The sequence below is a fragment of the Chelonia mydas genome, chromosome 11 (genome assembly GCF_015237465.2).
Source record: "Chelonia mydas isolate rCheMyd1 chromosome 11, rCheMyd1.pri.v2, whole genome shotgun sequence".
NCBI lineage: Eukaryota > Metazoa > Chordata > Testudines > Cheloniidae > Chelonia > Chelonia mydas.
In genome coordinates, this window is record NC_051251.2 from 68,640,530 (window position 1) to 68,928,887 (window position 288,358).

At 46.4% G+C, this 288,358-nt stretch overlaps 4 protein-coding genes across 24 annotated transcripts in view; 2 read left to right on the forward strand and 2 right to left on the reverse strand.

Annotated features, from left to right (window-relative positions):
* The first annotated feature begins 1,657 nt into the window (after nt 1-1,657).
* RAB17 (RAB17, member RAS oncogene family) lies at nt 1,658-28,256 on the forward strand. Its single transcript, XM_027831272.3, has 6 exons — nt 1,658-2,177; nt 15,097-15,259; nt 19,309-19,460; nt 20,691-20,816; nt 25,059-25,152; nt 27,813-28,256. Exons 1-6 carry the CDS (start codon nt 2,166-2,168, stop codon nt 27,932-27,934), a joined length of 669 nt encoding a protein of 222 aa, XP_027687073.2. The 5' UTR covers nt 1,658-2,165; the 3' UTR covers nt 27,935-28,256.
* A 7,381-nt stretch (nt 28,257-35,637) lies between these two features.
* Nucleotides 35,638-56,005, reverse strand: PRLH (prolactin releasing hormone). Of its 2 annotated transcripts, none has more exons than XM_007069142.3 (3): nt 55,731-56,005; nt 39,044-39,204; nt 35,638-36,161 (listed from the first exon to the last, which is right to left on the reverse strand). In XM_007069142.3, exons 2-3 carry the CDS (start codon nt 39,141-39,143, stop codon nt 35,998-36,000), a joined length of 264 nt encoding a protein of 87 aa, XP_007069204.1. In that variant the 5' UTR covers nt 39,144-39,204; nt 55,731-56,005; the 3' UTR covers nt 35,638-35,997. The 2 variants fall into 2 exon arrangements, with proteins under 2 accessions (XP_007069204.1, XP_043381130.1); XM_043525195.1 differs by lacking the exon at nt 55,731-56,005 and adding an exon at nt 48,794-48,848.
* Nucleotides 56,006-59,131: 3,126 nt separating this feature from the next.
* On the reverse strand, nt 59,132-142,781 carry MLPH (melanophilin). Of its 9 annotated transcripts, none has more exons than XM_027831271.3 (17): nt 142,531-142,781; nt 123,961-124,096; nt 111,136-111,357; nt 109,391-109,527; nt 104,844-104,882; nt 102,768-102,862; nt 99,964-100,092; nt 97,403-97,604; nt 94,917-95,080; nt 85,794-85,877; nt 82,995-83,183; nt 71,295-71,450; nt 70,243-70,335; nt 67,923-68,015; nt 66,209-66,266; nt 62,007-62,104; nt 59,132-61,194 (listed from the first exon to the last, which is right to left on the reverse strand). In XM_027831271.3, the coding sequence occupies exons 2-17, from the start codon at nt 124,068-124,070 to the stop codon at nt 61,168-61,170; spliced, it is 1,896 nt and encodes a 631-aa protein (XP_027687072.2). In that variant the 5' UTR covers nt 124,071-124,096; nt 142,531-142,781; the 3' UTR covers nt 59,132-61,167. The 9 variants fall into 9 exon arrangements, with proteins under 9 accessions (XP_027687072.2, XP_037768610.1, XP_043381250.1 ...); XM_037912682.2 differs by having other exon boundaries at nt 94,917-95,134; XM_043525315.1 differs by lacking the exon at nt 142,531-142,781 and adding an exon at nt 142,334-142,357 and having other exon boundaries at nt 94,917-95,134.
* A 62,261-nt stretch (nt 142,782-205,042) lies between these two features.
* COL6A3 (collagen type VI alpha 3 chain) overlaps nt 205,043-288,358 on the forward strand; it is a 113,912-nt gene continuing 30,596 nt past the window's right edge. For 2 of the 12 annotated variants that reach the window (XM_043525223.1, XM_043525224.1), the window contains exons 1-38: nt 205,043-205,503; nt 231,560-231,683; nt 233,754-234,371; nt 238,883-239,485; nt 245,165-245,767; nt 249,126-249,722; nt 250,666-251,232; nt 252,978-253,601; nt 254,963-255,562; nt 256,250-256,852; nt 258,941-259,540; nt 261,989-262,335; nt 263,085-263,163; nt 264,563-264,708; nt 266,550-266,642; nt 267,283-267,336; nt 268,452-268,523; nt 270,215-270,241; nt 270,366-270,410; nt 270,506-270,559; nt 271,295-271,357; nt 272,579-272,644; nt 273,355-273,408; nt 275,139-275,174; nt 276,801-276,863; nt 277,272-277,334; nt 278,060-278,122; nt 278,830-278,892; nt 279,963-280,013; nt 280,538-280,573; nt 280,680-280,742; nt 281,453-281,515; nt 283,557-283,589; nt 283,693-283,729; nt 283,830-283,841; nt 284,037-284,530; nt 285,412-285,511; nt 286,375-287,079. In XM_043525223.1, the coding sequence (XP_043381158.1) occupies nt 231,596-231,683; nt 233,754-234,371; nt 238,883-239,485; nt 245,165-245,767; nt 249,126-249,722; nt 250,666-251,232; nt 252,978-253,601; nt 254,963-255,562; nt 256,250-256,852; nt 258,941-259,540; nt 261,989-262,335; nt 263,085-263,163; nt 264,563-264,708; nt 266,550-266,642; nt 267,283-267,336; nt 268,452-268,523; nt 270,215-270,241; nt 270,366-270,410; nt 270,506-270,559; nt 271,295-271,357; nt 272,579-272,644; nt 273,355-273,408; nt 275,139-275,174; nt 276,801-276,863; nt 277,272-277,334; nt 278,060-278,122; nt 278,830-278,892; nt 279,963-280,013; nt 280,538-280,573; nt 280,680-280,742; nt 281,453-281,515; nt 283,557-283,589; nt 283,693-283,729; nt 283,830-283,841; nt 284,037-284,530; nt 285,412-285,511; nt 286,375-287,079 (8,485 nt within the window). In that variant the 5' untranslated portion in view covers nt 205,043-205,503; nt 231,560-231,595. Of the gene's footprint in view, nt 205,504-231,558; nt 231,684-233,753; nt 234,372-238,882; nt 239,486-245,164; nt 245,768-249,125; nt 249,723-250,665; nt 251,233-252,977; nt 253,602-254,962; nt 255,563-256,249; nt 256,853-258,940; nt 259,541-261,988; nt 262,336-263,084; nt 263,164-264,562; nt 264,709-266,549; nt 266,643-267,282; nt 267,337-268,451; nt 268,524-270,214; nt 270,242-270,365; nt 270,411-270,505; nt 270,560-271,294; nt 271,358-272,578; nt 272,645-273,354; nt 273,409-275,138; nt 275,175-276,800; nt 276,864-277,271; nt 277,335-278,059; nt 278,123-278,829; nt 278,893-279,962; nt 280,014-280,537; nt 280,574-280,679; nt 280,743-281,452; nt 281,516-283,556; nt 283,590-283,692; nt 283,730-283,829; nt 283,842-284,036; nt 284,531-285,411; nt 285,512-286,374; nt 287,080-288,358 lie in introns of all 12 variants that reach the window. The other 10 variants (XM_043525222.1, XM_043525221.1, XM_043525225.1 and 7 more) reach the window with 10 other exon arrangements.

Below are 288,358 nucleotides of genomic sequence, written 5' to 3' on the forward strand. Positions count from 1 at the left end.
CTCTCTCTCTCCTAACGCTCTTTCCTCCTTTCACTGCCGGCCCCACCAAATTCCCCCACCTGTTGATGCAGGGAGGTGGCATCTTTAAGTTCTGAAATGATGGTCAGAACTGAAAGCCCGAGTGCTGTGAAAGTGCCACAGTGCGCCCACAATTTGGGCTCTCATTTCCACTTGGAGGTATTTCGCTTTCATTGCCTCAAGCCACAAGGCTGCAATGGTGCCTCTTCTATGCAGAGGGGTCAGAGTCGGCTCTCAGGGCCCATCTACGCACAGACTCGCATCAAAACAATATTAATTTGAGCCAGTTCAGTTATTTTGGGACCAAACTGTGTGTAGACACACTTGTTGTTAGAAAAAAATAAAAAATAGAAAGAGCTAAGTCACTTTAGCTAAGTTGGTAAAAATTTGACATTAGTCACTTTGATTCAGAAATAAGAGTGGCCAGGCAATGATTTGTGTCAAAATAACCCACTCTGTTATAGGAAACACATTTAGTTATATTGGTGCAAGTTGGTATACAGACCATCTCTGAATTACATTGGTGTAATTCTTCAGCACCCACAATAGCATTACTCTGCATTTCTTTCACTATATCAGAGATCCAACTAATCAGGCCCCCCAAAAATCACGAGATTGGCTTTAAAATGTTGAGATTTTAATTTGTTTTTCCTCCAGGTCTTAGGGCTCATGTTTTCAAATTTTTATCCATAACCACAAGGGTTAGAAACTTACTTAGAAACAAAATCAATTAGATGATCACGTTATTACATGATTCCGAGAGGTGAGGGTTTAAGGCAAGACACCAAAAGTCATCATGAGACTTGTGCTAAAATTGCAAGAGTTGTCCAAACTGGCAGATGCTTGTTTACACCCGCTGCAATCCTTGCTGTCTCTTCTCATTCTCGATGCAGGATGTACCATTACATTAATGGGCAGTGGTTTCCTCAATATTGCTATATTACGGTTCCTGAGAGAGACAAGAGCCTTCTTTCTCTATGAACAAGCAGGCTCCAGTTGCCTGGAGTAACTAGTCATTCCTTTAATTAAAAAGGAAGCAAGAAAGTCCAAGTTTTAGAGTCTGTCTCCACCTCCCTTCTACCCTCTCTGGTTCTTTGCGAGAGTTGATTTGCTATTCACAACTACGTAGCAAGCAGAAAATACATCCCTGCAAATTGGAAGTGCTCTGCAAATCGGCCCAAACAAAGTAATCTGAGCTCATCTCCTGGCGCAAGGCCACGAACAGAGCATCCTGGCCCTCCCAGGCGCAGAGGTGCTGGAATAATTTATATAGTGGGGGTGCTGAGAGTCTTTGAACCAAATTGTAAGCCCTGTATATGATGGAAACCACTTCAAGCCAGGGGGTGCTGCAGCACCCCCCGTATCCCTAGTTCCAGCACCTATGCCCGGGGTGGCGAGAATAAAGGTGTTATAGTGATCTCGGGCTCTGGAGTGGACCAAGGGGACCTGTTCCAGCATTTCTGAAGCTGAGACTGTAACACTTCCCCCTCCCCTACCTTGCACTGAGCACAGCTCAGCAGGGCCAAGGATCAGGCCCAGAGATTTTTAGGAATATTAACAACTTCCTGAATTCCCAGTGCTGCTGCCCTCAACTAGTGAGTCATTCTTTAGTATAAACAGGATGTGACATGCTACATGGTCGTGAATCACAATGGAAACAAGAAATCTAGGGGCGGACACAACGTTTGCAGGACCTAGCAGAAAGACAGAAAGGAATAGGATTATGAAACTGTAGAAAGGAAGGGAACCAGGGACAGCAGAATCACTCTCCTTAGCATTTCACTGGAGTGCGCAGGGCCCCGCCCTTCGGAACAAGAGGCCAGCTCCACTCAAATCACCTTGATTACAGGTTTTATGGCTCTGCATTCCTAAAGGCAGATCAACTAGCTGCAGAATCAGTGGACCTTAAACTTTACCAAGCACTGTTGTGTTCGTGTGTTGATCTTTAGGAGCAACCAGCGTGCGGGTGAAAGTACCTGGCTCTCTGTGGGGAGGTTCAAGGGGTGCGCCTTTTGCTTTCTAGTTTGCCTGGATTTAACTTGTTTGAGCACCTGCACAACCCAGCTGCGACAGCTGCTTCCCAGCCAGCATTGTTTCAAACTTTCAATGGATTGAAGACTCCCCCCCGCCCGCCTAGAAGAAAAGCAATGTTTAAAAAGGTGAGCTCTTCCTCTATCAATACCCTGTAAGAGCAGAGGGTGGGCGGATGGGAAAACCAAACCTGCAACAGGCTGAGAAGGTGGTGTGGCTTGCACACATTTAATGTTTAAAGCCATTTCAAAGCACTTTTGGGTATGTTATCAATGTGGGCACTGTAGGTCAAGGTGTGTGTAACCGGCCGCCACTGCGCCTGACGGAGATGGCAGTGCATCTTTGGTTAATTTCAGGGGGAAGCTCTTTTGGATTATTCATTGCCTACGGTGAGCTGAGCGCTGAGCACTGCACAGAGGAGACCCAGGCCCTGTCTCAAGGACCCTAGGGTTGAAAGAGGCCAAAAACTCCATTGAGCCCCAAAGCACTGCTTGACCAGGAGCTGGGTTTACCCTGGAGAAAGGCAGCTTCCTTCTTTCAGCTTCCCAAAGTTGAGGCCAGAGTTTGGGTGTTGGGGGAGGAGGGACTTGCCCCTCCCAGCAGGGCTTGAAAGAATGACGAGGGAGGGTTTATCAGAATGCAGGGATCTATCACAGATGAGACTCAAACCTCAGGAGTCCCAAGATAATCCTGCAATAAAGAGAGACTATAGCTATAACTCATTTGGGTTAGGCATTTTCTTTCAAGAATAAGGGCCCAGTCCTACTTCCAGTGGCTTTGGTGAGAATGGATCAGGCCCTACATTGGCACAATATCATCCAAGAATGTCTTTAAGCCTTGAAATGTCCCCTTCCCATTTAAACCCTCAGATCCCAAGCTGATCTTTAGTTAAAGTAAGCTTTAGCCATGACCATTTGTGGACACTCAGCATCAGCATCAGCTTCAGCACTTCCTAGGAGACTTCTGTCCCTGCAGTTTAAGGAGGAAGATTTCCAAAGGCACCAATAGCAGACAGGTGCCTGACTCCCAGTGAAAGTCCATGAGAGTTAGGCACCTCCCTGCCATCAGTTCATTTTAAACTCTCGCTGAACCTAAAGATGACCTAAACCACCTCAGCTAAAATGTTCAAAAATAGGCACCTAAAATTAGCCTCCCATGCCTGTACTGAGGCATCTAAATCCAGGGGCCGGGATTTCTACAGCGCGGAGCCACCATGGGAGTGGCTGGGTGCTCAGCGCTTTCAAACATCGGGCAGGTGCCTAAAGATGGATTTTAGGAGTTTAACTTTAGGCTCCTATTTTCAAAGGCTTGGCCATAGGTACAAATGGGCTTTTAAATGAAATGGTATCTTAAAGAAACCGTTCAGAGCCAGCGTCATCACAAGAGCCCATTTTTACTGGTGTTCTTTAAAGACAAAAGAGTCAACTCTCCGAGTAGGTAAAATCCAATTCTCTTTTATCATTACCAGGTCAGCAGTAAGAAAAACTCCCCCTCCCCGCAACCCCCTCACATCACCACAGTGAAGTGGTTGAAACCACCACTCACCACATTGCATTCCAGGATAGCCAACCACTCCATTTCTCACAGGCTTTCATCAAAAGCCGTAAAACACTTGTTCAGACCCTTCAAGCTGCAGCATCCCTGCTCAGGGGCTTGAATACAGTCTGTTCCTTCAGCAGCTGAATGATCGGATCAATGGTGATTGAATTTAAGACAAGCAAACACCCTGCATGCAGAAAGAGTAGTGCAAGGTTGGTCCAGCCCAAGTTACTGGGCTCTGTACAGTGGTAAGTGGGTGAGGTTTAATGGCCTGTGATAGGATCTAAGGGTCTCTTCTAGCCTTAAACCCCTGCAAACCTATGAATTAATCCTCTTAACTTCAGTATGTAGGCAGGCGCATTTCTCTAACAGGAATCAAATGACAGCAGCCTCAGGGCTAAGGGTTTAGCTGAGTCAGAGCTGCAGCTGAGCCTGTCTGTTGGGGTCTGTTGACAGGCGTGTGTCAGAAAACACTCCAAGTCATTATTGTTAACACACAGGATTGTGCAGTGGAGGAAGGGGTCATCAGCTGGCCTTCTTTTCTCCCTAGTCTCTGAGGCTGCTCAGCCTGGCTTCAGTCCGGCCATGGTCTCTGCTTGCTCTCTTATGGAATCTGTCCACGCGTCTCATCTCAGGAATCAACCGGCAGCCCCTTTCCTCCTGTTTGGGGTGCTTGTACGTTCAGGGACAGTTCCCCCAACACTGCCACTCTTCCCTAACCCGCTCCCTAAATTAGTGAGCTAAGCCAGTTGCAGAGACTTTCTGTAAAGCCTGAGGCAGCTCTGTAGTTTCTCCCGGCATCTAACCCCTCTTTCTTTTTAGGCTTTTGTCTGTATTAGAAAACTTGCTGCATTAGTGCGGCTGGTATAGCTAAAATCCTTCTGCATGGGGCTAAATGAGTTCAAGTGCATCTACATTTGGGTTTCTTGTGAGGTAACCTGATTGATTTTAGTCAGACCGGTGCAAGCTTTCTAATGTGGACATGGCCTAAGTGTAGCTTAAGTAATGGGAGTTAGCAGGGGTAACTTTGCTGTTTCCTCTCAGATGCCCTGTCACACTGGACCAACATTTTGTCAGAGTTTCCCTGCTCTGCTGTCAGGTGGGCTGGTGTTTGACTCTCTGGGTTCTTTAGAAGTGCTCCTGTCAGAGTGCGAGGGAGGGGAGGGGAGGGGAATACTTCTGCAATTCATGTAAAATACAGAATGAGAAATACATACAGAAAACCGGGAGGCAGGAGCCGTCTCTCATGCCTTGGAACGTGAACAGTAGTATTTACATCCACCATCTCTCTCTTAGAAGGGGGCCTTTAAAATATTCAGCATGTCACTTGGTGCTAGTAAGCTTAACCCCTACTGTTATTTCCATAAGAAAATGGCCAGATTTTTTGGGGGTTGCACCATTCTCTGATCTTTAGTCAACTCTTAATTGGCCTAGTGGACAGAACCCAGTGCTGGCACTCAGGACACCTGGGCCAGCTTGGCTACTGGGTTCTATTCCGCTGGCCTGCTGGGTGACCCTGGGCAAATCACTTCCCTCTGTGCCTCAGTTTCCCCATCTGTAAAGTGGGGATAATGATACTCCTTTGTAAAGTGCTTGGAGATCTACTGATGAAAAGCTCTGTGTAAGAGCCAGGTGTCGTTATTAATTCTGCTCCATCAGAGTTTAAACCTCAGTCATTTAGCACAGAAAGAAACAGACTAGCAGGGTGGTGAGAACAAGGGGGGGAGGGATAGTTCAGTCGTTTGAGCATTGGCCTGCTACACCCAGGGTTGTGAGTTCAATCCTTGAGGGGGCCAGTTAGGGATCTGGGGCAAAAATTGGGGATTGGTCCTGCTTTGAGCAGGGGGTTGGACTAGATGACCTCCTGAGGTCCCTTGCAACCCTGATATCCTATGAAGGGATGATAGTATGAGCCTGGTTCTGGCTAGACAAAGCTGTGTGCACAATCCATAGGTTTAATGAGCTCTTCTGTGACAGTAAGCAAGGAGCCACTTGCCTAGCCTTCGTACGGGCACAGCTCGCGTTAGGTTCAGTCTGTCCCCTGCCCCACGCTGATCACTAATGGGGAAGTGAGGGCCCAGATACCATGTCCATATTAGATCCTCCTCCTAGGGATGGGAACAGTGAGGGAATTCAGGAAGTGCAACATGCTAGCACAAGCAAAGGACCCAGCTCTCCCCAAATTGAGTGACCAAGAGTGGAAGAGGCAGAGTGCATGGGGCACCAGATGCATCCCTTCAGTGCTTGTTCCACAGAGAGAGACCAGGCCACCAGACTCTGGGTAAATTCATGACTGTCTGTCTGCCTGTATTTCCATTTTGCATTCCCCTTATCTCCTGGCTACATACCCCTGCTGGCCACCTTGAATAGTGGCTCTAACTTAAATGTTCTCATCCAACACCACACTCCAAGAGATGGTGTGTATCTCTATAGAAGGACAACCCTATAAACTCCTCCTGGGAGGCACTTGCATCCTCCCCACCCCATATGGTACCCAAACCTGAGTTTGTAATATTAATCAGCAAGGTCGGAGGGGAGGGAAGGTAAATTTTCAGTGAAAAATTTCCAGAGAAACCCCCCCAGAATTTTCTCAGAAATACGATTTTTCATTGAATCGGGGGGGGGGGGAGGGTGAGGGGGGGGATCCTTTCTCCCCACCATTCCCTTTTTCTTTTCCACAGAGAGGGGGAGGGAATGGAAAGGGGAAAGAAAGAAAGGAAAAAGCCTGGAAGTCAGAAGTTTTTCCATTTAAAATAAATCCACTTTCCCTTTGTTTTGGCAAAACATTTCAAACAATATGAACATTTTCCGCAGATGTAGTGTATTGTTTGAAAAACCACTTTTCTTCATGAAAGATTTTTCCTTTCAGCGCTATTGACAAGTTAGTCCTGCCTGTGAGGTTTCGTGTAATATCTCACTAACAAAGGTTTTGCATTTATTATTTTGTAATAAATAGGACAATGAGCAAAATAGCAATGGAACCAGACTAAAAACCAGACCCAGTTAAGCCGCTTTCGGGGCAGATACTTTTCATGCAGACTCTTGACTTGGTGCTTTAGCTGCAGTAGCACATTTTGCCTAACTGGAAGAAGAAGGGGGAGGGATAGCTCAGTGGTTTGCGCATTGATCTGCTAAACCCAAGGTTGTAAGTTCAATTCTTGAGGGGGCCATTTAGGGATCTGGGGCAAAAATTGGGGATTGGTCCTGCTTTGAGCAGGGGGTTGGACTAGATGACCTCCTGAGGTCCCTTCCAACCCTAACCTATGATTCTAAGAGCTTTTTGTGGTCAAAAATGGGCCCATAACAATGGCCATACAGGGTCCATCTAGCCCAATATCCTGTCTCTGACAAAAAGAAAAGGAGTACTTGTGGCACCTTAGAGACTAACCAATTTATTTGAGCATAAGCTTTCATGAGCTACAGCTCACTTCATCGGATGCATACTGTGGAAAGTGTAGAAGATCTTTTTATATACACACAAAGCATGAAAAAATACCTCCTCCCACCCCACTCTCCTGCTGGTAATAGCTTATCTAAAGTGATCACTCTCCTTACAATGTGTATGAAAATCAAGTTGGGCCATTTCCAGCACAAATCCAGGGTTTAACAAGAACGTCTGGGGGTTGGGGAGAGGAAACAACAAGGGGAAATAGGTTACTTTGCATAACGACTTAGCCACTCCATTTCCCCTTGTTTTTTCCTACCCCCCCTCCCCCAAGACGTTCTTGTTAAACCCTGGATTTGTGCTGGAATTGGCCCAACTTGATTATCATACACATTGTAAGGAGAGTGATCACTTTTAGATAAGCTATTACCAGCAGGAGAGTGGGGTGGGAGGAGGTATTTTTTCATGCTTTGTGTGTATATAAAAAGATCTTCTACACTTTCCACAGTATGCATCCGATGAAGTGAGCTGTAGTTCACGAAAGCTCATGCTCAAATAAATTGGTTAGTCTCTAAGGTGCCACAAGTCCTCCTTTTCTTTTTGCGAATACAGACTAACACGACTGTTACTCTGAAACCTGTCTCTGACAGTGGCCACTGCCAGATGCATCAGATGGAATGAACAGAACAGGGCAATTTTGGGTGATCTGTCCCCGTCATCCAGTCCCACAGCTTCTGGACACCCAGAGCATGGGGCTATATCCCTGACCATTTGGAGGATACCCACTGATGGATCTATCCTCCGTGAATTATCTAATTCATAAACCAGTTATGCTTTTGGCCTTCACAACATCCCATGGCAACAAGTCCCACAGGTTGACTGTTTGTTGTGTGAGAGTTATGCAAGGCACATCACTGCATAGTTAAACCATCTATGCTGCCAGGCATGTTGGTGCCTGAGATAGGTGTGAGTGGTTTTGATTTCAGTTATACATGTTGGGGCGAGATCCCCAGCTGCCAAAATTAACTGTAGATCCACTGAGGTGACTAGGGCTATACCAGTTTACACCAGCTGAGGATCTAACCCTGGTGTTCTTAATCAGGTGGCTGGGAGAAATGGTTTTGATTCGAAGGCATTTAGACAAAAGCCCAGGTGCTGACACAAGTATAACAAACCTGTAACTGCAGTTATAATCATGGGCCCTGATCCTGCAAATACTTCAGAACGTGGTTATATGGGAGAAGCTGTGCCCGGTCTTGCATGATTGTGCACTTGGACTATGCAGGCAGGCGTGATTCTGCATGCAAATAATTCCGTACGCAATTACATTTTTCCCTCCCGCCCCAATTGGATTTTATGTATTTTTAAACACACCTCGGGAACAGTCAGCGCTTTGAAAACAAACCACTAATTAAGTGTTATTGTCATCAAAAATATATTCAAGCATCTCCTCAGTTATTCCGGCTTGCATGCTGTACTCCCCCAGTACCTGATGTTGGCTTATCTATCTTCAGGGCTTCTGGTTTTCAGGGCTTATTTTTAGAAATTTGAGGTCTATGTACATGTCCTCAAAGCAGGGTTTTTCAGGGCGTTCTTTGATACTGTCATGGGAAGATTTTTTTCAGGTACTTCCCAAAATTCTTGTCTTAATAGGATCTACAGTAGAACCTCAGAGTTACAAATACCAGAGTTATGAACTGACCAGTCAACCACACACCTCATTTGCAACCGGAAGTATGTAATCAGGCAGCAGCAGAGAAGAAAAAAGCAAAAAGCAAATACAGTACAGGACTGTGTTAACCGTAAACTACTAAAAAAATAAAGGGAAAGCAGCATTTTTCTTCTGCATAGTAAAGTTTCAAAGCTGTATTAAATCAATGTTCAGTTGTACATTTGTGAAAGAACAATGTTTTGTTCAGAGTTACAAACAACCATTTCCGAGGTGTTTGTAACTATGAGGTTCTACTGTACTTTAATTTTTATCATGTGTATAAAAGATGACGCGCATGTTTGGTTAACCTTTGTATCCTTGTTATTAAATTCCTGGGTTAGCATTTAGTGCGTTTGTTCCCGAGTGTGCTTTAATGAAGTACTGTTTCAAACAGCACTAAGTTAAAGCACACTAGGGAACTTTTAGTGTGCACCAGCAGGGTCTACACAGATCAATTAACGCACGCTTTAGAAATCACACCTCCAGAGCCTGCATTACTGCTCCGTGTAGATAAGCCCTTAGATACCAGCCCAGAAGCAGGGCCATTTTGCCTACGTAAACAAACCACACTGGGAAAGGGATGAAGTCAACACAAACGGAGTGTTTTTGTGATAAACACTGATTTCATTTTTTTCTTTTTATTGGGGGTGTTTCATTGGTGTTTGTTGGTTAACACCTAAAATCAGAAGCCTTGACTTGTCGAGGATCATGCCTTTTTACCCAACCGAAGTGCCTTGCACACTCTAGGTGCTAGGAGAATAAATACTTAATTTTTCTGGAATTACCAAAATACTTAGAGAATTGAAAGCCACTTCCCTCCTCCTAGCATAATGACAGGTTTCAGAGTAGCAGCCGTGTTAGTCTGTATCTGCAAAAAGAACAGGAGTACTTGTGGCACCTTAAAGACTAACAAATTTATTTGACCATAAGCTTTCATGAGCTACAGCTCACTTCATCAGATGAATTCAGTGGAAAATACAGTGGGGTGATTTATATACACAGAGAACATGAAACAATGGGTGTTACCATACAGACTGTAATGAGAGTGATCAGGGAAGATGAGCTACTACCAGCAGGAGAGCTGGGGGGGAAAAAACCTTTTGTAGTGATAATCAAGGTGGGCCATTTCCAGCAGTTGACAAGAACATCTGAGGAACAATGGGGAGGAGGGGAATAAACATGGGGAAATAGTTTTACTTTGTGTAATGACCCATCCACTCCCAGTCTCTATTCAAGCCTAAGTTAATCGTATCCAGTTTGCAAATTCATTCCAATTCAGCAGTCTCTCGTTGGCGTCTGTTTTTGAAGTTTTTTTGTTGAAGAATTGCCACTTTTAAGTCTGTAATCGAGTGACCAAAGAGATTGAAGTGTTCTCCACCCTATCAGAGGCTCATTCACCTGCACATCTACCAATGTGATATGTGCCAGCAATGCCCCTCTGCCATGTACATTGGCCAAACTGGACAGTCTCTACGTAAACAAGAGATCCACTTCCTGGACACTACGGTGCTAATAAGCGAAGGTCACATAAACACCACCTATACCAGAAACCTACTGACCGCTATGCCTACCTACATGCCTCCAGCTTTCACCCTGACCACACCACACGATCCATCGTCTACAGCCAAGCTCTACAGTACAACCGCATTTCCTCCAACCCCTCAGAGACAAACACCTACAAGATCTCGATCAAGCGTTCTTACAGCTACAATACCCACCTGCTGAAGTGAAGAAACAGATTGACAGAGCCAGAAGAGTACCCAGAAGTCACCTACTACAGGACAGGCCCAACAAAGAAAAAAACAGAACGCCACTAGCCATCACCTTCAGCCCCCAACTAAAACCTCTCCAACGCATCATCAAGGATCTACAACCTATCCTGAAGGACAACCCATCACTCTCACAGATCTTGGGAGACAGGCCAGTCCTTGCTTACAGACAGCCCCCCAACCTGAAGCAAATACTCATCAGCAACCACACACCACACAACAGAACCACTAACCCAGGAACCTATCCTTGCAACAAAGCCCATTGCTAACTTTGTCCACATATCTATTCAGGGGACACCATCATAGGCCCTAATCACATCAGCCACACTATCAGAGGCTCGTTCACCTGCACATCTACCAATGTGATATATGCCATCATGTACCAGCAATGCCCCTCTGCCATGTACATTGGCCAAACTGGACAGTCTCTATGTAAAAGAATAAACGGACACAAACCAGATGTCAAAGAATTATAACATTCAAAAACCAGTTGGAGAACACTTCAATCTCTTTGGTCACTCGATTACAGACCTAAAAGTGGCAATTGTTCAACAAGAAAAACTTCAAAAACAGACTCCAACGAGAGATTGCTAAATTGGAATTAATTTGCAAACTGGATACAATTAACTTAGGCTTGAATAAAGACTGGGAGTGGATGGGTCATTACACAAAGTAAAACTATTTCCCCATGTTTATTCCCCTCCTCCCCATTGTTCCTCAGACGTTCTTGTCAACTGCTGGAAATGGCCCACGTTGATTATCACTACAAAAGGTTCCCCCCGCCCCTCCCCTCTCCTGCTGGTAATAGCTCACCTTCCCTGATCACTCTCATTACAGTGTGTATGATAACACCCATTGTTTGTTTCATGTTCTCTGTGTATATAAATCTCCCCACTGTATTTTCCACCAAATGCATCCGATGAAGTGGGCTGTAGCCCATGAAAGCTTATGCTCAAATAAATTTGTTAGCCTCTAAGGTGCCACAAGTCCTCCTTTTCTTTTTCCCTCCTCCTAGTCTCACTCATCTAGTTAAAACATGGCTGTGTGGTTCTTGGTCAAACTTTCCAAAGGGGCAGGGTGAAAACACAAGATACCCACATGCATCTTACACAAATCTTTAGGACAATACCAAGCATAGGAAGTGTCAAGACCAGAGGGAATTTGAGAGAGTTCTCAGTGAGGGACGATGTCCTTTGAAAGGACACATGTGCCTTTTCAGCCTACTAAAGCAATCACTACACGCAAAGTATTTGGTGCCAAGGGTTAGAACTAGGGGGAACAGCAGGGATAGCAGGACCATTTGCTTTGCAAAAAGCAGGAAACCTCCTTGTCCTTTCCCTCCCGCCTTGGGGGAGCCCAGCTTCCTTTCCTTGTGTCCCTACCACTGGCTGAGGAAGTGAAGACTTGCCAGACATGGGGGATAAGAGATCCTTATACCTAGATGGAAAGTTTCTGGGGCTCCTAGCCAGAAGGTTGAGCAGCAGTGCCCCAGCCTGGAGTGTCCTACGGTCTCTCCGCCCCAGGGAAATTCCCCACCCATGGCTTTGGTATCCACAGCTGCTGCATCATCAAGAGTCCTATATTTCCTGAGGGCCTAAGAAATCCCCCTAAGCCTGAGTCTAGGGCCTAAGGTTTAGCAGATCTGGGCTGGCTCCAGGTGAACAACTGGGGGAGCTCAAGATGAGCTTGGACAGAGGGGGAATGGAAGAGAAAGCTAACGGCGTAGACTGTGTGGTCCAGCGGATCAGGCGTTGGCCTGGGAGTCAGGAGACCTGGGTTCTATTGCTGGCTGGCTCTGGGCTGCTGTGTGACATGGAACCAGTCACTTCCCCTCCGTTACCCCAGCTGGGTAATAACTCCTTTGTAAAGGGATTTGCGGTCTGTGGAGTGAGTGCTGTGTAAGAGCTAAGCATGGCTTTGTGCAAGGTGCTCAGATACCATGGTGATGGACACCTTCACAAAAACCTAAATTGATAGGGAGAGGAGGCCGCTTAGATGGAGGAAGGGAGAAATAAATAAGTCAGAGGGATAAACATGGAAAGAGCGAGGAAGTGACCTAGGCAGATGAAGGAGAAAGAAGAGCATAGCCAATTAAGGGAAAAGGATGAAAACAGAAACCGCTCTGTGGAAAGTCTGGTGCCAGGGAGACTCGAGGAGGTGGGTCTTTAGAGATGTGATTGGGTTAAAATAATTTAGATGGAGAGAAACTCATGGTTCAGGCCACAAACTAACCGCTAACTTAGATTTGGAAGAAACCCGCCCTGTGGGAAAGTTTGGCCATGGTCACCCCCCTTGGAGCAACTAGCAACGCCGACTGTTGGAGACAGGCTACTGTTCTAGATGGACCAGTGGTCCCATGCCGTGCAGTTATGTTCCTGTGGACTTATGCACTGGTGTCCTGTATCCGGTGTAGGGGAGGGGATAATGGAGTCTGGTTCTACATGGCATTTTACATTGCTAATGCAGTGCCACCCTCTGAGGTGGTTTTGTTTTACATTCATGGCTGATTGAAAGGGGAGCAAATTCATTGGATTTGATGCATGTTTATGGATTTCCTAAGATAACTTACCACTGGCAAGTTCTATTAAACAGCTGCAATTGACAACAACATTTTGGCAGAAAGTTTCTCTTCAGCGTTGTCTTGCAATTTCCTGCATTATAGGAGAATTCATTGGGCATTTCAGAAACGTTCAGAGGAAGAAGCTAACAGTTTTCCAATGTCTATTCTCTTTTTATGTCAAAGACTCGCCCGTCTGGTGTAGTCTGAATAATGATCGAGGGAGAGAGAAGGGGAAACCCCAGGAAATGCCCCTACAAAGTGGGGTGTCATGTTGGAGAGTTGTATGTGATCAGAAGATTCTACGTGGTGAGACTTCTGGGGATGGTGTTTTGTTTCTTGCGTTTTCTCAGGACGGAGATGTCTCTGTGAAGTTTTGCTTCTTTTTTCTTCATGGTGCGAAGTTTGGCTGGCTTGAGATTGCTTTCAGATTCACTTTCCCTCATTTTCCTTCTCTGCATCCATTCTCCATCTCCACAGGATGATGCAAGGAATACTGCCTCACTGCCTGACAGATATCTGTCAGCCCAGCACTTAATTTGGTGAACTCCTTTTCTTTTGTTCTGCTTTAATCACTCTCTGTCTAGGAAGATTAAATCTTTCATTTTGGGAACCACACAGGCTGCTTCTAAATGTGTCTAAACTTGATAATGGCTTATACAATCCTGGGCTTTGTCACTGAGCCCCACAGTAACCCATGGGAGGAGGTGTAAATGGATGGAAGATCAGGGCACACAATTCTGATGTTTGTGTGGGCAGGTTGTCAGCTACAGGTGGAACCTAGCTCTGTGTCTAGGATCAGCCATCTTCAAAGTGATGTAACAATAACTCAGCAGTAATAAGGAGTCTTTTATCCAAGGATCTCAAAGCACTCTACAAAGGCAGATATATATGGAGGAGCAAAGATACAGAGATTTGACAATCAAAGTTTACAAAAGGAGCCATTTAAAAAAAATCACTGTTTCTGATAGGCATTTGTTTTCATGGGTTGCTTGTCTTTAGGGGTTCATGGATCTGTCTCTGTCATTATTACAGCTGGAGTTGGGGGCCTGTGAAACCATGGACATAGGTCTCCTTATTTTTTTAAACTATTGCTAAGGCTGAATATAGCCTTGAAAATGTGGCCCATCTTCATAACACCAAGCACTAGAAACAGACTTCAAGACAAGTTATTTTCTAGGATTAAAAGTTCAGCCACTGATTCGTTTTTTTTTCCCCCTAGTCTCCCGCCATAGCCAGCCTCACCTGGCCTTGGAGACTCCTGAGAACCACAGGTATAAGGCCAGAGAGGTTTTTTGGTGAGGAAAAAGTCCAGCTGATTCATGGCTGTACATCTGGACTGCCACTTGTGAGCCTAGCGATGGAAGCTTTGGGACCACCTGTATCAAGTTTGTTCCAAGAGCCCAAGGCAGTGTATTGACAGAAGAGATGACTCAGGAGGTCAGGTATCAGTGGGGGGGGAACAGGTTGGAGCGCTATGAACAGTATTTGGGATGGGGATGATGGAGTTCACAGTGCTGCTACGAGAGTCCACCTGACAGTGTGGCTGTGGCCACAGCAGCTCAGGCTGGTTATGATTCTATGGATTAGACTTGGTCTACAGGTAAGTGAGGTCAGCACGTTGCCCTGTGGTTGGCCACGCTCCTGCCTGACATTGCCATGCCAACCGAACCCTCACGGCGGATGCAGCTACGTTGACAGAAGAATGCTGCCATCGCTGAAGCGCCTGTCGTTCGGGGAAGCAGTGTCCTGCACCAAAGGAAAACCCCGCTTCTGTTGGCGTTGGCTGCGTCCACACCACTGCATTATACTGGCCTATACAGGGACATAGCTATGCTGGTACAGCCCCCGTACTGTACAGGGACCCTTAGGGTTAAACTCCCATTATGATTCCTTTAAGCATGTTAAGCTTGATTGACTGGAACAGGGGGTGCAGGAAGAATTAAACTGGAGCCACGTCTCCCACTGTGCTGAGTGGGAAATCAAGGCACAGGGCCTAACCTTTTAGAGTGTACGCAGCTAATCAGCCCGGGTCCCTGAGCTCATTGCCAATGCCTTTTGAATAGGGGTTTTTTCTTCTTTGCAGAATATGGCTCCGAGAAGAAAGCAGCAGGTGGGGGCGGGGCCTTCCACGGAGCAATCCTACGTCTACAAGGTGGTTCTGCTGGGGAGCACGGCCGTGGGAAAGTCAAGCATAGCCTTCCGCTATGTGAAAAATGACTTCAGGGAATCCATGCCCACTGTGGGATGTGAGTGAGTGGCAGCAATGAACTAATCCTTTGGTGCAATATAAAGGGCCTGACCTGCGTCTCTCTTATAGCCGGCGTACCTCTGCTGAAGTCAGTGGCGCTATGCTGGTGTGAAGTTTGGTTTTGTTGATGCTAGCAGGCCCAGCAGAGCACCTACAGGCCATCACTCAGGAAGCAGGCTCCTGTTGGAACTTCCCGGGCAGCTGTGGCGGCTCGCTAACGGGATGCGATCCAACAGAACCCCAGGTTACAGCCAGGGAGTGCGTGGTTCGTTTGGTTTCTCAGCTCAGGCACAGGATGGACGACCGAGAGATAAGGAAAAGTCTGGTTAAGGTAGCGCAAGCTGTGCAGGCGACGGTGCCCGTTTGAAAAGCTGGGCCTTTTCTGATGCTGCTCTTTACAGCTGGGTCTTTAGGTCTCCTTTACAGCTGGGTCTCCTACTTAAGAAGCACTTCTGAAAAAAGCCAGGCCTGAGCATCGACTACTCCCCTGACGCCAGTGGCCAAGTGCCTTTTGAGTTCAATGGCAGGGAGGATGAGGCCACATGCAAGACACATTTCTCCACTGGGGTAGATTGGAGACGCAGGGACCAAGAACAGGTTTCAGAGTCGCAGCCGCGTTAGTCCGCAAAATGAACAGACTTTATTGAATTGAATTGAATCTATTCCCTTAAATTAAGTATTCTCACACCTTCTTGTCAACTGTCTAAATGGGCCATCTTGATTATCCCTACAAAAGTTTTTTTTTTTTTTCCCTCCTGTTGATAATAGCTCATCTTAACTAATTAGCCTCTCACAGTTTGTATGGTAACGTCCAACTTATCTGTATGTATCTATCTATCTGTCTTACTATATGTTCCATTCTATGCATCCGATGAAGTGAGCTGTAGCCCACGAAAGCTTATGCTCTAATAAATTTGTTAATCTCTAAGGTGTCACAAGTCCTCCTGTTCTTTTTAGGGACCAAGAAATCATGAATAGGGAAACAGCATCGCAGCTGTATTCATTGTGCAGTTAGAGTGACATCTAGTGTTTCATTGCAGGTAATGTAGCATTTAAATAGGTCTCAGCAAGGGTCATATTATTACAAAGCTCATGTCAGCAGTGGGTTTTGGTGGCATTTGAACTGAGCCTGCAGTTCTGACTAACCCAAGAGAGAGTTTATAGCATTTAATAGTAAATGGTAGACTTTCCCCTTTGCAATCCCTCCCCCCACACCCCAGCTTTGCCAACTGCCCCCACAGAAATACTATGTTATCTATGGATGTGTGCCAGTCCCATTCTCAGCGCTCACTGCAAAATTGCACCAAGTTCTTACTCTCACTGCAGAAACTGACACAGGTGTGCCCTTGAATCCTAGGAACTGCACTTCAGAGTCTGATCTTCTGGCGTTAGGTCGGAACCACCCCCCAGTATAATTCCTGGGTGTCAGAAAAACAGACGTAACGCTCTGTTCCGTGCTGTTTGTGTCAGAGGACTTAACAAGTCTGCTTCCTGGATTCCCTCTGATGGCTGACAGCAAGGCCTCCAACAGATGACATTTAAAGTCTGTCTTCCCAGACTCCCAGTAGCTCTGCCCATTAGATAGCTCTGGTCAGCAATCTAGTCCAAGCACCCCACCTAGCCTCCCCCCGATGTCATCGGCATACCTGCCTTTGACATCATTTTCATGGTGTTTAAACAGAAACCCACTCACATGAGAACTAGGTGAAATTTCAGCCAAAGATTTTTTTCTGAAAAAGCTGCAGATCCGTGTTATGAGTTCATGGTTGCAGTAAGAAAAGGAGGACTTGTGGCACCTTAGAGACTAACAAATTTATTTCAGCATAAGCTTTCATGAGCTACAGCTCACTTCATCGGTGTTAGTGTAGCCATGTTGGGCCCAGAATATTGGAGAAACAAGTAGGTGTTTTATTGGACCAATTTCTGTTGGCGGAGGGGACTAGGGTGACCAGATATCCCAATTTTATAGGGACAGTCCCGATATTTGGGGTTTTATCTTATATAGGCGCCTGTTACCCTCCACCCCGTCCTGATTTTTCACAATTGCTGTCTGGTCACCCGAGAGGGGACAAGCTTTTGAGCTTTACAAAGCTCTTCAAGGTCTGGGTAGGATGCTGAGTATTTAGCTGAAACACTCTGGTTCCTTCCTCGGACCTGAAGAAGAGCTCTGTGTAGCACGGAAGCGTGTCCCTTCTCCCCAACAGAGGTTGGTCCAAGATAAGATCTTATCTCACCCACCTTATGAGTTCATGGTAGTTTCACTAAATTGTTTGTTTAAAAAAAACCACCTGAACAAAATATCACATTTCAATTTTCTGGTTTGAAATTACTTTCAAAAATTCCTTTAGTCTTATTTTAAAAAATTATTTAGAATGGTCAAAGTCAAAATAAATGTTTAATTTGACCCAGAATGAAATTTCTCTTGACTTAAAGTCAAAAACTTTGAAACATTTCATGTGGTGTTGCAATTAATTTTTTTTGACTTTTCAAATTGCCACCAACAAAACCAAACCACCATTATTCACACAGTTCTGCTACACGCTCCCATCATCAGATGCAAAAAGGTTCACCTCAGTAGGCAACATTGATGGAAAACATGGCTTCAGTTTTTATTGGAGATGTCAACACAAGGTCAGTTAAGTCTCTTTCGGAAGTTTTACAAGCTTACAGACCCTGGTATGAGCTAGAGAGGCCATTGATATTCATGGGACTGATCCCCATCTGTTCTATGTTGACTTCAATGGAGGTAAGGCCAGTTTACATAAGCAGGGATCTGGCTCTGTGTCTTTATGTCAGAAATAGGCAGAAAGACACTTTTCTTCCTGTTTTACAGAAGGACCCTGACCTTTGTCAGGAGAATGGGGATGGAGGATGGAGGGCCCAGGGGGGTCTCCCACTCTTCCACACAATCCAGGCAGTCCCAGTGCCTATACCAAGGAGCGTGGTGTCATTTGCCTACATTAACTGGCACTCAGAGAAGGCTTCTGTCCCTCCCAGAGCTCTCTGGAGAGCTTTGGCTCTGTACTGCCCCCTCTACCTCAAGCCCATGTATGTGTTCGACAATCTGGCCCTTAACAGATGGCTTCTGCCTATCTACTGTGCACAGCCGCACATTGAGCTGCTATAGCATTTTCAGTCCAAGGATCTTCAAACATTTTGCAGATATTTGCTGGCTTTCACAGCACTCCAGGGAGGTGGATTTTAATTAGACCCATTTTCCATCTGGGCTAGCTGAGACAGAAAGGTTAAGGGCTAGCCTGGGACTTTGCCCACACATTTACCTGGGGGAGTATGGGAAAGCAAAGGCCTCTCCTCCCACCTTTACACCCCTGGGCCAGGTGTGCAGGAGTAAGCATGCACCTGTCACTTTCCTAGAGCAGGGAGAGAGGGCGAGCAGGCATGGCCTGGGTGCCACCCCCGCCCACTGGCCAGCCTAGCCCTGCCCGTTTGGGGGTGGGGCAGGTTTGCTGACATGGGCTAAGAGCAAGAAAAAGCAGTGATAGAGTTGTAGCTCAGAAGCATCTGAGCACCTCCCCGGGACTACTCGTGGGACAGCGCTGCTTATGTATAATCAGGGCCCACTCGAGACTTAAGTGACTTGCCCAAGGTCATACAAATCAGTGTCAGGGAGATTGCAGTATTTCTGTTATAGCAGCACCCAACAGGGGCCAGCCACCATACAGCTGGATTAGAACTCAAGACTCCTAATTCCCACCCTGCCATCACATTTCCTCCAACTAGACAGCTGCAAAACCAAAGCTTGCTAATGCCACTAATATTGACGGTCTGTCAGCCCTGCTGAAGCGCATTGGTGTAGTACAGTGCCGTTATTGGGGAGTACCAGTTCACCAGCATGTTGGTTACATTGCTTTTGGTGGGGGAGGAGGTGTTTTTATTCTCTCTCTCGCGCGCACCCCCCCCCCAAACCCTTTCCAACTGAATCTTGACACCCATCTTTCACACAGCTTACCGAGATAAAGGTTAACATCTAATAAAGGGGCATGCTATGACTTTCTCAATGAGCTGTCCCATCTCTGTTGCTTCCAGGTTCTTTCTTCACCCAGCTGGTATGTTTAGAGACTGCCACGATTAAGCTTGAGATCTGGGACACTGCAGGACAAGAGAAGTACCATAGCGTTTGCCGTCTTTATTACAGGGGAGCTAATGCCGCCCTTCTTGTATATGACATTGCCAGAAAGGTAAGACAAGTGATGGCTTGTTCCTCTGCCTCTCTCCTCCGGAAGCCTTTCCAAAATATCCAGACTGAATCTTGATAATGCACCCACGCCGCTGGTACATTGCAATAGTTCTAGGGTAGGGTAGCTTCCCAATACTTCTCCAAACATTTCAACCAAGACGACTTTTCCCTGCACACGTCATGTAAGGCCTACTTTGTGGGCAGGCTGATCCTTCATCTTCTGGTAAAGATGGTTGAAGACATGCATGGAACTGGTACAGACATTTCGCTTACAGTGGACAATAAATGCTCATGCTTTCCCCCTAAAACCCAAGGTTTCTCTATCTACCCCCACCTCCCAGCCCAATCCACCCCAACAGCCAAGTAGGTGATGGAGGAGCATCACTGAGTGCTCTTTGCCCCCCTACCCTCATGTAACCCCCACGCCTCCTGGGTGCGGTGTTCTGTCCCATCTAGTGGCACCGAGCCCACTTGGCGAGATAAAATGAGTCTGGCTCTACAGCCCTGGCTAAGAGTCAGTTGGCTTTTAGCTCAGGAGGTAGAGGCTCATGCACTAAGCACCAGGTTCAATCCCACCCGCCAACGGCCGGGGTCTGTCGTCGTTACACTCACACCCTGGACTTTAAGGATGATATAGTGACAAAGATTAAACGCATCTGTTAGTTGGCTTACACTAATGTCCATTTTTGATGGACTGTTCCAGGGGGACATGTTGCCTGATCTCCCACTACATTATGCATGTCTTTTCCCTTTTACTTTACTTTTACGCAACACACAGGAACCGCAACGCCAAGGGCCACATGCCTGTATTACTGCCATGGTAGTTACAGAAGGAGCAGACCATAGGCTGCTGTAGAGTAATGTCGCACAGAAACAGAACTTTATGGAAGAGATAGGCCAAGTTTTTAAGAATCCTTGCCCCATCGCGAAAGAGCCAAATCACCTCAGCCCATCACCTGTAAGCTGGGTCTATGACCCACTGGAGATCCATGGTGGTTTGGTCATGTCTGATGGAGTAGGAGAAGTCATCCTCCTTGGCTCTGGGGAAGGAAGTACATTTAGAGCCGGTTCCATGCTGAGTAGCCCTCCTAGCATCGCTACCTGTGACAAGCACATAACCCATTTGTTTCTACAATTTTTAGCCCTCACTTGCCAATCTCCTTTGGGCCACGTGACAGCTCATGGGTATCTGTCGGTTTATTGTCTGTGCGTCTCTCTCTCACCTTTCCAGGCAACTTTTGCGAGAGCAAAGCTGTGGTTGAGGGAATTAGAGAAGGAATTTCTTCACGATGAGATTGTGATTGTTTTAGTCGGCAATAAGACAGATCTTGCCGCTCAGCGGGAAGTCACCTTTGAGGTAAGTGGCGTCACTGCAGGAAGATCTCAGCACTTGGTAGACTACCTCCTTCAAAAACATCACGGCAGCATGTGCACCGAGTGCTGCCCTTCAGGCTTTCAGACTGAACAGTTCGTAAGTAAATGTTTAGGTGAACGCGATTCTCCTAGCAGCGAGCAATATAGTGAGACCCCACTGGGTGCCAGGGATGTTAAGAGGTCATTAATTCCATTTTGCCCTCTGTTTCAGCTGCTAACTTTTTTGGATCTTAGAGACTTTCCTGAGCTATGCTGGGTTTGTTCAGAGTGTGCCATAGGTAGATGTCTATTGTCCCTTTTTGTAGCTTCACATTAAGATGTACAGTGGATGCATCCAGAAAGATTCTACTGTCCTCAGCAATATCCCCTCTCGGCGTAATGGGCAAAGTCTATCAGAAATGGTAGAATCTTTTCAAGCACATTGAGACAGCCCTTTCTAGCACTATAGATCAGCTCATTTATCTCTAGATATATCTCTGATGAAGTGGGTTCTAGCCCACGAAAGCTTATGCCCAAATAAACTTGTTAGTCTCTAAGGTGCCACAAGGACTCCTCGTTTTTTTAAGATATACATAAATCACAGTGGAACTGCACTAAGAACCACCTCAACACAAGAAACCCTCTGTTTTAAGAGCCAACTTTAAAGTGTTTTCATGATTCTTGTGCAATTGTATGACCTGTCATTAAGTGCCATCTCAACTACGCAGCCAACTTTCGCTAGTCCCCTTGTGACTTAAAGGTAAATCAAAGCCAGCACTGGGCTGCTTTAGAGTAAAAGGTAAAACAGGTTTATTAACAAAAGGAGAAAGGATTTGAAGTGAGTTTAAGTATAAAGGCTAGAGTTAGAAATAGTTATAAACAAAAGTGAAAAATGCTTTCTAGGGACTAAGACTTAACAAAGCTACAGTCTTGGTTCAGGGTAAGATTGGCACATGACCTTCCAACAAGATGGCTGACCAACCCCTCTGGTCAGGATCTCCCACAAAGTCCAAAGTGCCTGGTGCCTTTGTCGTCTTAGGTGAAAGATCTTTGCCTAAGCAGGTTTCTCACCTCTATTCAATTCCCAGAGACTTCAACCCCCCTTTGGCTGAAGGACCCATCCTTCTCAGCTTGCAAGAGCTCCGGCCCCTTGTGTCTGTCTAGTGATGGATAACGTAGGGGTTCTCTGCCCCTCTGTTTATAGTCCAGTAAGCCATTGAAAAGCATCTCCCCCAAAGTTCATTGTGCTTGCTTGCAGTGGCAGGAGAGCTTTCTAGGGATGTATCTCTATTCCCCCTTTGAGACTGGTAAGTGGTTATCTTTCCCCACTTGCTGTCCTGATAGCTTGGTTTACCTTGCCCATAAATAGACCTTTGTTGCCTCTTCCTGAAGGTTGGTCAGACCAGCAAAGACACAGTTCTGTGTGATCCGGACATGCTGACTCCCCAGCTAGCTTGTGAGCTTTGATAGTTCTGTTTACTGCCTAGGTAAACTGCAATCCCCCTGTCACGGGCCAACCCTGCTTCACTGGTACTAGAGACCTTGGCAGACCCATTTTCTACTTTGCTGAAAGACAGATTTTAAAATATAAGATCAGAACATCCAGAACTCCATGTATAGTATCAATACACACATTCCACAAAGCTCTGAACCACAAGTGTCATTACTTTTTCAGTGAGATATTACATGATGCCTGTTAGATACAGATCATGACACCAAGGAATTGGGGTACATTGGTCAAGCCAGCTGAAACGCACTGCTTGATGCCATGGAGCCCTTGGCCTTTGGGATGCTGTTAGGGTCACACCTTCCCCCTTATAAAGCAGGAGGGTTAGCCACTGGCTGGCCCGGAGGCAGCAGGTCAGAACCCTCTTTGCTGGATGGGGTGTCTACCCCCATGTTTTCTTTCCCCTTTACATAAAGGAGACAAAACAGGTTCCTGCTGTCTGTTTACAGTCTCTGGGGATGTGGTATTGGGGAATATCTGTGATTTCACCTACAGAGTTGTTATAAACATTTCACAGTGACATTACTGACCAGTGCGGTGTTAGATTTCAAACAACATAGTATACCTCACCTTTTAAATAAGTATCACGACACCAGCGAGTGAGGTGTGGTGAGAATGTCACGCCTGACAAGAGTCACTGACCCAGAGTAACAAACCACCAGTGGGCCTCTGTGTCACACTACTAAACACAGGTAGGTCTTCAGTGCGGTTAACCCCCCACCCATCCACACAAAACGGCACCCACTTTGCAGTGAGGGCGCAGAACAAACCATTCCAGTGCCGATAGGCCTCCAGTGCCTTCCCACAATTCCCCTCGTGCACCCAGAAGGAGAGTGGCGTTCTCCCACAATGCCCCGGGAAAGAATCAGAGGGGTTCAGCGTACTGCAGCGGACAGAACCATGGGCTAGGCCTCCAGAAGCCAGAGCGACACATTCGGGAGAGCGCAGCACCAGTGGGGACACAATAATTTGGGGAGGGAGTTGCCATGTGGCTGCTCACCGCCAGGCTAGGCCAACTTGGGTGCCAGACACCTGAGTTAGCTGCTGTGAAGACATACCAAGTGAAATACAGCTATAACTGCAGGCTGTGTGTCGTCTGGACACTCGCTCCATCGCATGTGCCCTTGCCTAGTGTCATTTGATCATGCAGGCTGTTGTGATGCCTTTCCTCCAGGACTCTGATCGAGATGGTGGGGATTAGGGCTGGCTGGAAAACAAGACTTCCGTTGTGTGAGAAATGGAGGCACCAGGCAGAGCAGAGATTCAAACCTGGGCTTCCCAAGCGATCGCCCTACACACAGGGCTGCTGGCTAGTCTGGGTCGGGGGCTCTCTCACCAGAACACCAGCCTGGACTTGAAAAACCTTCCTGAGGAAAGTTTAAGCTAAACCCACATTTCTACAAAACACATTTTGTTATCCACACCGGCATTTTCCAATAGAAATAGGTTGGCAAAGAATTCCTGACCAGCTGTAGCAGAGATAAGGGTAGGGTGAGAAGGGGGCAGGGAGGCTGAGCGTAGTAGCCTTATCTGCCAACTTCCTGGCTTGTTGGCTTTAAATCTTAGCACAGGATAGCCTGTTATTACATGTATGGTTGCAGTTATGCTCCTGCTTTGACCCCGTAGTATTTATGAGTTGACTCCTTTCTCCTCACACGCCCCCCCACGCCCCACTTTGGACAAGATCTTGCTCTGAATATGTCCTGTAGAAACCAGGCCCTCTGCAAGGCTAGTGCATCAAAACCCGGTGAGCCAGCGAGTTTTAACACGGTTATGTCAATGAGTGGTTCCCACCACACCACACTCTGATTCCAGTCAGAGAGCTGCTGCAATGCCTTGAGCGGCGCAAGAGAGAAAACAAGCGGGGCCTAAACAGTTAGGCGGCAACCGCGTGAACGGAACGGAAGGCGCCTGAGCTGGGGCAATAGGAAGCTTTAGGCTTTGCAGCAGAATCTGCGGGAATGCAATGGTGGCTGTATCACCGGACACCCCGCTCTTCAGAAAGATGGGGAACTAAAGTCAGCGTCTGCATGGGCAGGGTGCAGGATCTACTGTGCACTTGTGTGTTGTGGACTAACTGGCCCATAAGGACCTGCTGGCACCACGGAGAGTTCCCTAGTGTGTGTCACTGTAGCCCGCACACGCCTGTTAGTGCTCAACACACTGGAATGCCCCCCCCCCGCCCCCAGTGCAGACTAATGCACCATGCAGATGAGGTCTAAGCAGGAAGACTCCCTTGTCCGTCATTACTTTGACCGTGCAAGTGTTGGAGCTAATGACGGGGGTGCGAGGCCCTAAGGCAGTTTGCAGCATCCAGCGTAGAGACTTGTTCCAGAGCCACCTTTGCGAATAGCTGGAGATTGCGGCGTGCTCCCCTTCCTACTTCTCATCCACTAGTCAGCCAGGGCAAGTTGCGGTACTCCTGCTACACCAGTGTGTGTGTCTGTTCTGAGCTCAGTCTGTTCTCTTCTCCGGGTTGGTTCCATGTAGCCCCGTCCACACTGGGCAGGGCTTGGTCATGCCTGCGGTGACTAATCATACAGGGAGGAGCTGTGTCTCCCTGTCAGGCCTAAGGACAAGATCCAATACCTCCTAAATGGAGCCCTTATTTCCACCACCTTCCAGGATGGTTACAGGGGGACATTTACCAGGCTGGATGTGATTACAGTGCAGAACACACCAAAGTCTACTTTGAAATAACCCTGTTTTTGTACTTCCACCCCTCCCCCCCACAACTAGGAGGCGGAGGAGTTTGCAAAGAGCAGAAGCTTAATCTACATGGAAACGTCGGCAAAATCCAACCACCACGTGACCGAGGTCTTTATGGCCGTAGGTAAGTTCCAAGTGAGAAGCTGCTGTACAGGTAACAGCACGAGAGAGATGCTGAGGTCTGTGCCAGCTCTTTGCCTTCTGAGCCGTAGCACAGCACTGCTTATCTCCTCCCAGTTGCTCAGGGGCAATTAGGGTTGAGTCACTTGACCTGAGGAGATCCAGGAACTGGAAAGTCTTTACCATGAATGCAGCAGTGCATTGCCTCTAGGCATAGACAAGAGGTGACTGTGTACTCTCTGGCCTGTCAAGCCTGACAGCTGCCAACAGCGAGTGAGACAGACCCAGAGCAGCTGCTTCCCCATTCCAAACACAGACAGGCTGCCCCCCTGTTGCGCCCAACTTCTGAGACAAGCAAACTTCTGGAGTGGTTCTGCTTTTGCTGGAGGGGTGAGGGTGGAACCTGCTGAACGTGGAGGAGGTTCCCCCACCCAACCACCCTTGGGAACACCAGTCACTGGCCCTAGCAGTGGGAAGGTAGGAATTTCTCCCCACCTACCAGATTCCTCACTGCTACTCCAAGAGGATCTCTTCTCTCCGAGACCCATTCCCTTTGGCCCCAGTTATGATCTCCAAACAAGACAAGCCCATGTTTCTTTCATCCCTCAGGACAGCGATCAGAGGCCTCACCCAGGCAGGAAAACAAGATCCCTGGATCCTTCTTCCTTAGGATCCTTCTTCCTTAGCCCTCCAACTGTCTAGGACCGTGGCTCTCAACCTTTCCAGACTACTGTACCCTTTTCAGGAGACTGATTTGTCTTGTGTACCCCCAAGTTTCTCCTCACTTAAAAACTACTTGCTTACAAAATCAGACACACATACAGAAGTGTCGCAGCTCACTATTACTGAAAAATTGCTTACTTTCTCATTTTTACCATAATCAATTAGAATATAAATATTGTACTAACATTTCAGTGTGTAGTACACGGAGCAGCATAAACAAGTCATTGTTTGTGTGAAATTTTAGTTTGTACTGACTTAGCTACTGCTTTTTAATGTAGCTTGTTGTAAAACTAAGTAAATATCTAGATGAGGTGATGTATGCCCTGGAAGACCTCTGCGTACCCCTGGTTGAGAACCACTGTGCTAGGAAACAGAGCCAGAGGCTCAGCTAGACCCTGGCGCAGAGAGTCTTTGAGGTTTCTTCTTAGGACAAGCACATCCAGCCCCGTCCCAAGAACCAGTTATGCCCAGAGATAATCCCAAGTTGTCAGTCCTCCCTTCACATGAATGTCTGACCACTGCCAAGCCACCAACGACGCTGGTTTCATGGGAGACTGACCAGAGCCAGCGGTTTGTAGACTCTTCTGGCGAGCCGTTTCTTCCCCACATGCAGGCCTGGAACCCTGGAGCTCTGTCCCACCTATCCTACTTAGCCTCCTGGCCCTCCGATGCATTGCTTACCCCAGAGATGTTAGCCAGATGACCCTGTTTTACCATATGGGGATTCAGACATGGGATATGCCTCCAGCTTGACCCTGCACTAGTGCACATATGGCAAACGGCGTTACCTTGGCAGCCAGTGAGATGGCACTAGGGTCTGCTCGTGTTTGTTCCTGTTAATGAGACCGTTCGGAGAAAGCTCTAGAATAATAGGGTACAACAGCGGCAACAGATTCCCCCTACAACGTATCATGAACCAATAATAAGCGTTTACTACCCAATAGATATTCTTGCTCCTTAAGAATGCCAGCAGTTTGATAGTGGCAATTCATGAGACTCCTAGCACCCATCTTATGCCAACTTCAAGTGAGGGGCTCCTACTTCTAGTTCCTTTTTAAAAGAATTTCACTAAAGCGTATAGAGATGCGATTTGCACATCATCACCTTTCTATTTTATCATGGGATTTCCTACAGATAACTTGGTGCAATACAACATTTGCTGTACCGGGATGTTTTTAGGGGTATGTCCATGATGCAGGTGCAGGGGAATCTGTAGATGTTCTAGGGCGGGGAATGAAGAGGAGTATGGGAGAGTCCTGAGGGAGGGACCATTTTCCAGAAAGAACGAAAGACCATGAGGAAAATTGTGAATGGGAGTTTGTTAAATAGTAAGTGCAGGAGCCAAGAACCATGTGGGTTTCAAGGTAAAAAAAATAGGAAGTTAAAATGTAAACTTAACTTAAAGAACATAAGGATGGCCAGACTGGGTCAGATCAAAGGTCCATCTAGCTCAGTATCCTGTCTGCCGACAGTGGCCACTGCCAGGTGTCCCAGAGGGAATGAACAGAACAGATCATCATCAAATGATCTATCCCCTGTTGCTCATATTTAGATATTTTAAATCTTAATAAATTTAAAGGGACAGATCCCCAGGCCTAGCCAAATAGCTCATGAGGGAAGCAGAAAGTGGCTTTAAGCCTCCTTTTCCTCTCTCTATTGCTTATCGTGGGTCAGTCCTTGGTATAAATTGAAACAGCCCTGGGGCTGCTCTAAGTTTCACCACCAGGAACCATTCTGCTGGTTGGGGATTGGGGTGCTCTGGCCACACCCCAGCCCACTGCTGATGGGAGGGGAACACAGCAGAGGAACCCCTCGCTGCTCCCTTAGCAGCTGGAAAGTTGTCCTAACAAAGTCAGAGCAGGGTCTGAGGATGTAGCACAAAATGTTACAAAAGCTCAGCAGAGAAGGACCGAGAATTTCTTATTCTGAGTTTCTTCACAGCTCACAAGCTATTGAAACAGGAACAACAGAAGGAATCAGCCCTTCAGCATCAGCCCTGGAAGAAGTCACGTGTGGATCTGCGAGAGCCAAGCAATCAGACTAAGAAGTGTTGCATGAACTAAAGGAAATGGCAGACTGACCTAGGTTTACCATCAAATGCGTTTTTATTGTGGGGGAGGGAAGGAATGCTGGCCCTATGTATTGTGTGAAGTGCTGTTTTTGCCAAGGCAGCATAGTTCTCGGGGGCAGCTTGTGTGTCACTGTGATTATTGCTTTTTAAAAAAATTATTATTGTCAGTGTTCGATTGAAGAATTGGATGAGAGGAGATATTGCCGAGTGCAAGGGACCTGAAAAGCCCTGCAAATCTCCTCTCGCTTGTATTTGTTCAGTGTTATCATAATACAAGAATACATTGTAAAGTATCTTCACAAATAAAAACAGCAAAAAAGGAGGAGTAGTTTCTCTCCCCCCCCCCACCTTTGCAAATTCTATAAAACTTTTACAGAGGCTGTTAACATTAAGGTCACCCAGTCATTAAATGCAAGACATGGAATAGCCAGAATATGCAGATCAAGTTTAATATTGCTGTAAGAACTCATGATTTTCATAGAATCATAGAAGATCAGGGGTGGAAGGGACCTCAGGAGGTCATCTAGTCCAACCCCCTGCTCAATTCAGGACCAATCCCCAACTGAATCATGCCAGCCAGGGCTTTGTCAAGCCAGGCCTTAAAAACCTCAAAGGAAGGAGATTCCACCACCTCACTAGGTAACCCATTCCAGTGTTTCACCACCCTCCTAGTGAAAAAGTTTTACCTAATATTCAGTCTAAACCTCCCCCACTGCAACTTGAGACCATTACTCCTTGTTCTGTCATCTGCTACCAATCAGAACAGTCTAGATCCATCCTCTTTGGAACCCCCTTTCAGGTAGTTGAAAGCAGCTATCAAATCCCCCCTCATTCTTCTCTTCCGCAGACTAAACAATCCCAGTTCCCTCAGCCTCTCCTCATAAGTCATGTGTTCCAGCCCCCTAATCATTTTTGTTGCCCTCTGCTGGACGCTTTCCAGTTTTTCCACATCCTTCTTGTAGTGTGGGGCCCAAAACTGGACACAGTACTCCAGATGAGGCCTCACCAATGTCGAATAGAGGGGAACAATCACGTCCCTCAATCTGCTGCAATGTCCCTACTTATACAGTCCAAAATGCTATCATGAGTCTTGTGATTTTTGGGGCGTTTCTTAAAGTCCCAGCTGCTGGAGTCAAACGATCACTTGAGAAACTTTTAAAAAAACCAGCTCCAAAGCTAACACTTTCTGGCCCTCATGGTTGTGGAGAAAACTGAGAACATGAAACAAGCACACCCTGAAGGTCCAGAAACCAGACTGTAAATAAGGAGACCCTAAACATTATTTAAAATCTCATGAATTTTTTGGGGAGAGGTGAGGGCTGGTTTGTCATTTGGGTACCCGGGATTGGCAATACTGCAGTAGTATAGATTTAATCAAGAAATAAATCGGGGCCTGGTTCTCCCCAGACTTACACAATTGCAACACTAAAGCGAGTGGAGTTACACTGGAGTAAGTGAGAGAATCAGACCGTCTGACTTAGGCCAGGTCCACACTAGAAACTGCAGCTGGCACAGTAATGCTGCATCTACACAAGAAGCGCCTGCCAGGATGCTACCCCAGCAAACTGTTTCTGTTGTAGACTAGGCGATAATCAAGATTTGTCTTCCACTTGTCCGGTAAGCAGTTTACTAACCTATCTAACCTTGTTAATTTCAACACACTTATTTGTGAACTGATCACAGATGCCTCAATGCTAAGAGCGTGTCAAGATTCAAAGATCATCTACTTGTGAATTGTCCCTCTGAAGAGAGGCAGTAGTTTTAATGTGGGGGGCAGGGATGCCAAGTGGATTCTCTTATGTCTGAGGAGCACAAAACAGCTGAAGGGACTTTGCTCAGGTTTACTGAAATTTTTTCCTAAGTTCCAGTGGAGACCAAGCACGGAAACTTTGATCTGAAAAGGCACAGAATCAGGAGCTTGTGAAAACGGACTTTAACTGAAGCTATTTTACCACCTGAACTACAGAATTGACACTGAAGCCAACGCTGCAAGATAAAGCCAGTATGAGACGCACTGTTGGTAGGAGTGCTGCACCTGCATCGAGAAAACCCCCCTGGAAGGGATCATAGCTGAGGGTCGACAGGGCATTTGCTATAACCCTTGCTCAAGACTCAGTGCACTGGTTCCATAAAAAGTAACAACACATTTGGAAAGTGCAGTGGCTCATTTCACTGCAGCTGCAGCAGAAACCAGCCAGCCCCTGCTATTTTAGGAGGGTGAAGCCATCCTCTTGTGCACATACGCTTACAACACGTCATATGATCTCACCTCTAGACTCATCCTGTTGCTTATATACACAGTCCCACACCAGACAGACTCATCCTGGGGGAACCTTCATAGAGTTCTATGGCTGACGTGTGCCACATTTACTAGGTTCAGCCCCAGCTGAGTCACTTTGCTTCCATGGTGGTGGGTGTCCTACAATTAGTTCCTGACAAAAGGCAGCACTCCCACACTGAGGTGCTGCATCTTGCAGCTGGGTTTAAGCTTCATTACTTTGCAAAGATGTCAATTGTATATGAGCTTCTCTTCTACATGGAGAGCAGGGAAAGCTTTCCAGCTTGCTTCCCTATGTCAGGGTGTAATGAATTCAGAGGCCATCACTGGCATCTGTTGAGATACAGCAAGGTGGGCCACCTTGCTATTAGCATCAGACATAAACTCGAGTACTACAGAAAGTGCTCTTCGCGCCACACGGAGAAAGGAGAACCTCCCATGTCACCTGTGTTGAGGCCAGGGCAGCTACGAGCAGGTTTGGTTCTGGATGTGTCTGTTCATTTTATTTGAGCAGCACAACCAGGCATGTCTGGAGCCCCCATCCCACTGGTGACAGGTTTCAGAGTGGCAGCCGTGTTAGTCTGTATCAGCAAAAAGAATGAGGAGTACTTGTGGCACCTTAGAGACTAACAAATTTATTTGAGCATAAGCTTTTGTGGGCTAAAACCCACTTCATCGGATCATGCAGTGGAAAATACAGTAGGAAGATATATATATATACACAGAGAACATGAAACATGCATGTTGCTATACCCACTATAATGAGAGTGATCAGGTGAGGTGAGCTATTATCAGCAGGAGAAAAAAAAACCTTTTGTAGTGATAATAAGGATGGCCCATTTCCAGCAGATGACAAGAAGGTGTGAGTAACAGTAGGGGAAAAATAAACATGGGGAAATAGTTTTACTTTGTGTAATGACCCATCCACTCCCAGTCTTTATTCAAGCCTAATTTAATGGTGTCCAGTTTTCAAATTAATTCCAATTCTGCAGTTTCTCATTGGAGTCTGTTTTTGAAGTTTTTTTGTTGAAGAATTGCCACTTTTAGGTCTGTAATCGAGTGACCAAAGAGATTGAAGTGTTCTCCAACCGGTTTTTGAATGTTATAATTCTTGACGTCTGATTTTTGCCCATTTATTCTTTTACATAGAGACTGTCCAGTTTGGCCAATGTACATGGGCATGTACATTTGCTGGCACATGATGGCATATATCACATTGGTAGATGTGCAGGTGAACGAGCCTCTGATAGTGTGGCTGATGTGATTAGGCCCTATGATGGTGTCCCCTGAATAGATATGTGGACACAGTTGGCAACGGGCTTTGTTGCAAGGATAGGTTCCTGGGTTAGTGGTTCTGTTGTGCCGTGTGTGGTTGCTGATGAGTATTTGCTTCAGGTTGGGGGGCTGTCTGTAAGCGAGGACTGGCCTGTCTCCCAAGATCTGTGAAAGTGATGGGTCGTCCTTCAGGATAGGTTGTAGATCCTTGATGATGCGTTGGAGAGGTTTTAGTTGGGGGCTGAAGGTGATGGCTAGTGGCGTTCTGTTACTTTCTTTGTTGGGCCTGTCCTGTAGTAGGTGACTGCTGGGTACTCTTCTGGCTCTGTCAGTCTGTTTCTCCACTTCAGCAGGTGGGTATTGTAGTTGTAAGAATGCTTGATAGAGATCTTGTAGGTGTTTGTCTGTGTCTGAGGGGTTGGAGCAAATGCGGTTCTATCTTAGAGCCTGGCTGTAGACAATGGATCGTATGGTGTAGCCTGGATGGAAGCTGGAGGCATGTAAGTAAGTATAGTGGTCAGTAGGTTTCCGGTATAGGTGGTGTTTATGTGACCATCGCTTGTTAGCACTGTAGTGTCCAGGAAGTGGATCTCTTGTGTGGACTGGTCCAGGCTGAGGTTGATGGTGGGACGGAAATTGTTGAAATCATGGTGGAATTCCTCAAGGGCTTCTTTTCCATGGGTCCAGATGAGGAAGATGTCACCAATGTAGTGCAAGTAGAGTAGGGGCACTAGAGGAAGCGTTGTTCTAAGTCAGCCATAAAAATGTTGGCATACTGTGGGGCCATGCGGGTACCACAAGAGGCAAGGGGATAACTGTTTTGATGGTGGGCTAAGCATGCTGCTCTCTTCCCCTCCTGCTTGGATGGCATATTAGCGCTGCTCCCCCCTGCAGTGGGTTTTGTTGTGAATACACATTTAGAGGCATGGGGCAGTTGACACCTCTCAGGGTGGTTGTTTCTGGCCATCTGCTGGCTCGAGCCAGGTCTATACTATGGCCTTCTACCAGCATGGCTGGATCAGGGGAGTGACCCCTGTGTAACACACCTGTGCGTGCACCAAGCCTGGAGTGCCAATACACCGCAGAACTGCACTTTTACTGGGACGGCTTGTTTCCCCTGTAGTGGTGGGGAGAGTCTGGAATAATCCATGTGGACAAAGCCTTCCAAGGGCGGGCCAGACCCCAGGCAGACATCGTCACATTGGTTAGTCTCAGTTCACATTTTCCACCCACTCCCCTGCAGCCAAGAGGGTCAGAAGTGGGGACCCCGGGAGCTGAAACCTTGGGCTTGGGTCTATAGTTTGCCTATGCACTGATCTGGCTCTGGGAAGTGAATCAGCCCTCCCTCCAGCATAGATCTGTCAGGCAGAATCCATCATCAACATCCCAGGCAGCTCAAAAACAAACGGGAATGTAGAGGGGTTATCTGAGAGGCTTCTCAGGAGATAGGCCACCCTCTAGCAGGAGCAGATCACTGGCTGGGAATCAGAGAATCCAGGTCGTTTTCTAAGAGGCTTTCCTCTTAGGAACTCCTAGGCTACTTCCTCTTCCTGCTTAAATACCTGCCCTGTTAAGCCCAGGTGGAAGCTGGCTGCCTGTAATTGGCAGGCTGAACGGGGCCTGGCTCCCTTTGCAGAAAATTAACCCTTTTCCTCTCTGATTGAATGTGGGGCACATTCACCCCACCACCGGCACAGCGCTGCAGAGTGCAGCGCCCCATAAGCCTTCTCAGACCCTGTGCTGTCGTTCCATTTGCTTCATGCCCAGCAGCGTCACGGTGTGCAAGGCTGTCTGTCGCTTTTGGAGGCGGAGAATTGCCCCCCCCCGCTTCAGTGGGGAGACTCCTGAATTACACCAGGTGGAGACAGGAGAATCGGGCCCCTAATCTGCCCTTATGCCCCAGGTAATCCCAATAAACTCAGTGCAATTGCATGGGGGTGCAACAGGGCAGAACTGGGCCCGGAGTCCTTGCCTTTCCTTTCCACGCCCTGGCCCGGCACTGTTCATTAGGTCGTAGTTGCTGCTTTCCCCAGCAGCGGCTGTTCCTGCTGCAGGAGCTCAGGGCTGTTGGGCTTTCTCCCCGGGCTGCGTGGTGGGGCTTTCCATGGTCATTAGAAGCAGAGGCCTGTGGGACAGCTATCAGCACCCACGTTGCTCCCCCCTCCTACCTGCTTCACCCAGAGGATGGAGCAGCCCGATGTCTTTACACTTTTGTTAGCCCGCGAGAGGTTTGAAAGAGGTGTCACACGGTGTGTGCTCTTGGTGGGGGGACCTCACGGATGGAAACTCTTCCAGGCCAGTCCCACCAGCCCCTGGGCCAACGGGAGCTAGTATTGAGTCCTGCCCGTCGAGCAGTGCCTCCAGACCCAGCTCCAGGAGTGGCTCCCAAGGTCTTTGGCAGCCCTACGGTTCTGATAGAGTGGCTAAATTGCTAATGTCTGAAAACTGGACCACCTGCCCTGCCTCTTTCCTGAGGCCCCGCCCCTGCCCGGCCTCTTCCTCAAGGCCCCGCCCCCTGCTCCCTCCTCTGCCCCCCAGTCCCCTGTCACTCACTGCTCTCCCCTTTCAACTTCAGCACGAGCAGCCCCAGGGGACTTGAAAGCCCCGCTCCAGCAGGCGGGCTGGGAGTGCAGGTCAGAAGAGCGCTGCGGCCACACGGGAGCAGCCAGGCAGCCCCGCTGGGGAGCTAGGACGCGGCCCTCCTGCACGCCAGCCTCCTGCCTCCCTCTGCGCTGCCTGCCCAGCAGCCCCCTTCCTCGCCCGCTCGCACCCTCCCCGCCCTGGAGCCGCCTGAGAGCTCGGCCAGGGGAAGTGCCGGCTGTCAGGGCAGCTCGAGTTCCTTCCCTCCCGGGGAACGTTCTATGCCTGCTGAGAGCCCTTACCCCGCTCGCCGTGGGTCCCCCACTCTGTCTTCTGCCCCAGCCCCGCAAGCCAGGCTCTGCAAAGGGGCCGCCTGCGGCCCGAGCTGGTGCGCGCATGCTGCTGAGGGAGCCGCCACTTCAGGGCCGGGCAACAGGCTGCCACTTCCCCCCCTGCCTGCCGTAACCAGCCTTTTAGTGTCCGGTCAGTACATCTGACCGGACTCTGCCAGGTTCCCTTTTCGACCGGGCTTTCCGGTCAAAAACCGGGCACCTGGCAACCCTAATTTCTGATTCTGTGCTATTGTTCCCACTGCCAAAGGTGGCGTGCGGCTTGAATCCCGCTTTTCCAGAGGCACTTGTAGCCCCACTGAAGCCAATGGCGCGATGCTGGCCTACTTCGCAGTGTTTCTCAAGTAACGTGGTGTAGTGCAACGCTCCGGGCTGACTGCCGGTGGGCCGCAGACGGCGGGATAGCAGCGGGGCGCTCAGCCCAGCCAGCTCAGTGTGTGCAGCAGCCGAGCGGTGTTTAAAAGGAGAGCAGGAACATTGTACGTGGCACTTTGGTGTAAGTGGGAACTAAGGCCTACATGGATTCAGCATCTTCTAGATTTTAAAGCCAGAAGGGCCCATTAGATCATCTAGTCTTATCTGACTAAGCGAGGCAAATCTGATGCAGAGCGGCATGGCTGGCCCGTAGTGAGTGACTAACAGAGGTGGGAATTAGAGCCGCCACCTCAGGCCTTGGCAGAGCGGTAAGTGTTTGTTGTCCTAGGATGTGGGTGGAACTGCGCAGATGCACAATGGCAAAATGTCGGCCATCTGGACTGCTGCACAGCCAGCTGTGTGGGGCCTGCTGAAATGGTTATCTTCATTCGCCAGTGTATTACTCCTGCTGGCACGACACATTGGTCAGGGGAGGAGGACCAGTTATGATGCCACCTGTTTGCAGATGGAGTCAGCATCCCGACTAAAAAGCTGGCTCCTTTGCCCGGTGATCACATCAAAAAACTTTATTGTGTGGAAGAGAAATTGTTCAGGAAAAGACTGAATGCATCCGATGAAGTGAGCTGTAGCTCACGAAAGCTTATGCTCAAATAAATTTGTTAGTCTCTAAGGTGCCACAAGTACTCCTTTTCTTTTTCAGGAAAAGAGACACAATCTCGTCGGAAAGTGATGCCACTCAGTTCTAAAGATCCTACTGCCCAAGAGAGTTGCGACAAGTCTGGTTCATTTAAAGTCACAGCAGATGTGCAGGGCTCGGTTTCTTGATTTTTTTTTTAATTATTTTGGTTTGTATAAAAGAGCCCATGTTCTAGGAAGAGAATTAACATGGGAATTTGTATTTCTTTCCCCCAGCAACTTTCTGGTGTAAATCATCTTAGACTGAGAGCAAAAGCCAGAAATGGGGGACAAATGGGGAACAGGGGAGAGAAAAAGAAAAAACAGACAAGAGGGAAATTGTCTGCAAAAATACTGGAGTTATCAACTGCTCTTTGGTTTCTATACTTTATAGCCACAAAGATACACTGAAATGAGACCAAACATTTTCATTTGCCTAGAAGAGAGGCTGGGATGTGGAAGGAAGAGAGGAGAAGGGTCTTTTCTTATCATCACTCAAATTCATTCTTTGTCTTAGCCATTTCATTCATCTTGAATGGATTCACTGCTTTCTTCTAGAGGGAAGCAAGCTTGCCTGTGTCCATAGCCCGACTTCCGGGAGCTCTCCACGACTGCTCTCCTCCGGCCAAACCGTCCCACAGGTCTGATCCCACGCCCCGTGTACCAGGAAGGGTCGATATCAGGGTCTAGAAGGCAAAGGCCAGGAAGTATTTAGAACATGAGGCCGAGGAATATTTCTCCTGAGCATGTGTCACAGCCACCTTCTTGGGATTGTGAAGCAGGGACTTCCAGAGCTAAAAGCATGGGCTGGTCTAGCTGGAGTTAAAGCTCCATAGCTATGGGCTGTGATAGAATCATAGAATATCAGAGTTGGAAGGGACCTCAGGAGGTCATCTAGTTCAACCCCCCTGCTCAAAGCAGGACCAATCCCCAATTTTTGCCCCAGATCCCTAAATGGACCCCTCAAGGATTGAACTCACAACCCTGGGTTTCGCAGGCCAATGAACTGTCCCTCATATCTTCTGTGGCTCAGGCCCAGACCTGTAACATACACTTGCCAGTGGGTTGTACCTACCTTGTCATTGCCTGTGGTGAGCAGGTGGTGTGGCCTTTGCTTATTTTAAAATGACAATGTCTTTTGCACAATAATGAAAGAGGAAAGGGGGTAGCTTTGCAGAGGAGGGACTGGGTGACCTAGTTCACTGGGAATGGGCCATGTAGCCTTTCAGCTTGATGTCTCCAGTTCAAACTTTGCCCAGGTCAGTGTGTGATGGTGAACCTGGCTCAACTTTTGAACCACCAATCCCCCAGGTTTACAGGTGGACCTGCCTGTTTGGGAGATGGCCAGTGCTGAGGAAACAGTGCGAGCTCGTGCCCACCGCTCAGGTGTGGCCAGTGCCCCACGCTCATGGGCTTGGCCTCACTGCAGAGTTAACTGGCGTTATAACACACATGTTGCCTCAGCCCAGCTCCCTTGAGCACCGTGGTGCTTTTCATTCATGTTGGCTGGTTGGCTGGTCTGGCAGGGGGTCCAGGCTACAGCTCGAGTTAGCACAACCCAGCGGCTGCTAACACAACCCCTGTGCAGTGTGGCCACGGTGCCACTTGAGTCCCGGGTGCCCAGAAAGGACCGACACGTTACCCTGCAATTCACTGTGAAAGACTCCATAGAGAGGCTCGGAGCGGCGCTAGGAACCTCGAGCGATGCCCCCCCTGAGGTCTGGGTGCCCCCCGTGCATGAATGCAGCGCCAGCGTGGACACAGCAGCTAGCCTGTTATTTGGCAGAGGGGCTGCACTCACTCGCGCTGGGCTCTCTCGCTCGCGGAGTCAGCCGAGTGTGAGTAGCGCGAGTTAACTCTGCAGTGAAGACGGCCCCAGTGGTGTGCGGTGGCGTTTTTGCAGATGTGGCATTTCTGGCCATCCCTGAGTCTTGGGCCGAGGCCTGTCATAGGGAACGTGACGCCGTCTGGTGGCATGTAGGAGATGAGTGTGGTGTCACAGGTCAGGCCCACGGGCCTGATCCTGAGGGTGTTGAGCACCTATTGATGGTAATGGGAGTTGATGCAGCGTCAGCTCCCTAGCGGATAGCAGCGTTCACATCCCCAAAGCACCACAGTTAATGCCTTCCTTGGGACAGGCCCAGGAGTGCAACCAGTCAAGGGCATTGGGGCTGACTTGCCTCCTCCCCACGCTGCAACCCTCTTCCCCTGTCTGGTTCCCATTGTGCCTGGCCTGTGGAGAAGCACAGGACTCGATTCTCCAGGGGCTGCCATCCAGCCCCTTTCACGGCCACTGCTAAAAGCCAACAGCAGGCACCCTGAGCCACGCAGCACAAAGAGGGCCTTGCTGGGGTGACAGGAACCAACGGTCACCTTCTCGGCTTGGAGCAGATCCTTTGAAATCAATGAGGCACCGCTGATTCACAGCCGCTGAGAATCTGGCCCATGTGCTTTGTTCTCTTGCTCTGCGATGACTCACTTGAGCACGTGGGCCCCAGTCATCCTGAGAGTGCCGACAGCATGGTGTGTCCCACCACAAGAGCACCAGGCAAGTCCATTGGATCAAGCTCATTCAGGTGGGCTGGGGAGTCGGGAGAGCTGGGTTCCAATCCTGCCTGTGACCTTGAGAAAGTCACCGCCCCTGTGTCTTGTCTGTTTATATTGCAAACTCATTAGAGAAGGGCTGTCTGTTATTGCCAGGGGTGGGCCTGGTGCTTAGTTGGGTGCCTCAGGGGTGCTGCCGTAACGCACGTGATAGGAAGAGATTTTCTGGACAGGCTGATTAAAAGCTGCAAGTTTTTAAGTTCAGCTGTCTGGAAAGTTCCTTTAGCACTTTCCTGGCTCATTGAACCTGCAACGTGGCTGGGCAAGGAAACTCCGTCTGTTTCATTTTGTAGGCCTTGCTGGGGAGAACAGCCCGGGAGGAAGGGGGTTAAAAGCTGTAAAGATTTGTTTTAGAGTGTCTAAAGTCCACTGCTAATAAATCTAAAAGGACCGTTTTGAAGTCCAGCTCCTGGACTGAGCCAGAGCGGAGTGGCTGGGTGGGGGGGAATGGATTAAGTTGCAGAAGATGAGAGGGAAAATGCAGAGAGGCAGCAGGGGGAAGCTATGGGGATTTTGGAGGGACAGGAACAAAGCCTGGATAATAAAAGGACAGAAAGCTCAGCCATCTCACGCTGCAGCCTTGTAGCCTGGTCGTAACCTGTAATGTTGCACGTTCACAGGCAGAGGGTGCGACTACACAGAACCGAGCACACAGTGGCTAGCAATTATTACAGCTGTAACCTTTTCAAAAACTTTTGTTGCATTTGAACAACTTCATCTGTTTGGGGTCCGGTTGGGACAGGTCCTTACGTGGGCGGGTGCGTGTGTGCAAGGGGACCCTGCTTCTTCCATGCAAGGACCACACCCAGCTGTGGTCAGTGTGCCCGGGGAGGTACAGGGATCCAATTCTCTGGGGGAGGGCAATGATAATGGGGGTGGGCGGCAGCATGGCCATTTGGGGCGGCTCTGCGCCAGTCTGCACCAGCTGCGAGCTGGCCTGGCTGCTGCAGTTCCAGAGACTTACTCCTGATTTCCATGGATCGCTCATGGAGTCGGCATTCGACTTTGGGCAGGGTCAGACAGGCGAGCAGCAGGTACATGAAGCAGGCAGCCAGCAGTTTCATTCCCTTCAGCTCCCCCAAGGCTTGTGGCTGGTGCCGGAATTTAGCAAGGTGTGAGCTCAGCCTGCAGAAACAGAGACCCGGAGAGTTAATCAGACGGTCCTCTTGGGTGGGGGTGGGGGTGGTGTGAGCGAATGAATCCACTCGCCTGAGAGACACCCACTGAATAACAGGAATTACAGCTGTTCCTGGAAAGAAAAGGAGTACTTGTGGCACCTTAGAGACTAACCAATTTATTTGAGCATAAGCTTTCGTGAGCTACAGCTCACTTCATCGGATGCATACTGTGGAAAGTACACAAGATCTTTTTATACACACAAAGCATGAAAAAATGGGTGTTTACCACTACAAAAGGTTTTCTCTCCCCCCACCCCACTCTCCTGCTGGTAATAGCTTATCTAAAGTGATCACTCTCCTTACAATGTGTATGATAATCAAGTTGGGCCATTTCCAGCACAAATCCAGGTTCCCCCCCCCCCGACACACACAGTGTGCCCGGGGAGGTACACTGGAGGGTCTGTTCCATGGAAATGCCAACGTTTTGAAATGGGTTTTTGTTCCAAATCGAACTGAAAAGCTGAAATTTCCCGCAAAATAAAAAATTCCAAGATTTTTTAAAATTTGGAACCATCAAAATGGTTTGTTTAGTTAATGTCAAAACAATATACACTATTAAATCATCAATATTAAATACATTAAAATTAATGGTTTACTGTAAAAGTCAAAACTAAATGAATCAAAATGATGAGATAAAAAACGAAACACTTCAACATTATTGAAACGAAACAAGAAAGTCAAAACGGTTCATTTTGATTTTTTATGCATCGAAAATGTTGTCAGAATTGAGACATTCCCACAAAACAGCTGGACTTTGACAAAACAGCATTTTCCAACGGGAAAAAGGTTCCCCTGAAAGTGTTTTGACCAGCACCAGTGGGAATAGATGCATGATCAGCATTGCCAGCCACACCTTAGTCATCCAAAAGTCATGAATCAGGTCCCCCTAAATCATGAGATCATGATCATAAGATATATATAATTTATATTTATGTTTCTTTTTATTTGCCGGTCTGGTTTCTGAGCTGTTACCGTGAACTTGGGTTATATTTTCAAGCTTTTCCCCTTCAGCCAGTAGGGCGAATAACTATTTTTGATGAAAGCCAAGACTCTCCTGCGATCTCTGGATCCAAATACTGGGGCTTTAAGAAAAACATGAAATCTTGCAAGTCCCACGATAAAAAATCTCGAGAGTTGGCAACACTGTAAGCAGTGAGTGAACAGTTGCCTTTTTGGAGCTGTAACTAAACACGAGACCTGTGAAACCACACACCGGTGCACACACGAGCACCTCCTCTGCGGGCATGTAACAGGCCTGGGTTCTAGAGTCTGGGGCTGAGCCAGCCCTGAGTACAAGAGGAGCCTCACCTGAGTGGATGCAGGTGATTTAATATAAGAGGCAGCAGGACGCGGCAGGTGTGTGGCTGGTTGAGAGGGAGGAAGGAGAAGGAGCAGAAGGGCAAGCAAGGGAGCCAGAGGGCTGAGAACTGACGGCTTTGGGTACAAGACTCTCTGGAGGGCGTAAGGGGCCCATAAGAGGGGGGCTGCTAGAGGTAAGACACTGCAGCGGCATGCCTGGCCAGAAGGGGGCGCTTGCACGGTAGCAACACTATAGGGCAGATAAGGACAGTGAAAGGGCGGCAAGCTGTACCACCAGAGTGCCACATGCACCGATGTCTTGAGCTGGTACCTGCATCTGTGACATGGGTCCAAGGAGCTGGCTGGGGTAGAGGCAGGCCAGAGGGGCAAAGGGGAGCAGTGGGCAGGCCAGCATCGTCCCATCCATTTGCATTGCTCACGGCAGAGATGTAACACAGCCAGGGCTAATAAGTTTCTGTCGCCCATCCGTCGTAAAGCCGCGGAGTAGCTGCTGGTTTTGGAAGGCCTGGCAGTGCAGCCACTGGGGAGAACCATGGCATTTGCTCCCTCCATCAGTGGCGTTTGTGGGAGTGAATGCCCTGCGCGCAGAGTTTTGAGAGTACTCTGCTCTGGAGATGGCTGAGCCCTGCACCAAAAGCACCATAAGGCACCAAAGACCATAAAATCTCAGAGCCCTTGTCATCTCTGACCTCGATCCTGTAACCTCCTTTCCTGGCCTCCCTGACAGCCAGATCAAGCGCCTCCCATCCGAGGGCTGACCTTTTAGCTATGACCACGTCACCCTGCTTCCCTGCAGTCAGTTAAACGTCTTGTTCTCACTGTTAATGTCTTTCATGGCTCGGCTCCTTATCTGCGCTTCTTTTTGTCTAGGTTTGCTGCCTCCACTCTGCCGATGATGACTACCTTGTTGGCCTGTCAGTCCACTTCTCCCATGCTATCCCGATGCCGAGCGCTCTTGTCCCAACTAGCCCTCAGAACCCCCCCCTCAGGCCTCCTTCTCCTCAAGGGCTACTTGTGTGTCACGAAGCCCACTGGGAAGTGACAACTGCTAATAGCTCAGTAATGGACAGTGGGGATCGAACCGAGTATTATGTGCATTTGTTTGCATCTCATAATTTATTTGAACTTATAAGAAGACTCAGACCCATCCACGGTGCATATTCATCAGCTATGCACCCTTCGGTCACCTAATCTGTTGTTCCATTCCCTCATTCCCTCACATTGTTTTCTATGCTTGCTCAATTGTTTTTGACTTTGTCTGGGTGTGTCTTGTTGTAAGTTGGGCCCTTACCCTACGAGCGGCTGTGTGTGACCAGAACCCTGCATCTGTGTGGAGCTGCGGCGAGTTCGCCACGGCATTGCATGGCCAGGGTCAGGACCTCAGACCGAGCTCCTCTGGGCATGGTCTGTCTTTTACTGTGTGTTTGCCACAAAGGGGCTGTGATTTGATTGAGTGCCATGGGCACATAAAGAATCCAAGACACCTCCTCTGAGCACAGCTAGAGTCATCTCAGGATCTTAAGGATCAAGGCACAACTCTCCCTCTCTGTCCATCTCCTGCTGTGCTACCTGGAAAAGCTTGAAGTCAGGGAACAACTGCAGCCAGTATACAGTCCTAAGCTCACTGTCACTTCCCAATGTGTGTAGACTCAGACTTTAAGGCCAGAAGGGGCCATCACAATCATCTAGTCTGACCTCATGCACATTGCAGGCCCCACAGGCTCACCCACCCAATTCCTGTAATATTTATGAAGCACCAACAAAGTGCTTTGCCTATAAAGAAAATACTCCTGCCATCTTCCCCACCCCCTCCTCTGTTTATGTTTCTGCCCTCCTCTCTAGGAGCAAAGGACGAACTCCTGCCCCTCTGGTCATGGTTATTGGAAGTGGGAACAAAATGGTTTCCCCATTCCATAAAAGTATTTCAAGATTTTTTTAAATTTTCCCATCCTGACTCAGGATGAGAAGTCCAAAATCTCAAAAATTTCCTGAACTGAAAATTTGAAAAAAACAAAAAAACCCAAAAACCAGTTTGGGCCAATCAGAATGTTTCACTTTGATCATTTCAGAATGTTTTAGTTCAGTTTTGACCCTTAATTTTTGTAACGATCACTAGCTGAAATTTTGAAATGAAAAGTTGTTTAGGAATCAGAACTTTTCATTTTAAAAAATGTTAAAATGAAACATTTTGAACATTTTCAAATAAATGTCAAGTCAAGAAATTAATCAAAACTGACTCTTTTGCACGATAAATTTTGGTTTTTCACAAATCAGCATGTTCTGATGAAAACCACTGAGTAAAAAACATTCCCGACTAGCTCTGATTGCTATTTCTTTTTGTACAGTCCTTGGTGAATGACAATAAGACATTGTAAGAAAAGAATTGCTTTGAAACGCTTCCTGGTCTATTACTTCTGTTCACTGTTATTTTCTATCCAAGTTACTGACCTGCTTAAAACACTGAAGTGGTTCAGAAATAGACATATGTCTTCATCCTAGGAAATAAATGACCAAGTAATCTGGCTGCGTGAGGAGTCAATGCAAGTTTAAGTGTTCATTGTAACCTACAGTCTCAGTGGAAAGTCCTAATACCTTGTTAATTCTTTCCCTATCACGTTAGAGAGGGCATTTTGGAAGCCATTTCTTATTGATGTTAATAAAAAGGAAACTCGGGCTGTGGGGGCTGGAAGGCAGGCTGTCATTTAATGAAGCAATGGTTAGAAAAATATAGGGAAAAAAGTAGCGGATCCAAGATATGGCTCAATGAGCCCACTGGCATGAATAAGGCAAGCAGAACTTGAAGCTGGGTGGCGTAGTGGTGAAACCATTGGGCTAGGGCACAGAACGGGTCAATTTCTGTTTTTGGTTCTATCACTGACCCTTGCCAGTCCCTTACTCTCTTTAGTCCTTACTTTCCTGTCTGTAAAATAGGCATAACAATACTTCATGATGTCATGTTCTGAATCTTAATGAATGTTTGTTAAGCACGTTGAGATCCTTGGACGATGGGAGGTGCTGTATACCGGCAAACTATGGGCTTGGCTACACTTGCGAGTTAGAGCGCATTAAAGGAGCCCTGGATGCCCTAGCTCACTACCCGTCCACACTGGCAAGGCACGTAGAGCGCTCTGACTCTGCAGCTAGGGCGCTTCAGGTACTCCACCTCTGTGAGAAGATTAACGCTTGTTGCGCCTTGGCTGAAATGCCCCTGCGTCAGTGTGAACGAGGTGTTGCATTACTACGCTCTGATCAGCCTCTGGAAACATCCCATAATCCCCTTAAGTCAAGTGGCCACTCTTGTCATTGTTTTGAACTCGCTGTAGGAATGCGGATATGCCCTTTCAAAGCTCCGTTTCTGACAGCCGGCTGCTTATCTGCTCCGAGACAAAGCAACCATTAGTGTGGAATGCTGTGTGTGTGTGAGAGAGAGGCAGGGGGGTCTGCTGCTGTCTGAACTTACAAGACAGCATGCTGACATGTTCTCAGCCCCCCCAAACCCACTCTCTCTCCCCCCACATTCACACAACACACTCCCTGTCACACACACCCCCACCCTGCCATTTGAAAAGCATGTTGCAGTCACTTGCATGCTGGGATAGCGACCACAATGCACTGCTCTCTGTGGCCATTGCAAGAGCTGCTAATGTGGCCACGCCAGTGCGCTTGTTCCTGTCAGTGTGGACAGACTGCAGCGCTTTCCCTACTGAGTTAAACCAGCCTTCGGAGAGCACAAAGCTCTTTACATCTGCAAGTGTAGCCATGCCCTTTTGTTCTGAACTATGCTTTAAATCCATGTAAATGGACACCATTAAGGTATTCTGTGAGGACGGCTACCTGTTGAAAGCTGTGCATGGGGAAGGAGCCATGCAGTTCCCAGTAACACCAAAGACAACTGTCAGACTGACTCTTCCTACACCCCTACATCTGACACTGCAGACACTGGAGCTCCAGGGCCTAGCCCAAAGCCCAGTGGGAGTCTTTCCAGTGATGTCAGCAGGCTTTGGTTCAGACCCTTAGTGGGCACCCTAAGAATGGTTTCAGGTGCCTTAGTAAAGGGCTAGAAGTATTAACCCTTTCAGTACCTTTTGGTATGGGAGGCCAGAATCGCCAGTACATTCCTGTTGCTTTGTGCTGCAAAGCAGCTGAAAGCCTGTTTAAATGGCCAGCAAAACAGACTTACAGATGCTTCAGTGATACAAAGCAGATGGAGCTTACAGGGGAAACTGGCCACAGTGTCTGTCTGCAGAGAAGGTACAAGTGTTGTCCTATGGATTTACAGGGCGTGGCTACATTGCACATCAAGCCCGGGCACTGACTCTGGTTTGAGCCCAAACCCCCTTCCATCTGCATACAAATCAGTCTGACTTGGGTCAGCAAGCACTCAGGACCTGGGTCCTAGGATCCTGCTAGAGGGAGGTCAGAGCCTGGGACCTGCTGAGATCCAGGTCCAAGCCCGGTCACTTTGCAGTGTGAATGCAGCTCAAGCCACAAACCTGAGTCAGAAACAAGGTCTGTGTAATGCACTCTGGACATGTTAGCATGGTTGTAAGACCCAGGTCCAGCAACTCTAAGCTTAGATTTACAACGCAGTGTAGACACTCCAGTGCGGGCTTGGACACACCAAGTCCACAAGCCCAGGTCTATGACTGTCTATGACCGTGTTGTTAGGGGTGCTTATTCCTTCACCCGCTTACTTCCCTGGTCCTTCTCGCATGAACAGAGAGCAACAATACCCAAAGTCCAAAGGTGCAAACAATTTGATGTTTATTGGGGAGAATTTCCAGCAAGCATGATTCCAGTTTCCTTCCTTAGTGTTCCCCTTTGCAGCTCTGACACTACAGAGCCTTACCTGTGTCCCTGTTCCCATTCCCCCCCTTAAGCAAAACAGGATTCCAATTTCTCCACCCCCATTCCCTGTTCCCATTCCCCACCCCCTTACTTCCTGATTGACTGCAGACTATATAGTAAAACTCGAGTTCTGCTTAGCTATACCTTAACCAATCATTTTCCTGAAATTTAACTAACCAATCCTAACATACTGTAACGTGATTATTTCACCAATTATATCCCACCACCTTAATTAGTTTACACGCAGCAAAACTAATTATCCAGCAGACAGGAACAATCACAGAACCAGACAGAGATTATACAGACAAACAATAGGGAAATGGGGACTCCAATGATAGAACAAACACAGAAATGAGGATTTCACATCCCAGCTATTGATAAGTGAGTTCTTGCCAGACAGGATGCTATCAAACTAAGTTTCCTTTTACATTTTCTAGGCACTTCCCTTTCTCTGGAGGCGATGGGCACTATCAGGACAGGATTGTATTCCTAACAGCCCAATAGCACCTTATTTCAATGAGATTAGTTTGGAATGGGAGGATGTGACCGGTCGCTTCCCAGCTTATGGCTGCCTCTGCTGCTTAGCCAAAGGCCTTAGCCTAAGAACAGGGCCTCAGACTGTCACAGTGAGAAAAGGCCTTATACAGTCAGACAGTGATATTGATTCTCTCTTTTGTACCTCTAGAACTAGCTAAGTGATAGAATACACCTAAATTCTTAGGGTCTAGGCCTTTACCAACAGGCCTGCATGTCTAGATCCTAACACATGTATCCCCTGTAGCACCAGTCTGGTGCCTTAGGACTTGTCTATGCTTGAAATGCTACAGCAGCACAGTCGTTGTACCGCTGTAGCGCTTTGGTGTAGACGGTACCTGTGCTGACAGGAGCGGTTCTCCCATCGGTGTAGTTAATCCACCTCCCTGAGAGGTGGTAGCTAGGTTGATGGTTCCAGCAACCTAGCACTGTCTACACGGGACCTTAGGTCAGCTTAACTACACCATGGAAGGGTGTGAATTTTTCACACCCCTGAGCAACATGAGCTGGGGGTTGGTCTAATTTTCTAGTTTAGACTAGCCCTTAACTGCCACCTCCTTATTTCTCTGAATCACGAACCATTAATTCCTGTGAGCTGCAGGAACACCTCTTTGGGAGAGCAGGATCAGTCCCGTGACAGAGCCCTGACTCTCAGACCTGTAAGTGACAGAGCCATCAGTGGATGCCGAGGCCTAGACTGGATTTGCGTTTACTCCTATGCCTCCCACCACGGAGCTGGTGTGTGGTTTCAATTTCTTAGTGTGATTTACTCTGACCAAGACACACAGCCCTTCCCCTTGCCAGGAATCACCCTGAGATTCCCGGTAGAAAAGAAGTGAATCTGTTTGGAAATCTCTTAACAGAAAGGCCAGCTGATTGCAGTTACAGTGCTAGTAGCAGGCTGCTTAGTTTGAACCTTTTAGCAGCAAATATCCAATGGAAGGAAATGTGCTAATCTCTGTAGACCCTTCTGTCCATCCGCACCTGTTCTTTCCCGCTGGGCTGTATTACCTTTTATCGCCTCCTTTTCAGCTCTCATGGTTTCTCTCCTGCATGCGGTGATAATTGTGCATGAAGTTATGTACCCGCAGCTGTGTGCATTCAATTTTAAAACGTGGAATTCTGTGCTACATAGAACAGATACATTCTGGCATCTTGGGAGAGACGGACTCTGAGCACTGAGGCTTCTTCATATCCCTTATGGCACAATTTATACCGTGCTTCCTACGTTCTCGTTTAAAGCGATGGCATCCATGCAGCCGAACCTACCAGGCATGGGAGTCAAAACTCCTCACCCGTGCTTCTCCGGGCAACTGGCACGCTCTCACTGCATCGCCCTCATCAGTCACGTGGGGTCTGGCCATTTAAAAGGCTGCCACTGGAGCTGATGCACTATGAATGAGAGTTGGACCGGGCTGCAGGTTCTGCTGCATTTGTCCATTGCCCCATTTCGTACAAAGACAGACTTTTGGGCAGTCCGCACCCCACGGCGGCAGGACGTGGCCCAGGGACACCAGTTAACGTGCCACTGTTTAGGTGGTAACTGAGTGTCCGTGGAAGAACAGCATTCCAGCCCAGCCCATTTCTAGTTTCTACCTCTCCTGGGATGCTTAAGAGTCATATATTTGACCTCTCAGTAACAGTGATGCCACCTGTGGCTGTTATAGCTTGAGCAGAGTGCTCAGTTAAATCAAACAGCAAGCTCCCCCTGCAAAGTGCTAGACCTGAAAATCCAAGCCAGGCTCTGAAAATCAAAGGGCTTCTTACATCAGCAATAAAGATTCTGCCATCAGAGTTTGGCAATTCTGCCACGGATGCAACAGACAGAAGAGAATCCACCTTGCTCTTCCAGAGCTGGCTCAATCTGCAGTGGGAACTTCATGCAAAAACTGGGTCAGTGAAGGAAGCAGGTGTGACTTCAGACACATAGGGCACAGTTTTTAAAACTGAGTGCATGCAGAGGCGGGTGCGTAACATCGTGCACAATCACCACCCTTGCGGGTGATCACAAGATCCGAACCGAACACATTTTACTCTTTTCTAGCTTCCCCTTTTTTTCCCCAGTTGGGTTTTACAAGATGTTTCACGGGTCTTAAACAATGAGGTTAATATTGGAGTATAAATGCACAGGCTAGACGCTGACCACGTCCAGTGTTGTTTTCTTCTGCCACCTGGAATTCAGGAGCCAACTGAGCATATACAGCCTACAAGGGACAAGAGGTATTGTTTAAGAAGTTCTTAGCATCAGCTGCAGACTCATCCAAAGTCAGTTTTACTTTGCAGGCCTTTTGAAAATTCTAAAGCGCTAAACTGAATCGACATAAAATACCTGTTTTGCCATGCAAAGCAACATTGTAGTAGTGGTCACAGGTCAGTAATGGGTAAACAGAATTATGAGCCATTTGGATAGACGTTCAAAGGCTCGGACTGTGTATGGACACTTGCCTTTCACTGCACGCTTTATGTACTTTCAGCAAAGAGTACTTTATGCGAAATACTGTTTGCTGAAAGTTTAAGCACTGCTCACATGGATGCATAGTACACAAACATTCATGTGCAGAAACACACACACTAAAAACGTCAAACATGCTAACAAGCACATTTCCACAGCACACAAGGGTCACTGCATGAAAACATCTAGCAGCATCCCTAAGAAAACACATCACACAAGCAAACAATAAATGGATGGAAAAACCAATGGATTCAATAAAGGTGCAGTTCAAACCCCTTCCAGTTTACCTCTGGCTTATTTTGCTCTCTCTCTGCTTTCACCAGGATGCCTTTGCCTCAGCCGTGTGTGTGTGGATGGCACACAGACCTGCTAAAGTACTTACTGTGTGTCAAGTCGGAGTTCGGGAGTGTGATGCTGCTTCCTTCCTCCAGTGATTGGACTCTGTGAGCCAAAGAGCCCCTGTTTGCCTGTTTTATGCCTTGCCTTAGTGCTGATGTCACAGAGGAATCCAGCCCTGGACAAAGCCAGGGCATTTTCACGTCAGCTCCCCTCCCCATAACCCATTATGTTAATTTTTATCAAATCAAGAAAGGGATTTTCATGACTTATGAGGGTGCTTATTTTATCTTGGGGTCTGAATATTTTCTTCATTTGGACAAATCAGATAGCCTGGAAATATGCTAATCTTTCCTCCATATATTCCATTATTTCCTGTGTAAGGAGTTGGACTGTTGGATCATATTAAAGAAGTTCTGTATTAAAATCACAAATGAGTTTGATTCCCCATAGTTTAAATTCCAAGGTATTACTAATTAAGAGGTCTCTTGGTTTTTGGTACTGTTTCTGTCCCTCTCTGTGTGAAACTGGCAAGCTGCTAATTGTGTTAGTATATTCTAAGACCGAGTCTGTTCTCAAAGCAATTCTTTGTAACAACAACTACTCACACAGAGAGAGACTCAAAGCAATACTCTGTAACAACAGAAACAGCACCCAGAGACTCCCCGCCCTTTTGTTGTATTCATCTCGCTTTGTTAACAATTGTGATTAAAATAGAGATAGAGGATGTATGTGGATGGATGCTTGGTGTGGATAATAACTGAATGATCAGGGAGGTGCCAGCCTAAGAATCCAGTGTCCATCGGCTGAAGAAGGCATCAAGTGGAAATAACCAGAGGACCCCCGGAGGGCAGACTGGAATCCACCCAACAGCCTCAAGGATGGGAGAACCAAAGAACAAGATAACATCTGGCAGCACGGAGCCGTCAGGAATGTGCCATCTGCTGATTGATTCAGCAACAGCATGATGAAGCAATTCCCATAGGCTGGCATAGGAAGAAATTCCTATAAAAATGGACTCTAGAAAGTGAGAACTTTGGGGGTCTGATTCTGCAAACCAACATCCAGGAGCATCAGATGAGCATCTGACAAGGCCCTGCTCCCTCCTCATGTCCAGGCCACCTGGCCAGTGGCTTGGAATGAGCAACTCTAAGGCTGGTAACTATGATAACAACCTTGCAGAACCTATGTGTATGTGTATGAATGAATGTGTGAATAAATATGAAATTGAATGGAATGTTATAGCTATAACGAACTGCTTACTATGATTCTTTCTGTAGTCACAATAAGTGTGGCATTTTGCCTTTTCCCCTTTAATAAGATCCTGCTGGTTTTTATTTTATTGGTATACCATTTTGGTGGAGAATTGCAAAAGGGGGAATATTGGTAAAAACCCTCAGTTATTGTAAATATTGGTGTGCACACCACCAGCTCTATTCAGCTAGGCATTTCTATTAGGTTAACCAGACCTGCTGGCCTCCAAGAAGGCAGCAGGGAAAAACAGGTTAACCAGACCTGCTGGCCTCCGGGAAGGTAGTAGGGGAAAGTGTTTAAATTAAGCTATGATTACAGAATCCAAGTCCTATTGTTCACTGAAGTATCAGGGGAACAAGAAGGCCTAAGGGCCAGGCAGTGCTGCTCGCTGGTACAAGAAGCAGCAGGATCAGAGAATCTAGGCTGTGTCACTCGCTGACCTGTGCCAGGTGTGACGAGGAAATTTGATAAGCTATGATTTCAGAATCTAGGCTGTGTCACTCACTGAGTAATACCAGGAGTGACAAAGAGATTGAAATACCCGTGTTAAGATGTTTAAAAGAAAACAGGGTAAGCCAGTACCAGAGGGAGGAATGGAGTCAGAAGGAACTCCAACCTCACCTTTTGTTAAAGAAATTACACCTTTTAAACAAATCCTGCAAAAATGTGGGCACAGTCCTTGGACTAAACAAGCCCTAGCTGCTGTCTGCGCTATTTCGGACCTAGAGGATAGATTGGGTCAGTATATCCTCATATCCAAACCTTCTAGTGCTGCCAAAAGAGATGCAGCAGCAATCTGGTTGTTGTGGGAGGCATGTAAGGATTCTTCCCTCCACTTGTCCTCATGTAAAGAGGAAAAGGCACAAACGGAAAAGGGAGCAGACAATTGGAAGGTGCTGGTACAAATACTCAAAGCCAGCTGAAAATAGTGAAAGAGGTACTCCAGGAATGCAAAAAGAGAGAAAGGTTCCTGGCAGACCAAGCCAAAGCCTCTGAGAAAACTGAAAGAGAGAATCATGTGCTCCAAGGTATGGTAAAGAAATTAACCTTGAAGCAGGGCAGAGCACCTGCAAATCATAGTCGTTGTGAGTCACTAATTAAGAGTCTGAGACAAAATTGGGCTTTGCCTCTAAACAGGTAGCAGCTATTACAGCAGGTGAAGGGGGAGAAGGTCCTATGTACGGCACCCCCAGGCAAAATTACAAAGAGAAAAGACAGTGAAAAAGTTAACTCTGCAGAGGCTGGAGGGAATTAAGCAGCTAAACTTTGTGAAAATGTTAAGAAGAAAAAGTGTTAGAGGAAAATAATTCTTGGTTTCTTTGCAGCCATTCTGAAGGGAAAATGGGCCCTTTTGCAAAGGAATGTCTGTAAATTAGCCAGGCAAAAATAAACTATCTGATTAAAATCATTTGACTGGACAATTTAGTCAAATTTGCTAAAAGACCATAAGGGGGTTCTACTGGAACTTAACTGCCTCAAATGTATAAAGGGAATGTAAGATGTAAAAACAGAGCAGTGTGGAAGGGATGTTAAGGAAAAGAAAATGTGTATGTATCTATCTCTGTGTAAATATGTAAAGTTCTAAGGACCAATTGGTTTTGTTTTTGTTTTAAATAATGCCACTAAAAATCCATTTGAGTCTTTAATTCAAAGTTGCAAAACTGACAGACCTTTTTGCTAGACACAGGTAATTAGTGTTGTTTGGCTTTGGGATTTGGCATTTAACCCTTAAAAGGTAACTCAGTGCTTTACAAAATTTAAAATGTTTTTAAGTTGTGGCTGCAGCAGGGCAGTCAAAATCAGGAGAATAGAAAAAAAAATTCTGGATTCTTTGTTTATTTGGTTGTTTGTTTGTTTTTGTAACAAAATAGCAGATGAGAGCTGTAGAAAAAAAATAAGAAATTTAAAAAGACAGTGCCCCTCTGAAGCAACAGCAGGGATGAGGTGCACAAAACAAAAAGAAGCAATGTTAGAAACACTGAGTCTTAAAATGGCTCTGAGTAATCAGACTGTCACTTTGATAAAGGTACATGAAAACTCTGTAAGCAAAAAAAGAAATAGTGACACCTTATGTAAAACTGGATATGGATAATGTTATAGAAGTTAAACTATGGAAGGAATGTGCATTTGCCCCAGAACATGTGCACGGCATATTGTAGAAGGGGCAAAAGAAATGCAAACATGCCATGCTACTTAATTAAAATGCTATTAGGGCTCCAAAGGGAGCCACAATAGGTTGGGTTTTCTTTTTCAGATTGCTGTGCGTTTTGGAAGCAGAAGTTAAAAAAGTGATCAAAACTCTGGTGAAAGTTGATTGTGTCCCTTTTAAGATAGAGTCTCTGAGCTGCTGATGGCTTTAAATCCAAAAGCAGGAAGCGTCTGTAAAAATGCAAATGACCTAAATGATAAAGGAAGGAAAGAACTAGTGGCACAAAGGAGCTGCAGATAAAGGACACACCTGGTCAGCAAACAAATTTGTCTAAATAAAAGGCATGGGATAACAAGATAATTTTAATAAATGTAATGATAATAAGTACCCCTGTAATAATGTATAGTGGGTATGATTTTTGGAAAAATCCTTTAAGGTCATATGGTAATGATGCTTCTCAGCTATTACCTGCAAATAAACTTTAAAGCTTAACACAGCAGGAAAAACGTTATAAACTTGGTCTGCTGTATAAGAAGGAAAACTGAAGTACCCCACCTAATGGATTTAATGACTAAACAGTGGGATAATTTCCCCATAACCCTTAAAAGATAGAAGCCATTGAAACCTGGCCTGCCTATAGAACAAAAACAGGAACATGTGGGGGAAATTCCTCTGTTTTGCCTGCAATCAGCAAGGGTATTTGTAAAAGAAATATTTTAAGCAATAATCTGCCACCCCAAAAAGGCGTAAAAACATGTTCTTTTGTCTTTCAGAAAATCAGGAAAAACTGATGCCATCTGAAGAGCAACCCAATACCATGAATCTACGGTCACAATAGAAACTGTAAAAAGAAAAGGAGGACTTGTGGCACCTTAGAGACTAACAAATTTATTTGAGCAGAAGCTTTCGTGAGCTACAGCTTGTCTTGTCTTGTTGCTAGCACTGTTGTGTGTTTAAAAAAAATAAAATAAAAAAAAATACTGCAGACCTGCAGGTAATTAAAAATAAATGAAGCTCTCTGTCCCAGCTACAGGACAGCCTGATACAAAAACAAGTACATGCCAATGTAGACTTGGTCCAAATTGGTCTGGGTAACCTAAAAGCCCGATGGAATCTTTGGCAATGGCTTAATACTACCACATGGCTTATGCATAAGAAAAAACTGCCCCCCCCCTCAGTAGTTAGAGGGATAATTCCCTACTCTCACCGAGTCTCTTACAAGTGTAAATATTATAGACAACAGAATAAGCATGTGAAAAAGTTGGTTGGCCGACCCTCTGTGCTAACAATCAATTATTCTACAAATGTTAAACCTGGGTGTGTTCGTATTCCTTAGTGCTATATAATGTCATTGGTTTCAGAGTAACAGCCGTGTTAGTCTGTATTCGCAAAAAGAAAAAGGAGGACTTGTGGCACCTTAGAGACTAACCAATTTATTTGAGCATGAGCTTTCGTGAGCTACAGCTCACTTCATCGGATGCATACTGTGGAATGCTTCCATAATGTTTCCACAGTATGCATCCGATGAAGTGAGCTGTAGCTCACGAAAGCTTATGCTCAAATAAATTGGTTAGTCTCTAAGGTGCCACAAGTACTCCTTTTCTTTTTTTTATAATGTCATTGTAACCCAGAGTTCCCAGCACTCTGATTAAGGCTATGTCAGGGCTTCCAAGGGACTTGAAATTGAACACCTGATTTAGATTGATTAGAACTCAAGAGAAACAGCTGCAAAACTCGGTATTTGAGTCCTCAGCCCATCTGGGAGATTTTCCAACAGTATCGGACAGATAGAATAAACTCCTCCTCTTCCACCCAGAGCTACAGCCACATTGGAGTCCATCAGTACTAGAAATGTCCCAAAAAAGTATGGCTTTCGAATGTGTTTGGATTTGCAGCAACCAGAGCTTTCAGAGGTACAGAAACTCAGGTGGTGTTTGGGGTCTGGTTCTGAGATCTGCCAAGGCCCAGCTCCACAAAGGTATTGACTTCAAAGGGAGTTAGCCACTTCGTGACCTTTGAGGGTATGGGCCCAAGTTCCTGCACTTAACAGGCTCGGGCCCTGAATGCTTAAAGCCTTTTCAAAAGAAGAAACGTGACCAAGAAACAAACTCTGACAAAATGCTGAGTGGGGTTCTGACGCCAGGGAGACAGACTGATCTGGGGTGCTGAATGTTTCCTTGGCACAGCGTCGGCTCACCCTCTCTGTCTGGTCTGGTGCACACTTAGACTAGGGGTTCACAAGCTCACTTCAGCTCACCTAGGTTTCTGACATAGTGCCATGCTCACTGGATCAGCTTGCGTCAAATCCTCACAGTGGCTGGATGTGGCCAGCTTTGATGTCACCAGGTGCTGTGGCAAAGTGAGCGTCCCTGGGAATTAGTGAAGAGCCTTGTGGAAGAAGAGCCAGTGCTTTTTAACAGCCTGGACTTATTTCCCCTGTTTGGGCGTGGAGGCTAAAGCCCTGAAAGATGGGCGGGTCAGGGGCTCCCCTCTGTCTCCAGTGTTACCATGCTGGGGCAGTCTGGTTGCAGGGAAAAAGCTGAGGAAATTAGCCCAGGAGGATGGACTCAGGACTCTGGTACTGACTAGCAGCCTTGCTTCTTTGAAACAATGATGGAAAAGAGGTCTGCCTGTGAATCTTCTTTTAGCAAAGCATGCTGGGAAGGGGAGGATTCTGCGGTCCTATCAAATGCAAACTCTTCTACCTCGCAGCTAGTACTGGCTGCTGCTATGTAATTTCTAATTAAAAAGATTAAACTGGACAGAGAAGAAATTTGGGAGCAATCTCACACCTGTCTCTCCATTTTCACTGTGACCGGATTGCAGTTAGCTCTGAAGTAGCTACTCATATTACAATACAAACTTTCAAGGCTTAAAAAATGCCAACAGAGATTAAAAAACCCAAACCAACCATAGGACGCTTGCAAGAAATGCTGTGTTACGGGGCTGGTGAGCTGGGCAGTGTGTGAGGAATTTGAGGTCAGGACTGAACCTTCATTCTGTCTTAGTGCTGGCCAGTAGAAGCGAGGAATGGATGCTGAATTGGTGGAGAAAATGCAGCCCAACATCCTGTCATGTAGCACCGCCTTCCAGGGGATTGACAGAGATGGCTCAAAGCCGGGAGTAGTAACAAACGAGGTGTTTGGAAAGAACAGCAGAAATGAGCTTGGCATTTAAAATAAGGTGGCAGCTCCAAGACACTGATGCATTCAGATGCACTTGCTGCTCCTGGGATGACTTGGTTCCTTACAAATGCTGGCTTGAAGGGGCTCTGTCTGCTTCTCCCAGAAAGCATGGCTTTGACCCCTTGTGCAATTATGCCTCACGGTCAGCTCGTGGCCTTATGGTTTCTGTTGGTCTAGTCATCGCAGAGGGGGCCCCGGCTGCAGACTCATTACCCCATCCTGCTCCAGTTGCTCCCCCAGAGCTTGGCACAACAAAAGACTGTGTGTGTGTGTGTGTCAGGAGGGGGAAATGGGGAGCCCTAGGCCCACACACTCCATTGGGTCTCAGCCCAGCGCCCTGAGGGCCTCTTAAAGTGTCCAGTTACTGACCAGCCCCAAATTATGTCACTTCCTACCCATCTGGAGCTCCTCAGTTTGGGGCACCGTCGCTGGCTTAGCAGACTTCCCTCTGTCTCTGTGTCCAGTTCAGTCCGTCCATCTCTCTTAGGCTTTCATCTCCCAAAGGGGCAGGGGTGGGGAGGAATCCAAGTCCCTGCGGCTGGAGAAACCCTCGCAAAGCTGTTGCCACTCCTGGGAAAGCTCTCAGCACCAGCCTTGTTGCCTGGTGCCACATGCAGCTCATTCCCCCTTCCCCTGGGCTATCAGTGTCCTTTTAAATTCTTCCTCCACTGGGAGCAGGCTCTGCACCTGTTGCGGGGCAGGTCACCCCTCTTCCAATACTGGATCAGTGAGGGCCATCACAGTGAACACCATATTCCCCCCGCCCCCAAAGCAGCATGGGTTAACAAAAGCCAAAAGAGTAAAATGAAATAAGAACAGCTGCTACAAATATAAATATAGATTTGGGAGGGGAGGGGTGTTGGGAGCAAAAGCTCATTTAGTCCTGCTGGGACTTTTAAGAATCTGTTCTGATAATATTTAACAGCTTAAGTTTAAGTAGAACAATGCATGTGTAAGGAATTGCAGAGTAGTCATGCTTAGTGCTACAGAGCAATCATGTTTGTGAGGCCAATAAAAGATAAAGTAATTACAAAGCTAGAAGACACTGATTTGAACTAACCCCAAACCTGGGAGGGGAGTTAACATGAGAAATGAGAAATGTATAAGAAAAGATAACAAAAAGGTACCAATAAATTTGTGAAACAAATGGAAGCTGAAGCGGTATTGTCCGGTACTGGAGGCATGTGTGATGAAATCATCTTGATGAGCTGCCCACTTGTGAGTAATTGATCGCTGCTTACTGCATGGTTTGTCTTAATCAAGGTCTGTTAGACCTACTGGCTGAGTAAGTGAAATTCTCTATCCAACAAAGGGGAAAAATGCTAGAGAAGGAGGCCTGTTAGTATATGAAGCGGAGGGACAAAATTAAATGGTTGGGATATTGACCTCCTTTGGAAATCTGTCCTCAGCAAGAGAGACAATGAGAAGACATTTGGGCAATTAATAAGAAATGGAGACGTGTTATAAACATAAACAGCAGGTTCTACTTAGTGTCAAAGTACTTCCAAGTAGTTAAAATTGCTCCTTCTAACGAGGCCAGTCCTGCCTTCTGCAATAATGATCTCAGGTCCAGCGTTGCCAACTCTCATGATTTTGTCGTGAGAATCGCAGTATTTGGCTTTGCTCTTAAAGCGTCAGCTGCTGGAATCCAGTGATTGCATGAGAATCTCAGTTTTTACTCATTGTTTGTCACCCTTGTGGTTGTGGGGAAAACCTTGGAAATGTAAGTGTAGTCCTAAAGGGTCAGAAAGGGGAAGGCAACCCACCCCCGTCCCAAACCCCAAGTTGATTTTTAAAGAATCTTGTGGTTTTTGGAGGATCTGACTCAGGATTTTTGAATGTTTCAGGTTGGCAATGCTGCAGGCCTTATTCCTCAATTTCTTGTGGTGGGGTTATGACCCGGCAAATAGACTGTGTTTGTGATGAAGAGCACTATCGGGCAAGTAGAATTGGGTGACATTCTTCATCTGAACATTTTCTTTTTCAGCAAAAACGGCAGCTGCAGGTTAAACAAAACAGTTTGTGAAGTTTGTGCACTGATTTAGCCAAGGGACAAAATAAAATTCCGCAACAATCAAAACCATTTCATTTCACCTTTTTCAAAATGAGATGTTTCGATAAAGTGCAATATTGAAACAAAACCCTTTATTTTGGGATGCACAGAACTTTCCACTTGACCCCAAATTATTTATTTATTTATTTATTTATACTTTTTGGTTTGATTTTTCTTTTTTTTCTTTTTTTTTGCAAAACTGCTAGTAAACCAAAAAGTCAGTTATTTGCACAACGCTAAGTGCAACTGAATAAGCTCCAGTGGTGAGAGTATCAATTTCCAAGGAGCAGTTCCTTTTATTTCATAATAACCATGGATATTCTGGTATGGTCCCTGTCAATACAGGCATGGCTGACATCCATGCATAAGAGCTATTAAATTCGCTAGGCATCTGGATCCTGAATCCCCAGTGCAGCTTGATTGCATTCTCCCTATGGCTCCCTCTACACCAGTGGTTTTCAACCTATTTATCCTTGTGAGCTGCATATGCAGGTCTCTGTGTTGTGTGGGCCAAATCCACCCTGTATACTACCTGTCTGAGGATGTCACATGGGCCGCAGCTGTGTGCTGATTGGGTCGTGGGTTGAGAACCACGGCTCTACACTGAAAGATCTGTCTTGTTTCCAGGCACCATTGCAAAACCCCAGAGTAAACAAGGTAATGCTGCTAATTGTCACCAGTGTAGCTTATCCTGTTTTCATGCAGAGATACGCTACACCAGTTCAGGACACCATTTACCTTGTCTGCAACGGGACTGTATTAGACCAGCTACACTGAAGACTAGAATCAGGGCAAAACCTCAGTATATGCTTTGCTCGGCTCAAAAAGCTGGTTTCTAAAGGTCTTGGCTACAGTGGCATAGCGGGTGGGATATTTCAGCCAACAGAGCCTTGAAGAGGAAATGTTACTTTATGAAAGTGCTTGTCCTGTTCCAGAATTGAAAGCGCACTGAAGTGTTGAGAGGCGAGGATGTTTCTCATGGAAATTACTGTATAACTGTAGTTAAGCTATATAAATCAACTGTTGTATCCTGCAATTTGTAAGGCAATTGTTAAAGAAAAAATAAACCACAGCCCTTCTGCTTTGTGTATCCAGGAATCCTTTAATGTTTTTCAACTTTACAGCTTGCCGTTTTGAACAGTTCACCAGTTCAGCTGATGGGATTCATGATGAAACCTCCCTGCTTGCAAATTGATGAGCCCTAATTAGATCACAGCATCTGAATGTGATTTGTTTGGTCTTTGCAGAGGTGTAGCCATTCAAATAAGTAAAGAACTTAATGCGCCAATAGATAAAACCCTTTTTTGTTGGGGCAGGGGAAGGATTGTCATAAAGAATTTCTCCTGTTCCTATTTCCTTTTATGCATCGATCCCATTTGTTTATCCGTTGATGTTATGGTAATTCCTGTGCTTAAAACACCACAGCATAGGACCCAGGTAACAAAACGCAGTCAACAGGGAATGTACAGCATTATTGTTTGACAAGTCTCCTCTATAGCTCCTGAATGAGTGTGAAAACACAGGCTTGTGATCAATGCCAGGTTAATGAATGTATTCTCTCCCCCCACCTCCCCAATCCTCTCTTTCAATGTCACAGCTTCATTTCCTGTAATTTAACAATTGCATTTTGCAAATATGATGCAGTTGCACTGACTGGTTAAGTGGGGAAAGTCAACGGCGAGACAGACAATTCTGCCAAGATCAAGAGGGAGGAAAGCAGACGCAAAATGGGGTGCTAGGATCTCCTAACACAAAATCGGCTTTATTGTAAGATTTAGCATATGTACAGATTATAGAGACAGAGGAGGATGAAAGCAGATAAATAAAAATGGCCTGAAAGCTACGGTCTGAATAATGCCTTATTTTACATTGCCGAAGTTTGTCATGAAATTCCAATAGACTGGTACTGAACTAAAGGTGGAACTGTGCATAGCAGAGGATGTGTTTATAGTCAAGGTGGTACTGGACTGTGGCTTTAAAAAACACCAGGCCAGGTGCTCAGCTGGTATAAATCTGCATCATTCTATTGACTTCAATTGAGTTGCCTTACACCAATGAGGATCTGGGTCACTGGGTTATGCTTAATGTCAGCTCAGTGGTGAGATATATACAACTGGTCATTTAATTTTTTTGCAGGGTGCTCTGATGACCTGGTCGTGGCTGGAAGTTGGTTTCTAACATAGCGGTAATTATTTACAGTGGGCTATACTTATTTCTTGGAACGGCCTAGCCTTATGCCAACTGAAAGAGAACTCAGGATCTCAACTTGGACTATACTAGTGAGAATGGAAATGATTTCTAAAGGGAGTCTGAGACTGTAAGTAGCTTCCACATGAATTATACTAAAAGTGATAAGCAGCTGCGGAGAAGTCACACTGGTTCATTTCAGCTGTCATGCCCCAGGGTATAAGAACTGTAGGTTGAGGATACAAATACCATTAGTCAGTCACAACTACAGCTAGTTGGGAATTTTTCATCAAAATGTGTTTTTTTTTTTTTACCCCCAAAATGCAATTTTTGTCAAACCAGAATGTCTTGAAAAACAAGTTGATTTTGATGAATTTTCTCCACAATCCAAGAAGCATTTTAATAACGTTGAAACATCCAATTTTGACATATTGGGACTAGAACATTTTGATTTTTCAGTTCAAGATGATTTTTTCAAAAAAAATATTTTTTATATCGAAACATTTGAAAGTTTTGCGGTCGAAATGGGAATTTAATGTTTCCGTGTTATTGAGATGAAACGGTTTGATTGACCCCCAAACCATTTTTGGAATTTGGTTCCGCTGGAGATGTTAAAATATTTTGTTTGCATTCTGTTTCAGAAAGGGAAAAATGCCAAAAAGCACAGAATCTCTTGGGAAGTGGTAACTCTGGGTCCTGCCCACTGCTATTTGCAATTACCATGTTAGGTGGCTGCAGGATGTATCTGCAGAGGTTCGTGCCTCCGCTCATGACCAAAGCCTAATGCAATGACCTGTTACTCACACAAGGATTCACATGGATCATTCTTAAACTAAATGTTTTTATATTAAAATACTGAGGTGGCCTCCAACCCTCTCTTAGGTAGCTTCCGTCGCTCCTGCCCATGGGGGGGAGAGGGGGGAGTGGACAGACCGTGGACAACTGCGGAGTGACCGTTGCAAATGTCCAGCAGCACATTTTCAAAGTGTTGGGCTGGGTTTTAGCCACGTGACCCCCATTCGAGGCAATGGGGAGTGGGCACCCTAAATCCACTGCAAACTCTTGAATACTGATGGGTCCAATCACTGACTTCTCTGCACCACCCCAAGAGGAAAGCGAATGTCAGAGTGGAAACTCACTCCACTGAAGCCACCAGAACTACACCCAGCATGTAGCTGGCCCACTGAGTTAACCCTAACAGCTACCAGCCTTGACAACACTGCTTTCAAATGCAGACAGACGTCCTTGTTTCACAACATCGGAGACTTGCGGAAGAGACGTAGTGGGTGCGTGGTATGACAGCTGGGGCTGCTTTGCCAGACACTGGGGGCTGGAAATCCTGTCAGGAACAGGCAGCAAGTTTCTTATTGGGACTTGGTTGCTTGAGTAGCGAGGTGGAGCCAGAGCTCCGTAAGCACAACTCGGCAGGATTTCCCTGACCCACAGGACTGCCTCCTCCTCTGTACCCAGCCCTTCGGGGGGAGAGGAGGCAGGCAGAAGAAAGAGAATGTGTTGAGGGAAATATAGGTGAAGCTCTGAGCGGAGGCCGGGCATTGTTAGTAAAATTGCAGTGTCGGGAAGCTCCAGCTTCTTCAGGGTCGATGCGTCATCACAGGCTTCTGCAAGGCACCAAGACACTGAACTGAAAACCGGGAGGCTACAGGATCAGACTCATGAATCTCATGAATCTCATTCGCTGTCTGCTTCCAGTTTCCCTTCTCCTGCAATCTCCACTCACTGTGGGCTGCCCTCTCTGCCCCTTCCAGAGCAGGAGATGAAGCCACCAGTATGGCTCCCGGGGGAGACGTACCCCTGGAAGATCCAACTGCCTCCTTTCGTCATGCCCATGTCATAGTCTCCTGTGTGCTGCAGACCTAGTCACATGCCTTGGGATCAGCTCTGCACTCGACAGCTCGATTTCTTGCCTACTGGGCTCTAGTGACTGTACACTGGCTAAGGGCGGGTGGGCTGAACCACACCACAGAGGAGTGGTTGCTGGTCTCTGGGCACCATTGGTGTCTCATAGGTTTCAGCAGTGGACCCCCATGGAGGCACCATGCACATCTTGACCGACATCAGAGGGGTGAAATACTCAGTAATACAGGGTTTGCTAAGACTTCTGTGCTAATTTGTTGATGTAGCGAAATGCCCAGACCCTATATGGCCGATCAGCAAGAACTCTAAGCAACCCTCCGCTCCTTTCAACCCTCAGTGTAAGGGGGTGGGCATCTGGCACTAAGGAGCAGGACGGGACAGGACAGGACCCCCAGCTGCAGGAATGATCGCTTTGCACACCCCTCTCCCACCACTCGGGTGCTGCCCTGAGCTGAGCCAGACCAGAGAATGGCAGCCCTAATCGGCTTCCTGACACTGCAGACTGAAACCCCTCCAATCATGTGTCGGGTCAATAAGTGAGAGTCTGGAAGGTTACCGCGAAGATGCGATCTGCTTTCCTGTTCTTCCCATTGGGGTTCCTTTGTGTCAAAGAGCCTCGGTAAATGGAGTTCCGATCAAAGGATTCGTTGCCGTCTTTACAAAATAAAAGATAAAATAGCTTACATTGGTGGTGTTGATCTAGATCACGCGTGGGTGACTAGGAAATGCACCTGGATCTTTTGAAATAGCTTCCTTACACTGCTCTGGGCCTGAGTCTCCTCTGACCTACAGCAGTTTTACACTGGTGTGTAATCAGCGAGTTACTCCCAATTTACACTACTGTAAACCAGAAGAGAATTAGACCCTTCATATTGGAGGCAAACAGCCCATGAGCCAGGTCATATCCCACATCAGTCAGAGGGGTCAATTACTCACTGAGCTACCATTGTTATTTCCATTCATAATTCAGGATATACATTTCATGAATGTGCCTGGACCATTCAACCAACAGCCGGCTGGTTATTCAGGCAGCAGCTCACCTCAGTGCACTCATTATTCTATCAGTGACTCCTGATTTATATTTGTACATTCCCCCTCTTCCCATTCAGGAAAGCAGTATGACTCCACCTTGCAGACTATCTGAGCTGCAGCTTCACAGACCCTATTACAGTAGAGTGTCCAGCTATCCTGGACGTGGCTTGATAATTTCTCAGAACAGGTTCTTGGCCAGCATAGACAAGAGGCAGCTCAGGGTGTTCAGGGTGCAGGTGAGAGCACCGTGTGGCTGTCTTACAGCAGGACTGTACTGTCTGCATGTGGAAATGTAACTCCCAACGAAAGGCCTGATTCTCCTTGACTTTGCTTCTGTGCAGCCTTTACGCCAGTGGCTTCTCTTCTGACCTGGTGCCATGACTGCGGTGGGACCAGGTCAAACTCAGTGAGACAGTCAGAGAAATAACAGCAACTCTTGACCTGTGCTCAAATATTCCAGGCACCTTCATTACTGCTGTTCAGAGTAGACATGAGAGTGCCGAAGCACCACAGCGGGTGCATTAGAAACATAAGGGGCCAGATCCTCTGTCCCTCCCATGCCCCCTGCAGCACAGAAGGCACTGCTGTAAGGCAGCAGTGGGGGATTCTCCTAGCATAGGGATCCTCAGCTGGCACGCCTGGTCTGGCAAGTGGGGTTGTGCTGGGGCAGGGCTGTGGTTCCTTGGGAGCCACTCTCCACCAGCCCCAGCGTGAGGTGCACATACTGGCCGTAAGAGCACCGCAGATGGGGAAGGAGAATTCCCCTGGCAGAGGAACAGCACCGGGCTGCTGTAGGGGGGGGAGGGATAGCTCAGTGGTTTGAGCATTGGCCTGCTAAACCCAGGGTTGTGAGTTCAACCCTTGAGGGGGCCATTTAGGGATCTGGAGCAAAAATTGGGGATTGGTCCTGCTTTGAGCAGGGGGTTGGACTAGAGGACCTCCTGAGGTCCCTTCCAACCCTGATATTCTATGTGGTTCCTCCCTCAGAGGCCCTGCATAGGTGCTTGCTGGGGCTGGAGGAGAGGTATTGGGCTGGAAGGGGCGTAGGTTAGCTGCTATGGCCATTCTGGGCTGTAAACAGCTCGTAGGCAGCCCTTGGGAGGCTGCTGGAGCTTAGAGCAGGCCCCCTGCAGCAGCCCAGAAATAAGATGGCAGACAAGGGGCTTAGAACCAGCTTTGCCCATCCACTCCCTGGGGTGCATCTTTTGGCATGGTGCTTCCAGGGGCCCTCTGCTCAAAAGAACAAAGGCTCACGTACACACTACAGCTGGGTTCTGCTTCCACCAGGTATTTCCAGGATCGCGCTGGTCAGAGAAAGGGCTGCTCTTTGAAAGCGGGGCTGCGTTTGCTCTCCTGCAACGATCCCACAGCAAATCTAGTCGGTTCACAAGATCAGGCAAGGTCTGCACTGCCAGCTCAACCTGCTGGCTAACTATGGAGCCAAGTCCCCTCGGCCTCATGCCTCCTCATTAACTAGAAAGGTGCTGGACCTAGGAAGTAGCTGATGCTGTAGGAGTGGAATGGAATGCAGCCCGTTCTTCCGCAGCTCGACTGGCGCTGGAGTGCGGCCAGGGATTCAGACTTGTTTCCGTTAAACTAAGTCAGGATTCAAAAGGGATATCCCTGAGGAAACGCAGCCGTTCAGGAACCACTGTTCTGATCCTGACGGCCCACTCACATTTAAGCGATCAAGGGGTTTTCTTTTAAAATCTGTTTGCTGGAGGTCCTTAGCACCCGAGAAAGACAAACACAACATTCTGCATGAAAACCACAGTACCACTGAAACACAGACTCGGGTTCCTACGCTCAAAGCATCAGACAAAGCAGGGGTATCATCTCCATTTCTCCCTTCCTGCACTCAGCTGGTGGGCTCTCTGGTTCTCACGTGGCTTTGCTCTTGGCAGACCTTGCAAACACCTCTAGTGACAGGAAAGTCCTCGGGAGTGCTGGAGCTGTGCAAAATGCGTCGGGGGGAGGGGGGAACAAAGGGAGCCTTACAAGAGCTTTTTGTTGTCCCCCCCCGGCCCAGTTCTGGGAACAGCTCAGCCCGTCTCTGCTGTTACACTGCCTGGAGATGACGGTGCACTCCAGGCATGGCCCCAACCCAGCCCTGTTATGCCTGCCTACACTGGAGGAGCTGGGAGGAATCCTCTGCTGCACAGTTCAGTCACCTTCAGCGACTTTCTGCACCACGGAAGCCTTAGCATGGGCCAGGATCTGGCCCCACATTGGGCACTGAGGCTCCCAATAGCAGGTTAATTACTTCAATTCCTTGGTTAAGGGACACAATGGGCCCAAATCCCCCTTGGGGTAAGCATATGCCACTTCGCTGATTTCCAAAGAGTGGGGCACAGTTACAGCAGGGCTGAGCGTGGCCCATTTTTCTGGTGTATGGCTGCATCCGAAACCCCAGCTACAGGGGTTCGTTCCTCAGCGAGGCACAGACTGGCCGACTGGGCTTCACTGCGGCATACGGGAGCAAAGTGTAAACTCCCACTCGTTAGCCCGCTGCATTGAGGAGGACTGCATGGTACACTGTGTTATGGAAACTTCCTTAGCACGAGCAAGTCCCCCTCTGAACTCCCGACACCCCTACAAACCCGGAAACAGCAGGCTTAACGAGGCAGCTTTTTGAACCTCTACATAATCTCCCATTCACTCTCGCCTCCTTCCAATTTCCCCTATCTGCGTCCTTCCCTGCACAACCTTGCACGTCATTGACCTGTGGGGAGAGTGACAAGGAGATACAGAGTCATTCTGCTTCCCTGTGGGGGCGCCTGGGGGATTAGACTCCTGTCCTGACGTCAGCTGATTGCCCCATCGCTCTATCTGCATGCCAGGAGTGCAGCACCCCGGTTATCTAGCTGCCCTTTCAGGGGAAGAGCCGATGACTCCTCTTCACCAACAAAGAGAAGGGACCTTGCTCCCTGTGAGACTCAGATCAGGAAACGTGCCTTGCAATTCACTTTTAATGCGGGGCGGACGAGAATGATAAATTCATTCTTGGTATTAAATGATTGCTTTTCCCTTTCCTCGCCACTCCTTCTCCTACTCAGCACTTATCTAGAAGGAGAACAGCTCTTTCTTCAATCCCTCCTGCAAGCTTATGATTCAAGATAAGAGAGAAGTGGAAAAATCATTTCCTAATGGCTCTTGCCGCCAGCCGCCAGGGCATAACATATCCAGAGACCTTCCCATCGCACGGCCACGGCTGCTGGATTTCAGGTCTTCGTCTTCTTTCAGACACCTCTAGCTGCGGTAGTGTAGATGGCCCTGGGCTGGGCGAGGCAATGGCTCCTGCCCCCGTAGAAGAGGTCAGAATGGTGACAGTCCGGGGACTGTAAAGACACTCACATAGAGGAAAAACCCACAAGGGGAGTGGCAAATACCATAGACATGAGGAGGTGGGGGAATGCTGACGATCTGTATTTCCTTAGGGGAGTGGAGAGTACAGAATCCCGTTCTCTGCTGGGAGTGCGCCAGGAAGATTTTTTAGCCTTTTGCCTCAATCTGGCTACTGGACTCTACTTCCTTCCCAGATCCCGCAGGCCTATTTCTAAAACCCCATTCCCCTGCCCTTGCCATACCAGCTCTCTGGCTGAAAAACATGGCTGGAGGCCGGACAGACGTGACTTACAGCCCCCACAATGTGGGGCATGAGTCCCCACAAGGTATGACATGACCCCCACCCTTTCCTCAGACACAAGCAGAGAGCACAAGTCTTACCGGCAATTTCAAGTGAACTGTTGAATTTTCTCCTTAACACCTGTGGCATAGACATTACCTAGAAGAGAAAGGAGCAGAGTTGTTAATCCCTGGGACTGTGTCCTTTCTCTCGAAGCACTGTATGAGGGGGCCAGTGGATAGCCTTAAAGCTAGGCTTTCCTTCTGTGTTTAGGAAAGATACCAGTCTCCAGCACGCCTTCACATGTCCATCCCGGTCAGAATCAGTCAGCTGAGCGTGTACCGGTGGGAACGCTGTGTTTACTAGCTGACTGTACCCAGGATACATGGGGACGGGATGCACAAGGGGAAAAAGCAAAGCAAAGATCATTGTTTAATTCTTCCCCAAAGCAAAACTCCATTTGACAAGAGAAATCCTGACAGCCCTCCTGGAACTAATTCCAGTGCTAGGAAGCTGTACCTTAGACGGCACTTTGTTAGCCTTAAGGTGAATGGCTAGGAGGCTGTGCACCATACAGAAGTCTGCATTCTCCAGAGGGTTAAGAGATATTATTGCACTTTCAGAATGAAACTAATGCAGCATTCGTAACAGGTACCAGATCTGTGGCCTATAGTCAGCTACCGAACAGCTAGCGCCAGTGCAAACTTCCCTAAGCGGCTCTGCCGTTAGGTCTCAGCCCTGAGCCGGCGTAATTGCTTTGGCCCCGAACCAACAAAGCATTTACACGTCTGCTTAAGTCGACTCCTATTCAGTCATGCACGTAAGCACATGTTTTGCCGACCAGGGATAATTTGGGTCTGTGGCCCAGTGGCTACCTCACAACCCCCCCTGGTAGCCCCAGAACAGTCCTGCATGCAGTCCCTCTTCTCTGTTTCCCTTCTTGGCTCCCCAAATAAACTCCATGCAGGGTTTTCCCAGCCCTTCTTGGGGTCTGATTTATTAACTCAAAGCTCAGAACTAAACACCCTTCAGCGGGGTATAGGCCAAATGCCCTGGTCTGGTCAGAGCCCTTCCTGCCTTAGCAAGCTACGCCCAGCCCTTCCTAGCTGCAGCCATTCCCCTGGTCTCAGGGTCTGCAGTCTTACTACAGCCCCCAGAGCTTCTGCCTCATAGAATCATAGAATATCAGGGGTGGAAGGGACCTCAGGAGGTCATCTAGTCCCACCCCCTGCTCAGAGCAGGACCAATCCCCAACTAAATCATCCCAGCCAGGGCTTTGTCAAGCCTGACCTTAAAAACCTCAAAGGAAGGAGATTCCACCACCTCCCTAGGTAACGCATTCCAGTGCTTCACCACCCTCTTCACTGCAGCCATCTTCTGCAGGAAATTCCCTGGTTCCCTTCAGGCAAGGCTAATCCTGGTATCGGGGTTGGCTTGGCCCCAGGCTCTCCAGCCCAAGGCAAGCCACCCTCCTGTAGGGCCCTTTATGTATGAGAGGACAGTGTAGTTTCCATGCCGATTACTGGCCTTTCTGCCGAGTCTGCCAACAGCAGCTGCCAATTATTGATGGTGATGAATCTGTGATGTGGACACATGTCCGTTAGGAATTGGCTGAGTCCCCCAAGCCCATTTCACACAGGCTACTTGATGCCTCTTCAAAGGGTAGTGGCCACAATCACTCCAGACTCAGCTTATGTTCAGACAGGTGGCCTAGAGGAGAAAGGCTTTCCAGACCATTCCTGAGCAGACTACTCAAGGTTTCTCTGGTTTGTTTTAATCACATCCTTGACAGCCAGGAGACATCTGTGTACTCACTTTGAAGTCATTTGGTGATGCCATTTCTGAAGAGTCCGTACTTTGATCCCCTTGACTGCTACCTGCGTTCCTGGGAGGCTGGAGCATAAACAGCTTGGAACAGAAGAAATGTAAAAGATTTCTATGACTTCTTCAGTGCCAAAAGACAAGTGAGAGGCACAGCTGTCCATTGGGCTGACCATAGCAGCTGGGACATTTGCAGCACTGGTTCTCCATGGCAGCTCATCCCCCCTGGTGATATCGAGGGACCTAGGAGTTACATTAACTGACTGCTTAAAGAGTGACATTGAGCAAATAGCTGATCCTGTGGGTACGGCACTGGGTTAGAGCTCAGGAGTCCTGGGTTCTTGTCCCAGCCCTGCTACTAACCTGTGAGGTAACTTTGGGCAAATCACGTCACCTCTTTGTTTCCCCTCCCAATGTTTGACTGTCTTGTCTATTTAGATTGGAATAAGTGTGTCCCACGAGCTCTTGATGCCAACTGGCAGAGTGCATAAGGGTTACAGGAAGCTCTGGGGTCTGGCATTTACATTCTGGTTCATCAAAGAGTGTCACGTGAGGTGTCTACAGAAAGCCGGTGTCACACTGGTCATCAATGTCATTGTGAAATGTGTGTGCGTGTGTTGAGGAAGGAGTTACGTACTTACACTGAAAATTATGTTCTTAAGGTCTAGGGACTGGCCACCAGCAAAGGTGAAAAGCAGGTTTTCTCTCAGACAAGAATCATGTATCGGTCTGTTTACATGTAAATTAAGCCTTGCTTGGTTCACACTGGGCCTCCATTTACACGCCTGAGCTGAATGCTAATGAAGGACTGTGGAATCTTCATAGAGAGGAAATTCGCAGGAAGAGGAAAACAGCAAGTTTGTCTGTTGAGGGGCAATACACTGAACTTCTGAAACCATATCTGAGGGACATATGAAATACTGAGCATTCCTTCAGTTTGTGAGGACAACCTATCAGCAGGATTGATCCTATGAGAAGGGATCTCAACCAAACCAGCTGAACACACTAGGGAAAGTACTTGGGGTAAGTATGCTTTCTTGGAGGAGGTAGGGGAATACCTCGTCCGTTACTTTTTGGCTCCAGAAAGCACGTTATGATTTTGTTTTATATGTAACCACTTGTTTCCAATATCCTTTCCCACTCTTGCTTGAATCTCTGTTCTTTGATAATAAACATATCCTTGTTTTCACTATAGAGAGAGAGAGAAGGAGAGAGCTCACAGCTGTGGTGATGCTGAGTTCCATCCTGCACGGGTATGGGCTGTTCCTTTGGGAGCGTTGTGAGAATTCAGTGGAGCAGAGGTGGGGCACTGCAGAGGGGTTGGTGTGTGCCCATTGCTCACCTGCACAGAGACAGCGAGGCCTGCAGAGGCCTGGCAGGCAGCGCTTGTGTTGCCAGAGGTTGGTGGTTTCAGGGAGCTGATCTACAGAAGGTGTAGACAAGACTGCTTCCCACTAAGGGCACGTGGTACCTCCCAACCCTGGCTACTCTGGGGGAGTGTCACAGTGTGGTTTTAGGGGCAGAGCTGGTCTCGTACTGTGTGTATGTGTACAGTGCCTAGCCCAGTGGTGTCCTGCGACCTCTAAGCACCACCACAATTCCAATAACAACAGCCAGGAGATAAAATCTCCTTTTACAATATGGATCTCAGCTGCCCTTGGCCGATTGATCCTAAGAAGGTGGGAAAGTTCCCGTGTCCCAATTTTAAGGGGTGGTATGCCGACATGCCAGCAGTTGCTGCAGATGAGGATCTCATGTCTAAAATGACTGGGGAAAACTGAAGATTTCCTGTGACAGATGGTTGGGATTTTTTTCTTATAAAGAAGGAGACAGCATGCAGTAAACGAGTTCCTTATGGACACAGGGCAAGGGGCACAGGGGATAGCACAGCAGCCCAGAATTATGTAAATATATGTGCAGTGTCTAGAGCACTGGAGTGGGACTCAGGAAACCTGGCTTCTATTCCCTGCCCTGCCACTGCCCTGCTGGGTGACCTTGGGCAAGTCACTTCCCCCCTCTGTGCCTCAGTTTCCCCATGTGTAAGGGGGGGAATGATGCTACTGCCCTCCTTTGCAAAGCACTTTGAGAGACACTGATGGCAAGTGCTGTAAAAGAGCTCGGGACTGTTATCACACAGCTGTTTTGTTTATACTGTATGTAGAACAGCACTTGGGTTAAGGACCTGATGCAGGAACTGGCCGGGGAGGCTTTTAGTGCTGGGTTATGCAGGCGGTCAGACCAGATGGTCATAACCGTCCCTTCTGGCGTTAACATCTGAATGCTGGGTACGTCCTCTGCAGGCAGACACACTCACCTGTGTGCTGTATTTCTTCTTTGGCTTTTCCACTGGTTTCACTGTCAGCCCAGCAGCACTCAGAGCTGCAATTCGAGACTCTATATCGGAAACCTAAGAGACAAAATGCACATAACTTCCCACAGGTGCGCTCCCAGAAATGACCGCGGGAGCTGGGCAGATCCCAATCACCACCAATCCCTCTGGAGCTACCTCCGCTGCAGCCACTGGCCCCAGTGCCTTGCCCGCCAGGTCCATGCCACGCTCAGCCCCCGCTGGGTTGGAGAGTGAGCCCGCCCTGCACTCCTTCCGTACCAGTGCCTCCTGTCCCCCGGGACTGAGTGCAGCTCTCCGCTCTGGATGTTGCAACCTAGTGCATGGCATTGCAGCGCCATTCAGGTTGGCCCAACCACTCCTCTATAGATGGAGACTGTCATAAATATAAAGGGAAGGCTAATCACCTTTAAATCCCTCCTGGCCAGAGGAAAAAACCCTTTCACCTGTAAAGGGTTAAGAAGCTAAAGATAACCTCGCTGGCACCTGACCAAAATGACCAACGAGGAGACAAGATACTTTCAAAGCTGTACCCTAGAGTGGGGAAGGAACCTTGACAGAGACAGAAGGGTGGATGGGCCAAATTTGATTGGAGTTGTGACCTAGAGAATGGGGGTCGTGGCGCCAGTCAGCTTTGGCCCGCCTACCCCTCCAGACAGGCCAAACCTGAATGGCACTGTATCCCCCACCTGCAGGTTGCGATACCACTTGGTTTGGGGGCCCTTGGCAAATTGCCCGCAACTTCCCTGCTGCCAGTGATACACACCGTGCATACGGCTGTGAACACCACTGTAAATATGGCAGTGTAAAGGAAATGCTCATTCAGAGTTTATTTTCTGACTGAGTAAATGATGAAGCATTCAGTGGTTGGCCCAGCGCTGTGTTTGTACAGTGCCTAGCAAGCTGGGGGTCTGGTCTGTGACTCCAGCCCCTAAGCACTACAATCATACAAATAAATAACAATGCAAGAACTAGCCTGACCGTGCTGGATCACCCACTTTGCATAACTGAGCTATTACCTCGCTCTCGGCACGCTGCATCTGCATGGCCGCTGATGCCACTTTGTCCTCCAGCTCTGACAGCTCGGAGTCTGTGGTCCCGCTGTGCTGTGCACGTTCCTCTAGGTCCCTCGGGGTTTGGTCCAGCCCAGATGTCTTTCCAGCAGCCGTGCAGACCTGAAAAAAAGCCATCGTGTGACTCACCTCGCAGTCAGGCATCGTCTGTTCTGCCATCTTCCCATTCTAACCCCCGCTGCGGTGACACTGGCTGCTCTCTTTTGCTAGTTAGACAGTCCTCAGGTTACCATGGACTCAGCCCCAGATGGTCTCCATGACTGGCGAGGTCAGCGCTGTATAACTACAAACTTCTCTTTTGCTGAACAGTCTGTACCTTCGGAGTCCTGCGGGGCTTCCTTCCTCTAAGTGACTGGGCCATTTCCTCCCCTTTGCTATTTTTCAAAAGCAATTATCGCTATGGTGAAGCGGTAAAAGCTCCTTCTGAAATACCAGGACAAAACGCCACGAGCTGAATGTGTGGTGTCAGCGCCCGAACAAGGATCTTCACGTCGTGCATTGAGACTAGGAGATAGGCACTTAGAAACAACCGCAGGCTGCTGTGTCCTGCCGTAGCATGCTTGCAAGGAGAGGAGAGAGGGAACAACACTGCCAGGCTGTGAATGCCTCCTGTCTTCTGTAGCTGTGTCTGGATCTGCCGAAGAGCAATGTGCGGTATAGAGATGCTACACTTTGGGAGCTGGAGGTGTAATTAACTCACCAGTCCCTATCTATAGCATCCTTATGTTCTGAAAATACATTTCTGGGTAGGGATTCCTCCATGTGCCTGCCAACAAGGTGTTGCATTCACGTGCTGACTGGGGTCTATTTGAAGATATGTGTAAACATTTCTTTCTAGATAAAAGGGTTAAAGAAATATTATTACTCATCCTAATACACCATTTGATTACGACTACATTTTCGCTTATTACCACGAATAACGCTTATTCTTGATGACTCCCATCAAATTCTAAAAAGAAAATTGGTTTACTTGATTTTGAGAGATTTTCATTAAAATGTACATTATTTCATTGTTGTAGCTTTTGATATGGTTATAGATCCAGTACAACCAGCTTACAAAATAGTTGTATTCAGAGCCTTTTTTTCCCTTTTTTTTTGTCTAAGCTCCTTGGGGCAGACACTGTCTTTTTGATCTGTGTTTGTACAGTGCCTGGCACAATGATATCCTGATTAGGGCTGGTTGGCACTATTGTAATACACCTAATAAATACAGGACAATGCCCAGCACAGTGGGGTCCTGCTTAAGGCTATGATTTTGGCATGGAAAACTGTTGGTAAATTTCACAGCAGAGGTGCTGGAAACAATCACGGAAAGTTACAGAATAATGTGTTTTTCTCTACGTCAACATACACAAGAGTATAGTGGGTTTTTTTGGAAGATAAGGCCCGTGGGGGGGAGGGGTTGGAGAGCAAGCCTACTCGACACTTACCCCAGAGGGCGGTTCCCGTCCTGCAGGGCTGGGCCCTGCTTCCTGCTCTGGGTGTTCCAACCTAGCACACAGGGTCCCAACGCCACTTAGGTTTGGCCCAGCTGCTCCTCAGTCTCCATTTATGGAGGTGCTACCGGGCCAAACCTGAGTGGTGCTGTGACCCCATGCGCTGGGTTGCAATGCCGCTTGGTTTGGGAGCCTAATCACATGTGTTTTTATAGCTGTTTCCAAGATGTCAATGATTTCATTCAAATTCACGATTTCCATGACAAAACTGTAACCAGGTCTGGTTCATGCCTGGGGTTCCTAGGCACCATTGTAAACCACCTAATAAATAATATACAGGGCCTAACATCATGAGAACGTAAAAACATAAGAACATGGTACTTTCGTACGGATGAATACATGCATCGAACACTTGATTCTAAGTGTTATGTTAAACAGAAGTACCACTACTACCTTCATACCCACAAGGACCGAGTCAACCTAGACGTTTGATTGTACAAGACATTAATAACTAATATGCAAAATAGCCCTATTATAGTAAGAGTGCCAGCATACTGCTTACATGCTTTGCTGAATGGTCCCATTATCTTATTACTGCAAATAGTCTCTCCTCCCCCACCCACAGATCCCTGGCTTGCTGTCCCTGTACTGAGTAATGTGTGAAGTTAGAGAATACACTCTCCAAGGCAGGAGGCCTTGCACTGGGAGGCACCTGGTACAATTGTGGGGCGTGGTAAAATAAAATCAAGTGCTAAGAATCCAACCAGGGAATAGAAAGATGCCATGTGCCTGATGTGTCCAATGAAACCTGAAAAATCAGAGTGTTGTATATTTCTAACTAACTGCAATTATCCACTCCAGCTATTTGTTAAATCATTTCCGTGTGTCACTGACAATCACAATCTGTTGATGGACAATTAAAAAACACTCAGAGAAGTTACTTTACAAACACTAATTAATGCTCGTAATATCCAGGTGATGGAGATGGGAGAGGGGAAATGACTTGCCCAGAGTGGCAATATTACTCTCGAATGGGCAACTCAACTCCCACCCCATTCCTGTTGCTCGTGAACAACCTCGCTGAGCTGAGTACGAGCCCCCCAGTGGTTTTAGAAAGCACCTAAAGTTCATGACTGGATTCTCTCTTTGTGGGGAGGAATTCAAAGACAGAAGCTGATGTGAAGGGTCCCACTGTCACTGGGATGTAGCATTTCATTCGGAAACCAGCAGCACCGCGGTATTTCTGAGAAAGTTTTGCCTTTTGTAGCTGTATTTTTATGACTAAACCCTCTGAAGAATGATTGATACACAGTATAAAAACTATTCCCAAACTCAAAAGCAAAATCCACCAACCCGGACCTCATTTTGCCCACTAAAACTTACAAAACTATCTACCAAGGTCAAAAGAAATGACTTGGAAGTTTAAAAGTTCTACTCCCTTTCCAATACACGATAACAATACTATACAGCATTACTTACTACAAAACACTGCGTGGGAGATGCTACACAATAGTGAAAATACAAACTTACCAGCTCTACCCACACTTGCATAAATCCACACCACCATATTAGCAACAGACTGATCACTCCATTCCTATTCATAGAGACATTCTCCCACTCCACGGACACACCGCACTAGGAGAAATTGTATAGCACTTGAACATAACATACTCCATGAGCCCTCTTCAAGCTTTACGACTCATTGATCCAAACCCCAGTGTAGTTAATGGAAAGACTCAAGTTGACTCCAAAGGGCTTTGGATCAGGCCCTTACAAGTATAATGTCAACAATATCCACCAACAGCACTCTTCCATCCCAGAACGGGGCAGGGGGCAAAGTAAAGTTTGGGTGGTTGGTAAGGGGTGAATGAATGACATTTTAATCCAAACTTTCCCACTACCACAGGATTGATCGAGTGACTAATATTTCAACTGATATGGTGTAAAACGGCCACAGGATAGGAGACTTTGCCAACAGATCAAAGCTGGGCTCCTCTCCTGAGGACTTGGGCACACCCAGAGGAAGAGTGTGTGTGTGTGTGTGTGTGTGTGTGTGTGTGAGAGAGAGAGTTACACCTGGGTGGGATATGAAGTAGTAGGTGGTTGAAGGCCATGACAGGGAGACTTCTCTCCATCTAAAACTGTGGGCCAGATCCTCAGTTGCAGCTGAGAAGTGTGTGGGGCAGCTTTGGGGTGGTGGAGCAAAGATGGCTTACGGGCTGTTCTGACAGCTGGGGATTGCCAGGGTCAATGTGCTCTTTCCCCCGGCACTGGCTGGAGGGGGAGTGTAGGAGCAGCTATGGTGGTTCCATCCCAGCCCAGGAACCTGCTACACTGGGTCATCCTCCTGAGGTTAGCTCAGGAAGCCACACAGCACTGCTGACACCCAGAGGAGCTAACGCTGCACATGCTTTAAGACCTTTTAAACATGTCACTGTCTAGTTATAACATATTAAAGTGGAGAACATACTCTGCCTTTCCCTTACCTCTATGCCCTTTCTCAATGGCCCCGGTCTCCTGTACAATCACCACTCACTCCTCATCATCCTGCCATTCTCCTGAAGGAAACCCTCCTCCCACCTCTCCCAGAGCTCCCCTCCTCCCCGTGTGAGAATGGGCAACTTAGTAAAACATTCACAAGGGGCTACAATATTGGTTGGAGACAGTGGGCCAGTGTGACAGAATGTACCCGTGTCCACACCCTACACACTAGTGTATCAATCTTTGTACAAAGTACGCCTTGTGAGATATCATTTGAAAACTCATAATTTGCTGGTCAATATTGTCCTGATAAAATACATGCAACAACACTGTATGTGACGTTAGAAGTTTCCACTGTATGGCATTCTTAACACATCTTCCAAACTGAGGCAGGCAATCAGATCTGTCTCAATCAAAGGAATATGTTCTCTGCTTCATTTGCATTTAAGCAGTAAACAGAGTCATCAAGCAGGAAGGGAAACAAAAGACGCTCCAACAGGTGAGGAAAAAGCAGCAGGGAACATCCTTCCCTACAAACCTGTCTCCTGAATCTCATCGGGAAATGTTTTCCAAGAGGGGGACTGACACTTTGAAAAGGAAGGAAAAACACCCCCCAGGCACCCTCTCATCTCTCTCCGTCGATTCACTGCACCAGAAGGGACAAAGGAATCAGCATGGAACTGGAGAAGAGATCCTGACCTAAGAAGTTTGGTCAGTAAGACTGCTGAAGGCATGTTGTGAGAAAACCTTGCTTTGAATTTAACATAGTTTGTTAAGTTAGGCACCAGTTGTGTTTAACCTTTATTTTTTGTGTAACCATTTCTGACTGTTGTGTCTCATGACTTGTACTCACTTAACAGCTCTGTCTTTGTAGTTAATAAACTTTTTCTTATTGTTTTATCAAATCCAGTGTGTTTGAACGGAAGTGTCTGGAAAACTCCATTGGGGGGGTATTATTTCTATTAAAGCAATAGTGGACTTTATATGAATTTGTATTGCCCAGGAGAGGGCTGGGCAGTACAGGACATACTGTTCTGGGGGGAAATCTAAGACTTGGAGTGTGCCAGGGTCACCCTGCAGAATAACCCAGAGCCAGAGTGTGACTGGCTGGCCGTAGCCCACACACAGACATAGCTGGGAAACTATGTTAACTTGGGAGTGGCTGGGTCATTAAACTTATTGAATCTATTTCCCTAAGTTAAGTATCCTCACACCTTCTTGTCAACTGTCTAAATGGGCCATCTTGATTATCACTACAAAAGTTGTTTTCTCCTGCTGATAATAGCTCATCTTAAATAATTAGTCTCTCACAGTTTGTATAGCAACTTCCAACTTATCTGTACGTATATCTATATCTATCTATCTATCTTACTACATGTTCCATTCTATGCATCCGATGAAGTGGGCTGTAGCCCACGAAAGCTTGTGCTCTAATAAATTGGTTAGTCTCTAAGGTGCCACAAGTCCTCCTGTTCTTTCTTCTTACAGCTGGGAGTGACTTGCATGCTGGAGGCTGTGAGCAGTCCAGACAGAGGCTACAGCAGCAAAGCGGTGTAAAGGGCACCCCAGGTTAGAGGGCAGGCATGACAAAGCTACTCATTAGCCTGGATTGTACCCCGGGGATGTCACACAAAGATCTAGTTGTACCAGGGAGGAATGGAAAGTGTCAGGGGGACGGGGTGTTGGCTGTAGTCTATCAGAAACACCTTGCTTGGAGACGACTAAGAGTTGAGAGCTCATCACACTGAACTCAATCAACACTCCCTGTAGCCTATAGTAGTGGTCCTCTGCCTTTCTCATACCAGGCTAGAGGGGTGCACCCCCCCTCCCTCTCATATTGTGCAATGCCTGGGTACAGCCAGGAGGTGGGCAGGGGAGCGATTCCCCTGACATCTGATTCTCAAGGTCCCTGGGTCACGACTCTCAGTTTAAAATCTTTGTTTTAATTCTTACGCCTCCAGAGCAAGGGGCTGTAGCCTCCCTGGGCATTCTGCTGTGCCCTGCACACTCAGCGTGAGCCTTGCCTATGAACAACAGGGAGCCTTACAATTTCTTCAGGTTTTTGACAGGCTTCGCCCACCTCCTTCCTGTCTTTCCGCCCTCCAGGGAGGGGAGAAGCATCCTCACCCTGGCCCTCTCATTCAAGGACTCTTGCCTGGCTCTCAGCACTGTGGCTGTGAGGTCACACAAAACCGGACCCGACGACCTCTGTGAACGTCCCAAACAGCCAGGGAAAAAAGTAACGTACGCGCACACACAACAGCCTAAATGGGGTGGGGTGGGGGGGGGTGGCAGAGGATGAGGAGCTGTAATTAAAGGGCTCCCGTTGTTCCTTGAGGGCTCTCAGCTGGAGATGGAAGTGGCTCTTAAGGAGCGCTTTGATCTCGGATCAGACTTCGTGGAGTACAGCTGTGACAAAGGAACCGTCTCAGAACGCCGGTGACGCGCTCCCATTAGCCGGCAGCCTGCACATAACTACAGGCTGCAGGAGAACGCTGCAAGAGGGCGGCTCATGCCCTTGCAGGGTATTTGTACAGCACCTAGCACAAAGGGACTTCAACCTGAGCTGGGATTTCTAGGCGCCGCATACAGCCAATAGTAATGCTATTTGTTTGCTGGCTGTGGTACACAATATTACCGCAATCCCCCCGACCGTCGCAGTTGCCATTCAGCTCAGTTATACACATGCAACCAAGCAGAATTCGGTTCAGGGCTTTGGTGGCTGTTGAACCAAAGGGAAGCTGTTGAACCAGCTTTTCAATCACAGCCACAGCCCTTCCCCCTCTGTTTTCCCTTCCTCACGCCACTGCCTCATTTTGGAAATGCAGACACAGCCGCTGGGAGCTGCTCATGCCCAGCCACCGAGTCTACAAACACCTTCCCCAGAGGTCAACGGTGGTAAAAGCAGCAGCTGAGTTAGGGGCATTAAACGGGGAAGTCCTCATCCACTCAGGTGCCAGTGGGGCCCTGGTGCTAACATAGCTCTGGGAGCGAGGGAAACAGGAAACAGCAGGTGCAGTGCCTCGAAGGCTGGCAAACACAGGTGTGGGTCGTGGGTGGCACTTCATTCCAAATAGCTTAATTGGCACTGCCAGCTGTCCGGCACTGGTTTGGAAAGCGCGGGGTTGGATTAACTGCTGGGCCTTGTGTATTTGTGGGCAGGCCTGTAACTAAACCAGACAACAGCAAAGAGGAAGGATGGGCATTTGGATAAGGCAGTGGGCTGGGACCCAGGAGATCTGGGTTCAATGGCGAACTCTGCCAGAGACTCCCTGGGTGAAGTGTTTAGGGCGGGATTTGAAGGGAGCAGAGTTATGCCAATCTGAAGTGCTTTAGAAAATCTGGCTCATCACTCTCTCTGCTTCAGTTTTCCCATCTGTAAAATGGGGGTAATCCTGCCTTGCTGGCTGATCTATTCAGACTGTACATTCTTTGGGGCTGGGATTTTCTCTCACTATGTGCAAGTCCAGCACCTAGCACAATGGGGCCCCAATCTCAGGCAGGGCCTCTGGGCGCCACCGGAATACAAATAATTCATAACAGAGATGGCTGTGGCGCAGCTCTAGAAGCAAGTCCCAATGCTTTGACTCTCTTCCTTGTGTGGCCTAAGAAGAAAAGTCTTCATTACTTGCATAACCCATGAAATTCGTGCAAACGTGCAGCGGCTGCAGTCCCTTCCCAGCCACCCCAGGGAGCTGACACTTGCATCAGGCTGTTTACTTATCTTGCCTCTACTTTCCATTTGAGACATCTGCTTCTCAACAGGCAGCCCAGGGAAGCGGGTGGCTGTTATTTCCGGGATGGATTCCCGGGGCTGAATGCTCCCTTCCCCTCCTCTAGCCCAGCTGCGTTCCTTGATGCTACACACCACTGATTTATCAGGCCACAGCTGCTCTTGGTGGGCAGCCCTGACAAGCTGCAGAAAATGTTCCTTTTTCTGCCTCTTTCCCTGCGTGGTCCTGGCTGTGTCCTAGGGTAGTGCTGATCTTACTAACTGGTCAGTTCTAATGCTGCACAGAGAGAATGCTTAGTGTCTAATTGCAACACATGGCTTCATGATACAATGGGTCTGATCCTGGATATCAATACTGCCCAGATTCTGTGGGGATACGAAAAGGCATATTATTTCCTCAAAACCTAGGAGCAACCCATCTGAGGAGTATTGTCAGAGCTGTATGATAAAGTTTGTACCGTGTCTACCTGTTTCTGGATTAAGCTTGTCAGCCCTGTATTTTGATACACTTAAAAACAGTAAAAAGAAAGATGCCATCCTACTCCCTACTGATAACTTCCTAGATACCATGGTGATAGACACAATATGAACACCGTGGGCAGAGACAAACAAGTGTGTTTACAGGGTCACACCCTAGACAAGCATGTTTCCTGGCATAGCATTTAGCAAGGAGGTGGCTAACTCTGTCCATTTGGTATTTTGTGGTGTACCCGTGGGTGGAAACAGAAATATGTCTTTTCCAAGTTGCTGTTCACAGAAAAAGGAGTCTGTTTTTATGACATTTCCTTCCTTTTATAAGGCTTTTCCTGAGCAGACGTGGAGTTGAATAAAAAGCCCAAATCCAATCTTTGGGGGTATTTGAAATGCAAACCTTGATCAGAATTTTGCAAGTGGCCGCATTGTCTTTAGCATGGATTGAATCAAAACCGTGACTTAGACCCATCTAGATTTTGGGGTGTTTGGGATGCGCCTGTGTTTGCCAATTCATGACTGGTGTTTGGTCTTATGAGATCGTAGCCAGTTGACATAAAGTTAGAGCAGACCCAAAGTTGCTCTTATTTATGCAAATGGACCCAGGCCAGTGCAGATGCACCATGAGAATCTGGGAGGAGCAACCTGATCCCTGAAGAGAGAATCCGGGACTCTGTTAAGTAGTTTTCTGGCAAAGAGCCGTTCTGCGAGGGTACAGCATATTGCTGGGGAATTGTGAAGAGAACAGCAAGCTGCACCCCAAGGAGTGTATGTGGAATGCCGACTGTCCCTACAATTTAACTTCAGCCCTGGGCTGGGAGAGAGATCTTCTCCCAGCACGCACACACACAAACTCAACCCAGGTGCCCTGTACGGCCGCTCGCCACTGCTCTGAGTCATTCACATCTCTGCAGCCAAGCATCTTCTTTCCGGATTCAGACAAACAAAGAGAAAAAGGCCTCCTGGCAAATAAAAGACTCTCTAATCATGCAGATGAAAGCTGCTTTGCACAAGCAGTTACGTGCAACATGGCCCAGCCTCACTCCTTTGATAGTGAAGCTGCTCATTAAAAGGAGACGTGTCAAAGTGCACAACAACAACAACACAGAGACCCGGACAAAGGAGCCATTAAAACCCAAAGGAATGCTGACCTCTCTGCTTTGTTCTAATGGAACACCTCAGAAGGAAAGAACAACTTGTGCGAGGCCTGCAGAATACACGAGGCACAAGCTCTTTCTTCCTTTAATTAATATTTGACTCACTTCCCATCCTTTATGGGTTGTCATCAACGCCTCATCACCAGAGCTGTCAATACAGAGCGACTGAGTCATACAATTTAGGGATAAAAAAAGACCTGTGAGCTCATTTCTTTGAGAAGGGACGGAGAGGAGAGCTTCTAGTGTGTTAACAGCGCAGAACGGCTCTGTCTGCCAGGGCTTTTCAGCTTAATAAGAACACCAAGTGAATGACCCTCCTCCTGCAGAGCAGGCCTGGAGACCTCTGTCTCCGGTGGGTTAAGTCAGTGAGCGTCTCTGCACTGCCCTGGCTCCGGTGCTGAATGGAACAGCTACTTTCTAGGTGTGAAAAAGTGATTCCAGTCCATAAAAGTTCAATACACTACAAAGGACAAGGAAGGGTTTATTGCAAAACCAGTTGGAGGCTTTTCATCACTGATGTACCCCTGGACCACATACACTGCCGGGCCAACACGGGGGTCTGAGCCCAGCGCAGGGTGGGCTGGACGCTGGTACTTGCCTATGGGGGCTAATAGCTAGAATAGTCTAGGCAGGCCTCCCTGAGGACTGGAGGATCTACTCAGCAGCAGGTCCTCAGGCCCTGCCCAGCCACCAGCCCTTCACCTGCTCTTCAGGAAGCAGATATGGAGCAGGGCTGTCACACACAGGATCCCCGCATCCAGCCCGATTGCCAAGCGGAACCTCTGCTTTAGGAGGGTCCGCGCCACCATGGAGGGGCCTGGATTTGCTCCCAGTAACACTGAGTGTCCCCACTGAGACGGCACCATCCATGCCCGGGGCTCCTGTTCTTTCACTGGCAGCACAGGACACAACACAGCAAGAGATGCCAAACGTCTGGGTCGCCCTGCCCACATTTTCAGTCCGATGGCAAAATCTGCTTGGGACTCAGGGAAGGGCTGCTACAGGAGGAGGGGATGGGAGAAGTGGGTCTATGTCCTGGAGGCTGCTCAGGAGACATCTACACTTCAAAAAAACGTCCCACAGCAGTGAGTCTCAGAGCCCGGGTCAACTGATTTGGACACGCACTATGGGGCTAACCAGAGCAGCGAACACATTCCTGTGCAAGCTGGAGTCTGGGCTCCGAGACCCTCTCCCATCGCAGTTTTCAGCGCCCGGGCTCCAGCCCGAGCGGGATGCCTACACTGCTCTTTTTAGCCCCACAGCCCAAGAGCGAGTCAGTTGACCCAGGCTCTGAGACTCGCTGCTGTGGGTTTTTTTTTTTTGGGGCTGTGCAGCCGTACTCTGAGCCCAGTGGGTTAGCACAGGCCCAGCTGACAGGCACTCCTGAGTTCTAGCCCCATCTCCGCCACTTCCCTGACTTAGCACTGTGCACTTACAGAGCGCCTGACAGCTATTATTGAGCCAGACCTCATAACAGACCCCGCTCCCCAGCCCTTACAGCAACATCACCTCACTGATGCCCAGCCCCCCTTGACAGGGCAGAGCAGGAGCTCATACTGCTGGGATTATCTTACACAGGGAAGCCCCTCTGGGTTTGCATGAGTGGCTGCTGCTGGGGAGAGCAGCTCCCTGCTTCCCAATTCACTATCCCTGATGCTGCAGAACATCATGGGGAGAGGCATCCAATGAACTGAGGTTCCCCACTGAACACAGATACAAAACAGTGAGCAAATCTTCCATATTTTCACCCATCTTCTGCATCAAAGGCAGGGGGCAGGATTTCACCATTATACTTCACCACATTCCCCCCCATGCCCCACCTTCCAAAGAAGTGGGGAGGGCTTTGTACCCTCTCCACTAGCACTTTAGCAAAGCGTTTGCTGTTCTCAGAAGCCCAGATGAATGTCTCTGTTGAGTAGAAAGCATGCACCCTCACTGGTGGCCGATTAGATTTAGGGATGGGAAAAACGCAGGTAGTTTCCCGGCTTCAGTTATGATGTGGGTTGGTTTATGAACCACCCTAAGTCATGGGTTCTCAACTTGGGGCTCATGGATGGGCTGGGGCCACCTTGCACTTCCCCTATTGCTAAATGGGAGAGGGAAGCCGGATGTGTGTGTGTCCCAGTATGGTACAGATTGAGAACAACAGCTCTAGTCCCCAATGTAAGCATCCAGCCAGGGGGAAAAGGCAAAGATCTTAGGTGCCAACACTGAGTGTCCAAGATGGGGTGTAGGAAAAGTCAATAGGTACTTGACCGTGGTGCAGTTATAAGACGTTAAGAGCAGAGGGAAGCGTAGGAACATAAATGGAAACATGGAGAATGGTGTGAGAATGGTACTGAGTTTTAGAGGGTAGGATGCATGCTACCTTCTGAGCATCACGGGGCGGGTCACTGCTGGAGGAGCTCATTTCTGGTTTTGGTTCATCCTTCTTCTTTTCCTCCTCTTCCTCAGAAGAAACTCCTTTGTCACTGATGTTGCTGGCTAACTCTTCCAGCTTCCTCTTCAATTCCTCCTCTTCCACATCAGGATCGGTGTGGGACTCAGGGGCCGGAGACTAGAGGTAGAAAAGCAAGCAATTCTCATTCTGTTGGTGTTCATGCAATTTGAATGTTGTTGGTATTTTAAGGCTTCCTGTGACATGCCTCTGCTAGCAAAAGGATAAAAGAGAGGGTGTATTCGGTCATTTATTTGGGCAAATGTAATGCAATGCTCTTGGGTGGATTGTTGGCAGCAGAATTCAAACCCAGGACCTCCGGATCTAAAGCAATAAGCCTCTACCTGAGATGGCTGTGCAGAGTCATAAATATCGATGAGATCCAACCACTAGCGTGGGAGAGAGAGCCACACTGCGTGATGGTGGGTTACGTAATCACCACTTAGCATCTACTACTCATCTTCTCAAACAACCAGACCCTGGAGTCTTCCAGCCCACAGATCTCCATGAGATTCCATGTGTGGTATGACTCCATGTCAGATTTTACGTGCAATATGGATGACTTAGGGGCCAACTATCTTCATGCAGTTTAAGGCCATCCCTCACATAACAAATACAAGCTGGAGCACACAAGCGGCAGGTTGTATCCCACAATAAGTTAGCTCCATCTGTGAATCCAGGCTAAGAAGCACACAGTGCTATCAGATCCTGAGCTAGATAGGCACCAGCCTAGTAACTTAGAGCAGCCTGTCCTAAAGAACGGACCTCCGAATAAATAGGGCTGGTTGAAAATTTTCCATCAAAACTTTTGACAGAAAATTGAGTTTTTGACTAAACAACATTTTCTTTGCAAAAAAGTCTCTGCTTCCTGCAGAAGATTTTGATTTTTTTTTGTAAAAAAAGCCAAACCAATATTTTGGCTGAAACCCAAATGCTGAAACACAATGCTGTCACTAGATGCAGCATGGCTATAGGCTCCCATGATGCACAGCTTCCCATCTACAAGAGGGAAGAGTGTGGTGCATCATGGGAGATGTAGTCTGGCTGGGGAGCCTGGCCTATTGAGGAGAATAGGAGCATGAGGAACACAAACTGCAACTCCTGTGAGGCACTCTGGCAGCATTCCCAACCAAATCAAAATATTTTAGTTTTTGACCAAAATATGTTGGTATTCAAATTTGTGCTGAAAAAAATCAAAATTTTCCACCAAGCAAAAACAAAAATCAAAAGGCCAACCCAGCAGAGCTAGCTGAAAAATGGTAAGTAAATTTCTTTGATCTAGAGAGGCACCACATTTAAATCTTGGATTCTAACACCCCCAAATTTTGATGTCGTTTGGATATGGAGCAAGCACCAAACTTTTCACTTTGAACCCATCTTTAATTTTAACCAGGGAGAAATTGCCCCCCCATTCAAGCCAGACCTGCATGAATCTTCATAATTGCTTTTGTCCCTTCTACTGAGCTATCAAATGTCATATAAATTAACTGCATGATCGCACGTAAAGGAAGCAAAGTGCCTAAATATCCTAAAATTGGAAACTCAAATTAGCACTAAGTGATCTACCGATGCACCAGCTGATTCAATGTCACAACAGAATTTAAAATTAAATTGATCTTCTTCCTTGATGGCCATCGAAACAAGGGCAATCACATGGAAAAGACAAATGTCCTTCTCAATTAGAATCTGCTACTCACAACACATCGATTATTACATTTAATGTAGCTATGGATTCCTGTGTCGTAACCCCAGCATTCTCATCCATTCTGGAAGCATTTACACACATACAGGAACATTGCTTAGACCAGTATAAATAAAACAAACAGTCTTGTTTGTGCAGAGAAAGGACCGAAGTGGAGCTAATTTGAGGACCTGTCGGAACACCAGTGGCATGTTTGATAACCCTTCATTTTCCATTACATTCAGTTTTCTGATGAGACTTACAACCTGAAAAATGACAAGGGTCTAAAAGGTTAAAATAAATGGTTAAAAAGAAGAATCATCTGCCATTTGAAAATCATATTAGCCTTCATGGAGCTCGAGGACCTTTCTATCAATGGAAAGATGCACACTCACCAGCCAATACTGTATCCTCCTGGGCAGAAAGTTCTGTTCCTCTTTCAGGAAGCTCCAGAGAGACTAAAGCTTGTGGTAGGTGCTGGTGTACGTTTGGGGAGGGACAGAACTAAGCACCTTGGGGAGTTGGGTTATATGTTAGTCTGTCTATTGGTGCAATCAACATCCCAGTATTTAAACAAACGACTTCATCCCTGTCCTTTTAGCCACCACTTCTGTGCCGTGCAGGGCACCCTGACTTCCTGGGTGTGTCTACACTGCAATCAGGAGATGTGACAGCAGTACAGCAGTTAGCTTTAATCAAGCTAGAATGGGAGCATGGCATGGTGGCGCAGCTGCCTCCCTACAAGCCTGCCTGGAACCCTGCGTACGTACCCGGGCGGTAAGCAGTGTAAGGCCTCCTGACTGCAGTGCAGACATACTCACTGATGCAGCCGGCGGCACTATCCACCTCCTACATATACCTTCTGTCTCCAGAAGCACCTCTCCTCCCCAAGTGCTGTGTTGTACAGCAGATTTCTTGTCTACTGCCTGTGTAAGTGGGAGCCACGTCTCCTGACAATGCAACGCAAACTGCTTCAAAGGAGTTTGGGGAGACTGCGAAAGGAAATACTTTCGCCGGTTGTGCATAGCCCCCCAACTTGGCACTGTTACCTCTTCTGAGTGCACCAGGATTCTTTCCTCCAGACGGTTCAGCATGCGTTCAATAGCTGACATGCGTTTGTTGAGTTCAAATATCTATGGGAGAGGAGAGAGAAAGGGATACAGTATAGAACAGACCCCACCACCAGGGCGAGAATATAGTCCAGGGCAGATCTAATCAACAGAATGGAGAATGTGGTATAGAACAGAGCCCACCACCAGTGCCCCTGGCTAAGCATGAAATACAGAACAGATCACTAATAGAAAGACAATGGGTGTGGTTTTCAAAAGGGCCTAAGGGAATCCCGAGTAGAGATTTGGCCAAATTTTTCAGCCAAAACTTTTTTTGGGGAAGAAAAATGCAGATTCGGGTTGACTGAAACATTTCACAAATTCATGTCAATTTCATCATATCCTTTCAGTCAAATAGAAAATTTTTTTTTAGCAAACCCTGAAACGCTTTGTTTTGACATGCTTGGTTTGATTTTTTAGTTTGAAATGACTTCCTTTTTCAAATTTCCATTTTATCTAAATGATTTAAACTGTTAAAAAAACAACACTCCACTTCAAATCAAACCCCAACTTTTCATTGTAAGTTGAACTCAACGTTTTGTTCAATCTGAAATTAATTTTTCTTTCAACTTCTCATTTTGATCAACATTTTTAAAAAAAGTTGTTTTGGGGTTGGCCTAAAACCACTGTCTCCCCCTCAGTTTCCAGAAAATTGCCAGTGAACCAAAACACCAGTTATTTGTATAGCTCTATCTACTCAAGAATACAAGTCAAGGGGCTTGGTGTAGAATGAGGTAGGAAAAATTATATGCCTTTCAGATGCCCTTGGATTTGTTCCACCTGAATTTTCATGGCAAACTTAGACTGGAAATGCCAATATCAGAGAGAGAGAGGATAGGGAGGGAGGGCAGCTTGCCTGATGCAGGGTTTGCCTGTTGGTCAGTCAGGACATTGGATGCTCCATTGTGTTGCTGGTGTTTCCTGAACCCTTTTCCCTGAGCCCTGTAGCAGTAGAGGTGTTGCCCCACCAACTGGATTTCCTGCTGCACAGTGCATTTTTTTAGCTGGCCTTCTGTTTTTATGATGTGGACACCAGCCTGTCATTGACTGAGAGCATCAAACCATTATTATTGCCCCTTGGGCAGTGAATGGTCTCACTGAAATCATTTTATGTTCATTAACAGAAAAGAAAGAAAATCATTTTATGTTCATTAACAGACTCGGTCTGGTTTAAGTCTGGGCCAGGTTCCATGTCCCATTGATACATCTTTCAGCCAGCTAGCACCCCATCAGCCTCTCTCTAATACACCAATGGAAATGCTTGAAAGAAGGTAACTATTCACCATGACACTTTTTGAATGGAAAACCATGCACAGAAGTGTTCCCTTTGAAATTTTCTGATTTTTCCATTAAATGAAAATGTTCATTTTTGGTTTTCAAACCCCAAACGTTTTTCAGTTTTATTTATTTATTTTTGGCTGCTCTGTCCGGTGAAGAAAAGGGGGGGAGGGGAGTGGAGAAAAGAGGACAGAAAACTCAAAAATTGAAAATCAAAGACAAATACTTTTTTGATGTTCAAAGGCCAAAATGAAAATGTTCATTTAATAAAAATAAATAAATAAATAAAAATTGGAACATTTCAAAGGAAACCAATGCTTTCGGTAAATAATTACATTTCCTTCTAAAAGCCTTTTTTTTAGGTAGGAAAAAAAAAGATGAAAACTTGTTCTAAATGGAAATGACAATCTTCTCCACGTCATAACCTGTTCTCATCAGACGCATCCCATTAAAAGATGAATGGCCAGTACATGAAACAAGAGAAATGTGTGTGTTTTTAACACTTCCTTCTTTCTTTTCATGCCACTTTTGTATTTGTTAATAGATGATTAATTAGATCCTCACAAGAACTTGGAGTGGCTGTGTCTGTTTAAAAGAATAACGTAAGCTCAGTAGATGAATGTAAAAATATGGGTACTTCAGAGCAGACTACTGTAATTATCATCCTTAACAGAAAGCACCTTTAGTAGCATTAAATCCACAGAGAGGCAGTAATCCAATAATTTCTAAAGTGAAGTCTCCGTAAACCCTGTTGGATCTGATGTGACCAGCGCTTACATCACACCACGGCCAATAAGCAGGCTGAGCCTTGCAGCTGTGTCACTAATAAATTAATCCATTAAAAGAGATGGATATAAGAGACTTACTTGATAGGTGATAGGTAAAAGATAGCTTAAGGTTTAAAGCTGAAATGCAAGAAACCTACAGGCTAAAATATTTAACTTAGCCAAATTAGGCCTTAGGAGAAATTTGCTATATTATAAAGATAAGCTAGCATAAGTAAATTAATAGTAAACCTGCTAAGCTTGTATCAATGTTTGTGATATGCTGATGTTTTGAAAATAACTGCTGAGTTTGGATAATAATGTCTATGAGAGCTCAGTAGACACCACAAGACGACCCTTAGTAGTTGGGATGAAATGTTAAAAATGGTAACTTGCCTGTGACTATTGTGATAAAGTGACATCAAGGGGAACAAACAAGCTAGCCTTTTGGAAAAGGGGCACCCCAAAAGTACTGGGGTGGGGAAGTTAAAATAAGGAAACGTGGTTAAAACCCTCATAAATACATGCGACCGTCAATGGGCGTCGGTGTAACACATTTTAAAAGCTGTATCCTGGCTTGCCTGCCTGCCTTCGGAGATACCAGGATGGTGACCACTGGTGATGCAGATGATGGTGGTGGTGAGAATGATGCTGAGGATGATGACTAAATCTCGTTTTTTCCGCAAAGGATGGTGTGTGTCGGGAAAATGCTAGATGTTCTGTATTGTACTCGCTCTCCTTTACCAGACTCCAGCATGTGTATTGTTGTTTTCTTGTTTAAGAAAGGCAATTATTAAAGAAAGAGTACCGGTTAATCTCCGTTACGCGTCATTGGTTCCCCATCCATTGATAACCTCTGTACTGTAGTTGATCTGGGGGCTGAACTCTCACAGGTTAAAGTAGGTGTAAGCCCTCACCTTGGGGTGGGTAATTAAAGTAACTCATTACTCTACATAAGGCTACAGCTTGACAATCCGCTTCGAGAAGGGAATCCAGAAGAGAGGGCAAAGCCACACGCCCTTGTTTTAACAGTCCAATTGGGAGTGTTGCCTTGATGAGGCAATACATTGGGTTAGAAAGGTCAGATCACAAAGAACCCCTATATAAATGGATAATGCTATTGAAAGGGCTCCTTGGGGATACCAGAGGCTGTTTGTCCAAGCTCTAAAAGTTTTAGTACAAGCTAGCCACAACGTGAAGTGAGACTGGGTCAGCCTCTAGGTCTGCGCTGATGCACTCTCCCCCTGAGAACCAAACCCTCCCAAGGGCCCAGATTGTGCCCTCAGTTACAGCCACCCCACCCCACGTAGGACACTGAGGTTACAGGAGTATAACTGAGAGCACAATTCAGCCCCAAGGGCTATCGGGGGTCTACTGAGCTATTTCAGCAGTAATATGGTTACCCAGAGCCATGCTGTAAAACTGCAAAGACTCAGTCAGGCAAGTTCAAGGTACAATCAGATTAGTCCTTAGGCTTTGCCCAATTTATTAGAACCTAGTATATGCAACACCAGTTAGACTCAGGCTGGCGCGTCCTCCATAAATCTCCATTAGGAGCTATAATGTTGCTGTATTGGCTGCATGATGAGGGCTGGCAGACAACCTCTCAGCACTAAAGTTTTTTTTAAAAACCACAAACAAACAGTAGAGGACAGCTCCTCAGCTGGTGACTTCAACGGAGCTAGGACAATTTACACCAGCTGAGGCTCTGCTGCCAAAACCTCAATTATCCTATGAAGGTTCAGGAGACATCTGAAACCTTCCAGAATTTGGGGGTTTGGTTAATTCAGGGACCCCTACGTTTCTTGTTTGCTTTGCTTTTGGTTGGCATTTGCACATGGTATCACCTCTCTTCTCTGTATTGGGAACAGGCGACAAGGGTATTCTAAATACAAGTATCCCAGAAGACCGGTTCATCTGTTATGCATTCTGTTCACTTTGGGCCTGATTCAATACCCACTGACTTCCTGGGGGTTTGGACCATCCCTAAGTTGTGTGAACATTCGAAAGATATGAAGAAAGACATCTGAGGAGAAAACCAGGAGCACTTAACTCCATTGAAACATATGGGATTAGGAGAATTTTTGGAGGGAAACAGTGGTAAATATTCTGTTATAAAAATAAATTACAGTAGTGGTTTCTCTTCTTCCTGAAGCCAGTGGGAGTTTTAGCACCATTTTCAATGCGGGAAGGACTGCGCCCTAAACAGAGACCAACTATGTTTATCCATGATTCCAGTGTTGCCAACTCTCATAATCTGCTCACAGGTCTCATGATTGCTAATGTTTTTCCTTAAAGCCCCAGCTCCTGGATTCAGGTGATTATGTGAGAATCTCTATTTTAGTTAAAAAAAAAAAGTTTCTAGTCCTCAGGGATGCAGAAAAAGCCTGAAAAAAAAGAGTTCCTGCCCTCAAAGACTCGAAAAACCAAAGGACTAGTAGGAATCCTCCACCCCAACTTTTATTAAGAATCTCATGATTTTTAAGCCATTGTCATGATTTTGGGTTCCTGACTCATGATTACAATAAGGCATAGTTTTGTTTTGGTTAATTTTACCAGTGAGGGTGATTGACCCCTGGAACGAACTACCCAAAGAAAATTGTGGACTCTCTATCTCTTGAAGATCTCAAATTAAAACTGGATGCTGTTCTAGAAGCAATGCTTTAGTCAGACACAAGTTATTAGGCTCAATACAGGGGTAACTAACGGATTAAATTCTTGGGCCTGTGCTATAAAGGACGTGAGATGGTTCCTTCTGGCGTTACACTCAATGAATCTATGATTTTTTGAACACTTGGGGTTGGCAATACTTTATGATGGTGTTTCATCGAATCATAGGACCGGAAGGGACCTCGAGAGGTCATCTAGTCCAGTCCCCTGCACTTGTGGAAGGACTAAGTAGGATCAACTTTGTAGGATCAACCTAATTATCTGCAAAGGAGTCATCACTACTGTGGGCTTAGGGTTGCCAGGTGTCCGGTTTTTGACCGGAAAGCCTGGTCAAAAAGGGAACCTGGCAGAGTCCGGTCAGATGTACTGACCGGACACTAAAAGGCTGGTTACGGCAGGCAGGGGGGGAAGTGGCAGCCTGTTGCCCGGCCCTGAAGTGGCGGCTCCCTCAGCAGCACGCGCGCACCAGCTCGGGCCGCAGGCGGCCCCTTTGCAGAGCCTGGCTTGCGGGGCTGGGGCAGAAGACAGAGTGGGGGACCCACAGCGAGTGGGGTAAGGGCTCTCAGCAGGCGTAGAACGTTCCCTGGGAGGGAGGGAACTCGAGCTGCCCTGGCAGCCGGCGCCTCCCCTGGCTGAGCTCTCAGGCGGCTCCAGGGCGGGGAGGGTGCGAGCGGGCGAGGAAGGGGGCTGCTGGGCAGGGCAGGCAGGGCTGTCCCTAGCTATTCTGGGGCCCTACGCAGCCCCCCCATGGGGTGCGTGCCTGGGGCCTCAGGCCTCCGCGGGGGGCGCGGCTGGCTTGGGGGGCAGGGCTGCCTTGGGGGGCAGGGGGAAACCACCCCCCTGCACTCACCGTCGGCGAGGCTGGGGCCGGCCCTGCTGCACTTCTCAGGGGAGTGGAGGCGGGGCTGGGGCGGAGCAGGAGTGGGGGTCATGGGGAAGAGGCGGGGCGGGGGCTGGAGCAGCATGCCCCAAATTTCCTGGTGCCTTACGCAGCTGCGTACTTTGCGTATGGGTAAGGACGGCCCTGAGGGCAGGCAGTGCAAAGGGGGGCAGGTGGGGGGCTACTTCCTAGCTCCCCAGCAGGGCTGCCTGGCTGCACCTGCGTGGCCACAGTGCTCTTCTGACCTGCACTCCCAGCCCGCCCGGGAGCTGGGGTTTGCAAGTCCCTTGGGGCTGCTCACGCTGGAGTTGAGGGGGAGAGCAGCAAGCGACAGGGGGAGAGGAGTGAGCGGGAGGGGCGGGGCCTTGGGGGAAGAGGTGGGGCCGGAGGCAGGGCCTCAGAGGCAAGAGGTGAGGCAGGGGCGTCCAGTTTTCGGACATTAGAAAGTTGGCCACTCTATGTTATCATCAGAGCAGTTAGTCTAGGGCATTATGGATAAACGTTAGGACAATGTTGCAAGACTTAGCTGTGCACCTCTTATTGATGGACATGACATTGCTAGATCTCCTGACTGCTACAGGCAGACGAGCTTGACTCCTCTGGCTTAAAGGCTGCTCTGGAGAGCTTTATCAGTGGTGATCCCAGGTGAGCTTTGTGATACCATCTTACCGCTTTTTCAGGCCAGCCCATTTGTTCTCCAGTATGAAAAGTGGTTGTTTCCCATTTTCCCTCAGAGGCTTTTTGGCCTGAAAATAATATTTGGTTGAACAATTCTTCCTCTAAAAAACAGAAAGGTGTATTCAAGCAGGTAATTTTTTCCCTAAGAGTAGAGCTGGTTGAAAAACACGATGTAATTTGAAAATGGTTGCTGAAATTATTAGATCTTTTTTCCCATTGAAATTTGTAGTCATTTTTATGAAGACATGTGCCAAAATTGCAAGTTTTGTCAAAGATTCTTGGCCAGCTGTACCTAAAAACTGATGCTGTGTGTTGGACCCCAGGATCTGCTTTGTTATGGGATGCAGTGTGGCCTAGTAAATAAATCACGTGGCTGGAACTCAGGACGCCTGGGTGCTATTCCCAGTTTTGCCACTGGCCTGCTGAGTGACCCTTTGGGCAAGTCCCTTTGTGCCTCAGTTTCCCATATATAAAATGAGGATCAGGATCCTGCCCTCTTTTTCCAAAGCTGTTTTGAGCTCTGCTGATGAAAAGTGCTAGAGAAGAGCTAGGGATTATTATAATTCACATTTTCTAGTCATTTCCAGAAAAGCTATTTTGTAGTAAGTGTGTGGTTTTTCTCTTTTAGGTTTAAATCTGTCCTTTTTCAATAAACTGTCACACTGATCCAAGTATTGTTTTGAAGTCAATAAGCCAGCGTGGCTGTATACGAAAGCGGAATTTGGCCCTACTTGCCCATGGTAACGTACTGTGTTCATTGCATGTTGATACATATATCCAGTTCATATTTTATCATTTAATCTAAAATGAAGGACAGTCACTACTTACAATAGGCATTGAAGGAACTTAGGAAGAGGAGGGAAAGCACAGTCTTGTTTAAAACTAGCTTTCAACATGTAAGCCTCAGCTTTCATGCTCCTCGGGTCAGAGTGCACATTTGTTGCCCACCCTTAGACACCCACTGAATGCAGCTGATATTTAGGATGTGCAAAGAACCCAGACACGTCCACTTCTTGTAAATGTAGCTTAGAAATTGGCCTGTACGTTAACTGCATGTTTGCTTGTTCAAACACCACCGTGTGCTTTTGTTTAGTGGATGAGCAAAGTTTTCTGCTGAATCAACCTGCGGTTTTGTAATCTGTTTAAAACCTTCAATACAGGGGCAAGAAATCTAACTCCCTTCCCCCCACCCTGAAATAAGCAACATTTGCAGCTTTTCCCCTTGGGATCACTGATCAAAGGTATGAGATGAGTCAGAGTGACTGTTTCCAACTGCCGTTGGAACACTCCAAGAGCGACGAAAGAAGAAGAGGATCACGAAGGTGAGCAGCTATTCCACTCCAAGGCTTCATTGGCTCCTAAAGCACTGATCCATTCACGTGAGTAAAGCCTTTTTCAGGTGCATAGGAAACTACAGGCAGCTTATAGACTAAATGGAACAGGCTGGGCTTTTTATTACAGCTAAATGGAGCGTGAAGTAGAACTCCATTTCCTCTTCTTGTTGAACTAAAAAAACGTGGCGGCGAATAGGACGGAGTGGGGGAACGACGATAGGCCCAGCAATGTTCCGTGTAAAGAAGGGGACAGAGATAGAAGGGCCTGGTCTCTCTCCGCCCAGGCACATAACTCGGGAGCATTGATAGGCTTTAAATGTGCACTTCCAGAACCACACCTGGTTACACTGGTGCAACCCGCAATGGAATCAACCCGCTTCCCTTCTGGATCTGAGAGCAGAACGTGGCCCACAATGTGGCATGGGATATGAATAGTTAGGTGCCAGCCAACCATAAAATGGTACCGGGAAAATATCTTAAGAGACAGATCCTAGACTCTGGGCAGGTCTATACTAGAGCAGGGATTGACGCTCTGAGATCGATCCACTGGCAGTTGATTTAGCGGGTCTAGTAAAGACCCGTCAAATCAACTGCAGATTACTCTCCAGTCGACCCCGGATGAGAAGAGTAAGGTAAGTTGATGGGGAGATTTTTTCCCATCGACCCCCCCCGCAGTGTAGACCCCATGATAACTAGACCTTAGGTACGTTGACTCCAGCTACGTTATTCACGTAGCTGGAGTTGTGTAGCATAGGTCGATCTACCGCGGTAGTGTAGTCATAGCCAAAGTTACAGCTCCTTTCACTACTCTGGCAATGCAAAGGGGCTGCAAAACCAACTTAGCCAGTCTCCTGGGGATTCTCTTTGCAGTGGTGGACTCTCTGGTATATCTACTCCAGGCCACACCGTTCTTGGCCCCTAGCATAGGGCTTGTGAGTGGGATCAGTGGGTATGGCTGGAGTGCCCCTGTGCTGCTGGCCTGATCCCTTGGTTTTACAGGCAGTTGGAGTTGCTTTCTTGATCGCTTTCAGAGTAACAGCCGTGTTAGTCTGTATTCGCAAAAAGAAAAGGAGTACTTGTGGCACCTTAGAGACTAACCAATTTATTTGAGCATAAGCTTTCGTGAGCTACAGCTCACTTCATCGGATGCATACATCCGATGAAGTGAGCTGTAGCTCACGAAAGCTTATGCTCAAATAAATTGGTTAGTCTCTAAGGTGCCACAAGTACTCCTTTTCTTTTCTTGATTGCATACAGTGTGCTCTCTCTGCCCTCTCACCATCCATCAGAGCAGCTAGTCCAGCTCTGGAGAAGATTATTATTTCACTATACCAGAGCCACCATTTATGAGACCCATCTGCCTGAACCATTCTCTTTCAAAGGTGACTTAGGTTGCAGAGTCTCAGCCACGGAACAGATCATACAAGTTACTGGGAATGGTTTAAAATCCCTTTGTTACCTGATTTCCAGAGTGGTTTATATTCTCCTGGGAGGAGGCTCTGTTTCGGCGTTTCATGTGATGGGGCTGGTAAACAGGTATCTTCTGGGCTCCCTTTATGTCCTCATCGGAGGTGTCCATATCCGCCGAGTACTGGGGTTGGTGCTGCTTGTTCCATGGGCTGCCTTTGGGGACAGAACGGGTTCGACTCACTGGAGGCTCAGGGCAGGGATTATCATCTTAGGTTTCAGGAAAAGCCCGCGGAAGGATGGGTGAGGAGAGGTGAAAAAGGAAACAGCAACAATATTAGGAAAAAGCACTAAATAGCTTTACAGAACACCAGTGACTTCAGTGGACTTTGTATCAGTTCCTCAGACCAGACGCTCACAAGCCTGCTAAATAAATCACACTGTGATGCCTCATTAGAAGAGCTGACAAGTTCTTCCCTTTCCAAACTGTAGCAGTGGATACTCTAACAGCAATAGCTTATTCAAAGCAAAAGCGAATGCATCCTCTGCGAGAATACCCATAGTGTCCTATACTCACCACGCCAAGCTTTCAGGTAACAAAGTTAGAGGGCTTTTCACGCCAGCAAAGAGAAAGCTACGAAACGCTTAGATATAAAGCTCCTGAGCTCATTCAAGGCGTGTGTCAAGGTGTGTGTCCCTTACTTTCAGTGAACTGCATCATGTAGGCATGGAAAGACAACTGTTTTCATCGGGGCTACAGGGGGGGTTGTTATCCAGAGGTAACATTTAAGAGAGCAGATCCATCAGTGGGGCTCGAAACCCAGTTTAAAATAATTCGAGTGCTCAGAACAAACAGGATTGACATTACAGTTTCTATGCTACATTGGATGGAGCGTGGTCTAATGATCAGAGCACACAGGAACCGTCTCTTGCTATGTGTATGTACAGTACCGCTCTGTGCCTCTGCTTTCCAGTCAGTTAAACTAGGAATCGTCCCACTTAGGGTTTTTGCAAGACTTAATTAAGAGACCCTCACCCAAAAGGTGCTTTATGGGGGAAAGTATCATCTCACAGTGAAAAGCATCTTACAGGACTTCAGGGAGGCAGCTGGACTACTTAGCGGATTGACAATGGTCTAGGGAACTTTTCACTGCTATATTCACGGGTTCAAATCCAGCCCAGGTAGCTGCTGACTGAGCTCTGTCTAGCAGCTACTTCCCTCATGTATGTGACATTCATTGGTGGTCTCAGCCTGGTTCCTGGTGGAGACAGGTTCACATCCCAAGACCCACTTGCCCAACTGGCACCGTTGCTGGCAGGGTCAGTACCAAGACCAAGGACTGGAATGATTCCCCACAGGCGAACTCTCCAGAACAAGATGTCGGGGCAGTGCAGGGAAGTGTGAATAACCACAGCTGTGGGTGGATCAAGGACTTCACCTACCAGACCGTAAAGAGTCTACATTTTCACTAGTCTTGGGAGCTGAGCTCAGAAAACCTAATCTGAAAACCAATGAAGTCAAAGGGAATTTTTCCATTGATTTCAGTGCACTTTGGATCACGCCTCAAACCTGGGAGAAATGAATAAAAGCCTTTTTAAATGCTTTTTAAGTCAGTTCCAGAGTGTTATTTTTATTCTATATAGTACCTCCATTTTATTTACCTCTAGCTCGGCTAATCTCAGTGGTCACAGTCACCTGGGTGTTAATAAATCCAGCCAATACATTAAAAACACACGGGAGATTATATTTTAGGACAGCCCATGTTTAAGCTATGCACCATGCACATTTTGCTTTGTTACCCTGGTAGGAGAAAGCACATTAGTGAAAGAAGAATTTGTTTTCTTTAATCTCATTCGCTAGAGTACTTATAGTATCCATAAACTCCTGATTCCCTTAGGAGAGGGTTTGATTGCACCAGGCTCCGGAGCCAGGGAAATCTCCCCAAACAGATTTAAGCATGACAGTACACTTTAAATGAGTACATTTGATGCACAACTTGAAAATGAGGACATAAGCTGTCATCTTGCCATACGCAACTGAGCCACTGCTCTGCTACGGTGGCCAAATCCTCATCTGGTGTAGATCAGCAGTGCTCCACTGACTTCATTAGAACTAGGATGATTTACACCAGATGGGAATCTGGCTGAGCAAGTTAAAATGTGGCTGCACTCAGGCCTGAAGCAAGGCTACTTTGGCTTTCAATTTCATCTGACACGCTAAGCAAAGTAGACCTGAGAGACCTCCTAGCACAGCCCAGAGCGCTGCAGGGACTGAGGCTGGTGATTCGGAAGGTGGCATTCCTTGCTTTGGAGCCAGGATGATCGGTTGCTTATGCCCAAATGACCAGCTAGCTACATAAGCTGATTTGCATGTGCAAATCAGATGGACGGTTATGCACCTGAAAGTCAGGCCCTGTGTGTTTTAGTAGTTTAGTTATTTTTTAAGAGTCCGGAACCATGAACATTTCCATTCTGTTAGAACTGCTGGCCCAGCTGCTTTTCCTCAAATGGGACAGGACAGTGGTCAGTGTAGCCTACCAGGTTTGGGATTCCTTTCCAGGCTCTTTCTTTGTGAGTTCACTGTCAGCCGGACCTCAGTGCTAAACTCCTGCTCTGGAGGGGTCATATGTTGTCCCTGCTCCTGAAGGATCTGGTGGAACACTGCAGCCAGGTCTGCTTCAGCAACCATTGTCTCCTTCCGGGAGGTGTCCTCGCCAGCATCAGGGAAATCCGGGAATGACTGAGAAGAGAGGACATGGGTCAGTACCGATAAATAAGCAGTGTGTCCCTTTCCCCATAACCCACTTTCAAGCAAAATATTTTCAGGTTATTTTTCCCCACCAGTGAATTAGTGGATCAACTTTCTAGTTCCAATTCCTGAACCAAGACCTAAAAGTGGATGGGATTTGAAATGCTTGCCTAAGGAATTAGTACACCCCACTGCCATTAGTTTTAGTTGGAATTGGGCATCACAATCCCCTAAGTAGCCTTGAAAATCTCAGCCCATGTGTCTATGTTTTTAAAATGTCAAGTCCTTTTACTGAATAAACAATAATGTGGCTCCCAAAACCCTGGTTATATTCAGATGGTTCTTAAAGAGAGATCATTTTCTCATAGGCTACAAGCACAGTGTCCTTCACAAAGACAGGCTAGAACCAACCTACACGGTTTGCCCCAAAAGCTTTATCAAACTTATTTTGGAGTTTGAAAACTCCAAGGTTTGGTTGACTTTTCAACTAAAAAGTTATTGTTACATTTCTCAGCACTTCCTGGTTCTACCCAGGAGACGGGTTTTAAGTGTTGAGGTAGCAGGAAAAAGAAAAAAAAGGCAACTCAGTATTTCTGACTTAACCAGAAGCAAGAATGGATTATCCAGTCCTACAACTCCATGAAGTCTGCACGGTGTGAATTAAGGCTGAGATCAGCACTCAAACATCTGGGCTCTTGTACAAATTGAACCACTGCTCTTTACTTTTGAGGTTTGCACACCACTAGCCTGTGTGCAAGTCAGTTCGGAACATTTCAGAAAAACTCTGTCTGCCTTTTGGACATCAAGCAAGAGATGCTGCTTTTTTGTGCATCAAGTAGAATACATGGATCTTTTATGACAGGACAAGGTGTGTGAGGTAATATCTTTTATTGGACCAACTTCTGTTGGTGGGAGATAAACCTTTAGAGCTATGCAGAGCTCTTCTTCAGGTCTGGGGAAGGAAGAAGAGTCTCTTATGTTATACATGCTACGTCGAGGTGTGACTTTCACAGTCATTGGGTGTGTTGTTCAACCTAGGAACAGTAGAACCTCAGAATTAGGGACCCCTCACGAATAGAGGTTGTTCGTAACTCCGGAATATTCATAACTCTGAGCAAAACGTTATGGCTGTTCTTTCAAAAGTTTACAACTGAACATCGACTTAGTACAGCTTTGAAACTTTTCTATGCAGAAGAAAAATGCTGCTTTCCCTTTATTTTTGTAGTAGTTTATGTTTAAGGCAGTATTGCACTGTATTTGTTTTTTGTTTGTTTTGGTCTCTGCCGCTGCCTGAATGCATACTTCCCGTTCCAAATGAGGTGTGTGGTTGCCTGGTCTGTTTGTAACTCTGGTGTTCCTAACTCTGAGGTTCTACTGTACTAACATCTCTCAGTTTGCAATGGCTGGTAACAGCCACTGATGACCGGAAGAAGTATCGATGTATTATGAAGCTGGTTTTGTACTCTTCTGCACAACTGTTATGCAATAATTATGCAAAATTGTTGTTTTTCAGCATTGGGAAATCTTCCGCTACCCATACAATTCCCTCTCTTTTTCAGAAGGTCAATCTCCATGTGGCTTGCTGTGACAGGCCAAGCCAATTAGGAGAGCCAGGCCCCAGGAGTTTTGCAAACAATAAGAACAGCTTTGCCTGTCAGGACTTTATGGATCAGTCTTTTTAGATGGCCTCAGCTCTTCCCCAGAGGGGCCTGCCTCAGCATAAACACAGGAACAAAATTACAGAGAAAACAGATGTGGGTTGGTTACATGCCCCTCCTACTTAGAGAAGCACCTCAGCTCCCTTCAGGTTTCCCACAGGACAGGAAGAAAAGAGTCTTCATATTTCCCACTCCTTTCCTCAGCCAACTTTGACAGAACCCAGTACTACAATTGTGGATACAAGGACTACAATTCCCAGCCTGCCTTGCTCTCCATCTCTAGCAAGAGCAGCTGGCTGGAACCACAAGAAGCCAACTTTATCCCTTTCCACTGAGGCTAGAAATGAACTGAGCCCATGTTCATGTGGGATTGCAAAGAAACAGAGACTTATCTGATTCCTGCAGGGGCCAATTTAAAAACAAGTAATTAAGCCCAGAAGAAAATGAGACCAGAGGACACAATCTTTTCCAAATCTCCTGCCATCCTAGCTCACCCGTCCTCACTCCAATTCACTATCCTCATTCTGATTCATGGCCATCAGGGGTAAGGTCTATGTGGCAGAAAAAAAAGCAAGGGGGAAAAGCTAATCAACATCATACCCTTGGAAACTCCAAGCAGCTGGACAGTAGAAGACAAGAAAGGAAGGGAGCAAGGAATGAGAGAACAGCAGTCCTCAACCACCTCCCCATACCTGGTGGCCATCCTGGTTGACCGGAGTCTGAGAAAGCTGCAAAGATTGACGACGTGATTGAGCAGAATATTCTGAGTCCAGTTCAAAATCAAAGGGATGAACAGACAGCAGGCGCTTTGTCTTGCGCATCTTAGAAAGCATAGAAAGTAGAAGAAAGAAAAATTCAGTGTAAACGCAACTGGTCTTTAAAAAGGGGTCTGATGACTCTTTCAGCCCATAATGATCTATCTCTGCCTATGTTACTGGTTGTGTCTTTTCTTCTCTACTGGCTACAGATCTGACATTACTGGTTTGCCTAATTGTATTTATGGATCGAATGTTGCTCTCTCTTTCTGCCATGCAACCCTGCTGACATGTCAGTGGAGCTGTCTGGGTGGTTGAGGGCAGAAAGTGGATCACATTTCTTCCTATTTAAAGAGTAGGTGTGTAAATGAGAATGGGAATGATATCCAATATTGGTGTGGATCCGATGAGCAAGGTCTATTCCAGTGTGCTTTGAAGTGAATGGAAAGAGTCCCTAAGAATTCAATGATCTAGGAGGGTGGTGAAACACTGGAATGCGTTACCTAGGGAGGTGGTAGAATCTCCTTCCTTAGAAGTTTTTAAGGTCAGGCTTGACAAAGCCCTGGCTGGGATGATTTAATTGGGGATTGGTCCTGCTTTGAGCAGGGGGTTGGACTAGATGACCTCCTGAGGTCCCTTCCAACCCTGATATTCTATGATTCTATGATCTTTCGGGCAAGACCATAGTATTCTGGGCTGTTGAGGAGAAACTCAACTGGAGGTTCATTGAGGACTTATGGGGAAGTGAGATTGGCTCAGATTTCACAGAGAATTCCAACAGCTGCTGTGGAATCCTCAAACATGCGTCCCCCTTTTCAGCCAGGGGATCATTCAGAGATAGCCACAGCTAGGAGGCACTGCCATCTCCGCTCCTTAAAATGCTCTTTGCAATTAGATCTAATTTATTTGGCCTGTGTGGAATTTTATACTTCATTGTGTGATGCTTATGCCCCCAAAAGAGATCCTTCACCAAACTAAGACTATGTCTACACTAGCGTTTTTGTCAGTAAAACTTCTGTCCATCGGGGTGTGAAACCTCCCCCCCGACCGACAGAAGTTTCACCGACAGAAGCACCGGTATGAACAGCGCTGTGCTGGAGGGAAATGCTCTGCCGCTGACACAGCTACCACCGCTCATGGAGGGGGGTGTTAATTATGCTGATGAAAGAGCTCTCTCCTACAGGCATAGAACGGCTACACAGGAGACCTTACAGTGGCCCAGCTGCAGCGGGTACAGCCATGCCACTGTAAGGGCCATAGTGCAGGCATAGTTCTGGGGAAGGATAGTTTGTATCTTTAACCGGTTAGATTGAAATGAAGTGACTGCGTTTCCAGGAGACCAACTGAAAGAAACAATTACCTCCCCAGATAATGCCAATGATTTAACAAATGGATGTGGTAATAAAGCTGGCTAAGGGGCTGACCTATAGAAAATGAAATGTGACGTTTAGAATCTATTTAACAATACCTAGCTCGCACTTACAGCTTTTCATCTTAAAAGTGCTGTATAAAGGAGGGTCAATATTATTATCCTCATTTTACAAAGAGAGAAAATGAGGCACAGAGGGCCAAAGTGACTGCAACAGGTCACCCAGCAGGCCCAGGACTAGAACCCAGGTCTCAGTCTAGTGCTCTGCCCTCTAAGCCACACTGTTCCTTCCTATTTAGAAAAAGGTGGTTGGTGTGTGTGACGGGTGCACTCACCCCGCACTGGACGGGGAAGGGTTAACTCCTCAGTGTGGGCTGAGGAAGCCACGCCCCCATGTCCAAACTGGGCATGCTCACAGTGTAGCACCTGTATAAGAGGGAGCAGCCCCCGTCAGTCTGGTCTAGTCGCCAGAGAAGATGGACATATGCTGCAGCCTCCAGCCCGGGAGTGGTGGAAGCCCCAGACTGCGGGAGCCAGAGACACCAAGACTCAGGCAGACAGCCAGGTACCTGAGGACGCCACTTGGAGGTCAGAGCCCCTGGGATTGGTGCATCCAGAGGAGCCCAGAGACCCTGAAGATGTCTACATCAGGACTGCAGAAGTCACGGTAGGAAGTAGCCCCGGGAGGGACTAGCCATTGTCCCTACAGCAGTCAGCGTGATTCTGGCGAATCCCCTCTATGTGGCGAGCTCACTTGCACATTACCAGGGCCCTGGGTTGAGACCCAGTGGAGCAGGGAGGGCCCGGGTCTCCCTACTCTGGCTGCCGCCCCTCTGGGAGGCGGCCCAACCCTGTTGACTCCGGCCACTAAATCTAACTGCCCTGGGAGTCAGGGTATTGTCATTGACTCTGGCCGCTAGGCCTTTCAGCCCTATAGCAAAGAGCCAGTCGGTAAACGGTAAACCGTTAGGCCTCACTGCCTAGAAGCAAAAGGCGGCTTCAGGGATAGGGTGCACTCACCCTGCACTGGATGGGACCCCCAACCCGTCCCAGTGTGTCACTCTGACAGAACCAGGGGAAATCAGGGGAAAGGAAACCTGGTCAAAATGGGCTAGTGATTTTGGGAGCATCAATTTCTGGGAGTTTGACACCACAAAGGGGCCTAATTTCCTGAGGGCGGGTGTCCAGCACTTTCTTTACAGCATTTACATTGGCGACATGGGAAGATAGGTTTGTATCAGAAAACCAAAGCAACAGAAACCCCTGCAGAGAAAGCCCCCCGCAGCTAAGAAAGCCCAGAGCAGGGAAGAGCACAGTCCACACCGAAGCACGTAGAATGAGACATGGCATGTCCACAGAGGTAAATGCTCACCCTAGTATAGTGCTCAGCTTCGGCGCCATCCACGAGGTCATCTTCATCATCGCTGTCGTTGCCCACCCCACTGCCAGCACGCAGCTGGCACTCACCTGGGAAGGAGCACAAGCAAACATTGTGCATCAAGGGCTTGGTAGCCCCAGCACCACTCAGGGACGAGATTTCAGAGCGGCAGGCTGAAGCATTCCAGCCATCATGCGGCTGAAGGAACATTGTCTTTTGGCTACCCTTGGGTTGCCATGTGGCTGGTTTTTAACCAGCCTTGCTGGTTTTCTTACTGCTGCAGCTGCTGGTGAAAAGATTTAATTTTTTTTTTCTACTTGGGACAGTTAAACATAAAAATAAACTTAGTGTTATGGTGTGCGTGCGTGTACAATGGTTCTCTAGCACATTTCAGTAACCGCTAGCCAGGGTTGGCATTGGGACCCTTTTTGTTGGTGGTGGTGTTGGGTGGGGAAGCCAATGTGTCTCAGAGATGGCAACCCAACGGGCCTATACTGGTGTTCCTCTTATAACGCCTCTTGGGGGCAGCTCCTGCTCCTATTGGAATCGTTGGCGTCAACAGGTGCTCATGGGCCCATGCTTTCTTAACACACTGCCTTAGTGTGTGATCATGTCTCACTCTAGTGGCTGATCCAAGGAATATACGCTATGTCACCCTACTACAGCACAGGGAAGTCTCCTTTAGCTCAAGAAATATAGGTCAGCATTCCTGGAGCTGACGGTTCCAGATGCGATGTGTCTTGATGACAGTGGTGTATGTGGCCGTGGTTCACAACCTGTATCTTCTTATAAAAACTTGTATCATCTTATATCCTCTCACTAGTTGCTCTTCCTGCTGCAGACCCATCTTCCAGCTCTTTGATGTAAAAGATTCACCAACATGGACTCACTAGGCCTAATTAAGAGGTGATGGTTAAATTACATGACAGGAGATTGGTGTGAGTCTGAGTCTCGGAGAACCTCAGTGAGTCTAAGCCAGTGATTCTAAAGTTCAGTTTAGATTTGCTTATTCTTACCTCTAACTCCAGCCCAATATAATTTTGCTCCTGATCCTCACCTGCCCCCTTATATAAAGCAGGGACAATCAAGAGAAAATCCAGATCTCTTCACCCTTCTGTGCTAACCCTTCTATATTAATGGATCACAACCCTTGATTTCCAGACCTGATACTACTGTAAGGAGTAGCTCCATTGATCTCAATGGGAGTCAATACTGCTTTGAAAAGCACAGATAATCCACAACCCTAAACAGTAACATTCCCAGAGAAGCAGCTGTGTTAGTCTGTATCCGCAAAAAGAAAAGGAGGACTTGTGGCACCTTAGAGACTAACAAATTTATTTGAGCATACGCTTTCGTGAGCTACAGCTCACTTCATCTGACGCAAGCAGTGGAAAATACAGTGGGGAGATTTTATATACACAGAGAACATAAAACAATGGGTGTTACCATACCTGATCACTCTTGTTACAGTGTGTATGGTAACACCCATTGTTTCATGTTCTCTGTGTATATAAATCTCCCTACTGTATTTTCTACTACATGCATCCGATGAAGTGAGCTGTAGCTCACGAAAGCTTATGCTCAAATAAATTTGTTAGTCTCTAAGGTGCCACAAGTCCTCCTTTTCTTATTCCCAGAGAGCCCTTTAGCCAAACCCGAGATGGACAAAACGCCCATTTATAGGAATTGGGGAAATTTTGATTATCACTGGCAAGAACCCCCAGTTATGACATTATCAAGGCCCAGATTCAGCAAGCTACTGATGTGCTTAAAGATAGGCATGTGATTAAGAGCACTGCTGAATCAGAGCTTAAATCGGAAAAACAGAAGTCTCAGAACAGGCATCAATTTTTAGAGTGAAAAAGGATCAACATTATGGAGGTTCCAATTTATCATCGCCCCTCCTGATATACACTATTCTGAAGTGTACAACAACAGGCTGGGCTCACATGAACCAAGAGGACCTAGAAAGCAGAAGATCTGGGGACCTCCACTAGTACCACACTGAGTGGTCAGAGCAGCCCACTGCTACAATTTCCTTTTAAACGGCATTAAAAAAAGCTGACTTACTGTTGATGTCTGGCAAGCTGTAAACTCGGTCATGAAGACCTAAGTACGAAGAAAAATAAACACTTTTTACAGGTATGTTACACAAAGCAACTTCCAGAACCAAGCTTAGCAGGAGCTCGAGTCTGTTCTCCAGCATTCTCAAGGCACAATCAGAAAAGCAAATTTAAAAAACTGGACCATGAGTTTGGAGTCAAAACTGGACTCAAAATCAGTGAGATTTTGCCACATGCTCCAGAGTCATAAAAAAGGCTTAATGCACCTAGTTCACACTTTATGTATTTGGCACCAACATCTGCACAGTGCTCTCCTGCAACAAACACACAGTTGGTTTTGTTACCTTATTTAATAGCCTGACTAGGGAGTTGTGGGTGATAGGCACTTCTCAGTGTCAGGCCTTAGGATAACGTATGGCAAAGGTCCTGTTCCACTGGAATTCATTCAGCATCACCACAGGACTGAGTCACCTCCCAGTGGAATCCATGGAGACTGTCACTGACTTCAATGGGATTTGGGTCAGGATCCAGGACAGCAGGCATGAATGGGCACTATATCTGCAGATACTCCTGGGTCACATCTGGGATCACTTGAGTGGCTCTGCCACTTCCTTCCAAGAGCTCAGAGAGGGCATAGTTGGATCACTGCTCTTCTGCTCATGCCAAGTTTGCACCAGGCTCCGTTCCATCACCCCTTCCTGTCCAGCATGTCTATGCAGCAGCCATAGCAAGTAGGCATGGAATATAATATGCATGATACCCGCCTAAGCCAGCTGGTTCAGGGTGACTTAGCCAGCACCTAACACACAGTGGGGCACGCATGAGGGTCAGGTAGCAGAGACTCAGCCAGGAAAAGAACAAGAATGCTTAAAACAATGGGAAGTAAAAGATGGAAGTGACCAAGGCTATATTGCTTGACTGCGGGGTATGCCTGCCACTTATTTCTAGGCTCACGGCTAGGGGGTGCTGCTGGCCAGCTGGCCCGTTAGCAGTGGTTGCTAAGAGTGCTACATACCATTGTGTCCTTTTCTTTCGGCTGCTGCCCATGCCCCAGTTATCGCTGCCCTGGCCATCTCCAGGCCGAGTTACAGTAACATGCTCTACCCGAGGCTCTGTCTTATCACCGCTGAGAAACCGCAGCTGGGGCAGAAAGTGGCGGCTTGTTTGTGAAGCGACACTCCACGCAGCGAGCCCACGACACCTGTGCCCTGATCAGTGCTGCCTGCAACGTGATTTCACGGTGAGGCTGCAGGCGCTGGGGGCCAGCGAGGCTCTGAATGGTTTGGGCCTTGCCTGAAAGCCTGAGCGATGCGTGTGCACCTGCCAGGAGCCAAGGCGTGAGAGCTAACCAGGCCATCCACAGCTAGCTGGGGGCGGGAGAGCTCTTAGGGCACAGTACTCATCTGTCCAGTTCACTTCCCCACTGAGGGGTCGGAGGGCTTCTGAAGCTCATGATATGCTGCAAGGCTCATCCGTTTCCCCATGTTTTTCAAGGGATCATGCAGGGATGGAAAAAAGGGCGGATAAATATATTGGGGTGGGTTGTATCGGACTGCATGGCCAAGCACAGCATGGGCACTGTTAGGACGACATTAACAACCCGTTAAGACCTTGATTCCCCAATGTAATTAAGCAAATGCCAAACGTTACGTTTCAATGGGGCTAAACACACGTACTTAACGTTAAATTCCCTGCAGAATCTAGGACTCAGCAGTGTGTCTGGTAGATGACAGGGTGCACAAATCGTAAAGGCCTAGCATTACTCTATCATGTTGCCCATAGTAAATGCTAGCTATTATAAGAAGATTAACTCCGTGAAAGGAGCCTGCCAATTTTACCGGTACTTTAATTGATAAAAAATTACTAGCCCTTCTGTGATGAAAAAAGACTAAGCAAATTACGATCCTTCATTCTCATTTCAGTATTCCCTTTGTTTTGTTTTAAGTTAAACACCTCAATGCTCTTTACTCTTTCGGTGTACTGCTGAGAACGGTGCTCATTAGATCCAGCAATCATTTTAATTTCATACTAAATACTATCTACACCATGGGCTTCTAATTGTATTTCCATGAACTAGTGGACTTCGGAAAAGAATAAGGATATACAGGCTTAATCAATGTACACCCATGGCATCAGTGCAACCTATTTGCTGGGACCTCCCAGTGGGAAAAGAATCCCCCCACCCCGATCTCACCATAGACAACAGAACCAATTCTCAAAGGTGTGCATTCAGAAATAGCAGTAATACTGTATCATGTTGGCAGCAGCTAATTGTTACAGAGTTCTATAGTTAAGTATATGATGCTGATGGTAGCCTTGTTGATAAATCCAGTCCCTGGACTGCCACACTGAAAACGTATGTTTATATGCCATCAGGCCACTCTCTAGAATACCGAAGACCTGTTCCAAAGGCTTTAGCAACAGTGTTGTCAGTCTTTAAAACTGTCCAACGCTGCCACCTACTGGCAAGTCAGTATACAAACATTTATCAGGTTTCAGAGTAGCAGCCGTGTTAGTCTGTATTCGCAAAAAGAAAAGGAGTACTTGTGGCACCTTAGTCTCTAAGGTCTCCTTTTCTTTTTGCAAACATTTATCAGCGTGCAGAAAACGATCAGACGAGAAACCTCTGCGATAAAGGGCCAGCTCTTCGCCTTGTGTAAACTGCCCTCGCTCGGCTGAAGTCAATTATTTAAAAGCAGCCGCGCTCCTTGGGTTTCTTTATGTTAGGAAGCATAAATGTTGGCTTAGGACTAACTCTTCTGCTGCTCTGGAGCAGAGCATGGCACAGAGGAGACTGGGGGGACGGGGAAGGTGAATTCAAACCCCGTCCCTTCCGGCGGTTGCGGGCCAAACTAGAGCGCGTCTGAATTAACTGAGGGTTGTTTTAGCTTCCACTGGCTTGAAATAAGACCCTCAGGGTCATTACACTGACCGGGCTCAACAGATCACAGTGCACTCCAGCCCGGCACCCGACACATCTCTGTCTCGGGTTCAGAGGCGACCACGGGCACCAGGTTTGTATAATTTTTGGTGGTGCCCAGAATGGGTCCAAGCAGAGCCGTCTGTCCATAGGATGGACTGGGGCAGCCGCCCCGGGCCCCACGCTTTGAGGGGTTCCGTGCTTCAGGGGGATACAGGGTCCAGGGCGGCCGGGGGCTTAGCAGCAAGTGACCCGGCCCCAGCCCACCCCGCTCCTCTCCGCTCCATCCCGCCAGCGCCCGGTGTCGCTCGGGGGAGGAACCAAGAAAGAGGCGTGTGGTGGCGAGGGCTTGCGGGAAGGGGTGGAGTGGGGGCGGGGCAGAGAAGGGGCAGGAAGAGGTGGGGCATAGCAGAGCGGGGCAGGCTGGGGCCGGGTCTCTCGCTGCTGCCGGTGCCAGGCCCCCTGCTAACCCCCCAGGGCTCCCTGGACCCTGCATCCCGCTGAAGCGCAGGGGCCCCCAAAGCATGGGCCGAGAGTGGTTGCCCCGGTCCGTCCCATGGACGGGACGGCTCTGAAAATATAAGCCCAAACACTGGTGGAGCTGGGTCCATGTTCCTGAATATTGGTGGAACACGGTCACCACGGGCCCATATAACTCGTTGCCTACGGAGGAGACAGCTCTGGCAGCTGTTCCTACCTAGGAAAATCCTCACCTACCCTTTTAGGGCAGTTTTATTGTCCCTGTGTGCTGCTCTGACAGTGCAAAGAGGCCTCTTAGCATGGGCTGGAATCTGGCCCTCACTTATAGGCTTAGAGATATTTTAAACAACAGTGCGAATACTGATATAAAAGCACCATATTTGTATATTTTTTATATACAGGTGCACAGCATACACACACACACATATATATACACACACACATCCAGATTCATCCCTGGTATCAATGGAGTTACACCAGGGATACATTTTACCTAGTCAGTTTGAGTCTCCATTTGAGACAATCCAAATTTTGTAGCTGGTGAACTGAAGCCCAGAAAGATTAAAAGACTTGCCAGAGGTTACTCAGGAAATCTGTGGCAGAGCAGCTAATTAAGTGAATCCTAATTAACTGAATCTTTGTCTCATTTACTAACAGCAAAAAATACCAATAACTTAGCATTAATTGGTATTATATTATTATAAGTACTAGTTTGTAAGCCTCTGACTGCCAGATGCTGGGACTAGATGATGTTCAGTAATTGCCCTGTTCTGTGCATTTCCTCTAAAGCATCTGGCACTGGCCAGTGTTGGAAGACAGGATATTGGGCTAGATGGATCATTGCTCTGACCCGTATGGCCGTTTTTATGTATCTGTGTCGTATATCTTCAAAGAGTCATGTAACACCAACAGACGCCGCTCATCAGCGTGGGGGATTGAACCTGGGACCTCTAGAGCTAAATGCATGAGCCTCTACTACGTAGCTCTCAACCGAGGCTGTAGAGCAGACTCATTAATCTCTCTCTCTAAGTGGTCTCGGTGCCACTAGATGGGAGAGAACACCGCACCCAGGAGGCGTGTGGGTTACAGTTGCACAACCATTAGTTAAATACGCATGTGAGGCAGACCAAAAGGAGCGCAGCCCTTTGCCATACCTAGCAACGTTGGGTTCATTTTCTGCCCATGCTGTAGCCTGCCGTAGAGAGACCGCATCACTTTAGCACTTCCAAACCGCTTGAAACGGGATCTCACGTGTTCATAATACCAATCCAGGGAGCCAATCTTCACAATCCTGCCCAAAGAGAAAGAGAGAGAGAGAGGCGGTAACTAACAGACATGAGCCAGAGTGGTCGTGCTTTCATTGGCCAATGTCTGATCCGATCCATCCCAGTCAATGCAAGGACTCTCGCTGACCTTAGTTTACTGAGTGTTGGATTGGGCCCCAATGGAAGACACAGAGAAAGGCAAGATGTTGGGTTTATTTCCCTACTGTACTACCATGCACACACACATGTATCCTCCTTTCCACTTAGAGCCAGTAAACAATAATGGACCTGGAGCCTCCGATGTCTCTTTGCTCCCCATCTCTCTGGGGCATCCACAACATAGAAGTGTAAGTGCAAAAGGGATTTTCACATTGGTTAAGTTGCCGTGTTTTCAGGGCGGTGGTATGTCGCCTGGAGTTTCAACCTTAATAAAAATGCTCCCTGCCTGCAGTACAAATATGGCGGGTGTCTGGAGTTGTTTTGGCTTTTGATCACTATTTGCTCCCCCAACGCTAATGGTCTAACCTCTCTATGACTCGTTATCAATGGAAACTCCGGCTGCGTGCAGCGGAAGGATCTGACAGCCTGTTCCAGAAGACAAGATCATGAAGGGGCCCACTCTATGCTCGGTCACACACCCACACAAATCCCAGAGCACAGACTGCTTCAGAGGCTCCACGCCCGGGGTGATAATCCCTTCCACTCAGCTGCTCCGAGACACCGGCGCCTTCGGTTTCAGATTGCGCGCTGAGACTACCAGGAGCCTCCTTGTATAGTGCATCTCAGGCAAGGACGTCACCACCCGAGTCCCTATGCCTGGGGAGTGCAAGGTTCATTCCCTCCCTGCACCCTGGGAGAAGAGGGGCATATTGCTCCAGAAGACGGGGAGGGGAAGAGACAGGGACATAGCACCATCTCCTCCTGGGGGCAGAAAGGCCCTATTTACAGTCCAACTCCAGCCAGCTCCTTTAGGGCCTAACCGAGCTCTCCAATGAATCCTCACCCCTCTTTTCTTTGCCAATACAGCAGTGACAGTTCCCGTGCCCGTATTTAGATGAGAACACGGCCCAGGGCTGCCCTGTTCTCTCCCCCACAGGAGGAAAGGTGCTGAGAGCTGCAGCGGGTCACTGCTCACACCCAAGGAGAGAGGCTGTGCTCTCGGCTACTAGGCACCTAGAAGGTGTAGAGGGGGCCCTGGAAAGTTCAGGAAAATAACCTGAAAATAACAGGAACTGCCCAGCAACTACAACATCAAAACTCTTTGGAGAAGGAACTTGCATGTGAGATCCTTTGTGATCCTTGACCATGGCTTTACTTTGCCTAATCTTTGGGGTTACTCATAATAATAGTGCCTAGCTCTTATGGAGCATCATTCACATGTAGATTTCAAAACACTTCACAAAGGAGGGCAGTATTATGATCCCCATTGTACAGATGGGGAAACTGAGGCACAGAGAGATGAAGCAACTTGCCCCAGGCCAGCAATAGGCTTGTGGCAAAGTTGAAAATAGAACCTAGCTCTCCCGAGTGTCTTGCTTAGGGCCCGCCCACTAGGCCACACTGCCTCTCATCTCCAGCTCCATTGCATTGTGAAACCCCTTCGTCTGCGGGGCTGCTGATCCCTGCCCTTCTACCTGGATAAGCGGCAAGGGTCACAGATCCAGGCTTGCTCCTTTTTGTTGTAGCGGCTGCAGTTCTTGCAGGTGTAGAAGTGGCAGTCCAAGCACTGGCGCTTGCTGTTCACCAGGAACTTGAAGGGCTGTAGGCAGTGGACACAGTGGGTCTCGTTGAGGTGGGACTGATTGGACAAGAGCTCCCTTTTGGTGCTCTCTTTTTCAATCTTGCATTTCAGTTCCCTATAAAAGCCAGACACTGACATCAGGAAACGAGGAACAGACATGGCTACACTACATGGGTTGAATCTGGAAGCAGCCCTGAGGACTCTCAGCTGGGAGACCAGCTGACTCAACAGTAATCATTAAGCACACCAACCCCAGTTCTGCTCTGAATTACGTTGCTGTAAATCTGGAGTGATCATCCCCTGCTATCACACAGCTCTTTTCATCTCTACAACTCAAAGTGCTTTACAAATGGGTCAGAATTGTTATCCTCATTTTACAGATGTGGAAACTGAGGCACAGGGAGAGAGGTGACTTACCCCAAGTCAGCCAGCAGGCCAGTGGAAGAGCCACGAATAGAAAGAACCCAGGTCTCCAGAATCCCAGTGGAGTGCTCTAGCCACTAGGCTATACCTCTCTACTGAAAGCAATGGCGACCCTCTGGATTTCCATCAGTGTATCTGAGCATGGAATTTGGCCCATTAATGGATTTGTTTATCCTGTGTGACTTTGACCAAGTATAATTTCATTTAGCTCTGCATCCTTCCACATGACAAGCTCCATGACATTTAGAAATCACTCTAGTGTTTTCCAAGCCCCATGGCTTGTTGGAACTCTGCTCTGTTATCACTAATGAAACAAGGTATTAGAAACCAGCAGAGCTGGGCCAAAGAGATAGTGTTTGGCTCTGGATCCAGATTAGATTTAGGCTCGGGCCAGGGTTCAAGGCCAAAGGGGCTATATGGGTCAGGTTTGCTGAAATCCATTGCTGACAAGGGTTGTTGGGCATGTTTGGTATTTAACTGAGAGTATAAATGGGCCACTTTTAGCACAGTGACAGAATGCATTACACTCTTTGCCAGCAGATCAAGGGACGTGATCGTTCCCCTCTATTCGACTTTGGTGAGGCCTCATCTGGATTACTGTGTCCAGTTTTGGGCCCCACACTACAAGAAGGATGTGGACAAATTGGAAAGCATCCGGCAGAGGGCAACAAAAATGATTAGAGGAGTGGAACACAGCTTATGAGGAGAGGCTGAGGGAACTGGGATTGTTTAGTCTGCAGAAGAGAAGAATGAGAGGGGATTTGATAGCTGCTTTCCACTACCTGAAAGGGGGTTCCAAAGAGCATGGATCTAGACCAGTGCTACTGAAAGTGGTGGTCCGTGGACCGGTGCCGGTCCGCGAGCCATCGGCTGCCCGTGTGCACGCACATTGGAAAAAAAATTGCCGGTCCCTCAGATCAGATAGCTTGAGAAGCACTGGTCTAGACTGTTCTCAGTGGTAGCAGATGACAGAACAAGGAATAATGGTCTCAAGTTGCAGTGGGGGAGGTTTAGGTTGGACGTTAGGAAAAACTTTTTCACTCGGAGGGTGGTGAAACACTGGAATGCGTTACCTCGGGAGGTGGTGGAATCTCCTTCCTTAGAGGTTTTAAAGATCAGGCTTGACAAAGCCCTGGCTGGGATGATTTAGTTGGTGATTGGTCCTGCTTTGAGCAGGGGGTTGGACTAGATGACCTCCTGAGGTCCCTTCCAACCCTGATATTCTCTGATTCTATGAAATCCTGCCAGGTAGCCCTGGAAGATTTTGGTTGTAAACAGTAGAAACCTCAGTAGATCAGCTGTTCTCGCAAGATTTTGGCTGAATCCAAAACCACAAAACAGACCCATTGGGCTTAGGTTCCACTGTGGAATTAAAAGCCGTAGGACCAGATGCTTAGAACTTCAATGACGCTTACACTAGCAGAGGGTCTGGCCCAATAACTCTAAACCACGGTCTAAACATGCTGATCACTATTGCCACATTGTTTACTTGTTACTTCCACATCTGTCTGTACTATCTGTTGTCTCTTGTCTTATACTTAGATTGTAAGTCTCTGTGGTCTTTTTGCTGGCTATCTATAGAGCATCTAGCACAATGGGGTCCTAGTTCATGAATAGGGAATCTAGGCATGATGATTATACAGATAATACACACAATAATAAATAATAAAATAATCATAATTTATTTCTGCTTTTCAATTCTCCCCACTCCCCTTAGGAGCTTCACGGGTAGGTTATTTTCATAGGAGTTTGGCTGTGAATTGGGGTTTTGGATATCTTCAGTATAGACCTGTTACCTAGAAGAAGAGGAGCTGTTTGAATACATATGTCTTCACTGGAAAGTGCTCTATTTACAATTAACATGGTAGGGAACCGAGATTTCACTATCAGTTCTTACAGTTTTTGGACCCATTCCACAGTCCTGCAGTACTAAAGTCCATGAAACATCTACAGTTTAAAAACCGTAGAAAGGTCTCAGAACACCACGTGTCAGTTACGAAGAAAGCAACCATGTGAGACGTTCATGACAATCCCATGAACGGCTGTCTAATACAGTGTGCGCTTTGAAAGCAATCTTGGCTGGAACTTTGTTAAGAGTCTATTGTGAGGCAAGCATTTCATTTGCTTTTAGGATATGCTACCCAGTCTGGACAACTGGCAATCCTCAATGCAGGAAGCGCTCCACGTAGCCTGCGTTTCAAGCAGCAGCCAAGGTTGGTAACAGGCACATTCCAAATCAGCTGAGTAAGAACAGTGTCCTAATGACGGATCTTTGGCAATACCTGAAGGATTTCTGTTTGTTCGCAGTGCAGTGCGTTAGCTAGTACATACCACAGCTTGTTTGCCTTTTGGGTTATGATTAAGAAGCGTCATGTTTGACTTGTAGGAAGGGTCCTTGAAGGCTTGTTTTCCATCTGGGCAGGGCTGGAAAGCTGCCCCTTCCTGAACACAGTTAACACGGCTATTCCACATGGACTAGAAACCTCAGTAGCTCAGCTGTTCTCACAAGATTTAGTTACGTCCAGGGTAGCCACCCTAGCTGTACACCATTGTAATGCTTTTATCAAGGGGTTAATAAATGGATGTCAGTACGACCCACTAACAGAAAGATTAAAATGCCAGGTCAACAAAGCCAGTTCGGAAGAAAAGAAGAAACCATTCGACTTCATGAACATTTTTCAATATTGGGTGGTCGTGGAACGGATGGGAAGAGCCCAGGGTTGCGCCCGAGGAAGCACGCAGGGCAGGATCTGTGGGAATTCTCCTTAGAGCCCATCGGTAGCCTGTGCATAAGATTTTCCAGGAGGATGGGGTACTAAGTGTCGCCTGGGGCCAGATTCTGACTTAGTGTAAATCAGCACAGCTCCGTTTACTTGAATGGAGCTATGCCGGTTTAGATCAGCTGTGAATCTAGCCCAATATGAGCCTGCTCCATGCAATTCCACTGGTGCTTCTGGCTCTGTGATGTTCACAGTAGCAATAAGTTGTTCATCACTGAGGATGACTTACAGAAGTACCCCAGCAGCCACCTTTTGTCTACGTAATTGAATCCCCAGCGTCGCTTGCTCATTCGGGAAAGCCCTGGCATTCGCTGCTTCCGGGAGCAAAGCACTTTCATACAGAAGTTGCTGTCAGTGGACCAAATCCTGCTCTCAGTTACACACTGACTTTGGTGGAGCTATGCTGTTTGACGCTAGCTGGCACATACAGGAGTAAAAATCAACGTGAGAGTCGACTCAGGCCCAAACCCTTTATATTTAGTAAGCCAAATCTCTCTCAATGGTGTCTCTGTTAAGCAGCAAATTTACCTGTGGTTATGACACAGATCAAGGGCTCTGGCTTTACAAACAACTTTCTAAAAACTGCTTTCGGAAAGGGGGCTGGTTTTTAGCTCTTTCCAAAGGCGGTTTTTGGCAGGGACATCGGTGCCCAAGACAGACCCTCATTCTTCATCCAAGCGGAAGAGCTGCAGGTATGTGTGCGCTCCGGTTGGCGGTTTGGGTTATGGAATGAAAGAACTCATCAGGTGAAGCAGAACAGAAATCTCTGGCTACGTAGCAACACACCGTGCCACCCGGGCAGCCCACCTCCTGCATTCTGAGAGTGGCTCTTCGGAGTAGGGATTGTCCTTTTTTATGTTTGTCCAGCACCTTGCACAAGGGGGGTCCAACCAGCGTGTGGCCTTTGGGTGATACCCCAATAGAAATGTTAACTAATAACTGCTCTGTGTTGTGCCCGATGAACTTTCCCACTGTGTACAGTACTCAAGGATCAGAGGGACCTGAAACTTTTCACTAGACCAGTTTTTCCTGTTTTCAAAGCCTGCCAGCTCCTCCCTACCCCTGCCAAGGAGATAACAGGTCTCAGCTGAACCAATTTAAAACCCGTAAGAACCACGTGGCCTTTGTTTATTCTTTTCAATAGTCAGGATCGCAGCCAGCTGTTTTGTTACTAAATTCCCTGCAGAATGAGTAAGTGAAGGTGTGGCTGGCATGGGCTGTTATGGAATTACCGGGAAAAGCCTCGAGCAGATTGAGGCCCAAGTCCTCAGTGGCATTCCAGAAAACAGCCGGATAGCCCTGTGGTGGAATACCTGTTGCAGAAGGAGGGTTTGCTGGGTGGCATAGGGCTGGCATACCACTCCCCGGTAGAGAAGAATACTGAGGGGATGGCATCAGGGAGAGCGGGGTGAGATCGAGCTATTCTGGATTGCAAATGGTTGCCTTGAGTCTGTTCCAGCCTGGGCATAAAGGAGAACAGTAGCCAAAGAGCAAACCATTCCCTGCTGTCACCAGATGTTCCTAAAAACACCTTTGCCCCCATCTTCCCAGGCTGTGCGTCCGGAGGGGCTCAGATGACAATGCAGGATAGATTCTATGGGCCTGATTGCAATCCCATTAACCCTGGCACAAATCCAGGACAATTCCATTCACCTCAATGGAGGTGCTCTGAATTTACCTGGGTGGTTACGGAGATCAGAATCTGTCCCTTGCTGTCGCTAATGATCGAGGTCTGCAGTCATATGGCTTTCTCCTCGTACAATGACCCGATGTTGAATTAAACTATGTAACTGGTATGAATGAACTGAGCAACCAACTCAAGGTAACATAAGACTGAGAGGACAACATTCATATTCAGTTTGAAAATCTAAACACAATCAAGGGTCTGGATTCTGCTCTGCCTTGTAGATCTGAAGCATTTCCTTTGCAATCTTGAGAGTTACCTGGATTGGCAGCAATGGTGAGGCGAGATTCTGATCCAGTAACAAGCGCACACAGAAGACTTTAGCTGAGAAAAACTGCTCATTCAGGGGAACGGTAGTGAGGGAGATTGGATTTTGCTGTGCACTGAGTAATGGAGTTTGGTGCATGGTGAATTACAAAAAAAATCAGGGGAAAACAACATTTGTTTTAAAAAAATTTAAGCAAATTGAAAAAATGTCGGGTTCAATTAAACCTTTAGATTTTGAGCTCTTAACATTCTTCAAAAAGAACAGGCGGACTTGGGGCACCTTTGAGACCAACACATTTATTTGAGCATCAGCTTTCGTGAGCTGCATGCATCCGATGAAGTGAGCTGTGGCTCACGAAAGCTGATGCTCAAATAAATGTGTTAGTCTCTAAGGTGCCACAAGTCCTCCTTTTCTTTTTGCGGATACAGACTAACCCGACTGCTACTCTGAAATTTAACATTCTTTAATTTTCTAAAAATTAAAGGAAATTTCATCACATAAACTCATTTTGAATAAAAAAAAATCAAAACGTTTCATTTTGAAAGTGTTCAAACAAAATATTTTGGAATTTTTTTTTGACTGAAACTATTTGGCAAATGGACTCACATTGGCAAAGTGGTTTGGGATTACCAAATCTGCATTTTTTGCCTCAAGTTTTGATTGAAAAATTTCACCCATCTCTAAAAGTTAAGGCCCTGAATGAACACAGAAGACCTGGGTTCAATTCCTAACTCACCCACAGGCAGTCTGTGGGTATGTCTACATTGTGATTAAAGTTCATAGTACAGCCCTGGCTGGCTCGGGTATGTGGGGCTTGGGCTGTGGGGATAAAAACTGCACTGTAGGGGTTCTGGCTCAAGCTGGAGCCTGGGCTCTGAGATCCCACAAGGAGGGGTAGGCCCGGGTTCCGGCCTAAACCCAAACATCTCCACTGCAAGTTTTAGGCCTGTGAGCCTAAGTCAGCTGACCGCCAGCTCTGAGACTCGGTGCTGCAGGTTTTTTAATTGCAGTGTAGATATACCTTTAGTGACCTTGGAAAAGTCATTTGATTTCTCCATGCCTCACTTTCCCCTTCTGTAAACTGGGAACGACGACTCTCTCTTTTTCCCACCCTTTGGCCATCTATTTAGATTGTAAGCTCTTCAGGGCAGGGACAGTCACTTGCCATGTGTTTTGTACAGCACCTGCCACAACAGAGCCCTGATCTTGCTTGGAGCCAATTAGGTGCTATTCTAATACTCTGCTGCTGCTCTACAGCCAAGATATGGTGCTAAAAATGAACACTTTTATGAAGAAGAATATGGACTATTAAAAGGGACCACCTTGCACTCTGCCAAGGATTCCTCCCTGTAGGGCATAAAAAGAATAGTGAGACACAGGGGATGGTGCAGCGGTTCTGGGGCGGTTCTTTGAATCCTTTGTGCACGCTCCCTGTGGTGCTCGGGCACATCGTGCTGTTTCCCACTCTTGGACCCCACGGTGATGCTGACAGATCGGCAGAGGAGTACTATGGTCACTGACGGAGGAGGCTGTCCATCCTGCAAGGACATCCGTAGCCATCCCATTGGGGGCAGGCTAGCAGAGAGAGGGGTGGGAGGTTCATGGAGAAGACGTTACTGTCTCTCGAGTTAGGGGTAAAGCTATCATAGAATATCAGGGTTGGAAGGGACCTCAGGAGGTCATCTAGTCCAACCCCTTGCTCAAAGCAGGACCCAACCCCAACTAAATCATCCCAGCCAGGGCTTTGACAAGCCTGACCTTAAAAACCTCAAAGGAAGGAGATTCCACCACCTCTCTAGGTAATGCATTCCAGTGCTTCACCATTCTCCTAGTGAAATAGTGTTTCCTAATAGCCAACCTAAACCTCCCCCACTGCAACTTGAGCAGTGAGCTATCACAGACAGGTCCGTGGTGAAGGCGGCTCTGATGGCGAGAGAAAACAGTGAACTTGCGCCAGCAATAACGCCCGTCACACCACTTCCCCGATTACTGTACGTGGTGCGGCACCAAGTTGCATGGGCGCACTCCTACAGACCAGGGTGAGCAACATGCCCTGAGACGGGCATGCATCAAGTCCACCGTAAGGCAGCCAAGTGCTTCCAACACGGGCGAGGGGTAGTTATTTGAGCTCGGCTTGTTATGACCGTGCTGTGTGTATATGTAAATAGCTAACAGATGTTTGCGTTCAATGTAGCTCAGTTGATGGGTTTGCTGTGCGCTGCAAATGGCTTCTTCTGTGCAGCTCTTTACGTAATTCACCTTACACTTGACTGCACTCCTAGGAACGGATTCCGATCACACTGATGCCCGTGTGGCTGTGTTGACTTAACTAGAGTTCTGTACTGGAAAGGGGCAAAACGCCCCAGGACTGTTTATCCAAGGCACCTGCATGTCGGACAAAACAGACTCCTTTTCTTATGCTCTAATTCGGATCCAAAACACGCCTCAGGTTGGGATTTCACTTTGCAAAACCCAAACCTGAGCGAGGAGGTTCTGAAAAATATCAGAAAGTCAACCCCCTCTTGGCTCTGCCCATTTCTACAGCCTGTCAGATCTGTGGCTGAGACCAGCCCCCGTTATGAACCCTAGTAATAATGGATACAGAGTTCATGTAAAAAGAAAAGGAGTACTTGTGGCACCTTAGAGACTAACCAATTTATTTGAGCATAAGCTTTCGTAAGCTACAGCTCACTTCATCGGATGCATACAGTGGAAAATGCAGTGAGGATGTTTTTATACACACAGACCATGAAAAAATGGGTGTTTACCACTACAAAAGGTTTTCTCTTCCCCCCACCCCACTCTCCTGCTGGTAATAGCTTATCTAAAGTGATCACTCTCCTTACAGTGTGTATGATAATCAAGGTGGGCCATTTCCAACACAAATCCAGGGTTTAACAAGAACGTCTGAGGAACAGTGGGGGGGGGGGGGGGGGGGGGGAGGAAAAAACAAGGGGAAATAGGTTACCTTGCATAATGACTTAGCCACTCCCAGTCTCTATTCAAGCCTAAGTTAATTGTATCCAATTTGCAAATGAATTCCAATTCAGCAGTCTCTCGCTGGAGTCTGGTTTTGAAGTTTTTCTGTTGTAATATCGCAACTTTCATGTCTGTAATCGCATGACCAGAGAGAGAGTGAAGTGTTCTCCGACTGGTTTGTGAAACCTTTATGGCAGGCAGCTTGTTCAATGGAGCCTGACCGAACATTTTAGACACCGCACCATTCTAGCTGCCCCTCCGCGTGTGGCCGGTTTTCAGTCTCCCTGCTCCTTGTCCATACACACGAATGCCTCTGCTGTTCAGACAGATGTTCTACCTCAGTGGTGAAGAATTGTAAATTGCCAGGGGCTAGACCATCACGTGGGCTACATGTCTGCACAGAGGAACGAGAATTACCATTGTACCCCAGAACGGGGTGCACGGACCTTGGGTCTGGGTGCTCAGAGGTAAAGCGGGTCCCTGCACATTTGTTCACTTACCCACCTAAGCAGGGGGGTGGGATATGGGAGGAACTTTGGATGTTCCCAGCCCATGCCCCAGCCAGAATAGCGCAGCCACCAAAGCAGGTGGATGGGCAGGGATGGACAAAGCCTTGGCTCCCATGCACCAGCCAGCACAGCCAGGCTAGTGCACTGCTGTCCTTATCTGCCGCTGGTACAGGCCAACAGCAGATTACAACCCCGCAGCCCCAGCAAGGGAGAAGTAGGGATTGGGCCTTAGAGGGGTGTCTCGGAGGTGCAGTGCCTTGTGGTGCTAGACCTGGGGCGATGCATCTTATACGCCCCACTCCAATCAGGGCTACGCCTCAAGGCACAATCTAGCCCTTGTGATCCCCACAGTTCAGCTTGGAGCGCCAAGGACCTATGCAAGCCAGCCAGGCTCCAGGGCCAGCTAAGCAGATCTGGAGGGCTTTCTCCTGTGGAAGGGTCATGTAGTGGCTGGTACATCCCCTCATGGCCAGGCAAGGTGCAGCAGCCTCTTGATTCTGGGGTCTCCCCCACTGACAGGCCCTCCAAGTGGGAGTGACTTGCCCCTTCTCACGACTCAGCCCTCCAACTAGGTCACTTACAGTCCCCACCTCTTCGGGGGTAGAAGAGTTCAACAAACAAAACAGTCTAATGACCTTCTGGCAGGTCTGCAGCCCACCCTGGATCCACTCAGTGGTCCTTCTCCCCTTGCATCCACAGGGCTTTTCCTGCCCTTCTGCTGGTGGCAGGCAGGGAACCCAGAGCCTCCCTCTGCTCTGGGTTCCAGCCCAGGGACCCCATATGGAGCAGCTAAGGTCTGCTCCCTCAGACTCACTGCCGCTTCCCTGGGCCACCTCCTACCTTCAGGGGCCGCCAGCTGCTTTCGCAGAGTGACTCATTTCAGAGCTTTGTCTCTGGGGGTTCCAGCTGCTTCCTGCCCCCTTGTGTCTGATGCAAAGTCCCCCTCAGACTCCCTGGCCACCCACTCCTGGTCTTCAGGCTCTTAACCCAGCTAGTGCCAATCAGCCACAGTGGAGGAGATCGCTGCGTCTTTTAACCCCTTAGTGGCTGTGGCAGGATAGCGTTTATACACCCATCAAATGCCCATTCTGCAGGATTGCCTGGTACCTTCCACATCAGTGGAGTCCTGGTCCACGACTATGAACAACGACAGGCAGGCTGGACGTTTTTGTAGGGACCACACAGACAAATCTCCAGCAACTCAATGCTGACTATGGAGGACAAATAAGCTTGTTTGTGTGAGCATTTCCCAAGGTCATGATGGAATCAACATGAAGGAAAGAAAGATGGTAATGGCAAGAACTTCATTTTGAGGCCCAACCTTAAACCAGAAACAGAAATGAGCTGTGTGCTAGAGTATAAAGTATTAATTTGTAGCCCTGGCAGGTGCCTTGTCCCTGTCCGCCAGCCCTCAAAACACACTCAACCTCCTGATCTCATCTCCCTGGTGACCAGGCAGCATGAAGGGTTCATTGCATTGGCTGACTCTTTTATGTCTTACATTGTGGAACAGGGTAAAAAAGGGGGCACTGATAAAAAAATATGTTAGCGATAGAAACCAACTGGTTTCTAGGCCCTGCAAGCTTGTGCTCCCAGCCATCAAATGATTTAAAACATTCCTTTCTAGCCTTAGCATTTGGCAAGGTAGCTTCTTTTGAAATCACATGGGAGAGACTTTTGTTTAGCTGGTGAATTGGTACAAAAGTGGTTTTCAGGACCAGTGACCAGAAAGAAAAAACACTGCTCCCTGCCACACTGAATCAAACTCATCGACTCTAAACATTTAAAGGGCCTATTTAAAGGGCCTGGCATAGCAGGATAAAGTTTGTCCAACAGTGTAATTGGCCATTTCTGCTCAGGAGGCACAACAGGGAGTTTGTCAGTCCGGAGGGAGGCCTGTTGGCAGAGCCGCAGGGAAACTTTAAGGTATGTCAGCGTCTAGCAGGCGTTAGTTGTTTCTGGTTGCCATGAGCACTATAAATTCACTCCTCCCTGGCCCTCCTGAACTGCTGGGAAGTCAGCTCACCATGGGCACGGGAACATGTTTTATGGTTATAGACACTATAAAGGAGTCAATGCAAATGGAATCTCCAGGAAGTCACCCACATTTATGATTCACGGTGGAGCTGCTTTGCTCTCTTACCTCAGTGTACAGTACAAACAATTCCCTCTCCAGGACAGAATTAGTCTTTCCTGTCTCTTTTCAGGTAACTGTGTTACTTTAACGCCCTTGTCGTTGCTCGCCAAGCTGCATGATTAACATGGCACAGCCTTTGGGACAACGTAACGCATAGAGGATCTTGTAGGAAAAAAATCATTCAGAGTAACAATCTCTGCCTCCCACACACACGGCATTTCCCTATTCAAACGCCACGTGTTTTGTGAATCTGAGCTCATTCCAGATGTGTGTGGGGTGCATTGGTGCTGCCCATTCACTATTTACTCCCGTTGGTGCATTGGGTTAGAAGGGGGTCTGCTCTTGGTGCATCACAATCTTTAATGTATTTACCCTCACAACACTCCTGAGACACAGGGCAGTGCAATTATCCCCACTCTTCAGGTGGGAAAGAGAGGCACGTAGAGACAGAGACTTGCCCGTGGTCACACAAGAGGTCCGTGCCAGCGCAGGGAACTGAACCCAGGTCTCTAAAGTCCTAGGCTAGTTAAACACTGGACTTTACTTCCTGATCTGCAAGAGTTCAGGTGCTCTGAAGTCCATTCTGAGAAATTCCTTAGCACCCATTTTTCTAGACACTGTCCAGAGGAGGCTGCTGGTAGTGGGGACCCTTCAGTGGCCATGGGTAAGATGCTCTGATATTGGTTCTGAAGATTCCCATTACTGTTAGTGATTATTATTTTTTCCGTTTTAAAATGTCCCCTTTGTCAAAGGGAAACTACAAACCCCAGCAGGTTGCCACAAACGACCAAATTCAGCCCTGGTATAAGTCAATGCAACTCCTTTTTAAAGACATCACAGTTGTATCTAATTATGCAAAAACTGAATTTGGCCCCAGGTTTTTTCGCTGGGGACACCTACCACAAACAAACCAGGGTGGCTCACGCATGCAGTATGCGCATAGGCAGGAGATGGTCACTGTTATTCCATTCTTTTGAGCCAAAGGCCTGAAATCAATCAGTTTCCTACCCCCAGAGCAGGTCAGAGGATAGTGATTTGTCAATTTCAATCTCCTCTGCAGGCTCACCAGTTCAGTGCCAACAAGGTCAGCAGAAGTGCAGCGTCACACAGAGGATGAAATAACGAGTTCACATAAAACTAAGTTTTTAGTCACTCCTCTTTCAAAACAGAACTGGACATTTCTGCTGGTCAAAGCAAGTACAGTGAACTTTTCCCACCATACATACTATAGAACACAGCTGGGCAAAACCTCTCGGATTAGAAATTTCATCCAATTTAAGTGCCAAAGTTCCAATTTTAAATGAAGAAGAGATGAAAACGTTATAAATGTGGACCTATTTTTAGCCAGCTCTTTTGCAAACTGCCCACTCATGAGAACCATGCAGGTATTTGAATTTACTCTGCTGTTAGTTTATAAAAGCCTGCTCTAATAAATTTGCTAGTCTCTAGGGTGCCACAAGTCCTCCTTTTCTTTTTGCCAATAAAAGTAACAGCAATGGAGCCAAATTCCGGACTTCGGTCCATACACTGAAAGCTGGGCATCTTTGAAATCAGACTTTGGCCCACGACATTTCTCGGGGGAGGGTACTGCACTTCTGGTCCGATACTTAGCTGGCAAAAATTGGTGTAGCTCCGCTAATTTAAAATCAGTGATTGATCCTGATGGAGCTATGTTGATTTGCACCGCTGAGTATCTGGAGCCTCCCCTTCAGACTGTAACCAAATGCAGTGGACTACTAGGTTAATACAATGGGCTGCTCCTTTCTCCTGTTGGCTTTGCTGGCAGCAGGGTCAAGCCCAAACTGTTTTTTCTTGCCCAGATTTTCAAACTGTTGGCTTTGTCTGTTCTCATGTTAAAAGAGACCTCAGGGATCTGAGCCTGCTATTTCCTTCTGTAAGTCATCAAAGCCTTGAAGTGTGCATAAAGAATGTACTCACTCCAATCTCTCTTCCTCTTTCTTCCGCAGATCAAAGTCCCGTTGAACCACCTCCCAGACGTGCTTGGCCTCTTCATCTGTTAGCTTGGAAAGATCCAGTTTCCTTCCCATCCTAGCAAGCAGTTGTGTCAGGGGATCTAAACAACAATGGGAACAGGAGGAAATAGGTCAGTAAGGTTATATAAGAGCCAGTCTAGATTCAAAGAGACATTGTCACGTTCTTTGTCAGACAAGGCACATGCTCATGCATCTCCTGGGAGGTATTTCATATTGACAGAGGGAAGGAACTTACTCCACCTCTGTCAATATCTGTATGAGTTGGTTCATTCCAATGGTTTGGAATGTGCGGTGACATTGTGTACAATGGGTGGGCGGTTGTGGCAATGCAAATCACTTGCTGACATAGCCTGCCTTCAAAGAGTAACACTGTAGTGGTCTATAGTCTATGGACAGCTTCCTTGGAGTTAGGGGAAGGCTCTATCCCTTTGCCCAGAGTCATACCGAGAGAGCCTGATACAATTGAGGCCTTCATTTGGAGAGTAAAATGCTTATTAACATTAATAATGCTTATTATACAGGCTGTTTACAAAGTGTACCTGAACTATACAAATCTTAAACATTTCCCAAACAAGTCAAGGCCTGATGTTTGTGAGGGTTTGGGTGACAGGACTTCTAGAATCTTCTCTGCTTGCCATGGCAGCTATAGGATGAAAAAAATGTCATCCCCATGGACTCCAAGGGGAGCAGGGTGGCTTTTGTCAACTTCTTGTCTCTCCTTTTCCTTATTTTCTACACTAAGCTGCAGGGCTAATGGGTATCAAGCCAACCAGTCCTCAGGCCATGTGGTCCTGGATGTGGTCCCTGCCTGCTGATGTCTCCCTACTGGGAGAGGTTTTCCCTGTCAAACTGATGTCAACTGCAGCTCCCCGGTCTTTAGCCTGACCTGAACATCTGTGGACAAGGGTGTTGCTGCCCCTTTGACAGAGGGTGCCGGCTTTGGCCTGATGTAAGCATTCTACAGACACCTACTGCGGCCAATTGTCACAGAACACCTTTTCCCCTCTTCTGGTTCATTGGCTTGTTTCTTTCTCATCTGATTTGGTCCCAGCTTTGTACATAAGCCAAGCATATTTTGGTTGCAACTTATTGAACAGTGTCATCATAACATTAATGTTGTCACCATGAATTCACTGATGTCACCACCATAACTTAAAAGACAAGTCTGGTTTCAGAGCATGCATGTGATTCCTGAAGGCAGAAGGTTTAAATCTCTTGTTATTAACAAGAGCCCTAATACACAGTACAAGCCGCCGGGTGCAGGATAACACCTAAAATAATCTGATTGCCACAACAGGCCTAATTATCACCCTTGCTTCTCATTCACTTAATAAAACATTTCTCTGTCACCGAGTGGGGGGCACTCTCCTTGAATACTCTGGGTATTCAAAGGAATCTATTTTCTTCCTTTGTAGGAGAAAACATTACTTAATATGCTTCCCTCCCCCTGGGTATTTAAGGCAAGAGGAAGACACACTAAAGAAGTACAAAGAACTTCTAATCCTGGCAGAATTATCTGTTGAGACCATGCTCTCAAAATAGACCATCCACCCAAAATGAGTTCTACCCATGCAACCTCCATTTCAGATAGTCTCCTACAGTCCAGGCTGGAAATTCCTTGTTGCAGCTAGTTAGCTGTCAGGCAAGAGGAAGAGTAATTCAGTCTAGCAATTCACTTTGGGCAACAGATAGAAGAACAACAACCGGATTTGGGCCTGAAAAGGACTTTAGGTGAGCTGAATCCAAATTCAAATGAATTTTGTGTAGAAATGGTGTTTTCAGGAGAAGTCAATATCTGAGGTGAGCACATGCCTTTCCTTTGAAGCCATAAATCTATTTCTACCTTGTCCAGCTACATTGCGAGCCCAATAAGAACAATTAGTTAACTGGCAGAAGTGAGCAATGAGTTTATCAGCAAATTATGTAAGCAGATTTGAGAGTGGCTTTGCACCAATAAATCCAAACGGCAGGTCAATAGATGACAATTAGCATCACATCAAGATCCTGTCTAAGGGCTTTTGCTGCAATTATCCCAGGACCTCTCAAGCATTGGTTTGCTCCTGTTCTGTTCTGAATTCATTAATGAGAAGACAAAAAAACAAAAACATTCTAACTATTCATACTGTACTGAGTATCTACATGCCTGTTTGAGGTTTCCAGGCCCTTCACAAACACAACAGCACATATGCTGCTCATACAAGGAAGGAAATATTTTGTTGACAAGACAGTCACAACTTTTGGTCCCACTGGGCAAGAGATCAAGTAGAATGCAATGTTTTTGCTTGAAATTGGCATCTATGACCAACTGCTTGCACAACAGTGATGAAAAGTTTGACATCCTGGTCTTACTTTTGTTGCTATTCAAGTAAATGGCAATGCTCCCTTCTAACTTCAGCAGGAAGAGGATCACTCCTTATTTTACAACGCGGAGCCTCGTCTGAAAATGACTGTGAACATGTCTCAATATCATAGGGTCAGATTCTGCCACCTCCTCTTACCGAGTGGCGCCTTCTACCATGGAAATCAATGGGATTGCTTATGAAGGAAGCTACCACTAAGCCCAAGAGCCAAACACTAAGCATTCAGCATTTGCCCAATTTTCATTCCACTGAAATCAATAAAACTCTCATTGACTTCAAAGGGACCCCAGTTGAGCCAAGAACGTAAGCACAAGGCTTAACTTTAAGAACTGGAGTAGACTCACTAGAATCGATGTTGATTGGAAAATCGACACTCAATGGAAAAAACCTACATGCTCAGGTGGTCTGCTGAACTGAGACAGCAGCAGAGTTGGTCTAACAGTCTGCACTGGTTCTACACTTCTTATTAGCGGGGCCTCAATATTGCGGTTTTCATAAGCAATGTTATTTTTGTCAGCAATGTGCCTGCAGAGAGGTCAGACAGGGCAGCATCACATGAAAATGACATTTGAACTAGAATTCTGGAGCCAAAAAATAAAATCTTCCTTGATACAGTTCTGGTAAGTTAGGTTCATATTTAAAAGTTGCGGCAGCTTTCTCGGAAATCCAATGGGAAAGCTATTGCCTGACAGTGAATAGCGCGTACTAGCTGAAGTTGATATTTTTAATGTTTGTTCACGGAATTTTGCAGCTTTACACAAGAGCATTCATCAGCATGAAAGCCACAGACAAACCTTCTATTTTAAGAAAATGAAATCAATATGACCATCAGCTGATTTCCCCATTCCCTCTCTTACATATTTCCGAATAAAATGCACAAAACTTATTAACTTGAGTCAGCAGATGTTTTACTTATCTGGTGACCATGGATGAGCCAAAGGGAATTAATCTCCATCTCATGTAAATCAATGTAGGGTCATGAAAGGATAAGCTGGTTTACACCAGCTGAAGATCTGGCCCCAAAGGCTTCAGAATGACAGCATTACTGTAAGATCAGTTTATATAAGGCTTTTTTTTTTTGCCGTCTCAGCTAATAGCTATGTCGGGCAGGGGTGTGGATTGTTTCACGCCGGACAGACATAGGTATGGCGGTGTAAGTTTTCCATGTAGACCAAGCCCAAGAACCAACAGGCTTCTCGAACTAAACTGACAGCTTGATTTTCAGAAGAACGGGAGCCCAAGGCTGCACACAAAGCAAGATGTGCAGCTGCATGCCTATTTTACACCCAAGACTCCCACAGCAGTGCACAGATATCAGACACTTGTGCACACAAGTCAGGCCATCACTGGCTGGCTATCGAGGCAATTACCTGACTTGCAAGTGGAAAAAGTAGCAGATACCACTGAGGCTGCTTAAATGAAGCTGACTTCGCCTTCATACTCCCAGCAAAGCTCATGCATTGCAGTGGAGATTTCAGTTCTCCACGTCCTCAGCGTAGTCACTTAAGCAGCCTTAGAGATAGTTCAACAGGAATGAAATAGGAATGAGAGCGCTCATCGTGACAGCAATGAAGGATGAGGTGGTATGTGAGAGTGCTGCTAACTCAAGCCAGGCAGAAAAGGGGGAGCCCCTCTTTGCTTTTAGCTGTATTCCACCACCTCCACATCCACCCTTGAACCCCTGCTTAGTAATAAGTATACATGCATTTTGCACTACAGCTGGGTGAAGTTTTTCAGAATATAAGTGGCAAATTCAGGTCAAATTCGGTGAATAGTTTTGGCTAAAAAAAAAACAAACCCTGAAAAAATTCAAGAAGTTGCAAGGATTCGGTTTGGCCAGTTCCAAATGGAATGTTTCAACTTTTCCATTTTGAAACAGTGAATTTAGCGGAACTCTCAATAAATAAGAGAGAAATACTTGAAAATAACCCAAAATGAAAAAATCAGGGAAAAAATAGTTGTGGGTGTGTGATAGGGACCACTCACCTCTCGTGAGCGCCCCCTTTTGGGTGGGTTCAAACCTGCTCTTTCTTGGGGTGTCCCCTATCAGCTGGTGCCCTCGTCAGCTGGGTCTTGAGTGGCTCAGCCCACTGGCCAAGTCACACCCAGTCAATGTGTATGACCTCACAAACCCCTTCCGGGATAAGAGGTCCAACAGGGCCTCTCCCTATGCCCTTGGTAATGTCTGCAACCCTGTCTCCGGGCTCAGTTCTCAGTCCTTTCTGGGCTAGCTTTAAGTCTGTCCCTGCCCGGGTACAGAGCAGTGACCCAGGGCTTTCTTTGCCTTTAAATTCTAGCCCTGTGCTTGGGCTTCTAAATTAAACTTGTCCCCTTCTTGGGGCTTTGGCCACTTTTCCAGGGTTGGGACTGGGACCCACCCACTACTCTGGGTCCCAACCCACAGAACCTACGAATAGCCGCCACATGCTGCTCCCTTTAATAGTTGCTGCTGCTATTCCCTGGGCAACTTCCCATGGACCCCCTTGCTCTTCACCCTTACCTCAGGGTTCTCTGGTCCATGCTTGAGCAGGGTCTCTCCCAGATCTCGTTACCTGTGGAGTTTCACGGCCTTCCAGTCCTTCTTCCCCCTTCTGGTCCCAGCCAGCAACTGACCTGCTCAGCCCCTGCAGCATCTCTTAATAGAGCCTGATGGGCTCTGATTGGCTGCTTCCCTGCAGCCTTTCTAGGCAGGCCTGGAGGACTCACTTTCACTGCTCCTTTTCTGGGGCAGGATGTGGTAGGACTACAGGGCCTCCAGCAGGGCGCCTCAAAGGCCCTGGTACACCCTGTCACAGGGTCAAACAAAACATTTTGTTCAACCACAAACAATTTCCCCCCCAGTTTTTCCGTTCTGGTGAGAAAAACCAAAATAATTCACTTTTGGTTCGAACTGAACAAATTTATTTTTTTTAAAGATGTTTTGATTTGGTCCCTGAACTGAAAAATCAATTATTTGCTCAACTCTATCATACACGTTTTCCCAGACTTGACTTTCTGAAAATCAAGTCGCCAATGTTAATTCAAAAATCTCAGTGTATCCTCAGCTACTCTTTTTGATATTATGGGCCAGATCTTCAGCTGGTGTAAATCAGTGCAATTCCATGGATTTGGACAGAGCTCTGCTGATTTATACCAGCTGTGAACCTGGTGCTGTAAATCTGTGTTTCCTCACCAGGCCATCAGAGTGCAAGACTCCCTAATGGCCTATGCACTCAGAACCGTGGCAAATCCCTGCAAGTGGCCAGGGAGAAGCAAGAGGTCCCGGTGGTGCTGAAATTGAGATCTGAGTTTTGCAGCTCATGCCCTTCTCTGAGCTGAAAGAAGGCAAGCAAAACTAACACAAAGGATCCAATTCACTGCAGGGTGAAGAGATTACACTGTATCCAAACACGGCAGGCAGAAAGCCCTGCCTGCCAACCCCGAGGAAGCCTCCACTCACGTCAAAGGCAAGTTCACTGGCTCTTGTTCGCTCTTTGGAACGGTCACAAGATTTCTCAGGTCTATAATCCCATTTTTCCCCTTCACCCGTTTGCAGTTTTCTACAGCGCTCCTATCATTTGCACTTTGCATCCCTTCAGAACATTGCAATGACATTCAGTACACAGGGCACTGGGAGAAAACAAGTTCAAACAGCTCTACCTGCAAACTGGATATACACCAGGCATCCTATGGTTTTATGTATTGCTATTTGCAACTTTTATTTAATGGTCCAATTCTCATTTTGGATAGAGTTTAAGGCAAACCTTATCACAGTTATAACTTTAGGCTAAGGAAAAAGGTCTCATTAGTCTTTGATCAATTGCTGGAGCAAAGATCACCAGGACATTAATGAGGGTTAGAAATTGACAGCCCCTGGAAATTAGAAAAGGAAGCTTTGTTTAGCAGTTCCTACTGGGAACTGACAATCCGCTAACACTCACAGCGTAGGCTGTAATTTGTAAAGGCATGTGTTCCAGATTTGACAGCAGTGTGTATGATTGACAGTGGACATTAAGATGGATAATGGGTATAGATTCATAGATTCATAGATATTAAGGTCAGAAGGGACCATTATGATCATCTAGTCTGACCTCCTGCAAAATGCAGGCCACAGAATCTCACCCACCCACTCCTGCGAAAAACCTCTCACCTATGTCTGAGCTATTGAAGTCCTCAAATCGTGGTTTAAAGACTTCAAGGAGCAGAGAATCCTCCAGCAAGTGTCCCGTGCCCCATGCTACAGAGGAAGGCGAAAAACCTCCAGGACCTCTTCCAATCTGCCCTGGAGGAAAATTCCTTCCTGACCCCAAATATGGCGATCAGCCGAACCCTGAGCATGTGGGCAAGATTCACCAGCCAGATACCCAGGAAAGAATTCTCTGTAGTAACTCAGATCCCATCTAACATCCCATCACAGGCCATTGGGCCTATTTACCATGAATATTTAAAGATCAATTAATTGCCAAAATCATGTTATCCCATACTAGATAGACACAGCCTAGATTGGAAACTAGTGAGATTATTCTTAGTCTCCTTCCTCCTCCTTTAAATCCCAACCGTTGTAAAATCCTGCTACTCTCTTTAAGGGGCTACATTGTAGCTTTACCGCTAGCTTTGAAGGAAAAGTTGTGCATTGTTGCACTGCCCCAAGGGGGGACTAGGACCCAAACTCTGGCTCAGTCATGATTCTCCCTTGCTTCATAGGAGAAGTACATAGAATATCAGGGTTGGAAGGGACCTCAGGAGGTCATCTAGTCCAACCCCCTGCTCAAAGCAGGGCCAATCCCCAATTTTTGCCCCAGATCCCTAAATGGCCCCCTCAAGGATTGAACTCACAACCCTGGGTTTAGCAGGCCAATGCTCAAACCACTGAGCTATCCCTCCCCCCTAAACTATGCATGACAGGCCTCTACCTGGTGCAGCTTCCTTCCGTCTCCGTGTAGGCATGGCTGTGCTGGCTGGTGCACTGGGGATGAGGTGGATGGACTCAAAGCTGTGCCTGGCTGCTGTCTCCCTCCCGTACTACAACACGCAGCGAGGGTAGACCAGCTTGCAGCCCCGTACTTCTACCTGTGAGCTCTCAGTGATGTTCTAATCAGCTCGATATCAGAGCAACTGACTGATGCGAAAATACAAGCCCGCCGGTTTTAGGAATACTTATATGACAATAATGCTAAAATCACAGGAGCATTGCTGCTGATTGATGCAGTGATGCTATGCCATGTATTTATTATTCACATACCATTTTTTAAACGAGTATGAGCAAGATTCAGATGTTCTTACTCTGCTTTTGGTGTGTCTTTAACTAGGACCAGATTCTACTCACCCGAAGTTCCACCGGCTTCAACAGGAGTCAGATGCTACTCAATGGGAGAACAATCTGACCCTTAGGAATACACTTACAATGTTTTTCAGTTTGAGAATCAAGGGGCAGAGTCCCATCCCTTTCCTCATGTTGAGTAGTGGCTTACTCCAGAGGTAGCAGTCCCACTGAAATCCGTGGGAGCAACCCCGGAGTAAAGGTGTGAGAAAGGATAGTAGAATCTGGCCCTATGTCAGGAGGACAGGACTTTTTCCTTGAGAAACCGAGCTTGACCATGCCTCAGGGGAGTTAAATTTTGATCTCTGTTATAAACAGTGTAAATCTGATGTACTGTCTCGGGAATTACATTAGTAAAAAGGTTTCAGGGGTCACCGTGTTAGTCTGTATCAGCAAAAAAACCCGAGGAGTCCTTGTGGCACCTCAGAGACTAACAAATTTATTTGGGCATAAGCTTTCGTGGGCTAGAATGAAGTGGGTTCTAGCCCACGAAAGCTCATGCCCAAATAAATTTGTTAGTCTCTAAGGTGCCACAAGGACTCCTCGTTTTTTTTTAGAAAAGAGGTACACTTGCTTTTGTTTTCTGGTACTGTTTGAATGGGTTAAATCAAATGCATGAAAATATACAGAAACAAGACGCTATTGTACCTGCCTCTGTGCAGATGTTTAATACCTAGCGAAGCCAGCTGCACTGTAAACCAATACAAATTAATGGAAACGTGCAAAGTAAACAGTAGCTAAACAAACACAAGTCAATTCCTTTCCTATCTGACATGTGTTCAAGCATACAGCATGCACAGGTGTTTAATGACTTAAATATTCCTATTACAGCTAAGCCGTAATGGATAGGAACATAATGAATTGAATGGCTTGGCTTAAATTGGCCTGTGGGAACAATGCATGAATGCCAGCCACATTCCAGGAGACATGGCTGAGAATCAACAGGAAATTCATCACAGATTTTAACGATACTGACTTAGTGGAGTTACACCAGGGATGAATTTAGTCCAACAAGTCTTGGGCATGAAATGCTATTGTGTGGAGTCTAGAGTAAAAGCATTTCATAGAATCACAGAAGTCAGAGATGGGACCTATTAGTAATTAACCCAGAACTTTTCCCTACTGCCAGTGCAGGAGTGATTCCTCCTGCACATTCCCAATGCTTTACAAATCGATTGCGCCAGAGAGCCAAGCAGCCATTAGGCCAAGGAGTCATTTGGCCTTCAGAGACTATTCCACAGCCTCAGACATCTCACTGGCAGAAGCATTCCCAGATATTCAGCCATAATGTCTTAATTTCATCCCATCAATCCTACTTCTACTCAAATAGTCTACGGTACAACCACAGTGGCTCTGTGATATCATAAACTGGAAACTCTGTGGCAGCTTAATTCAACTCGTTTGCATTTAAATGAGCTATGACAATTGATAACATGTTCATTATGGTAGTCCCAGTGTTATTTCTTTTGCTATTAATTCCATTTGTGCTGGGTCCACATTTTCAGGATTTCAACATGCTGCAGGTTTTTCTAATGATAACTGTGCACTGTAGAAATTGTCATGGGGGAAGCTAGATGTTTCAAGAGCTAAGGAGGAAGCCCTTGGGATTTTTAATAACTAAGAATCATAGAAGATTAAGGTTGGAAGAGACCTCAGGAAGTCATCTAGTGCAACCCCCTGCTTAAAGCAGGACCAACCCCATCTAAATCATCCCAGCCAGGGCTTTGTCAAGCCGGGCCTTAAAAACCTCTAAAGATGGAGATTCCACCACCTCCCTAGGTAACCCATTCCAGTGCTTCACCACCCTCCTACTGAAATAGTTTCCCCTAATATCCAACCTAGACCTCCCTCACTACAACTTGAGACCGTTACTCCTTGTTCTGTCATCTGCCATCACTGAGAACAGCCTAGCTCCATCCTCTTTGGAACCCCCCTTCAGGTACTTGAAGACTGCTATCAAATCCCCCCCATCACTCTTCTCTTCTGAAGACTAAAAAAGCCCAGCTCCCTCAGCCTCTCCTCGTAAGTCATGTGCCCCCTAATTATTTTCATTGCCTTCCGCTGGACTCTCTCCAATTTGTCCACATCCTTTCTGCAGTGGGAGGCCCAAAACTGGACGCAGTACTCCAGATGTGGCCTCATCAATGCCGAATAGAGGGGAATGATCATGTCTCTCGATCTGCTGGCAGTGCTCCTACTTATCCAGCCCAAAATGCCATTAGCCTTCTTGGCAACAAGGGCACATTGCTGACTCATATCCAGCTTTTTGTCCACTGTAATCCCCAGGTCCTTTTCTGCAGAACTGCTGCTTAGCCTGTCGGTCCCCAGGCTATAGCGGTGCATGGGATTCTTCCTTCCTAAGAGCAGGACTCTGCATTTGTCCTTGTTGAACCTCATCAGATTTCATTTGGCACAATCCTCCAATTTGTCTAGGTCACTCTGGACCCTATCCCTATCCTCTCCCCACAGCTTAGTGTCATCTGCGAACTTGCTGAGGGTGCAATCTATCCCATCATCCAGATCATTAACAAAGAAGTTGAACAAAACCGGCCCCAGGACCGACCCCTGGGGCACTCCGCTTGATACTGGTTGCCAACTAGAAATCAAGCCGTTGATCACTACCCGTTGAGCCCAACGATCTAGCCAGCTTTCTATCCAATCCATACTTTTTTAACTTGCTGGCAAGAATACTGTGGAAGACCGTATCAAAAGCTTTGCTAACATCAAGATGTATCACGTCCACCACTTTCCCCATATGCACAGAGCCAGTTATCTCATCATAGAAGGCAATCAGGTTGGTAAGGCATGACTTGCCCTTGGTGAATCCATGCTGACTGTTCCTGATCACCTTCTTCTCCTCCAAGTGCTTCAAAATGGATTCCTTGAGGACGTGCTCCATGATTTTTTCCAGGGACTGAGGTGAGGTTGACCAGTCAGTAGTTCCCTGGATTCTCCTTCTTCCCTTTTTTAAAGATGGGCACTATATTTTCCTTTTTCCAATTGTCCAGGACCTCCCACAATCCACAAGTTTTCAAAGATAACGGCCAATGGCTCTGCAATCACATCACCCAACTCCCTCAGCACCCTTGGATGCATTGCGTCCAGCCCCATGGACTTGCGCATGTCCAGCTTTTCTAAACAGTCCTTAACCTGTTCTTTCACCTCTGAGGGCTGCTCACCGCCTCCCCATACTGTGCTGCCCAGTGCAGCAGTCTGGGAACTGACCTTGTCTGTGAAGACTGAGGCAAAAAAGGCATTGAGTACATCAGCTTTTTCCACATCCTCTGTCACTAGGTTGCCTCCCCCATTCAGTAATGGTCCCACACTTTCCCTGACCTTCTTCTTGTTGCTAACATACCTGTAGAAAACCTTCTTGTAACCCTTCACATCCCTTGCTAGCTGCAACTCCAGGTGTGATTTGGCCTTCCTGATTTCACTCCTGCATGCCTGAGCAATATATTTATACTCCTCCCTAGTCACCTGTCCAAGTTTCCACTTCTTGTAAGCTTCCTTTTTGTGTTTAAGCTCACCAAAGATTTCTCTGTTAAGCCAAGCTGGTCGCCTGCCATATTTGCTATTCTTTCTGCACATCGGGATGGTTTGTTCCTGTGCCCTCAATAAGGCTTCTTTAAAATACAGCTCTCCTGGACTCCTTTCCCCCTCATATTAGACTCCCAGGGGATCCTGGCCATCAGTTCCCCGAGGGAGTCAAAGTCTGTTTTTCTGTAGTCCGGGGTCCGTATTCTGCTGCTCTCCTTTCTTCCTTTTGTCAGGATCCTGAACTCAACCATCTCATGGTCACTGCTGCCCAGGTTGCCACCCATTTATACTTCCCCTACCAATTCTTCCCTGTTTGTGAGCATCAGGTCAAGAGGAGCACGGCCCCTAGTTGGTTCCTCCAGCACTTGCAGATGTGCGAGGTAGCTTGGGATTGTAGGGAAAGGACATTAGCTGGATATTTCTGCTGAAGTGACCCAGCAGGGTCATAGTTAACTATATTAACATTTAAATGGTCAGGTTTAGTTCTCAGATTTAATGCTCTGCTGAGATATATGAGGCAGCTCACACATTGGAGCAATCGTTTCAGGTTGTCTGCAGACCTAGGCAGTTATCACTGCATTGGTTTACACTGGGTTCAAATTCAGAAGGTTTATGTTCACCACCATAAAAACAGAACTGATGAATTAGGAGTGAAGCTATGGTTCCCCAAGGAGCTGACTCTTAACACTAACAATGTTCCAAAATCCCCTAATGCGACAGGGGAAAGGGCCGGATTCTCCTCCAGTGTGCACAGGTGAAAATCAGGAAAATCCACTGAAGTCAATGGAGTTAAACTGGTGTAAATCAGGTGTAAGTGAGAGGAGATTCAGGCCTCAAAGCTGATCATGCTGTATTTGGAAGCCTCACATACTAGCTGGGAGAGGAGAGAACAGACTGATTCCATCTGTGGAAGACACTAGAGTGAAGAACCTGGATCTGGGTGTCATGAAGGATCAGTTTTACACTTCATGATCCCTATGAGGAAACAAAGTAAGAATTCAGTTGGCTTTTCCCCTTTTCAGACATTTGTGATACAGACTGTGGCCAGAGCGAAGGGGTTAGAAGGGATTAATCCACCTCCAGGATGTATGCCCCATGACACAAGATCAGAGGGCACTTAGTGAAATTAGAGGAAGTTTGTTGCCAGACCATGTGCATGCAACCTTACCACTCATATCTGAGCCTTGTACCCTGCACACAGACAAGAAAACATCTATTCTTGGGGCAAAGACCCTAAAGAGTGGAGCAAACACGGGAGGGGGGGATAGCACAGTGGTTTGAGCATTGGCCTGCTTAAACCCAGGGTTGTGAGTTCAATCCTTGAGGAGGCCATTTAGGGATCTGGGGCAAAAATTGGGGACTGGTCCTGCTTTGAGCAGGGGGTTGGAGTAGATGACCTCCTGAGGTCCCTTCCAACCCTGATATTCTGTGAGTCTAAGAGGAAGACCTGGGCAGCTGTGATTAAGCCACCAGAGTTTAATAAGATACATTTTGTTTGCTTCTTTCCTCTTGCTACTTCAACCAGCTCGAGGAAAGGACACATTCCTTGTCACAGAATGTTGGTCCGCTGGTTGTGATGCCTTCTAGCTCTGCAAGCAAGACCGTGTAATCCTTTTGAGGACGAGTTCTGCCCCCACCACGACATAACTGTGTCCTGGGGGAATCTGCAGGGTGGGGTGAGATGAAAACTCTCAGTGGGGGCTCAAGGAGCCTCTGCTCCCACTGGTGCATCATAGCTTGTGGATTTGATTTTCACTAGAGCAATGTCTTTGCTACCCGGCACTGTGAGAGATTTACACTAGCCTCGGATCGGCCCCGAAGGCGGCATGTGAAATAACAATAGGCTAACCTGCTTTAACATGTGAATTTATTTCAAGCACCGACAGTACAGGGGTGCGCAGGTTGTGTCAGCCCCCCCTTCTCAGAGGCAGCCGGGCCAACAGACTCAGGCTCGTGCTGAGGCACTAAAAATAGATGCTGCAGCTCGGACTGGAGCTCAGGGGTCTCTGAAGCTTGGGGAGGGAAGTGGCTTCAGAGCCCAAAGCACAGCTTCAAAGTGCTGTCTACACGGCTAGTTTTAGCGCCAGCCCTGTGAGCCTGAGTCTGCTGACCCAGCTGGGACTGCCGCGGGCTGAGTAAACATACCCTCTGTGCTCTAATTCCCCATCTGTAAAGGAGGAACAACCCTTTCCGACCTCACAGGGGTGTTGTGAGGGTGAATATGTTAAAGACGGCAAGGCACTCAGATGCTACAATAACGGGGGCCATACACATATCTTGGATAGACGGAGGTTTGCCCAAGTTGAGGCCAACAGTGACTGTGTTTACTGAAAAGCTATTTACGGCTAGAAAAGAAAATCTTCAGCTATAGAAAACCATAGCCCTGATCAAAAGGGTACAAATGAATTAAGCTTCTTTTTAAAAAGAAAATATTTCCATTCGTACTGATTTTCATAGCGGGAGGGAGGGATAGCTCCATGGTTTGAGCATTGGCCTGCTAAATGCAGATCTGGGGCAAAAATTGGGGATCGGTCCTGCTTTGAGCAGGGGGTTGGACTAGATGACCTCCTGAGGTCCCTTCCAACCCTGTGATTTTTAATGTATCGGTTTTTAAATCATTTCCATTAAACCAGTTTGTGTTTGCGTTCAATCGCTTCCCTGCAGCATTGGCAACCCTAAGCTCCACAACAAAAGGGAACGGACAATAGGGGCTGGGATGCGTGAAATTGCCTCGCCGCTTTCCCCCTGTTGTCTCAGTTGAGAGAAATGAAAGAAGTAAATTCTAATATTTTAAAGTAGTGGACAGTGAATTTGATTTAAAAAAATCACTCCCTTTAATAACTTAGGTCCTGATTCAGGAAAGCATTCCTATCCAGGACAGCACATAAGCATGTGCTTAAAGTTAAGCATGTGCTTAAATTCTATCCTGAATTTGCATCCTAAAGTATTATTAGCAGCACGGGTATAATTTAAATTTTTTTTTTTTAACCTGACAATGTCCCTTTAAGGAAATGAGCATTGGATCTTAGATGCATGAGATATTTTGGCCAGAAATTCTCATGGTTAGTGCACTTCTCAAATGTATTTCCTTTCAGGAGGCATCACTCATGTTAGGCCCCAACTTACTTCTGTTTCACACAATTTTGGTGTCCTCTTGCTTAAATTACTGAAAATTATTTGTATCAGAAATAAAGACCTATGAAGCTGAGCCTGCAGAAAGAGTTGTCTACACTAAAGGGAGGAATCCCTCAGACTTGTTAAGCGTCCCACATGGCAATTTTTTTACAGCCTTCATTTTTGTCTTTGACACACATTACATCCTACATTTGGGCTTTGGAAGATGCAGCGATATAGCGTCTAAAGAATGCTTAATTTCTAACCTCCAATTATGTTAAGGAAATCAATACACACGTGTTAAGATAAATACTTCAACTCATCAGCTGTCTGTGTGCTACTCACATGCTCGTCTTTGATCTAACATACAGTAACTAATTCAGATATGTACTCAAGTCTTCTGGAATACGTGCATTAAGATTAGACTCGCACAATGATAAGATAATAGGTGCCCGATTCTCGGAAGTGCTGAGCTCCCATTAACTTCAATGTGGGAGGTCAACAATTCTGGAAATGAAACCTCTTTGCGAGACAGTCCAACGGTTTCTGGAAGAAGCAGGTGTAATCAAGGAAAGCCTAATATCAGTGACTTAAAGTTGGTTTGAGTGAAACAAAAGCTTTTCCAACATGTCTCCCCTAAGAGAAGAAACGAATGTTTATTGTACCTAATGATTAATTTAAAAAAAAAAAAGAAAGAAAGAAGAGTAAGCAGCATTACTGTAAAAGTGCAGTGTTTTGAATTATTAAAACTCTAGAACGTCATAGTGTTGTTATATGGTAATAGCTGAACATATACTGTAGTGTCTGTTAACATTTCCATGATAAAATCAGCTATACAGGGTTTAAAACTCAAACACATGGGCTTGTTCATACATGAAAGTTATTCCAGAATAAGGACGGGTATACATTTAAAGTGAACTAGCTCTTCTGGAATAACTCCATGTTTTGACATTTTATTCCAGAAGCTGGTGGTTTGAAATCTGAGCTGTAAGTGTACCTTTTTGGCTCAGCACAGCTTTAAAATAGGAAGGCCTGAAAACGCCACAATTGTTTTGTTTTCATAAGCCTTGCCGAGGAGAGGGGCCTTTTATAATTTGGGGAGAATAATGTAAAGAGTTGTTTTAAAAAGTATATAATGAACAAGGTTCACGGAACATAATTTCCAGGTAATAGCTCTTCTTAACCGTACATGAATTTATAAAATTATAAACGGGGGTGGGGGGAGAATAACTGAGGGGGTGATAGAAAGTGAAGGAGGAAGACACGGCACAGGCAAAGTGGCTTCAGACCTTCGTTGTTCTTTTAAAGACTTTTGAGGTAGAAGAATTGCTCTCTGGAAATCACAGGACACTGGCAGGGTGTCAAGTGGACGTCATAAATACGTACTCAAAACTATTTTTAATGACATCTACTCTCTCACACACCCTCCTCTCCCACATCCACACCCTCCCCTTTAGGAATGTGTTAATATTTGCAATGCATTAGCACTCGGCGGCATACTGTATTTAAGAGCCACAGGGTCAATAAAAATATCAGTGCTTGGAAGCAACATCATTGTTCCCTAGCTGGATGGTTGGGAATGGTTCTCCATTTAAAGACTCAGTAGCAAAAGACAGATAGAAAGTAAAGGAAGGGCCCCGTCTGGCATGGTGCGAAGTGCCTTGTAAGTGTCCTCAATTGCCATGGAAGACAGGAGGATTGTGGGCACCCCGCACCTGCCAGGATCCATTAAATTCAACAATTTTTGATCTCCAAAAATGAAACTAACCTCCCCCTACACAAGGGCCAGGAGTAGGTTTTGTTTGAAATGATAAAACCTAAGATATTGTCAGGTTTCAGAGTAGCAGCTGTGTTAGTCTGTATCCGCAAAAAGAACAGGAGTACTTGTGGCACCTTCGAGACTAACAAATTTATTTGAGCATGAGCTTTTGTGGGCTACAGCCCACTTAGAATATCAGGGTTGGAAGGGACCTCAGGAAGTCATCTAGTCTAACCTCCTGCTCAAAGCAGGACCAATCCCCAATTTTTGCCCCATATCTCTAAAAGGCCCCCTCAAGGATTGAACTCCCAACCTTCAGGTTAGCAGACCAATGCTCAAACCCATGAGCTATCCCTCCCCCATTTCATTAGATGCATGCAGTGAAAAATGCAGTAGGACACAGAGAGCATGAAACAATGGATGTTACCATACACACTGGTTTCAGAGTAACAGCTGTGTTAGTCTGTATTCGCAAAAAGAAAAGGAGTACTTGTGGCACCTTAGAGACTAACCAATTTATTTGAGCATAAGCTTTCGTGAGCTACAGCTCACTTCATCGGATGCATACACCATATACACTGTAACGAGAGTGATCAGGTAAGGTGAGCTATTACCAGCAGGAGAGAAAAAAAACCTTTTGTAGTGATAATCAAGGTGGGCCATTTCTAGCAGTTGACAAGAACGTCTGAGGAACAGTGTTGGGAGGGGGGAATAAACATGGCGAAATAGTTTTACTTTGTGTAATGACCCATCCACTCCCAGTCTTTATTCAAGCCTTAGTTTGCAAATTAATTCCAATTCAGCAGTCTCTGGTTGAAGTCTGTTTTTGAAGTTTTTTTATTGTAATATTGTGACTTTTAGGTCTGTAATCGAGTGACCAGAGAGACTGAAGTGTTCTCCGACTGGTTTTTGAATGTTATAATTCTTGACGTCTGATTTGTGTCCATTTATTCTTTTACGTAGAGACTGTCTGGTTTGGCCAATGTACATGGCAGAGGGGCTTAGGCTTGAATAAAGACTGGGAGTGGATGTGTCATTACACAAAGCAAAACTATTTCCCCATGTTTATTCCCGCCCCTACTGTTCCTCAGTTAGCTCACCTTAACTGATCACTCTGGTTACAGTGTGTAAGGTAACACCCATTGTTTCACATTCTCTGTGTATATAAAATCGTCCTACTGTATTTTCCACTGCATGCATCCGATGAAGTGAGCTGTAGCCCACGAAAGCTTATGCTCAAATAAATTTGTTAGTCTCTAAGGTGCCACAAGTACTCCTGTTCTTTCTAAGATATTGAGAGTCTTAAAACAAAGTTACTTCCTACTGCCACCGTGGTTGTATAGGAGTCAGCCCTACACGGGGCAGATTAGATAGCCTCTCTGTTAACAATAATGGGAGTTGCCCCATTTATTCTGCTTACATGATGCTGAAAATTAACCCCTTGGGGCATGATCCTCGACCCCATTTACACCTTGTAGCTCTATTAAAGTCAACAGGAGTGTGGAGGCAAAAAGTAGGCAGGATTACATCTTGAATGGATTCTAGATATATTCTAGATTCTCGGAGTGGTTTATAGGCTTCCATGAAGATCTATTATTAATACTGCATTGCAAATGAAATTACCACACACACACACACACAAATGGTCCTTACATTTTCAGGGATTGCACTAGATTTACCCACACAGCTTCAGCTGAAATCGACAGGCAATCCAGTATGTGGACAATTCTTCAATTTATAGGTAAGGAAGGCTATGTCTTAAACCCAGGGGAGCCTGGAAATTCAGAGTCAGAGGAAACTGCCCTGTTCCCCAAGGCACGCTCTTCTGAAAGTTCAGCTAAAGAAGGGCGCCTCCAACCATGCAAATGACATGGAGCGCATGTGAAATTTAATGAACGCGCTTTACATTGGCATTTTGCAGCCTCAGGCTGGGTATCTGCCATAACATTGAAGAGTGACATAATTTCCGAGGCCGGCTCGAAGGGCGTTCAATGTCAGGGGAGCATACACCAGTTTCCACTGTTCTTTCCTGCTGATTAAACTAGCATAGGACTTTGAGGGACATTCTTTCAAGGCAGAGCTGCAATAGCTGGGCTGTATTTCTGGACCCAGTTTAGACTCTCTGCTTTACAGGTTAATCCAGAATGTAGCTCTCCTTCTTTCTGGAAGCTGACCTGCTTTGAGCACCACCCCTCAAAACAAAACGGGTATTTCTCTCCCTCCTCTGTCCAGTCATCATTCTTACCTGGGCTGCTGGCAACATCCTTCACTTTCCATATCAAGTGCAGCCTCAGGGCAGGGCTGGTGATTGCAACAGGGCAGGGAAACTCTCAGTTTAAGAAACTTACTGATTAGCAAATAGGCACCCCCAGTCCCTTTCCGACCAGATCCCTTGTTTAAAGCCCCCAGAACGGATCATTAGAAGGTGAAGTTGCACTTTACCTTGTGAAGGGCGGCAGCCGATGTTGCTTTGATCTGTCTCCCTCTCTCCCTGTCTGGCTCGGCGGAAATCCAGTCCAGAGGGTGGAGTAAAAATATGTTTTTGTCACATGCTCCCAGTGCTGGGTTCCCATCCTCTGCCCTGGGGCTGGGCAGAACAAACCACCTAATCGGTGCACAGCGATCACATGGGGGCGATTAGAGCTTCAGAGTCAACTTCCTCCGAGCAAACCAGAGGAGCTACTCTTCGGAGATTGCGGTAAAGCGTCAGGGGAATAGACAGGAAATAGGGGGCCAAATGCAACCCCAGTGTAACTCTGTCGAAGCCGGTGGGGTTACACCAGAGAGGAATTTGGCCCAGGCACTTCAACTAACAGACACTCTTCCTATTGGCAAACTTGGAATGCCTTTGCAGAAAATAAAATAACCCCCCGCCCCAAGGAAATGGGAAATATTTGCCAATTTTTAACGAGCTGAGAAAAGACCCAGGGTTTTCAGTCTTGGAAATCTTGTGACTTGAAAGCAGGTGATTGCATAACAGAACAAAAATATAAAGGAACATACAAAACAACAACAACAACCAGGCCAAAAAACAAATCAGAAAAACCAAACCAAAAACCCAGCATCACTCACACACAGAAAATCCAAGTTCATTAGGCTTTGGAGGAAAAAAATCACGTTAAAGTGACTGTGTGTTGTGTTATCTGCATCATGCTGGGGCTTATTGCAAGAGAAATAAGCATGGGTTAGTTCTGTCTCCAGAAAGGATGCATTTTTTAAAACTAAATTTGATCAAAGTTTGGGGATCGTTGAATAGAGTCGTGTCTGCAGCATGTGATATTTTGCCTACTGGTGCATGATAATTAATGGAGACTTTCAGATGCTGAAATCAATATTGGATTAGATGTGGTGACATAGGGGGTGATCCTATGTATTTCCATTTGCTTATTGATTTTATTTTTGTGGCATGAGTTCATACTAAATCATCATTAAAACTGGGGCCATGACGATGTAGGTAGGTTAACACACTCAGGGTTTTGTTTCTTGAGACTGGGTTGACATCCTGTGGTGATCAGACCAGGCAGTATGAGTTTGGTGGTCTCAGCTAGAGATGCTCAGGACACCTCTCCGCAAGACAGCTTCCGCACACAACTGGCAGTGACCATCACAAATCATACTGGTTCTACGGAGCAAGCTAGGTGAGGAAGTTTTCACATTGCCTGCTACCAGACAGTACAGCAAGCCATTTGTTCTCCCGAGCATAGATCCTTCCCTTCTAGCATAGGGCATAACGCCATTAGATTTAGGAAAATATAAACAACATCTGTAGAGGACGATACACATGATCAATGGCTTTTCAAGAAAAAGGAACGTGACTTGGAGCAAATTCCACTCCCAAGAACTCTGAGAGGTAACGTAGTCTGGTAGAGCAAGCATAATTTGGAGTCAGGCAATCCCAAATTCCAGTCTGGTGACTTGTGTGTGGCCACAGGCAAGTCAGTTAGTCTCACTGCCTCAGTTTCCCCAAAGGGGTGGTCTGGCTCCAGGGGTGTGCCTACCCAGACCTGACTGCAGGATTGCAGGCTAGGCAGACAAGTATTTCCATTTTACAATGGAGGAACAGAGGCACAGAGAACTCAAGTGACTTGCTCAAGGTCACACAGGAAGTCAGTGGCAGAGAAGGGAGCTCCATCCCAGTGACTTAATCACTAGGTTAAGCCCTCGCCTTGATAGTAAACAAAAATCTGTGTGCTGAAAAAAATGAACAAACCTTTGCTTTCCAGCAGCATGGTGAGGGATATCTTGCCCCTGTTCACATGACTGTTCCTTTTTAAGAATGGGGCTAATGGGGAAGATTTGGGTCTCATTCAAAGCCCATTGCATTAACAGCAATCTTTCTATTGGCTTCACTAGGCTTGGATCATTGGATGTATATATCGTTTGGATCTGGGTGTGATAGTTACACTATCAGCTTACCCTGATCTCCTCCCTGCCCAAAGGAACAGTGGATGGACTGGACTGAACTGAACTCAGAGCGAATTGCCTTGCCTTACATTTTCTTGCTTGAAAAGGTTCTGTTTAATGGCCCTCTGCACACAAAATGCCCCAGGGGTGTAATGAGTTCAGTGGAATTGTGCACATGGAAGATCTGCAGGGAAACTTCAGACTAAGCACTATTAGCTAGGTGAAGTTTGCATCACCTGCCCGTTAGTGTCTGAAAGGTGGAGGGAGCGTTGCAAGCATAGTGCATGTTAACGCTCCTTTCCTAGTGTCCCTGCACTCCAGGTAGCCACTGGAGGGACTGGGATTCGGCCTGGATGAAAACACCTCTGAATTCTGACAAAGTCCAGATCTAGATGCAAACTGGGCAGCTCAGGCCCGTCTGAGTTGGGGCATGTCACCAGATCACACTCGGGGAGCTCCAACGGTAGGTGGCCGGCCCACAGCCAGACTCGGATGCCCGTACTGAGGAGTACCTTGTGACACCAGTATAATCCTGGAAGGCTACACACAGTACAAAGACAGGCACCTAGCCTGTCATTTACCATGCAGGCCTCCCATCAGCGTCTCACAGGGGATACACACAGCTGTTCAGAGAGGGCTAGATTGTAACGGAGTGAGCGGACTTCGCAGGGTCACAGCGCTCACCTGCTTACCTCAGCAGTGTCAGGATGAGCTCCACCCTGACATCTGGTGGTGAGGTGTGGCAAGTTGTGTAAAAGAACTTCAGGGGCCGATCTCATTTGCATAGGCACACCCACCCCGCCTAGAATGAGGCCATAGCTGCCCAAATGGTCACTTTGGCTGCTGTGGGATCCCCAGTGTCTCTGTTATTGGGGCAGGAAGAATAAATTGTTATTACCCTGATTATGGAAACTGTGCTTGGAACTGTACTTGGCCTTTTGTTATTATGGAGGGACTCACCATCAACTAAGTAGCACTCGCTAGGCAAGGGTCATGGGTTCCAAAACTGTGTGAATAGAGAGAGGTTGGGGACAAGTATTAATACTTGGTGGTATGGGCCCCTTGGTGAGGGCCTTACATGCTAATTGCACTTCCTCCTCTCTCCACTGTGGAGTATCAGAGCTAATTTTGATTCTATTAGAAGTCTAGTTACAGGCTGCTGAGCTCACTTTGGGCTAATGGTGCACCAGCACTGAGGCTCCCCTACTACAAGCTGAATTCACCAAAGAGCTGAACTGACTAAGAGCTGAAATCACTGATTGTTGTGTTAAGTAGTGGGGGAGCCTGAAGATATATCGTGGAGCAGTTTGCGGGACGGCTGGAGTGCCTTGTGGACAGGCTGGTGGAGCAGTTCGTGGGATGGCGGGAGCTGCTGGCGGGCCGTGGAGCGGAGCTGAGTGAAGGAGTTTGTGGGGCGGCTGGCGGAGCGGAGCGAAGGCCTATGGAGCTGTGGGGCGGTCAGCTTCAGATCATGTAAGGTGCCTCTTACCCCCGTCCCATCTCCACCCAGGCTGGGAGGTAAAGCTCCGCAGATAAACTTTTGAACTCTGGAGCTGCCCTGACCAGGGACAGAGACTTTTGGGACTTTGGGTGATTTGGGGTTGCTGGACTCAAGAACCAAAGGGAAAGGGCATGCCCCAATTTGCTTGGGGTGGGTTTTTTTGCTCATGGGTTGTGTTATGAATCCTGTTGGTGGTGTTTCCCCAACATAATGCCACGTTGTTTCTCTCTGTTATTAAAAGGCTTTTTGCTACACTCAGACTATGTGCTTGCGAGAGGGGAAGTATTGCCTCTTGGAGGCGCCCGGGGGGTGGTATATATTTGTCCCAGGCCACTGGGTGGGGGTTCGAGCCGGTTTGCATTGTGTTATTGGAATGGATCCCCTAGATATTGAACCTGGCCCTTGTTGCTGCCAACTCTGACGGGCAGAAGGGTTACACCTCCTTGCTCTGGGGGCGGGGGAAAGCAACTCTATCCCCTTATACAGCAGGCCAGCAAGAAAGGGGGTTGAAGCCAGGGCTATTCCTGCTCCCTGGCTCAATGAGAAGAGCAGTGAGAGAGCCAGGAGGCAGGGATCCAGCCCATTGGGCTCAGCTCTGCCTCTCTTACAGTGAGTGGTTCCTTACTCCACTAGCTACAGAAACCAGGGCAAGGGAAGGGAAGGGAAGGGACCGCTTAGTGGGGCAGCTGAATCAGGCCCTCTGTGTGTTTCGTAGAGAGGGAGGGACGCGCCAGTCCCCTTCAGCTCCTGCTCTGGTTAACAATTCACTTTATGAGGCTGCCATTGGACACGGGTCAAAGGCTTGTGCTCAGTTCTCAAACCTCTTATCTGAGAGGCTGCCACTGTGGCTTCTTGTGTGATTAAACTAGGTCAGGGCCCAGGGGCTGTATGCGCTGGTGACGTGGCTAGCCTAGGAGACCCACACTTTCAGGGTCTGGCTCAGGATGCACAGTGCCTTTAGGTGCCACCTGAGTTATCTCGCTGCCTTGGATGCTGGGGCAGGGGTCAGGCGAGGGAGAGCTGCTTGCCACCCGCAGGGTGAGCGCGAGGCAAGGAAGGGCCCATTTCCATTTCATTCTGTGGAACACTGTGTCGGTCCCTCTCAGCCCCGAAGAGCAATAGGAATGTAGCTACTCGGAGAGGTAGAGGAAGGATGGCTCAGTGGTTAGGGTGCTAGGCAGGTACTCAGGAGACCTGCATTTAATCCTCTTCTATGGGCCAGGCATCCTGTTCCCCCCACCTAGAGCATAGGAGTTTAGTGGGGGTGTTCTGAGGGTAACTGTATTAAAGATATTTGTTCAGTATAGGTTTTTATGCTAGGCTCCTCTCTGTAGTATCCGAGCATCTTCCAGTCATGCTTAAGCAAAAAGCCTAACATCTGCCATGGGTTCGTTCTCTCATCCTCTCCCCAGCAGGAGAATTAAGCCATTTTATAAGCAGCAGAATATGCAGTAGTGCCTAGGAGCTCGAGTCATGGACCAGGCCCACATTGTGCTAGGCGCTGTACAAACACAGAACAAGAGGACGGTCCCTGCCCCAAAGCATAAGAGATAACAGATGGACACAGGCGGAGGAGAGCAAGGAAACAATGAGACAATATAGCTGATCGGCAGGGGTCACACCACACCAGCCGCCTAACCCCAGGAAAAGGGAGTTTTGAGGGAAGGAGCTTTGTTGCAGCTGTTAATGGGGGGCTCATCCCCACACATAAGAGGCAGCATGGGAGAGAGGATGAAGGTGCTTGTTTGAAAATTTAACAAGTGGATGGAGGGATGGAGGCTGGCACCATGGAGCAACCGGAGGAGGAGTCAGCCCCTTGCTATTGAATGACAGAGAAGGGGTAGGGTGGGGCCGGGCAGTGAAGGGCCGTGAACGAGATAAAAGGCAGCTTATGTTTGATGTGATACAGAAGGAGGAGCCGGTGGAGGGACAAAAAGATGGTGACATGGTCCAAGCGAAGGTCTAGGAGAATGAACTTAGCAGCAGTCTGAATGGACAGGAGCAGGGCAAGACCAGGCACGTGTCAAGCCCAGAGCAAAGGGACATTGCAGGGACTGAGCCAGGAGGTGGGAGCTCGGGCGAGAGCGTGCTGGCTGTGTGGGTGGGTCGGAAAGGCCGTATCTTACAGATCTTACTCAGACAGAATCAGCAAGATTTAGACATAGCCTGGATGCAAGGACCTAGAGAGGTCCAAATTGAAGATTTTGCCCAGAGTACTAGCATGAATGAGGTTAGATCTGGCTTATGTCCCACAGGTTGGATTCCTCCTTAAGTGATATTAGAATTGGAATGAAAAGTGAATCACATCTTTAAAAAGCAGCACTAGGGGCTACTTTAGGCCTTCATAGAGGGACTAGCCAAGAAATGTTACTAGTAGCATATGCCAAATGCTCTCTCACTTACACCGAAGCAATGCTATGGAGTTTGGAGCAGATTTTGCCCTTTATTCTCAAAGGCAGCCTTTCTATTACAGACCTGATTTAGACCACTACTGTCATGACTCAGGGCCCAATCCTGCCCCCCCCCCCAGCTCTTCTGCTCCAGCAGCACAAAGCAGCCTTCAAGTCATCTTAGAGAACCTTTGGAGGAGCCCCAGAGCCATGCACAGTGACGGGGGCATGGCTACGAAAAGAGCATGCCCAGGGCTGCTATCACTCCTTTGGGCAGAGTTGCCTTCGCACACTCCTTTCTGAGACCGGAACCAAGGATCTAGCCCTTTAGAATCCAAAATGGTTACGCTAGACAAAAGGAAAGGAGAGCTATAGGCTCTGGACCCAATGCAACAAACCCTCTCCCCTGCATGTAGCCCAGCTGAGACTATTCGCTTTACGTGCATGAAATGAAGTCTTGGATGACGGTCTCTTTCTGCACTGCAGTCTGAGGTGTGATTCCAGCATCAATAGACATACCCAAGCGTCACCGACTACGTGGGTGGTCTTCCCTAGTGGCCAGAGCAGGAGTCAGGCCAGATCACATACCAGGAGGTCAGAGTCTGAGACAGGTCAGAGGGCAAACTACTGAGTCAGGAGGCAGACAGTAGGAGCAAGCGTAGTGCAAAAGAGACAATTCAAAGCAGGGGAAACTCAATTGAAAGAACAACTTCCTGGTACTGGGCTTGATTTAAATAAGAGCTGGGAACCAATCAGGACCCCTAGCATTCCACCAATCAGATCCCAGGACTCTCAGAGTTCAGCTTCTATTGTGGCCGCTGTTAGCAGGTTACTGGATGGCAGGTAGGGTGACCAGATGAAATGGACAAAATATCGGGACACATGGGGGAAGCAAAAAAAAAAAAGAAAAAGCCGCAATATCGGGACAGATGGCGTCCCGACCGTGCATCGGTCAGGACGCAGGACAAAGAACTAAAAATCGGGACAGTCCCGATTTTATCGGGACGTCTGGTCACCCTAATGGCAGGGTGGAACTGCCTAGTTCCTAAGAGCCTGGGCTAGACTATGGTTCAAGACCTGCTGCCCTGCTACTGATCTTGCTGGTGGGAGCATCAACAGCAGTGAAGATGGGCAGTAGATGGTCCCTCAGACTGGTGGGTAATTACTCAGCTAACTAGTCCACAGTGAAGCCATGGCTTTACTGCTATCAGTGATCCTCTTAGCTAGCGATCTTGGACCTGTGTCCACAGGTACTGCAATCACACCCGGCCTGCAGTGTAGACGTAGCCTTAGTCTCCAACAGGGATGCGAGTTTGTAAATTCTGCAGATCTCAGGATGCAGAGTATTAGATCAAAAGCCTACACAGCAGAGTCCATGCTAAGATACAATAACCAGCTGGATATATTAGCTCACATTAGTTTCGCTGAATTAGAAAGAGCAAGTTTTGCTTCCCTTCTCTGAGCCATGGTTATTTCACATTTCTGATTCAAATCATGACTCATCTGATCACGCTCCTTTTGGTTCTAGATTATTATGTAAGCAGAAACAGTAACAACCGTTATGTTCAAATTGGAAAAGAGCCCCAGGCCTATTCATTATGAAGCTGGGAGACATCACCTGACCAGCTTTTCTTTCCACGGTTTTGCAGTTAAAAACAGTGCCTGTTACAGTCTGAAAAGGGGTGCCTGAAGGTGTGTAGGCAGGGGAACCGTGTTCCAGAGTGTTTTAGACAGGACCCCGAGACCGCTCCCCACTTGTTATAACCCTGTGCAATGTTCACCGGATAACAACCGCATACGTACCCTGTGAAAAAGCCTTTCTTGTTACTTCCATAGCAGTGCCCCCCCCCACAACCCTCTACTACAGTTAAAAAGAAAAACTAATCAGCATCAAGGAACAAAGGGCATAATAAACAGATGAACAAAGAAGGTGCACTGTTATATAACACGTCTAGAGCCAGCTCCTGCTCCCACTGAAATCAATGGTAAAAATGGTGGTGACTTTCAGGGAAGCAGGCTAGGACACAAGGCCAGATCTGCCCTACAGCCTTTGGCCCACTCAGCTGTGTGGGTCTGAGGTGCAGGAGCTGGCGCAGCGTTGGACATCCCACTGCCCACTCAGACTTGAGGGCCAAACCTGAACCGAGCTGCGTCCCCCGGGCACCAAGTCGCAAAGCCACTCGCTCAGTTTCAGCCCGGCCATCCCCCGTCAGGAGTGGGCAGTGAGGGGCCCACTGCTGCTCCTCCTCACCACTGCCGTGGAGCTGGCACCTGTATCAGGGATGCCCCAGGGCTGCCCAGCCTTGTCTCACTGAGGGTATGCACGGTGTGTGTGACTGCGGGCGAAGCTGTGCCCAGTGGTAGAAATTAAAGCGCCACAGGGACTTTGCCAGCGGAAAGTTAAGCACCTAGAGAATTTAGAAGCCCAGCGGGTTAGGCAGCAGCTGAGCCGGCTCCCAGGGGTACAGTGACAATAAATTCATTACTGTGTATGAAGCACTCAGATACTTTCGTGATGAACCCCATAGAAAACCCCAGGGGACCATTAACAAGCCTGCGTTCAGAGTGTGCTGGAATAGCACACGCTAAATAAGGTCAAGAGGTGGAACAACGAGGGTAAAAGAAAATATGGACTAGCCACTCATTAACTGAGCACCATCCATCCCATGTGCCGAATGGAGCAGGGATCCCGTGGAAAAAACAACGTGAGATCGTGTAATTAAAGACTATCGTAGCGCAGAAGCACTGAAGTAAAGGTGCACAAGCAATCTTTATTCTGGCATGGCCTACACGCTGCCTTTCGGGGAGGTGGATGACCTACGCTGAGGGGAGAACCCCTCCTGCCAGCATAGGTAGGGTCTATACTGGAACACTGCCGTGGTACAGCTCCAGCTTGCCTCTGTAGCATTTCCAGTGTAGACATACCTTAAGTCACGGTAGGCTCAGAGACATGCCATTGGCTTCTGTGGATTTACTGGTAGAGCAATGCAGCTGCCGGGTTGCCTTGCTGCTTGTGAATAGGACCTCGGATGTGGAGTAATAAAGATGCAAGGTGTCAAGGTGCATAGAGGTGGATAGCAAGGTGTCAAGGTGCATAGCAAGTGCAGCTAGATGCAGAGCATTCCCTGTTGGCAAGGGAATAATGCCCACAACCTGACACAGCACAGCTGCGAAACTGCTCCCAGCAAGGTCATGTAAGGAGAGTCTAACTTGTGTCCCTAAATGTGTGGGGAGCTGCCCATTGATCTGGTCTCTAATGAGTTTCCATTTGGCTTGCTGTTCTTTGAAACTGCACCAAACAAGAGACATTATTTCCTTTTGGAATTTTGGCCGGCAGGAGCAGCTTTCGCCCGACCTACTGGAACGGGGAAGGGAGCATGTGTCCGGAGCACAGACTGAGAGGGGCTGGTAGATGCGCTCATTCTCTCAACTCACGTCTCTGTCGCTTCTTGCTTAACACTGATTGAACAACTCTCTCTCATGCTCCAGCTCCAGCAGAATGAGCTGGGCAAAGTAAATTTCTTGCTCACTAGTAAAGAGTTAGAATCAGGGAATGTCCTGTATCCTGTCAAGGAGGGACAGAGGTTAGCAGTGCCGTGTCCAGCCGCCACTCTAGTATGTGACATCCCAAAGGGCTGCCCATGAATAAGGAGGAGTAAGAGAGCTCCAGCTACTGTACCTCCCTGCTCTAGTCCCATCTCATCTCTAGATCTTCCCAATGTGGGCCGTTGCTCAAGCCAGTTCATAGCGTAATGCCCGTTTACGGCCAGTCTGGGCCAGGCCCTCGCTTGGCATAAGCTGGCAATGCTGGGCCAGGCCTTCGCTTGGCATAAGCTGGCAATGCTCCGCTGATATCGGTGAGCTGTGCCTACTGACGCTAGCTGAGGATCTGGTCCCTTTAACGTTAAATGCAGGCGTTGTGCTACATAGTGAACCAGCAGCTAATGGGTAACTTTTTCTGGCTCTGTTGCACAACATGGGTTATTTAAAACACAAGCTGCCTGCTGTGTTCCTACTGCCCTCAGGAGCCTGGAAACAACATACAAGATACGTTGTGGCAACTGGTGTTCTAGCCTGCACCCGTGTCTAATTACATCTGACTACAGAGCCAGGCACTGAAGGGTGCTGACTGCTAAGGAGGCTACAGTGCTGGTTGGATTTCTACCACTCCTTAGAGACTTAGCAGACTGGACTATCCAGCCTTTTGCACTGCAGAACAGCGGGAAATGGAGGGGACATGCCTCCCTCCTCCTGTGTCCATCACGGGCATGCCAGGGCAGGAAGTGTGCATGCTGGAGCAGAGCTCTGCTAGATAGATATCGCTTCTGCTCCCCTGCAGCTTTAAACCTGCACCGGAATCAGGTAGGCTCACAACTGGCTCCCTGGTGGTGCATCTGGGCAGAGCTCTAGTGGGGTAGAGAATCTAGCCCTTGGGGTTTTGATGAATAAGCTAAGCAGCTACCAAGGAAAAGCCAAGTGAGTGGCTCATGACCAGGGCCCTGCCAAATTCACGGTCATGAAAAACGCGTCACGGACTGTGAAATCTGGTCTCCCCCCTGTGAAATTTGGTCTTTTGTGTGCTTTCACCCTGTACTATACAGATTTCACAGGGGAGACCAGCGTTTGTCAAATCGAGGGTCCTGACCCAAAAGGGAGTTGCAGGGGGGGTCACAAGGTTAATTTAGGGGGGTTGTGGTATTGCCACCCTTACCTCTGTGCTGACTTCAGAGCTGGGTGGCTGGAGAGCAGCGGCTGTTGGCCGGGCGCCCAGCTCTGAAGGCAGCGCCCCGCCAGCAGCATGGCAGAAGGAAGGGTGGCAATACCGTACCAGGCCGTCCTTACTCCTCCGTTACTGCTGACGGCGGCTCTGCCTTCAGAGCGGGGCTAGCAGCCGCCGCTCTCCAGCTGCCCAGCTCTGAAGGCAGCGCCCAGCCAGCAGCCGCGCAGAAGGAAGGGTGGCAGTACCACAACCCCCCCACAATAACCTTGAGACCCCCCCACAACTCCTTCTCAGGTCAGGACCGTTACAATTCCAACACTGTCAAATTTCAGATTTAAATAGCTGAAATCATGACATTTATGATTTTTTAAAAATCCTATGACCGTGAAATTGATCAAAATGGACTGTGAATTTGGTAGGGCCCTACTCATGACTGGTCACTTCACAGCACTGTGCAGGTTGCAGATTCCTTTGTTCCTCCAGTCCCCTCCTTCTCGGTGCTCTGGTCAGATCCCCGCATATGCCCTCATTCTTCCTCTTCACTCTCCCCAACGTCCAGGGTGGGTGTCAGCAACTCGCCTGTGTCCAAATCCACCACTGGTCCAGTCTGAGAAGCTCTCGCTGCTCCACAGGGGCAGATATAAAACACAGTTTTCCTCAGAATTAGAGGCTGAAGGCAGAGGAGGGAAGGGCCTTAATTCTCCCGATACGAAGGCAAATAACTTTATTCACATGTAGGGTTGCCAGGTGTCCAGTTTTTGACTGGAAAGTCCGGTCGAAAGGGGACCCATGCAGTACTGCTGACTGGACACCAATAGTCCGGTTACCACAGTATCCGCAGTTGGCCTCCATCACTGGGAGGGCGGGAAGAGCAGCTGCGGGAGGAACTCGGCGGATGGAGAGAAGCTTAATCTGAGGAATGGGCTCCCGGCTCCAGCGGAGAGGTAGGTACCAGTGCTGACCAGGGGAGGGATCCTGACAGCCTGTGGCGTTTGAGTAGCGGGGCCAGAGGCTGGGCTCGCCGCCTGCGACAGCCTATCCCACCTTCTCAGCCTCCGGGGGCCCTGGCGCTGGGGACTGATGCCCCACTGTGCCCTGATTGGGCAGGCAGGCAGGTTCTGCATCAGCTCCTCCCAGCCCGGCTTTGCAGGCAGCACCAGTCCCAGGGAAGGGAGGAGCGAGCGACGGGGGTTGAGGGTGGCAGGAGTGAGCGATAGGGGGGCCTGTAGTGTCCAGTTTTGAAAAATTGGCAACCTATTCACATGGGCAGGCAAGGAGAGTTTGCCAACTTTGCCACATTGGACTGTGAGAGTCTAACGTTGTACCACAAAGCACGTTCACTGAAGCATGTCTGAAGCCGTATTTGAGCCAGGAAGCTGCTGGTAGATTGCAGAGCTGTTAAATGTTGCTCGAGTAAAATAGAGGTTCTGATAAACCATCTGCTTATCAATCAGTTTGTATCATGTGCCAAGCTAGCTACAGTTATCAATGAACTGGGGCCATTTTATAGTTAATCTCTTATTGCTCTGTGGAGGGGCTAGTGGGCTGAAGACCAACCTGGGAGCTGGGCATTTTCAGTTCTAATCTTGCTCTGCCCCTGTCTCTATTTGGCCTCACTGTGTCTCTCCCCCATCTATAAAATGGGGCTCACACTAGTTTGCTGGCATGTTACAAGCATTGATTAATACACTGGGACAGTGATTTGAAGATGCAGGCTGGGATTCAAAGCAGCCCTGGGCAAGAAGGCACTTAGCTCTGATTGGGTTGTAAGTGGGATTTGAAAAATCCCACCCACAAAATGTCATATCATAATTATTTAAATCCAAGTTGCCGGCTGGCTGGACGTGGTGTGCAGCAGAGGCCAGGAAAGGAGGGGAAGAGTGCCCAGCATTGTCCAGCAGTGACCTCCTCTGAGTCAGGAGCTGCACTGATAGGGTACCAGAAGGCTGGCTCCAGACACTCCTCGGCCAGAGGAATACTGTCTGTCACACAGGGATGGTGGGCAGGGAGAAGCGAGTGCTCCGGAGGGCACTTCTGGGACCTCACAGGAAATAAAGCTGCACCCGCAACATGAGTGACTCAAAACACGAGCAAGTGATTAGAGAGGATGATAATGTGCCAGAGATAAACGGGGGGGGAGGAGGGTGGGTCAAGGGGCAGACCCATTTTTAAAGTGATGCCTTGATTCATTAGGGGAAATTGGAGTTCCCAGTCTTCCAAGGGCCATCTGCCAAGCATATATAGCAGAATCCTCACGCAATGCACCAAAAATAGAGGGGGAAGCTTGAAAGAGAGGGGGAGTCGTTTTAACCTTGCTACGTGGTAACTGCAATGTCATGAGTCTCTAGTATTCCTGATGTCCACTTACAGTACCACCCACCAAGCAAATGGCAGTTACTTGGACAGGACAAGTAAACTTTAGGGGTAAAATGGATCTGTACACCTTGTAATCATTTAAACCACAGAACCCCCTTTTCCCCAGCTGCCTTCTATCCCCAGGATGCATGATGAGATTGGACAGGACTGGTTGTCTTGTGCCACCTCGTGGATGTTAGCCCTAACAACAGGGCTAGAGCCACATAGCAGCCAAGGTTAACATAGCCGAATGCCACGAAAGCTTATGCCCAACTAAATCTGTGAGTCTCTAAGGTGCCACAAGGACTCCTCGTTGTTTTTACTGATACAGACTAACACGGCTACCCCTCTGAAACCCATAGCCGAATGAGCGATTGATTCGTTGTTTGCAGGGTCATAGGTCTGCGTAAGCTCGAAAACTTGTCTCTCTCTCACCAACAGAAGTTGGTCCAATAAAAGATATCACCTCACCCACCTGGAATTTCTCAATTGATTCCTGAAAAACTTTGATACCCCTAAAAAGTCCCATCAGTCCCGCAGCTATGTTAAAAAAAATATAACCAAGGATATTTTAACAGATTTACAGAGGACAATACCAGAGGCAGAGAGCAGAGCACAGATTCTCTCAGTGCCACAGCTCCGAGTTACTGAGTTTCTAGACCCCAGTCGAAGCAGGGAAAAGTCTTTCCCCCTCACAGGAAGGGGTTAAGATGTTTAAAAAACCTAGCAGGGCCTGGTTTCTCAATAGAACCAGAAAGATCACATTGTTGTAAAGCCAAAATCCCAGAATTTTCCCAGCTAGCATTTTCCCCAACTCCCACTTAAGACCCTGCTGCAGTGTCTGGAACACGGCCGTTTCCAGTGCCTGATGCAAAGCCCTGTGAAGTCAGTGGGATCATGTCCTGTGGTGTCCTGGAAAGACATAAATCACTACAGCTCACTGCCCTTATGGATTGCTCCCCAGAGAATCCTACACTGAGGACATGCCGCTGTGATCTTTTTGCTCCTCAGGGAGAAAAGTTAACCCCATTCCCTGCTAATCCCTAGATATATTCACACTCATCAGTTGTGTTCCCCTGGTTTCTGGTGAGCCTCAGATGATCAGACCTCCCATAGAGGTGTGTGACATTTTTGGGCCAACCCCCCCCCCCCCCCCCCGCCACTTCTTGGCAAAAAACCCCTGCAGCTTCAGCAGCACAAACATTTTGCAAATGCATGTCAGTTTTTGCTGAATTGTTAGTGCTCCCCACCAAAAGGTTCCATGGTTTTTAATCAAGTGACTTTGCCTGGAAATTTCCTTCAGTTGTATTAAAAAATGGAAACATTAAAAAACTGGACATTGAAACATAACATTTCATTTTGGGCCTAACTAAATGTGTGTTTTGATCCACAACATTTGTTTTTTTGGAATTGCTAGCAAACCAAGAAAAAATAAGTCAGTTATTTGCCCAGCTCCAGTCAGAAGTATGTTTCCGAGCATGAGATCTGAGTTAAGAAAGGGAGAGCTTTAGGATTTCCTGCACCTCAAGGAATAGGCTGAAATGAATCGCCCTTTGATGTCATTGCTTGTTAAAGAAATCCCACAACTCTACATATTTTTATTTGGAAGTGATGTGGTGGTGCCTCATGGGAATTATAGCTTGTTTTCCTCATGTACCCAGGTCTCCTTTCTGGGCTGATCTCCCCTACCAGACCACATCTCCCATGATGCAACCGTCTCCCCCCCTTATGAGGTACGAATGTGTTGCATTATGGGAGATGTGGTCTGATCAGAGAGCCAGGCCCACAGAGGAGAATGGGGGGCATGAGTCATCTCCCATAAGTCACCACAGCAACATTTCCTTCTAAATGGATGTTTTCAGCTTCAGTATTTAAGTTTTTTATTTTTTGCTGAAAACTTGGCCTTGTCTGTGGAAAAAAATGTAGACGAAATTTAATTTCAGTCTTGCAGCAAAAAGAGCTCATTTTCCAAACCAGCTCTACCTCTCATGTTTTCCCAAGAGAGCACGAAGATGTCACACTAGAGAGCAGCTAGATGGAGGGAAAATGCAGTGTTGTGTGAAGGAGCGGGGAGGCGTTGGAAGCCATTGGGAGCCACAGGGCAGAATAAGAGGAGCTCAGTGTCTCTATAGTGGCCTTTTGGGAACGACTGAGCGTGGGGTTTGGGAGGACTGGCTGCCATGAAGGGAGGACTGAAGGGGAGATCTAGTCTTCAGTGGGTGTCGGAGGAGAAGAGTGAGAGATGGAGATATCAGGGATGGCCGTGAGCTTCTGGGCAGTGGAGCAAGTAGTCCACAGGAAGCAAGAGTCTTGTGGCGACTGTTGATCCCAGTATGCACTGCTCCACTGCAATCAGAGAAAAATAACCTGAACCAGTTGGGCAGGGTCATCTCTCAATGAATGGATGATGTTACCAGCTGTGTCTGACACTCTCTCTTAACCCAGAAGCTGAATATTGACAGAAGGCCCAATACTCTGTATGAAGCACTTGGGGAAGTGTCATATGGCTTATGTTCTACTACCACCCACCCCGCCACCCCCAGGCACCATAAATCCTGATGGAGAAGGGCTAGATCCACAGCTGGTGTAGACTGACCTTCAGTGGAGCTAGGTCAATGGATCTACACTGATTTACTCCAGCTGACAAACTGCCTTGAAATGTGATTGCACCAAGGTTGGGCCTTTAACAATAGTGCTGAGCTTGTCAAATCGGATTATCATATATTGCCCCCCCCTTTTCACTGCTCTCCTTTGAGTCTCCTTAGGTGTGTTCTACCAAGATGAGACAACCACTGCTTGGCAACAAGGATTCCATTGTAGCCGCTCTAGCAAAGTCAGATAAGTAGGGCCCTGCCAAATTCATGGCCATGAAAAACACGTCACAGACTGTGAAATCTGGTGTCCCCCCATGAAATCTGGTCCTTTGTGTATGCCTTTACCTTATACTATACAGATTTCACGGGAGAGACCAGCGTTTCTCAAATTGGGGTCCTGACCCAAAAGGGAGTTGCAGGGGGGTTGCAAGGTTTTATTAGGGGGATCGCGGTATTGCCACCCTTACTTCTGCGCTTCCTTCAGAGCTGGTTGGCTGGAGAGCGGTGGCTGATGGCCAAGTGCCCAGCTCTGAAGGCAGCGCCCCGCCAGCAGCAGGAGTGCAGAAGTCAGGGTGGCAATACCGTACCATGCCAGCCTTACTTCTGCCCCGCTGCTGGCAGTGGCTCTGCCTTCAGAGCTGGGCTCCCAGCCAGCAGCCACCGCCCTCCAGCTGCTCAGCTCTGAAGGCAGTGGCCATGACCATGAAATTGACCAAAATGGACTGTGAATTTGGTAGGGCCCTACAGATAAGGTTCAGCTCCGTTGCAGAAAAGGAAGCTTCTTGCCAAACCAATAGCAGAGGGAAGAGAAGCCAGAAAGATGACATTTCATTTATTACATGTTGTGTAACCCCTTGATAAAGCAGAAGGGAGCAATACTGTATATAACTGTCTCAAAGAATGTGGAGAAGGAAGAGTAATGCTAGATTCCCAACAACTGGAGCGCAATGGGAAACAGCTGTCTGATATATTCTTTGAGACAGCTGCTCTGAACTAGGGTCATTTGTTTAAAATCAAACTCCTTCGGCCAGCCTGTTAACCTCTCGAGAAGCTATTGTGAAAGAAATTAGGATGATCTTGAAGTTTGCGAACGCTGAGCATTATTCTAGCTGCAGACATGACAGAGCGTCATCTTCCCTTTCATCACAAAGTTCAGAGGACCATATGTTCAAAATCACAATGCTGGAGGGGACAAGCCTTTTTCAAGTGCGTGGAAGCAATGGTTTTCAGCTAACAGAGCTTGGCATGGATTGATGTGTGAATCAAGAGGGATAGAAACATATTGCCACCATGCTAATCACAGCATAATAGTCACCCACTCATAGTAAAGTGTTACAGTCAATAGGCATAACAGGAATCAAAAGCAATTCTAATACTTCTACTCCCAAACTGCATCCTTTGTACCTTCCTTTCGTTTTCACCAGGCTTAGGGCTGGTCTATGCTACACAGCGTTTCTGGTGTAGCTGTGCCAGCAGAATATCCTCCTGAAGGCCCAGCTCATGATGACAGAAACCATTTTTCTGTCAGCATAGTAACCCCACCTCCCCGAACGACATTCGCTAAGCCAACAGAAGCACTCTCTTGGCACGGCTGTGTCCACCCTGGGTGTTTTGCCAGCAGAGCTAGGTTTCCACACCCCGGACCAATGTATTTATGGCAATAAAACCTTGTGCTGCAGACCTGGCCTAAGACCAGCATCAGTCTTGCCTTCCTGTAGTTTGTAGATCTGTAGTTTGTAACCTCTCTCCCACTTGTCATTCTCCTGAGCTGCCTGGTTTTGAGACTGGCAGTGAGAATGAATTTTCATCTGCTCTAGAACTATCAAGATGAAACAGTCCTAGTGGGCAGGTTTGGTTTGAGCACTGGATGCCTAATGAAGTCATCTATTTTTATTTTTTTTTCTGTTGAGAGATAGAGTTTGTCCAAAGTTCTCCAACAGAACCGTTTTCCATTGGAAAGTGCCAGTTTAGATAAACTTTTATTTAAAAAAAAAAAAATCAAAGTGAAGCTTTTTGTTAAAGTCAAACTAATGTTTTGACCTGATCACAATGGAATGTTTTGAAGTGAGTGCTTCAAAAATTGCTTTAGTTATACTAAGAGTTATAGAAAAATCTATAAAATAAAGTCAAAATCCAACATATTTTGATTGACCCCAAACTGTTGTATTTGTTTTAAACAAGTGCCTTGTTTGAATGTAGCTTTAACCAGTGGATTAAGCTAAATTGGAAAAAAGCACTCATTTATTAAAAACTCCATGTGTAGACAAACTTTCTCTGGGCTTACTTCCATTTTACAATCAGGGAACATATGCACAGGGAGACTGTATATACAGTGCCCAGCTAATTGTGGCCCGGATTGAGACTTCCCAGCAACAAGAGAAAGTCATGTATTAACCAGGTCCAGCAGACCCGTTGTTAAAGGAATGAAATCCTGCTGAAACTAGGTGCTAAGTTGTGTTTAATAAGGTGTTAATTAAGTGAGCTAGCTAGAACATTTTCAACAGCTTACTGATTTTCCCAGTGTGAACAAAAAAGTAAGAACCTTGTCCATGTGCAGAGTTGAAATATCACAAATGAACCCTGTGCAGTGCGTCTATGCTATGGTGACATAGCTACAGCACTGCCCCGATAGTCCCCGTTCTCTAAGCGTGACCTGAGAGGCTCCACACAGGGGCTTGCACCAGATTTACTGAACTGCAAGTCTGGGTTGAGAGATCTGTGGAAGCACATGTTGCCGTGTCTTGTAAAATCACCTGCCTTCTCCATATTAGCTCACCTGTTCAGGGATGTGAAAAGTCACACCCAGTCATCTGTAATGTGGACACACTCCAGTCTGAGTTGTATTTTTAAAAGCCAATAATTGGCATGTGCTGAAGCTAGAAGTGTCACACAGTGACAATCAATACACGAAGCAACACGTGACACAAATTAAAACTGGAGGGATAAAGTACAGATCCCTCCCCTGCTGCCCTAAAGTCCAGAGGACAATAGGAGCTGGAGTATTAAGTATTAAGCTGGAGTGCTTACATTAGCTCTGGGTTTAGGCTATGGTCCCACAAAATGCTTAAGTACATACCTCATTTTGGTTTCAATGGGGCGACTCGTGCTTAAAGTTAAGCATGTGCTTAAGTGATTTGCAGGATTGGGGCCTTGCTGAATTAAGCCACAAGAGATCTCAATTGAGAGAGTCTGTGAATGGGAGGTATTTTTGGGGGTGATGAGGGCGAGGAAGAAAAAAAGACTACTGGCTAGCTTTTGGGTCTGTCTCTATCGAAGCAGCAACTACTCATCAAGCAGGACAAAGGGGGTGGTGGTGGTGGGGCTTTCCAGCCCTTTGGAAGCAGGATTTTCAGAGCCTATCCCTCAAATGGGCGTGGGTTGGGAAAAACAAAAATTCTGGAGCTTTTTTGGGGTCACACATTGTGCTGCTCCTCTAGAAAGCTGTTCCATGCAGTTCTTGTGCCAGGGACTGTCAACAGGCCATTTTCCCAGCCAGAAAGTCAACCCATGGAAAAGCAGCGAACATAACTTTTAAAGATTCCTTTTTTTAACACACCTTTTGGAAGGCGTTCCCATTCCTGTGGGAGCGATTGCGTGTTTGCCTTTCCCCCTCCTTGTCGCCTCGGTTGCTAAAGAAGAAAAATATAAACTGTTTGCAAACTATGTTAGTGAAAGCCAGTCTGCGTTTGCTTCTCCCAGGGTGAAGTTTCCTTGTCTTTCTTTTTACAGTTGAGGAGATTAATTTAGTTAGGTGAGCTCAGGGCAGCCCAGAGCTTCTTGAATGTGCACAAACATGTCCCTTTAAGACAAGGATGCCTCTTTAAGTCTGTGTAAGGTATCCAAGCATCTGATATGGCATTCCTCATACAGCAAGGCTCCTGCTGAAACCAATGGGCATTTTTGGGTGTGTGAGAAACACCAAAGCAGGACCCACACCATGCAGGAAACAGGTACAGAGAAGTAACACCATGGGGGAGGAGAGTGGGCAATAGGGCTGGTTCATTCCTCAGCACAATGAAGAGCAGCCTTAGGGCTGCTGTAAGTTACAGGGGTGTGTAATAAGCTTCAGAGGCTGCTACACCAGCAGGGGATTGCTCGATATAGCTGTGCTCCAGCTATGCCCCCTTTCCCTGGCCGTGCCCATGCCAAGCCTCCGATTCCAGATCTGGTGCAGAGATGGCTGTGCCCCCATTTACACTCCTCTTTTCTAAGGTGCTACTCTACCTGGGGTCCCCCAAGGACAGCAGAGGCGGGGACTGTAGGGGGTTCTCTAGCAGTATGGCTCCAGTGGAGTGTGCGGCCAGGGGGTGGGGCCCACCCCAGCTGGAGCAGGTGCAGAGGCACAGGGCCTCAGCAGAGGTTCATAGATTCATAGATATGGAGTTAGACTCCTATGGATTCCCAGAGGTTGTCCAGATTTAGGGGTAGACTCTAAACTTCATCTGCAGAGGTGTGGCAGGGGCAGGCAAGCCTTTCCCCCTCAAGGCAGGCGTGCTGGTGAAGAAAGCTCATGGAGTCAATAGCAATGGGCAAGGAGAACCGCACAGCACCTTTAAGCACAGAAATGTTGGGCCAGAACCTAAACTGACCAAGCACTGCTCCTAGACGGGGCCACCCAGCCCCTTCCCATGTTTCATCTGACAAAGCAACGGCTGGTAGGTCTGAACACTGGATTAAATTTAATCAGTGTACGAGGTAGATGGACGACCATGGCAGCAGTGACCATGAGATGACTGAGTTCAGGATCCTGACAAAAGGAAGAAAGGAGAGCAGCAGAATATGGACCCTGGACTACGGAAAAGCAGACTTTGACTCCCTCGGGGAACTGATGGGCAGGATCCCCTGGGAGGCTAATATGAGGGGGAAAGGAGTCCAGGAGAGCTGTATTTTAAAGAAGCCTTATTTAGGGCGCAGGAACAGACCATCCCGATGTGCAGAAAGAATAGCAAATATGGCAGGTGACCAGCTTGGCTTAACAGAGAAATCTTCGGTGAGCTTAAACACAAAAAGGAAACTTACAAGAAGTGGAAACTTGGACAGATGACTAGGGAGGAGTATAAAAATATTGCTCCAGCATGCAGGGGTGTAATCAGGAAGGCCAAAGCACAACTGAAGTTGCAGCTAGCAAGGGATGTGAAGGGTAACAAGAAGGGTTTCTACAGCTATGTTAGCAACAAGAAGAAGGTCAGGGAAAGTGTGGGACCCTTACTGAATGGGGGAGGCAACCTAGTGACAGAGGATGTGGAAAAATCTGAAGTAGTTGGGGATTGGTCCTGCTTTGAGCAGGGGGCTGTACTAGATGACCTCCTGAGGTCCCTTCCAACCCTGATATTCTATGATTCTATGATACTCAATGCTTTTTTTGCCTCGGTCTTCACAGACAAGGTCAGCTCCCAGACTGCTGCACTGAACAGAACGGTATGGGGACGAGGTGAGCAGCCCTCAGTGGTGAAAGAACAGCTTAAGGACTATTTAGAAAAGCTGGATGTGCACAAGTCCATGGGTCCAGATCTCATGCATCCAAAGGGTGCTGAGGGAGTTGGCTGATGTGACTGCAGAGCCATTGGCCATTATCTTTGAAAACTCGTGGCAATCGGGGGAGGTCCCAGACGATTGAAAAAAGTCTAACATAGTTCCCATCTTTAAAAAAGGGAAGAAAGAGAACCCGGGGAACTACAGCCTCACCTCAGTCCCTGGAAAAATCATGGACCAGGTCCTCAAGGAATCCATTTTGAAGTACTTGGAAGAGAGGAAGGTGATCAGGAACAGTCAACATGGATTCAACAAGGGCAAGTCATGCCTGACCAACCTGATTGCCTTCTATGATGAGATAACTGGCTCTGTGGATATGGGGAAAACAGTGGACATGTTATTCCTTGACTTTAGCAAAGCTTTTGATACGGTCTCCCACAGTATTCTTGCCAGCAAGTTAAAGAAGTATGGATTGGATGAATGGACTATAAGGTGGATAGAAAGCTGGCTAGATCATCGGGCGTAACGGGTAGTGATCAATGGCTCCATGTCTAGTTAGCAGCCGGTATCAAGTGGAGTGCCCCAAGGGTCGGTTCTGGGGCCGGTTTTGTTTAATATCTTCATTAATGATCTGGAGGATGGTGTGGATTGCACCCTCAGCAAGTTTGCCGAAGACACTAAACTGGGAGGAGTGGTAGATACGCTGGGGGGTAGGGATAGGATACAGAGGGACCTAGACAAATTAGAGGATTGGGCCAAAAGAAATCTGATGAGGTTCAACAAGGACAAGCGCAGAGTTCTGCACTTAGGACAAAAGAATCCCATGCACCGCTACAGACTAGGAACTGAATGGCTAGGCAGCAGTTCTGCAGAAAAGGACCTAAGGGTTATAGTGGACGAGAAGCTGGATATGAGTCAACAGTGTGCCCTTGTTGCCAAGAAGGCTAATGGCATTTTGGGCTGTATAAGTAGGAGCACTGCCAGCTGATCGAGAGACATGATCATTCCCCTCTATTCGGCATTGGTGAGGCCACATCTGGAGTACTGTGTCCAGTTTTGGGCCTCCCACTGCAAAAAGGATGTGGACAAATTGGAGAGAGTCCAGCGGAAGGCAATGAAAATGATTAGGGGGCACATGACTTACGAGGAGAGGCTGAGGGAGCTGGGCTTATTTAGTCTTCAGAAGAGAAGAGTGAGGGGGGGATTTGACAGCAGCCTTCAAGTACCTGAAGGGCGGTTCCAAAGAGGATGGAGCTCGGCTGTTCTCAGTGGTGGCAGATGACAGAAAAAGGAGCAATGGTCTCAAGTTGCAGTGGGGGAGATCTAGGTTGGATATTAGGAAACACTATTTCACCAGGAGGGTGGTGAAGCATTGGAATGCGTTACCTAGGGAGGTGGTAGAATCTCCATCTTTAGAGGTTTTTGAGGCCTGGCTTGACAAAGCCCTGGCTGGGATGATTGAGTTGGTGTTGCTCCTGCTTTGAGCAGGGGGTTGGAGTAGATGACCTCCTGAGGTCTCTTCCAACTCTAATCTTCTATGATTCTATGATATATTGTTAGATATACTACAGGATGGGGGTATAGGACACAATAATATGCCGGGCCTAGAATCCCAGAGGTTGAGACACAGAGATGACATCTCTCTACTGGCTCCCCCTTCTCCATCACATCAAACATAAGCTGCTTGTCTTCACTGTCAAGCCCCTTCGAAGCCTCTTCCCACCCAACCAATTATCTCTCATTTGTTATCAAGATGTCAGCTCCCTCCTCCAATCAGCCCATGTGCCAGCCTCCATCACCTACTAGTTACATTTCTAAACAAGCCCCTTTGTGCTTTTTCCCATGCTGTCCCTCACACTTGCAAGGACCTCCTCAAAGATCTGCAAAAGCCACCACATTATCCTCCTTCAAACTCTCCTCTGTGTGATGGCTACAAAAAACATTGTATAGGTAGGCCACTGGTGCACTGATACCACAGCCTATTATGCTGACCAGTATCGTCTCCGCTTCCTGGTACTCGCCAATCTGTCTCCATCTGTTGTCTTTTGTCCTATACTTAGCTTGTAAGCGGTCTGAGGCATGGGCTGTCTTTTCATTCTGTGTTTGTACAGGACCTAGCACTGTAGTGTCCTGGTCCATAGACTGGGGTTCCTAGGCACTACAGTAATACAACTAATACACGCTAAGAGGAGGAAACGCCCTCCCCCAATCTACCAGTTTCGTCTGCAACAACAAATCTCCATCTTATGGTTATAGCATGGTCTCCCTACAGGGTTAAAGTTCTTTGAGTGCCTTCAAAGAAGTCCAGACATTAACTTTAACCATATGCTCTGAATTTCCTTGGTTTGCAACACAGTTTTGAGATAATTACCTCACACATGTATTTTATCTAAAATTAGCAATATACACACACAATCTTAAATCCGTTTTAACAGTTTTTCGCAGACAACAAGATATAAAGCTCTGAAGCTTTATAATAAGCGTCAGAAATGTAGGTACCACAGTCTATATTTGGTTCTATAAACTTATACTTTGATACAGCTGTATATGCCAAGGGGTGTGTGTGTGTGTGTGTGTGTGTGTGTGTGTGTGTGTATATATAAATTGGGAATTTTTGATGCCAAATACTGAGACACCTTAAAGGGACCTGCTGTTCTGAGGGTGGGTGTTCAACTCTTTCTGAAGGTCGGGCCCCTTTAAAAGGGGTTTCAAGCTGGGCATCCAAAAATCAATAGTAATGGCTGAAGCCTTCACCCCATAAAGGCTAGGGGAGAATTGTTCCATCATTAGAAGCCTATGGAAATGGATTCTTCTGTTGATGTAACTCTGCATAGCTCTGCTGAAGTCCATTTGCACTACCCACGGTATGACTCAGTAATTTTATTAGCTGCCAGTTCCTGCTCAGCCAATGTACAACGGCAATGGTTTCCTTTCAAAGTTTCCCTTTATTCTGTATTTCTCTGGTTGCTCTTGATAATTTGTTTGAAGTGCTGCTTGGTTTGTGTAGCTATCACAGCCCGGTTGTTTTGCTAGCTTGACTGTTTGGTTTTTAGTTCTATGGGGTATAGTTCCGGTGCTATCTTTGGGGACGACAAATGACTTGGAGACTATAAAACACCCAGCGGCAGTGACCTAAACATCTCTGCGTTAGGGGAACGCTGATCACGTAGCTCACATTCCCGTGGGTTTTGGGCATAGCACAGAGTGATCAGGGGAAGCACCGCAAGAAGGGAACACAGTCGTCTGGGAACTCAAAGAGCAGAATTCTCACAGGTGTAACCCCCTTGGATGGGTTGTCGGCAGCGGGGATCGAACCTGGGCTGTCTACATCTTCATATGTGAGCCCCTATTGCCTGAGCATGGCCCAGGCTGTAGACAGGCTCCTTAATGTCTCAGGCCCAGCCATCACTAGGGGGGGACAGAGCACCACATCACGTGGCCATGGCTTACACAGGTCAAAGTTTTAGGGGTGGGAAGGTTCAGATAATTAGGGTGATGGATTGCGGAAGAATGGAGCAAGGTGTGGGAGAACAAGAACTAACACGCTCGCTACAAGGATGATTTTTGTGGCTGTACTTTGCGTGTCTATAGAGGAGACAAGAGCCCAACACTGTAACCACTTGCCTACCTCCTGTACCTGCTGAACTCAGGAAATGCATTTTACAGCTAGCACACCGCTCCAATGTTTCAGAATATTAAAGTTTGACACCTGGTTTGATAAAAACGAATAGTCAGTTTCATTCAATTTAATAGAAATCACCAGAAAGACCACATCCTGGCTGCTGTAAAGAGGCTCACTTTAATAAGGGAACACTCTGTTACATAGAAAGATTTGATGATTATATTACTGCCCAATGTTTCTCTAAACAACAACAAAAAATAAGCTCACTGTAGTAATGATTATCGTGTGTCTGATATTTACATGGCAATGATTTGTAAGCCTCTTAAAACTTCCTCAAGAGCTAAAAAGAGCATTTAAAAATCCCCTGCCAAGTGCATCACAGCTAGACATCTCAGTGGGTGCTTATTTCATGTAGAATATATTTCCACTGTGTTCGCTTGTGACAGCTATTTTATACAGGGAGTTTTAGTGGGATGCTTGGCTAAGCTATTTGACCAGATGTTTTCTGCAGAGATTTGTACTTCTATAGAGCACAGCTAGGAGGACATTAGTGGCATGTTCCTAGAGTATATACATCAATTGAAACATTAAGAGGACAGTTGGAGAGAACATGCTGCTGTGAGAGCAGGGTACATACTGTACTTTGAACATTATTGCACGTTCCTGCTGGCTGAAAGGAACGGATATAGCCAGTAGTTTCTCTTTTGGAACGCAGATGCGCTCAAGTTACTGAAGCAGATATATGGCTTTTCTGTCAGATGCCTAAACTCCTTGGATGTTATTTAACTTCCAAAAAAGACTGATGCTTTTGGATTGTGGGCTTCTGAACATTTTTCAGGTGAACAGTTTGCCAAAAATGCAGTTTTGGTCAACTCGGAACTATTTGAACATTTGACACGGGTAGTTTCGGCCATTCGCAAGAGGGCCAGAGGATGAGGAAGTGGTAATGGTGGAGCTGTTGCTGCCCCCCCCCCCCCGCTCTGTTTGCCATGATAACTTTTAGCCCAGCTATTAGGGCCCTCACCTAAGATGGGGAGACCCAGGTTCAAATCCCTGCTCTGCAACAGACCCCAAACAGATTTTTGATTCACCAGAAGTTCTGAAATTTTTCACGTTCAGTTTGACCTGATCCAAAAAGTTTGATTTTTCAGAATTGCCACCAAAATGAAAAATCAGTTATTACCCCAACTCTAATATTAAGTGCTCTGGAGATAGGGGTGGATGGGACATGGGGAAAAGAAGGCATTTAAGGTACACATTTGACAGGATCTAATTACAGCAGCCTTAAATGTGCAACTCAGTCTGTTCACAGTCTGACCAGAGTCAGGTTAATGAGTGCTTCTGTCACAATGTCTGAGGATGCTGTTCTTGACTTGAGCCTCTCATGCAGTATCGGTACTAGGTGGAGTTAGTGCATACTCAGAGTGAGTGTGAAGCAGATTGCTGGAACTCTGCTAATAAAAGAGCATTTATCTTATGCCTGGATCACAAGATGTTTGGGAGGAAGATGGCTTTTGATTCTAAGAATTAAGAGATATAGTTGGGTCTTTTGACACCACTGTTCCATTGTGATGCCACCATTGTCCATCTGCCAAGCAATAGCAGATCTCTGGTGCCATGCTCTCCAGAGGAGGAGACATGAAGGCTGGCTATATTCTAAGTTTCACTTGCTTTATTTATACCACTCCTGAAATAAGATAATCAGACAACACATAGTCAATCCCTTGTTTCAAGGATCTCAGCCCACACCAATCCTTAGTTCCAGGATAGCCAGTCAAGAATGGAGCCTCAAGAATTGACTCTATTCAGAGCCCAAGGCAGAGAGTAAATACTACTATTGCTCAGACAGTTCTTTCTCCAAGAACCTTTCATTGTCTGGCTAGGTTAGAACAGCATACCTCCCCTTGACTGACCATTTGCTCACACACTAAGAAGATCTTGGAAGACAGTTTAGTCATGCCATCTTGTTATGGCAGGAATCACACTGTAACATGCATTAAATCCTACTTCCAAGAACAAAAGGGCATTCTCACACTGAGAAGACGGGAAAAATGAAACCCGTAAACACTATTTAAGTCACACTTGGCATAGAATCGTAGAACTGTAGGACTGGAAGGGACCTTGAGAGGTCATCGAGTCCAGTCCCCTGCACTCATGGCAGGACTAAGTAACAACTAGACCATTCCTGACAGGTATTTGTCTAATCTGTTATTAAAAACCTCCAATGATGGAGATTCCACAACCTCCCAAGGCAATTTGTTCAAATGCTTAACTACTCTGAGAGTTAGAAAGTTTTTCTTAATGTCCAACCTAAATCTCCTTTGTTACAACTTAAGCCCATTGCTTCTTCTCCTATCCTCAGGGGTTGAGAACAATTTTTCACCCTCCTCTTTCTAACAATCTTTTATGTACTTAAAGCCTGTTATCATGTCCCCTCTCAGTTTTCTTTTCTCCAGACTAAACAAACCCATTTTTTCAATCTCTCCTCATAGGTCATGTTTTCTAGACTTTTAATCATCTTTGTTGCTCTTCCCTGGACTTTCTCCAATTTGTTCACATCTTTCCTGAAATGTGGTACCCAGAACTGGACACAATACTCCAGTTGAGACATGGAGTAGAGCGGAAGAATTACTTCTCATGTCTTGCTTACAATACTCCTGCTAATAATTCATTCCAGAATGATAGTCACTTTTTTTTGGCAACAGTGTTACACTGTTGACTCATATTTAGCTTGCGATCCACTATGATCCCAGATCCTTTTCCACAGTACTCCTTCCTAGACAGTCATTTCCCATTTTGTATGCGTGCAACTGATTGTTCCTTCCTAAGAGGAGTACTTGGCATTTGTCTTTATTTAATTTCATCCCTTTTACTTCAGACCAGTTCTCCAGTTTGTCCAGATCATTTTGAATTTTAATCCTATCCTCCAAAGCAGGGGTTTTCAAACTCCGGGTCGCAGCTCTGCAGGGTTAGCTGCTGGTGGACCGGAGACGCTTTGTTTCCCTGCGGCATCCGCAGGTATGGCCTATCTCAGCTCTGTGGCCGCCGTTTGCCATTCCTGGCCAATGGGAGCTGCGGGAAGTGGCGGCTCGGCCCACGCTGCTTCCCGCAGCTCCCATTGGCCAGCAACAGTGAACTGCGGCCACTGAGAGCTGCAATCGGCCATACCTGCGGACGCTGCAGGTAAACAAAGCGTCTCCAGTCCGCCAGCGGCTAATCCTGAGGAGCCGCAAAGCAGATTTTGAAAACCCCTGCTCCAAAGCACTTGCAACCCTTCCCAGTTTGGTATCATCTGCAAACTTTTATAAGTGTACTTTCCATGCCATTATCTAAATCATTGATGAAAATATTGAACAGAACCGAACCCAGAACTGATCCCTGCAGGACCCCACTCAATATGCCCTTCCAGAATGACTGTGAACCATTGATAATTACTCTCTGGGAACAGGTTTCAGAGTGGTCGCCGTGTTAGTCTGTATCAGCAAAAACGAGGAGTCCTTGTGGCACCTTAGAGACTAATAAATTTACTTGGGCTTAAGCTTTTGTGGGCTAGAACCCACTTCATCAGATTCATGGAGTGAAAATACAGGAGCAGGTATAAATACATGAAAGGATGGGGGGTTGCTTTATCAAGTGTGAGGTAAGTCTAACGAGATAAATCAATGAACAGCAGGATACCAAGGGAGGAAAAATAACTTTTGAAGTGGTAAGAGAGTAGCCCATTACAGACAGTTGACAAGAAGGTGTGAGTAACAGTAGGGAGACATTAGTATTGGGGAAGTTAAGTTTAGGTTTTGTAAAGGTTGGGTGCAGGGACTGAGCAGAGGTGGGTTATGGTTCATCTATCCTGGAGGAGAGGGTGCCAGTCAGCCCCCCACACTACTTAGGATTATCCTGCCTTGTGTCTATCTAGAAGTGATCATGTCTCTTCCTGCACCTAGCACAGCCCCTGTTCCAGGGGCTCTCCACTGCAGTGCAGTCTGTGCTGCTGACCAACACCAGACTTATTTCCCTAAGAGGAGGGGCATGCGGCTGCCAAGGCACTGGAAAGGGCCACTGAGTACCAGCAAACCAGCCCCAGAGTGAGCCTTGGTGTTCAGCTAGAGAACACTGAGATGAAGGCCGCTTAAGGGCATGTCTACACAGCATTTTGGAGTGCACCTCCCAGCTGGGGCCTAAGAGGAGAGGTAGGTTTGAAGCGCAGTTACTAACTAAGGGGCATTAGAAGTTAGAGAATTGAGTCTTTGCTCCGGACTTCTGGCACCAGAGTCCGATAGAGAGAGGAGTGGCTCTGTCTGGCAGGTCAAGTGTACATGTGAGTTCCTGGAAGCGTGACTGGAAAAGTCACACAGGCCAAAGGCCAGCATTACTCATGGAGGCCGGCATTACTCATGGAGGCCGGCATTACTCATGGAGGCCAGCACTACTCATGGTGGCCGGCATTACTCATGGTGGCCGGCATTACTCATGGTGGCCAGCATTACTCATGGTGGCCAGCATTACTCATGGTGGGAGAGGAGAGAAAAATTTGCTGCCATAAATCTAAGAACATCCCCTCTGCAAAGCTGCTGGGGAAACAGCTCTACCATGGTCCTGGGGAAATATCTGCAGAGCAGACACCAAGCTGTGCCTCAGGGGAGGGGCTGGAGCTCGGGCAAGAGTGACTGTAGGTCAGGGAAGACCTCCAGCCGAGTGGCATATCATTACCTTCCTTCATTGTTAAAGCCCCTTTTGACTGTGGCTTATGGCACTAATAGAAGCCGTGCCTCAGGACAATGCTGCAGTCACGAGAGAGAATGTGGGCAAGTTGCTGCTAGGCCTAGTCCTACTTCGGGCCACTACCACCACATGGCCAGGCCTTCACCAGCCAAGAGCACCAGGCTTCATGGGTGGAGCTTAGAAGTTCCAGCTCCTTTGGAGGCCTGGGAAAAGCAGTGGGGGAGCAGGAAACACTTTCACAGCTGGTGGGCATGGCTGCTGACCTCACAGCATGGATTTCTCCAGATTAGCCCCTGGGCTCCGGACGCCCCCAGATGCAGTTCATGGGCTTTGCTGACACTCGCTGTACCTACTCACTTTGCCATGAAATGACTCTTCCATCTGTTGTGCTTTCCCATGCTTCTCTTCCCCCTCCTCTTCTCCATGCTGGTGCCCTTCACATCTCTTTCCCCCCTTCCCCTGTCACTTACCTTCCCACCCCACACAAAAAGAGTTAAACAATTAATAAGCAAGCATCACTCACACCCTAGGAATCCAGGACATAACTTTATACATTGCAGGAGCACTGCAGCTATTCAAGGTAATCTACCACCAAGCACCAACCCACCAACAAACTTAAAAAAGCTAAAAATCCTCTTCCCTCCTTACAGTTCCCCTTCCCCAGGCCATTTTCTGCTGCATACATGTCTGTGTTCACCTCTAATGGCTGGTCTATATAAGAGGCAGCTACTTCAGCCTATAACTTGTTTAGTTCAATTGGTAGAAGCTCATAGTTTTTATTACGGAAGGTTCCAAATTCAAACTCTACTCACAACCCAAGCACAATGGTTGTTATTTCCTGATTTCACCTCAGGGTATTAACAGCTGGTATTTCCTAAGACACAGGATCTGGCACTAGAACTGTGCATGTGTCAGGAGAATACCCTGTTGTTACCACGATCTATCCAAGTATGTTTTTTATACCCACATATTAGGGCCCTGTGCAGCTGAAGGTGTGGGAAGATAAAGAAAGAAAGAAAATGAGTGTGTTCCAGGACAAAGGAGTTACAATTTACAGCTATTTCAGTCTGCATCTGCAAAGGATTTTTTCTTGCTTCCAACTGTTAAACTTCAAGTGTAAAGTGCTGTGCTCCCGTATGGACATTTGCTTTCAATTAACGAAGTTAAATCCTGAACTGAAGTAAAACGAGGTTACACTGTTTACCAGACAAAACACATACAAGTTGAATGTGCTGCTAAGCTAAGGTTATTTGCCACCTGGTGTTACCCTCTCATTTTAAGTTTGAAATCCAGTCAGAACAGACAGACTTGTTTAGATAGCGCCAACGATCTTGTTATATACAACAGAGGTTCTCAAACCGGGGAGTGCGCCCCCAATCTGAGGGGGCGTGAGAAGCTTTAGGGGCATGGCAGCTGCTGGCCGGATGCCCAGCTCTGGGCCTCCAGCAGCAGTGCAGAAGTAAGGGTGACAATTCCCTACCAGGCCACCCTTACTTCTGCACTGCTGCCGGCAACGCTGCCTTCAGAGCTGGGTGGCGGTATACATACTTATGTTGTTGGCGTGGGGGAGGGGGCATAAATGACTACAGACACAAAGAAGGGGAGTGTGATCAAATAAGTTTGAGAACCACTGAATTATACAAGATTCTGTTGGTGATCTTCTGGCCTCCCGCTCAACTTTACATTTCTAGAAGCCTGCAATTGGTATGACATGGCAAATATTATGTCTAGGTGAGTCATTCTTGATCTGAGTGATTTAAAGCTGGTAAAAAGATTGTCATCACATTGCTTGAGGAAAAACTGGTTTTTCAACTGAATTGAATTTTTGATGGAAAATGCCTGTTTTTAAAAACTAGAATTCTAGATTTTAATCAAACCTGAAAACCAAGATTTTTTTTTTTGGCCCTCAAAAAAAAAGGGGTTTTCAGTTTTGACTGAAATGGAAAGATGTTTGATGAAAAAGGGACAAAAAAGGAAGGTGTGCCAGTTGAAATTTTGTTGAAAGAATTTCCTAATCAGTTCCAAGTTACTATCATTTGAAAGGTTTCAGAGTAGCAGCCGTGTTAGTCTGTGTTTGCAAAAAGAAAAGGAGGACTTGTGGCACCTTAGAGACTAACAAATTTATTTGAGCATAAACTTTCCTGAGCTACAGCTCAAATAAATTTGTTAGTCTCTAAGGTGCCACAAGTACTCCTTTTCTTTTTATAATTTGAAAATTCAGGCCAAAAGTGTATTAGATTTTGTTTTAAGAACTTTCAATCATCCTAACATGGAGCAGGAATTACTGGTTGCATACCATGAATCCGATGAAGTGAGCTTTAGCTCATGAATGCTTATGCTCAAATAAATTGGTTAGTCTCTAAGGTGCCACAAGTACTCCTTTTCTTTTTGCGAATACAGACTAACACGGCTGCTACTCTGAAACACACCATAACCAGTGGATCATCAAGGTGAGCAGTTCACAAATATGCTGTAGGCTATAATCTGATTACGTAAATTATACATACAGATGTTAGACAGGCATTTGGTAATCATAGAATATCAGGGTTGGAAGGGACCTCAGAAGGTCATCTAGTCCAACCCCCTGCTCAAAACAGGATCAATCCCCAATTTTTGCCCCAGACCCCAAATGGCCCTCTCAAGGATTGAACTCACAACCCTGGGTTTAGCAGGCCAGTGCTCAAACCACTGAGCTATCCCATTTGATTTGCATTTAAAGTCTATTGGGTGATTATGGTGAAAGAATACATCAGTAGCAATCTGGATCTGCAAATGATTCCAGAACTAAAAAGAGAGAGAAAAGGTTAAATTCACTGTGTATGTTATTCATAATCAATACTCCGACCCGCTCCAATACTGATCCAAAGTCCATGAAACAGTTACCATGTTGGAGGGGTCTGTGTGTTGCACTTCTATAGAAAACACCAGCAGGTACAGCTCCTCTTTGATGGGAAAGATGCCTAATTCAAGAAGTAACTCTGAGCACGTTCAGGGTGGGTTTGTGCTTCCTGCTTGGAAGGAGAAGAAAATGTTTTTTCCATCAGTAGCAACCGGCATCATGAGGAGCTGCCTCTGTGATCTGTATGTATCCTAGTAATAAACACATGTTCTGTTTACTGAGCTCACGCCAGCATCATCGTTCCTGGGGCTCTGCCTGTTTGTGATAGTCCACCAATAAGGTGACCACGAAGTCAGGCAACACTCATTTGAAATCAGCGCAAAGATTCCTGTTGCATTCAATAGGCCTAAACTTGGCATGATTTACAGAGGAGCTACACTTAGTGTGTTCGGTATACCACTTAAGGGTTAGAATGAGCCCTTGTTCAGGGCTCTGAGTATGGCATGGTGCATAGTCATGCTGTTCCAGGGAGGAACTGACTCAGAACTGCCTCCTTCTGGGGATGAGGGGTGAAGGGGTGGGGTGTAATATGCTGCTCCCTTTTACAGGGTGTAGCATACTTCCCTCCCAGCTATGAGCTGAGGGAGCACAGCCAAGCTTTGCCCTGGCCTGGTCCCTCTCCATCCCCTCCCGGCTCAGGGTGGAGTACCAGCCACTCAACCCTTGCTTTTCCTTCTGGACCCAAGGTCCAGGGACCCCTAACATGGCCATCCGGGCTGTAGGAGGTATTCTTTGCTGCATTAGAGCCACACACAATATAGCCTGAAATAACTATTGTTACCCTCTATTCTTATCATTGCACTGAAATTTTCAAAAACACCTAAATGACGTAGGAACCCACGTTACTTTTTCAAATAGGACTTAGACTCCTAAGTCACTTTGCAACATTTGAACACTTCAGCCAGAAAGTATGCTTCTTCCAGTGACCGAATCCCATGTAACTAAACACATGGAAAGAGATCCAGCTGGGACAGGGGACATCCGAATCCCTGCTCTGCCAGATTTGGGGCAGGTATGTGACCCTGGGTTTCCCACATCCCAGGAGAATGCCCTTCACACCAGGCTATTTTGGGGAAACTGTAACCCCCCCGCCCCTTGCAAAAAAAAATTCCAAAGGTTTTGGTTTCATCCCAGTGTGGAACAGCAATTTTTTTGAAATCTCAAATTTGCATGGGATGGGAAAGCCATTTCCTGCCCAGCTCAAGTTCAGACTGGAAGGTGTTTCTGAACTGTTCACTTTAACTATTCTACATATACGTTGCTTAGTTGGTCACTTGAGTCACATGGTATCGTTTCTGCTTCTTGATTGGAAGACTAGAAACATTTTAAAGAGGAGAACAAATAACCAGCAATTAGTTAACTCACTTGTCAGTTCAAGTTTTTGGATGAATAAGTTTATCCTGAAGAGTGAAGCCATACAATTTGCAGACTTCACCACGATGTGGATTTCTACATCCTTGGTTACTGTTTAGACACAAAAAGAAAGTGCCACAAGTCCTTCTTTTCCTTTTGCGAATACAGACTGACACGGCTGCTACTCTGAAATCTGTTTAGACACAGGCAATGCTATGAGTATTAATCTCTATACATGGTGACAGCGATGAAGTGCTTTTCACGGCCCAAATTAAAATCACACACTTGTTTTTGTGTGCAATAGCATTTCTTTCCTCCAGATGTTTATTCATTTCTCTCTTAGGGGGAGGGATAGCTCAGTGGTTTGAGCATTGGCCTGCTAAACCCAGGATTCTGAGTTCAGTCCTTGAGGGGGCCATTTAGGGATCTGGGGCAAAAATTGGGGATTGGTCCTGCTTTGAGCAGGGGGTTGGACTAGATGACCTCCTGAGGTCCCTTCCAACCTTGATATTCTATGATTCTATGAAAATTAGAGTCAAAATCCCTACTCCAGTAAAATTTACACTGGAGTAGGCTAGAGTTTAGGGGGGAGGGATAGCTCAATGGTTTGAGCATTGGCCTGCTAAACCCAGGGTTGTGAGTTCAGTCCTTGAGGGGGCCATTTAGGGATCTGGGGCAGAAATTGGGGATTGGTCCTGCTTTGAGCAGGGGGTTGGACTAGATGACCTCCTGCGGTCCCTTCCAACCCTGATATTCTATGATTCTAGCAAAAAAAAAAAAAAATTAGAGAGATGCTGTTATCTTTCATAAGACATCTGCTATGCCATTCCGCAGACCACGTGACCTTACTGTTTAAGCTTTTGTCTTCTCGGATAAACTCTTCTGCTGCTAAAGTATCCAAGACACTTCCTATGTCTTTACTGTGGCTTATTTCCATATGGAGAAAAGAGTGCAGAATGCCGTTTTGCAATCTGTATCCAAGCACAAATGGCTTTTGCTCAAAATTCATTCTCCCTGCGTTCTGCCTTAGAGTGGTTACCTATACTGTACACCAGTGAGACCCTATTCCACTGGAAGAGAAAAATCACTCAAAAGGGGCACAGCCCAATTATTTGTGCTTTATTGGGGGCCACAGTTCAATTCCTCCGCGCTTTGCTGTTGCCGTTTTTGGAGCAAGTTTTGATGACGTCTCTTAAGATCCAAGCAACTTGCTGCTCGGCAGCTTTTTTTACAAGAGAAAGGGACAAATGTGCAGTGTTATAATGCTGGCGGGTGACAGGGCTTTCGCACGCAGACCGAATGAAACGTTTGACTGGGAATGCGTTAGTAAGGCTGGCGACTTCATTTGAACCATGTTTTACAGGGAACTTTGAAGCCTTTTTTCCACTGGCTTCTGCCACCAGCTGTTGGAAAGGCTGGTAAACAGTAACTGTAACTATGTAATCCTTCCCCACCTCTTCCTCTCGGAGAACATGTCAATCTTGCATGTATAAAGAACACCTAAAAAACCAGACTCCCTTCATATAAACTAGTTAACAAGCCCAGTCCACTCCACATAGACCATGTGGTTCAGGATACCCTCACTGCTCACCAGGGAGGATATTCACCCATTCAAGGTTCGAATTTCAGCAACACAGCCAAACAAATAGCCCACAGGAGACCCAACAGCCCTCTTCCCTCTTTGTGCTATGCCATCTGAACAGAAAAACCCAGCAACGGGTCCCAGTCCTGCAAGTAATTAATGAAAGAGATCTGCCTCGTACCGTGCTCTGGGGGCCAATAAACTCGTGCTTCTTTAAACGAAGCAGTGACAGATGGAGTGAGGGCCACATTTAAAATGCCTCTCCTTCCCACTTAGAACGCCTCACTCCTCGTCTCCGAAAGGACGAATCTGGCACCCTTACTCCCACGGAGTACCTTATAGCATGAGTAGATCCACTGCCGTTAGAGGTGGTTATCAGAATCTGACCCTGTTAGAGGCTGCCTGCAGACTGATTCAGCTGATCTTATTCATCACAGTGATGCATTGCTAGAGAGGTCCCAGGTCCCCAGCCATATAGGGCTTTACAGAATAGGAGTAAAGTTTTAAACAATACCTAAAGCCCAGACCGTCAAAGGCATTTAGGCACCGAATTCCCTTTGAGTTCAATGGGAGTTAGGTGCCTAAATACCTTTGTGGGTCTGGGCCTAAGTAACTTAGGCTTGGTCTACACTTAAAACTTATACCGGCATAGCTGTCAGTCAGAGGTGTGAAAAAAACCACACAGCGATGTGACGTAGCAGTGCTGGCTGCACCCCCAGTGTAGATCTGCTTTGGGGCCAGAAGTACTGCTTTCAGAGTAGCAGCTGTGTTAGTCCGTATCCGCAAAAAGAACAGGAGGACTTGTGGCACCTTAGAGACTAACGCATTTATTTGAGTATAAGCTTTCGTAGCAAAGCTCACGGAAGCTTATGCTCAAATAAATTTGTTAGTCTCTAAGGTGCCACAAGTCCTCCTTGTTCTTTCTGCTGGCTCAGTTAATGTTGTTCAGGGAGATGGTGTTCCTACACCAGCAGAAAAACTCCTGTGGGTTTACACTGCCTCTGCATTAGGAGGCCACGCTGGCACAGCTATGTCGGCATAGGATCTGTAGTGTAGGCCCAACCCTAGAAGCCAAAGCCCCATTTTTAAAAATTAACTTAGGAAAGTAAGTCCTACTGATTTACAATAAAACCTAAGCTCTTACGGGTCCGATTGGTCAAGGTATTTAAGCAACTAACTCCCACTGACATCCTCGGGGGGGTGTGTGTGTAATAAAAATGTTTTGCATTGGATACAGTGATTGGAAAGTCCATCACTGCTTGCCTTTCGAGGGCTCTTTTCTCTCCATAGTCATGTGCAACTATAGCCAATCTCAACTGGAGTTAAGCATGCGTATGGAGAAAACAAGAGAGCTTGAAATCTACCATGCAAAATTCATTGTTTTCAGTGTTTTTAGAAACTGGATTGCTCTCTTTATTATCTCTTCCTTTGAACTTTCCTTTATCATCACAGAGCAGCCTGGCCCTCACACGTTATCAAGCAGGTCAGTGATATAAACACAGCAAACAATCTTTGGTTTCACTTTAATAATCTGGCTTTCGTTGCACACAAAGCAACAACCATTTTACCATCTATGCTGGTCATGAATTCCTGGCACTTCTACTGCAAATTTTAACCATAGGTTTAACCACCAACTGTCAATGGGATTTTGGCTCCTAGTGCCTAAATCTCTTTTGAAAATGAGGTTTAGGATTGTCAATCATTAGTCATTGTAACGCTGAGCACAGCGATGCTTAAATAACTTTACAAATCTGGGATTTAAGTGCTTATGTCACTTTTGAAAATGTTACCCCAGAACTAACACTTTTCGGATTGCATCCAGAAACAATTAGAAAACCAGTGCAAAACACAGCTGTGATAATATGCTCCCATCAGACCACTTCCACTGGGGGAGTTTTGCCCAGGGGTGTCTGTCACCCCTCGGTTAACATTTTCAGCAGAAGTGCTAATGAACACATGAAAACAATTAATTTTGGATGGTAGATTTCAAGCTCTCTTATTTTCTCCATGTGCATGCTTAACTCCAGTTGACCTTGTTTACATTTGCACAGGAATATGAAGACAAAAAAGCCCTTCAAGGCAAACAGCAATAGATTTTCAAGTCATTGGATCCCACGGAAAACATTTCTATTAAAATTACTCAAGTTTAAATGCTGACCATGTGACAAAGTTGAATACGAAGTAATGAAGCAGGAAGCAGAGATGTTGTCAGCCTGGTGACCATGTATCAAGACAGGAAGATCTGAGCTGCAGCCAGAGACAAGGGGAACAGCAGGAAAGTTCTATAGCTCTTTTTACAAAAACTTCTGTATTTGTCTCTGCCACGCCCCCCCCATTCCCTGACTCTCCAAAGGAGGAGGAGTGGAAAAGGGAAAGCAAAGCGGGTGGATCTCATGCCACTGCAGCTTTTTGACTTTTGATGGAAATTTTTCAAACAGCCCTATTCACTGCACACACAATTCTCCCCTGGGGGAGAGAAAAAAGAAAGAAAGAGCATCATGTGACAGATGTTAGTCATGTCCTTAATGCACAAATGGAAGGTGGTCAGGTCCAGATCCCCATGGATATTTAGGCACCTATATATCTTTGAAGATTTGGGTCATAGATACTACAGGGATGAGGGCAGTATAAGAACCTGTATAGAATAGGCCTCTGAGGTAGTATCTTAGGCTTCAGAGTTTATTATCCCAGTGTTCAGTTATCATTGATTTAACTTTAAGTTTTTATTACACTGAAATGTGCTCTCCATCTTGTCACCAATAAGCTCTTATTGTCTTCTGTCCTCAGAACTCATCTCAATGGAAACCAATGCGGCCCCTCAGATCCCCTTACACTTTTCTCCACATTGCCACTTCAATTCACCCCACGCTCCTCGAGCTCTCTTCCCGCCCCTTGAGGAAAGGCTTAGTTCCCCCTCTCTCCACGAAGAATAGCTTCTTTGATAATTAACTTGTAATTAATACCTGAGGTTAGCTGTGGTGATAGGTTAGGGGTCAGGCAGAAGACGAGGTGGGCGTGTGTGTCGTGGGCATATGTGCCGGGAGTTCTTAAGTCTGTGCTAAGACAGTTGTTTGTTCTGAATTGAGATACAAGACTTTTCTGTAGGAAGTCCTACAGCTTCCTGGAGTGCAGCCATTTAACCTTCTGCAGCAAATCTGAACCTTGTAGAAGGAAATAAACAAAACACATTAGAGGGCTCAGAGTATGTCCAGGGACCATGAGGTGCATGATTTAGACATGAGAAGGAATTAAACAGAAAATGAAACCAATTGGGAACACTGCATGATGCATGTGATATAGAGGAGAGGAAAAGCTCATTACTAACTGTGGCAACGTACTCATCATGGACAAATTATTAGGCCAGATTCTCAGCTCATGTTGGCATAGCTCTCTTAAATTCAGTGGAATCTCCCAGTTTACACCAGTCCTCTTAGTGCTCAGTCTTTATACTTGCACCAAAGAGTTACCAAAAAATCTCTGAAGTATCTCTGATTTGAATGTGACAGGCAGCTGAGAAAGAGTCTAATTAATGATCCTTGGTCTCGGAGCCAAAATCAGGTCCCTAGACCACAGTACTGGTATGCAGAGAGCCTCAGGGAGTGTTTCTGACTCTTGTATGGCAATCAGGGTTTCCAAGTGAAACTACTACAGATGTTTGGAATGATCACATTTGTTTTTCTTGAAATAAGCAAACCTGAGGTTACCCATGGACAAGATATTCCTCCCACACTCAAACCCCAGCTCCAGCTTACCTATTCTTGCATACAAACTCTAGTGGTGCAAAGATCTCCGCACAGCTATTCGCAACAGCTGTTATAATAAAGCCACACACAGTCAAGACAGCCGATGAAGAAGAATTGATTTATAGGTGGGATCTCTGTAAATGGTGAATTCTCCCAGAGCCATTTTTATTTTCTCAGTTGGATTCAAATTAATGAAATTTTGATGAGTGGGGACATTATGAAAATACAGATTTAGGACCTAATCCAAAGTCCATTAAAGTCAACAGAATGGCACCCATTTACTTCAATGGGCTTTGGATGAGGTTCATTTCTCCTACATCTGTTGGGGCACGTCCTCTTCTTCATCCGTCTTATACTGGTGAAGCAGCAGGGGCTATCAAAGGTTATGGCACTTTCATTCTCAGCCCACCCCTAAACAATCACAGAGAGGAGCAACCTGGGGGCTGCTCTAACCTATACCAACCGACAGTCATCCCTAAGGGAGCATTTGCTAGGTAGTGATGTCAAAGTACACTGTGCTCTAGCTATCCCTCCCACTCTGATTCCCCCAACACACCCCCTGGCACAGAAGTCTACAGAGAAGTGGTGTAGGAGCCAGCTATGCTAGGCAGGGACTCCCCTGTGCTAGGGGACTCCCCAGCAAGTGACCAATGCAAAGGGACTGAAGGGCTGGTGAGAATCTGCTCACAGTTTTTGCCACCAGACTGTCCATATTAAAAGACTTCTACTGTCCATCCTTAGCTACTACTGGAGCCCCCATACTTAAACCATACACGCTGACAGTACAAAACTGAAAATCCACTCCAGCCTTTCTCTCCCCCGACTTCGCTGTGCCATTTGATTTAAAAAAGAACAACACAGTAAGTAAAATAATTACTCAAAATCATTTAGTTTAAAGAAATCCAGAAAATGGCAGGGCATACATGCCAAGAATTGCCTTGAACAGGAAAGGACCCATATTTTGATTCGTGCTATATTCTATTCACCCTCATTTGGAAGTCTTTGAAGTCCGAATGTATTATACATTTATATAATGGCTTTATAATAGTCTCAGCATTGTTCTCTTTTGTAAGATGCCCTCACATTGTTTATTTATTACCACACAATAAGCAGATGTTTTCAATGAGCAGTACTGAGTGATTCATAGGCCCTTTTTTCTCCTGAGTGTGTACAGATAATTTAGAACTCATTAATGTGTTTCATTAATTCACAATATCCCTTCTTACACCGATCTGAATGTGCTGTCATGTTGCCCAGTCCCTGTGCTTCGTTAGGTCATTCCAGAGTGATGCAGCCTCCTTTCTAGATTTGATTAACCTCAATAATTTTGAGCCATCAGCAAATTTTGCCACCTCACTTGTTATCCCTTTTCTGGATCATTCATAAATATTTTACACAACAGCCATTGTCTGTGTGAAGACCTTGATCTGACACTTCATAACCAAAGTATATGAACAGCTCATAGTCATTAATACTAATACCTAGCATGTTCCATCAGAAGGTCCCAAAGCAGTGTACAAAGTAGGTTGCCATCATTACCCCGATTTTACAGATGGAGAGGCTGAGTCACAGAGATGCAAAATGACTTGTCTGTGGTTGCCCACCTGGGAAGAGAACCCCTCTCTTCTGAGTTCAGTGCTGTATAGTTTAGGTCACACGGCCTCCCTTTAATTAGTTAGTGGATTTCATTTTCACAACCCCTCTCTGAGGTAGGGGAGTACAGCCATGATATAGATTACGTGATTTGGCCAAGGTCATGTGACCAGTGTAAGAGTGAACTGGGACTCCAACCCCCGTGCTTTGTCCACTAGAGCAGTGGTTCTCAAAGCCGGTCTGCTGCTTGTTCAGGGAAAGCCCCTGGCGGGCCGAACCGGTTTGTTTACCTGCTGCATCCCCAGGTTCAGCTGATTGCGGCTCCCGCTGGCCGCAGTTCGCTGCTCCAGGCCAATGGGGGCTGCGGGAAGCGGCACGGGACAAGGGATGTGCTGGCCGCCCTTCCCGCAGCCCCCATTGGCCTGGAGCGGCGAACCGCGGCTAGTGGGAGCCGCGATCGGCTGAACCTGCGGACGTGGCAGGTAAACAAACCGGTCCGGCCCGCCAGGGGCTTTCCCTGCACAAGCGGTGGCCCTAGTTTGAGAACCACTGCTCTAGACTACCCGTCCTATCTGGCTGAAAGCCTGAGAGCAGGCGAGCCCTACAATCTATTTTTCCCACTGCTTAGCTGGGTTCATTTGTCTTTTTATGTCTGATCTCCAAGCACATTTAGATTCCCTCTGAAGTATTTGTTTGAGTTTTATACCCCTCGGCTGTGTAGTATTTTGCGATACTTACACAAGCATGTTCTGTTCACTTGCTTGAACCTGAATAGCTCAATAAACCTGTACGTGCTTTTATGCTCATGTTATACAGGAGTAGGAAAGCTGTGCCCGTAATAATGCAGCAAGGGGTATGGCTTTGCAGGAAATGGGGAGGGTGGCTGGGTGCGGGCACAGAAAGGAAAAGGTGTAAGGGGTACTGTGACGGTCCTTACTTGGGGGTCAGTGGGTAGGGCAGCATCATGTAATGGTCAGGGCTTAGGCCTTTGAATTGCAGAGGGGGTGTTGGTAGGGGTGTCTGGGCCCTCGCACTCCACCAGGCTCTGACCCAGGGCTCTTTGAGGGCTATCAGTGAGCTGACAGCTGGGGCTGCTTAAGGATGCCATCCCTGGGCCACTTCCTATCACCGCTCCCACCACCGCAATTGTCCGAGGGTTGCCATCTGGGTTAAGGCAGTGTGAAGGGTGTCTGTACACCACAAGGCACCTTCTGGCAGCTGCGTGTAGCGTGGTAGCTTCCTCCTTTGGGTGGCACCTGCCTCCTTCCATGGTGTGGCCCATCCTCCTGGACCAGCTCAGTCCTAGGGCTTTCCCCTGCGGGGGTAGTCCAACCCAAACCAAGGGAATTACCAAAACCCAAAGCTTGTATGAGAGGGGGATGCTTCCCTCTCAGGCTGTCTCTGTAGGAGGCCCTCCCATCCCTCAGAGAGGGACCTTTGGGCAGTTGTCATGGGGAGAGATTCTGCCTTTCCCTCAGCTCTTCTCTGCCGGAGCTGCAGGGTGCAGGTCTGCTCTCTTCTCTGGTCAGCCCCCATGTGTGCTGCTCCCCTGCTTGTTAACTCCTCCTCCAGGTGGAGCATTTCCTACAGGTGCAGCGGGGTGGGGCTGGCTGAGCCCAGAGCAGTGCCTTAACCCCTTGTTGCCCAGTGTGGGGTTTGTACACCCCATCAGAGGTATAAACAAGAAAAAAATGTGGGCAAATGTTATTCCTATCCTCAGATGGATTAAATGCTACAATAAAAGGTGCATAGCCATGAAGTGCATAGAGATCTGCCGACAGGAATGGTTGTACATGTTTGTGATCCTAACCAGCACTGTAAATAATTATTGTAGAGTTTAGGTGTTTTTTCTGTTATCCACACAGAGCTCGCTCTAGACCATATAGTAATACACTGGCTTGGGTCCTGATCCAGAGCTCACTGGTGTCAAAGGGAGTCTGTCCGTTGCCTCTGATGGCTTTGATTTAGGGTTTTCATGCATATGATCATTAGTGGCCCGGTCCAGGGTTATAACAACCTGCAGCCACTAAAGAACTTCTCCTTTAGCTCAAGCCCGAAAGGACTGGGCTTGATTGTCCCCATTTTCTACCCCAGATTTGAAATTTCATTCAGACTCTGAAATTCATAAACTGTCAGCTGGCTCCAAAAATAACACAATTTCTTTGAATTTGCCACAAAAGATTATGGCCAAAATTGACAAAAGTGGCCAGAGATTTTTGGTTATCCAACTTCAGACACCACCATGAACTACCTTGACCCTCGCACAGAACAGAGCACCCCAAGTCAGTGGCCACTTTTGAATACTTTACTTACAAATTAAACCATGGTCCTGTACACACATTACATTACAGGGAAACAGGATTAAAATTATTTAAATGTTTGAGAGTAGTTTGTTCCTTGTGATTAGACATGACGTGAAAAGAAAGTGGTAAAAGAAAGTGGTACGACAGGAGTCTTTTCACTTGATTTTGTTTTTTGCATAAGCTCCAATGTCCTATGACTGATAGCCAAATAAGAGACACTTTTGGATTAAGCACATGATTTGCTATGTATAGCATCACTACGCCTAGCATCACTTATAGCATCAGTACAGCCTTGTTTTTTACTTCCTCGTCTGAGGTTATCCCATCACTCTATTTATCTTAGGTACTAAAGATGGCTGGGAATTTTCTGACAGAATGTTTTCCCATCAGAAAATGCCAATTTGTTGAAAGTGAGATGTTGATTTAGACGGATTTTCATTTTTAAAAAGTGACGCAAAGGGCTTCCATAATATCTGAATGCAGCATTTTCAGAATGGACCATTGGGATTTTTTCATTTGGAAATGACTGTTTGTTTTGAAATATCTTTTATTTTGTATTATAATGTAAAAAAAAAATAAAAATGTAAAAATCAACGCAAAATGATATTCCCTACCCCCCCCCCATTTTTATTTTGCAGGATATTTTAAAATTTTTGATTTTGTTCTAAATGGAAACAAAAATTCAAATTCATGGAATTTCCCACAAAATGGAAACTCTAGTTCCTACACAGCTCTATTGGGTACCTGGCTCCCATTAACACTGCATCTGAGCTCATCACAACTTCTAATGAATTTACCCTCACTACACCCCTGTGAGATAGGGCAGTGTTCTTATCTCCATTATACAGATGGGGAACTGAGGCAAAACAGCTTGCCCGAGGTCATATTGCAAAACAAGGAATTGAACACCCATCTCCCAGGCTAGTGCCCTAACCCCGGGACCGTCCTTCCTTATATAATGACTCAGCTGGACATAGGATCAGCAGTAATCTACTACTCCAATGTGCATTATGGGTAAAATCCTTGCTCCACTGAAGTCAATGGGAGTTTTGCCATTAACTTAATGGAGCCAGGATTGCACCCAGGATCTTCTGATTTACTCATCAGGACCCAACTAAGATTCCTCCTTCCCTTGTGGGACCCACCCCACAGTGCTTCCTCCACTTAACATCACATCACAGACTAAGACTAATCGGGAATATGAACAGGGTAAGGACAAAGCAGGGAATCATATTTGGGAGGCAGACATTATTTTGAATCACTCCCCTGGCTGCAGGTGTATTCTTTGCACCGTGTGATGAGGAAGGCAGAGCAGGGTATGTATTCTCCTAACTTATTCACATGCAACATTTGCTATTTTCTATCTTGTCTGCATTTCCCTCCCCTGCCACATATCTCAGAATTTCCTCTGCACTGTGCCGCCTATTGTTTTAAGCCCAAGTACAGTCCCAAATAGTTGGTGGAAATGTCAGTGAAGTATTTGCATGCAGTGCAACACACAAAACACAAAACTTGGAGAGAAGTGGAACCAAGAGAAGCTTTAGAAAATATGTTCCAGATCATTTCCTAACTGGGGGAAAATAGTTTAGAAGAAAGCTATGAAAAATCCTTTGGAACTAATGAAAAACATATATTTCAAGCAAAATTATAATGCAGCCTGCGATCCTGGTCTAGGACGTAAATCCTTTGTGTTGGAAGTAAATAATAAAAACAGAAGAACAATTTTCTTAAGGTGACAGGGTACAATATACACAAAATCAGATTTTTCTAGTTCAGTTAACCATGCATAATCCAGGTTAGATGGTGTCCTGTTGCTGACAGACAGAGGGACAAGATGAACAGGTCTTTTCGGCCCCTAATTTCAGAGATTTGTCACTAGCTAACCTCACTACAAACATCAATCTTGTCTTCCAAGAACTGCAAGCATTTCTCTGGGAGGAAAGCCACAGATCCCGAAGGACACACAACCTATGCCTTCTGGAGGAAGAGAGATCCTGTTCTGAGCATGTTCAGCTCCACATACGAGGGGTGAGTTGCTTAGGCTTATGATGGAGTGGAAGGCAGACAGGACTTATTAAGCAAGGTCCTCAGTAGTGGACTAAGCACTCTGAGTGACCCAAGCTGTAGGAGTGGTTTATGGATCCTCCCTGTGTGTATCTGTGGGAATGGTTAGTGCCTAGGTAAGGTGTCAGTAGATGGCGCTTAAGAATCTGTAGCTTAGATCCTGGGTTTTGTAGGACCAATACAATTTGATATCAGCACATCACACGGCTTCCTCTGTGCAGCTCCTTACATCGGCTCTTAATGTAGTATCAGAAATCAGAGACTTCTCACTCCTTCAGCTCATTGGGCAACATTCCAGTCTCTGCAGTGATGAGTGAGGATAGCTGTGAAAAGCGGAGCTTCTCCAGGGCCTCACAGTCAACCTACTGACATAATTACAGATGTAGCACACTCCTGGAACAAGGGGAAAAGTTTAGGGGCCTCCCTCACACTTTGGTGAAGGTGGCCTTACTGGTGGGCCTTCCCCCACATGGGTGATGGTATCCCAAGGTGGGGCTTTCTGGAGGCATCCTACCCTCTATATGGGTGATAGCGCCCCACAGGGAGGCTGTCTTAGGGCTTACATTACACGGCGGGGCTCCATTTGAGTGGGTCGCCGCAGATGACATTGAAGCTTTTCATAGAAAAGAGAATAAATATCTGCTCTTAACACACAATGCCATTATTTGATGGAAATTCAATTTATTGTTAAGTAGGGAATAATAAGTAAGATTCATCCCTTTTGGCACAGAACCCCTGCTACACTCACACAGATGGATCCCGCCCTCCCCGACACATACACAACTCCCAGCGGCTTCTGTGTCTACTCCTGAGGGAACAATCTGGCCCTGCTGCATTCAAGGAAGCTGAAAAACCCCACAAAGCATCTCTTTGTAACCACACATACAAATGTCACTGCTAAATCCTAACTACATGGGATTTTCAAAAGGGCTCAGCACTGGCCCACCTCTGCCCCACTGACTGTTTTTTTAAGGGGCCCAATCCTGGAGCCCTTACTCCGGAGAGAAGAAAGGTCCCGTGGGTGCAGTGCCTTCAAATTGCATTGTTGTATGCAGTGTAGTTGTAGCTAAGTTGGTCCCAGCATATTAGAGAGACGAGGTGGGTAAAGCTTGTCTCTCTCACCAATATAAGTTGATCCAGTAAAAGATATTACCTCACCGCCCCCGTCTTTCAAATTTTGTGGAAATTTAAGGTTCAAGATTGATGGTAGAGTATCCTCATGCTAACAGGAGCCTTGAGTACAGGGTGGGGGCTTGAAAAGGGGAATGCTCCCCAGCCTTCTATTTGGCCATGCAGGTGATAACTTGATCCCCTTCTCTGAGAAGTGATTTTTCTTCTGCAAGGACAGGACCAGTTGGTGCTGAGATGACTTGCCCGAAACATGGTTCATAAAGAAGACTTTGGGTTCAACTAACAAAGTTCTTTTGGGATTCCTGGCATAGAAATAGCTTATGTTTTTGCCGTAGAAGGCAGAAAAAAATATATATACAAAGCCCGAGATTCTGGTACCCTGACTGAGAGCCTTTACTCCACTGCTGAAATCAGCGAGACGACTTATGGAGTAAGGTGTTGAGTGAAGGGATCAGAATCTGGCCCAAAGCCAATAGAAAAAGGATTGCCCAGCCCTCAAGCCCAACAAGCGGTGGAAAATAGGGCTCCTTCTGGCCTTAAAAATGCATTTCTTTAGGATAATACCAAAGCTGTTCTTCTCCTACCCCCTAAGCTGAGAATTTACTACTGTATAGAAAAGAGACACAGGAAGTAAAAGTTAGGAAGGAGCTTGGTAAAATTAAGTGCTAATCTTGTGTCCTGCTGTGCGATGTATAATACAAGTGATGGAAAAATGTAGGTGGCTCCAGATGAATCCCAGCAGCAATGCTTCCCCCAGTGACTTTCAGAATGACTGGCTGCAGAATCAGCACTTGCCCCAAGCCCAGGACGTCCTGGGTCCGATGGGTCAGTTTACACAGTATTCTTGTTTAGCTGCATGCTAAAGACGATGGCGTGGACTTCAGTGGAGCCAGGACTGCACCCGATCTGCTTTTCAGGTGCTTTGGTGCTGATCTCAATATTGATTTTTCTTCCTATCCCGACTTTGGGCTAGATTATGTCCTGATCCCATTGTAAGGGGCAGCATGTAGCTTTGTTGTGCCAGGAACATTCCTGGGAAGGAATTGTGGCTCAGGAAACCACTGTTCCCTCCCGCTATCCGCCTTGCTCCTTGTGGGAGTAGCAAATTACAGCTGGTTTATACCAGCAGTAACTGCTGCCTCGCACATGCTGGCTAGTGAGTGGCAGGTGGAACTAAGGCACTCTCCGTTCCCCACCCTTCCCTACCCACCTGCTCTGAGGGATGAATAAGTATGCAGGGAGGCTAGTCTAGAGGTTAGGACACTAACTTGGGATACAGGAAACCAGGGCTCAGCTCCTGTAGATCGGTCAGTTAAGGGGGGATGTTCTAAAGTTGCAAGTGGCAGGTAGGTCAGGTGCCTAACTCCCAATGACTGTCAAGGAGAGTTAGGTGCCTGTTTGCCATCTGTGGCTCCCCCTCAGTCTGAGGGTGGCTGGCCACTGTAAATGAAATAGGCCCCACACCAGGAGAGATGCTCCCATTTGGCCAGTGAAGACGGCGGGGCAGCACCTGGGGGCTATAAAGGCTCAGGGCGCAAAGCCAGAAGAGGAAGTCCCCGCAGGAAGCCAGTGAGTCAGAGCAGACCGGTCTAGGTGGGAGGAGCGGGGGACTGTGGAAGGTTCTGGCAGGAAGCAGAAGGTGTTTCCTGGGGGAAGGCTGAAGACACAGAGAGTGCCAAGAGCCCATTGCTAGCCGACTTCCCTAATCTGACAGCCAAACAGCCTCCTGGAGGCAGGAGGAACAGCAATAAAGGGAGCCGTCTGCAGGTTCTAAGCCAGAGCACAGGGCTGGAGTGGCCTGAAGGCAGGGGAGCAGTGGATGGGCTGACCTGCTGACATCTCCAGGGCTGGACAGCTGGACCCTAAGGCACCATCAGAGGATGCGGGATGCTCGCCTGGAAAGGATGCTCCCAGTAGAGAGGCTTGGGGGTTACTGCTGGGAAGAGCAGGGTTGCACTCCAGTTGGAAGACTGTCCTGGTACAAGGACAGGAGAGCCAGGGCCCGGTGAGGGGCACTAGGGCTGCGCTGGCGAGCTAGGGCCCGGTGAGGGACGCCAGGGCTGTGCTGGCAAGCCACAGCCTGGTGAAGGGCACCGGGGCTGCGCTGGTGATCCGGGACCTGGTGAGGGACGCCCCGGCTGTATGTTGCATGTACTGTTTGGATTATACTTGGGAAATCTGGACTTTCAGTGAGGGCCTCCTGTTATGATTGATGTGCAGGGAATTCCTGTAATAAACGAACCCCACAAGGGCTATATTTATACGTGGGAAGATGCTTTGGAGTACTTCTGGGGAGTCTGAAGAAGGGAAACTGAGGCAGACATGCCTGCTATGCTATGGGTTGCTGAAAGGGAGAACTCCAGACGGGTCCACACTGTTTGACAGGAAAATTGGAACTTTCCTATCTGCTGGGGGAGTTGGGAATAAATATGTTAAGGAATGTGAGCTGCCTGGATACTGTTATAATAGGGGACATAGAAGTACCTTAGCTAGACAGACACATGAATCCCAGGTAGCCTGCATAAGGCTATATATGGGCTGGGTATATTTAATCCTGGGGGTTGGACTAGATGGCCTCTTGAGATCCATTCCATCCCGACGTTTCTATGATTCTGGATAACTTGCTCCCCTGTGCAGGCATGTAGTCCAACACTTAATCTAGCTCTTTGCATTAGGGATCATAAAATAATTCACTGGGTTTTTTTATTGCTCTGTGCTAGCTAGATGGGAAAGGAATCTTTGAAAAACCTAAACCTGACTCACGGCCATTAAATCATGTCTGGCTATAATACTACAGAGAGGAAATGTACTAGTGTTAGCCATTCTGCTCGGCTACTGTCTGCAGACCTTCATGCGCATCAAGATGGTGTGTTTTAATAATGATCAAAGTCCCCCCGCCCTTAAGGTTGAAGATGGAAACAAGTCTGAGTCTCATAAGTACCTTTCCATTTTCTACGCTATGTTTGTACCCCACCATCTCTAGATAAACTCTGATGACAGACTGTAAATATGGCTAGGATTTGTCTTTGCTTTGAATTGACTGTTTCTATCTGGAATGTCTCTCTTTGATATTTTCCAGCTGGCAGATGGAATATTTCCTGATGCTGCCGGGGAGGCTCAAAGTGCCTCTGCAGAAAGAGAGGGAATTGCTGGAGTTGGTGATTGAGGCTGTTATGAAACCACTAACAGAAATAACTGAAAAATATTATGCATTACAAAACCCTCCAAGCACATTGCTGGATTGGCTATGACACCCTTGCCATGAAGCTTTCAGCCCTTTTTTTGTAAAGAAAAACCTTTAACTAGATTTTTAGCATAAATAAAGCCAATCATATGTAAGCTTTTAAACCTCCATTACTCTACTTTAACAATCAGAGCAGTAGGTTAGATAGCTTTAATATTAAAACCATATTAAGAAAAAATTGGTGTCATAAAAATACAAAATATTAAATTACCAGTCAAATATGTTTTAAATAGAACTGCTGTAGAAATATAATGCAGACCATATGAGTTTCACCAGTGTCATTATTTATCTGTGAGGCTGTATCTTAGCTTTTTTCACTAGACTTCTGGGTTTTTTAACAGAGAGCTCCTCTGATAAATCCTACAGTGTTACTGGAAGGTTTCTAACCATCAGAGGAGTAAAGTTCTGGAACAGCCTTCCAAGGGAAGCAGTGGGGACAAAAGACCTATCTGGCTTCAAGACTAAGCTTGATAAATTTATGGAAGGGATGATATGATGGGATCGCCTAATTTTGACAATTAATTGATCTTCGACTATTAGCGGTAGATATGCTCAATGGCCTGTGATGGGATGTTAGATGGGGTGGGATCTGAGTTACTACAGAGAATTCTTTCTTGGGTGTCTGGCTGGTGCGTCTTGCCCACATGCTCGGGGTTTAGCTGATCGCCATATTTGGGGTCGGGAAGGAATTTTCCTCCAGGGAAGATTGGCAGAGGCCCTGGGGTGTTTTCGCCTTCCTTTGCAGTATGGGGCATAGGTCACTTGCTGGAGAATTCTCTGCACCTTGAAGTCTTGAAACCACAATTTGAGGACTTCAATAGCTCAGACATAGGTTAGGGATTTGTTACAGGAGTGGGTGGGTGAGATTCTGTGGCCTGCGTTGTGCAGGAGGTCAGACTAGACGATCATAATGGTCCCTTCTGACCTTAAAGTCTATGATTCTATGAATCCTACAGTGTCATTGGATATTTGTGCATAATTTGTACTGATGACAATGCAAATTATATGCATATAGGAGGCTAGGACAGAACTCAGAATTATGCAATTATCACTTTTCATTATTAATTGAGACTCACTTTTATGATCAATTATTGTTTGTAGTACAACAGCTCAAAAAAACCCAACAAACCCCCCAACTGAGAGCATTGTGGTAGCCGTTGTAGGAACAGGTAAGAAGAGAGCCCTTATCCAAAGGATCATAAAGTCTAAATAGACAAGGGGTGAGAGAGAAAACAAACAGAGTGAAGTAACTTGCCCAAGGCCACACAGCAGGATGATGGCAGAGCCAGAAATAGACTCTAAGGCTCTTCATTCCCAGTGTAGTGCCGTGTCCACTGGACCGTAGCTAATTAGCCATTGATTATATCCTATGCATGGGCAAATCCTGAAGTCCTTTCTTACGTGTGGTCTATACTACAATGTTAGATTGACCCAGCTGTGTCTCTCAGGGGTGTGAAAAATCCACACACCTGAGCAATACAGTTAAGCCACCTTAGTCCCCAGTGCAGACAGTGCTACATTGACAGAGGAATTCTTCTGTCAACCTTGCTACTGGCTCTTGTGGGTAGCGTCTACACTGAAGCGTTCTAGCTGTGCCCCTTTTGCGTTTCAAGCCCTTAGTTCTTACTCAGGCAAAACTCCCTCTGAAGTCAGTAGGAGCTCTTCTCTGCTGACAGTTGAGTAAGGATTTCAAAACGTGACCCCATTTGAATAGTGCAAGGTATGTGTTGAACATGCAGTCATAACACAGCTGGATGGGGCAAAAGTTTGATACCAAAAAATTATTCCATGATTTGTCTGTAAGCGAGTGGTGAATTTTGGCCCAGTGTCTGCTGATTGTGGACATAATTTCCAAAGGGCCGCTGGCAATCACGGTCTGTGATTCACCCACATCTATAATCTATATTTCTTCTTGAGCATCTGCCATGGGCCTCATTTTGGCTGTGTGGTCCCTAACTGGCTTCCAGGTAATTTCTCGACCATCAAAAAAGCCAGCACGCTAAAGGACAGATTCTGATATGCCCTTGGCATGGGTGTTCAAGGTAGGGAGAGTGTGCAGGGGGCCCACTTCTCTAACCCCCTTACACACTTCTTTGGTAGGAAACCAGACTCAGGATGGGAGTAAGGCAATCTGGGGTGCGTTGACCCTGAACTGAAGTTATGGGCATATGCAGATTACTTGCAGCTATGTCAGTTAGCTCATTAAATAGTTTGTGTCGCCCGTCACTCGTTCCCCCTTCCACCCCTCCCCCCGCAACGAAGGGAGCTGCAGAAAACTTGGTAGCTAGGGATGTGAATGTGGCCAATGGTAGAAGTGAGCAAGGCCAAGACTGGTTCTATGCTTTAGCAAAGGCAGCTGTTGCCCTTCAAGCATGTCTGGCTTTTGCACTTCCTATTAAAATTGTCAAGGCTGCCCCTGCGGCCAGCCCTGGGTGAGGTGAGGCTCTCCGGGGAGGGGATGGTTCCATCGGTGGCAGTGCCTTCTGCTGGACACTTCAGCATCCCCCCCTCCCACATGTGTGCCCACACACTGCCCGCTGCTGGGGTAGCATGCAGGAGAATGGGGCCACTGCTCTTCAGGCTGGTCGAGGCCTTGCTCCTGCTCAGTGCGCTGCTTCCAATGTTTGTCGGTGCAGAGCCCTGGGCCAGAGGAGACACCATATCCCCCCACTCCCCCAGCTGAACACAGTGTGGTGGGAGGCCTTCCAGTCACACCGTTGCCAGTCCAACCAAGGGTCCTGTGTGGGAGCCTCTGCCCCCCTCAACCTGCCTCTGCAGCTGGGCCGTCTGCTAGGGTGGCTGTCTGCCTCCGAACCACAGGAGTCTTCTGCTGGGCCGGCAGGCACTTCTCCGCAGAATGGCAAGGCCTCGCTCTTCAGCCCATGGCATCTCTTCTGCCGGCCTCTGAAAGAGCTGTGAGGGGTAGGGTGACCAGATGACAAGAACAAAATATCGGGACACATGGGGGGGGAGCAGCCACAGGCTCACCCCGCCACCAGGGCCGGCTCTAGGTTTTTTCCCGCCCGAAGCAAAAAAAAAAAAAAAAAAAAGCCGGAGTGCCGCTGAAGCAAAATATCGGGACAAATGGCGTCCTGACCGATGTACGTGGGACAAACAACTAAATATTGGAACCATCCCGATTTTATCGGGACGTCTGGTCACCCTAGTGAGGAGGCAGGCCTCAGTTTCCTGCCACCCTAGGCAATGGCTTTCTGTGGGAACACCCACCTGCCACTCTAACTAGGGTCCCACATGAGATGATGACAGGTATGGGCGAGTACAGTCCATTCAGTCAGGTACAGAGCCCAGATCCTTCAGGAGATTTGCAAATCCACCTCACATCCTAGAGCAATCAAGTGTCTGACAAGAGAGAGGTATGACCTGTAACCAGATAGCTTGTCAGCTGGGAGACTCAGTAGGACTAAACAAGTTGGCAAGAGCATGGAGTGAATTACACTCCAGAAACTGGTGCCACGTTCAATGTTGGTAATTTGTGTGAGGGTCTAAAACCTGATCCTTCTAGTCACAGTGTGTCTGACTGCATGATCTTGCTTTCCAATGATGGGGCCAAACTCTGCTCTAATTTACAGTGGTGAAAAACAGGAGCCACTCTGTTGACTGCAGTATAAGAACTTGATTCTGCTCCAGTTCAAGTAAATGGAAACGCTCCCATTGGCTTGAATGGCGCAGGGTCAATCCCCAAATGGAGAAGCCTAGAGGGTCTATTCTCCCTTTGGTATGTAGAGTCAATGAGAGTTGCATAGAATGGGACTTGAGCATCAGAGAGGTGTGTATCTAGCATAACATGCTTTTTTTGAGAAATGCGGAAACCCAGCTGAGCAACAATTTAGCGTGGAGCCTGCTGTGAACAATTCAAAACTATAAGTTATTCTGCTCTTTAGAGATATGCTTTGACCTTAAATCCAGTCTAATCTGGCAAATTTAAGACTGCATTTCTGTCTCAAGTGAACAGTTGTAAATTCAGTCTTTCATAGAAGGCTTATGTGAAATTATCGTGGTTGCTGAGATTTTTAATTAATACTTTTATTACTATTTTTGAAGGTGTGTTATAGCTCCCAGGGTGTTAACTTCAATGGAGCTATGCAGATTTATGCAAGATGAGGATCTGGCCCCAAGTCCTCAAATCTGGAGAAGAAAATCCTGTGGTTTGGAATAAATGACGGAACATTTTTGTCAATAAATTACTTGAACTCTGTACTGGTTGTGCAGATTTACTTGCCTAGCAGTCATTGCTCCAGCTGCCTTATCGCAACTGATCATATTTGTCCATATTCTGCAAAGAACCTTATTCCAGCTAGTTGTCCTGTGAGATTCTTTGGTCTCTTTAATTAGCGTGCCAATTAGGCTCAGTCATACAGTCATACTTTGTATGTTCTGTTTATTATAAATTGTCTCAAAACGGAATTTTATTGACCCACTTTGTAACATCTCTCCAGTAAAACTGATCAACAAAATTTGCACATAATCTATAATGTCCATGCAGATTTGTTATTTTTTCTTCCATTTTAGAGGCAGAAGATAATGAAATGTTGACTACCATAGCCCTTTTATAGCAGTCTGCTTGGCAAACTTAAGTTAAGCCTCCTGACACCCTTGAAGGTAAGTGTTACCATCACCATTGTATAAATGGGGATGCTAAGACACAGAGAATTGTGATTCCTGATTTGGGGCATGCAATGCATGTGCAAAATGTATGTGCCATTGCACCCCTAATTTGTGTGTGCAACTGCCATGCCTTCTTGTGCAAATGGGAGTTATTGTGCATGCAAATGGCCAGTTCTGGTCACCTGTGTTAGGATATAGATATTCAGGCCTGTCTGTAAAGGCCTATACTCTAAGAATTTAGGTGTATTCTTATCACTTAGCTAGTTATGGAGGTATAAAAGAAAGAATCAAAATCACTGTCTGCCGGTGTAAGGGTCTTCTCTTACTGCGACAGTCTGCTGCTCTGTTCTTAGGCTAAGACCTTTGGCTAAGCAACAGAGGCAGCCATAAGCTGGGAAGCGAACGGTCACATCCTTACATTCAAAACTAGTCACATTGAAATCAGGTGCTATTGGGCTGTTAGGAATACAATCCTGTCCTGATAATGCCTATCGCCTCCAGAGAAAGGGAAGTGCCTAGAAAACGTAAAAGGAAACTTAGGTTGATAGCATCCTGTCTGGCAAGAACTCACTTATCAATAGCTGGGATGTGAAATCCTCTCTTCTGTGTTTGTTCTATCACTGTAGTCCCCATTTCCCTATTGTTTGTCTGTATAATCTCTGTCTGGTTCTGTGATTGTTTCTGTCTGCTGTATAATTAATTTTGCTGGATGTAAACTAATTAAGGTGGTGGGATATAATTGGTTAAATAATCATGTTACAGCATGTTAGGATTGGTTAGTTAAATTTCAGTAAAATAATTGGTTAAGGTATAGCTCAGCAGACCTCAAGTTTTACTATATAGATTCATAGATTCATAGATATTTAGGTCAGAAGGGACCATTATGATCATCTAGTCTGACCTCCTGCACAATGCAGGCCACAGAATTTCACCCACCACTCCCACAAAAAAACCTCACACCTATATCTGTGCTATTGAAGTCCTCAAATTGTAGTTTAAAGACCTCAAGGAGCAGAGAATCCTCCAGCAAGTGATCCGTGCCCCATGCTACAGAGGAAGGCGAAAAACCTCCAGGGCCTTCCAATCTGCCCTGGAGGAAAATTCCTTCCCGACCCCAAATATGGCGATCAGCTAAACCCTGAGCATATGGGCAAGATTCATCAGCCAGATACTACAGAAAATTCTTTCCCAGGTAACTTGGATCTTACCCCATCTAAAACCCATCACAGGCCATTTGGCCTACTTTATATATAGTCTTCAGTCAATCAGGAAGTAAGGGGGGAATGGGAACAGGGAATGGGGAAATTGGAATCCTGTTTTGCTAAGCGGGGGGAATGAGAACAGGGACACAGGTAAGGCTTTGTGGTGTCAGAGCTGGGAAGGGGGACACTAAGGAAGGAAACTGGAATCATGCTTGCTGGAAGTTCACCCCAATAAACATGGAATTGTTTGTACCTTTGGACTTTGGGTATTGTTGCTCTCTGTTCATGCAAGAAGGACCAGGGAAGTAAGCGGGTGAAGGAATAAGCCCCCTAACATCTTGGTGCCGTGACTCGGATTCATCGCATTGGATAGGTGAGTGGCAGCCTGTAAGTCCCTCTCCCCAACAGTCCAAGCAGCTGCTTGGGGCGGGGTATCGCAAACTCTTGTAATGGTAGTTGCGAGTTCTGGCAAGCCAGGGTAAAGGATTTTTTTCATAAATGGATAAGGAAGAACCAGGGCACATACCAGATGCAGGAGTCAACCTGGGATGAGATTAAAAAGGAAATGGAGGCAGTGTTAGGGGACCCAGAGGGATGCGGGGTGGCTGAGGAGCCCACCCTCCTTTGGTAGATGGGTAGTGGAAGAAGGTCCCTGCCCATGGGGACTGAATGCCTTCCAGGGAAAGGAGGCACTTCAGTCCGCTTGTGAGAGGTTTGACGTAAGGGCAGCATTATGGGAAGCTGCCAGTAATCCTTCAAGTTTGGTGCTGCTTCAGCAAGGGCTGCTAAAGGGTTGTAAATTAGTTAGGGGTGGTTAAAGATGATTTGGCACAAAAGGGTTTAAAGTCAAAAGCAGAGTTAACAGACTAGCTTTAGAGACTGGAGCTGGGACTTGGTCCTGGGGGAGTGGAGAGAAAGAAAGAGGGAAAAAAAAGTTTCAAAATGCAAAATGGCAGGGTTTGTAGGAGCAGGTAACAACCCCCACTCTTTTCCCGGAGCCAGAATGAGAACCTGGGGATAAGGGTTCCCAACTGTTTTAACCCAGGGATCCTACTCTTGGCTCAGAGCTAACGATATCCTTTTCTTCTTTTCCTTCTCCTTTTTCTCGGTTTACTTAATTTGCTGCTGGTAGCCTATACTTTAAACTGACCTGACAGGCTTAATTGGTTTCTTCCACCTCTTCCCCCGCCTCTCCCCCTGCCTTTCCACACTTTTGTTTTTCTGAAGTTTTAATGGAGGGTACTTTGGATACTTATGTGAAATGTTTTTGGTTATTTTGGACAGAGTATGAGGGAGGTCTGCTGTGTTCCACTGGAATTTTTGGAGTAAAAGATCCATGGGCATCCATGGAGACAAATGTTTTACTGCCTCTTTGAACAGTCTCAAGGTAAAGACAGCACAGGTGAAGGCAGCTGTGTGGCAATAATTGTACTTGGTGGCTAAGTTGTCACAGACAAATTGCACTACCTTAAAGAACTAAATGTAGGAGTAAGTGATTTAAAGAAGTGAGTGAAAAGTTACAAATACCTTTTGCAGACATTAATAATACAGGGTTTGGAGGAAAGTAAACATTTGAAAGTTGTAAAGATGTTAAAAGGTGACTGTTGTAAAGATGTTAAAGAGTAACAGTTGTGGTGTTAGAAGAAAGAAGTTTTTGTTTAATAATAAAGCCCAGTTATATAAATGTAACTGTATGTGCAACTCTGTGCAGTCACATTGGATGAAAGCTTGGTAATTAAATTATCCAAGGGGGTCAGTGTGGCTACTACCACCACTATGCTTCTGTCCCCAGAAGCCTTTACAGCTATTCTGAGGTAAAACGGGCCCTTTTCCCACAGAAATGGTCTATAAGGGACTGCTGCAGGCAGCAGGCAGGGAGAGAATCTGATCAAAATTATTTGACGATTGGGTAATGTAATCAAAATCACTAAAGGATGTAAGCGGTTACTATTGGAACTTAACTTGGCTGCCCCTGGTTGTGCCCAGTTGTACAAGATGGGAGTGTAATCGGGGTACAGTTGTGTAAAAAAGAGTAATCACAGTGCAAGGGATGTTAGGCAAAAGAAAATTTTGTGTGTGCACAGGTAAAGGAAAAGAGGAGGAATGATGGGAACACTAAGCCTTGGAGTGGCTCTGGGGGATTGGATTGTTGCTTTGGTGGGTGTGCATAAAAACTCTGTGGGCACGGGGAGGCAATTACACCTTGTGTAAAATTAATATAGCTAATATAATGTTATGGAGGTTAAACTATGGAAGGAATGTGCATTTTCTCAGAACGTGTGCAGTGTATATTGGAGAAGGGGTAAAAGAAATGCAAACAAAACATGGTACTTAATTAAAATCCTATTAGGTCTCCAAAAGAAACCACAATAGGTTGTGCTTTCTTTTTCAGATCTTTGTGTGATTTGGAGCAGGAGATGAAAGTGGAAAGTAATCAGAACTCTAGTGGAAGTGGAATGTGTCCCTTTTAAGACAGTCACTGAGCTGCTAATAGCTTTGGATCCAAAAGCAAGCTAGAAAGCCTCTGTGTAAATGCAAATTACCTAGCTGATGGGCACAAAGGAGCTGCAAATAATGAATACATCTGGTCAGCAAACAAGCTACTAGAAGACTTAGATTGTGGACCTCCAGGAAAGGGAGGTGAAAAAAACAAGTCAAGCTTAAAAATAAGGGGAACAGGTTAACCCTAAGGTGTGTATGTGTGTGTGTGTGTGTACAGTGCTAAAATCTAAAGCTGTCTCTCAGCTATTACCTGAGAATAAACTTAATGCTTGGTGCAGCAGAGAAACTATTGCAAACCTGGTCAGTTGTACAAGAGGGGAAACTGAGATACACCACCTCATGAATTTCATAAATGACCAGTGAGTGGGGTAATTCACTAGCCTGACTATAGAACAAAATAAGGACAGCCTGGAGGTAATTCTTCTGTTTTTCCTGCAATTAGCAAGGAAATTTGTAGAAGAAAGTGGTATTATTATTAAGCAATAATCTGTCCCCACCAGGGGGGTGGAAATTGTTTCTTTTGTTTTTCAGACACTCTACAAGCAAGCTGGCGCCAGCAGAAAAATAACTCAGAGTACCATGGATCTACGTTTTGTGTTGTTTGTCTGTGGTGTTTGTCTTGTTGCTAGCATTGCTGTGTTTCAATGAACAGAAAACCTCATGATGTGGGTGGGGGATGGCTTCAAAAGGCTGACCTTGGGCGGGGGGAGATGTGTATGGGAATGCAAAATGCTCAACTAGGAGGCCAGCACCTGTGTAATAGCTACAGTGGTACCTGGAAATGAAACAGCAACTAACGGGGGGCCCCACAAGCCCTATGGGAATAATGAGAAGGGGAGGAGCTCACTGGGAATCAATGGAGGGGTGTGTGAAATGGTGTAAATCAAGAGAAGATATTTGGATGTGCCCCTCTCCTATGACTATGGAGGAGCAGAATCAATGGCCTATGCAAGGGGTGGACAATTGGGTGTTCTGTGTATAAGGTGTTTTGCTGGAAATGTACATATTACTAGGGGCACAATTACACCAGCCCATAGCCAAACTACACACATCTACACGCTGCTATCTGGACTTTTGTGCACAAATGGATCTGTGAATCTTATTGCTGTGAATAATCAAACCAGGGCATACTGCCTGATTCCATACCAAGTGGTCAAGCTGGTTTGGACAATATCTCATTTCTCTGTGAACATTCAGTGGACTTACGATATGGACAAAAGCATGCAAAACCTGCAGAGGCAGCTTGTTGCAACTGCCAGCAACTGGACACATCAAATCGTGACCCCGTCGAAGGAGGAGAGGCCGTGTTTTGGGGGTGTCTCGGACGTTGGACCATACTGCAGTGGTCAGGACTCGGTGTTGCTGTGGATTTTGTATTGTTAACTGTACTTGTGTTATGTTGCATATGGAGATAACCTATAAGGAATGTAGTAAGCCCTCCAAACCCTACAGTGTACTAGACAACCCGGACCCAACCTTCTCGGGCCGACTCTAATGGGAAGTCTGGAACACTAATTGAAATAGGTGTGGTATGCCCGTACGAGAGAAGGTGCAGGGCACTATACTACACAAGGGGCAGTGGGACAAATGGAATATCGACACCTTCCACCTTGATGCCTGGCCCTATCAGGAAATGTGTCGCCCTATGTCCTATGCTTTTCCAGGGTTACCTGGGCAGGAGGATTCCAAAAAAGAAAAAGGAAAATAAGGGGGTGGAGTGTTAGGATATAGATATTCAGGCCTGTCTGTAAAGGCCTATACTCTAAGAATTTAGGTATATTCTTATCACTTAGCTAGTTATAGAGGTATAAAAGAAAGAATCAAAATCACTGTCTGCCGGTGTAAGGGCCTTCTCTTACTGTGACAGTCTGAGGCCCTGTTCTTAGGCTAAGGCCTTTGGCTAAGCAGCAGAGGCAGCCATAAGCTGGGAAGCGAACGGTCACATCCTCACATCCCAAACTAGTCACATTAAAATAAGGTGCTATTGGGCTGTTAGGAATACAATCCTGTCCTGATAATGCCTATCGCCTCCAGAGAAAGGGAAGTGCCTAGAAAATGTAAAAGGAAACTTAGTTTGATAGCATCCTGTCTGGCAAGAACTCACTTATCAATAGCTGGGATGTGAAATTCTCACTTCTGTGTTGTTCTATCATTGTAGTCCCCATTTCCCTATTGTTTGTCTGTATAATTTCTGTCTGGTTCTGTGATTGTTTCTGTCTGCTGTATAATTAATTTTGCTGGGTGTAAACTAATTAAGGTGGTGGGACATAATTGGTTAAATAATCATGTTACAGCATGTTAGGATTGGTTAGTTAAATTTCAGGAAAATAATTGGTTAAGGTATAGCTCAGCAGACCTCAAGATTTACTATATAATCTTCAGTCAATAAGGAAGTAAGGGGGGGAATGGGAACAGGGAATGGGGATGGGGAAATTGGAATCATGTTATGCTAAGGGGGGGAATGGGAACAGGGACACAGGTGTAAGGCTCTGTGGTGTCAGAGCTGGGAAGGGGGACACTAAGGAAGGAAACTGGAATCATGCTTGCTGGAAGTTCACCCCAATAAACATGGAATTGTTTGCACCTTTGGACTTTGGGTATTGTTGCTCTCTGTTCATGCAAGAAGGACCAGGGAAGTAAGCGGGTGAAGGAATAAGCCCCCTAACAGCCTGTACATTCAGCTCCCCATTGCTAGATGAAAGTCACTCCTGCGTAGAGGACTTACCATCTGCACAGAGGTGAGTTTCAGCCCTTGTACATTCAATTGTGATAGACATATGCATAAATTAGGCACCTGTTTGAGTGTGTATTTGAATGCAGATTTTTAAAAATAAAGACCTGAGTGACTTGCCCAAGGTGACACAGCAAGCCAGTGGCAGGGCTTGGAATAGACTCCCAGATCCAAGGTTCCCAAAGTGTGGGCTGTAGACTACTGGAGGTCTGTGGGGTATTTGCTGGCCACATGATGCCGGCTCTTCTTATTTCCAGCTACCAAATTGTCTTAAAAGTGCTGCTAAAAATACATTCACTGCACTCCTAATATTACTTTTCCATGGAAGTAATTACTGTGGTCATCCCAGGAATTATATGCGATCATGTATGGGAAGAGGTGGTCCAAGCGATCATGAAAGCAATGGGAAGCGGCCCTAATGATCACTAAAGGAAGGAGAAGTGATGCAGGGGCCAGTATATCAAGATGTGAACCACAGTAGAAGAAGCTTGAGAATCCCTGTTCCCTGCCTTTTAGATGATCCACTTTAGAATTTGGAACTGAGCCTCAGATGGTGCCAATCAACACAGCTCCAGGGATTCAACAGAGCTATGCCGATATATAATAGCTGAGGATCTCGGCCCCTTATTTTGCAGGACACTTTCCTAGATGTATCAAATTCCTTCTCAGAAATTAGTTTCCTCTGAGGTCAGGTTCTCTGGAGTTGGGGTCTGTTTTCAGTATGACACACATAGTATGAATGTTTGTACTACATCTTTATATAAGTTCAAGGTTGAAGTTCCCTAATTTAAGGCAGTAGCCTACTTGATAGTGAACAAAGCGTGCCAAGCGCTATTTTGAAAACTGATTATTACATCAGTATGAATGCTCCAGGGTATTCCTTCATTAGAGCATTCCAGCAAATTTTTATGTGGCTGATATTTGAAATGCCAGAAAATCAAGAATAAACATAGTAAATCCCCCTGTAAAAATACATAAAATATTTTGAGAAACATTTTACTGCTAAACTAGCTTGATTCCAGCCTCTATAAGGGCTGAAGTAAGAAAACAGAGATAAGAATAAAGATGTTTTCTTATCCTAGTGTCTTTTATAAAAAAAATCAAAACCAAACTATTCTAATTTCAATCAATGACTCCCATCATTCAGAAGGTAGAAGGTCACATAGATCATTAAATACCTGTTTGACATTTCTTGCCTGTTTGAAGAAGTAGGTTAAATTTTCAAAACTCGCTAAACAAGTTAGGAGCCTATGTTCCAGTTTCAAAAGTGATTTAGGCACCTAGGACTAGACTTTAAAGGTATTTAGGAACCTAATGATGCAGAGAGGTGTCGAATGGGATTTTGAAGAGGACCTTCACCTTGAAATCTCTACTGGTAAAAACTTAGAAATTCCCATTAGGTGCCTTCAGTGCCTGTGAAAATCTGGTCCAAAGTCATTTTTGAAAATGGGACTTAAGAGCATAAGTCAGTATTTGAAAATTTTACCCAGAAACATCGTCTTAAATGTCAATAACAATCTTGTTTACAGTGCTGTCGTAGCCATATTGCCCCCAGGATATGAGATAGACAAGGGGGGTGGTGGTGGTGGGGTATCTTTTAGTGGATGAGCTTCTGTGAGTGAAAGAGACAAGCTTTCAAGCTTACATAGAGCTCTTCTTCAGGGCTGAAGACCGTGACTTTTTCACCAATTGGTCCAATAAAAGCTATGAGCTCGCTCACCTGGTCTCGCTAATCAAAACCCTTGTCTTTTACAGGGACCTTATTTTTCAGATATTTGCAATATCACCCAAAGAGGACAGCTGACCACACCCACACACGGCTTGAGGCAGGTTAGGCGGAGGAAAAGCACCGCGAAGTGTATGAAAAATCCCGCTAAAGCTCCCCTGTGGCAACCTAGACGCATCTTGGAACAGTTTCTTTTTAACAACCCCAGTTCTGCCCCTTGCCACTGTTCCCTTAACAACAAGAGATCCAGGGCTTTGCTCCCTCTTTATTGCTCGGTTTAAAACCCAGGTGCTTTTACTAGCTGGTAAAATGAAAAAAACCCCTTCCCCAGTTAAGGAGGGATTATTACAATAGACGGTGTGAGCCCCTTCATCCAAACAAGCAGATTTCTATTTTTAAACGTTGGAAAACCAGATCGCGCTTCTTGTTTTATTCTCGCAGATACCGGTGGGAAAAGGGGTCAAGTCAAACCCTGGGAAGCAGGGAACCAGCATGAAACAGCGATCCCGTTTGCAAGAGCCCCCCACGCACAGCGACTCGGCAAGTTGATCGGAGGGGAGACAGAGTTTAGTTTGAAGAGCTGTGGGACAGAGGCTCTGTGACATCACCCTCGCAGAAGGGCCAGAAGAAACAGCGTCATGCGAGTCTGTTTTTCATTTACAGTTTGGGTCACTCAGTGGGGCGGCCTTGACTGTAACGCTGGAGACAATCCAGTTCGGAGCTGCATCCTCCACCAAAGGCAGCTCCGCTTTCTGCTGCTCCAGACTCACTGGGGAAACGGCAGGAGGATTTTTACCATTCCCAGCCCCACGTTCACTGTGGAGAATAAACACACTCCAGGAAGGGGAGATTGAACGCCAAGGAGGAGGGATGAGTCCAATCTGCAAATAATTTGGCGTAAAAGGTCTGGGAACAAGTAATTCTTCGCATTTCTTTGGGGTAAGTGTTTCTTTCTGCGCAGGAGCTCCGCTGCCCAGGATTGATCGTTGCTCTGGGTGTCCCCGCTGGACTGAGAGCGTCTCTCCTGGGCTTTCAGCTGGCATGTGCTGACTTTGCACATTTCCGGGGGTTTTGGCCAGAGCGGGCTCTCTCGGTTATGAGATCAAGGAGCTGGACTCGTCCCGGGTGTAATGGTCCTGGATCCTGCAGGATAAGGGGACCAGATGTCCCGAACGTACAGGATATTCGGGGCTTCGGCTTAAGTAGGCGCCTCTAACCCCCCACTCCCTGGTCTGATTTTTCACGCTGGCTGTCTGGTCACCCGCTGGCAGGGTAAGATCTACGCTGGCTGGGGCCCCACGCCTTTAGTTTGAGCGGAAAGGCAGACCCGCTCAGGACACTCTTCCTAGCTCCGCCGGCTGGTCCCCGGCTGGACGCAGCTACCTGAGCCCGCGGCACGGAGCGGGCTGAGAGCGGAGCAGGAGCAATTTTCAGCCTTTCGTGGAAGGAGAGGGGAACCAGCTATGGGCCAAGGCAATGAATGGCATTTTATTGACCTTGCTGATCACTGAGGTCCTGGCTTTGGGGTCCTTACTGGGGTACATCTTGCTGCAGCCCTGTCTAAGGAGCGGCAAGAGAAGGGAAGGGGAAGGGGCGGTGGCAGGGCCAGCGCCCAAGGGGGCGCCTCAGGGAGGGGCTGGGGCGGTGGCAGGGCCCGTGGGGAGGGGCTGGGACCCAAGGAGGAGGCTCAGGGAGGGACCAAGGCAGGTCCAGCGCTCGAGGGGGAGCCTCGGGGAGGGGCAGGCGCAGTGGCAGGGCTAGTGCCCAAGGGTGTGTGTGTGGGGGGGGGGGGGGCTGGGAAGGGGTGGTGGAGCCGCTGCCCGAGGGGGAACCTCGGAAAGGGGTGTTGGCTGGGCCAGCGCCCCAGGGGGAGCCTCGGGGAGGGGCTGCAGCGGTGCCAGGGCCAGTGCTCGAGGGGGTCTCCGGGGAGGGACAGCGTGCCCGGGGCGTGCCCGGGGGGGGGGGCAGGGAGGACAGCGTGCCCGAGGGGAAGCCTCGGGGAGGGGCTGCAACGGTGGCAGGGCCAGTGCCCGAAGGGGGCCCCAGGGAAGGGCAATGCCAGGGCCAGTGCTCGAGGGGGTCCCCGGGGAGGGGCAGCGTGCCCGAGGGGGTCCCCGGGGAGGGCAATGCCAGGGCCAGTGCTCGAGGGGGTCCCCGGGGAGGACAGCGTGCCCGAGGGGGGTCTCCGGGGAGGGACAGCGTGCCCGAGGGGATGGCTCCAGGGAGGGCAGTTGCAGGATGCCGTAGGGCCTGGGTCACAGCCTTCGCCTGAGCCAGCGCTGGGTGGAGGGGGCGGCGGCTGCTGCCGGCGCCCTCCTCCCCGGGCTGCAAACGCCGTGGCCTGTGCTGCCGGGAAGGGCTGGTGCTGTCGGGGTGCCAGGGCGCGGCGGGAGAGCCAGGCTGGCACGGGAAGCGCAGTGCCACGTGCCCGGTGGAGCTGGCTCGGGGAGCGGGGAGACCAGGTGGGCCAGCCCACTGCTGCAGCAGAGGTGCTTTGGCCTGGGGTGTTTTATTGCAGCTCCCTCTGAACAGTCCCCACGGTGGGACACACCCTCTGGCTGCAGAGGAAACAGCCCTTTCCTCCCTCCCTTCCACATCTTTTTTGGCCCCATCCAGAATGAAAAGGAGACCCACAACTCTGAGCTCTGCTCACTGCAGAGTGGGTGCTGGGGGCTCTGAGGTCCCGCCAGCCACAGTCTGTTCCGGATCTCCCCCGCCTGGCAGCCGGTCCGCCCCAGCCCGCCCGGTCCGTCCCGGATCTCCCCCGCCTGGCAGCCGGTCCGCCCCAGCCCGCCCGGTCCGTCCCGGATCTCCCCCGCCTGGGCGCCGGTCCGCCCCAACCCGCCCGGTCTGTCCCGGGTCTCCCCCGCCTGGGCGCCGGTCCGCCCCAACCCGCCCGGTCCGTCCCGGATCTCCCCCGCCTGGGCGCCGGTCCGCCCCAACCCGCCCGGTCTGTCCCGGATCTCCCCCGCCTGGGCGCCGGTCCGCCCCAACCCGCCCGGTCCGTCCCGGGTCTCCCCCGCCTGGGCGCCGGTCCACCCCAACCCGCCCGGTCCGTCCCGGATCTCCCCCGCCTGGCCGAGGGTCCGCCCCAACCCGCTCGGTCCGTCCCGGATCTCCCCCGCCTGGCCGCCGGTCCGCCCCAACCCGCCCGGTCTGTCCCGGATCTCCCCCGCCTGGCCGAGGGTCCGCCCCAACCCGCCCGGTCTGTCCCGGATCTCCCCCGCCTGGGCGCCGGTCCGCCCCAACCCGCCCGGTCTGTCCCGGATCTCCCCCGCCTGGGCGCCGGTCTGCCCCAAACCCGCCCATCCACGGTCACACCCAGTTCTGCCCCCTGCCGCCCACAGCCCTCACTCAGTTGCTGGACATTTCACTGCATTAGGTGACTTCTTGGAAGAGCCTCTGGGTCCCTACTTAATTTCCCAGAAGGTGGAAGTAGCAGCTCGTCAGTTGCATGGTTCGTGTATTCGGTGCGGGTGCGGTGGGTGGGAGTGACTAGCGGTGACCCCGGGAAGCGGTGCCCACCGTCAGTTTCCTTCCCTGTCCGCCGGGGCAGCGGAGACGTGTGGGTTTGATTGATCAGTCCCGTGCGCTGTGCAGAGCCGGCGATTCCCGCTGCAAGCTGGCCCCTGGCTATGGGCAGCGAGGTGCTTCGTGCGCCATGGCGCGCACTAGCCAGGCTCCCCGGGGGCAAGGTGTATTGTGGAGATGCTCATCACCTACTCTCTCTAATTGCCCTCCTGGCTGAGCCCCCACCCCGCCTCTTCTGTCCACACGGAGTTGTGTCCCTGGGGGGACCGATGCATGAAGGAGGTAGGAGGGCACCGAGTGATCCCAGCAAGGCCGATTCTGCCACTCATGCGCTTGCCCCCTCCAGTCGTCCTCTGGAACCCAGTGGGGCTGCACACAAAGGAGAGGTGGCAGAATCTGGTCCTTTATGTGCAAGGTTATGGCTGTGCTGGGGAGAGAGGGAACAGCTTGGCCTCTGTGTATACAATTGCCAATGAGAGAGACAGAGATGCCCTCACAGGGAAACCCCAAGAATGTTATTACCGGCTGGGGCCACAGAAGGTGTAGCTGGCAGTCTGCTCTTGGGGGACTTTTGCTCTGACTAAGCTCCTGCTCGTTCGCTCCAGCAGCACGCCCCTCCTGACCAGAGCCCTTGGTGAGGAAATGTTCCTGGCCCCCGCTGCTTCCTGACCAGACATCTGGGCCAAGACTGCTCCTGCCCCAACCCTGGCTGGCCAAAGTCAGCTTCATTCCAGTGGGACGCTGCTGAGAGGGGAAGCTCTCAGTTTATTTGTGGCTCCTTCATGCAGGATTTCTGAGGACTGTCCGTTTCAATCCCGTGTCTTTACCCACCCATCTGCTGGTTTAATCCCATTAATTGCTACTGTATTGGAGCAGGCTTTCAGCTAGAGCCTGTCATCAGAGCACCTGAGCACCTCACAGGTTTAAACATGTTTAGCTCAACACCATGCTTATGATGTAGGGCCATACAGATGTCCCCGCTTCACGGGTGGGGAACCAAGGCACACAGAGGATAAGAGACTTGCTCAAGGTCACCCAGGAAGCCAGTAGCAGAGCAGGCAATTGAACCTAGGTCTTCTGAGTCCTAGGCAAGCCCACTAACTACTTGGACCATCCCTCCTCAGCCAGCCTCCAGGCTGAATGGCACTGCCACCAGTCCCCGTGGTGGAGATAGCTTGGCGAACAGGGCTTTTTCACTCCCTTTCCCACCATTTCTTCGTAATGCAATAGAGATATTCCTGAGGCGCCCCTTGAGGAGAACAAATGAGGAGTGATTGACAGTGGATTGCGCTGTGATGGACAAGGCACATGACTCCCTACATCCATGAAGCAGAACTGCCAAGAGATCATGTTCTCCCCCTGCTTAAACCCGGTAGATCCATGGCTTTTGTGGGATGACATTTTCAGGCTGAAAACTAGGGCTCTGATCTTGCTACCACTGATCTCAAAGGCGATTCTTTCACTGATTTCAGTATCATCAGAATTGGTCCCTAGGCTTGGATATGCATTCCCACATGACGTGTGAAAAACATCCTTAACTTACTTCTTACTTAGCTCTAACGATTTTGCTCTTATAATTCAGGGTTATGATCTTGACACATGTGTGAAATACCTAAGGGGGTGGGGGGAAGGTTTTATCAGCACCTTCAATGGAGATATTTGCCTGACATTACCATTTTCCTCTTGTTTGTCAGACTGGGGTTTCATTCTAGCCAGCTTTTCCTGGTCACATTCAGTCTGAACTGTAAACCTGGTTTACAATTCTTCTCTCTGCCTCTCAGTTAAGTGTGCTAGATGCACAGTTTGCTTTCTGGTGGTCTTTTGTGTCAGTTTTCTCCTGTGAATCAAATGTCAAGCACTGATGTTCCACACGTCCATCAGGTTTTCTACATTTTAATGACCCATGTTCTATATTAAGAAGCCGAGCAGCATGGGTGGAGGGGACCTGGTAGAATAGGTTCCTATACATAAAGAGTCATTGATTCCTGAGGGAGTTTCCTCGTTTCTTCAGCAAATACTCTCTTTCCTCCTACTAACTGCTCTATTTCAGTCCCAGATGCAAGAAGCAGAAAATAACCAGATTTTAAGCCAACAAGATGATTTTAAAGAGAAAAATCCCTAGCAGCTCCGTATGCATTAACCACCAACCCTTGTCTCTCCTTTCCTGTCCCTGCTTTGATTTGCTTGCATTTTCCCTGTTGTCGGCACAAGAGGGTCTGAGAAATCTGCTCCAAACGAACCGCCTTTGAGACAGAAGGGTGTGGTATTTGGTCTTCAGTTAGGAGAGCAGGACGAGATGCTGTAGAACTAAAATGTCTGCATTGTATTGGCTCTGTTGAATGGAGAGTCTCCTGCCTAGGAGACCTGACTCAACTGCCATTGAAGTCAGCAGCATAACTCCCATTAACTCCAGCAGGGGGCAGATCAGGCGCAAGGAGGACAGGCAAAGTTAAGGAATGAAATAAGCAAGTTAACACACAATATGACATAATTGAGATGAGCCGCTTGAGTGGCTGTTCCTGACTTGTGCGCTCATTCCTTTTTCCTCTAGGGATGCATGAAACAGTTGATGGATTGCATAATAAGGCGGGGGAAGTTTACCAAGTGGAGCTCACAGAGCGCATAGATCCAGCTACTACACTTCTCACCAGAGATTACTACTGACTTTAGTTAGCGGTTTGCTAGATCAGCAATGAATCACTCCCCTTCATATTTCCATACATCTGAAGTGGATTTGGAGCCAAAGGGCATTCTTTTTTCATTCAAATGCACATATGCATCTACTATCAGAGCTAGCACAGGTGGGAGTTACCCAGGTACAATGTGAGAAGAACATATCCCAAAATGCAAAACCCAGCCTTCAGCACAACAAGAGAACTAAGAAAAATTGGGTTGTAATGGAAAGGTTTTTTGATGTTCTAAACCTTTTGTTTTTTGCTTAGTCCAGGTCTAACTTGCAGTCTTTGGGAGCGGACATCAGCCTAATAAAACCTTCGTATTTCAAGTGTCACCAGTTTTCAATATCAGTAAGCAGCTCCGCTATTAAACTCTGTTTGGGCCAGGTCTTCCGCTGATGTGAATTGGCTCAGCTCCACTGAACTTAGTGGAGTGCCACGTCAGCTGAGGATGCGTAGGAACTGTCATCGCTCTATAGAAGAAGCCTCACCTGAGGCTTGTTTGGTGATGGTGTGGCTTGCCACAATACGGCCAATGGGTAAGATTTTCAATAGTGCCTAAGTGATTTAAGAGTCTAAGTGCCATTTTCAAAGGTGACTTAGGCTTGTGAGTCCCAGATCTTCAAAGGGGTTCAGGCTCCTAACTCCCAAGAAGTTAGGCACCTGAATACCTTTGAAGACCTGGGCCTCACAAGCCTATGTCTCACTGAAAATCAATGGGACTGAGGCATCTAAGTGTCTAAGTCACTTTTGAAAATTAGATTTAGTCTCCTAAGTCTCTGAGGAATTTTTGAAAATGTTACCCCATACAATATGAAGAGAACAGATGAGAAAGGCACAAATTTAGAGCCTTCAACAAGAATCTCTTATTAGCAAAGGGTTATTCTATATCGTTGGTTTCTGTTTTCAGGCATCTGGCAGCATTCAGTATAGAAAATGCCTTCACCACTTGATTTCAGGGAGTATGCTATATGACAAGAAACATCTGAGCCTCCCTGAGTTATGTTAGGCTAAAGATTCGGTCAGGGAGACTTGTAGAACAAACAGCTTCCTGCAAAATTGCTTAGACCTCCAGCTGTCAGACGTTTAACATTGATTAACGTCGAGGGCCATGATTTTGACTCTGGGGTATGGTCCTCTGCAGTCTTCCAAATAATTTCAGAATTGGAATTTATTGAACAACAGCTGTAGATGACTCAGGTCTCAGAGGACAAAGTTCCAGGAAATCAGTAACCACTGGGGCTGTGGTTCCCTGGCTTTGTGACAGCCACTCGGCATGGCTTAGTGATGCATTGTATTAAGCTCTAGCAGTAACTGATCACCAGCTTATTTGTACTGTGTCTCAGTATTCCGAGAGCAGCAATTGCGGGTAGTGCCCTCCCTCTGGTTTGAAATGGTCAGAAATTTGAGTGAGGGCAAATTTGTTCTTTTCGGTTCATTAGGATCAGATTTTTAAAGGGGCATAAGGAAGTTTTGTCTTTGGTACTTTGTGGCCTCCCCCCCATTACTAGAGTATCTGAGCACCTCACCATATTTATTGTATTGATCCTCATAACGCCACTGGGAGGCAGGGTGGTGCTATTGTCCCCATTATACAGATGGGGGGCTGAGGTAAGGAGAGACTTAGGGCTTGTCTACGTGGAGCAGCAGTGTGCCCGATGGGGGTGTGATTTCTAAAGCACGCTAATGTGTTGCTCATTAATTGATCATTGAGGACCCTGCTGATGGGAACTAAAAGTTCCCTAGTGAGCTTTAATTGAGTCCTGTTTGAAATAGCACTACGTTAAAATGAACTCGGAAACTTTAGGTGTGTACCAGCTGGGTCTACACGGACCTATTAATGCCTGACAAGTTTGTGCGCTTTAGAAATCACACTCCAATAGTGAGTATTACCCCACTAAGCGACCTGCACTAAGTGACTTTCCCAAATTTATATAGGAAGTCTGTGGAGGAGCAGGGATTTAAACCCAGATCTCTGGCTAGTGGCCAAACCAATGAGCCATCCTTCCTCTTGGTTAAAACATCAATGGGAGTTTAGCACCTCTTTTGAAATTCCTAAGCTTAGATTTGTAATGATGTGACTGATAACATATACATCCTTGGTGGATCCTAGTGGAAAAGCAAAGTTATGGTATATTGATCGCTTTTTCAGATAAAGTAGCTGCATCCCCATCAGCAGTGAATTGGAGAGCAAGAGGTTCAAATTCTCTGTTGGCCTCCTTCAACCGGTTAATACTCCGTTTGGTTTAGAGGCATAACACTGAAGTATTTCATTCTAGGGAACTTCAAAGCATTGTTTCCACTGTGTCAAGGTTAATTTGAGCCCTTTTCTGTTATAAGACATGTAGACATTTCTGAATCGTAAAGAAAGGGCCGATGTCTGGGGATTCCATAGCAGTCTGAAAATGCAAAGCCCTTCTTTAATGTTGCGGTCAGTCTTTTCTCTCTGGACATGCTAAGAGAAAGAGGAAACAATTTTGAGACTCCAAAGGTGTTTTGTTTCTTTGCTCCCTTTCACTGTTGAGATTCCTTAGTCCCAAATTTCTTAGCTGCCAATTTTACCTCTTGAAAGAATGGGCCAAATTCAGTTCCCCGTACTCACATAAGCAGTCCCATTGATTTAACAGGATTTCTCTGTGGTGGGGGTTGGATGGGTAAAATGAGCTGCCAAAGTGAGACCCTGACTCAGCAATGCAATTGCATTACTGGGTGCTGCTGCAAACCATCTGCAGAAAAAATTGGTCATGTTTAGGTGAAGTCACATTCCACCCACGTTAGAATTGCTTTTTATGGGCCAATGACTTTTCATTTCTCTCTGATGATGTAGAAGTGCCAGATGCCAGAAGGGCTGAGGGGCATTAACAGAGAACTAGAATATGTACATGACATTTAACATCACCTTTTAAAACAACTGGATTCAGAGGAAGAGTTGGGTTTTTAACACTGAATTTTAATCCCAGTTCAACCGCCAACTTGCTCTTTGACCATGGGCATTTAATTATTCTGTGCCTCAATTTCCCCTGACCAGTTTACCCATCTGCAATCTGGAACTAACTGAGTTTAACTAATGCACATGGTATTGTGAGGATTCACTAATACTTGTAAATTGCTTTGAACATGACAACTAGCAATAAATATCGTGAGTGTGAAACTCACATTGACTTTCCCCAAAACTTGAGAGAACACTGTAAATTCCACTGTATACAGTGAAGAAATGGAAACCAAGGACTCCAGCAGATGGCAGCAAAACGGAGATTATGAAACACGTCTCTTGGCAACCGGGAGCCTGTTGTGAGTCAGACCAGAAAGAATCATATGAAGTTCAGCCAAAGCTGAGAGCTGAAGAGATAAGAATGTATGTCTTCTCTACGTTAGCCTTTTTTAGTTGGTACCCTGGGACGGTTGGACAGAGAGAAATCATGTATCATAAAAATATTTCTTCTGAAGTAGATCAGCGGCAACCAGATTTACTCTCACTTTCCCGCTAAGAAGTTAGAATAGCTAAGAAGAGATGGAATAGCCCTGTTTTTCTAAGATGCTTAAGTCAGTTGGGCTGATTTACCCCTTTTTGTTCCTATCGGGCAAGTCTAGAGAGGGGATTTTTGTTTTGTCTGTGCTTCAGTCATGGCTTTGCCACAAGCCTCGAGCTAGGGGCAGTGTGTAGTTGCTCTGCCCAGAGGGCAGAGTCATTCTCTGGGCCCTGGTTCCCCTCCAGGGAAGAAGCAATCTATGCCGGCTTTATACCTGGCCCCGCTCACTTCCTCAGATGCAAAGGCTCAGTGTACTGGGGAGGTGGATCCAAGGATAAACCCACTCCCCATCCTTTGCTGCCCATTCCCCCTCCAGATGCACAGGAGGTGGAGTAGCAGCCCCATGGGGGCTGCTCTTATTCCACACTGCTAACCTTGAAGTGGGTACCCAATGGAGGGGAGTAAGGCCCTACACCCCGGGCTCCCCTGAACCTTAATTCATTTAAAAATACAAATGCTTGAAGTTATTTCTGCACACGGGGGTATAAATCAGGGGTAGAACATTTTGGCTGCAGATCAAGAGGTCCCTGGTTCACATCCGGGTGCTTTTTCCAGGGGAGAGGAGGGATAACTCAGTGGTTTGCGCATTGGCCTGCTAAACCCAGGGTTGTGAGTTCAGTCCTTGAGGGGGTTATTTAGGGATCTGGGGCAAAAATTGGGGATTTTGAGCAGGGGATTGGACTAGATGACCTCCTGAGGGCCCTGATATCCTATGATTGGAGTTTTATTCTCAGAAAGAGAAACAGCCTCTGAGTATAGCTTAGAAAACACTCTGACAAGGCCTCTGTTATGATCCAGGGTATGGAACGGCTTTCAGACAAGGAGACGCTAACAAGACTAGGGCTGTTAAGCTCAAGGAAGAGACCATTAAGGGAGGGATATGATAGAGGGCCGTAAAATCATTAATCAAGTGGAAAGAGTGAATAGAGGAGTGTTATTTACCCCTTTCACACTATACAAAAAACAAGGGTTACCCGATGAAATTAATGGGCATCAGATGTGGAAGTACTTTTGCACCTAACACACAATTCACCTGTGGAACTCATTGCCATGAGATGTTGTTATGGCCAAAAGTATAAATGTGTTAAAAAAAGAACTAGATAATGTCATGAAGGATAGGTCCATCAGTGGTTATTAGCCACCATGGTCAGCCATGCAACCCCATGCTCAGGGCAACCCTAAATCTCTGACTGCCAGAAACCAGGAAGGGAAGATGTGGCGGATCACTACAAGTTCCCTGTTCTGTGCACTCCCGTGAAGCTCTGGTCCCGGCCACTGTCAGAGACGGGAGACTGGGCTAGATGGACCATTGGTCTGACCAGTACGGCAACTCTTACTTTCTTATATTAGTTAAGTGTGAATAAAATATAGGTATAAAATGGCTTGGCAAACAGACCTCTCACTGTTCTGCTCAGGTTCTGATCTTCTGGTATCTCAGGGTCACTGCTATTGCCAAATTGCAGGTGGGCGAATGCCATTTTGATACCAAATGAAATGTTTTTAAAGTCACTGAAGCGTGACTTAGAAAGTAACATTGCTACAGGACGTTACGGCTGAGATCTTCAACGTCACCCAAGGGATTTGAACACCCACTGCACAGTAAACTGAATGGGAAACGAGCCCCGGCACCCCTCAGGCAACTTTGAAAATCTCAGCTTCTCTCTCTAGCAACACATGTACTTCCATCCCCTGGAAAAAGCGCAGCGGGGCGGAGGGGGAACCCTACTTGGAATGGTCCGTGGTTTCTGAACGCTGAAGAATTCCATCGTGGGATGAGCTGCTGATCAGTAGGGCCCGTCGGCTTAGGCTGAAGACACATGGATCCATGGCTAAAGGCTGGCCATCCCGTCTAGCTGCATGCCTCCCAAACGCCTCTGGGCTGCTTTGGACTGCCCTGGGCACTGCCTGGCTTGCAGCAATTTGTTCCCTCACCCCGATGGGATTGGCTGTCTGCATAGAGCAAATTGATGCTTGTGGCATAATTTATGTTGGACTTTTCCTTGCCCATTGCATTCGTTTTGGGAGGGCTGAAGCTGCTGGGTAGGTGATTTCGCTCACTCCACTCAGGGCTGATTTGGCAAGGCCGGGTGCTTCTGCACCACTCTTGCTCTGCTGTCCTTCGGCAGGGGTTTTCTCCTGGGCACATGCTGCAGAGTGCTTCAGACTCTCGTCAGGGACCGCCGCTTGGTGCAGTCACTACAAACTGCAGCGTGTTGCTACTGCTAACCCTCTGCTGCGTAATAGAGGGGAGCATGTGGCTGGGAACAAGGACAGGCAGGGCTTTCTGACTCTGCTTTGGAAAACGAGATCCCCGGGTTCCCCTTCCATGTAACACCAGGGAAGGGCAACAAATAAATCAAAGATCTACCTGGCTTGGAAAGAGCGGCAGTTTCACTGCTGTCTCTCCCGCAGGCAATGGAGCCAGAAGTGAGAGGGAGGGACATGGCTAGGGTAGGCATCCTACAGAAACCCTTGGTCCTGAGCCTATAGCTCTCTCCTGCTAACACTGGGATCACAACTGACAGACATGCCACTCTGCCATTGTCTACCCCGGCCTGCCACCTCCACTGGGCTCGGTAACCCACAGCGGGCGTGTTTAATGCTTGCACTAGGTTGGTCACCTCCATTCCCTATTACTTAGCCCTCTTTGCTTTGGGAGCTCTGCATGTAGATCGATGCTTCCTGTCTCCCTCAGCAGCTGCCCCTGGCCTCCCAAGGCTGAACAGAGCCCAGACGTGGCTGCACAATGAGAGAGGGAATCTAATGAGCCACCATGACTCCATGCTTCTGGGTTGGCTGCCGTCTTGGCTGGCACAGCAGGGATTGAATCGTGGCCCTCCAGAGCTAAAAGCGTGAGCTGCTACAACTTGCGCTAAAGTGTTAGAACTGCAGCTGCGGCTCATATCCTCCGTGGACAGGGCACAGAAAGGGACCTGTAACACACACTCACTTATGTATTACAGTCCTCCGCCCCTTCACCCTCTGGAGAACTTGGGCCTAAATCTGCATTCTATCCACGAAATGAAACGTACCTCGCTCGCACATTAGCAATTATTGGCACAAGAGCACTGCGTGCATTTGTTTAATATAATACTCAGATCCAGTCCTGGATCTCAACAGAAGATTTGTACCCCTTGAGCTGTGTTCTTTTGAGGCAAAGCATTACATGGATTGCTAACTGCATACGCCTTGTGAGCACAAAAAAATGCCCTTCAAGACCGAGGAGAGGCTTTATTCCCTTATTTGTACAACTATAGCTCAGTAGATAGGTTTCACGTTTTGCTAGCCGGGAGCTCTGAAGCAGTGTGTTCTGCCCAGGCACCTCCAGCCCCCACCATGCCCCCTGCACTGGGGGAACTAGCATAGAACTGGCTGCAAAGGCTCTGCGTCAGCTGAAAATTCCCCAGCGATGGGGGAATTGTGAGCTGCCCCTTTGGAGCAATGCAAAAGGGCCCTAGCACATTGCCTCCGTGAGTTAAAGCTTGTGATGTTTCCTGTCATTTATGCCATCTCAGCCCATGTAAGGAACCCCTGCTTTTAGGTCATGGGCAGCAGATTGGGAACCTTCTGCCTTGTTGCCATATCTCCCGTTTGCTGGCTTTAAACATTGCATTGCTACATCTCCCATCCTCGGTTTACTTTGGCGCCATTAGGATTCTATTCCCCTCCCTCTGCAGCTTCAGTCCCATTTTGAGGTCTCCTTGGCATACAGATTTCACAAATAAATCACTCACCAGAGGCTTTCTGGCTGGCCAATTCCCTGATTCAATTCTACCCTTCTAAAACCTACTCTGCCCTCAGCTTAATTGTGTCAGGCACTTAACAAATAATGAATTAAATACAACACAGAAGAGCAAAAAGACTATTAAGGTCCTTTAGGTCATCTTGAGCTGCCTGATGTTCCTACATGCTGGCATGTTCTATCGCTAGTTCCTAAACCACTGTATGGCTGGATATTTGAATTTCAGGGGAATATTGAAGCAACATTGCAATTATTCCCCTTGGACACAAACACACACACTGGAGTCAGATCCATACACACCCTACCCCTCAAAACCAGTCAGGCCAGATGAGACATGTGCAATGAATCAGGGTGATATGAAACAGCTGTAGTAAGTTTTTCCTGCCTTTCATGTTCAGATCTTTTAGATAGAACCATAGCTCATCTGCTTTGCACGTCTTTATTTTTAAATCTATGCTCTAGTGAAAAAACAAATAAAGAGTGATTTTAGAAAGTCAATTTTAAACATCCAGTAGAAATACAAAATGATGTACAGTGTCAAACTTTACGCACACAAAAGGCAGAAAATAGCTGCTGGGAAAATATTTAAGGAAATCACTTTACTACGTTAGTGGTAAAAATGATTGCCTTTTGAAAGAGTTATTACTAACAGATGTATATTATTTGACGCAATAGAGTACACATGTTGTATTAAGGGGTCAGTACATACTATATACATACTCCGTAGCCAGACATAGTATTTGGAAATTTCAGTTTTATTTGATTGACTCTTTCTACTCATAAACTATTAGTAAAATTGTTCTCCAATCTTTGTATTAAATCTAAACAGAGCAAGCAAATGTCCCGAAGTTCCAAGTTTACTAAAACCTTGTCATCCCCACAGGGATGATTTAGTTGGGGATTGGTCCTGCTTTGAGCAGGGGGTTGGACTAGATGACCTCCTGAAGTCCCTTCCAACCCTGATATTCTATGCTTCTATGATTCTATGATCTCAGTCCCAACTCTCTCACATTTGCAAACTGGTGGCTCAATCCACATCAAGCTTTCACACATTGAGAAAAAAACTTTCTGTGAAAATCTAAGGAAATTCCCAAGAAAAAAACTTTGTTAAGACGGTAGTAAGTCTGTAAATAAATATCTACTACTTCCAAACAATATAATTCAAACGCTGTCATTACAACATAACAAAACAAAACATTTGAAAGCAAAGCCATTCAGAGGTGTGGTTGCCTGAAAGTCAGGAATTTAGAAAGTTGTAATGCAAGAAGCCCATTTGCCATAATGTCTGGAAGGGCTTAATCATGAGTGGGCCTACTCAGGGCAGTAAGGGACATATGGCATCCCTTATTTCCCTGCACCTACTACGTGCATCACAGGTTACAACACAGTGCAGAGAATAGCCACTAGGGAGTTGCTACCCCTCCTCTTCCTGTGCTGCTGGGTTGGAAGTGGGCGAGAAGGGGTGGGGAATGGATGGATTCTTGGCTCTCCCCTCCCCACCTTCAACACATTGGTCTGCACAGCTGAACTGACGTGCAAGGGGAAGTGAGCTGTGGTAGGGACAAGGCTGGTGCAGCTTAATTCTCCCGTGCAGCAAGGGGGAAGCAGTTGGTCTTTGTTTGGTTCCTACCCTGCTCTTGAGGCAGTATGGGCCCTTTCTAAGGGCAGACTGTAGGTTTCCAATACCCTTAACTCTGCTCCTTCTCTTACCGACAGAACAGTTTCATTTCAGTCCCCCTCTTGTGCTGGGGATTTATAGAGTGCTCATGAGCATATCTTCCTGGATGTCTGTCTGTGTGGCCCCATTAATCTTCTAAACCATCAGGCTGTCCAGGTCCTCCCTCTCTTGTCTCCAAGCCTTATGACATTCAGTGGCCCCTGACTGATCCTGTCTCCCATCTTTCCTAATGCAAATCTTGCTGCAAGCCTTTCCTTAGCAGTTCTGAGCATGCCCACGGAAGGGACACAGGAGGAAGATTGAAGGAAAGGATGAGGTTGTTAGAGCGTGCTGATAGTACCAATACACATGCATCGACAGCCTCAACAATGTCATCTGCTGATTCCTGTGGCCTTCCTCCCCCCATCCCTCCTTACATCTCAGCTAGTGTCTATCCCTTTTCCTTGCATGGCTTGTCTAAACTTAGGCCCCTAGCCTGCAAGCAGCTCTGCACCCAGGGACCTGCATGTGTGCGCGGCCCTGTTAACTGCAGTAAGGCTCTGCGGGGGCGCAGCAATCTACTCATTGCGCAAGCAGCTACAGGATCGGGGTTTAGATGGGAAGCCCTCTGGGGCAGGTTTTGTTGATTCGATCAGTGTTTGTACAGTGACCAGCACAAATGCGGGCCCTGATTCCTAACTGGGGCCTTTACAAAATTATAAACTGGAGTAACACAGTGGTGAATCAGACCCTTTGGCCTCAGCTGTAGAAATCAATAATTAAATCAGAGGACTATAAATTAGCTTCTTAGGTTCCCCCCAAACTAGCAGAGGCTGCCTACACATCTACACACAGATGCTGTGTCTCTAAGGAGCATAGCAGTTTCAGTAACTGAGCCAGATAACACATTGCACCAAGGTATGAAATATTATTATTGCTTGTACATCACCACTGAACAGTGACCACCATTGAAAATCAGCCCACTTTAATTTAGGTCCTTAAATATAGTGCCAGATCCTCAAAGGTATTTAAGTGCCTAATTCCCATTGGGAGTTAGGCACCGAAATGCCTTTGGAGGTCTGGGCCTTTGGTACCTAATTCCAGGCATCCAAATTTGAAAAGTCTCTGCACTTCATTTTAAAAATTAAGCCCACTCCTACTCCCACTGAAGAATTGAATGATCATATTAACTTCAGTGGAAACAGGCTTGGGCCCAGGCTGGTCACCCAGGCTCACTTACAGCAGAAGGCATAGCAAAACAGAGTCATGCATTACCTTTCCAGCAGCCTTCCTCATTGCTTCCCTTCCAGGAGTGATTCCAAGCTGGCAGGAAGCTTCATTCTCTCTGACCTCTCCCTTACTTCCTGACTTCTCTGTGCAGCTGCTTAACTTTCACCATTACCAAGCCAGGGACTCTCTCTTGTGATCGGGATAGCAACATAACTGTGTTACCAGTGGGGTTGCCAGATGTCTGGTTTTTTACCCAAGTGCCTGGTCAAAAAGGGGCCCTGACGGCTCCGGTCAGCACCGCTGAAAGTCCAGTTGGTAGCTCTGCGTGGCTAAGGCAGGCTCCCTGCCTGCTAGGGTGACCAGACATCCCGATATTATCGGGACAGTCCTGATTTTAACCCATTGGTCGGGACGCCCTTTGTCCCGATATCGGGGGTGGACTGCTCACCGTCACCGCCAAAGTCCCGGGGCTGCCTGCCCGCCGGCAGGAGCCTGCAGTGTGGGCGGCCCCTAGGCACAGAGGCAGAGGGGGGTCTCTGCATGCTGCACCCGCTCCCTCCTGCCCAATCAGAGCTGCGGGGGCGGGGCCTGCAGGCGCCGGCAGTGGGCAGAGAGCCCTCCGTGCCCCCCCTCCCCCCTGCACCGCACCCAACCCGACCCTAGGAGCCAGAAGGACCTGCCAGATCCTTTCTGGGAGCTGCCCAGGTAGGCACCGCCAGGACTCCCCACCTCGCCTCCCGGCAGGTCCCTTAGGGTCGGGGGTAGGGGGCTCTGCGGGCTGCTCCCACCTGCAAGCCGCGCTCTGCGGCTCTGGCAGCTCCCATTGGCACTTTTCCCGGCCAATGGGAGCCACCGGAGCTTGCGCTTGTGGCAGGCGCAGCCCGTGGAGAGTCTGGAGACCCCCCTCGCCGCTCTGCCCCTAGGAGCCAGAGACCTCCCAGCAGGGCTGGTGAGTGCAGCCAGGGAAGGGGGCAGGGTGTGATGGAGTGAGTGTCTGGGAGGTGTGTGTGGGGTGCTGGGCTGTGACAGTGTGGAGGGCGCTGGGCAGTGGGGGAGGTTTGTGTGTTTTGGGATGGTAGGCAGTGGGGGCCTGTTGGGGGGTGCTGGGCAGTGGGGGAGATCTGTGTGTGTCAAGGCACTGGGCAGTGGGGGTCTGTGTGGGGCATTGTTTAGTTGTGGTGGTGGGGCTGTGGGGAAGGGCACTGGGAGGGAGGAGAAACCTGTGCCCCTGGCCCTGTGGCTTCTGCTGGGGGCTGGAGCTGGGGCCATGAGTCCTTGCCCCGTGGCTTGTGGTGCTGGCTGCAGCAGGGGTCGTACACCCCTCTTGCAGCTTCCTAGGGCTGTGCGCCCCCTCTCTTGGCTCTGGTCGGGGCTGTGCACCTGTGGCTTTCTTCCCCCACCGCTTGCCCAATGTGTCCTGATATTTCATTCTTGCAATCTGGTCACCCTACTGGCTGCCGTGGCTCCTGGAAGCAGTGGTATGTTCCCCCCTCCGGATCCTATGTGTAGGAGCAGCCACGGGGATCCACATGCTGCCCCTGCCCCGAGTGCTTGCTCTGCAGCTCCAGGAACCGAGGCCAATGGGAGCTGCAGGGGCGGCGCCTGCAGACAGGGCAGCGCACAGAGCCACCTGGCCATGCCTCCACGTAGGAGCCGGAGGGGGGACATGCTGCTGCTTCTGGGAGCTGCCTGAGGTAAGCGCTGCCCAGAGCCTGCACCCCTGAACTCCTCCCGTGCCCCAACCTCCTGCCCCAGCCCTGATCCCCCTCCTGCCCTTCAAACCCCTCGGTCCCAACCCAGAGCACCCTCCTGCACCCGAAACACCTCATCCCCAGCCTCACCTCATAGCCCACACCCCCAGGCCAGAGCCCTCCCCGCTCCCACACCCCAACCCGCTGCCTCAGCCTGGAGCCCCCTCCCATACTCTGAACCCCTCAGCTCCACCCCCCAGCCCAGAACCCCCTCCCACACCCCAATCCTCGAGCCAGCCCGGTCAAAATGAGCGAGTGAGTGAGGGTGGGGAGAGCAAACGACAGAGGGAGGGAGGATGAAGTGAGCTGGGGGGACGGGGCTCAGAGAAGGGGCGGGGCAGGGATGGGCTCTCAGATGAGAGGCAGGCAGGGGTCAGGGCAAGGGTGTTCGGTTTTGTGCGAGTAGAAAGATGGCAACCCTAGTTACCAGCTCTCAGCTTTTCTCATGAAGGTTGGTGTTTTACTTAATATCCCTGCTCCTGGAGTCATGTTATAGTGTGAGGCTCTCAGCTGCCATTTAAATAAGTGTCTAGCCCTCGTGGTCATGGAGAAAAGCTTGAGAATGTGACCTGACTGCATCCCAAAGGCTCCAAAGCCTGAAGGCAAATAAAAAGACCCACAAATGTACTTTGTAAAATATCTCATGATTTTCAGGTCAGTCTCAGGATATTTTGGCGTCCAGCTCATGACTTTTAGATATGTGGGGCTGACAATCTGGAGTATATAGAGTGAGAAGGATAATGTTTGCCTATATTGCAGGAGAGTTGCAAGGAAAATTAAGGTTTGAAAGCCCTTTGAGATCCACAGAGGAAGACTGAGTAAGAGGGAGGATGGTCTTGTGGTTAAGTCCCTGGAGTGGACCACAGCCCATCTGGGTGAACTAGGGCAAGTTACTTGGTTGAGATTTTCCAGGCCCCCTGGAGATTTGGATGAAAATGAATGGGAATTAGGTACTGAAATTGCTGAGGCAGTGCTGACAATCCCACCTTTAGGTTCTTTGTGCCTCAATTCCCCATCTGCATAATGGGAATAATAACATCTAGCTCTTACATGGACCTTTTCATCAGTAGATCTCAACGCACTTTACAAAGGAGGTCAGCACTATTATCCCCATTTTAAAGATGGGGAAACTGAGGCACAGAGCAGTGAAGTGACAGAGCTGGGACTAGAACCCAGTCTCCTGAGCTCCATTATACAATGCTGCCTCCCATCCCAACCCAACCTAACCCTAACCCTATCCTCACCAGGGTATCATGAGGATAAATAAATTAAAGAGTGTGAGGCACTCAGAGACAATGGTAAATAAGGGATATAGATATATGTCTTGTCTATTTGGACTGTAAACACTTTGGAACAGGGACCAGCTCTGTGTATATGAACAGAGCCTGGAATCATGGATGGTTAGGCTCTCTATGAATAACAACAGGAGGGCTTTATAAATGCAACATGCCAGGGCTGAGGATAAGTTGCAGACACCTTTACTTTGTTATTTTCACTTATGCATGGGGAGGAGAAAGTCACATTGTAGTAAAGTATCATTGATACTTAATTATTTGGTCTTTATTAACAGCACATGGCATGTACAGGTGTTTGAGATTCTTTTAGATCTTTTAACACTATACACGATTTTTTTCTTTCTAGACTGGGACTAGAATGTGCAACCTAAACATACTAAAAAGTGTTTCCTTCATATCAAAGGACCTCTTACAAATATTTGTTTGTACTGGTATGCTGTATTTCAGAGCCTGTAAACAATTTGGGAAAATGACTTACAGCTGTTTAATATTAAAACAGAAAACCAAAATTGTTTGGATGGGTCCTTTCATATTAGCTGGAAAAAGATTATTTCAGTTTGTGAATATTCTTTCCTATTTCCCTACAGACCATCTGTAGTAGACTGTGGCATGTTTGATAAGATGAAATACAGGTGACCTGCAATAATAATATAATACACCTTTCAGAAAAATATTCATCTTCTTATCAAATGAAAGATGTTATTCACATTTGAGTGAATAAGAACAGCAAAATTCTGAAGCCACTTTTTGGCTTATCCATTTTATTTCAGATATTTGATTAATGACAGGCTTCATTTTAATCCCAATTGATGAAACTAATGTTAATAAACAATCATAGCATGAAACATCCACTTGTCCAGTATTTCTAGAATCCCATTTTTCCCACAAGGGAATTTTTCCAGTAAGATTTAATGGGAGATCAGTGTTAACTGTTCTTCTCATTTATTTTTGCAAATCTAGGTCCTACAAACACTTGTGTATTTGGGTCACTTCACACAGGTGAATAAACCCATTGAATTCAATGGCTAGGACTATTCACATGTGTAAGCGTTTGCAAGGTCAGTTTGCCAGTTACTTCAGTGGGGCCAGGATTTCACCCCTTTTTGCAGTTTGGAAAGGATTATGCAGTAGGCCTTCTGAGAGAGCAATCTGTGGCAAGGTCCTTCAGAGAAAGGAGGGGTCAGTTGGCTCAGTGACCAGATGTTCAAATAGATAACAGCTTTGTATGAAGCAGCACTGAGTTCTCCAATGATTAGCATATAATTGTCACATGATCTTCCAGCATGAACTGCTGTCTTACAGTTGACAGACTGATTGAATATAAAATATATCGGGCCAGATCCTCAGTTGGTGTAAATCAGTGTGGTTCCAGTAAAGCTAATGGTACAATATTTGATTTATTACCAGCTGAGGATCTGGGCCCAGATTCTCCAATGTATTTAGGCAGCTAACTCCCATGGGAATTCCCAAAGAGTCCATTACTTTGTTAGGTTTCAGAGTAGCAGCTGTGTTAGTCTGTATTCGCAAAAAGAAAAGGAGTACTTGTGGCACCTTAGAGACTAACCAATTTATTTGAGCATAAGCTTTCGTGAGATGCATCCGATGAAGTGAGCTGTAGCTCACGAAAGCTTATGCTCAAATAAATTGGTTAGTCTCTAAGACATTACTTTGTTGAGGCCCTAGAATGATGATGATTTGTTATTTGTGTTGGACTTGCTCCCAGAGGCCATGACAACATGTTTCTTTTTAAAATGTTATTTCTCCCTTGTTTCCTGTTTATATAAATAAAGGTCCAGGTTGCCCCTTCCACAGAGGAACATGCAGGAGAGGGCCAGAGTTTGAAGGCATCCCCTGGAGTTTTCAGGCACTCCTCTCTCTCTAATGGTAGGAATTTGGGGGTAGATCCAGAGTGGCCAGGGCACAAGACTCCCCAACCCCATAGATCTATGGGGAAGGGCATTCCCACATAGGCAGATAATCAGCGGCATGGATGGGAGCCACTTTGCATGGCTGAGCTGGACCACCTTGCCCTCCATCACCTGAGCAGGCCTTTGTTGGTGCTTAGAAAGAGTGGTCTTGATGGGCCGCTGGGTTTCTCCAGCTTCCTGCCAGCATAACTGCACTGGAATCGCATCACTGGGGCATAAGACTGGCGTAATGCAGTGGGAAATCAGGTCCCCAGATAAATCAGTTATGGAAACAACCCTGCGGGGGGCTGTTGAGAAACAACGACGGAGAGGAGTCCTCAGACGTTAAAGCAGCAACCGTTGCTAACTTCCCTCAGGATTTCTGGGCAGCAGTCTGGCAGCAGAGAGTGGCTGCCCCTGTGCTCCATCCCCTCCTGCCTCCTTCCCACCACTTTTCAGAGGGAAGACTGCCCCTGAAACACCCCTGGAAGGGATTTCTCAAGGCTGTTAGGGAGTGGTGAGATGACAATGGCCTGGAGGGTACCCCTCCTTCCCTTCCTCGCAGCTTGGGAGAGTTTTGGCTGGAGAGAGCCCTCGCTCTGACTGGAATGGAACCTTGGCTTGTCAATTAAAAATGGTAATAATGCCCTATGCTACTACTTTGGTTGCCTTTAAAAAGCCAACATGCCTTACATGTGGATTGGGAAATAATTGCAATGTCTCGGATATTGCTTTGGGTTAGCTGTTGGCACACGTTGACTTTTTAAGGGCAAGCACTCAGGGTAATGATTGTTCACTAACAAGGAAATACGATGCTGCCTTTGATTTTTCTGATTCAGTGGCTTTAATGCTTTGAAGCAAAGAAGTGCAGCTAGAAAGAGTGGCAAGGTAACCCAGCCATTCATACAATCTGGGAGAGTAAACACTGTGAATTCTTTTGCCCGAATAGGAAGAAAAATGCATGTCTAGTGGGCTTTCAGTAATTCATCACAAAGCAAGTGAACGTTTCTTATATCTCTAGCAGTTCTGTGAAATACATAGGGCCAGAATCTCAGGTGGTGCAAATCAACTGTGTTCCATGGAAGTCAATGGAGCGACACCAATTTACAGCAGCTGAGGTTCTGGCTCAGCATACCTCGTCAAGTTTCAGTTGAAACCCAGTGGGATAATCGTGAAAAGAGCATGTGTAAAATTGTCCCAGTGTGTGCAATTAACATCTCAGGTGCCCCTTTATTTGTGCATTTCAGATGATCGAGGATGCATGGATTTATTTCCAGCTGGTTTTTTTGTCAGCTGTCTGACTTCCAAGTCTTTATTACAAAACCTTGTTATTCTTTTCATTAATGGTCTTGGAGTCCTTTGTATCACTTAGGAGGCACTGAGTTAATTGAGCTGGCAAGAACAGCAGAAAACAGTAAATGTAATTTTTAAAGCTGACTTGGTTTAATCATTTGACTTATTTGAATCTCTTCTGGCTCATTTAATTGCCTCATGTCCTTTTGGGGAAAGAGAAATATTAAATCACTACATTTTATACTTGGATGATATTTATCAGCTAAGAAGTATTACTGGGGTATGCTATTTAAGATTGGAAGCAAGTCTTAAATCATAAACTCACCACCAGTATGGCAGCATATCTGCTGTCATACTAAGGGCTATATTCTTTCAGCTGATTTGCCATGTGGACGCCAGATAAAAAGCTTACATAAAGTATTATCTTGGCTACAACATGTAAAGTTATTCTTGGGACCCTTCCATGTTCCTACTACAGGATCATCCCTGCACAGGTTATTCCACAGAGGGGACTGGAAACTTGCAGGAGTCCTGTAGTTATTCTGCAGGTCAGAAGAATTAATAGACGTGAACTTGGAATGAGGTTTCCATTCCTGCCTTTGGTGTCCCTGAAAGGGTGAAGTGAGGAGAAGTGCTATCCCGGGCTGATTGTCATTCTGGCAGGGGCTAAAAATCAGAAAGGAACTAGCAATAGAAAGAAATGTTGATCAGTGCACGATGCTCCTGACTGGGTGGCCTCCAATGGCCAGCTGTAATCCTAACATTTTTTTAAATGGGGGAACTACAGTTAACTATGTGAAGCACAGGTAAAGAGTGGATCATCCAAGTCCTTGACAGAGGTCTAACCATACAAACTCCTGAGCCACAAAGACTGTGGCTTAGATCCTGGCCCATGCTAAGGTCACTGAATTGCCAGAGTGGCCCAAAAGGACCTTAAAACCTCCTTATACAGGGACCTGGGATTCCCCCCAGCCCCCATGCTTGTCATTCCCGAATATCTTTTTCCCTTGTGCTGTAAAATAACCAGGCTGGGTGCAATCACAGACCTCGTCCCTGGGCAGGTTTTAGTAACAGGCAGCCACATAATGTCTAATGTCGCATGGCACATTGCATCTAGTGGGAGGGGGAAAAAGGGAGCCCGGGTGGAGCCACCCCTTCCCCACTTTGGGCCTACCAGACCAGACCTGTGCATGTTAAAGAAGCGTGAAGACCTATGTGGCTTTCTCTATGGGCTGTGGGAAGAAAGAAATTGCCAGGAGGAGCCAGCCCCAAAGGCCATAGGCACTGAAACCATCAGGAGTAGGCAGCAGGGTTTGACATCGTCAAAGTGTTCGCTATGGTTTTGACTGGACAGTCTCTTCCCTCTGCTGATTGGCTGCTTGCTCCAGCCCATCCTGCCCTCTTCCCCTCAGCCTCATTCCACCTGCCTGCCACGCTCCCCTCCATCTTCTCCCTCGCCCTCCCTTTGCCCTTCTGCTTTGCTAAGCCGCTCCCAGCACGGCTCCCCCAGGGAGGCTGCACTCGCTGCAGGTGTGAGCCCTGGGTTGGGCCTCCTCCGGCGCCCCCTGCTGACAGTCGCTCCGGTCCCATGGTGGGTCCGTCTTGTCTCGCAGTTCACCCTCCAGCCAGGTCACATTTTAGACACACCCCTTCCGGGATAACGAAAGTCCAACTAAAAGGCCCAACAGAAAAGATCCATTTGCCCCCTTTGGGGCTATTCCTCCACCCGCCCTTGAGGCTCAGTCTTCAGCCCCACTCTGGGCTCAGTACTTCTTATCTTAGGCTTGTAGGCCCTGTCCTTGGGGCTGGTAGGGGAACCCAGACCCACCCTCTGCTTTGGGGTCCAGCCCAAGGACCCTGTATTAAGCAACTCTTGCAGACATGCTGTTTATCTGGGCCACTTCCGATGTCCAAGCCCTTTGTGCTGCTTCCCTCTAGCCTGTGCTTACTACAGGCTCTCTTCTGGTTCCCAGGCCTCTGGCTTCTCCCTGGCTCCCTGGTTCTCCCAGCTCCTCCTTTCGCTGCAGGAACACTGACCCCTCAGGATTCCCTCCACGCCTTGCCCCCTCTCCAGGGCCCACCACAGGGAATAATTTCAGCCCTGTGGCCTTCTTCAGACTGCCTTCCCCAAGCCCTGTCCAGAGAGCAGCAACTGCCCACCTCCTCTCTCCTAAATTTCTCTGTCCTGGGTCCCTAACGGCGCTGGGTGTTCTTCACAAAAGGAGGAAGTGAAAGCTACAGGGATGGTCCAGGAGAGGGACCCAGGACAGAGAAACCTAGGAGAGAGGAGGTGGGCAGTTGCTGCTCTCTGGACAGGGCTTGGGGAAGGCAGTCTGAAGAAGGCCACAGGGCTGAAATTATACCAGTCAAACCTGTCATGTCCTCCAGGAGCAGCCAGGTGGGCTAATTGAACTCTCCCTCCTGGTAACCCATTGTTCACCCCATCACACCCACCCAAAACATGTTAAAAGAAGCTGGTGCTAACATACTATTGGCCTATCATCACTCTGGTCACTCTGCTTAGGTGCTCTAGCCCTTCCCCTACCCATTGCCTGTCTTGGCTATTTAGATTGCAGGGTCTTTGGGGCAGGGATTGTTTCCTGATTTACCTTTGTACAGTGCCTGGTGCAACGGGCCCTCGGCTTGGTTGGTCACTAATTACTACTGTAATAAGTAATGCATAATAACAACAAAGGCACAGCCATTTTCCTCTTGGACTTGGAAGCATCTTGGCCTAGATATGGCCAGGACATAATATAGTTTGCTTTGGGCCTTTTTGAATTGTTTTATGCTTCAGTTATGCTGAACTCTCTTTTATAAAGGATGTTCCTGGACCTAATTATTATTATTATTTCTTATTTGTGTTGCAGCAGTACTTAGGAGCCCTGATCATGGCGAGGTGCTGTACGTACACACCCAACAAAAAGGCATCTCCTGCCCCGGGGAGCTCACAATCTTCTATTGGTGACAGCCACATGTCACCAGTTGTAGAAAAGAAAGAGTGAGACGCCACAGTGAGATGCCCAGCTGGCATTTACTGGCATAGCTCTGTTGACATCAGTGGAGCATGCTGCTTTGCATCAGCTGAGGATCTGGCCATTGCGGCCAAGTTTTATGGAAATGTTTTCTGCTCCGGCTGATTTCCGATGACAGTACATCCATCTATGGGAGCCAGGAGGGTACCTGTGTCTCTCTGCTCTTTCCTTTTCATTTAGGGCTAGATTGTGGGTTAGGCGGTACGTCTGGCAGGGTTGCCAGGATGAATAAGAAACTCCTTTATGCCCCTATGTTGGCTACCCCGGCTTTGGGTCCAGGTGCACAGAAGTGAGCAGGAAGGGAGAGGTGGGGCGTGGATGGAGTCACGCCAAGCTCCGCTTCCTCAGTGCACTGGCCCGCATTGCTAAACCAGTGCCTGGGGAAGGAGAGCAGGAATTTGTTGCTGTATAGGCCATGAATAAGTTACTATTCCATGGAGCATGGAGGATAAAAGTGGGGGACTGTGTGTTTCCTGTAACAGAGCAGCAATGCACCATCCCTTCCTATGGGCTGGGGCCTGGAGGCATGATCTAGCCCTTATGTATGAATGTGCTCTGATCATTGCTCCGCCAAACTTCAGCTATGCAGCCTTGTCAGTTTCCCACTATTTGTGGTATCTTCTGCTCATGTGAAAATGTTTTCCTTACCAGATTGCCATTTCCCATTTGGTGAATGCTGAGTGTTTCTCTTTTGAAATTCACACACCTGGTTTTTGCCTGTCAATACCCACTTCCATCTTTTAAATGGCTTATCATGCCAAAAACATCATACTTTGTGCATCAGCAACGCTGGCAGAACACATCCAAATACTGTTTTACTTACGTGATGCTACAAAACCCCCAGAAAACGTTGGGAAATGGGACAGAACAAATGCCGTCGAGAGCTGAACGTAACCTGTTACGGGACAAATCTTCTTCCCAGCTACCCAAGTGGAATCCTATTGAAGGCAGTGGGCTAAATTCAGCCCTGGCATAACCAAGCACAGCTCCCTTTGAAATCAGAGGGCATTACGTGTTCTGATGCCGGTGCTGTATTTGGTCCAACTACATTTCACCATAACTGAGAAGAGAATTTGTTCCGGTTACGGTATCTTTTCATCCACAGACCTCTAGCAGGAGCCAGCGTGAGTTCTCAGTAAAACATTAATAACAGGAGAGGGGTTTATGGTTTTTACTAACGGGGGGGGGGCTATAAAATCCTTAATCCATTGACATGGGGGTGGGGGAGTTGCACCGGGGAGAGCATGGGTCTGAGGCCATACATACGGCCCTAACGCTGTATCGTAAGCAGTGGTGAGTTCTGGTGTGAGAATGCAGTTTACACTGATCATCTCTCTCTTCCTGTTTAGGTCACACATTTGGTGCTGTGAAAAACACAACAAAAAATGAGGAGACATCGGCATTTGCCGCTAGCGGCAGTCTTTTGCCTCATGCTCTCAGGCTGTTGTATGGTTGATGCTCAGCAACAGGGAGGTAAGGCTCCGGCATCCTTAGAGGGTTTATGATTTTCAAAATGGGGATGATATTTCCTGTTGTGTTTGTGGACGGTTTTAAAATGTGCATGTTGAAAATATATTGTGACCTATCAATGTTTTTGACTGAGAGTTAGTCCGAGCATAGTAGATGCTTATCAGTTCCTCACAAGTCAGTCAGCCTGAATGCCAAGTCATAGACATGCCGGAGAGGGCTTTCAAGTTATCCTAAGCATGTAAAGAGCAAATGGTGTCAGTCTGATGTTGCTTTGTGTTGCGAGTGGAGCATTTACATCTACTGGATTGCCACTCTATGTATTGTCTATGCTTCTTGGCAAAGGTACTTTGCATCCCTTATAGCAGGGGTGGGCAAACTTTTTGGCCCGAGGGCCACATCTGGGTGGGGAAATTGCATGCAGGGCCGGGGCAGGGGGTTGGGGTATGTGAGAGGGTGCGGTGAGCAGGAAGGGGCTCAGGGCAAGGGGTTGGAGCAGAGGAGGGGTGCGGGATGTATGAGGGGGCTCAGGGAAGGGGGTTGGGGTGCAGGAGGGGTTCAGGCTCCAGCCTGGCACTGGTTACCTGGAACTGCTCCGGGGTGGCAGCAGTGCTCACCGAGGCCAGGGCACACTCCCTGCCTGCCTGCCCTGGCCCCGGCCCAACACCGCTCCGGGAAGCGGCCGGCACCATGTCCCTGTGGCCCCTGGGGGAGGGGAGGCAGAGGGCTCCGCGCACTGCTCTTATCTGTGGGTACCTCCCCCAAAGCTCCCATTGGCCGCGGTTCCCCGTTCCCAGCCCATGGGAGCTCCGGGGGAGATACCCATAGGCAAAAGCAGCACACGGAGCCCTGTGCCCCCGCCCCTCCCCTAGGGGCTGCAGGGACATGGTGCTGGCTGCTTCCTGGAGCGGTGTGGGGCCCGTGGCGCCATGGGGTGGCAATCCCGCAGGCCGGATCCAAAGCCCTGAGGGGCCGGATCCGGCCCGTGGGCCATAGTTTGCCCACCCCTGCCTTATATGACCAAAAGCATGGGAAGAAAAATGGAATGTTGCAATGAAAAGAACACCAACTTCCAGCTGTTGTCACTGATGACCACTGTCTGCATTACCGTGCAGAAAGCTTCTTTAGTTTTCTGAAGGGATCTAATAGCATCTTTTGGGTTGTAACTAGTTTAATAGGAGTTCACTGGGAGTAGAAAACACTGGGAACCCAGCATACAGAGGCCAATTCTGCACCTTAGTCCTAATTGACACTAGCAGGAATCTCCTTGTCCAAGCAAAGGTTACATTGTTTGGATCATAGAGCATAAATTGCTTGCAAGCAATACTCATGTATATTAACATTACTTAATAACTAAGCCTGCATTTTGACTAGCAGAAAAGATTTCCTGGTGCTAAAAAACTATGCTCCAGGAATTATTTAGTGGAACTTTGATCCTTTAATAACAAAAGGCTAAAAGATGGCTTTAGGCCTGGATCCTGCAAAGCACTGGAGCATGTGTGTGACTTTAAGCTCATGAGTAGTCCCATTGACCTCAATGGCCCAGATCATCAAAGGTAGTTAGGTGCCTATGTGAGTTAGGCACCTAAATACCTTGGAGGATCTGGGCCAATGAAACTAATCACATGCTTTTGCATCAGTGAACCAGGACCTTTCGCCACAGCCCACAGTAAGGGGACGGGAGGAGTCATGCCACTCCAGTGAGAGTGCATAGGGGAATTGTCCCAGAGATAAGTATGATGCTCCTGCAGTGCAGAAGGGACAGCAATGCATGCTGCTTCCCAGGCTAAATGTCATAATTTCTCACTCTGGTGCTCTGGGAGTGCCAGGTCTGGGACGAGCCCCTGTGCAGGTGGAGTGGAGGACGGCGTTTTGCATCTTTCCCCCTCCTGGTGCCCCTGCACAGGGCTATTCAGTCTAGCTTCAAATGATCCTTTTGTCTTGCTCCAGGTTATACGGGGAATAAGGGGCTTCATTTGATAATGCAAAATACGCCAAGTCTGAGGAAGGGTTTGGGCATCATGGACTTATTCAGCTGACCTGTAGAAAATCCTAAACCAATCTGTTTTTTTAAAGATGTCAAAATCGTTGCTGCTGGTGATATAATATTTCTAGTGGATTCCTCTTGGAGCATTGGAAAGGAACATTTCCAACTTGTCCGGGAGTTTCTGTATGATGTTGTAAAATCTTTAGCTGTGAGAGGAAATGATTTTCGTTTTGCCCTGGTCCAGTTCAGCGGAAACCCACACACAGAGTTCCAGTTAAATACGTATCACTCTAACCAAGATGTCCTGTCCCATATTTCGAACATGCCTTATCTGGGGGGAGGCACCAAGACTGGAAAAGGATTAGAATACCTAATCCAAAACCATCTCACTAAAGCTGCTGGAAGCAGAGCAAGTGATGGCGTCCCCCAGATTATTATAGTGTTAACGGACGGACGATCCCAGGATGATGTCGCTCTGCCATCATCTGTCCTTAAGTCTGCTGATGTAAACGTGTTTGCAATTGGAGTGCAGGATGCAATGGAAGGGGAATTAAAGGAAGTAGTGAGTGAACCCCGAGATACGCACCTTTTCAACCTAGAGAATATTACTGCTCTCCACGCCATAGTAGGAGACTTAGTGGCAAGTGTTTGTTCATCTCTGACTCCAGAAATGGCTGGAGCAAAAGGAGTGATTAAAGACGTCACAGGTAATGGCAAACTGCTGTGCTGAGACATTGCCGTACGGATCCTTGAGATAAGTATGGTAATTGCTGGTATTGCACTGTTTAAAGCCTTTGTAGGGGAGGACAGAGATGGATGTTCAAAGGTTTAAAAACAAAGGTTTCCAAGCAAATCGTAGAGTAAAAGCCTGTCACTGTTTGCAAAATACACTGTCCTCCCTGCCAGATTATTAAATCAAGCATTGTCTAGGTCTGTGAGTCAGCGATATGAAAAAAGCATCATGCTTCCTAATGCAGGCCCTGATCCTGTGACCCAATCCCCATGGGCACAAAGGTCAGCCTGCTTGCATGGAGCTGATTGCAGGACTCACTGGCAGCCTCATCTGTAGGAAAATTTTATTCCAGATGAATGGGCTTAATAATGCAAACAACTGCAGAAATCCCTCCGGTAGTCATTTTTGTGCATTCATTAACAGAACACAGGGTTTAGGGATTTTTGTAAGAAATATTCTTATGAGACAACTTAGTAGCAGCTTGACTTTAAGGATCTTTACATCTAGCCCCTAATATCCACTGTTGGATATCTGTGGATATAAATGCTCTAAAAGAGGCACACACCCTATATGCTGCCCAGCTGGAAGATACTCCCCGCATATTAGCTCCCAAGCTGCTACTGAAATGTGACATAAAGGCCTGCAGCACTAACGTCAGCCGTAGAAATATTGCCCCATAAGAGCCTGCTCCAAAACTCATTGAAGTCAGTGGGGAGACTGTCACTGTCTTCAGTGGGGCCGGGAACTAGTCCTATGGGCATAAAATATATCTAGATAATTCGGTTTGTGAAATACAATGGATCACACTAATCTTGTCTGATTCAAAGCCCATCGGCGCCAATGGGAGCCATTCCACCGACTTCAAGAGGGTTGGGATCTGGCCTGTAATGAAGTTGTTTGGGGATAATTTTCTCTCCTCAAAACTTCGCTATAAGCAGAATCTCACTATAGGAAGTGAGGACCACTTTGGAAGATGATCTTCTCCTTGCACTGCAGGGAAGACCTCTGCACTTCCAGGAGGCACTGATCACTATAAGAAGCTTCAGGAAGGCCATGTTTGCAGTCTCAGAGTGCTACAGCTTTAAAAACTCTGACTATTCTTCCAGCTCCTCACTGGGAGCAGATGCGGCAAGAATGGCTCCTTCCTCCTCTTGGCTCCCTGCTTGGTAACAGTTGTGGCGAGACCAGGCTCCAGAAATTTCGACTTCCCATGCCCACTCTAGGATAGTGGCAGCTTTTCTTCTGTTCTGCTCAGTCTGATCAAAGAAGGCGGGCAAGTTGGTAATCCCCTGTGCAGTGCTGCAGTAGAGAGCTAGAGTAGTAGGACCATCTTGTAAAAGAAGGGAATGTCACCTTGGACCCCCCCTGACTTCCCCGGTGCTGCCCTGGATGCAAGTGAGGGCAGAACCGGGCCAATGAATGAGACAATTTTGCCCCTTTATGCAATTATGAAGTTGGAAAATGACTGTACATTCCACATAATAAGGCTGAGTGATCAAACCTTTGGTTTTATTCCTGAGACTCCATCTAAACGTCAATAGCATTTGCGTAATGTAAGACAATAGCGATATACAAGATATAACATTAATCCACTCATTCTGTCTTGTCTAATTAACCTCTTATTTCAATCCCACGAGTTGCTATCCATCATTGCATGATACTTTGCACAAAAATGCGTGAGCACAGGTCTATTGTTTTGCTAAGTATTTGATGGGGCAAATAGACAGATCATTTGCAATCCATGGGAAAATTAAACTTTTTTCCATCAGTGAGCTAAGCTTTCTCAGTTATAGACAATGGATTTTTTTCAATATATGAAATAACTGTGATACCTGACGCTCTGATTGCACTCTATAGAGAGTTCAATATTTTTGCCACTAAAGGCCAAATCCAACTCCTATTGAAGACACTTTGCATTTTGCCATTGCCTTAATGTGTGGAGGATTGGGCTGGTATATGAAACATCTTGACAGGTAACCAGACTAATATATTGAATTCCCTATTGGCTCATGGACATTTTTATAGAAGAAAATATTTTAAAGCCCAAAATACATGTTTATTTCTGTGAAGGAGTATTTCTGAGGTTACGTCCCTTCAAGAATAATTTTGGCGAGTGTTATTTTTCCACAAATAAAATGAAAGGTAACATTAGTACATAAGCTGCATTTTGTCACTGTGTGATTTACACATCCTATATATAAATTATAATAAAAGTAATGGTGCGGCTGATGATCAATGCTGGATGATATTGGGACATAGCCCAAGCTGATCATCTGTCTAAGATGACTTTATGGTGCCATTCATTTAGCTGGTAATTGACTTTGGTGCCATTCATTTAGCTGGTAATTGACTTTCATTCATTTTATCTTGTGATTCCATGTAGCCCTTTTTTGTAATCTTCTCCACCTAAAAATGCCATGGGCATTATAATACATGAGTCAGAAGTGTAAGAGGAAAAACAGATCTTGTATTTGCACTGTAGAAAACACAAACTTTGACAGCCACAGAGTGGACTAGAGTGAATAGGAAAGTAAGCCTTGAATTTGCCCTGATGCCTACATTAAATCTTAGCTGTCTGTCTAATCTGACACTCTTTGCTTAATAGTGTAACAAGCATGCTTTCATTTGTCATCCATTACTGGCTTGTTCCATCAGTGTGTTCATAAGTACAAGGTTTTTACAGTGATGACAAATTATCCAACGTTTGCATACATTGTATTCCTGTTTCCTCCTGCACAGGAGCTACTCATACTATGATGATGATCACAATCGAAACAAGGGTCAATAAATTAAATACCATTATTAAAAAGAGAGCCAGGACACATGAAACAGATATAAACAAAGCCATGTACTGTTCAAGATATTTCCTCTGCTTTTTTATTGTTTTGTGGGCTGAGTACATCACAATCTGAAATGATCAATTAAATTAAAAGTTAAGGACTTTCATAGCTTTTGACTAAATCTCCGAGCCCTTAGTCGTTCTTAACCATAGCTAAGGTCTTTCGTTGGCATTGTTTATGGCGACTGAAATGGCTCATGAGATAGGTAAAGGACTAGGGCCTTTTACTGTACCATACGAATCCCATAGTTGCATCATTTGATGGTATTTTGCAAAAGTGGCTCCTGGCAAAGACCAGAGGTGAAATGCTGACCCCATCCAAGTTACTGGGAGTTTTGCCATTGACTTCAGTAGAACCAAGATTTCACCTTAGGTGCTTTAAAGCTCAGAGTCAGAGAAGATTTCCAAAATCAACTTGTCAGTTATTTATTAATGGCTTCAAGATTGCTTAGTTGTATCGTGGAAACATCCGAGTCCACTTTGGGGTATATTCTGCCCTTCCTTCATTTGTAGAACTCCCATTGACACTGGTGAGCACAAGGAGGGAAGAACAGACTGTTTAGGGAATTCTTAGTCTGCTTTCGTAAGTCCTGCACAAAAACAGGTCCTGCCTCTTTTTCCAATTCATAATTCATTAGATGTACATATTCATGTACGGTGTTTGTGGCCATCCAGGTTATAAGTAAGGTTGGATAATTATGTCATAACTGGTTTCATCAGCCTGTTTTAACATGATTCTGCATTATTTGATTGAATATCCAGTGGTCATGCAAAAATACAAAACCAGATACTTACATTGGTAACCAATGCAAGGTTCTGTATTTGCACAAAACCACAAATACAAGCACATTTATTTGTGGTCTTTATCTGCATAGTTATTGTACCTGTAACGATAAACTTGTCCCACTAATATTGTGCATGGACTGGACAACTGAGAATAACGTTCTAAAATGAAATACACAGTCACTCGTACAGTCTTCTTTATTGTTGTTCTACAAACACATTTTAGATACTGGTCACTCAGTGTGAAAAAAAAAATATGTTCAGCCAACATTTCAAACATACAACACAGCAGATTTCCAAATAGAGGCTGAAACTTTCCATATAAAAAGAACCATACCAGCTGTGAATGTAATTTTACAGCATAGCAGTTACATTTTGTCTTGAAAAAAGTGCAATGAGATAACTTCCCCTGAATTTAATTGTGAGTACAAATTATGTTCACATTTCCACGGACTGCGCAAATGTGTGTTTATGTATAAATCTGTTTAGTTCTTTTGGGTCTCCTAACTTCTGTAAATATTTAGACAATTCGCTTCCACAGAAATTATCTAGATTTCACAAAATTCTAAGCTCTAGAGTTTTCCCCCCAGTAAAAATATTGTCCTGGTATTTAACTGTAAAAATGAATTTAGATTCTTTCAAAATATTATATTGTCTCATGAAACAGATATTTGGTCTGTTAACTCATATTCAATCAGAATGCAGAACTAAGAGGCAAATGTCACTGTCCTCAATAAACGTGTGTTTTGTTTTCCCATTTTCGTGTTTCTTACTGTTTTCCAAAGAAACATGTCAGAACACTGTAAAACTGCATGTAATTACTTGTTTTAATGCTTTCACCTTTTGCATTTCTTTTTTTAAAGCGCAAGAATCTGCTGACCTTATTTTCCTTATTGACGGATCAAACAACATCGGAAGTGTCAATTTCCCAGCCATACGTGATTTCCTTGTAAATTTCATTGAAAGACTCTCAGTTGGAACTCAGGAGATACACATTGGGGTGGTGCAGTATAGTGACCAGCCCAGAACTGAGTTCTCTTTGAACCGCTACTCCACAAAAGCTGATGTTCTGAATGCAGTGAAGGCCCTTAGTTTCCTTGGTGGTGAGGAAGCTAACATTGGTGCAGCACTCGAATCTGTGGTGGAGAACCACTTCACACGGGCAGGAGGCAGCAGAATAGAGGAAGGCGTGCCTCAGGTTTTAGTGCTGATAAGTGGTGGAGAGTCTAGTGATGATATTCGAGAGGCAGTGTTAGCGGTGAAGCAAGCTAGTATATTTTCATTTAGTATTGGGGTCCTGAATGCTGACAGTGCAGAGCTTCAGCAGATTGCTACTGATGGAAGCTTCACATTTACTGCCCTGGATATTCGTAACCTTGCTGATCTTCAGGAACTCTTACTGCCAAACATTGTTGGAGTGGCCCAAAGACTCATTTTGTTAAATGCCCCAACCTTTGTCACAGAAGGTATGTATGCATTTATAGAATGTTGTATTTCATTGAATGAATGGCCTCTTGCATGTTTAAAACACATCTCTGATATGTTCTCTGAGAGAGAAAAGAGAAGACACTGGGCTACTTTGAGGAAACGCATTAGCCCAGCAGGCGATGCTTTGACCTCTTACTATCACAACAGCAGTTTTAAACAAAATAAGCAGGGTATAAAAAACCAGATGTGAACTCCTCTGATTTGTCAGTCTCTGAAGAACGCTTGTGTCATTCAAACTTACAACATATGTTGCTATAAATCTTCAGTAGAAGGCTTAAGTGTGACATTTGGTCAGGGAAGTTAACAGATGTAAAATTCAGATGAGGACTATCCGGTGCTATAGACAATGATACGACTGCAGATTGGGGTTAATCATTCTTAGTCATTAGCTAAGAAGTAACTAGTAGGGTGGGCCCCAACATGCAGCTTTCATATCCAGAGCTAGGTTTTGAACAACTACTATGGTGAGAGGATGTTCAGAGCCAATTTGGGTTCCGCGGGGAGCTAGTTGGAATTTTTTTTCCCTCCTGAAAATGTTGATTTTTCACCAAAAACAAACAAACAAGCCAAAAAATGTTTTTTTTTTCTTTTCAGTAATTGAAAAACGAAATGTTTCAGCAGAGACCAGATTTTTTTTTCTTTTTTTTAGTTTTTTGGTTTTCTGACAAGGCAGAGGAAAGCAGAGGAAAGCAGACATTTTCAGAGGAAAGCAGAAATTTTTGGCAAACATTTTCATTTAGTCAAAACCAGTTTTCCACTGAAAAAAGTTTGGATAGAAAATGTCAACCAGCCCTAGCTCATGCCCAGCCCCAGTATGTCAGATTTCTACATTAAGGGTAAAATTCATTCCTGGGCAAAGGGCTAGTTCAAGGCCTAGGCACTACTTAAGTCCCTTATTTGGAAGACGTAAGTGGCACAACTTAAGTAGAACACAGATGTTGTACAGACCATCTGTACAGGGATGAGGAAGAAGGTTGCATTAGAGGGCACCATTACATTGACCTTAATTTTTTTTTTAAAAAAGCAACCCTCAATTATTTTTAGAGGCAATCCCTATCCTATTAACATAATTTATCCTTAATTACTGTAGCTGAGTTGGTTTGCAGCTTTACATGGAGGCAGTGAAAGCAAATCACTGAAGTGTCCCTTTTCAGTTTAATGGCAATGAAGATTTAAAGTAACACACCAATCTATTTATTACTCAGCAGCATTAACTGGGTTATTGTAACATAATTCATGAATATATCCAGTGACATGTCCCTGAAATAAAACATACCTGTGCTGGAGTTAATATTTAACACATGAATTTTCTGGAACAGGCAGGTAATTAGGATCCCTTGGTACTGTCATTTTATAATTGCTTTAATTAAGTTAAATTCAGTAATATTTGGTTACCATAATAAACATGAAATGCCATATTTTCAAAGGCCCCCTGTGGTTGAGTGAGCCTTCCGAAATGTGCATGCATCCATTCAGCTGATGCTCCTCTCTGGGTACATGAAGATATCCATTTAATAGAATCATAGAATATCAGGGTTGGAAGGGACCTCAGGAGGTCATCTAGTCCAACCCCCTGCTCAAAGCAGGACCAATCCCCAATTTTGGCTCAGATCCCTAAATGGCCCCCTCAAGGATTGAGCTCACAACCCTGGGTTTAGCAAGCCAATGCTCAAACCACTGAACTATCCTTCCCCACATTTGTACGTGTCATTACCCAACTGATATACACAAGAAACCCTTTCTGGATCCAAAGGCCAGTATGGATTATGGTACATTTTGTATGGTTCACCCACTGCGTAGGCATTTGAAAACGTCATCCCAAAATGTTTCAGTCAATTACATTCTGAACTATATTATATCACTGGAGTTGCATGGGTATAGCCAAGGGCAGAATTTGGCCCAATACCTTATCTTCCTACATGGGCTCCATTCATCCGTTGGTAAATGCATGTAATTTTCACTCATGGTAGTTTTTTTATCTAACCATCTGGCCTGGTTTCAAAATTTAATTGGGGCAGTTTGTTCTTGTTTAGCTAAAAGCGGCCATTCCAAAACCCATGAAAATCAAGCCCAAAGGACCCAGTTCACAGCTCATCTGTGCATGGGGGCCTTGCAGCTGTGGGATCTGAGTTTAGAACTTTTTTCCAGTTCTTTGATATTTATATGGGAAAGTTTTTTTTAAAAAAACATTCTACTCAGAGACTGCTACGAGTGTAAAGTTCGGTCCTCGCAATACCGCAAGGGTTGTAGTTCATTCTGTTTCTACTTGTATATTTTCTATTTACAGCACAGCTCATTTGAAGAAGTATCAGTCTGAAACATTATACAGCAACTGGAATATATGTGTGTCTATATATATGGAGAGAGAGAAAGAGGGAGAGACTGGAATTTTCAAAAGTGCCTATGGGAGTTAGGCACTGAAATTCAATGGGATTTGGGCACCTAATTCCCATTTGTGCCTTTGAAATTTTGCCCACAATGTACAGATTGTATATTCTACAGGTCAGCGCAAGCTATGAGAACTCATTCCTGCAAGGTTCTAAACACCCCTGTGAAGCACTGAGGCCTAGATGTCATAGGTAGCTAGGCCCCTAACTCCCACAGTTGAGGAAGCCCTTTGGAGGAGTGCTCATCATTTTTCAGAGTCAGGTCCTAATGGCCTGATGCAAAGCCCATTGAAATCAGGGGGAGTGTTTCCACTGGCTTCAGTGGTCTCTGGATCAGACTTTAAGAGTCTAACCTCCCCTAAATAATCCGGAAGAAATGGTTTTGTCTTAATCTTGTCCACTGAAAGTGGTACGGTGGTGAAGTGGGTTGCTATTTTGGGGGGGGGTGTGAATGGGTGGTTGGTTGGTTGCAGTTCCTGCATTCCTGTTATATGAGGAAATGTAGTATATAATTTGACCATGGCAATCATATTTATTAACAAAGACTTATGCCTTATTGGTCACTTTTGTGCCTGCCAAACTCTTTGGATGATTCACACTAACTTCTATATAAAGTTTAAAAAAAGACCCAGGGCCTCCATGTTTGGATATCTAGCTTCTCACAAGCCCAGAGGATATTTTTGGCATCTTTCTGGAGGACACTAATCAGTGTTTTAACAAGCCTTATTATTAAGCTGGCATCCTTCCTACATCCAAATCTCTGGCTTTGTGCCTGGCACCCCTCTCCAGTGGGAAACTGATGAGGAGCAAAACTGGCTGCTGGGGGAACAAATATTGGAAGAGTTTGGAAACTATTCAAGGTTCTGGAAAGCAGCTGAGGTTAAACCACTAATGAATGGTATGTGAATAGCTTAACTTTGGCAGCTTATGTTAATAACATCCTTTTAAACTGGGAAGTCTAGGCAGTTAGAACTAGATTGTGACTTGGATTATGCACTGGCATAGATGGAGTAAGAATTCCTGCATCGCCCTAATATGAGCTGCCTGGACTTTGGGTCCAGGGGCACAGGAATAAAGCTATTCACCTGCTTGCTCCCATCTGGGAGCAGGTTGTGGGCAGAACCTTGGCTTTAACCTTTAACGTAGTACAAGTTATGCAGACCTTAGTCAAGCAAAACGCCAGCTGGAGTCTTTGAAGCCAGTAGGGCTTTTGCCTGAGAAAAGGCATGAGGCCAAACGCTAGTCTTATTCAACACCATAATAAACAGGCAGGGGCTCGCTGATGGGCTCAAAGACTGCCATTTCCTCCCACCACACTAATGGCGTAGAAGAATTGCTACTACCACCCATGAGCTGTAGTAGAGGGTGTTACTTCTGTACTCCCACCACTCAGCAGTCTTGGTCTACAAGTACAACATAGTCCTGAACTATTGGCCAAAGCTCCGGCGCATCCTGCCACAGGCAGGACTCCGGCAACCTTGGCTGTATTGTGCGCATGGAGTATTGAATCCCTATAACAGCCTTCCCACAGCTTGCCTGCCAGTGCATCAACTCCACTGCTTTTTAGCCTTCTGCTCCAGCGTAGAGTCTGATCACAGCAAAGGCCCCGATTACGGATTTTGCCCCATAAGAGCATCAAACTCCTAAGACAGGTTTCAGAGTAACAGCCGTGTTAGTCTGTATTCGCAAAAAGAAAAGGAGGACTTGTGGCACCTTAGAGACTAACCAATTTATTTGAGCATGAGCTTTCGTGAGCTACAGCTCACTTCATCGGATGCAGTATTTTAAGATGGCACATTACTTTTCACCGGCCAGCCACATTATAGATAGTATTGTAATACTGTACTTTTCTTGTACCCTTCATTCTTAATTAGCCTAAAACATACAAAACAAGCTGGGCAAGGTTTTCAAAAGTGACTCGTGATTTTGAATGCCTCTGTTTTTGGGTGCCCAACTTGAGACCCCGTAGAAGAGTCTGGCTTCCAGCCCTTTTTTGGAAAATCCAGCCATTATAAGGACTCTTAAGTTGGGAACCCGAAATTAAAGCTCTCAAAATCACTAGTCACTTTTGAATATCTTGGCCACTGTCATTAAAAAAAAAAAACTGGAAAAAAGTCCTCCAGTGCTCCTGTATAAATTGCTTTTCACTGTCACCAAGAGAAGCCAAGGATTTGTAAAAAGAAGTGTCAGTTAAGGCTGAATGTGGAAAGCGAAGATGTGGACCCTCTCCCCATCCTATAATTGTTGATTTTCTTATTATGGCTTCTAGGGTAATAGTGCTGAAAGTTAAATGAAGATTGCGCAATATTCACATGCACAAATGACGCAATAAATATGTATTTATGATAGTGTCTACATATCATCATATTTTATCCTAATACCTATTAACCAAGTTAATATTTATTTATCTAGTGCCCACATTTCCTGTGTTAAATATAATGGCATTTTGATGCCAATATGGCACAACCAACTTTATTTCTAATTACCAGCCCTTCAGACTCAACTGGGAATTTGAAAATCCAGTTGTGTTCTTTCTACTTCTTACATCAACATCCCTATAAAGATTTGGCAGTTAAAATTTAGTCAACAATTTTGTTGAGCCAGAATAGACTCCAGCTCACTCTTCCATAGCGGGGCTGGCTGTGTTGAGCGAAGAACAGTAATAACTTGTTTTATTAGCTAAGGACACAGACAGGACATGAAGACACACAGGGAACAGGTATGTGGAATAAGTGGGAACTGTTATTTACTTAATTGCTTTTGTGAGCGTAATCATTTTGAGACACGTGGGACTAGATGATGTAAATTAGCATGCCTCCGCTGAAGCCAATAGGAATACACCAGTTTATGTCAACTGATGTTCTAGCCCGTTGAAGAGTCTGAAGATTTTTCATTTGTGTGTTTTTTTTTCTGTGCTAGAATACCCTATGAAATTTCCAGTGTTATTATGATTAGCCTTTGACATTTTCTAACTTTTCCCCATGATTTAGAAAGAGACATTGTTATAATAAATCATATTTTATAGTGGAATTCAATGCAATCCCACACTAGAAAAGGGGAAAATATTCTGAAAGGAGGCACGTTAAAGGGAAGGAAGTGAAGTTCATGGCACAAAACCAAAGTACCCATAAGAGGCATGTAAAATAACAGTAACACTTACTTCAAGCAAACAAGAAGTCATGTAGCCCGTTCAATTCTTGATGTTGCACTGATAAGCACTGTTGATTGAGCACTTCCACTGACAATATATATGTGTATTGTTAATTGCAGTTGTTGAAGTGAACAAGAAGGACATAGTCTTCCTGGTAGATGGCACAACTGCATTGGGACCTTCCCAGTTTGGTGCAATCCGTGATTTCATTGCCAAAATCATCCAAAGGCTGGAAATTGGACCAGACCTTATCCAAGTCGCTGTGGCACAATATGCAGATACTGTGAAACCAGAGTTCTATTTTAGTGCCAGTCAGAATAAAAAAGAGGTCATCAGTGCTGTAAGGAAATTGAAGTTAATCGGTGGTACGTCACTCAATACAGGTTTGGCATTGGACTTTGTTAGGAAAAACTTCTTCACCAGTTCTGCAGGGTACAGGAGTGACGAAGGTGTTCTGCCCATGCTGGTGCTCATTACCGGTGGTAAGTCCACAGATGATGTTTCCCAACCAGCAGCAGAGATTAAACGGAATGGAATTGTGGTTCTCACCATCGGGTCCAAAAACGCAGTTCAGTCGGAACTTCAAGCAATTGCCCAGGAAGCAAACTTTGCGTTCTCTTCAGCTAGCTTCAGTACCCCAGCTTTACAAGGCATTCTCCCTGAAGTGCTGACACCTATAAGAACACTCTCTGGAGAAGTAGTTATTCAAGAAATACCACAAGGTAACCATACACATTTATCAAAGGAGATGTAGCTGACATAGTTCTCACTTCTTATTTTATACCTAGTAGAGATGAATGAATTGTCCATAATGGATATTTAGTTCAGTTAAATGTTGCCTCTTTTCCATTTGCAGAATGTTCATGAACAGATTGTTAAATTCTTTAATGCATTTGTTACTTGAGGTCTTTGTAAATTTGCCCTCCCCACATATTTGTCATAAATATTTAGAACCTTAACTTCAAAATTCATGCTATTCTGGTTAATTACATAAGTCACATGGTATTGTTTCTGATCTCTGATGAGATGATTTGTGTTACTAATCACCATCGAGCAAATTTTGAATACTACAATCAAATATACAATTTGAAATTTGCTTTCAGTGGATATTCGATCGATCATGCAAGCTTAATAATTCTATTTGAAAGTACTGTACGTTTGATGATAAAGCTTGACCATTCATACGTTCAGAGAAAGTGACCCTGAAAAGTTTGTGAACATTGAGGACTTCTAATTCACTCTCAAATTCAAATGTGCAGAAAAAATTCTCATTATCCACCTATCTATAAAACTAACTGAGTATAAAACTAGTCTAGAATTGGTTGTGTCCATTTAGAGTGTGACCCAAAGCCCATTGAAGTCAACGGTTTCTTTCCATTGACTTCTATAGGCTTTGGATGAGACCCTTACACAGTAACCTGAGTAATGGCATCTGAACCAGTTTCCCATGTATCTCAATAGATGATTTATGTGCCTAAAGATTTTGTACTAAGGTTCTCCTCAGGACTTTTCACCAGTGGACAAGTGTGAGGCTGGATTCTTATAATAAAATACAGAGGGTCATGTTCTAAACTCACATTTCAGTCCCATGTCATGAAAACGTGAGACAATTAAGGCCCCCCTTCAGTTCCCATTAAGGTCACTAGAGAGATTCCCATTGACTGAAGTGGAATTTGATCACGACTGTATCATTTTCTAGTTTCTTCAAGTTACTAAAATGATAACCCAGGGTGCAGAAAACCTGTATGGTTTTAAGAATCCTTTCAAAACACAATGACTGCTCCCTACGGAGAGTTGCCATTTTATAAATCAGTTTGCCTGCACTGGTCCTTAATTAAGATGAATATCACGGGAAAAGAATCTGTCATTTAACAAGCTTTTTCAAAATGTGTTTCCTGCTAATACAGTTTTGCATGGCTACATGTCAACCCTGACATTTTTATTTCAAAACGCCAAGTAAAAATGTCCTTAAACTTTTTGTTCTTTAACACTTATGAATGTAGCTTCCCTCTTTGTCTCTCTGTCTCTGTCATAAACAAAGCCATAAAGAAACACTATATGCAAGTAAATGTTCCCTTGCAACAGCCCATTACAAATAGTACTACTGAGTATGACACTCCAATAGATTATCTAAGGATATTAGCTCGCATCAAGGCCTTGAATGGTGACCACAGATGAGAACAGAGAAGAGCAACTTAATCTATATGATTTGGCAGAAATCATTTCATTCCAAAGGGACCAATTTTGCCCTTTTGATTTTTAATGCCCTGTTACTAGGGCCCTATAGAAAGAACCTGAGATAGAGAAATGGATAGATCTCTCTAATGTTCAAGTTTAAAGACATCAAACATTACCCTTGAAAAAAGGCCCTTCAGAATAGAGGAATGTATCTACATACATGCCTATATATGTATGTGGAGTTGGCATTCATATGATCAATTGCAGAGGCATGCTATAAATTGCATTGGCAAGTGATAAATCTGTTGCATTCCTATGCAGTTTATCTCAGACATAGGACCACGTCTCCAGCCCATTAGTCTATCTCCCGGGGACTTCCCCTAACATTTCAAACCCCTCAGCAGCTTCAAACATGAGACTTAGTTTTTTAAATCAACCTACAAGAGAAAAGTTGACTCCTGCATCCCCCTAAAAGTGGAATTTCCCCCCAAACTGATCCCAGGTAGAGGCCCAGATTTGTTCCGGAAGCAACGGCAGCTTTTCAGCAGATAATGATGTTTATGATTTTAAAGTCTGATATCACAGGACCTTTTAAGGACTAGAAGCGGGAACTGGAAAAGGGAGATTCCAAGGGTGAAATCCCAACCCTATGGAAGTCAATGGGAGCTTTGCCATTAACATCAACAGGGCCAGTATTTTACCCTAAGTGTTCCAGTGGGATTTAGCACTATCTAAGGGGCTGAGATACTATTTTAAAGCTCTGACATTTTGGCCCAGATCCTGCCGTTTGCTGCACCTCTCCAGAGCAAAAAGGCCCTAATGCTTATGTAGGGAAAATCCTCTAGTGGGATTGAGTTGGCGCTGTGGCTCTGATGCCACCTTTCTCCATGCTGCAGGGGACCATGGCTGGGCCAGGTACTATACAACATCAATACGAGGGGCCGGAATTAGGACCTAAGCAAGGGGTGCAGGATCAGGCAGTGCATCCCCAAAGAGGGAAGTTCCTCTCAGTCACTGACAGCAAAATGCAAATCTGCCGTTCTGCAGCTAAGGAGGGTGGAGATACACAAGCACCTTACATAGTGACCCCAATACAGCCACGAGCAACACCTACTTAAAAACACAACATACAGTGAAAGATATTTAAGGTGACCACTCAAAATACCAGCCGAAACTGGTTAGTTAAGACAGGTGCTCTAGTACCAGAGCCTGGAGTTACCTCAGATTTACTAGAGCCTGGAGTTACCTCAGATTTACACTGAGAGCAGAATCTGGCTCACTATGCTTTGGGGGCAGTCACTTGGAATGGGAGATTGTCTCATAAGGATGGTCTCTGGTACTGGTTTCACTATATTTGTCCATGATTCAGATCACAGTGTATTTTACAGACTACCGAGCTCATATTTTCTATAAGGTGTTAATAGAAGCCCCAAAGTTTTAATTAAATATTATCTCACACCAGTGTAAATGGAGACTAACTGCAGAGAGTCAGATTCTTATCTGGTGTACATTAGTGTTTCTCTATTAAAGTCAATGAAACCAGTTTACACCAGCTGAGGTTCTGACCCAGAGTAACTACAGAGTACATAACCATTCTGATTGGCATTAGTAATAATATGCATTTTCTATGCAGCAGACAAGGACGAGGCTCCATTTCTAAATAGTAGCCATTCAAATACTGTTTGCAGCACACGTCAAAAACAAAACATCCAATAACTTCACATAATGTTCGTGCTGTTACTCTCTTGCAAACTCTCTCTTCACTTCTCTCTCTCTCTCTCCTACTCACCCCTTCTCTCTAACAAGGTATACATGTGTGTACAGTGCATACTGTATGCACACATGACAAATACTGGTATGTTTTCTATGATGTCTCACATTATTTTCTGTGCTCCACTGCAGTTCAAAGCAAAAGGGATATCATCTTTCTTTTGGATGGATCACTCAACGTTGGAAATGCCTACTTCCCATTTGTACGCGACTTTGTTGTGAGCCTAGTTAACGACCTTGATGTTGGAAATGACAATGTACGCGTTGGCCTAGTACAGTTTAGTGACACTCCTACAACTGAATTCTTTCTAAACACATTCCCAACCAAGGCAGAGATCATTACTCGCCTGAGGCAGTTGTTCCCTAGAGGGGGATCAGTGCTGAATACTGGCTTGGCACTAGACTTTGTCCTTACGAATCACTTCACTGAAGCTGGTGGGAGCAGAATAGATGAACAAGTTCCACAGGTCCTGGTCCTGCTTGTAGCAGGGCAGTCTGCTGACGCAGTCATACAAGCGTCCAATGCATTAGCTCGGGCTGGAGTGCTGACGTTTTGTGTTGGAGTTAGAAATGCTGATAAGGCAGAACTTGAGCAGATGGCATTTAATCCAAGAATGGTGTATTTTATGGATGATTTCAATTCTCTGGCAGCTTTACCACAGGAGTTAATTAATCCTTTAACAACATATGTTAGTGGAGGTGTGGAAGAAGTTCCACTTGCCCCTTCAGGTAATATCTACCTTTCTTCATGTTGACTGTATTAAGTTGGTCTTGTTTCTTTTGATTGTTTACTTTGAATGTTGCACAACTTCTTATTTGTCCAAGGCCCTGATCCAGCAAAGCATTAACCCTTTATTTAATGTTATGTGGGTAGACCCACTGACCCACTGAAGTCACCACTAACATGCTTAAAGTTCAGCAACTGCTCAAGTGCCTTGCTGAGTCAGCACTGAAATGGAGCTCAGAATGGGTCTATGACCACCGTACCAAATATCCTGCCCAATTGTCCCCGTAGCCTTTGTATCTTGACCACTTGGGATAGATTAGTGCCTATGATAGGTGTTTGAATGGACCAGCTCACATGTAGGGAGTGGTTACTGCTCCCCACAAAAAATGAAATGGAGAGATTAATATAGTGCAGAACAGCAAAGATCAACCAAGGCAAAAGCAAACCCCAAACATAAAAGGCTAGCGTCGACCCTCAGTTGCAGCCCCACTGAAATAAACGGGCTGGTCCAGGTGTAGAGGAGGATAGAATTTATTCTTGATAGTGAGTTAAAAGTTAATGAAAGTCTCTGACATTATTTCCAAAAATATTTGTGTCATGTTTAATGTTAACCTGATATATATAAATATTTCCCCCAGAGTTCTTTTATTGTGGCTCCATTCAGAAGGGGCTATTAAAAAGATTAAGATTATTTTGTTTGGAAATGAGAAAATTAAGAGGAATTTGACAAATAGATAACAGATGCTCCACTTTGCTTTGGAAAGTCAATGAAATTAAAAGGTGACCAAAGTGAAATAGGTTAAGTGTCCCTTTTCATTTAGATACTTCAGTTAATGAAAATCACTCAATCATTTTAAATATCCAGCTCCTTAAAAGAAAAGTTTCCATGATGAACCATAAAAAGGTTTTAACATCTTGTTTTCTTTTTCTCTCTATTTGTTCTAGAGAGTAAGCAAGATATTTTATTCATGATTGATGGCTCAGCCAACCTATTGGGGCAGTTCCCTGTTGTCCGGGACTTTGTGCACAGAACTATTTCTGAGCTCAATGTGAAGCCAGATGCCATCCGAGTCTCTGTAGCTCAGTACAGCGACAACGTCCAGGTGGAGTTCACCTTTGATGAACTCCCATCCAAGCAGGAAATACTCCAGAAAGTGAAACGAATGAAGATAAAAACTGGGAAACAACTGAACATGGGGGCTGCACTGGATTATGCAATGAAGAATCTGTTTGTGAAGAGTGCTGGAAGCAGGATTGAAGAACAGGTTCCTCAGTTCTTGGTTCTGCTTTCTGCTGGGAGATCTACTGACAACGTGGAACAACCAGCAGAGGCCCTGAAAGGAATTGGTGTTGTCGTTTTTATTATCGCAGCCAAGAATGCCGATCCCAGAGAACTAGAAAGGATAGTTTATGCTCCAGAGTTCATTCTAAAAGTCGATTCCCTTCCTAGAATTGGAGACATACAACCGAAGATAGTGAACTTATTGAAAACCATAGAAATTCAACGACCAGGTATGGAAAGCCACCATTTCTTTTGTTTTTATAATGTTGAAACGTATCAAATTTGTTTCAGAGGACTAAAAAAAAGTTGCAAAAATTATAAATTATAAATCATAAATTAAAACTACATACAAAACAATGGATCCTGGGCCTGATCCAAAGCTCACTGGAGCTGGTGGAAAGTCTCCCATTGACTTCAGTATATTTTGGCTCAGGCCCAATATGATTGAGGTTTAAAATAATTATGTAGCAAGTGGTAGTCTACGTTGGTTTTCCTTCATTCAGGCTGTGACCCAGTAAAGCACTTCAGTGCATGCTTTCCTTTAGGCACAAACAGTCTCATTGAAGTAAAAAGCCTACCTTATGGTTTATGATTTATATTTATAAAGTATAATCTGCAGGCCACAACAGAGACTGCAGCCCCATTGTGCTAAGCACTGTGCAAACATGGTGTAATGGACAGTCTCTTCTCTGAAGAGTTTACAGTAGGAGTAGATTTAAGTGCTTGGCTGGATTAGGGATACAAGGAGCAAATTAGGGCATGGTTGTCTCTATTTCTCTTCCAAACTGATTTTGTTTTTCTTGAAAGTGGTGTGAGGAAAGAGGAGCATGGCAGAATTGACAATCCAGTGCATAAATCTATTGCTTGCCATCCTAGGTTCATTTGTCTATCTTTCTCCTTGAATGAAACACAAAGAGCTTTTATATGTTGCACCCAGATATCAACCAGTAAATTAAATGCTATTGAATCAGTTGCAATTATAACAGGAGGAAATTAAAATGGCATAACTAGAATAAAGGATAACAAAAGGGTAACAATTCAATCATCAAAATTCTAACAGCATGGTATCATACAGACATCATCTGTGAACACATGCCTTTTTTGGTGAAACATCCCTGCTTTGCCAGCAAAGACAATGGGTATTATGGCCTCCCACCAGCAGATGGAGACATGGAAAATGCAACATATTTAACATGAAGCCTCCATGAAGGTTCTAGCCAGATGTACCTTATCCTGTCTTTGACAGGCAGTGACTGCTTACTGGTTGGCCTGAACCAGAGTTCTGAAGTTTGGTGTGAGTTTGTTCGGTAGTAGAACAGATCAAATTTTTTTATCTTTTAGAAATGTTCAACTACTTTTTTCACAAAAATGATTGAAAATTTTTCATTTTTATTTTAGTTCACTTCTCTATTCTGCTGGCTTGAGCCAGTTGAACTGTTGTCGCAAAAATACTTTCACCGTTGTCCAATCAGCTGTGGAATTTGTGTGTGTGCAGCATTACTTATTTCTAGGTTAGAATGCTCCCCAGGGACGTTTTTTCCCCTCTGTCTCTCCTCCATCTTCCACCCCTCTCTAGAGCACTCTATGTGGAGTAGTCAACTGGTGCTAATGTGCTCCACTCCCTAGAGACCCTTGATCGCTTTAGGAGAAAATGGCCCCTGATTACATACTCCATTCGTCCTCCCTTGCTGAAGGCTGATGCCTCCACTAAAGAGTATAGAGCCCCTCCCGACTAAGTAGGTATCACCCAGCACATGATGTCGCAGGGTTTTCACTGGATTTCCATCCATCTGTCCATTAGTCAAGAGTATTTGACTGCCTGGCTAAAGGGAAACTATAAAGAAACAGGATCAGCATCTGTGATACATGACCTAAGGTCCCAAGCCTCTCCTCTCTCTGCAAATCATTTTATACAGAGGATGTCTACTTTACACCGAGAATCTGACTTATCTTCCCCTCCCCTCATTGTCTCCATAAACAGCTGACGAAAGTCAGAAGAAGGATGTGGTGTTTCTGATTGATGGCTCAGATGGTGCCAGAAGTGGTTTCCCTGCACTGAGGGCCTTTGTGCAAAGAGTGGTCGAGAGCCTGGATGTCAGTTCTGACAGGGTTCGTGTTGCCGTGGTGCAATACAGCAACGTCATACAACCCAAGTTCCTTCTGAACTCCTACTCTGATAAATCAGATGTGATCAGTGCCATCCAGGGCCTGTCCGTTATGGGAGGGGCTCCTCTTAATACAGGTGCAGCCCTGGACTATGTCATAAAGAATGTGTTCACCAGCCCAGCTGGCAGCAGAATAGCTGAAGGTGTCCCTCAGCTATTGATTCTGCTGACATCTGGCAAATCAAGAGATGATGTGAGAAGGCCCTCGGTGGCCCTGAAGACCGGAGGCATGGTGCCTTTAGGCATTGGAATTGGAAATGCCGATATCACGGAGCTGCAGACCATCTCTTACATCCCAGACTTTGCTGTTGCCATCCCTGACTTCAATCAACTGGATACTGTACAGCAGGTCATCTCAGAGAGAGTCACTCAGCTTACTAGGCAACAAATTGACCAGCTAGCTCTGGATTTCAAATTGTCAACACCCAGTCCAGGTGAGAAGGTGTTTTTTGGCTGTTGTGTCTGCAGAGCACCGTGCATAGGAGTAAGATTCAGAGACAAAAAACTGATGTTTAAATAACATTATGGTTGTGATGCAGAGAGGGAAAGGCAAGGCATTCACAATTAAGGCTCCAAAACCAATCTCATCTCCCTGCCAATTTATCCTCTATTTGCCCATTTGTACCTGAGTTTGCAAGGATCTGTGTAATTCCTGCCAGTCATTCAAATACATCTATAGGCCCCAGTCCTACCCTGTGGTCCATGTGGGCAGACTGCTATGTCTACTCGGTCCACTGAAGTCAATGCAGGCTGTCTTACAATAAATAAATGGGGTGATATATTAATCAATAACTTAGTGACCAGATAATTTCTGCCCCCCCCCCCCTTCCCCAAAAGAAAACTAGACCATTTAGATAAGAAACTGACATTTTCATGTAAATTCACATTCTTATCTAGATTTTTCAGACATTTATAATTCAGGCATGGAACTTTGCTCTGACCTGAAACCGGGTAGAAAAGCTCATCATCAGGAAGCAAACCTTCTTTTAGGAAATAACAGCAACAGGAAAAATAACTCTCAGATGGCAAGTGTAGAGCAATCTAGTGACGCAAAAGAGAGTGGGGTGTCACTGAACTCACTTTCTCCATGTCTAGATGGTCACCTTGCAATCTGCCTTGTGTAAGGGGTAGCATGGGGCTGCACCTCTCTGGGAAAAGACCAGAGAAGGACCTGTGGCTCAGAGATAATCCTCATGTCTACGACCTCGTGTGTGGCAAGCTAGTCTGGCCAGTGAATAGGGATTAGGTGTGGAGCCAGGGCTCTTCTGACTCCCTGCCTTCTCAGCCCCCTCCCTGGTCTTCACTCAGAGGACTCATATCAGGAGAGCAACCATTGTTTCTCCCCACATGGCCAAGGTTGCAATCTGAACAGGGGAGCAAAGGGGCTTTAATGCTTCTGTTCCCTGACATGGCCAAGAGAGAGCTCTGACACTCTCCCCTCTGTGCACTAAATGAAATCGTGATACCTATTTTTTTAAATTAGTGGCTGTATTAAAGTGAGATTGTGTGAATGTGGGACAGAATGTGGCTTGCAGGGTCTACCGTCGCTTGGATTCCGAATGTTGTAAGTCAGAGTTGTGTATGAGGACTGCAGACTAGATTTCCACACTATTTAATCTTACACATAGATTTCATTGGACAGCTGATTTCAGCATGGTGCTGCTTGCTGTTGCCCCCCAAAATGATGATGTATAATTGCACATCTGTGGGTGCCTTAAACTTTTGCCCTTTAGATCATTTACCAATGCAACTCTTGGGCATATGTGCATCATCTGAACTCTTTCTCTTTTGACAGTGAGCAGCAAGAAGGATGTTGTGTTTCTCATTGATGGCTCCCAATTTGTTACCATTGAGTTCAATCTCATCCGTGGCCTGATCGAACGGCTAGTGAGCTCCCTGGATGTGGGTTTCGATGCCACCCGGGTTGCTGTGATCCAGTTCAGTGACGATCCCAAGGTCGAGTTTCTTCTCAATGCTTACTCCAGCAAAGATGAAGTGCTGAGTGCTGTAAGAAGATTAAGGCCCAAATTAGGCCAAAGGGTTAACGTAGGAGCTGCCCTGGAGTATGTGTTGAAGAATATCTTTACAAGACCTTCTGGAAGTCGCATAGAGGAAGGTGTCCCTCAGTTTTTAATATTACTCTATTCCCGCCCGTCTGCTGATGAGGTTGAGGACCCTGCCTTACAAATCAAAGTAACTGGTGTCGCACCTCTGACTATCGGAAAGAATGTGGATCCTGAGGAGCTAACAAAGATTTCTCTCAGCCCTGAATATATATTCCCAGTGAGAAGCTTCCAGGAACTACCCAGCCTAGATCAGAAGCTCCTGACCCCTATTAGAACATTGACTTTAGAACAGATAGAAAGGCTCCTGGAAGACATAAAAGTCCCTTCAGGTAATATTGTGTGATCACTCGGTGCCTTTGTGTTGCTGTTAATGTAGATATTGCTAAAAGTGCAAATAGCTTTCCATTCTTTCCCTGCCAACAAATGATTTTCCCCTTAAAAAGAAATACAGCACATTGCACGATCAGGAGAATGGAGATTCATTAGAGATTTCATGGAGATATTGAGGGCTAAGGGCTTTGCTTTTCTGGGCAAAAGTGATATTGCTTACCTTATCTGCAGCCCTTTGAAGAGTTTTCTAGTTAAAATAAGCATAAATCTGGGGCCAAATGAGGTTAGGAACATTTAAGGAAATGAATGCAAAAAAAAATAAAAATCAGATTACAGGCGATTAGGATTTGGGGTGATATATGATTATAATTTTGGATGTAAATTTAAACTGACTGGTAAAGCCAAAAAGAGGCAAACAAAAAACACCCACCCCCCAAAAGAAACCAACTCCAATTCTCATGCCTAAAGAGTGGGTTTTCACTTTAATAGATAGCACATTTTAGCATTCCCCCTTAAAAACAAAGCATATGTGCTATATTTTTCAGGTGAATGGAGCTTCATCAGAGATCCCATGTGTTGGGTCATCCTTGGGAAGGGATTGCTCAGAAACCTTACAGCAAAGCTCAAGCAAAGGAGGTTTTTCATGTCAGTAATTTTCCTCTCTCCTTGACGTTTTTGTTCTGCAGAATTGGACGGCAATGAGAAGGACATCGTCTTCCTCATTGACAGCTCTGACAGCGTCAGGACCGACGGGCTTGCACACATTCGGGATTTCATCATCAGAATTGTTCAGCAGCTGGACGTTGGGCCAAACAAAGTGAGAATTGGTGTGGCCCAATTCAGCAATACTGTTTTCCCGGAGTTCCTTTTAAAACAACACAAGACCAAAGATGCCGTTCTGCAAGCCATACGCCGCCTGAGGCTCAGAGGAGGGTCCCCACTGAACGTTGGAGCAGCACTGGACTATGTTGTGAAGAATTACTTTGTTAAGTCTGCAGGGAGCAGAATAGAAGACAGGGTCCCCCAGCATTTAGTCCTCCTCCTTGGAGGGAGGTCCCAGGATGATGTGACTAGACCTTCTGCTTTGATTGCATCCACTGGGGTTAAAGTCCAGGGTGTAGGAGCAAGGAATGCAGACAGCACTCAGTTGCAGAGAATTATCAATGATCCTAGACTTGCATTCATAATCAGAGATTTTACAGAACTCCCAACCGTTGAAAAGAGATTCATTGAATCATTAAAAGAACCTCAAGAGTCTACATCCATACCTCCTACAATTCCAGTTCCTGGTCAGTCTTTTATTCATGTTGGTATATACTAGGGGAAACCTTCGGGATGCAACATGGGATAAAATGATTGTAATTTGTAAAGCTGTTCAGAATTAATGTATTTTAGTCCTTATTCCTGTGCTTGCAGTTCACTAAAGAATACTCGCCGAAAGGACCTTGCAGAACTTGGAAAATGGTAGAATTTAGAATGTGAATAAGACGGAAATATGTTCCTCATAAAAATAAATAACATATTACATAGCATAACATTTGGGCGGGGTGGGCCCATGCTCTGAGGTGGCACTGAGCAGTCTCTCTCTTAGGGGCATGGCTGGCTGGCTCTTGCTCACATGCTTATGGTCTCACTGATTGCTGTATGAGGGTCGGGAAGGAATTTTCCTTCGGGTCAGATTGGCAGTGACCTTGGGGGGGTTTCCTCCTTCCTCTGCAGCGTGTGGGGTGCGGGTCACTTGCCATGATTATCTGTGTATGTCTCACTTAATCATTTCCCTGACATTGTGGGGGCCTCACGCACTGGTGCATCTTGGTCCCTCCTGTTCTCTGCCCATGGCACATAAAGTCTAGTCTCCTATGGGCTGTCGTACTTTGGTCTCATTTCGGTTGTTGGGTTTAGTGTGTGGGTGCTGGGTGACGTTGTTGGCCTGTGCTATACAGGAGGTGAGACTAGATGATCTGGGGGTCCTCTCTGACCTTAAACTTCATGACTCTATCATAAATATTATGTTTTACGGCCCCTTTCTTCTGAGCCGTCACAAAACTGCTTGTGTTGCTGAAGAAACATAAAGATGAGATGGAAGTGGTAGTGAAATATATCATTACTTCACATGGGGCCTGCTCCAAAGTCCACTGAAGTCAGTGGAAAGATTTCCATAGACTTCCAAGAGCCTTGGATCAGGACTATATTTAGGAGTTCTCCTCGTCTTAAAATAGAAGCAGGCATTTTGCTAAAATAGTAGAAGTTTTGCACTTAGATTTGGCATTTGGAATTCTGTTCCCTGCCTCCCCCCAATCTATCCTGTTCTCTGCACTGGCTTCACCCTGGAGTGCTTGCATGTTGTGTGTGAATCACTGTTTTTATCATTTGCTTGCTCAGCATTTTCCTTGTTTGATTTTTCACTGGCACCCAGTAATGAATTACACCCAATGGTACCCTAATCTGGAACCTTGATGGACAAAGCTTAATGTTTGGTTCTTCATAATCTTTTGGTGCTCCTCCAAAGCTTTTGAAATACAGACACTCCTTTTCTCCATGTAACCATCATTGTCTCTTTCAATGACCCGAACTGTGCCTTTTGTATTCTCTGCGTATAATCTGTCACCCTAAATGGTTGCCTCAAGCCTAAGCATATTGATTCTCTTCTCCTTCCTGTTGCTTTGTTCTCTTTGCTCCCAAGAAGTCATCTCTGGTTGATATTTTGCCAAATCCAAAATGTGGTCTCAATAAATCTTGCAGAACCTGCTTTGCTGTCTAGTTTCTTCAAATCTCACATTTCAGAGGGCTTTTCTAGTTCACTGGTGCTTTAGGACATTTTCCCAGCACAGACTGACCGATTCTGCTATGGAGTTAGCAGGCTAGCAGCACAGGTGCAGAGCAGGGGCCAGAGCGGAGTTGGGGACAAGGGAGACTTTGGACTTCAGGTGCTAATATGAATCCCCAAAAAGGTGAGGTGTGAGCTGGGGTTTGTGTCAGTTTGTATATTCTGGCCAAGATTTGAAAAAGTGACTAGTGAATTTGGGTGCTAGCAAAAGAAGAGACATCTTAAAGGGGTCTGACTTTTTGAAAACGCAGCAGCCACCTGCTCACTGAAAGTCGGGCTCCTTTAAGATTGGCCACCCAAAAAAGGAGGCATCAATTCACTTTTCAATGGCTTGGCCTTCACTGACTCATTCTGAATTAGCCGTAGTCTTACTGCTCACCGTATTTTCCAAGGCAAGACATTTTTCTAAAGGAAATGCAGAATTATTTCTACGTGCAGCACGGCAGCCTTTGCCGACAATTTAAGAATGGTCCGTTTCCCTCTATTGTTTGAGACAATATTCTGGGCGCCACAAAGCATTTAATACCCACCTTCTTTTTAACTGTTTCAGATGGTAAAAAGGAAGTCGACATCGTGTTTTTGCTGGACAGCTCCATCAATTTAGGGAGAGAGAACTTCCAGCAAGTTATCCAATTTGTATATTCCATAATTGATGCTCTCTATTCAGAGGATAAATCCATTAAAGTGGGATTGGCCCAGTACAACTCTGATGTGACCGATGAATTTTTTCTCAAGGACTATACCACCAAAGACCAGATCTTACGTGCTATCAACAGAGTAGTCTATAGAGGTGGCAGAGTGGCTAATACTGGAGAAGGCATCAAACACATCCAGGCAAAGCACTTTGTGAAAGAGGCTGGGAGCAGGGGGGAGGACAGGGTCCCTCAAGTTGCTTTTATTGTGACCGGAGGCAAACCTTTGGATGAAGGACAGACAGCAGCACTGGCACTGACAAACGCAGGGGTCAAGGTGTTTGCCGTTGGTGTGAAAAACATTGACCTGGATGAAGTGAGCAAGCTGTCCAGTGATAGTGCCACCGCTTTCAGAGTGGCAACAGCCCAGGAACTGTCAGAACTGAACGAACAAGTGTTGATTACTCTCGATGCTGTTATGGAAGAGCAACTGTGTCCAGGAGTGAGTGAATCCAGAGGTAAGTACCATTGCTGTAAAAATATTATTTCCATGTATAGTTCTCCTCTTGGAGCACTTTGTTTGCTTTAAACAGACTCCTCCAATAGCATCGTTGTATTCCTGTTGCCATGCTTTCTTAAGCCTGGATCTTGCACATTCTAGTGAGTGGGCTCAGCCCTGCATGGTCTCGGCCCTAGCCTGTAAACTCTTCCCTAGATGGTAAGCTCTTTGGCACTAAAACCATGCCTTCCTAGGCATCTGTGGAGCACCTAGAACATGTGGGGTGATACTGCAACATGTGTCAAATAACAATCCCAACAGGCATTCCTAGGGACCTCGGGAGGTCATCTAGTCCAGTCCCCTGCACTGAGGGTTGATTGATCATGTGTTGACAACGATAGTATCTCCACCTCAAACAAAACAGTTACTAAATGATCTAATATTGCCCTGTGGATTTAAGTGTTATCTGATCTGGCTAGCTCCTTTGTACTGTCTTAATTAGTTTTCATGACCAAAGGCTTACTAAGTGATAAACTGAAAACTAACTGCCCAAGATTAGTATGCATGTTATGCCAGTGAATTCCAGCTTGACAGGTGGCCTCACCGTGGATTTTGCCTTTAAACCAGAACTGGGTATAACTATATACATTGGAGGATTAAGGATTGTGGGGAGAAGATTAGTGAGATTTACCCCTTTTGTCATGGTCTGCCCTTAACTTTCAGGGCACACTGTCATATTGTAGGATTTATTTCATTGGTCCACCCTCAGAGTGATGGACTTTGTTTGGCTCCAGAGATCCGCAAAAGAAAGTACCATACAACTAGTGGGTCATTCTGTAGATAGCCCAGGTCACATGATGCTTGCTCCTCCTCATTTCCAGCTGACGGCATGGCTGCAGACATGCCAGGATGCACGCAGAAGAAGCTGGCAATAAGGAGGGTGAACCTGGTGTTTCTGCAGGGTTCTTGCATGAATGGAAAGGGGATCCAGACTGGTAGGGGTCCAGTGGATGGACTGGGAGGGGAGGGGAGACTGTGTGATGATCTCTCTATTAAGATGAAAAGGAGTACTTGTGGCACCTTAGAGACTAACCAGTTTATTTGAGCATGAGCTTTCGTGAGCTACAGCTCACTTCATCGGATGCATAGCATATCGTGGAAACTGCAGAAGACATTATATACACACAGAGACCATGAAACAAAACTTCCTCCCACCCCACTCCCCCGCTGGCAACAGCTTATCTAAAGTGATCATCAAGTAGAGCCATTTCCAGCACAAATCCAGGTTTTCTCACCCTTCCCCCCCCCCCCCCACACACACATACAAACTCACTCTCCTGCTGGCAACAGCCCATCCCCCCTTTTTTTTTTTAAGATGTGGTCCCCGCTGAGGAAAAGTTAGACATGCCCATGATACAGATAATAATAACATTTTGCACTGATCATTGCATTTTTCATCGAAGGATCTCAAAACACTTCACAGAGATCGATTACGGCTCACAACATTCCTGTGAAGCAGATAAAGCACAGATGATAAAACTGTAGCTAACAGAGTCTACCTGCCATGCCAAATGATACAAAACTGTTTGGCCACTAAACTGGGAATAGAACCCAGGAGTCCTGGCTCCCAATGCCCTGCTTAAACCACTCGACTTTTTGCATCTCATATTAAATCTTTGTACTAATTCTCTCCTAAAATAATGCAAGACTTGTAATTCTGTGCAAATCAAGATAAAATGAAACTCTAGTTTTGGACGACAAATGGGAAATTGTAACAAATGAAAGGAGAAAACACTTGCCCACTATTAAAGAATGGACAGGCTTTCACAGAGGCAAAACAAGATATTTCCCCATGCAATCTATGACACATTTATTTATTAGCGGATTCATTTCCTATTTGTTTTTTAATAGATTAAGTCAAATTGTAAACAATAGCTACACTGAGAAAAACGTAGGCCTTTTCCCCAATATAACCACTTTTTATTCATTGTTATTATTATAAGTAGTAGTTAGGGATCCAAACCAGGATCAAGGCCTTATTGTACTTGCTGTTGTCCAAACAAATAGCACAAAGATTGTTGCTTGCCCAAAGAGCTCACAATCTAGGATTCAGATAATATTCAACAGATGGATAAGTAGCGACTCAATTTTAAAAAAATAAACAGAGTTCGGTACCTGCACTGTTCTGAAGCAATTATAGAATCATAGAAGAATCATAGAAGATTAGGGTTGGAAAGAGACCTCAGGATGTCATCTAGTCCAATCCCCTGCTCAAAGCAGGACTAATCCCCAATTAAATCATCCCAGCCAGGGCTTTGTCAAGCCTGACCTTAAAAATATCTAAGGAAGGAGATTCCACCACCACCCTCGGTAACCCATTCCAGTGCTTCACCACCCTCCTAGTGAAATAACTTCCCCCCACTGCTTATTCTGTGTCTGAATGACTCTACCCATTTTTCCTCCCCAGAATGCAAACTGGATGTGATACTTGGGTTTGATGTCTCAGATGTTGGACCCGGGCAAAATATATTTAATTCTCAGAGAGCATTGGAGTCCAAGGTAGAGATCATTCTGAAACGAATTACCCAGATGCAGAGGATCAGCTGTACTGGCAACCAGCAGCCAACTGTGCGAGTGGCAATCATGGCGCAGACACCAACTGGAGCCATTGAAGGATTTGACTTTTCCGAGTACCAGCCGGAATTGTTTGAGAAGTTCCAAGACATGCGCAACCGTGGTCCATATGTTCTGACGCCACAGACGCTGAGATCTTACCAGGACAAATTTAGAACAGCTCCTGCCGACAGCGTGAAAGTAAGTCTCGGTTCTCCTCACAGAGGTTTTTCTATGTTCTTGGAAATAGAAACACACTGGGCAAGATTCTCTACTGGTTTAAACAAGCACAACTCCACAGAAGTGAATTTAGCTCTGCCAATTTACACCAGGTAGGAAATTGCCCCACTGAAATGTTGCGAGCATGAAAGATTTCCTGACACTGAAAAGCAAAGATCCCTAGATGTCTGGGTTTTTCCCCATTATTTCTTCCCTTGGAATATTGCTGTATATATTTTAGTTTAATGGATGCAGGGAAATTAATAAACAAAGCATCCTTGTTAGAGCACCTTAACCATATTGTCTTGCTGCACTTAAGTGTCATTTTAAAATATATTGTACAGGCACAACACTGTTGAGTATCGCTCGGGCGAATGTTTGTGAATACCGATTTGGGCCATATACTGAGCTGTAGCTATTACTAACTGGAAAATGTACATCCGAGTAACGTGATCCGGCACGTCAAGCCAAAAATCCATATATTTGAGGGGCAGGAGGGACCAGTAGGATCAGCTAGTCTGAGTGACCTCAGACAAAATGTGCACCTGAGGAAAGTACGTTATTGCAAGATCGGCTCTGAATAGTGTGGTGTAAATCTGTATCATTCCATTGAAGGCAATGGAACGAAGCAAAATCGACACCAGCTGAGAATCTGGCCAGACATTTCACTGTATCGCTGTATGTGGCTGTGTTTCCCAATTGAGGCCTGACTTGAATTGTTTCGTTCCCAGGTGGTAATTCACCTGACTGATGGCGTAGATGCTGGAATGGCCCAGCTGGAGGCTGCGTCAGTCGCGCTGCAAAGAGAAGGTATTCTGTTAGAGTGCCAGGACACTTACTTTTCATTTTGCTTCATTTTGCTCATGGCTTCTAATCAAAGAGGTGCACTCAGCTTTTTGATGACTCTATGAATGGTGAGGTCAGTATGAAGCTGAATTCCACACACGCTTGCTGTTTTTAATCCTCTTCCCCTTTGAATAATGCTATGGAGGCATTACACTGACCGAGACTCTGTGTATGGTATATCACGGGCAGAGGCAAGCCCATGCTGACGGACTCAGATCTGAATCTGAATGTCTCAGAATTTGGGACACAGGGGTGGAGTTCAATCCAGGATCCACACAGCTCTTAGTCAGCTTACATTAACTGATCACTTGTGACCTGTGACGGCCGAGGATTCCTGGGATGCTGATCTGTTTCATCCAAAGTGATGACAGCGCAGGACGGGAAATGGAATCCTTCAGGTACAGAGCAGGTCCAGCACTGGCATTGGCAGTGCAAGCCCCGCCCTGTGCTGCTGATAGGGTCTGAAGGGACCAGATAAAGGAATGAGATGGGAGTTCAGCGTCCACACTCATTCATGGACTGATTCTGCAAACCCTCTGTACACAGAACTCCCATTAGCTGCAGGGCAAGTTCCAGAGGCAAAGAGCTGGCAGGACTGGACCCTCTGCCTTTGCTCTTTCCACCTGGAATTATATACGGGCTGGATTGTACTGTTAAGGAGCAACTCTGCACTGCCAGGGGAGACATTCTGCCTCCTGGTGCACTGTGGGCAGTACAGACTGCTACACCCCTTTAGAGAGTGCAGCATAGGCCCAGCACGCTCTCACAGCTGACCATGGTTCTCTCTCCTTCCTGCCCCCTTCTGGGCACAGTGCTCCTAGCGGGAGCATCTTGGGACAGCCCTGAGCGCAGAAGCTGCAAATCTGACCCAATCGTCTGCAGCCCACACAAGAGCAGTGCAATTCCTCGCTCCCTCCCTACTGCACCACCCTGGTATGGGGCCACCTGGCATCTAACCCCATGAGGACAATTTTGGTCATCTGGCCACCTGTCCCCATTGGGCCGAGACCGCTAAGTAGCTTTATAAGGACAAATCCCCAGCCACCAGGTGTTTCAGCCATTAAATGAAGCAAATTGGAGTCAAGCTGGTGACCTAGAGGTGAAACGCTGTGTGTGTAGCCCATCCACTACCTACTGGCACCTAAACGTGATGACTTTCAAACCCAGAGAGAGGCGGATGGATCGTTAATCCCTTGCATTATCCAGTCCCCTAAAATCATTCAAGTTAATAAACATGTGCCAATATTTTCTTTAGGTTTCCAGTTAGACAGACAGGAACAATCCATAGTTAGATTTTACAATATGCATGCTTCCAAGTCTTGCTGGTGCTTTCACAGAAATGCATTCTGTTCCAATCCTTCAGGTGTAAAGGCGCTCATCTTTGTGGGCCTGGAGAGAACGCCAAATTTTGAGGATGTGATGCAGTTAGAGTTTGGACGTGGGTTCACGTATAACAGGCCTCTGAGAGTAAATCTGCTGGATTTAGATTTCGAACTGGCAGAACAACTTGTAAGTAACTTTGAGCCAACAGCTTGTATAGAGCAGAAACTTTACAAAGACTGTGGCCGGATCTTTGGCTGGTGGAAATCCTCCATCCATGGAGCTCTGCTGATTTACATGAGCTGTGCATCTAGCCCTATAAACTCTTTTGTGTATTTTTGTGGATGCTGCAGTGAATAAAATTAAATCCTGACTTTCTTGTGTGAACTGGTGCTGCTCTATTGATTTCAGAGGAGCTATGCCAGTTTATACTACCTGAGGTTTCAACCCAGTACTCCAGATGCGATGCCATAGAACAGGACTATTATTTCCCTGTTCCAATAAGTTAGATCTCTCTAGATGCCATTTGCATTAGTCTTGCTGCCTTGTCGCACTACAAACTTGTGGCTACCTTGCTCTTATTCTGTGTCTCATTAAATCTCTTTAGCAGCGCTGCTTTCTAGGTTTCTTCCCCTGCGTGGATAGCTGCCTTTCAGTAATATTTTTGATAATGAACTAGCTTGCAATTTTATTATTTTACACCCATCTATGTAATCTCTCTAGGGCTCTTTGCAATGATTTTCTGTCTTCATTGGCATTTGCAGTTGCCCCCAGTTTAGTATCGGCTGCCAGTTTTATGACCTTCCTCGTCCAGATCCTTAATTAAAATGTTAAATAAGACCAGATTTCACACTGATCCTTGTGTTACCTCCACTGGACACTTTGTCCCCAAACCACTACATAGTTGTTTAACATTACCCTTTGGCTTGTGGCGTTTGAGCTAGTTTTCAGTCTACCTCTGTGCAATTCAATTTGAATGAATTTTCCTAGTAAAAGGCTGAATAGAGATAGGTGAGACCTCAGTGACAAACAATTTACTTGCTGAATTTTGTTACTGGTTTCCTGCTAATGAACTACCCAAAACTAATGAGGAGTCTGCTGGCACCTTAAAGACTAACAGGTTTATATGGGCATAAGCTTTCATGGGTAAAAAACCCACTTCTTCAGATGCATGACTCCACGAAAGCTTATGCCCAAATAAATCTGTTAGTCTTTAAGGTGCCACCGGACTCCTCGTTGTTTTTGTGGATACAGACTAACACTGATACTTGGTACCCAAAACTAGACTACTTTTCATGAATTCATCTGCTCTTCGAAATTATTTTGTTCCAATGACTTTCAGCCTGCGGAATGCTCGCTGTGAGGATTCGTTGGAGCATTCCATGCTCATGATTCGACATTTCAGCATTGAGATTGATCACCTTAAATCATATGGTATTGTTTCTGGGCGAAACTGGGGCATATCAAGGCCAATGCCCCACTCAACTCTGACTCAAGTCCTTGCATTGGCCCTCTGCCCAGGGGTGAATTTAGATCCTCTTTTCCCCAATTATGTGACCTAGCCTGTGTGAATTACTTCCATTTCTGCCTGAAAAGAAGTTTGCTGGGAGTCTGGCATTCACTTTCCATGAACATGTGTGTACACACATCTTTGCTCGCATGGACGTTTGGGAAGAGCAACTAGAAATGGTTGCAAATATAGTGTAGGCAAAATTCCATTTAAAAGTGCCTAAAATCCTGGTGAATATTTTTTCTCCATCCTTGTCTGGCTCTGTTTCTGAGGCTGTAGCGAACATTTTGCTAAAATCCACTAATATCCAGGTCCTTACCCTGCAATGAAACCTTGCTCAATGTGGATAGCCACCTGAACTTGTGCAGCTTTCGCTGCAGGATTGGGGGATAAACCTTAGCTCCTTCATGTACTAAATTACTCTTCCTGCAGACCTGTACCTCACCCCACACTCAAGGATGAATGTTGCTTTGGGAGTTCATCTCCTGCATGAGTTTTTAACAGCTTTCTTTCATTATAGGACAACATTGCAGAAAAAGTATGCTGCCGAGTGCCATGCAAGTGTTCTGGGCAGCGGGGAGATAGAGGAATGCCAGGTACCATTGGACCAAAGGTATGTTACTGTATCTAGTTTTGAACTATCCAAGCTTAGGTTCACATTTCACAGAAATCCTCTCCAGCTTTCAGACCTTTCCCCTAATAAAGAAATATAAATGGAGCACTCACTCACTCCAGCATCCTGCATTACGATTCAGGAGGAGGGTTGAATTTTAGAGACAATCATCTAAAGCAACACTAATGAAATTGTAGGGCTTCGTGTTCTATAGTAATGGTATTCATTCAGAATTTCTTCTTAATGCAGTTCCATCTAGTGTCTCCAGTCAGGGTCAGAACCTGACTGTGCTGGGTGCTGTACAAACACGGCAGGAGACAGAGCCTGCCCCATACCGTTTACAATCTAATTTAAGACAAGATGCGACCAGTAGGTGTAGCAATTGGATGGGACAGTGTCAGGAAAATGAAGAATCATATGTGGTTGCATAGACTAGCTGTCTGCACAGTTTGAGGGTCTGTGGAAGTCGTAATCAGATTATTTAATTTAACTAGTTTCTTTATAGATTATACGACCCAAACATCTGCTCTGTATTAAATCCAGGGATATTTTGAACAGGGGCTTAAAGGGGGAGCATGGATTGTAGCAAGGAAACCTCAGATATTATGTGGAAAATCAACTGATATGCATTGTTTTTTAGGGCATTTCAGGTGAGAACGGCTACAGAGGCTATCCAGGCGATGAAGGTGGACCCGTAAGTAACTGCCTAGAGCTATATTGCCTCAGGGGGAAATGAAGGGGGCTCTTGACATTGCTCAGATTGTTTCTGGCTGTGGTGGTGGTGGGGAGCTGGGACTTTGCGCCCAACATCCCCTCCTGTGAATGTGGGGCAGGGAATGGGAGGTGCCCTGCTTCCAGCCCCCACTAGTCGCTGGCCTGAGTAGTTGACCTGACTCACAATGGGGTGTGGAAAGGTGTTAGAAGCTAGGGGGAGCTGGGGAAGGGTGTGCCTTTCAGTCTCTGGGCTACTCCAAGGGTGGAGCACACACCTGTTTGCCACCCCTTACTCAGGGCAGAGCAGCTTTGGCCACAGCGGAGTTACACAGAAAGCCAAACAAACAGAGCAAACACCCTGCCTGTGTGCAGCTAGTGGAGTACCCCAAAGGAATCGATGCTGACTGGAAGAAATGTGGAGTGATTGTGCTGCCCTTTTCAGTCCAACCTTTGGGATATCAGACAGTAACAGTGATGGTGAAGAAAAAAGTCCCATGATTTTAATTTCTCATTAACATTATCGCCTCTGAACAGTTACTTCACCCTGAAGTCGTACATAAACTAGGAAATAAACAGACCGTGATGCACAGCACCAGATGGTGAGATGGAGGCCAACTGGCTTTTCTCATCCATCTAGCAACATAATAGAGAGAAGCCAAATTCTGCTCTCAGATACTATGTGCCATGGGAGTTGTGTCTGAATAGTTAAGGGCAGGATCTCATTACCGACCCATCCAGAATCCATTTTCTTTTAGGAGAACCTCGTAACACAATTCTGTATTTGAGAGGCTAGAAACAATTTAGCAAGAAGATATTCTCTTTCAATTGCTTCCTAAAACTAGGGTTGGCCCCCACAGGTCGTGACCAGGGTCATTGGCAGGATGCTGTGAGGAAACTCACACTGCAGCTGCCTGCCCCTGTCAGTTGCTGACCTCTGAAAGTACTGTTAGATTGTATCATGTAAACATGCCCAGCCCTTATAGGCATTTTCAGTTTCTGGTACAGTAAAATCTCAATCCAAGTGTGTAAATACACAAAGTTAGGGCGAGTAGGGTGTATCGTAGACCATTACTAATTGCTCCATTCCTACATTAGGGTGAACGGGGTCCGCCAGGTGTCAATGGAACTCAAGGATTCCAAGGTTGTCCTGGTCAGAGAGGAATTAAGGTATGTTTTTAATGAATCTCTAGAGAATACAGCCACATCCTAAGTAGGTGTCAAGGAGTGTAGATCCATTACAGCTTATTCCCCCAGCTGAGGATCTTATGCAAAACTAGGAAAGGGCTATTTCCATAAGACAGAAGTATGGTGCCTTCCACATATGTCACAGTATCAGTATTTCATAGCATTGTAATGTGAAGGAACAATACCATGCAAAGCGCTTAAACCCAATATCACACAGTCTGCAGACAAAAATAATGTTATCATTGGGAGCCTTTGCAGCTGGACCATAGGGGAGAGAGAAGAGAGGAGATTGATTTTCTTGATACCATCACCATGTGTGAATATTGGCTCAGGGCTGGGATTATGTGTGGGAGGGAAACTGCAATTGGGAGGCAGAGAGCAAAGGGAGAAGATGACTATTGTTTTAAATGGATGTATTGAATAATGGCTCAGAAAAAGGGACAAGAAAAAGCAAGAACTTGGGGAGATTTGCAATTTTTATTATAAATATTCATAGACTCTGAGGCCAGAAGGGACCATTCTGTCACATGCCAGAGAATTTCTCCCAGCGATCCCTGTATCAAACCCATATCTTGTGAGAGAGCTAGAACGTCTCTCTTAGAAAAATATCCAGTCTGGAACATCCTTTGGATACAAATGTATTGTGGCTCAGAAAAGGGATCAGGCATGAGGTCATTAGGTTGAGGAGAAGGGGATTTGTTTAAGGAGTAAACTATTTATTGAGGCCAATGGCTAATATAGACATTACTTTGTGATGCATCATGAGAATGGGGGAGGGGGCCCAATTTCCGATCGCCACTTTATGGGCTAGATTGTGCCCTTGTCTTACTCAGCAAAGTAAGATGAGGAAAGGGCAGTAAAAGCTGCACTCCAAAGTCCCTGCTAGACTGAGACCTACCCAGATCTTGCGTCCAGTGTGGATTGCACCCCCTGTTTTCCAGATGCTCTCTGTGGTGATTGAGTGGGGTGGGGAGGGGTTGGAGAGTGGGCGGACTCTTGGCTGTCCACCCTCTGCCACCCACTACTTGCTGGTCAGGGGAGCTGCTGGGTGGAAGGGAGCACTCTGTCAAAGGCGGCAGTGAGAGAGGGTTGTAAAATTCCTTCACAGGGCAGTTCAGCTACATGTTGCCCCTCACTTCAGGCTCAATCCGTCCTCAGCTCTCCTCACACTTGGAAAAGTTCCCTAGAAAACAGCTGTTGGACGAAATAGGGCAGCTGGCTCCCGTAGTAGATTTTTTCCAAACTCTTCATGCTTATCTGCTGACTTAGCGCACAGTCCAGCTCTGGTGCTTAACTTGTAATGAAAGAGGTGCCGGGGCTCAAGAAATTTGTTTACTTTCATAATTGACACACTAAGTCCAGAGGCGCCGGGGCTATGAACTGCCAAGCCCAGAGGCACCAGGGCTATGAACTGCCAAGCCCAGAGGCACCGGGGCTATCAACTGCCAAGCCCAGAGGCACCGGAGCTCAGCCCTGGCACAAATTAAGTACTGTCCAGCTCCCACTGATGCCAGCTGAAAGGCTATAAGGACACAGATAACCTGGCTGCCTCCCCTTCTCACTTTGAGTGGGGAGGTTTATGACCCTGGTTTGAGTGCCCCATCTCTCCCTAGCTGCAATCTCTGTGGGAAGTCTCTAGGGGAGAGTAACCATCTATTTTCTGTTATCTTCAGGGCTCCCGCGGATTCCCAGGAGAAAAGGTACGTGAGCGTGTTACAAACATAACGACAGTGACGGGTAGCACGAGTGTGTGTGAAATATTTCCTCTCTTCACCTATGTGTACATTTAATCATTTGTACCATGCTTCTTTTATTATTCTGTAGGGCGAACTGGGAGAAATCGGCCTGGATGGCATAGATGGAGAAGAAGTAAGTCATTTTAATGAGCTCTCTCTTAATGAGCTGCCGTGGTGCTATTCCCCCTAAAGCAGCAGAAATTCTGCTAACGCGTTTGTCTTTGGCAGGGTGAGAGAGGCCTACCAGGCTCTTCTGGGGACCGAGGCAGTGCCGGCAGAAGGGTATGTTTTATTATATACACTGTTCCAGAATGGTTACACTCAGTGACCCCAGTGCTTGGCTGGGGTTGAGGGACACACCACACAATTTGGGAGGGATTGGGTTTAAGCCACTTTTTGCTCTTCTCATCCTAGGCTGGACGTGCAACAGTCTGGTCCCATGGTATAAGAGCAGCCTGAAGGCTGCTCTAAGTTACGTCAGCTCCCTGTATTCTCAAGGGATTGTTACACCAGCTAGGGATTGCTGGGGCAGAGGGAAGCCCTGGGCATGCCCCCTTTCTCCTGTCACACCTCTTATCTCAGCAGGGAGTTGGAGAGCATAGGAGCCACTATATCACCTGTACAGCAGCAGGGAACCTCCTACACTGGGGAAGTCCTCCCATGACCAACTATACCAGCTGCAGGGCTGCTGTGTGTGTAGCTAAGGATCAAAGCCAATATGCTCCCTTTCTTATGAGTGGCTGAATACTTTTTATTCATTAAGACTTGTACCAAAGCCAATAGCAGTGGGCAAATCCAGAGCCAAAGGGACTCTCCCCAGCAGTGATCTGTTTTATTCCATGAGTCAAATTCACATGGCTCAGCTTGCTCCTGCATTCCTCACTTCATCCTTACGGGAGTTTCGCCTGAGAGAGCAGAGAAGGATCACAGTTGCTGTGCTGAGTAAATCTACCCCATATAGGCAGGTGTGTGAGCCCTTTCTGCGGCGTTTCTAATTTTCTGTATATCTCCTGAAAGGGTGATAAAGGCGTAAAAGGAGACAGAGGAGAACGAGGTGACCGAGGGCTTCGAGGTGATCCGGTAACTATACTTTAGTCTTTATAAGGATTTACGCCGGCTAGGCCTCCCCACTCTGGCCTCGGCACGGATTAGCCTACAAGGATGGTTCTTCGTTCCTGCTGCATCCAGCACTCCAGCTGATGGGGGGCTAGATTCTTGGTGCCTTGTAGCTCCCCTAGAGTCACCAGTTGAGGGTCTGGCCCCGGCTGTGTTAGGAATGTACAGATTGGACAAGAGCTGGCTGCACTGCTACCGCACTTCCAGAGGACAGGCACATGGCAAATGGCCATTGCCACATACATGTCAGTAATACGCCTATTTCCAGGTGCCTGCCAGAATGTGACCCACTGAACCTACTGAGGATGGCGGCTCAATGAGATGTGCAAGTAAACAGTACAGGTTGCCTGGTAATTAAACATGAGACATGTTCCTGTTTTGAAACCCAAAGGTGCAGTCTGAAAATGTGATGCTGAGATGAGCCAGAGCAATATAAGAAGCACACATGGGCCAGTGCTGTATTACATGGCTGATGAGAAGAATCATAGAACCATAGAATATCAGGGTTGGAAGGGACCTCAGGAGGTCCTCTAGTCCAACCCCCTGCTCAAAGCAGGACCAATCCCCAATTTTTGCCCCACATCCCTAAATGGCCCCCTCAAAGATTGAACTCACAACCCTGGGTTTAGCAGGTCAATGCTCAAACCACTGAGCTACCCTCGCCACAAAGTGAGACTCACCCAAACAGGGACTTGAACCCTGGACCCTCAGATTAAAAAGTCTGATGCTCTACTGACTGAGCTATCCAGGCGCTGTGTCATCTAAATAGACAGACCTAGACGTACTGTGAAGGTGGTAAAGTAGTTGCCATATGAAGGCACAATCATACTGAATCATACCTATTATGCAAGTTACTGTGTGGGCACAGGAAAGCCCCAAAGTAGTAGCTGCCTGGGCAGAATCAGCGAGTGGCTAGCACTTGCCTCTCGATGTTGACTTATGTTAAACTGGCCATTTATTTACTTATTGGAAACATGGCTTCATTATAGGAAATACTTTCCCCATTCTTATTCCACTCTTGCAAGATGTCTCATGTCCCCAGCCACCATTGTGATCTATTTCATACGATGTATGTTAAAAAATGAAACGTGGATGTTGAAATATGATGGACTGTTTTCCAGCACGGGATGTCTGCCTCAGTGCCCCACTTACACCAGTGGTTTTCATTGCTTCTGCTGCTTTCAGGGTGAGACTGGACTTGATAACACACAGCGAGGACCCAGAGGCTCAAAGGGTGAAATTGGACCAATGGTAAAGTATTGAGATTTTTTTTTAAAGCATGATAGAACAAATAAAGCAAGAAAATAGGACATTGCACACAATATTTATATTTAGGAGAGCTGATCAAAATTTTTCAGAGGGCATATTTTCCCTCTGAAAAATGGCATTTTGTTGAAATTGAAACTTTCTGTGGGACCATGTCACGTTTAGCAAAATTGGATTTAAAACAATTTGAAATGAAGCCTTATTGGAGCAGATGGTTGCAATTTCATTTTGAAACTGTTCTTCATTGAGAAATGTATTTCTTTTATATTATTATACATTGGAATATACCATAATAAAAATGGATTATAATATAATATACATTCTCATTTTTAATATAGATTTTTTTAAACTCCAAGATTGGAATGAAACATTGTGATTTTATCCAAATGCAATGCTTCAATCGGTGTGAAATGATTTTTTTTCAAAAATTGTGTTGAGCAAGAAATTAAATTTTTTTTTAATATTGGAATTTCCTATAGAATGGGAATTCTGAGTTCTGACTAACTCTAAGATGTATGTCAAGGGCCTGATCCAAAGCCCACTGGAGTCAATAGAAAGATTTTCCATCAACTTCGAAAGGACTTTGGATCAGTCACTAATATAGCTGGTATGAATGTTTAATTTTTGAGAGCTAAACTGTGTTCTGCTTGCTAGTAAATCTCAGGACTCTCATCTCAGTCTTTCATTTACCATAGGGAGAACCTGGACCAGATGGGGGGGCGGGTTCCCCTGGTGGAGTTGGAAATGATGTGAGTATCCTTAGTTATCCTGGTATTGTAGACAACCCCTCCCTCTCAAGGAAGTATCTCGTGCTATGAAAAGGATCTTGAAGGGTCAATTTAAAAAGTGTAAAAAGGGTGTAAAAGTACACCAGTGGAACCTAAATGAAAAAGACATTGGTCTGTCACTTCAATCAGTGCTGCTTAATCATGACAGGCCATATTCTGCTGTCTTTTCTGTCCTTAATGAATCAAAACTCCCACACTGCCAACTCAGTGGGAGTTTTGCCTGAGTAAGGACTGAGCAGAGATTTCAGGACTGAAACATACATTTTTTCATTTGTTTAGAGAGGACTTAGACATAATATTTAAAGAGTGCAGTTATTTTATAGAATTAGGCTTGTATTTTTATTAGACATGGGCCCAATTCAAATCCACCAATCTGAACATCCCAAACTGTGAGAAAGTTGGATAATAACGTTGCAGATTAGATCTCTCTCTGATTTAGACAGTCAATATGCAAAGAGAAGTAAAATTTTACCTATCAGAACAAAAAATCATTACCTAATTTTGAAACAAAGTCAACTTGACATGTATCATGTGTGTGTGTCTTGGATCTACAACATGTATGTCAGAACTTGATAGCACTGCTGAGTGGACATCGGGTGCAGAACAGTTCTCAAAACTGAGGCCTGATTCTGCTCTCGGTTATACTCTAGAGAAGATCTGGGAGGTATACCAATGTAAAACCAGTGTGAGAGCAGATTAAAGTAAATCTCCCCCCAATTCACAGCTCCATCTTGCTCCCAGCTGAGGGCTATGCCCTAATGGCATGGTATACCTGAAAGAATATTGTTGCATGGGACAGAATGGTGTTATTAGCTAGCAGTTTGCATCAGAGCACCTGGTATATTTGACATGGCTCATGTTCATAGCAGTGAATTCCTTTTTGAAATGGCCATATTGAGTTGCAGACCCAGCACACATCTCTGTACCCTCTGGGCTCCATTCTAATCTCATACACCACAAGGTGCGTTTGTGCGTCTCTTCAGAAAATTGCAACCTCCTTTTAGATGCTTCAGCGGAGCTTTCAAGAGCTTGTGGGGATGCTTATTTGTATGTTTGGGATCAAAAGAGATCCCTGAAAGTGTAACTAAGATGCACCCAGACTCAGTTGATATAGGGTCTGCTATTGCCCCCAGGCCACGTGTTATAGTGAATGTGCCTCTTCCGATTCACAAGTGTGTATTTCATGTATTTTTGTTGCCGATATTACAGTCGGCAATATTTAGGACCAGGTCCTCAGCTGGGGTAAACCCAGTTCATGTCTGAGGAATCTTGTTCACAGAAAAAACTTGCTTCGTTCTGTGCCTTACTTCATATTTTCCTTACAACTCTAAGAGGGAACTAAAAAATACCAAACGAACCTCAGGGGGAAAAGGCCTTGTGCTTTTCCACCCTTTCCCTAGAGTTTTAAGGTCAGGCTCTGATCTCATTGCCATTGGAAGAACTCTGTTGATGTCTGTGGAGTTTACGTTGGTGTGAAAGACAGCAGAAGAAGGCCCATCGTTTTTAAAGGGCAAAAAGGACGTCGTTGCTATTTCAGCTGGCAAGCCAGAGCTCTTTGGAGACACCTTTCTCTGCTTCTCTGTTGCTTCCATGCTAAGTACATGGTTAAAGGAATCCACAGACCACAAGCTGTGAGTATTAGATTCAGTTGCTTGGCATAACATGTTTTGTTGTGATTTATTGATTCACAGGGTAGTTTCGGAAGAAGAGGGCCCCCAGGACCCAAAGTAAGTGTCTAGTGTGTTGTGTGGCAATGTTGCACAGGTGGCCGGTTTGCATCGCAGACCGTGTAAGTGGTACAGAGTTGATGTGTTCCAGACAGAGTGACTTGCACAGTACTGCTGGAAGCAGACTTGGGTTTTGTTTCTCTCTTCTTTTCTTCCACATCTCCTCCAAACTTACCCCCTTCCTCACATTTCTCAGCTCCTTCCCATCCTGTGGCTGTTGTGAGATTAGACTCCACATCTGCAAAGTGCAGGCCTATTCTACTCTCTCTTTCAGTCCAGTCACCAGACACAACGCGTGGGGGACAAGGAGCAATCTCATATTAAAAAGAGCAAGAAACAAACCCCAGTGTTGACTTACCCTCCGGTCATGTGTTCTGAAAGTAAAGGAGAAGCATAAACTGGCGGAGGAGACAGTGAGCAATTAGAGGAGACTGAAAAGAGCTGAGAGAATACTTGACAAAAATTTCCCAGGATTCATTGCTTGAATAGAATAATGGCATTGATTTCAGCTCCAGGGTCTCACTCCTGTCTGCTTTTGTTACTATTGTGAACCCGTGTATTAGCCAAATGTTCATGGAAAGAGCAAATTTTAAGTGACTATTTGTGAAATTCAAATGTTGAATTTCTCAGCGTGAGTTTTCATATTGGAAACCTGAGCCTCACAATTACACCCAACAAAGCATGTTGACTACTTTTAATGTAGGAAAAAATAAAGTGTTAGGAATCAAAAATCTAGTGCCCTGGGTTCCTGATCTCCTGTGCTTTGTAAGAATGTTGTGCAGTTATTTATTTAGCACATGCCCATGTGTATTACAAATTAATTTCTGCACTGTCTAAATCTGCACTGCACTGTGTTGTGTCCTCCATCCTACAAGATGCTGAGTCCCTCCTAAGAAACAGCGAGTGCCCTCAACTTCCATTGAAGCAAAGGGAGTTCAGAATGCTCAGCACCTGGCAGGCTCAGGTCATTAAATGATAACCCTACAATGGTTTATCATAACTGGGGTAAACTGGGTGAAATTCTCTGGCCTGTGTTAGACAGGAGGTCAGACTGGATGAGCTAATGGTCCCTTCTGGCCTTAGATCTATGAATCAATTGTCCTATTGTACTATGCAGTGTAAACCCAGGAATCCAGCCCTGCAGATCTTACTCCAGTGCTTCCATTGCAAGATTTACCTGAGTAAGGACTGCAGGATTGGCCTTCGCATTTGTAAGTCAGTTACACTAATGGTAATGGGACTTAAACACATATGAATCAGTAAGAGAAATGAACCTCTTAATGCACATGGTTTACTGGCCTTAAAGGGTTAATTTTCATTGTGCCTGATTCTCATTTATAGTAAGGCCTCTTTACATCACCAGAGCAGTGTGAAGAGGCCTTAGAATACCCAGTCATCAGAGCCATTGTTCTTGCTAAAGTGGAAGACAAGCTAACAGGAGCTTAAATGACTCTACATCAGCGATTCTCAACCGTCTCTGTACTGTGACGTCAGGTTACAAGAGAAAAAACATCATAACTCCCCTCCCATCTAGCCATAAAGAAAGGGAGGCTAGTTGGGACTCACTGAAAATTGTTTGCGACCCCAGATCTGCCCATTCTAATCCGCATTATGTTGTATTTTAAGGGTGGCAAAGGTGCGCCGGGTCTACAAGGAACCGTGGGAGAACAGGGTACAAGAGGGCCACAGGTTAGTAAGTTTCACAGCCCGTTCCTGAACAGCCTAAATATGTTTTCCTTTTCTATGTTGCTTCCTTCACCTTGCTACTGCAATATGCTTCAGCTTGCCTTGTTCTGGGTAAATGTCTTTGGGACCTTGTCCATAACTGCTTCTGAATATTATGGCAAGGTGACTGTGATCTGTAGATTGCACTGTGGCTGACAGGGGCCCTGATTGCTCTGCCCCAGGACATGAGTCACTCATTATATTTATGGTGTGTTGGTCACATCATGAAACATTGGAACTGGTCCCCATGGTTTTCAGAATTGTCTTTTAGTCTTGTAACTTTGGTTCTCCCTCCCAGTCTCATTTTAACAATATTATCTCAGTCTTTTAATATTTTATACCTTATATAGTATTTATCTTCTCCATATGCAGGGTCCTCCCGGTCAGATTGGGACTCCAGGTCTAAGAGGAGAGCAAGGCATTCCTGGCCCAAGGGTAAATATTTCTTGTTCTTCTCATTCTGGGAGAAGAAACTTACTGCACCTGATTTAAATGAAGTCAATGAGAATCTTTCCATTGATTTCAGTGGGACTTTGAATGAAGTCCAGTATTTGTCTTTCTCCCCAGTACCCCAGGCCTTGCAAAAATAATTCTATTTGAAGCTCATGCTAAGGTTCCCCAAACTACTGGTTTAGACATGAACATGAATTTGAAATTCATTGGATCAAATCCTGACCAAGTTCCAATCTTTTTACAGGCAAACTCCCTGTAATAGGGGGCTTGGAGGGCCAGGTGGCTAGTGGTTGGAGTACTTGACTTCCGGCCCCCTGCTTCTCTGGTCAAGGTGCCTAAGTCTTTAAGGCAGGGGGATAGGGAGAAAGAAGAAAGAGTTACTGAGGAATTGAAACGCATTTAGTCTACAGACAGGGTAGATAGATATTAACAATGCCACCAACTCAGTTTTTCCACTCAATTCCCATTAAAATCAATGGGAACTGGGCATCTGAGCCCCTAAGTGGCTTTGATGGATCTCAGTCTTAATAGCTAATAGGTGATTTCCACTGTTGAGCAAAACCTTTTGATTGTTTGGTGTGGCTGATACACACGTTATTAATAAATAATGCTAAATGAGCTATGGAGCTAGGCCCCAATATTTAATTTCAATGTACTGAGCTTTATTGACATGTTGCAAAATTTTGGCTCTTTTCTTTCTATTGTAGGGCGGTGGTGGTGCTGCCGGACCACCCGGGGATCGGGGCAGGATTGGTCCCTTGGGACAAAAGGTACGGCGAGCATCAATATTGAGCATCAGTGCCTAAAATAATAATGAAAAGCTGCTGAATATGAGTTTAATCTCTTTTTTTAAACATACTGGCAATCAACATGTTCAAGCAAAATTGTGATTTATCATCTTCAAGAGTTTGCATAGAGTGGAACAAAGCAGGGTAAAGGCTAAGCCACTGGCTGCTTTACTGGAATCCTATGTCATTGAACTAGAAGGCACATTTATTAAAATAAAAACAACTTTGAGATTCATAATATTCATAATATAGCTGGTGTAAATTGGTGTAGCTTGATTGACTTAGCTGATTTGCACCAGAAAATGATCCAATCCTTTTTTTTGTGATCCTTATCACTGTTATGCCCTCTTCACATATACCCATTGGGCCACCAAACCTGCTCTTATAACTTTGCCATGGAGTTCGATCAGCAAAACGTCTGGCCCTTTGTATTTTGGCCTTATTGTTGGTACGCTCATAACAGACAAATGGTGGCACTTATTACTGCAGCTTCTGTATTTCACACAGTCTCTGAAATCACTGGATCAGGCAAAAGGATAAACAGTGCTATGGCTTTAGCCACACATTTTTAGTTGTGTAAACATGGCCATACATTCCTGCTTGTAAGGGATCATTACAGATGCATTTGTAGAAAAGAACCAATGCATAAGCGGAGAGATAAGGGCTTAAATGAATACTCCCTTTTTCAGGGTGAACCTGGTGATATTGGAACAAAAGGACAGCCTGGATTTCCTGGGCCTCGAGGAGAGACAGTAAGCATTGTCCTGTGCAGCTCTAAAGGATGCTGGGCTAAATCCCATTCTGGTATAAATGTGCAAAATTCCATCAAAGCAGAAAATTTAGTTTTATTGTCCTGCCTATGGTCCTTGTATTTTACATGGTGACATATAAAGAAGAAATATACATCATAGTTTTACTCTTGTGTGAACATTTTTTTTTAAATGGCAATCACTCTCTGGAGGAGTCTTTACGTTACCTGAGGGGATACTATTAAGTGATTTTTTTTTTTTTTGCCTCTTACTATCTGTTCCTTTATACCTAAGAATTCTTCACAATGAGCAAGAACAGGTGTATAGACCAGTGCAAGAAATATTATCAGCTCTATGGGGGATATTCACTCTGTTGCCCCGAAGTGGTAGCTAGGTCTCTTTCTGGCCCATTGCGCAGAGCCTAGATGTATACCCTACTTAGCAGTCACCATAGTTCCTACCATTCTCAGCTTAATACAGATTGCAGTCCTAAAAGTCAACTGCAGGAGGGATAATGGTGGGTCATCTAAAATAAGGAGGAACAAACATGTTTGGGTGAATGTTTGCAGGATCAGCACTTACGTAAAGTTAAGCATATGCATAAGTATTGGTGAGATCAGGGAAGTGGTGCTCAATCCTGTTCACACTGAAGGCAGTGGCAAAATTTCCATTGACTTTATGTGTGTTGGATTGGTTCCCCTGGTTCCTCTAGGAATAGAATAGCTATCTGATATACTGGTTCAGAGAGACTTCTGGTTTCTTTTGAGCAACTTGATCATACAACCAGGGTAAAATCCTGGTGCCAGAGAAGTCAATAATTAAATTTCCATTGACTTCAACGGGACCAGATTTCACCCAGAGTGCATATGCACCAAGCCTGTTTTTAGTTTTATATCTTTGTTTTTACTTCTCTCTAAGTAACTAATTCTAAAAGGGCCTGATTCAAAAGCCTCTTTCCATTGACTCCTATGGACTTTGGCTCTGGACTAAATGGATTTTTGTGACTCTTACGTTGCAGCAATAATCCTTGCACGTGTGTTACATATTAACGCTTTCATCTTTGCCAATTTTAGGGAGAAGATGGGCGAGATGGAGTCGGCAGGCCAGGACCTAAAGGCAAAAGAGTAAGCGCAACCACAACATGTCTAACAGTATCGCTTCAAGGACCTTAAAAACCAACCGAAACCCTGCCGGTAACAAGGACCTCCATCCTCCAGTTGGATCCACACGTATGGAGCCTGGGGGTGTCTAGTTGAAGTCAGTGGGGCTGTGCATAAGAACAAGGATCTGCTCTAGTGCGTCTGATTATTGAATCACAACAAGATGCCGGTCAAACCCCTCCTCCTTCATATGTGTTGGGTGCCTTTGTGCTTGTTAGCTCCTCAGTGCAGCTAGTCCGCCTACTGATGGCACTTTAGAAATAGCAGCATCGGCTGTCATTTCAGTCTTGTTTGATATTAACAGTCCAATAACAATCAGATTTTTAAACCAGCTGCCATTTATTCTCTCTTGATCATATCAACATTATGAGTCTGCAGTTTCATTCACTTTTCTTCCACCGGTTCTTTTCCTTCATACATTTGCTTTGGACCTGTCTTCAGAAGCAAGATTAATTTTTTTAAACCCTAAAACTTTTCTGTTATTACAGGGTGAAACAGGATTCCCGGGATACCCAGGGCCAAAGGTACCGTTGAGCTTATGTAACTTCCCTTCATGTTCTGCGAGAGTAGCAAATTTCTGTTTTATATTATCTTCTGCTACAACTCCTGTTTATGCTGTTTTCTAAACAGGGCGCAGCTGGATCTCGAGGTGGCGGTGGAGGTCCTGGCCCTAAAGGAAACAGAGGCCGCAGGGTAAGTTTTACCATGACACGGTTTCTCATGCAGTCCTTTACGCAAGAACGGAGTGAAAGCTTGCTTAGCTCCAGGGCTTTGTGAGTTCTGCACAATGTTTTTTCCTCATTCACGCTATTCTGGGGGTTCTCCTGCTCCCAATGATTGGGATCGCTAGGCTGCAGCTTTGGGAGAGTGATCGGTTGGGCCAGATTTTGCTCTTCGTTACACTGGAGCATGCAGCCCTGCTCAGACAGTCCCATTCTTCCCGGCGGAGGGGACTTGCCTGCCACAGATAGACTAATTCAGCCATTGGTCTGAAGAAACCACTGCACATTGGCTCCACGGGTGAGGGAGGAGGTGAACATGTACCAAGCTTGTCGGCTGGCTACTCATGTCTGGATTTGCAATTAGAGCATAGACACATTGCTCTGCTGTATATAGCACTTGTAGTCAGCTGGACAAAGTTATTCCTCAGGAAGCCACTTTTTTATATTAGTGCCTTTATTCTGAAAAATAATCCACCATGGGAGGTTATACCGGTTGTATTTCAGACACCTATTCCTTAGTGGGACTGTATGCTACAAAGCTCAAAACTCATTAGCACCTACGTACCTCCAGTGAGGTGCATAGGACTCTGTTCTCCTTGAGGAGCATTCAGGACATTCTTCTAGTCTTGTGTTCAAACATATCAAATGTGGATTGGTGATCTTTACTCTACTGTTTCTTAGGGGAATGCAGGAGAGCCTGGGGAACCAGGTCAGATCGGAGGGGTTGGATACCCAGGACCACCTGTAAGTGTTCATTGTATTTACAGCTGGTCTAGTAGATTGGCTTCGCTGTCCCCAGAGAACTTGCTAATTTCCCTTTCCATTAATATGTAGCATGTTTGCCAACAACTGAAATAAGCTCTATTTTGCCTCCTTTTATCTTACACTCTGGCAAATTCATCCTCCATTATCTTGGACATGTTGCATGTTTCCTTTGGGTCTAGTGAGGATAATGGGATCCTGATTTCATTGTGCTCGCTTTATAAATTCCTAGCTTGTTGTTATCACTGAACAATGTTCATACATGCTCCGGGTTCAGTGCGTGACGCAAGGCACTCTGAGGAGGGTAGAATCTTGCAATGGAAATGGGCCAGTTAAAGGCCTTATCAAGAACTTTCTCTGATCTCTGGTGCTTACTAATACATACAAGACGTATGCTGCATATAGTGGTGAACTCTGGCCCTTTGCCCATCCTGTGGGCTTGAGGCAAGAATTAATGGCTAAAATCCTTTTGGCTTGTGTTATGCAGAAGATCAGACTAGATGATCCTAGTGGTCTCTTCTGGCCTTGAAATCTGTGAAACCTGTGCTGAAACTAAGGTGGTAACTTCCTCAATGAAACACGTGTGTCATTTGTCAGGGCATTCATTAAATGGACTCGTTGTGTGTCCATGTCTGGCCCTGGCTGGGATTAGAGAGGCAGTGCGAGATGTGCCATTCTTTCTTACGCTGCACGTGGAATATTTTGCTCCAGTCATGAGACCTAGGTCTGGGTCCTCCCTCTCTCCAGATCTGGGGCTAGCAGTAAAGGGCTGGTACATGCTGAGAAGTTTGTCAATGTACATTTCTTTGACATTTGGCCTTTAGTTGTTCCACGTGGGAAGTTTCCTTCTCAGCATTTGGTCAAATAGAAACCACCCAAATACACCAGCTAAATCCACCACCCCTTAACAATGTCATAAGTACTCGGGAACTTCTCCCGCAGGGCTCCTGGGGACAGATTGCCAAGCCTGCAGCTGCACGGACCCTGGGTGGGAGGTGGAGGTTGTGTGGCTACTTGTTTTCAAAGTGGCAGGAGGTCACCCATCTGCTAAATCCGCAGGACTTTTTTTTGTATCCCCTTTCCTTACTCAGCATGCCATTTTTTCTTCTGTGTGGACTACCTGTGACTGAGTCCTGTGCTACCTAGTGCAACATGTGGAATAGCAGCTGTTCCATTGCACAGCCCAGTAACACTCACCAAAAGTGGTAAGCAAGTTGCTTACTCCTGGGTATGGACGTGGAGTGGCCTACATACCCCAGCACAGGATTGGGCCCTAAGAAAACATCCTGCGTCTCAGACACCCAGAAACATAATACGTTGGGAGATAATCAGTTCTGTTTAATTAATTACATGCCATTTATACTGGCCGGGCCTGCCTGTTAGCCATTGTTTTACAGTCATTGAAATGCATTGCCCTGAATCTGTTTTCTGGCAATTGTCCCAGGGGAGGACTGCCGGGGCGGTTCATGCTCCTCACCAAGATGGTACATAACTCTCACCCAATGAGGCAAGTTGGGTGTGCGTGCGGGGGAAAGTTTGTGACTGCCTTAGCCCCAGTGTGCGCACTCCTCCAGGGCAAGGCACAAAGTCACCCTAACACTCACATGGGTGAAATTCCCCCCGTGCCCAGGGCCTGCACAAGGTCTGTGTAGCACTTCATTCTCACATAAGCCCTATGCGGAGATCCTAAGGGGTGGTGACCCTCTGCACAGGGGTGAATTTCATCATGTGCTTAACAGTGACTGCAATGATTTAGATAAGCAATAAGAGCCCTGCATGCCTGTAATACAACAGATCCTTGATTTTATGAGCTCCTCCATCTCCAAGTAGTTTGTAAAATAGGGATTCTACTGTATAACATTGATAAGGATAGAAAGTTTCGATCTCTTCCTGGAGATGGAAATTCAGATATACAGATTTTTGTTCTTACTTCCACATGCTCACTGGCTGAATAACAATTTTAAGTGACTTTGGCATAACATCCCATCAATATGTATTGTAATGCAAGCTTTTTTTTAAACAGGGGCTTAAGGGTGAAAGAGGCGAATCCAAAGATGTAAGTTGAATATTACTTCTCTGCCTCCATCTTGTTCTGAAATACCTTTTGTTTGATGGCGTGTTTATCTCTCTCTCTCTTTTCCTTTTCCTCTTTTTTAAAGCAATGTGCACTTATCCGGAGCATCAAAGATAAATGTCGTAAGTATCTCTGTGCTGACGTGTTTCTGTAGCTCACTTGTGTGCTGATCGTGTTATACAAACTGACCCAACTAAATCATTTTCTTTTAATTATTCACAGCTTGCTGCTATGGTAAGTCACTTTGATTGTTTAATGTCTGGTAGTAACTTTTATATATATATTTATTCAGGGCCAAAGCCTCAGGCGATATAATACCCTCCATTGACTTCAATGGAGGTAAATTGATTTACGCCAGCTGAGGATCTGGTCCTTGCTATTTAATAATATCATCTAATATTAACTGTTTTAAATCCATCTTTCGGGTAGGCCCCAAGGAATGCCCTGTGTACCCAACAGAACTGGCATTTGCTATAGATACCTCCTCAGGTGTCAATAACAACATTTTCAACCGAATGAAGCAGACAGTGCTGAGAGTGGCTAACAACCTAATCATTGCCGAGAGCAACTGCCCCCGGGGTGCCCGTGTGGCAGTCGTGACCTACAACAGTGATGTCACCACGGAGATCCGTTTTGCTGATGCCAGGAAGAAAGCCAATCTCCTGGAACAGCTTCAAAACCTCCAAATCACCCTGACGACAAAGCAGCGCAGCCTGGAAACTGCCATGTCCTTTGTAGCCAGAAACACCTTCAAGCGTGCACGCAGTGGCTTTCTGATGAGGAAGGTGGCTGTGTTCTTCAGCAACGGCCCAACAAGAGCATCGTCACAACTTAACGATGCGGTGCTGAAGCTGTACGATGCTGGAGTCACGCCAGTGTTCCTTACTGACAGAGAGGATCGAGCTCTCATAAATGCACTGCAGGTTTGGACCACTCATTTCTGCTCTTTCCTTTCTGCTTGATGAGCTCTATCAGCTCCCATGGAAGTCAGTGGGCACGTTTCTATTGACTTATGTAGGCATCGGCTCAAGCCTTTCAAATGCCTAGTTCCGAGCAACATTGTCAGGACAAACAACAGGCTTCATGCAAATTCCAAAATTCTTTCCCAGTGCAATGCATGCTGTGGAACGAGAATATTGATTCTTTGTATTGTGGTAGCTCTTAGAAGCTCTAGTCATGGACCAGGACCCTATTGTGCTAGGAAATGTACAAAAACAGTCCCTGCCCCAAAGAGCTTACAATCTCAGTAAAATACCCACACGAGTACCTCACTCTTAAGGTACTGATGTGAATGAACGGCATTTTGTGAATGAATTGGGTGAGAGGTCTCTCATACACAGAGAATAAGAAATCTCTATACTGTATGTTGAAATACAACTTAAAATCTGAGTAAGCTCCAAAGAAAGTATTATTATTTATTAGTATCCCACCCAGCAGCACCCAAAAGCCCCAATCGCCCATTGTGCTAGGTGCTGTACAAACATAGCAAGAGACAGCCCCTGCCTTAAAAAGCGTACAATCTAAACAGACAATACAAAAGAGGGCGGAGGGGAGGGGCGGAAGAATGGAAGTACCACATTATTATCCCCATTTTACTGTTGGGGACCTGAGGTCCGGAGAGATTAAATAATTTGTCCAAAGGTCACACATTGCATGTATGGCAGATTAGGGAACTGAATCCAGCTCTCTAACCCCCAATCCAGTGCCTTAGTTCAAGACTACCCTTACCCTAAGAAGTTTATACGTTTAAAACTTATAAATACTGTGTTATGAACCCTGTGTTTTTTGCTTTTGTCTAAACCAGATGAATAACAGTGCAGTGGGACAAGCTATTGTCCTTCCTACCGCTGCGGTTCCACTTAATCAAACCATTAGGAGACTACTGACATGTCACATTTGTTTGGGTAAGGCACTGGATTTCTCCTCTTTATAGTTTTGTTTAGTTAGGGCCTTGTCTTACATGAGTAGCCCCATGACAGGCAATGGAAGTTTTGGTGTGATGGAAGCACAATCAGGAGTCAGCCGATATGCAGTATGAGGTGGGATACATTCACATTTCTATTTTTTGCTGAGTTGTTATGTTTGAGAGAGAACATTCAGCAGAAAGGGCCTGGATCACACTGCGGTTTAACACGGTGGTTCTCCAGCTTTTGCATTCTGCAGATCACATCAGATGTTCATATTCCTTTCATGGGCTGTTTCCTCTCCCAATGTCTCAATCCCCTGCTTCTTAGTGCTCAAAATACTGCCTTCTCCAGTTGCTAGAAAGGGCTTGACGGACTGCACAGTGTGAAATTCATTGATTTAGTAGACGTGTTCAAGTAACTGAAGATGCCTCGGGATGAAATCCTCTATATATGATATGTAACTTACTGCTTTCTGCTCGAGCCTTGGTAGTATTTCATATTATGAGGGAATTAGATTGTAAGAGCGATATAAAAGATATGTTCAGTAGATGAATAAATACAATTTGAGCATATTACTACATAGCTACGTGATATAATTAAGGAAAATTGTAATTGATTCAGTTGCACCTCCTGGAACTAATGCTTAATTTATGCCAACAGTGTGGAAACAAGCAAAACTATTATTGGATTTGCTTTTATAGCAAAACTATTAATTTACCAGGCATATGACATGCCAAAGTATTTTATGGGAGACCACATCTGTGATATTGTTTGATTTTGTCAGAAAATAGATTATAACTATGTCAGGGAATGATTGTCTTATGGATGTGCACATGAAACAGGATGTATTTCTTTTCTAGATGTATGTGATCCTGATCCCATCTGTGGCGTTAGTCCTAGTTCTCAAAGGCCTTTCTTCAGAGACAGGAGGGCAGTCCCCACGGACGTAGACATTGACATGGCATTCCTCCTGGATAGCTCTGAGAGCACCACTCCTTTGCAGTTCAACGAGATGAAGAAGTACATTTCCTACCTAGTAAATCAGTTGGAGATCAGCTCTAATCCAAAGGCATCACAGCACCATGCAAGAGTGGCCATTCTCCAGCATGCTCCTTATGAATACGAAAGCAACTCAAGCTCATTGCCAGTAAAAGTAGAGCTGTCCCTAACAGATTATAGGTCCAAAGACAAGATGATGGATTTCATTCTGAACCAAATGGCCCAGCTATATGGCACAAGGGCTCTGGGAAGTGCAATTAAATACACAATGGGACATGTTTTCGAAAGTGCACCAAACCCCAGGGATCTGAAAGTCATGGTTTTGATGATGACTGGAGAAGTTAAAAAGCAAGAACTTGAGCACCTTCAAAGAGTTATCCTGGGTGCCAAATGCAAAGGGTACTTCTTCGTGGTACTTGGCATCGGCAAGAAAGTGAATGTCAAGAATATCTACAGCTTGGCTAGTGAGCCAAATGATGTGTTCTTCAAATTAGTCGAGAAGCCGTCTGAGCTGCATGAAGAGCCCTTACTGCGCTTTGCGAAATTGTTACCGTCATTTATCAGCAGTAAGTAGAACATAGCACAGGCATGGGGGAAAGTGGAAGAATAAAGATGTTAATATGATAGTGCAGCCTGGAGATGGGGACAGCATGAAAGTACAGAAAATTAGCAGTTGTTGGCATGGCTTTTTTGTCTTATTTGATTTTAACTAGAGATGGGCCTAAAGCCCGAACTGCAGATCTGAACACCTGAGCATGTTAGGCAAGTTTGCCTCTGGAACCAATCAAGATGCCTGGTGCCTAGGTCCATACATTAAAATTCTGGATCTAGGCAGCTCAGCTCTTTGGGGACCTTTGGCTCTGAATCTGCATTTTGCAGTTTCGCGTCAGCCCTAATTATAACATTTTTTTATTCTTTCATCTTGTAGATGCAAATTGGTTCCACAGAAAGGGAGTTCTGGGCTGGCTGCTTTGGGCAGTGCAAAATCTTTCGTCATACTAAGTCTTTGGTGGCTCAAAGAACCACAGTGATTGAGGAGATTCTCAGGGACAGGCCCAGGGCAGCTTTGTTTCTTGCTGTCCTGTAGCACGCTGGAAACTCACTAAGCATGCTCTCCTCTTCTCCCCAGCACCCCACCCTGGCGATATTTGAACAGGTCAAATGAGGAATTACCGTTCTCTGAGCGTAATGCTCAGGCGTTTAGTGATGTAAACCACGCTGGCCAAAGATTCAGATCCCAATAGTTTTCTCGGCCCTTTGTCATTCAGAGGCAGTAACCTGAGTTCCATGTAACTTACTGTGCATGGCTTTGAAAACCAAATCTCTGTTGCACCAGAAATGCCTGTCAGCAAGTATAATGTTACTGGCCGGATCCTCAGCTGGTGCAAATGGTCACAACTCACCATTAACTTCAACTTATGCAAGCTGAGATCTGGCCCACTGAGAGGAGAATTGGGTGCTTTGCTGAGGCCATTAGCTCCTCTAGTGTTTACGTTCACCCTCTTGGGGTTCTTCACAGCACTGCCTCTCCTACAATACACAATCCGCCTGCTGCAGTACCAAAAGCAACCCATTGGGCTAACAAAGCCTAAGTGTTGGGATTTCCCCCTGCAGACTCCACAACTACCCACCATCATACAGTCTCGGCACCTGGGAATAAAATATACGTTTAGAACTCTGCAGCTTGATTTCCACATCTCCGCAGGAAGGAGGCCTAGATCCTTTAAATTGTCAGAAGAATATTACGTTCCGCTGAGCCCGTACTGTGGGAACACATGGGTTTTGTTTAAGTACAGCAGGGTTTAGGCATTATCTAATATGCTCAACCAATGTATTCTCATGGTT

Coding starts and splice junctions, on each gene's coding strand:
- MLPH (XM_037912682.2), bottom strand. CDS start 124,070: ATGGGAAGGAAACTGGATCTTTCCAAGCTAACAGATGAAGAGGCCAAG. Junction 111,358..123,960: donor AAAGAGGAAGAGAGATTGGA/GTGAGTACATTC, acceptor TGGCTTTTATAG/GGAACTGAAATGCAAGATTG. Junction 109,528..111,135: donor GACCCTTGCCGCTTATCCAG/GTAGAAGGGCAG, acceptor CTCTTTGGGCAG/GATTGTGAAGATTGGCTCCC.
- PRLH (XM_007069142.3), bottom strand. CDS start 39,143: ATGAAACTGCTGGCTGCCTGCTTCATGTACCTGCTGCTCGCCTGTCTG. Junction 36,162..39,043: donor GCGATCCATGGAAATCAGGA/GTAAGTCTCTGG, acceptor TTTGCCTTCTAG/ACCCTGATATCGACCCTTCC.
- RAB17 (XM_027831272.3), top strand. Junction 20,817..25,058: donor AGCGGGAAGTCACCTTTGAG/GTAAGTGGCGTC, acceptor CCCCACAACTAG/GAGGCGGAGGAGTTTGCAAA. Junction 25,153..27,812: donor CGAGGTCTTTATGGCCGTAG/GTAAGTTCCAAG, acceptor GTTTCTTCACAG/CTCACAAGCTATTGAAACAG.